Source organism: Ornithodoros turicata, chromosome 7, assembly GCF_037126465.1.
Source record: "Ornithodoros turicata isolate Travis chromosome 7, ASM3712646v1, whole genome shotgun sequence".
NCBI classification, from domain to species: Eukaryota; Metazoa; Arthropoda; class Arachnida; order Ixodida; family Argasidae; genus Ornithodoros; species Ornithodoros turicata.
Genome location: NC_088207.1, coordinates 51,663,108 through 51,913,718, shown reverse-complemented (window position 1 = coordinate 51,913,718; position 250,611 = coordinate 51,663,108). Strand labels below are relative to the sequence as shown.

At 45.4% G+C, this 250,611-nt stretch overlaps 23 protein-coding genes, 11 long non-coding RNA genes and 1 other non-coding gene across 48 annotated transcripts; 15 read left to right on the top strand and 20 right to left on the bottom strand.

The window, feature by feature from the left end:
• The first annotated feature begins 4,084 nt into the window (after positions 1 to 4,084).
• On the top strand, positions 4,085 to 6,086 carry LOC135400067 (uncharacterized). The gene is made up of 4 exons (XM_064631799.1): positions 4,085 to 4,311; positions 4,392 to 4,465; positions 5,428 to 5,572; positions 5,788 to 6,086. Exons 2-4 carry the CDS (start codon positions 4,423 to 4,425, stop codon positions 5,936 to 5,938), a joined length of 339 nt encoding a protein of 112 aa, XP_064487869.1. The 5' UTR covers positions 4,085 to 4,311; positions 4,392 to 4,422; the 3' UTR covers positions 5,939 to 6,086.
• A 3,766-nt stretch (positions 6,087 to 9,852) lies between these two features.
• LOC135400066 (uncharacterized) lies at positions 9,853 to 12,020 on the top strand. The gene is made up of 4 exons (XM_064631798.1): positions 9,853 to 10,062; positions 10,137 to 10,210; positions 11,362 to 11,506; positions 11,722 to 12,020. The coding sequence occupies exons 2-4, from the start codon at positions 10,168 to 10,170 to the stop codon at positions 11,870 to 11,872; spliced, it is 339 nt and encodes a 112-aa protein (XP_064487868.1). The 5' UTR covers positions 9,853 to 10,062; positions 10,137 to 10,167; the 3' UTR covers positions 11,873 to 12,020.
• A 3,221-nt stretch (positions 12,021 to 15,241) lies between these two features.
• Positions 15,242 to 17,485, bottom strand: LOC135400065 (uncharacterized). The gene is made up of 4 exons (XM_064631797.1): positions 17,373 to 17,485; positions 17,168 to 17,219; positions 16,914 to 17,052; positions 15,242 to 15,496 (listed from the first exon to the last, which is right to left on the bottom strand). The coding sequence occupies exons 2-4, from the start codon at positions 17,208 to 17,210 to the stop codon at positions 15,307 to 15,309; spliced, it is 372 nt and encodes a 123-aa protein (XP_064487867.1). The 5' UTR covers positions 17,211 to 17,219; positions 17,373 to 17,485; the 3' UTR covers positions 15,242 to 15,306.
• Positions 17,486 to 21,725: 4,240 nt separating this feature from the next.
• On the bottom strand, positions 21,726 to 23,967 carry LOC135400063 (uncharacterized). Its single transcript, XM_064631796.1, has 4 exons — positions 23,858 to 23,967; positions 23,343 to 23,394; positions 23,079 to 23,217; positions 21,726 to 21,945 (listed from the first exon to the last, which is right to left on the bottom strand). Exons 2-4 carry the CDS (start codon positions 23,383 to 23,385, stop codon positions 21,741 to 21,743), a joined length of 387 nt encoding a protein of 128 aa, XP_064487866.1. The 5' UTR covers positions 23,386 to 23,394; positions 23,858 to 23,967; the 3' UTR covers positions 21,726 to 21,740.
• Positions 23,968 to 25,264: 1,297 nt separating this feature from the next.
• Positions 25,265 to 27,304, bottom strand: LOC135400061 (uncharacterized). Its single transcript, XM_064631795.1, has 4 exons — positions 27,228 to 27,304; positions 26,713 to 26,764; positions 26,447 to 26,585; positions 25,265 to 25,484 (listed from the first exon to the last, which is right to left on the bottom strand). The coding sequence occupies exons 2-4, from the start codon at positions 26,753 to 26,755 to the stop codon at positions 25,280 to 25,282; spliced, it is 387 nt and encodes a 128-aa protein (XP_064487865.1). The 5' UTR covers positions 26,756 to 26,764; positions 27,228 to 27,304; the 3' UTR covers positions 25,265 to 25,279.
• A 6,147-nt stretch (positions 27,305 to 33,451) lies between these two features.
• On the top strand, positions 33,452 to 35,244 carry LOC135400060 (uncharacterized). The gene is made up of 4 exons (XM_064631794.1): positions 33,452 to 33,502; positions 33,656 to 33,704; positions 33,763 to 33,901; positions 34,995 to 35,244. The coding sequence occupies exons 2-4, from the start codon at positions 33,662 to 33,664 to the stop codon at positions 35,182 to 35,184; spliced, it is 372 nt and encodes a 123-aa protein (XP_064487864.1). The 5' UTR covers positions 33,452 to 33,502; positions 33,656 to 33,661; the 3' UTR covers positions 35,185 to 35,244.
• A 4,715-nt stretch (positions 35,245 to 39,959) lies between these two features.
• On the top strand, positions 39,960 to 41,274 carry LOC135400059 (uncharacterized). Of its 2 annotated transcripts, none has more exons than XM_064631792.1 (4): positions 39,960 to 40,013; positions 40,164 to 40,215; positions 40,282 to 40,420; positions 41,034 to 41,274. In XM_064631792.1, the coding sequence occupies exons 2-4, from the start codon at positions 40,173 to 40,175 to the stop codon at positions 41,212 to 41,214; spliced, it is 363 nt and encodes a 120-aa protein (XP_064487862.1). In that variant the 5' UTR covers positions 39,960 to 40,013; positions 40,164 to 40,172; the 3' UTR covers positions 41,215 to 41,274. The 2 variants fall into 2 exon arrangements, with proteins under 2 accessions (XP_064487862.1, XP_064487863.1); XM_064631793.1 differs by having other exon boundaries at positions 39,985 to 40,075.
• A 2,134-nt stretch (positions 41,275 to 43,408) lies between these two features.
• LOC135400058 (uncharacterized) lies at positions 43,409 to 45,833 on the top strand. Its single transcript, XM_064631791.1, has 4 exons — positions 43,409 to 43,514; positions 43,680 to 43,731; positions 44,335 to 44,470; positions 45,584 to 45,833. The coding sequence occupies exons 2-4, from the start codon at positions 43,689 to 43,691 to the stop codon at positions 45,771 to 45,773; spliced, it is 369 nt and encodes a 122-aa protein (XP_064487861.1). The 5' UTR covers positions 43,409 to 43,514; positions 43,680 to 43,688; the 3' UTR covers positions 45,774 to 45,833.
• A 3,911-nt stretch (positions 45,834 to 49,744) lies between these two features.
• LOC135400057 (uncharacterized) lies at positions 49,745 to 51,464 on the bottom strand. The gene is made up of 4 exons (XR_010424508.1): positions 51,303 to 51,464; positions 50,964 to 51,041; positions 50,572 to 50,695; positions 49,745 to 49,997 (listed from the first exon to the last, which is right to left on the bottom strand). It is a non-coding gene; the product is annotated as an uncharacterized LOC135400057 (long non-coding RNA).
• Positions 51,465 to 52,820: 1,356 nt separating this feature from the next.
• LOC135400055 (uncharacterized) lies at positions 52,821 to 54,518 on the bottom strand. The gene is made up of 4 exons (XR_010424507.1): positions 54,410 to 54,518; positions 54,162 to 54,239; positions 53,673 to 53,796; positions 52,821 to 53,073 (listed from the first exon to the last, which is right to left on the bottom strand). It is a non-coding gene; the product is annotated as an uncharacterized LOC135400055 (long non-coding RNA).
• Positions 54,519 to 56,256: 1,738 nt separating this feature from the next.
• On the bottom strand, positions 56,257 to 58,020 carry LOC135400054 (uncharacterized). Its single transcript, XR_010424506.1, has 4 exons — positions 57,865 to 58,020; positions 57,614 to 57,691; positions 57,115 to 57,238; positions 56,257 to 56,509 (listed from the first exon to the last, which is right to left on the bottom strand). It is a non-coding gene; the product is annotated as an uncharacterized LOC135400054 (long non-coding RNA).
• Positions 58,021 to 59,772: 1,752 nt separating this feature from the next.
• LOC135400053 (uncharacterized) lies at positions 59,773 to 61,480 on the bottom strand. Its single transcript, XR_010424505.1, has 4 exons — positions 61,373 to 61,480; positions 61,125 to 61,202; positions 60,628 to 60,751; positions 59,773 to 60,025 (listed from the first exon to the last, which is right to left on the bottom strand). It is a non-coding gene; the product is annotated as an uncharacterized LOC135400053 (long non-coding RNA).
• A 1,812-nt stretch (positions 61,481 to 63,292) lies between these two features.
• On the bottom strand, positions 63,293 to 66,297 carry LOC135400062 (uncharacterized). Its single transcript, XR_010424510.1, has 4 exons — positions 66,189 to 66,297; positions 65,941 to 66,027; positions 64,133 to 64,256; positions 63,293 to 63,545 (listed from the first exon to the last, which is right to left on the bottom strand). It is a non-coding gene; the product is annotated as an uncharacterized LOC135400062 (long non-coding RNA).
• Positions 66,298 to 68,899: 2,602 nt separating this feature from the next.
• LOC135400052 (uncharacterized) lies at positions 68,900 to 71,230 on the bottom strand. The gene is made up of 4 exons (XR_010424504.1): positions 71,121 to 71,230; positions 70,871 to 70,957; positions 70,292 to 70,415; positions 68,900 to 69,149 (listed from the first exon to the last, which is right to left on the bottom strand). It is a non-coding gene; the product is annotated as an uncharacterized LOC135400052 (long non-coding RNA).
• A 4,882-nt stretch (positions 71,231 to 76,112) lies between these two features.
• On the bottom strand, positions 76,113 to 78,434 carry LOC135400051 (uncharacterized). The gene is made up of 4 exons (XR_010424503.1): positions 78,331 to 78,434; positions 78,081 to 78,167; positions 77,505 to 77,628; positions 76,113 to 76,362 (listed from the first exon to the last, which is right to left on the bottom strand). It is a non-coding gene; the product is annotated as an uncharacterized LOC135400051 (long non-coding RNA).
• A 3,665-nt stretch (positions 78,435 to 82,099) lies between these two features.
• On the bottom strand, positions 82,100 to 91,432 carry LOC135400050 (uncharacterized). Of its 2 annotated transcripts, XR_010424500.1 has the most exons (4): positions 91,267 to 91,432; positions 85,542 to 85,822; positions 84,980 to 85,103; positions 82,100 to 82,349 (listed from the first exon to the last, which is right to left on the bottom strand). It is a non-coding gene; the product is annotated as an uncharacterized LOC135400050 (long non-coding RNA). The 2 variants fall into 2 exon arrangements; XR_010424502.1 differs by lacking the exons at positions 85,542 to 85,822; positions 91,267 to 91,432 and adding an exon at positions 85,187 to 85,346.
• Positions 91,433 to 93,036: 1,604 nt separating this feature from the next.
• LOC135400049 (uncharacterized) lies at positions 93,037 to 95,862 on the bottom strand. Its single transcript, XM_064631790.1, has 4 exons — positions 95,757 to 95,862; positions 95,506 to 95,583; positions 94,977 to 95,100; positions 93,037 to 93,286 (listed from the first exon to the last, which is right to left on the bottom strand). Exons 2-4 carry the CDS (start codon positions 95,546 to 95,548, stop codon positions 93,097 to 93,099), a joined length of 357 nt encoding a protein of 118 aa, XP_064487860.1. The 5' UTR covers positions 95,549 to 95,583; positions 95,757 to 95,862; the 3' UTR covers positions 93,037 to 93,096.
• A 1,513-nt stretch (positions 95,863 to 97,375) lies between these two features.
• On the bottom strand, positions 97,376 to 114,081 carry LOC135401496 (uncharacterized). 2 transcript variants are annotated; one of them, XM_064633937.1, is made up of 4 exons: positions 113,915 to 114,081; positions 113,667 to 113,744; positions 99,391 to 99,514; positions 97,376 to 97,625 (listed from the first exon to the last, which is right to left on the bottom strand). In XM_064633937.1, exons 2-4 carry the CDS (start codon positions 113,707 to 113,709, stop codon positions 97,436 to 97,438), a joined length of 357 nt encoding a protein of 118 aa, XP_064490007.1. In that variant the 5' UTR covers positions 113,710 to 113,744; positions 113,915 to 114,081; the 3' UTR covers positions 97,376 to 97,435. The 2 variants fall into 2 exon arrangements, with proteins under 2 accessions (XP_064490007.1, XP_064490006.1); XM_064633936.1 differs by lacking the exons at positions 113,667 to 113,744; positions 113,915 to 114,081 and adding exons at positions 100,056 to 100,142; positions 100,304 to 100,409.
• Positions 101,894 to 105,341, bottom strand: LOC135401498 (uncharacterized). Its single transcript, XM_064633938.1, has 4 exons — positions 105,316 to 105,341; positions 105,068 to 105,155; positions 104,487 to 104,610; positions 101,894 to 102,146 (listed from the first exon to the last, which is right to left on the bottom strand). The coding sequence occupies exons 2-4, from the start codon at positions 105,108 to 105,110 to the stop codon at positions 101,957 to 101,959; spliced, it is 357 nt and encodes a 118-aa protein (XP_064490008.1). The 5' UTR covers positions 105,111 to 105,155; positions 105,316 to 105,341; the 3' UTR covers positions 101,894 to 101,956.
• Positions 114,082 to 121,034: 6,953 nt separating the features above from the next.
• On the bottom strand, positions 121,035 to 123,824 carry LOC135400048 (uncharacterized). Of its 2 annotated transcripts, none has more exons than XR_010424499.1 (4): positions 123,650 to 123,824; positions 123,402 to 123,506; positions 122,589 to 122,715; positions 121,035 to 121,282 (listed from the first exon to the last, which is right to left on the bottom strand). It is a non-coding gene; the product is annotated as an uncharacterized LOC135400048 (long non-coding RNA). The 2 variants fall into 2 exon arrangements; XR_010424498.1 differs by having other exon boundaries at positions 123,402 to 123,479; positions 123,650 to 123,822.
• Positions 123,825 to 128,423: 4,599 nt separating this feature from the next.
• On the bottom strand, positions 128,424 to 130,038 carry LOC135400046 (uncharacterized). Its single transcript, XM_064631789.1, has 4 exons — positions 129,842 to 130,038; positions 129,428 to 129,505; positions 129,030 to 129,153; positions 128,424 to 128,671 (listed from the first exon to the last, which is right to left on the bottom strand). Exons 2-4 carry the CDS (start codon positions 129,468 to 129,470, stop codon positions 128,482 to 128,484), a joined length of 357 nt encoding a protein of 118 aa, XP_064487859.1. The 5' UTR covers positions 129,471 to 129,505; positions 129,842 to 130,038; the 3' UTR covers positions 128,424 to 128,481.
• A 1,477-nt stretch (positions 130,039 to 131,515) lies between these two features.
• Positions 131,516 to 132,283, top strand: LOC135400045 (uncharacterized). Its single transcript, XR_010424497.1, has 3 exons — positions 131,516 to 131,664; positions 132,127 to 132,193; positions 132,257 to 132,283. It is a non-coding gene; the product is annotated as an uncharacterized LOC135400045 (long non-coding RNA).
• Positions 132,284 to 137,065: 4,782 nt separating this feature from the next.
• Positions 137,066 to 140,577, top strand: LOC135400044 (uncharacterized). Its single transcript, XM_064631788.1, has 2 exons — positions 137,066 to 137,513; positions 138,343 to 140,577. The coding sequence occupies exons 1-2, from the start codon at positions 137,237 to 137,239 to the stop codon at positions 140,382 to 140,384; spliced, it is 2,319 nt and encodes a 772-aa protein (XP_064487858.1). The 5' UTR covers positions 137,066 to 137,236; the 3' UTR covers positions 140,385 to 140,577.
• A 2,206-nt stretch (positions 140,578 to 142,783) lies between these two features.
• LOC135401494 (endothelin-converting enzyme 2-like) lies at positions 142,784 to 146,418 on the top strand. Its single transcript, XM_064633935.1, has 2 exons — positions 142,784 to 143,017; positions 143,192 to 146,418. The coding sequence occupies exons 1-2, from the start codon at positions 142,814 to 142,816 to the stop codon at positions 145,235 to 145,237; spliced, it is 2,250 nt and encodes a 749-aa protein (XP_064490005.1). The 5' UTR covers positions 142,784 to 142,813; the 3' UTR covers positions 145,238 to 146,418.
• LOC135401495 (uncharacterized) lies at positions 146,006 to 147,734 on the bottom strand. 5 transcript variants are annotated; one of them, XR_010424828.1, is made up of 6 exons: positions 147,693 to 147,734; positions 147,467 to 147,558; positions 147,120 to 147,294; positions 146,611 to 146,692; positions 146,308 to 146,346; positions 146,006 to 146,183 (listed from the first exon to the last, which is right to left on the bottom strand). It is a non-coding gene; the product is annotated as an uncharacterized LOC135401495 (long non-coding RNA). The 5 variants fall into 5 exon arrangements; XR_010424829.1 differs by lacking the exon at positions 147,693 to 147,734 and having other exon boundaries at positions 147,120 to 147,166; positions 147,226 to 147,294; positions 147,467 to 147,686; XR_010424831.1 differs by lacking the exon at positions 147,693 to 147,734 and having other exon boundaries at positions 147,041 to 147,294; positions 147,467 to 147,686.
• Positions 147,735 to 150,706: 2,972 nt separating this feature from the next.
• Positions 150,707 to 156,652, top strand: LOC135400043 (uncharacterized). Of its 2 annotated transcripts, none has more exons than XM_064631787.1 (9): positions 150,707 to 151,026; positions 151,104 to 151,163; positions 151,218 to 151,358; positions 151,524 to 151,590; positions 151,729 to 151,834; positions 153,592 to 153,765; positions 154,763 to 154,823; positions 155,447 to 155,602; positions 156,128 to 156,652. In XM_064631787.1, exons 1-9 carry the CDS (start codon positions 150,717 to 150,719, stop codon positions 156,568 to 156,570), a joined length of 1,518 nt encoding a protein of 505 aa, XP_064487857.1. In that variant the 5' UTR covers positions 150,707 to 150,716; the 3' UTR covers positions 156,571 to 156,652. The 2 variants fall into 2 exon arrangements, with proteins under 2 accessions (XP_064487857.1, XP_064487856.1); XM_064631786.1 differs by having other exon boundaries at positions 151,218 to 151,382.
• Positions 156,653 to 158,645: 1,993 nt separating this feature from the next.
• Positions 158,646 to 160,131, bottom strand: LOC135401493 (transcription initiation factor TFIID subunit 7-like). The gene is made up of 2 exons (XM_064633934.1): positions 159,560 to 160,131; positions 158,646 to 159,494 (listed from the first exon to the last, which is right to left on the bottom strand). The coding sequence occupies exons 1-2, from the start codon at positions 160,103 to 160,105 to the stop codon at positions 158,757 to 158,759; spliced, it is 1,284 nt and encodes a 427-aa protein (XP_064490004.1). The 5' UTR covers positions 160,106 to 160,131; the 3' UTR covers positions 158,646 to 158,756.
• Positions 160,132 to 160,316: 185 nt separating this feature from the next.
• On the top strand, positions 160,317 to 173,806 carry LOC135401490 (rab3 GTPase-activating protein non-catalytic subunit-like). Its single transcript, XM_064633931.1, has 33 exons — positions 160,317 to 160,457; positions 160,822 to 161,010; positions 161,120 to 161,195; positions 161,276 to 161,323; positions 161,758 to 161,833; positions 161,927 to 162,028; positions 162,109 to 162,208; positions 162,309 to 162,407; positions 163,300 to 163,448; positions 163,560 to 163,630; positions 164,123 to 164,203; positions 164,631 to 164,770; positions 164,931 to 165,055; positions 165,491 to 165,549; positions 165,622 to 165,762; positions 165,838 to 165,914; positions 166,080 to 166,144; positions 167,699 to 167,789; positions 167,852 to 168,003; positions 168,064 to 168,298; positions 169,260 to 169,357; positions 169,460 to 169,562; positions 169,819 to 170,000; positions 170,216 to 170,456; positions 170,528 to 170,674; positions 171,048 to 171,221; positions 171,449 to 171,519; positions 171,581 to 171,616; positions 171,689 to 171,763; positions 171,965 to 172,189; positions 172,300 to 172,593; positions 173,288 to 173,440; positions 173,508 to 173,806. The coding sequence occupies exons 1-33, from the start codon at positions 160,370 to 160,372 to the stop codon at positions 173,664 to 173,666; spliced, it is 4,122 nt and encodes a 1,373-aa protein (XP_064490001.1). The 5' UTR covers positions 160,317 to 160,369; the 3' UTR covers positions 173,667 to 173,806.
• An 11-nt stretch (positions 173,807 to 173,817) lies between these two features.
• Positions 173,818 to 181,830, bottom strand: LOC135401492 (isoleucine--tRNA ligase, mitochondrial-like). 2 transcript variants are annotated; one of them, XM_064633932.1, is made up of 23 exons: positions 181,533 to 181,830; positions 181,330 to 181,452; positions 181,082 to 181,229; positions 180,142 to 180,290; positions 180,011 to 180,060; positions 179,904 to 179,951; positions 179,755 to 179,816; positions 179,410 to 179,500; positions 179,107 to 179,222; positions 178,579 to 178,751; positions 178,134 to 178,370; positions 177,704 to 177,858; positions 177,137 to 177,239; positions 176,971 to 177,064; positions 176,774 to 176,879; positions 176,606 to 176,708; positions 175,786 to 175,914; positions 175,560 to 175,691; positions 175,377 to 175,483; positions 174,804 to 174,952; positions 174,505 to 174,695; positions 174,226 to 174,367; positions 173,818 to 174,144 (listed from the first exon to the last, which is right to left on the bottom strand). In XM_064633932.1, exons 1-23 carry the CDS (start codon positions 181,713 to 181,715, stop codon positions 173,999 to 174,001), a joined length of 2,937 nt encoding a protein of 978 aa, XP_064490002.1. In that variant the 5' UTR covers positions 181,716 to 181,830; the 3' UTR covers positions 173,818 to 173,998. The 2 variants fall into 2 exon arrangements, with proteins under 2 accessions (XP_064490002.1, XP_064490003.1); XM_064633933.1 differs by lacking the exons at positions 181,330 to 181,452; positions 181,533 to 181,830 and having other exon boundaries at positions 179,904 to 179,964; positions 181,082 to 181,174.
• A 13,499-nt stretch (positions 181,831 to 195,329) lies between these two features.
• LOC135401489 (NF-kappa-B inhibitor epsilon-like) lies at positions 195,330 to 209,239 on the top strand. Of its 3 annotated transcripts, none has more exons than XM_064633930.1 (8): positions 195,330 to 195,508; positions 197,628 to 197,768; positions 198,426 to 198,651; positions 201,040 to 201,145; positions 201,208 to 201,378; positions 201,591 to 201,773; positions 202,672 to 202,977; positions 203,888 to 209,239. In XM_064633930.1, exons 2-8 carry the CDS (start codon positions 197,642 to 197,644, stop codon positions 203,957 to 203,959), a joined length of 1,191 nt encoding a protein of 396 aa, XP_064490000.1. In that variant the 5' UTR covers positions 195,330 to 195,508; positions 197,628 to 197,641; the 3' UTR covers positions 203,960 to 209,239. The 3 variants fall into 3 exon arrangements, with proteins under 3 accessions (XP_064490000.1, XP_064489999.1, XP_064489998.1); XM_064633929.1 differs by lacking the exon at positions 195,330 to 195,508 and adding an exon at positions 195,721 to 195,754 and having other exon boundaries at positions 201,594 to 201,773; XM_064633928.1 differs by lacking the exon at positions 195,330 to 195,508 and adding an exon at positions 195,721 to 195,754.
• A 717-nt stretch (positions 209,240 to 209,956) lies between these two features.
• On the top strand, positions 209,957 to 222,973 carry LOC135401485 (poly [ADP-ribose] polymerase 1-like). The gene is made up of 25 exons (XM_064633922.1): positions 209,957 to 210,175; positions 210,804 to 210,945; positions 211,217 to 211,326; positions 211,448 to 211,581; positions 212,128 to 212,199; positions 212,287 to 212,374; positions 215,265 to 215,381; positions 215,496 to 215,578; positions 215,655 to 215,777; positions 215,867 to 215,947; positions 216,106 to 216,263; positions 216,342 to 216,487; positions 217,184 to 217,223; positions 217,855 to 217,935; positions 218,055 to 218,187; positions 218,259 to 218,457; positions 219,176 to 219,304; positions 219,412 to 219,495; positions 219,647 to 219,769; positions 219,861 to 220,088; positions 220,148 to 220,300; positions 221,386 to 221,513; positions 221,898 to 221,959; positions 222,045 to 222,168; positions 222,690 to 222,973. Exons 1-25 carry the CDS (start codon positions 210,050 to 210,052, stop codon positions 222,760 to 222,762), a joined length of 2,937 nt encoding a protein of 978 aa, XP_064489992.1. The 5' UTR covers positions 209,957 to 210,049; the 3' UTR covers positions 222,763 to 222,973.
• LOC135401780 (small Cajal body-specific RNA 8) lies at positions 216,954 to 217,083 on the top strand. Its single transcript, XR_010424912.1, has one exon. It is a non-coding gene; the product is annotated as a small Cajal body-specific RNA 8 (non-coding RNA).
• A 1,378-nt stretch (positions 222,974 to 224,351) lies between the features above and the next one.
• LOC135401487 (cytochrome P450 3A41-like) lies at positions 224,352 to 230,402 on the top strand. The gene is made up of 5 exons (XM_064633925.1): positions 224,352 to 224,559; positions 226,227 to 226,418; positions 227,307 to 227,496; positions 228,417 to 228,625; positions 229,347 to 230,402. Exons 2-5 carry the CDS (start codon positions 226,239 to 226,241, stop codon positions 230,280 to 230,282), a joined length of 1,515 nt encoding a protein of 504 aa, XP_064489995.1. The 5' UTR covers positions 224,352 to 224,559; positions 226,227 to 226,238; the 3' UTR covers positions 230,283 to 230,402.
• A 50-nt stretch (positions 230,403 to 230,452) lies between these two features.
• LOC135401488 (probable glutamate receptor) lies at positions 230,453 to 239,555 on the bottom strand. Of its 2 annotated transcripts, XM_064633927.1 has the most exons (9): positions 238,904 to 239,555; positions 238,729 to 238,841; positions 235,472 to 235,572; positions 235,322 to 235,409; positions 235,042 to 235,197; positions 233,944 to 234,094; positions 233,631 to 233,848; positions 232,718 to 233,001; positions 230,453 to 230,780 (listed from the first exon to the last, which is right to left on the bottom strand). In XM_064633927.1, the coding sequence occupies exons 2-9, from the start codon at positions 238,786 to 238,788 to the stop codon at positions 230,546 to 230,548; spliced, it is 1,293 nt and encodes a 430-aa protein (XP_064489997.1). In that variant the 5' UTR covers positions 238,789 to 238,841; positions 238,904 to 239,555; the 3' UTR covers positions 230,453 to 230,545. The 2 variants fall into 2 exon arrangements, with proteins under 2 accessions (XP_064489997.1, XP_064489996.1); XM_064633926.1 differs by lacking the exons at positions 238,729 to 238,841; positions 238,904 to 239,555 and adding an exon at positions 235,763 to 235,967.
• LOC135401486 (uncharacterized) lies at positions 239,284 to 243,901 on the top strand. The gene is made up of 5 exons (XM_064633924.1): positions 239,284 to 239,668; positions 240,366 to 240,566; positions 241,967 to 242,149; positions 242,219 to 242,351; positions 242,564 to 243,901. Exons 1-5 carry the CDS (start codon positions 239,458 to 239,460, stop codon positions 243,777 to 243,779), a joined length of 1,944 nt encoding a protein of 647 aa, XP_064489994.1. The 5' UTR covers positions 239,284 to 239,457; the 3' UTR covers positions 243,780 to 243,901.
• The last annotated feature ends 6,710 nt before the right edge of the window (positions 243,902 to 250,611 follow it).

The window sequence follows — 250,611 nt, the reverse complement described above, 5'->3', positions numbered from 1 at the left end:
GCTGTGGGCGATAAGATATAGGATGGTCGGATTAGATTGAAAACGATTTCTCCCTTTATATCCGATATGGGAGGTACCCCAGCTCAACAGCTAGGGAAGATAATATTTTTGCAATGCAAGCGTCAGGTAGGAAGTGCCTCTCGTCCGGTCAAACGTATGAGCACCTGTGCTTAATATTTATTGGTGATCTGCTTTGGGATAGGTGGTGCACATTTCACACATATGCTTTCAGACATATGTCGGCACAGTTCCCTTAGAAGTCGGCCCAGGACGCACATTCCCCCAGGGCGTCAGTCGTGACGTTGCCCACCTATATATGTGAGGCCGACAACGGCGAGCCTTTTCAGCACCACCACCACATTTCACCCAAGGCGATAATTGAACAACAAAACAGTTTCCATGTAAAGCGTTGGGGCCTTCTACTGATTATAGGCATATAGGTCGCCATTTTTCCTAAGAATTCATTCAACATCACATCAATGTCATTTTTCTGCAAAGCCACATCACATCACATCAACATCATAAACCATCGCAAGCCCGTCACTAAACTTCAGACACCCATCACCCACTTCAGAGCCCGTCGCGGTTTTGAAGTTGAATTCCTATGAAGGGTTCTGAAGTGGGTGATGGATTTGGAAGTTGAAGTTTGTGATGGTGTTTTGAAGTTGAATTCCTATTTTGGAGCTGAACTCCGATGACGGCCTTATACGATGGGTGTGCCCGGCTGCTGGATTACGACGCTAGCGTTCTCCTCGCCTGTATTTGCGTGGATTTCCTGGTGGTGGCGGCGAAAGCGTAAGCGATAAGGGCGGCCGTGCAGTTTTCCGCAACAATCGCTATACAGCGACCGAAACAGAAGCGGTAGAAACAGTTCGTTTTCTAAATCATGGATACTACGGTTCTGGTTCTCCGTCTCTAATGTTACGATTACAGGAAAGTTTGCATTTACACGGTGAACCAATGTATGCAAACAAGTCAACAGTTCACGTTGTATAAAAGCCGCCAGAACTTCGGAACAAAAGTCATCGTTGAACGACATGCATTTCGCTAATTACCGCTGGCAATGGGGAAGAGTATCGCCCCCCCCCCCTGAAGTCTGCCCAGGACGCATACTAATCCCCCTGTCCCCCACTGCTTGCTGCTATCCTCTCTCCATCTGTCCACATCTGTACGCCGCTCATAGCCACAGTTGCTTCGCGGCGCTCACACGCAATAAAAAAAAATCATCATTAAAATGACGTTGTTGTTTTTCAGTCCACGTCATGGTGGTGGAGTCTTGTTACGTCACATCGTCGAGTTCGGGGTACGGTTGTTCTTCACGATGCTACAATTGAGAGAAACAAAATCATAACGTGCAAGTTCTTACCCAACACCGTGGTCTCACATCTTCATGTTGTTTTTTTATCAGTCATGCAACACATTGAACCAGCCATATTATGCAAACGAGCCCAATTATCTTGTTTTCTTCACTTCCTCAGAAAGTACCCTGTCAGTGAGCGTATACGTTCGCATTGTATACTTATACTATGTCATATACTTATTTATACTATACTTATATACATATTCTTATTACACATATACTTATTCAGTCATGTACCAACTGTGCCATTTTGGTATACTTATAACTCTTCCTTGAAGGCAAATGCCTTAACATACACTCTTAAAAATGAACTTCACCGCATAGCACGCTCCTAGCCAACCATCACGTCGAATGATATCGTTATCTTCCCTGATTTGTTGACAACGGGAGGTGTACGCCTTTTCTGTCACAATTATGAACCGCATAAGTGTCACAGAAAAGGCGTACGCCTACCGCTTTGAACAAATCATGACACAGAATGATATCATTCGGTATGGTGGTTGGCTAGGAGCGTGCTATGCGGTGAAGTTCATTTTTAAGAGTGTATGTTAAGGCATTTGCCTTCAAGGAAGAGTTATAAGTATACCAAAATGGCACAGTTGGTACATGACTGAATAAGTATATGTGTAATAAGAACCTGATCAGCGACGTTTATCACACACATACTCTGGTGTTCACGGATGGCTCCATTGACCACCGTTCCAAAAGTGCTACCAGTGCGTACTACATCCCGTCAATAAACAAGGCCTGGCAAGGGAAATCAGTTCGCTACCCAATCTCATCTACGACGGCCGAACTCCTGGCCCTGCTACACGCAGCTGCTGCTGTTCAAGTCAACGGAATACCTAAGGCCGTCTTGCTTACGGACTCCAAAAGTGCCCTCAACAACGTGATAAACCCCATGTGTGGTAGCATTCTGGCCCGATGTATAAGGAGATCGTGTGCCCAGCATAGGCTAACCGGAGGTGAGCTTACGCTCCAATGGATCCCATCTCATGTCGGCATCAGAGGCAACGAACGAGCGGACCAGCTAGCTTCCTCAGCACACAACAGCTGCAGCCCATCCTTAGCAGTCCCGGCCGACACTGACAGGCTCTTGGTCGTCAAACAGCTAGTTGAGGTGCGTCACCCTGGCATACAGGACATCATGCAGAATCACCGACCCTCTCTCCCCACGAAAGATCTTCCCCGTGGTATGCAGACAATGCTCCATCGATTACGCACAGGATCTGCGTTCACGAACTCTCAACTGTGCAAGATCGGCTCCAGGGAGGATTCCAGTTGCGGACACTGTAATCATCCGGAGACAATTGCGCACATCCTGACAGAATGCCGTACATACCATGCCATGCGGGAAACCCATCTTCCCCACGCCAGGCCTGGTATACTGACGGACGTCCTCTTCCCCGAAGGTTCTTGTGCGGAACGACTTTCAAAAACTCGCGGCCTCGTGCGCTTTCTCCAAGCAACGGGCCTAGCGGAGAGACCACTCTAGTGCACCTCTCACCTACAGTGTGCTTCCGTCCCATCAGTACCGGTCATCCTGCTTCTACATCACTTTGAAGTCCTCAACTCCCCTTTCTCCCACCTTCGTTTCCTTTTTTTTTTTTGGCTATAGTCGTGACGATGCCCACTTGAGTGCGGCCAACAACGGCAAGCTACCTCGACACCCCCCCCCCCCCCCCCTCATTTTTAAGAGTGACACTGTTAAAAAGAACTTCGCCATATAGCACGCTCCTAGCCAACCACCATACCGAATGATATCATTATGTGTCATGATTCGTTCAAAACAGGGGGAGGAGCCTATCTGGAACAAGCATAATGTGTACCAGATAGGCGCCTCCTCCCGTTTTCAGCAAATAAGGACACAGAATGATATTCGGAATGACGGTTGGCTAGGAGCGTGCTATGTGGTGAAGTTCTGTTTCAGTGAAGTTCAGTGCAGGATCGAGATGATCGTGGCAGACGCGCGAATAGGTTGTTTTGAGGAAAACCGGTATGGTTTGTTTCGCGCCGGGTACAGCGCGAAAGGAGTTTTGAAAAATTATAGATTGGCGACGATGTGATATGGAATTTCATTTTCTCCTCGAATTCCTGCCGACCCAGTAATATCTGGTTTGATTACGTACACTCTTAGAAATGAACTTCCCCGCATAGCATGCTCCTAGCCAACCATCATCTCGAATGATATCGTTATCTGCTTCGTTGAAAACCGTAGGCGTACGCCTCGCGTTTTCAACGAATCAGGGCAGATAACGATATCATTCGAGATGATGGTTAGCTAGGAGCGTGCTGTGCGGTGAAGTTCATTTTTAAGAGTGTACCCAACTTGCTACGAGTGAATAGTAAACATACGCGCACGAGGTGTCAAGTTCAACGAAGATGAAATGTGAAGGACTATTCTCCCTTCGCCATGACAGTAATCACCCAGGGTACAACGCGTGCGCAAAATGCACTGGGATTTTTGGAAACCGTGCATTGAGTTATTTCTGGATTTCCGATCCCAACCCCGACTATATGCTTCCACTTCGTGGCCCCTATCACGTCCTGTCAGCTCCTGGTAGCACAGGGGAAGTTCATTATACAGAAAGACGATAAGTCATAGAGTGTAGGATGTAAGCTTCCGCTTTTTAAATAGTCATGCTAATAAAATGACAGGAAATGCGATGGTGATTATGTTGTGGTCGGCTGTGAAGCCGGTTTCAGCCTTTAGATGGGGATTGGCTGGTCGCAGTAGCCGCGCGAGTACTCGCTCTCCAATAAGATGTTAGTTAGTGGCGTGTTATCCAATAAGAACTTGGTTCGCGGCTCCACAGGAACAACCAATAACAGGGCTGTTTCCGTGTGTCTAACCCATTTGACTAATTGAAAAACATTCAATCTTCGTCGTACTTCGTACAGAGACACATTGCTCTCCACGAACCTCTGACAAGCAATACCATTGTTTATTGGTATGTACTAGTTATATATATATATATATATATATATAATTTCATTAACTTGCTCCATTCTTGTATTGAACTTGTTGCAGGACTACTAAGGTACGGCTTTGAAGCTCGATCATGAAACTGTTCGCCCTTTGCCTCGCATTTTTTGCGCTTCTAGGTAAGCCGTGCTCGTTTTTAAAAGGCGCTGTACGCTCACAGCTCTTTTGACTTTTTTTTACACAATTATTGTTTGGTCAGAAATTATTATTTCATTCCCCACATCACAACCAGCAATGGGGCCTGGTATCGCCCCTGCCTGATGTGCTGACTGATGTGCTTGTGGACGCCTTCCCAGTTTTCTAGATTTAGACGATTTCGTAGCGCCATTAGGCTTCTCGTGTGTTTCGTATAGCTGCGGTACGATCTGTAAGCATAGCATACACTTCTGTTGCTGCCGCTTTAGTTTCGAACTGATAGTGACTAATGGACGGGTGCGAGAAAATGCCGAATATTGTCATTGCATAAAATTGATTTTTTGGACGGCGTGTAAGAAAGATATTACTCTACCTTTAACAACTGTGTGTTCAATATCCTCAAAGACAAATGAATGAGAACTGAATGAGGAACCCTATACCGACATCACGATCCCTATATAGACGACGATGAAGACGTTCCAGTATATCCGGGGTTTTCCTGCCGTAATGGAATGAATCGATTAGATTAGGTTAGAATAGAATTTTTCTTTTAGAAATCAATCAATCAATCGGAATAGAATTAGAAAATAAAAATATGGAGATGGTGGCTACTACAAAACATACTCGAAAACACTTAAAAATAAAAATCAGTACGTCTCATAAGTTAGAGGCGCTGCAATGTCCCCGAGGAATGTGATTAAAGCAGCTGTCGCACGATGTCTATGATGGAATGAATCGATATCCGCCTCAGTACATCCAGCCTTGCACGGCCGAAATGAGATTACCTTTAGCCGTAAGAAGATTGTGCCGGTAGTGAGACTATGGCCGTAATGAGACATCGGCCGTAACGTGATGTTACCGGTGGGATTTGCAGTGTCATGCTTCGTTACGGTCGGAGGTATACATGCAAGAATGCAAGTTTAATGTGAGTTCCGTTTTGCCACAGCTGTTGCCGTGGGTGATGCTTCCTGGCTGGAAAATGACGAAAATATAGTGGCATGCCATCGAGAACTGGGCAAGCGGCAGGAGTTAAAAGACCTTGATCATAGTCTAAGTGAGAGTAGCGAGGACGTCCGACACTTTGTCTGTTGGTATGTACTCCATCATCATGTTTCTCCGCTCGGAAGAAGGAGGCTTATAAACAAAAGTGTCATTACTTTAGCATATACATGTTGTAGCTCTGCATGTACCAGGTGTCCTTGCTTGTGCGGCCTATATAAAACGGTCGTCGGGACAGTATCCTTCGCGGAGCTGTTCCCGGGAAGATTTTTTTCCTAAAAATCTGCACGATAAATTTCCATTTCAGTGTTGCAAGGGCCTTCGTCAGCTGCTTGAAAGGAAGAATCGCGGATACCGAGTTGCTCGAGGACACAGTCGAGGATCTTCTTGACGAAATTACGCGTGACACTGGTACCGACGTGACCCAGGTCTGTGACGTATACGAGTGTCCTATCTAACACTGTGGGATGTGGCATATAGCCAGTTCCCCCCAGGAACTTCGACCAGGCCAGCGAGCGCACTGTTGCCAATCATTTATCTCATCTTGCTCTTCATAATCTCTTTCTTACGCGAACTAGAATAGATCAATAAAAGTCGTTGACGATACCTTGATTGACTGGATCAGTTACTTTTGGAAACTGAATGCAATCTAAATCTGCATATATGTGTATAACAATGGCCCCAGCTTGGAAGAGGCAATCAGAGGACAAAACGTGCGATCAACTACTGTACAGATTGAAGAAACATTTAGTAGTATACACTCGTGTTCTTAAAAAGGTGCAGTCACTGAGAGTCATAAGTTGGGGAAGTCGGTATACATGACGAGTTCAAAACGCCGCAGCCACTAACGCGGACAAAGGGCACACACAAGACAGGACGAACTGGAGTTCGTCCTGGATTGCAGTTCGTCCTGTCGTGTGCGTGTGTCCTTTGTCTGGTGTCTGTGGCTGCGGCGTTCTGAACTTGAACTTAAAAAAATACTCGTAACAGTTTCAGAAAGCAATCACGAATTCAACGTACGAGAAAGACATTGATAATTGATTAAAGCTATATAAGCTATAATTTATATTCATTTATATTATTTTTCGTTGTTAGAGGGTATCTTTTTTCCCTTTTCTTTTTTTTCAAATTGTCCCTTTGTTATGATCCGCTTGAGTGAAGGTATAGTTCGTGACTTAGTTTATTCAGTGAAATTTTGATTTTCCCTCTGACGTGAAGAGAACACTGTATTTCCTGGTGCCGTCGGTTTCGGTTTCAGTTCATTTGCATATCAGGATTCGGGGGTGGATATTTTAACGCTCGTGCGTGTTTCAGGATTTGCTAGACGTGGAATGGATCGCAACTAGTTTAGTCTGTCAATCTGCCATCTCGCTTTGCTCGAAATCCCCTAATGAAAAAGTTAACTTTAGTTTTATTTTATTTATTTTTAACATTTATAATTATTTATTTGTTATTACTTATTAAGTATTGATTTTTAATAATTTATAATTAATGAATGTTAGGTTAATAAGTCATCTTGTAGTTTCATCTTCGAGATAGGATGTACGCCTGGCCGTAGAACTCAACTAGAAAAACATCTGTGCTGCTGTTCGTTATAGTCATTTTAAATACAAATTCTGTAAATGCTAAAAAGTAAACACCCTGTATATATACATTCGGTCAGGTATAGGGTGGCGGGTTTCGTTGCCGGAGTTCTCGAAGCGGTACAGGTGCTGCAGTGGTCGTAAGACAACTTGTATTTGTTTGTTGGGTGTGTATACAGTCAACCTTCCACTTATTAAAGGTTATAACGTTCCAGGAAGCATCGTTCATGAATCGAGGGAATCGTGGATCAGTGTGTACAACCTACTGTTGCGCACATTGTTTGCCTGACATAAGTAATTGTATGAAGAGACCTGCGTGTTCAGCTGACGTCAACGATGAGAGCGTTTTCGAAGAAAAAAAAAGCATGTTCGCGAAATGCTGTACTAGGGTGGGTGGAGGTGGGGGTGATATTAGAACAAGGAGGAAAAGTCAGCCAAACAGTATGTCGGCTTGCTCTTCCGTGAAAAAAATAAAAATAAATAGAAAGAAGAGAATTGGGAAATAAAGTATATAAACTGACAGCAGATGAAAGAAGGATGAGATAGATTAAAGACAAATAAGATTTTTTTTTGTAAGGAGAGGGTAATGATACGAGGATGAGAGGTATGAGCGATGGGACACAAGAGTCTACAGGCTGTGCATGAAACCTGCGTAGCTGAGGAACATCAAAACTGCTTTGGTCATAGGCCTGACCACTGATGGCCACTTCAATGCACGTTCAGTAAATACGGTGCGAGTTCTGTATAGCGGAGACATATGTGCGGAGAGACGCACACGTAGAGCCGTATACAAAGCTGAACGATTGCTATCCCCGCGAATCGGCAAGGGTTTCGTATCCCATATGTTCAGTGAATGACGCTTGAGGTCAACCCTTGACTATATAAGATTTTAGAGAAAACCCAAAGGATATACTATAAGTGCCTCGCGATCGATCCTGGGCCGATCCAGCATAAGTCTTTGGACTCGCTTTTGTTGACCGTTTCCTTTGGTGGCGCTGCCGTCCGTTTGCTTTTTTTTTGATTGCGTGATATCGCCGCGAAGCAACTGTGGCTATGAGTGGCTTTCAGATGTGGATCAGACAGAGAGAGGACAGCAGGGAGGAGTGGGGGGCTGTGGGATAATTATGCGTCCTGGGCCGACTTTAGGGGGAACTGTGCCGACATTCGTCTACGGGAAGTTTGCATTTACACGGTGAACCAATGTATGCAAACAGGTCAACAGTTCACGTTGTATAAAATCCGCCAGAACTTCGGAACAAGAGTCATCGTTGAGCGACATGCATTTCGCTAATTACCGCTGGCATTGGGGAAGAGTGTCGCCCCTGGCGATGAAACTCCCTCAAACATCATCATTAAAATGACGTTGTTGTTTTTCAGTCGACGTCATGGTGGTGGAGTCTTGTTACTTCACATCGTCGAGTTCGGGGTATACGGTTGTTCTTCACGATGCTAAAATTGAGAGAAACAAAATCATAACGTGCAAGTTCTGACGCAACACCGTGGTCTCACATCTTCATGTTTTTTTTTTTTTATCAATCAAGCAACGCTTTGAACCAGCCATATTATGCAAACGAGCCCAATTATCTTGTTTTCTTCACTCCCTCTGAAAGTACCCTGTCAGTGAGCATATACGTTCGCATTGTATACTTATACTATGTCATATACTTATTTATACTATACTTATGCACATATACATATTCTTATTACACATATACTTGTTCAGTCATGTACCAACTGTGCCATTTTGGTATACTTATAACTCTTGGTGGTGATTATAAGATGGTGGTGATGTGGTGGTGGGTGGTGAAAGGGCATGCCGTTGTCGGCCTCACGTATAGGTGGGCAACGTCACGACTGACGCCCTGGGGGAATGTGCGTCCTGGGCCGACTTCTAAGGGAACTGTGCAGACATATGTCTGAAAGCGTCTGAGAAAAACCCAGGAAACACTGTTAAAAAGAACTTCGCCATATAGCACGCTCCTAGCCAACCACCATACCGAATGATATCATTCTGTGTCATGATTCGTTCAAAACAGGGGGAGGAGCCTATCTGGAACAAGCATAATGTGTACCAGATAGGCGCCTCCTCCCGTTTTCAGCAAATAAGGACACAGAATGATATTCGGAATGACGGTTGGCTAGGAGCGTGCTATGTGGTGAAGTTCTGTTTCAGTGAAGTTCAGTGCAGGATCGAGATGATCGTGGCAGACGCGCGAATAGGTTGTTTTGAGGAAAACCGGTATGGTTTGTTTCGCGGCGGGTACAGCGCGAAAGGAGTTTTGAAAAATTATAGATTGGCGACGATGTGATATGGAATTTCATTTTCTCCTCGAATTCCCCCCGACCCAGTAATACCTGGTTTGATTACGTACCCAACTTGCTACGAGTGAATAGTAAACAAACGCGCCCGAGGTGTCAAGTTCAACGAAGATGAAATGTGAAGGACTATTCTCCGTTCGCCATGACAGTAATCACCCAGGGTACAACGCGTGCGCAAAATGCACTGGGATTTTCGGAAACCGTGCGTTGAGTTATTTCTGGATTTCCGATCCCAACCCCGACTATATGCTTCCACTTCGTGGCCCCTATCACGTCCTGTCAGCTCCTGGTAGAACAGGGGAAGTTCATTATACAGAAAGACGATAAGTCATAGAGTGTAGGATGTAAGCTTCCGCTTTTTAAATAGCCATGCTAATAAAATGACAGAAAATGCGATGGTGATTATGTCGTGGTCGGCTGTGAAGCCGGCTTCAGCCTTTAGGTGGGGATTGGCTGGTCGCAGTAGCCGCGCGAGTACTCGCTCTCCAATAAGATGTTAGTTAGTGGCGTGTTATCCAATAAGAACTTGGTTCGCAGCTCCACAGGAACAACCAATAACAGGGCTGTTTCCGTGTGTCTAACCCATTTGACTAACTGAAAAACATTCAATCTTCGTCGTACTTCGTACAGAGACACATTGCTCTCCACGAACCTCTGACAAGCAATACCATTGTTTATTGGTATGTACTAGTTTTATATATATATATATATAATTTCATTAACTTGCTCCATTCTTGTATTGAACTTGTTGCAGGACTACTAAGGTACGGCTTTGAAGCTCGATCATGAAACTGTTCGCCCTTTGCCTCGCATTTTTTGCGCTTCTAGGTAAGCCGTGCTCGTTTTTAAAAGGCGCTGTACGCTCACAGCTCCTTTGACTTTTTTTTTTTTTACACAATCATTTTTTGATCAGAAATCATTATTTCATTCCCCGCATCACCACCAGCAATGGGGCCTGGTATCGCCCTTGCCGATGAGACTCCACTTTTATCATCTTACAGTAAAGTTGCTTAGTTGTTTAAGAGACTTTAAAATCTTATTGATGTCGAAAGTGAGGTGAAGCAGCTTATAGAGGCACAACGTAAAAGGGTCAGCCTTATTTTCGCATTGGGGTTTGACTATACGAACGTCAATTAAGACGCGTGACATTCGTGACTGATGTGCTTGTGGACGCCTTCCCAGTTTTCTAGATTTAGACGATTTCGTAGCGCCATTAGGCTTCTCGTGTGTTTCGTATAGCTGCGGTACGATCTGTAAGCATAGCATACACTTCTGTTGCTGCCGCTTTAGTTTCGAACTGATAGTCACTAATGGACGGGTGCGAGGCGAGAAAATGCCGAATATTGTCATTGCATAAAATTGATTTTTGAACGGCGTGTAAGAAAGATATTACTCTACCTTCAACAACTGTGTGTTCAATATCCTCAAGGATAACTGAAGCAGGAATCCTATACCGACATCACGACCCCTATAGACGATGATGAAGACGTGCCAGTATCCCCTCTATCCGGGGTTTTCCTGCCGTAATGTAATGAATCGATTAGATTAGGTTAGAATAGAATTTTTCTTTTATAAATCAGTCAATCAATCGGAATAGAATTAGAAAAGAAAAATATGGAGATGGTGGCTACTACAAAACACTGGACCCGTCTACTCGAAAACACTTAAAAATAAAAATCAGTACGTCTCATAAGTTAGAGGCGCTGCAATGTCCCCAAGGATCGAATGTGATTAAAGCAGCTGTCGCACGATGTCTTAGATGGAATGAATCGATATCCACCTCAGTACATCCAGCCTTGCACGGCCGAAATGAGATTACCTTTAGCCGTAAGAAGATTGTGCCGGTATGAGACTTTGGCCGTAATGAGACATCGGCCGTAACGTGATGTTACCGGTGGGATTTGCAGTGTCATGCTTCGTTACGGTCGGAGGTATACATGCAAGAATGCAAGTTTAATGTGAGTTCCGTTTTGCCACAGCTGTTGCCGTGGTTGATGCTTCCTGGCTGGAAAATGACGAAAATATAATGGCATGCCGTCGAGAACTGGAAAAGCGGCAGGAGTTAAAAGACCTTGATCATAGACTAAGTGAGAGCGCCGAGGATTCCCGACACTTTCTCTGTTGGTATGTACTCCATCATCATGTTTCTCCGCTCGGAAGAAGGAGGCTTATAAACAAAAGTGTCATTACTTTAGCATATACATGTTGTAGCTCTGCATGTACCAGGTGTCCTTGCTTGTGCGGCCTATATAAAACGGTCGTCGGGACAGTATCCTTCGCGGAGCTGTTCCCGGGAAGATTTTTTTCCTAAAAATCTGCACGATAAATTTCCATTTCAGTGTTGCAAGGGCCTTCGTCATCTGCTTGAACGGAACAATCACGGATAACGAGTTGTTCGAGGACACAGTCGTGGATCTTCTTGTCGAAATTAAGCGTGACACTGGTACCGACGTGACCCAGGTCTGTGACGAATACGAGTGTCCTATCTAACACTGTGGGATGTGGCATATAGCCAGTTCCCCCCAGCAACTTCGGCCAGGCCAGCGAGCGTACTGCTGCCAATCATTTATCTCATCTTGCTCTTCATAATCTCTTTCTTACGTGAACTAGAATGGATCAATAAAGGTCGTTGACGATACCTTGATTGACTGGATCAGTTACTTTTGGAAACTGAAAGCAATCTAAATCCGCATATATGTGTATAATAATGGCCCCAGCTTGGAAGAGGCAACCAGTCTGCAGACTTGTGCGTAACGCGTTACTAGTAATTGCGTTACTTGTAATCAATTACATTTTTGAGTAATTTTTCGAGTAATCAGTTACTTTACTGTCAAAGTAATTTTTCGAGTAATCAATTACTAAATAACTGATTACTTTTACGGCAGAGATTAACTTATCTTTCAGATGTTCTGCCCCAAGTCAGCCTTTGTTGGATTGTTCTACTATATAGCAAGCGCAGGTCATTGTAATAATGTTCTTGAATTTGAGGGTCTCTCTCCCTAACCTCTTCATAACACCAGTGTGGTGGTACCTGAAGCTTTGGAGGCTTAGTGAGTCATTAGGAAGTTCCAGCCAAAGTTCTTCCACAATCGGGTCAATGTCTTCCGGCGATAAATACAGTAGATGCAGAGATCTACCTGTCCTACGCGTTTTTGTTTTTCGTGTTATTTCAGCTGTTCCGCTGTTGAATTTCTTTTTTTTTGGGGGGGGGGGGGGCACACAAAGACGGGTATAATTTGCGTGAATGTAACGACCGGAGTAATGGGTTACTTTTTTACTCGTTACTCAATTACGTTTGGAGTAGAGTAATTGGTAACGGTAATCAATTACTTTTTGCGTAGAAGTAACAGTAACGGGCTTACTAAATTAAACGGGCTTACTAAACTGGCTTAAGTAAATCAATTACTTTTTTCGAGTAACGGGCACAAGTCTGTTTGAACTAGAGGACAAAACGTGCGATCAACTACTGTACAGATTGAAGAAACATTTAGTCGTATACACTCGTGTTCTTAAAAAGTGCAGTCACTGAGAGTCATAAGTTGGGGAAGTCGGTATACATGACGAGTTCAAAACGCCGCAGCCACTAACGCGGACAAAAGACACACACAAGACAGGACGAACTGCAGTTCGTCTGGACTGCATGCAGTTCGTCTTGTCGTGTGTGTGCCCTTTGTCTGGTGTTTGTGGCTGCGGCGTTTTGAACTTGAACTTAAAAAAAATACTCGTGATAATTTCAGAAAGCAATCACGAATTCAACGTACGTGAAAGACGTCGGTAATTGATTAAAGCTATATAAGCTATAATTTATATTAATTTATTTTATTTTTCGTTGTAAGAGGGTATCTTTTTTCCATTTTCTTTTTCTTTTCTTTTCTTTTCAAATTGTCCCTCTGTTATGATCCGCTTGAGTGAAGGTATAGTTCGTGACTTAGTTTATTCAGTGAAATTTTGATTTTCCCTCTGACGTGAAATGAACACTGTATTCCCCGCTTTCCCGGTGCCGTCGGTTTCGGTTTCAGTTCATTTGCATATCAGGATTCGGGGGAGGATATTTTAACGCTCGTGCGTGTTTCAGGATTTGCTAGACGTGGAATGGATCGCAACTTGTTTAGTCTGTCAATCTGCCATCTCGCTTTGCTCGAAATCCCCTAATGAAAAAGTTAACTTTATTTTTATTTTATTTATTGTTACTTATTTTATTACTTATTAAGTATTGATTTTTAATAATTTATAATTAATGAATGTTAGGTTAATAAGTCATCTTGTAGTTTCATCTTCGAGATAGGATGTACGCCTGGCCGTAGAATTCAACTATAGAAAAACATCTGTGGTGCTCTTCGTTATAGTCCTTTTAAATACAAATTCTGTAAATGCTAAAAAGTAAACACCCTGTATATATACATTCGGTCAGGTATAGGGTGGCGGGTTTCGTTGCCGGAGTTCTCGAAGCGGTACAGGTGCTGCAGTGGTCGTAAGACAACTTGTATTTGTTTGTTGGGTGTGTATGTAGTCAACCTTCCACTTATTAAAGGCATAGAGCCGTATACAAAGCTGAACGATTGCTATCCCCGCGAATTGGCAGGGGTTTCGTATCCCATATGTTCAGTGAATGACGCTTGAGGTCGACCCTTCACTATATAAGATTTTAGAGAAAACCCAAAGGATATACTGTAAGTGCCTCGCGATCCTGGGCCGATCCTTTGGACTCGCTTTTGATGACCGTTTCCTTTGGTGGCGCTACCGTCTGTTTGCTTTTTTTTTTTTTTTTTTTGATTGCGTGATAGCGCCGCGAAGCAACTGTCGCTATGAGTGGCTTACAGATGTGGACGGACGGAGAGAGGACAGCAGGGAGGAGTGGGGGGCAGGGGGAGTTAGTGTGCGTCCTGGGCCGACTTCAGGGGGAACTGTGCCGGCATTCGTCTGCGGGAAGTCTTCGGAAAACCCAGGGAAAACCTCAGACAGCACAGCCGGGGTAGGATTCGAACCTACCACCTCCCAGTCTTCAGCACGACCTTGGTTACCTCGATTATTTCCCACCAGACGTCGCCCCCTGGCCGTTTTACCGCAATTTTACTACTAAATTAAAAATATTGAGCGTCCCCTGTCACACGAATAACTTGTTGTGCTGGGTTTATGGGCGACAAGCCGTTAAAGGACGTAAGAACTCCTATATGCATGTATTTAGTTACTGGTTTAATAGATGTAATATTGTTCTTCTACGCTTCGTAATTCTATTTACAATTTATTGTTCAATTCTTCTCCTTCATAACTTGTGCAGCGTTAACACAAAAACGCACTTTCTTTCGTATTCGGGCGAGTAGATGCACCGCCGTCCAAATACCTCTATCCATCGTTACGTCATCTGAAGAATTGTAGTACCCAATCAGACGCCAACGCGGAGGTACACATAACGTCCTGCTTTACACTCTTCAAGATAAACTTCACTACATGGCACACCCTAGCCAACCATCATCCCCAATGACAACGTTCTCGTCTCTGATTTGTTGTAAACGGGAGGTGTACCCCCATTTTGTAGCCGCGCATAATAATACATAATACGCTCCGCCTCTCGTTATCAACAAATCATGGGCGAGAACGTTGTCATTCGGGAAGATGGTTGGCGAGGAGCGTGCTATGTGCTGAAGATACGCACCTATTAAATTCACCTATACAAATGGTGGCACAGACAACACGTTGAAATCGCCGTTTGGAGCCGACACAGTCGGCGGGCTCGCTTGGTACAGTTCATAGCTCCTTTAAACTCATGTTTAAGCTACACCGCCGACGTAACCTGTTTGACCGCTGCTGAGTAGTACGTGCCATGGTTTCGTCACATGCATGCGCATATAAAACACGAAATGAGAGTCCTGAGGCAACAACAGCCATTTAATCGGCACAGTGAAGAGGCGAGGTAGAGGCGCCTTCTATTGGCGCGCACGGGATCTCAGGGCATTACAGGCGTTCTTCAGATGCGCTCTACAAGACGGCGTCTCAACCTTATGGGCGACTTCCTTGAGGAAGACCACACGAGCGTACGCGCTAACGGGGTCCACCATGTATGCACAGCTTCCTACCAGGTGGCGTCTTATGCAGCCATCCAAGTCGTCCAGACCACTAAAAGAGCCAGAGTTACAAAAAAAGTTACGAAAATATTGAATGAGAAATAGAAGAGAATGAGCTCTATACGCAGCGATCAGTGAGTATCCTACAGTAACTCTCGCACGGGTATTAATGGCGACGGTGATATACCGCTGTTCGTCCCGCAAATTTTGTGCCGATAATGTAAAGATGAGAAGGTCCAACAAAGTTTGAACGCCAAAGTGCGACGAAAGGAGGTTACATTGAATGCCATGCGAGGGGGAGAGGGTTAGAATTAGAGCAACAGACACGCTGAACAAACACGCACAAATCAGAACGAACAGCATCTCCAACAACAACAACAAGAAAGAAGAAGCTTGTATGGTGTGTCAATTTGACCTCCTTTCGTCGCAGTTTGTCTTCAAACTATAGAGCCGACAAAAGAGAGGCAGAGCCGAGGACTCATTTCCGCGGATTTTCGGCGAATTTATTTCAGTCATTTTTTGTTTAATTTCGTGTTAGCACCGCGAAGCAACTGTGGATATGAGCAGCGTGCAGACGTGGACAGATGCAGAGAGGACCGCAGGAAGGAGTGCAGGACAGGATTCCAGCAATCGTCGATGCGGATGTTTCACGAAAATCCCCCGGCCGAATAATTCGAAAACAACGCCACCTGTCGGGAAACTTTTTTTTTTCTGTTAGCATCCTTAATGCGCCGACCACAAACTGGCCTCTCAGTTTCTCATTGATGGCTCGCTCGGCAATTTTCAAAGTTCAATTGAAAAAATAAATTTCCTTCAATTAAAAATTGGCCAAAGCCTTCCTCAGTGGTGGCAAAAGTTTCCAGAAGGTAATTGCCGAAAGTTGGACAATCTTCCGGCGAGTACGTATAGCCAGTTAGAATTTTTTATCACCTTAGGTGAAACACCCTTTATACATGTTGCTCTGCTGCAGATGTAGTGGTTTGTCACAAACTGATTCCTACTCATGTGCTCAGAAAATTTAAAGGCCTTTTTATAGCCCTTTTTAGAGTCCCAAGAGGTGTTGTTCGTACCGTTGAGAGCAGTTGTAAACTTCCGCGCCTTTTCCGGTGCAATCTTGACTCGAACGCTCTCGCCTTTAGAACTGGTGGACGTTAGCATGTTCAACCAAGTTATGCTCTTCTTAGAAATAAGCCACAAAAGTCAGAGCCACACTATTTGACCAAGAGCTTAGTAACTGCTGCCTTGGGATCCGAAGGACGTTTCCTTTTTTTTTTTTTTTTTACCGTCCTTGCACTTTTACACTTTCCCTTAAGTCTTAGATATACATTTCATCTCATTGGCCCGTTGGTCTATTTTCGCCCACGACTTTTTCCATATCTCCTAAGTATTTCTTCATTTTGTGTTATTATACTGTCTAACCAGACTGGAAAAGTTGAGCAGCACGTTCGGCCACTACAGTGCATTCTCACCAGCAAACAAGAGCCTGTTTCTCGTCTCGTGTCCCTAGGTAGCCGACGAAATCGTCGTCGTATTCTTGCAACTTACCGAGTCTTGTCACGCAGAGACCTGCGGCTTCTGCGGCAGCCACACAGTCAGAAGTGACCACCCCTGCAAAATGTGAAAAAAATTGATGCTTGATTGTAGGGACATGAACTGCATATCCGTCTGTGCAGTCTCGCAATTAACGTTCGTAGTCAACAATGGTGGCCAAGGTTTTACTTACTGAGAAGCCCGAAGAGCATGAACGAAAAGGCAAACACCTTCATCCTTGACAACTGAAAGATAAAAATACGAACAGCCGTTGACACAAGCGAATCTAAAAATTTGCTCGAACTGAATACTTTAGTACTTTATTGCCCGTACTTTTTCAGGCGCATTGGTATCCTGACCACCATTTCGTGGAAGAAAAACGGAGCGAGAATACTCACCGAAGTTTATTTTTCCGCAACAGGACGTTACTCGGAGTAAACTGCTTGAACGAAGCCTTATCCGCTATGGAGCGTGTAGTATAGAGGCAGGAAGAACTTGTTTGTCTTACAGTATAACAGATAAGTAAAGGCGTCATGCGATTGGAGCAAAAGCTTTCGTCGGTGTCATCAGCCACGCGAATAAACTGCCGATATTTTATGTACTCAATGAATTATACACGCTTTCCACACTGTAAACGCAGATGGTGGTGGAAGTGTTGAAACTGCATGCCGTATAGTCTGCCACGCTCAGTGGGGTAACGTTATCGCTGGCCGGGATCGTGCATCGTGGGCTGACTTCACAGGTAACTGTACCGATGTCTGTGTTAAACTGTCTGAGGACAACCAGGAGAAAACAGCCAGACAGCACAGCCTGTGCCCCGACTCGAACCAGGGAGGGGGGGGGGGTGATGGCAGGATAGGCTCGCCGTTGTTGGCCACACAGAAGTGGGCGTCGTCACGACTATAGCAAAAAAAAAAAAAACGCAAAGCAAAACAAAACACCAGGGCTTCGCCGCATAACACGCACGTAGCCAATCGTCATCCTGAAAGACATCGTTCACTGCCCCGGTTTGTTGACGACGGGATGCATGCGCCTTTTTGTGGCGCTCATGCAGTTACGTTAATTGTCACATAAGGGCGTACGCCCCGGGCCTTCCACAAATCAGAAGTCATAACGGTATCATTCTGTGCAATGGGTGCTTGAACCTTGTTTTAATCGCAACTTTGCCTAACGGCATTGCTCATCGTCCTTCCCCCATGGACTCTGATGGTATTGGACATGATGATGATCATGGTAGGAGAAAAACAAAATCAATAGAGATGTGAGCCCGCTCACCGCGGGACAAGCTACTCCAGGTATAGTAGAGAAAAAAGAAAAAACATCGTTTAAAAAGACGAGAGCTCTGCTATTCTCTTAACGAAGGTGATGGATGAGCGCTTTCGAGGAATCGCAGGCCCAGTACTTTCACGACGTCAAAGGGTCGGCTATCAAGACATATGAAACCGCCGGGGCGTAGGGTGCCTGAATACTAGCGCCATCTGTGCAGATGGAGCTATAGTATTGTGGCTATACTATAACCTGGTATAGTATACCGGGTTGGCGTACGCGGCTCCCTCTAGTGGCAGGCCAAAGCACACTTGTAGTACAACAGTCTATCACGGGATTTCATTTTTTTTTGTAAATTGCGGTTGGCTCTTTGACTGTGCCTTGTACTTTTGCTTATAATATCGACCGTACACATATATTGGTTAGTTATAGTGTTCGATAAAAATATGATTTGTGTTGTTGTTTTTTTTTCATTTGTAACAATATACTCACGCAAACGAATTTATTGAATTGAATTGTATGAACGCGATGCCGCGCGTGAAGCAAAACCACATACCACTCATTGAGCCTATAGTTGCTCAAGGCCAAGTATAGCAACGTTCCTCAGCCAGTGGGCGTTACTTCACATCCGCCACTATAGTAATCTTTCTGGTCTGTCTTACATCCTTTTATGCAGCGTTTAACGGATGTCCGCACAGTTCCAAACATATCACACCGCATACTGGCTCATTAAATAATAAAGTGTACTTTGGCAACATCCTTTACACAATCGCTGAGACGCCAAGGCTGTTACCATATTGGACCAGCTGATGGCTGCCAACCCGATGGGCCGGCACAAGGCATGTGACTTCTCTGCACCTCACTCCCGTTCCACGTAACAGACAGGTTTAAGAAAACAGACCAATATGTACGGTCGCATTCAGCACAAAGGATAACAGGCGAACGTAAAATAGTCAATAGCCAACCCTCGTGCCATTCAGAATGAAGACACCCTGTGTAGAACGCGAAATAACAGTCCTGTGGGGAAACAGTAAGGGAATGCGCCAGGTCCTTGGTTCTGTGGTTCTGTACCATGGATGGATGGACGTACACATGTATGTGGCCGAATTCTCACGTGTGTAGGTAAGAACACCCACCATGGCTGCTCTTGCAACCGGAAATCTGCAGACAGATCCCGGGAATGACTACAAAAGGCAGAAACAAATACCTCGGTGTTAGGAACACTCTCCCTCGCCCGCCTGATGCAAGACAAGCTCCCTATGGAGACAGTGATCTACACTGATGGCTCAATTGCTGCAGGGAAATCAGCAAGTGCCTTCGTCGCTGAAAACACAGCCAAAGGAAACAGGCTCTCACACGACACATCCTCCACCACAGCGGAGGTCCATGGCATACTGAAGGCACACTGTTTGATGAAGAGATCCGTAGCGAAAAGTTGGCTAGTACGCACAGACTCCAAGTCAGCCCTACAGGCCATCACCAAACAGTGTGACAACATTTTTTTTATTTGTTTCTAAAATTCTTGTCACCTTCCAAGAGGTCATACAAAATAGACACAGTCGAATATATTACTTCACAGTTATACCAATTACGCGCCAGAAACGGCAAAAAATCCTGAAGGCAAAGAGCGATTTGGCTCCAGGTCCAGGGCCGCGTCTTCACTCTTTGACATTTGAAACGAGACTGACTGGTCTGCTGGCAGTTGGCAGAAACGCTTTCACTTACGGACAGTTGCAATGTTAGACGGGTTGCCAGAACGACAGCATTAAGTGGGAACGACAGCACAAAGCCTCTAATACGCTGCAGACTTAGGCAGCGTTCACACGGGGCAACTTTTTCCAGCAACTATGAGCACTTTTCGAGTAGCTGGAAGTCGGCCGACACCGGCAACCCCCAGAAGTTCGAGTTGCTCGGAATGGCTTGGAATCGCTCTCCGACCAAAGGGGGAGTGTCGAGGTAGCTTGGCGTTGTTGGCCGCGCTCAAGTGGGCATCGTCACGACTATAACAAAAAAAAAGGAAAGTGGGAGAGGGGAGTTGAGGACTTCAAAGTGATACAGAGGCAGGATGACCGATACTGATGGGACGGAGGTACACTGGAGATGATGAGAGGTGCGCTAGAGTGGTCTTTCCGCGAGGCCCGTTTCTTGAAGAAAGCGCATGAGGCTGCGAGTTTTTGAAAGTCGTTCTGCATAAGAACCTTCGGGGAAGAGGACGTCCGTCAGTATGCCACGCCTGGAGTGGGGAAAGTGAGTGTCCCGCATTGTATGGTATGCGCGGCATTCTGTCAGGATATGTGCGACATAGTCTCCGGTCTCGATATGTGCATAGTCAGCCGGTGCACTAGAGTGGTCTTTCCGCTAGGCCCTCCGACCAAAACTTGAGAAGTTGCTGGTGCACCGGCCAATCAGCCAGGGGAGCATTGCCACGTGTCTCCCGATGGTGTGGTGTGTTTTCGTTCGTGGGTTCATGGATTCAAATCCTGCAGGTGCAGCTGAGAAATAGATTTTTTTTTCCCCTTTTACTAGGGCGTCACGCAAACATGTCAATAGTCATTTTTTGAAGATCACGATGACCTTTTGGCGTAATACACTGACTAAAATTTGATAAACAACGGCTAAAGAAACGCACCCACCAGTTCGATACGAACCCGCATTCCCTTCAGTGCTCTTACGTCACAGTCTTCGCCCCAATTGCGATTGTTCTTTCTTTTTTAGGAAATTAAAATTTAAAATTGGCGACAACACTGTGTCGGAATCGCCACCAACTGGTCATCGCTCGTCAAGTACGGCGTGAAAGCTAGATTGCATCTGCATAACAATGTGGCTAAAACAAAAGAAGTCGGCTACGTGTCGGCATCGTAGCCCATCATGAGCCGTAAGCCCGTCGGGAACATATATCACTGTTGCTAGACAAATGGGGATTATATTTACCACCAGACGTCGCCCTGAGCCGTTTTACGGCAATTTTACTATAATAGGATACAACTTAAAGAGGAAAAGAAATCTAGTCCGCCAACTACTTACGCGGTTGAAGATAAGGAGACGCAATAGCACGCCGCGAGGAATACTGCAGCGCCATCATGCGCCTTCAGTAGAGAAGCGCACTTTCTGCCGCGGCGTAGTGTCATGCGTCCAGTCTAAACATCCAATACGGAAGCAGAGTGAGTATAATGGATTACATTATCTGGCGCAGGAAGGGAGCGTGACCTCTTTGCGTCCAGCCATCCCATCTGCGGCGCAGTAATAGTTTGAGAGCAGACTGTCATTTCCGTGCCTGCTTAAATTGAAATCGAATATAGCAAATTAAGAATCGCGTTGCCTGTCACACAAATAACTGTTTGTGCTGGCTTTACAAGCAGCAAGCTGTTACACTGCGCCGCCAACGTTACCTGTCTGCCTGCTGTTTTAAGGTTCATATGCGGTCAGTACGTGCATGATTCGGGATTCGTCACGTGCATGATCAGATAAAACACGAAACGAGAATGTGTAACAACAGCCATTTAATCAGCAACGTTGGAAAGGAGCGCTTTCGATCTGAGGGCACTGCAGGCGTTCTTCAGATCCTCTGTGCAGGGCGCCGGCTCAACCAATTCGCGGATAGCCTCCAGGAACATCTGGCGACCGTAGCTGCTAGCCACGTCTGCCACGTGTGCACAGTTTCCTACGAGGTGGCGTCTTACGCAGACATCCAAGTCCTCCAGGACACTAAAAGAACGAGAGTAACAAGGGCATGGCAAAAAAGTCCTGAGGGGATTGAACGAGAAACAGAAGAGAGAATGAGCTCTGCCCTCAACGACCAAGGACTATCCTACAGTAACTCTCGCGATATACCGCTATTCGTCCCGCAAATTTTGTGCACATAATGTAAAGATGAGAAGGTCCAACAAAATTTGAGCGCCAAAGTGCGACGAAAGGAGGTTACATTGACATGCCATACGAAGGGGAAAAGGTTCGAATCAGAACAACAGATGAGCTGAACAAACACGCACAAATCAGAACGAGTAGTATCCAGATTTGGAATGCAAATTAAATCTCCATTAATGGAAATGATATAAAAAGGTTGGTACCGATATGTTGCAAATGTTCCTGAGAGAAAAATAAAGATCGCTTGACCGTATATCTGTCCGTCTGGAACATAATGTTCTGGAACGGGACGTGACGATTGTGACGTCACTTACCGAGCCTATTTAAGCAATGTGCAACCACTGTACCTCCTTTGTCCTGACGAAGACAGTGCTGCCGTCGAAACGTCGACCGTTCTTTTAAACGTTTCATAGCATATTATAATATATGTGTTAAACTACCCATTTAATAAATTAGTTTTGGATAACTTTCCTATAATCTGTCGTCCACGCCTTATTGTGTTACTTATACAGGGTGTTCAAAATTAAGCTTTCACTAGCATTTTATAAATAGGCGAACAAAACAAAAACTGGTGCTATTTTTTCTGTTCCTTGAGTAATAAACAGGTGCTACATAATTAGCAGCACCTGATTCTTACACAAGTAGCGTAAAGTTATCATCCGGTTTCCTGTCATCGCTGTGTTTGCGTAGCGTTCGTGAAAGCTTAATTTTGAACACCCTGTATATATTACTGTCCTTACTTTTGCACTTTCCCTTTGGATCTCAGATATACAAGTATTTCATCGCATTGGTCCGTTGGTCTGTTTTCGTCCTCGATTTTTTCCATATTTCGCAAATATTTTTCAATTTTTGTTTTCACACAGATTTTTCGTATAGTCTCGAATCGCTTATTGCGTACAATATTTTTAATTGCCGCGAAAAACGAGACAGGAAAAGTTAAGCAGCAAGTTCGGCCACTACATGTGCATACTCACCAGCAAACAAAAGGCCGTCTTTCATCTTGTGTATCTAGGGAGAGGATGAAATCATCTGTGTATTCTGGCAAGTTCTCGAGGTTTTCCAAGCAGTTCAGTACGTCTTTCCCTTCAGTCTCACAATCAGAAGTGACCACCTCTGCAAGATGTGAAAAGAAAAAGAACGATTGACCTTTGAACTATCGGGATATGGACAGTGTATCTGCCTATTCTGTCTCGCAAATAACACGTGTCACCAACAATGGTGGCCAAAGTCCTACTTACTGAGGAGACCCAAGAGCATGAACGAAATGACAAACACCTTCATCTTTTTCAACTGAAAGGTAAAAGTACGAACAGCCATTGACGCAACAACAACAATAAATGAAAGGTGAAGTGATGATGACATAGGATGCTTCCTCGTGGTGGCCGCAGGACCCTGCCCCACATCTCAGATGTTAACATGAGAGGATGAATTATGATGAACGCGAAGTGGCGACAAGTCGGAGTTCTGTTTAGAGCTCTTCGAGGAGTCCAGTGGCTTGCATGAAAGCATAAAGGGAGCGAAGCTCTCGGCACCGATGCTCAGGAGAGTTTCATGGACCAAGTGCTTTGGACAAGCTGAATGGTCAATGGTGAAGGAGCTCAAGTTGGCGTCGAAACACCAAGCAAGCAATTGACGCGAGCGAATCTAAATATTAACTCAAACTGTATACCCTAGTACTTTAGTACCCATATTCTTTCAGGCCCAGGATCCTTACCTCCATTTCATGAAAGGAAAACAGAGAGAGAATACTCACAAAAGTAAATTTCTCCGCAACAGGATGTGCTGCAACTCGGAGTACTCTGCACGGAAGACGCCTTCTCCGGTACGGGGTTCGCAGTACTTATACGAGGAATAGAAGGCAGGAAGAACTTGCTTGACTCACAGTAATATACAAGTAAATGCGCAACGTGATTGGAGCGAAGTTTTCGTCGACGTCATCAGCCACGCGCGTAATCCGCCGATACTATATGTACGCGCCCTACAGCTTAAAAACAAAACTTCACTGCATAACACGCTCGCGGGATATATTTTCATCGCTGAATAACATCGTTCTCTCCCCTGGTTTCTTGACAACAGGAGTCGTACGCTTTTTTTGCCACATTTATGCAGGTACGCTAAAACTTGAAACGTTGCTGGTGCACCGGCCAATCAGCCAGGGGAGCGTTGCCACGTGTCTCCCGATGGTGTGGTGCAGGTGGTGTACCTGCATCCTGCAGGTGCAGCTGAGAAATAGTTGTTTTTTTCTAGTCAATAGTCATTTTTTGAAGATCACGATGACGTTTTGGCGTAATACAAATTTGATAAACAACGGCTAAAGAAACGCATTCACCAGCTCGATACGAACCCACATTCCCTTCAGTGCTGTTACGTCACAGCCTTCGCCCCAATTGCGATTGTTCTTTCTTTTTTAGGAAATTAAAATTTAAAATTGACGACAACACCGAGTCGGAATCGCCACCAACTGGTCATCGCTCGTCAAGTACGGCGTAAAAGCTAGATTGCATCTGCATAACAATGTGGCTAAAACAAAAGAAGTCGGCTACGTGTCGGCATCGTAGCCCATCACGAGCCGGAAGCCCGTCGGGAACATATATCACTGTTGCTAGACAAATGGGGATTATATTTACCACCAGACGTCGCCCTGAGCCATTTTACGGCAACTTTACTATAATAGGATACAACTTAAAAAGGAAAAGAAATCTAGTCCGCCAACTACTTACGCGGTTGAAGATAAGGAGACGCAATAGCACGCCGCGAGGAATACTGCAGCGCCATCATGCGCCTTCAGTAGGGAAGCGCACTTTCTGCCGCGGCGTAGTGTCATGCTTCCAGTCTAAACAGCCAATACGGAAGCAGAGTGAGTATGATGGATTACATTATCTGGCGCAGGGAGAGAGCGTGACCTCTTTGCGTCCAGCCATCCCACCTGCGGCGCAGTAATAGTTTGAGAGCAGACTGTCTAGATTTCCGTTCCTGCTTAAATTGAAATCGATTATAGCAAATTAAAAATCGCGTTGCCTGTCACACGAATAACTGTTTGTGCTGGCTTTACAAGCAGCAAGCTGTTATACTGCGCCGCCAACGTTACCTGTCTGCCTGCTGTTTTAAGGTTGATAAGGTCAGCACGTGCATGGTCAGATAAAAACACGAAACGAGAATGTGTAACAACAGCCATTTAATCAGCAACATTGGAAAGGAGCGCTTTCGATCTGAGGGCACTGCAGGCGTTCTTCAGATCCTCTGTGCAGGGCACCGGCTCAACCAAATCGCGGACAGCCGTCTCGAACATCTGGCGACCGTACCTGCTAGCCACGTCTGCCACGTGTGCACAGTTTCCTACCAGGTGGCGTCTTATGCAGACATCCAAGTCGTCCAGGACACTAAAAGAATCAGAGTAACAAGGGCATGGCAAAAAAGTCCTGAGGGGATTCAACGAGAAACAGAAGAAAGAATGAGCTCTACCCGCAACGACCAAGGACTATCCTATACAGTAACTCTCGCGATGTGATTGATTGATTGATTGAAAGAAAGAAAAAAATGGGACTCTCGCGATGTACCGCTATTCATCCCGCAAATTTTGTGCACATAATGTAAAGATGAGAACAAAATTTGAGCGCCAAAGTTCGACGAAAGGAGGTTACATTGACATGCCATACGAAGGGGAGAAGGTTCGGATCAGAACAACTGATGCGCTGAACAAACACGCACAAATAAGAACGAGTAGAATCAAAATTTGGAATGCAAATTAAAGCTCCGTCAATGGAAATGAAATAAAAATGGTACCAATATGTTGCAAATGTTCCTGACAGAAAAATTAAAATCGCTTGACCGTATATCTCTCCGTCTGGATCATAATGTTCCGGAACGTGACGCGACGATTGTGACGTCACTTACCGAACCTATTTAAGCAATGTGCAACCCCTGTACCTCCTTTGTCCTGACGAAGACAGTGCTACTGTCGAAACGTCGGCCGTTCTTTTAAACGTTTCATAGCATATTATAATGCATGTGTTAAACTATCCATTAAATAAATTAGTTTTGGTTTACTTTCCTGTAATCTGTCGTCCACGCCTTATTATGTTACTTATATATATATCACTGTCCTTACTTTTACACTTTCCCTTTGGATCTCAGACATATACAAGTACTTCATCGCATTGGCCCGTTGGTCTGTTTTCGCCCTCGATTTTTTCCATATTTCGTAATATTTTTCAATTTTTGTTTTTACACAGATTTATCGTATAGTCTCGAATCGCTCATTACGTATAATATTTTTAATTACCAAGAACAATCAGACAGAAAAAGTTGAGCAGCACGTTCGGCCACTACAATGCATACTCACCAGCAAGCAAAAGCCTGTTTCTCATCTTGTGTACTTAGGGAGAGGAGGAAATCATCTCTGTATTCTGGCACGTTATCGAGATTTTCCAAGCAGTTCAGTACGTCTTTCCCTTCAGTCTCACAATCAGAAGTGACCACCTCTGCGAGATGTGAAAAGAAAAAGGATATGATTGACCTTTGAACTATCGGGACATGGACAGTGTATCTGTCTGTTCTGTCTCGCAAATAACACTTGTCACCAACAATGGTGACCAAAGTCCTACTTACTGAGAAGACCCAAGAGCATGAACGAAGTGACAAACACCTTCATCTTTGTCAACTGAAAGGTAAAAGTACGAACAGCCATTGACGCAACAACAACAATAAATGAAAGGTGAAGTGATGATGACATAGGATGCTTCCTCGTGGTGGCCGCAGGACCCTGCCCCACTTCTCGGAGGTTAACATGAGAGGATGAATTATGATGAACGCGAAGTGGCCACAGGTCGGAGTTCTGTTTAGAGCTCTTCGAGGACTCCAGTGGCTTGCATGAAAGCAAAAAGGGAGCGAAGCTCTCGGCACCGATGCTCAGGAGAGTTTCATGGACCAAGTGCTTTGGACAAGCTGAATGGTCAATGGTGAAGGAGCTCAAGTTGGCGTCGAAACACCAAGCAAGCAATTGACGCGAGCGAATCTAAATATTAACTCAAACTGTATACCCTAGTACTTTAGTACCCATATTCTTTCAGGCTCAGGATCCTTACCTCCATTTCATGAAAGGAAAACAGAGAGAGAATACTCACAAAAGTAAATTTCTCCGCGACAGGATGTGCTGCAACACGGAGTACTCTGCTCGGAAGACGCCTTCTCCGGTACGGGGTTCGCTGTACTTATAGGAGGAATAGAAGGCAGGAAGAACTTACTCGACTCACAGTAATATACAAGTAAACGCGCAACGTGGTTGGAGCGAAACTTTCGTCGACGTCATCAGCCACGCGCGTAATCCGCCGATATTTTATGTACGCACGCCCTACAGCTTAAAAACAAAACTTCACTGCATAACAGGTTCGCGGGATATATTTTCATCGCTGAATAACATCATTCTCTCCCCTGGTTTCTTGACAACAGGAGTCGTACCCCTTTTTGCCACATTTATGCAGATACGCCAATTAATATCAGCTTGACTGCAGCAATAGACGCGGACAAAGGTATGTTACAACATAAATGGGACAAAACACCTGCAGGTTCTCAACGTAGTGAAGTTTATTCAATCAGGAAGTATTTATCGAAAACTTTGAACGTCATCACAGCGCATATGAGATGCCAGAACACGTCATCAATTTCGCGGACTCACCATCACGTGGTAGCTAACCTACATTTGTCCGCGTCTATTGCTGCAGTCAAGCTGACACTAACTTGTCAACTACCCCGCTTTGTCCCCCTTGTGCGTTATGTCACAAAGAAGCGTAGGCCTCGGGCTTTTGCACAACACGAGAGAACTGATGTGGCTTTGTATGTAATTGTCCTTTCTATGTTGTTCCAGCCGCAGATCACCAGTTCTCCCGTTTTCAACAGTTGCCGCTTGCGTCGTTCCCGTCGACTGCGTCGTATGAATGTGTGTATGAGTGAGCAAAAATGTAAGAGTGAAAGGAGGTTGAGTGAGTGAGAGTCGGTGGTTTGTCCCTTCAGATGACGCACCCTTCACTCTAAACACAGAACTTCACCGCATAGCACGCTGTGCGCCAACTATTGCCGCGAATGGTAGGGTTATCGCTTTTGATTCGAGGAGAGAGGGAGGCGTACGCCTTTTTGTGGCAATTTGGATATATGAAAATTGCCACAATAAAGGCGTACGCCCCCCTCTCTCTTCCAATCAGAAGCGATAACCCTATCATTCTTGGCAATGGTTAGAGCACAGCGTGCTATGCGGTGAAGTTCTGTTTTTAGAGTGTTGGAAGTGGATGGAGAGGTGTGTTAGCTTAACTCAGCTTAGCTTTGTCTTCTGCTTAGCTTGTGTATTTGTGTGTATATAGTTCACCTCTACTTTTAAGCCTCTGTAAAGGGATTTGTATATAGTTGTAGATAATTCATCATCACCTGTAAAATGGACGCCATCAACAATCATTCTTGTATCTGTATTCTGTATTGCATTGTTCTTTCGTGTTTGTCTCTACATGACTCAATAAAAAGCTGCGTGAAAAATAAAATAATAAAAAAAGTGTTAGCTTAGCTCAATTGGTAGAGCCGGGAACCGGTAATCCAGAAGATGTGGGTTCGAGTCCTACAGCTGGCTAACGTTTTCAGTGACTTTCATCGTTTGCACAAATCAGCAGTCATAACGGAATCATTCTGTCGAATAGATGCATGAGCCGTAACCTTGCTGCACGGTACTGCTTGCTGGAACAGTGTTCATTCGAATGGCCATCGTTCTTTCCCCCGTGGGGTCGTATGTTCTGATACGTTAGACTGTCATGGCGGCGTGCGCAGCCCCCTCTAGTTGCGGGCCACAGCTGGCGTGCATGAATCACCTCATCCTATTGTCATTCATGTAGTAGTTGTTGTTGTGAAGCAAAAGCACGCACCAAATATCAGGAGAGGTGGGTTCGTTCGGGGGCTCAAATCCCTCCTCCTCCAAAAAACATCGTACATATGGTAAGGTGACAACGAGCATGAAAACCTCTCCCACTGTTGATTTTCCGCAAAAACTCTCCCGAAACAACATTTTTCTGTGGCTACGCTGCTGCCACAAACGGAGCCTATATTGGTGCTCAAGGCGGGAGTATATAGCAACCCTTATAGGGCCAGTGGGTGTACTTCGCATCCGCCGCTGGTATAATCTCTCTGACCTTCCTTACATCCTTTTATGCGGCGGCGTTTAACGCTTAACGGAGCGGCGGACGTTTAACGGATGTCCGCACAGTTCCAAACATATCACCCCGCATACCGGCTCATTAAATGATAAAGTGTACGTTAAAAACATCCTTTACCCAATCACTGAGACGCCAAGGACCGACACAAGGCATGTGACCTCTCTGCACCACACCCCCGTCCGACATGACAGACAGGTTCAACAAAACAGACCACATTTAAAGTCCATGTACGGTCACATTCAGCACAAAGGATAACGAGGGAACGTAAAATAGAGGCAACTCTCGTGTCATTCAGAATGAAGGCGCCGTGTATAGAATGCGAAATAACAATCTTGTGGGGAAACCGGGGAAACAGTCAGGGAATGCGCCAGGTCCTTGTGCCGGTTCTGCCGGATGGATGGATGTACACATGTATGTGGACCAATTCTCACATGTGTATAGGTAAGAACACCCATCATGGCTGCTCTTGCAACCGGAAATCTGCACACAGATCCCAGGAATGACTACAAAGGCGGAAACAATTGCCTCGGTGTTAAGAACACTCCCCACTACAACTAACGAACTGCTACTCAACAAACTTTTCAACGACATGTTGAACTCCATCATCATCTCTGTTCATCATCTCTTTGTTTTCTCATCATCTCACCATCTGTTGTGTACTTTCTCTGTGTAAGAGTATTGGGGTAGCCAGTTCGACTTCGTCGAAACTCACATCCCATTTTTTTTTTCTTTATCACCTCACCATCACTGCAAAATAACACTAGCAGGGCCGGCGAGGGAACGCATTTGCGCCCGTACCTGCCGGATCCCCTGGCGGAGCCCGCGAGCATGTCTCGGTTCTCCCTGCTAAGTCAACCCTGGGGTCCAGAGTCCAGTACAGAGGGGAAAGAGGTACTCTGATGACCAGCGGCCAAGGTCTCTCGAGATGTCGAATAATACTCTGGGGAAACAGTCAGGGAATACGCCTGGTACACGAGCCGGTTCTGTACCATGCCAGCAACGTTTATGACTCTTTGTAATTTCAAAAATTCATGAACCATAGGTTAGTTGGTAGCAAACATATCTGTGACCACACTGGTGCAATCCTCAATGGCGGTTCACCCTCCACTTTCGGAGTGATTTAGAGGACAGCAGGGCTGCGTAAAACGGTCAGCAGATGCCACCGCGACCTTCCTGCCTGGTGGCAGTTGCTCGAGGGGTGGGGGCAACTTGACAGAGAACTGTGCGACGTTTTTTTCTGAGGAAAACCAAGGGAAACCCTGGGACAGCACAGCCGGCACCCGGATTCGAACCGGGTCACCTCCCTGTCTCGCTGTGGAATGCCATCAACGTAGTCCGCAGCCACGGGAGGTCGTAGAGGGCGCGCAGGGCTGGTGTCAAACTGTTCTACTCTGCATATCACTTTAACGCACTCATTCGCCGGAGCTCTATATAGCTCAGAGAAGTCGCGCCGATGAGTTTGGAATGCTGCCCTGTCCGCAGCGAATGCGGTGTATCCTGTGCACCATTCTGTGCAGTGGTTGGCTTTCATGCGGTGCTGTGTGGTGAAGTTCTGTTTTCGGACTGTATAACGGCAAGCTGGCATCATCACCACCACCACCCTTGGAGTTGCCGTTGTGGTTAGGAAAGAAAAATTCTTGGAGATGGTGGCTTCTACGTAACACAGGAGCCGGCTACTCCAAAACACCTGAAAATAAAAATCAGTTAGTCTGAAAAGTTAGAGGCGCTGCAGTGTCCCCAAGAAATGTCAATAAAGCAGCTGTCGCACGCTGTCTAAGATCCCTCGGCCATTCTCCGAGGAGCTTCATTAAGTCTAGAGGACGGTGGTCCAGTCTTTCCAAGGTGGCTGTGAGGTCATTACGTTGGACACTGTTCAGTGTTCTCCACTTCATCACACGTGAGGCATCGCCGCCACCCTTACATAACGCGTGTGCATAATTTATTCAGTAAAAAGGATCGACTGTTTACGCATGGCTGATGACGTAGACGAAAGCGTTGCCCCAATCACATTGGACGTTTATTATCTGTTCATTTACACCACGTCCCAGAAAACGTGTCATTGAATTGTAATGAAAAAAAAAGTACGCCACCTGGAATCATGCGGTCAAGGGCATTTGTTCTTACTAGGTTTTTGCCACTTCCTGATTGCTAGTTGCTACAATGCTAGTGTTACGTCCTTGTTCTACGCATGGAGGCTTAATTCCGAGTGACACGAGGATCGATCGTGTCTTTACTCTGCTTGTCTTTACTCTCACTTGTTCTCCTGCTTCGTGAGGAACGCAAGTGTACGGCGTAAACGTTCTGTTTTCGTCTTTTTCTTCTTCTTCTAATTTTGCGCCTGTTTCCTGTGTGGAACATGAGTGTGGCACATAGATCCCCCGTGTCTTTTGTCCGCCCTTTGGGTCGACATTCGACACGTAGGCCAGCATGCTATCAGACTCGGCTTCAAAGAGATTGTAGAGAGGCTATTTCAAACGTTCGCTTTGTCAATTAATGAGCCACGCAGTACGTGGGGTGATATAGGTTTGAAATTGGTGCGGACGTCCGTTAAAGTTTGCAATGAAAGGATGTAAGGCAGATTGCCTGCGGCGGATGTAAAGTATGCCCACACATCCTGCAATGATCCTGTATACTAGGCTTTGAGAAACTCGAGGCTCAACGGCTGGCATGCGCGTTTGCTTGGCGCGGTGCCTTAGTGCCTTATTAGTTATTATATATTAGTTATTATATTAGTTATATATATTAGTTATTATATATTAAATTAGTGTGCCTTTGTTGTTCAAAAATTTTCAGGAGAAAAATCACAAATCATATTTTTATAACACACCATAATTATCTGTGTGTATGCATCATCGATTTAGAAAAAAAAAAAGAAATACAAGACTAAATGTGGATTATCGAGCCACCATTACGTAAAAAAAATAAAAAAAACCATGTGGATGTATAGGCCACGTCAACACGGATGCTGGCTACTCCATAGCACTTATAGACGCGTACTGCATGGCTGTGAAAGGAAATGAAGCGATTAACGAGAAGGAAATGTAGAAATGCATACGTGGCTCATGTGAAAACTGAACTTCACCGCATAGCAGGCTGTGCTCTAACCCTTGCCCCGAATGATAGGATTATCGCTTCTGATCCAAAGAGAGAGGGCGGGCGTACGTCCTTCTATGTGCAGTTATCTTATAATCTAAATTGAACCCTGCATCAAAGTACCCCCAATGTCACGTCTCTTACCAATATTGGCATAACCGTCAAAGTCCGTCGGCAGGAAAGTTAACAAAACCAGTTTATTGAATGGATCATCTAACACAAATATTGTAATATGCTATGAAACGTTCAAAAGAACGGTCGACGTTTCGAAAGTAGCACTGTCTTCGTCAAGACAAAAAAAGAAAGAGAAATTTTGTCCTGACGAAGACAGTGCGACTGTCGAAACGTCGACCGTTCTTTTAAACGTTTCATAGCGTATTATATAATCTTTGTGTTAGATTAATCATTAAATAAACCAGTTTTTGTTAACTTTCCTGTAATCTGTCTTCCACCCCCCACCCCCCATCCGTCTTATTATTTTACTTTAAGTTACCACCGGTTTGCACCCTTTTTTGTTAGAGTGCACTCAGAAAAAAGGGTGGAGCAGTTTCAGGAGGTAATATTTGTCGCATATGTTGTGCCTAAAATGTTGCAAAGTTCTACCTGCTACCTCACTCTCTGACACAAATGGTAGGGTTGCCACTTCTGATTCGGTGAGCGAGGAGGGCATACGCCTTTTCGCAGCAATTTGGATATATGATAATTGCTTTTACCACCCTTTTACACCCTTTGTCAGACGCTATGTTGACCTAGGTGGTAACTATTGAAGTTACCACCGTTTTGCACCCTTTTTTCTTAAGAGTGCATGACCGCATAAGGCTGACCGGTTTCACAACCTATAGAGGCAATCGAGTTCCGTAGATGCGAATGGGTCCTAAGAGCGCGTGCTTAATCTATATGCAAAGAAGGTAGACGGATGATACGCATGGCTGATGACGTCGATGAAAGTGTTGCTCCAATCACGTAGCAGATTTACTTATCTGTTATTGTGAGCCAATCAAGTTCTTCCTGCCTCCAATAAGTACATCATGACGCTATATACCGGATGAAGATTCGTCCAAGCAGTTTACTCCGAGTAACAACACGTCTTATATTGCTGAAAGGGTTACGGTATAGTGAGCATTCTCTTTCTGTTTATTTTGTGGTCAGGATATCATTCCAACTCAAGGAGTACAAGGTTGTTTGCTGCGTTAAATTACTCAGCTGCTCTGATTGTTACACTCGCCTCCAGTGCGTCGTTGATTGTTGGTATTTTCACTTTTCCGCAGTCAAAGATGAAGGTGGCTGCTTTTTCGCTCATGCTCTTCGGATTTGTAAGTAAGTAAAGGTTCACCCACCATTATCAGATATTTACTAAAATTGTCGCATTTTGCAGAGGTCGTCTCTGCGTCCGAATGCGATAGTGCATACGAAACCGTGACGACCTGTCTGGCTAACCTGGAGGAATTACCGCTATACGCTGACGATTTTGTCGAATCTTTACACGACGAGGAGAAAAAGGATCTTTTTTGCTGGTGAGAAGCCGTGCACTCTATTCTTTCTTCGTGGTATACTTTCTTTCTTTCTCTCTCCCTTACGTTTCCTTGCGTACTTGACGGGGATCTATCGCGAGTAATTTTATTTTCCCAATCACTCCAGTCCCCGAGGGCAATCACCGCAGAGAACTTGACACCGTTATCGCACAGGTGTGAAGACAGCGCGGGGATTATACGTCCAGTGCAGTAGCCATGGGGGGGGGGGGGTTAAGACCCCCGCCCCTCGCGATCGGGTTGTACACTCTTAAAAAAAAGGGTGTACTTTAACTCCTCCATTTGCTGTCAAAAAGGAGTCTCCTTACTCCCCTTGCTCCCCTAATGTTACTCCCAACCAGAGGCGTATACGAAGAGGGGAGTCAAGTCCTGTAGATTACATAAACAAAATACAGAAGCCGACACTGAAGATTTTTGTTTAATTTGTACAAGCTTTCGCGTGGAGGACCACGCTTCCTCAGGTACCTGTACCTTTTGTTTATCCCAACCAGAGAGAAATATTACTCTCCAGTAACCCCACTCCCTACGGGGAGTGAGGAGACTCCTTTTCGAGAGTAATTGTACTCTCCAAAAGGGAGTGATATATGTTGCAAGAAAAAGGAGTTAAAGTACACCCTTCTTTTAAAGAGTGTAGTTGGTTACTAGAAGTTTCTATTTCTCGCTTACTTCGCCTATTAATATACTAAAAGGAGTTATTGCCGCTGGAACATTCATCACGTCACCGACTAACGCTTCCCCTCCCCCTCCCCCAAGAAAAAAAGAAGAAAAAACGAACTGAGTCTTCACTTAAAGTTTTGCAACCCTTGATCTCGAGGTCCAAACTAAGCCAGTGTTGGTGAAACCGGGCGAAGGGGGGCGGGGTTTATTGACAGAAAAAGAAAAAAAGGAAAGAAGAAAGGTCAGCCATGCAGCACACCGGCTTGCTATTCCCTAAAAAAGAAAAAAAAGGGCCTTAATCAGCTCGGGTGCTGAACGTGCCTGGGTTCTTTTCTTTTTCTTTTCTGTTCTAAATACCAACTAATTAGCTGCTTAATTATTCACTCGTCAATCAAAAAGGCTGTTCCTTGGAATCTTTCAGTGCTTTTGAGGACCTGGATAACTGCGTTGATCGCCACATGGTAGGAAACTGTGCTAGCCTTGCGAGTACAGTTCGCAACTACGGACGCGAGATGGTCCTCAACGAACTCGAACGCGAATATGGAAAGCTGCCCTGCGGAGCAGATCCGAAGGAAAGGTGCAGGCCTATGAGATCCCGCGTAGGCCTGTAAGAGCTGATTGCCTCTCATTCTGCACCGATAACCTCCCGATTAAATTGCTGTTGTTGCACATTTCCGTTGTATTTCTTGTTCTACGGCATTGGTATGTGCTCAACATCAGAGACAGTCTTCATAGCTGCTCTGTAGAAAAGTGTGAAGCACCGCCTAGGAGACTGCTACCCTACTACTACTGTCTTTATTTTTAAGACAAGAAATGTGGATTTTTGATCGCTAGGGACGATACGCTACTTCTGGTAACGTTGTTGTTCTTGGTGAGGGAATGTTAAAGGAGCTATGAACTGTAACAAGCGAGCCCGCCGACTGTGTCGGCTCCAAACAGCGATTTCAACGTGTTGTCTGTGACACCTTTTGTATAGGTGTGTTTGGACTACAGGCACTTCCCATCCAGCACTCCGTCAGCGTCTTCAGCGCACATTAGATGCCATTCGCCTCTACGTACTCCAGGCAGGAATGGAGATATCCGTAGAGAAAAGCGCAGTTCTAGCCTTCACGCGCAAAGACATGCATAGGTATCGCCTGTATATTGGTGGAAGCCCACTGGAGCAGGTGACACATCACAAGTTCCTCGGCGTGACTTTGTCGTGGAAGCGCCACATAGACGTCATTGAACAGAAAGTCTAACGCTGGGTCAACGTGATTCGTCACTTCGCAGGTATGAGATGGGGGCGAGACGGATCTCCTCATGCTGCATAATGCCCTGGTTCGTGGCTCAGTGATGTACAGCCTTTCCGTCCTGCACGGACTTCCTCAGACACTGATTCAAAAGATTCGAGCCATGCTAGCGCGCAGTCTTCGGGTATGTCTCGGGTCTCTGGGTCCCGCGAGACGCTGAAACCCGTCTAGTAGTGGCTGAGGCCAGGGACATCCCCATTGAGGTTCTCCGTACTCGGGAAACTGCACGCCACTATCTGCGTCTACCTGCCCATCATAACCGTCACACTCTGATTCGCAAGCTTCACGATAGACGGAACGCGACGGTTCATGCTGCTGTGACATCATTCAGACCTCATATCCCCAAATTCATAGTCGACCACACGGCACCCAAAGTGCCTCCATGGACGTTGCCATCGCCGCCTGTCACTGTCTCCATCCCCAGCCTCAAGAACAACAAAAATAACTATCCTGATTTTATTCTTAGGCAACTTACCCTTGACTTCATCGAGGCTCAATACCGCAACAGTACCGCTGTATACACGGATGGATCGTCGACCAGGGACACTTCATCTTCAGCCTTTGCCATTCCATCAGAGTCTGTTACACGTGGGTGTCGTCTATCTCACCGTACCTCATCGACATCCGCTGAACTTTATGCTATCTTGTTATTCTTGACATATGCGGAAGACTGTGAACCGCGGCACTGGGTAATTTACACAGACTCCAAAGCAGCTCTCCTGTGCATTAAAAACATGGGCATCCGCGGTTCCCTTGCCTCAGTGGTGATAGACATCCTGTGCGCCCTGAAGTCCCTACAAGATCGCTCCCACTACGTTGCCTTTCAGTGGGTTCCAGGGCATTGTGGAATAACTGGGAACAACGAGGCCGACGCTGCCGCTGCCGCTGCACACCAACAACGACCTTCTATGCCCATTATACTCTCGAGAGGAGACACAAGATCCCTCCTCAGGCATTTGTCCGATTCCTGGTCTACCCTACAGTGGCAACACGACATTCCAACTATGTCCTCTTTGGGAAATGTAGACCCAACGCTGTCATACCGGCTGCCTGCAAAGCTTCCTCGTCCTCTGAAGTCACTCATCCACAGGCTACGTCTGAATGTGGCCTTCACTCCGTCGTTATCGATACCAGCTAGGCTGTGAGGCTAGCCCTATGTGCAACGAGTGTGGCGTACTTGCCAACGTTGAGCACATACTCCTCCGCTGCCGGACCTATGTCAACGAGAGGCGTACACCGCAGTCACAGCTTGCCACCCTTGGCTGCCGCCCCTTCAACTTGTCGACCATCCTCGGCCCTTGGGACACCGCGGCCGACTCCAGGGCGGCCTTACGTCACGTGGTTGACTTCTTTGAGGCGACAGGCATAAAGGACTCATTATGACCCCAGCAGCGCCCTCGGACATTCCCACCATCACGATCACGTCCAGCATCGTCATCGCCACTTCGATCATTCCCGTCATCTCTCATCGTCATCACTCATCATTGTCACCACTCATATTCAGTGGCGTATCTAGAGCTACCTGCGCCCATGGCAACATGGTTAACATGATGTCCTTGGGGATGCGTTTTCGTGTGGTCCGCACTAGGTTTCACACTACAACCTCTCTAATGGCGGTTGCTTTAGACCATGTACGAATGTGCCAGGTTGAGTGCCCGACCTGGCAGATTCACACCCGACCACATAATGGCGCCCCTGTTCATCTGGCGCCCATGGCACCTGTCCACACCTGCCACACCCTAGATACGCCACTGCTCATATTAGACCCCTAGCTATGGGGTAGCGTTCCACTCCTAGAGTGGAAAACCTCCCCACTTCATCATCACAATATCACAATATACCGGGTATCTCAGTTAAATCCCCGGGCTAAATATTTCGCGAACCGGTGCACCAATCGAATAACTTTCTTTTTTACAAGTATCTGTCCAATACCGCCTACAAGATGCGCACCGCGTGAATGAGCGGGAGGCGCTCATTTTTTAAATAAAAATTCAAATGAGTTTGGTGAATTGGTTTTCTGAAGCAGGGCGCCGTCGGCATTAAAATGGGTACTACCCCTTCTGGGACCTTCAGTAAATACCTTTTAGAGAAAAATCTGCAACCGAAGCGGGTCATTTGTTGCAGTAATTAATTGGTTTCAGTTTACATATTTTGGCCGCGGCTGGTCGCGGTGAAGCGCAAAAGGGCGCTCTTTCACTCCCATGTCCACTAATGTATTACGTCCTTACACCAATGAATTACACCAACGAATTACATCCTTTCGCGCTTCGCCGCGACCAGCCGCGACAAAAATACGTAAACCGAAACCAATTAATTACTGCAATCGGTGGCAGATTTTTCTCTAAAAGGTGTCCACTGAAGGTCCCAAAAGGGGTAGTACCCATTTTAATGCCGACGGCGCCCTGCTTTAGAAGTTAGCTTTTTTCACGAAACTCATTTGAATTTTTATTTAAATAATGAGCGCCTCCCGCTCATTCACGCGGTGCGCATCTTGTAGGCGGTATTGGACAGATACTTGTAAAAAAGAAAGTTATTCGATTGGTGCACCGGTTCGCGAATTATTTGGCCCGGGGATTTAACTGAGACACCCGGTATATGTTGTTGTTGTTGTTTTGTATCGGTGAATTTGAATGTGAGGTGGTAGGTGCGTATCTTCAGCACATAGCACGTTCCTAGCCAACCACCTTCCCGAATGACAACGTTCTCGCCCATGATTTGTTGATAACGAGAGGCGGAGCCTATTATGTATTATTATGCGCGGCTACAAAATTGGCTACGCCTCCCGTTTTCAACAAATTAGAGACGAGAACGTTGTCATTGGGGATGATGGTTGGCTAGGAGTGTGCCATGTAGTGAAGTTTATCTTGAAGAGGGTAAACGTTGTGTGTACCTACGCGTTGGCATCTGATTTGGTACTACAATTCTTCAGATGACGTAACGATGGATAGAGGTATCTGGACGGCGGTGCGTCTACTCGCCCGAATACGAAAGAAAGTGCATTTTTGTATTAACGCTGCTCAAGTTATGAAGGAGAAGAATAAGAACAATAAATTGTAAATAGAATTACGAAGCGTAGAAGAACAATATTACATCTATTAAACCCGTAACTAAATACATGCAGACAGGAGTTCTTACCTCCTTTAAAGAAAGAGCCTTACAACGAGAGCAGCGCCAATATTTCGAGCAGAGTCTGTTCTTCTGGGCTTAGAAGAAGGACAGTCTCTGTTCGAAATATCGACGGCTCCCGTCCCTCTTTGAGTCCTTTCGTCTGAGGCTTTTCCCTTAACAATATCGTGTTATCGTTATCTGCTTCCACCCATTAGTCGGAAAACAGAACAGTCACCTCGTTTTATGCCTTTGCTATTCTATGCCAATCACAGCACTGAATAATATGGCAGTCACTTCTGATTGTAGGAAATAGACCGGGGCGTATATACGCCTTAGAGTGAAAATTTATATAACTGAACAATATATATATATATATATATATATATATATATCTCGAGAGAGAGAGAGAGGCATACTGCACCCATATTTAACTATCCGGAAAAGAGGATGATATTGTCAATGATAGCCGACTGCCAGTTTCACACCAACGTTTTTCTCGTCCGTGTTCTTAAGAAAAAAGGGTGCAAAACGGTGGTAACTTCAGTAGTTACCACCTAGGTCAACATAGCGTCTGATAAAGGGTGCACAAAGGATGGTAAAAGCAATTATCATATATCCAAATTGATACAGAAAGGCGTACGCTCCCCCTGGCTCGCCGAATCAGATACGGTAACCCTATCATTTGTATCTAGGTAGCAGGTAGAACTTTGCAACTTTTAGGCACTAACATATGCGACAACTATTATCTCCTAAAAGATGGAACTGCTCCGCCCTTTTCTCTGAGAGCGTGTGCCTTGCTTAGAGCGCATATGCTTCATCTTTTCCAGGAAAGTATAGACGGGATACACGCAGGGCTGATGACGTCGATGAAAGTGTTGCTCCATTCACATTGCAGATTTACTTATGTGTTACTGCGAGCCAATCAAGTTCTTTCTGCCTCCAATAAGTACAGCATGACGCTATATAACGGATAAGGAATCGTCCAAGCAGTTTACTCCGGGTAACAACACGTCCTATATTGCTGAAAGGGTTACGCCATAGTGAGCATTCTCTTTCTGTTTATTTTGTGGTCCGGATATCATTCCAACTCAAGGAGTACAAGGTTGTTTGCTGCGTTAGACTACTCAGCTGAGCTGATTTTTACACTCTCCTCCAGTGCGTCATTGGCTGTTGGTATTTTCACTTTTCAGCAGTCAAAGATGAAGGTGGCTGCATTTTCGCTCATGCTCTTCGGATTTGTAAGTAAGTAAGGATTTCCCCACCATTACCGAATATTTAGCATAAAACTGAAACTATCGCATCTTGCAGAGGTCGTCACTGCGTCCGAATGCGACAATTCATTCGACACCGTGAACACTTGTCTGGCTAACCTGGAGGAATTACCGCTATACGCTGACGATTTTCTCGAATCCTTAAACGACGAGGAGAAAAATGATCTTGTTTGCTGGTGAGAAGTTGTGTAGTCTATTCTTTCTTCGTGGTACTTCGTTGTGCACTTTCTTTTGTGTATTTGACGGGGATCTATCGCGAGTATTTCTATTTTCCCAATCCAATCCACGCTCAAGGACAATCACTGAGCGAATGACACCGTTATCGCACAGGTGTGAAGAGAGCGGTGTTTATATACGCCCAGTGCAATAGCCATGGGGGTATAAGGTGGGGCCTTGGGGGGGTCCCGACACCCTAAAATCGCGATCGCGTTGTATATAGCTGGTTACTATAATTTTCTATTTCTCGCTTACTTATGTCCGGTTTCATTAACGCCGACTAAGATATGAACCGACATCAACGGTCCCTTAACTTGAATTTAACGCTAAACTCTGATTCACTAAATGGAGTTATTGCTGCTCAAACATTCATCACGTTCACCGACTGACGTTCGCAAAAAAAAAGAAAAAAAAAAAGTCTTCACTTAAAGTTTTGCGACCCTTGATCTGGGCCCAAAAGTCGTCCCAGAACGGGCCTACGCTCTCTTCTTTTTCTTTTCTGTTCTGAATACCAACCAACTGCCCTAATTATTCACTCGTCAATCTAAAAGGCTGTTGCTTGGAATCTTTCAGTGCTCTTGAGGACCTGGATAACTGCATTGTTAGCCACATGGTAGGAAACTGTGCTAGCCTTGCAAGTAGAGTTCGCAACTACGGACGCGAGTTGGTCCTTAACGAACTCGCCGGTGGATATGGAAGGCTGCCCTGCCAGGAAGATCCTTGCAGGCCCCTGAGATCCCGCGTAGGCCTGTAAGAGCTGATTGCCGCACAACCTGTACGGATAATGTCCCGATTAAATTGCTGTTGTTGCATACTTCCGTTGTATTTCTTGTTCTATATGGCATTGGCATGCATGTGCTCGACATGTGCTCTTTAGAAAAGTGTGAAAGCTCCGCCTGGGAGACTACTACTACATGTCTTAACAGTGTAAGGTGAAGATACGTTGAACGAGTACAGGTAGCGGGAGAGTTTGTACATGTTCATATCGTCCTTTCTGCAGCACTGGGAGACGAAGAAAATAGGTTAGAATAACTGAGACGGGACAGAACGTCTGCAGACTCTCAACCGGAGGGCCACAACAACAACAACAACAATAAATGGAGAAGAGATGATGACATGGGATGTTTCCTCGTGGTAGCCACGGGACCCGTTGATCGGATGTCGTTTATTAGTTGTTATGGGAAAATGTATTATGAACGTTATAAACAAGCTGTACCCAACACAAACTAGTAATTCGATGGCGACACTAAAGGACTGCACACGGCACGCAAAAACATAGGCACTGTACACACTACGCAACGATATAACTACTACATAACTATGCACACTATATACATATAAAATTCATTAGTCATATAGTCTGTAGGCTATACCGTATGTCCATATGTTTATTAGTTAGGAACATATTTATCCACTTCAGTCACACGGGCACCCAAGAACTTGCTGAGTTGACAAAGAACGGCAAGAACACTTTTTTTTCCCTCTGGAAAGCACAAACACGTGTCCTTGACCTTAGATAATGAGAGCAGTGTAATCAGGAAGAATAAGTATCCTGAAGTGGGGGCTGACAATTGTTGATCACATAACTGTCTGAGTGAAGATATAGTCACTTTCTTGATTTGTAAGTGCTAATGAGAGGTAGCTAATGTATTATACCTTACCCACCCTCATACACTTACCTGACACAGATTTGCTATTGAAAACGCCTCAATGATTCCCCGATCTGTCTCGTCTGTTATGAGCAAAAAAGAAAAAAAGTGTTTTTGCCATGTTCCTCGTCTCCTGTGCTGTAGAAACGTCGATATGAATAAGGTGGGTATCCCATACCCAGCAAACCCGGGGAGAAGAACTGTCCCTTTTCGAAATATGTCGGCGCCTCTCGTTTTCCCCTGAGGTCTACCTTCGACAAATGTTCCTTGCCTCTATACAGTCGGAAAACGGAACGTTCACCAAATAACACCTTGAATGCCAGCCCCACCACAGAATGATATGATCATCACTCCTGATTTGTGGAGAGAGACTGTGGTGTACGTCTTTGAGCGATAATTGACATAAATGCAGTGGTCACAAAGAACAACAACAACAACATAGATGGATGGATGATGATGATGATGTGGGACGGTGTTTCCCTGTGTTGAGTGCAGGACCCTACCCCACTGCAAAAAGGTTCACATGAAAAGATGAAGAGGGAAGGAAAACAAAAGAAACCCCTGGCAGTTCTTGAAGGAGGCCGGTGGCCCTCAGAAAGCAAAGAATAACGCGAAGTGCACGACACTGATGTGCAAGGCTACTATCCATGGGCCGAGAACTTTGCAGATGTTGAATGGCCTCTGATCCAGCAGTTCAGTTTACATTTAAAGGCCCGTCGCTCGCATTCGTACTGGCTACAGTCTTCTATAATGTGTCGGATTGTTGCCGGGAAACCACAAGTTGTACACAGCGCCGGGTTGCTGTGGCCCAGCCTAAACCAGAGTGCAGGGGTGAATGCAACGCTAAGTCGTAAACGACACACAAAGAAAAAGCGTACCACATCCATATATAGTTAATAAATCTGGAAAGAGATTCGGCTTTCATTCTGAATGATAACCGACTCTGAGCATCAACGACTCTGAGAAGTTATGCTATATGCATGACATTCTGCGGAGTAAACATAAACAAGCCCCCGCCACAACTTCCGGTGCCACGAAGACTTCCGGTCCTTCCGCAACTAAGGACGCTCGGAACCAGCCGCCATGCAGGATATATCTTTCACTTTCCTGATTTGTTGAAAATGGGAGGCGTACGCTTCTCCGTCGCAATTTGAAGTGTCATAAAAAGGTGTATACGACCTCTCTCTTCTCAAAATCAGAAGCGATAACTGTTTCAATCGGCACAGTGCTTGGCGCAGAGCGTGCATGTTTGCTGCGAAAGCGGATGTCGTCTTGTCACCAAACCGGAAGCGGTGAAAACGGCATGTATAAGTACTGCATCATTCCATACCGCGGATAAGGATTCGTCCAAGCAGTTTCCTCAGACCCAAGCACGTCCTATTGCTGAAAAGGTTACACTTTTAAAGTGAGTATCCTCTTACTGGGTGTCTTGCATGATACGCTTGCAGGGTATCCCTGCAACTTAAGCAGTGCGAAGTTATTTGCTGCGTTAAACTCCTCAGCTGAGGTGCTTGTCACACTCGCTTTTAAATGCGTCAATATTTTCACTTTCTGTATTTTCACTTCTTAGCAGTGAGAGATGAAGGTGGTTGCTTTTTCGCTCATGCTCTTCGGACTTCTAAGTAAGTAAAGGTTCACTCACCACACTCTCAGAACAGAACTTCACCGCATAGCACGTTGTCCGCCAACCATTAGGTGGGCGTACGCCTTTTTGTAGCAGTATGGATATATTCTGATTAACAACGCAGAGTGGGCCAGTTCGTATGACATCTTAGACTACGGAGGTATGGCAATAGTCACTAAAGAAGAGATTATGTATCTGGAGAAGGGAGTGCACTGTCTGTGATTGGTTTTTATGGGCTCGGGTTTGTGCTTTTAAGGTATGTGTTTTTCCAGAATTAAACCAGTTGACAGTGAAGCAGTGTGGTGTCCTCTTCCTGTTGCCCTTGTCTGCCGTAGCTCCGCATACAGTCTAAGATATATGATAATTGTTACAAAAAGGAGTACGCCTCTCTGCCTCTCTCTCTCTCTCTTCAAACCAGAAGCGATAACCCTATCATTCGTGGCAGGGGTTGGCGCACAACGAACTTCACCGCATAGGTGAAGTTCTTTTCTGAGAGTGCATTATCGACTAAAAATATCAGCTTCACTGCTTAAAAGATTTCCACTCCCATGAGGTGCGTCCCAAGTGTTTTGTATCACAATAAAACTATTTCATCTTGCAGAGGTCGTCACTTCCGACTGTCCGAGTGTCACGGAAGCAATGAGTACTTGCGCCAAGATTCTGAAGAAATCACTACTATACGATGACGCGTTCATCTACTCCTTAAACGGTCAGGAGAAAGCTGACCTTATGTGCTGGTGAGAGGCAGGGTACTTTATTCTTTCTTTGTGGTGCTTTCTTCCTCATGTTTCTTTCTGGTATTTGACGGGGGTCTACCGTGAATATTTTAACTTGTCCATTCAATGCAATTCGCGCTCAGGGGGAAAAAATGCACAGAATGATACCACTCAGATGTGAGGGGGGGGGAAGGTAAAAAGGAAGAAAGGGAAGGTAAAACGGTATGAACACTTCATTACAATTAAGATGAACAAGGCTTTCGTGCAGAGCCTGCACTTCATCAGGTTAAAGAGTAGCCGTATACAACAGGACGTATATGTACCAGTAGAAAGGGAGGGAGAAAGGGAAATAGAAAAGCAAAAACAAAATCGAAGACACTTATCTAGCTGAGGGAGTTGAAAAAACAATAAGTAAAATAAGTAAAAAGTGAAGCAGACCGGACAAGACCCAAAACTACAACCCAGGGCCATGTGTGACAGACACATAACAGGGGAAAGTTAAAAAGAAAAAGAAAATATGTGAGCAGAGAGTGGCGCTTATACATCCAGTGGTGTACACTCTAAAACTTCACCTAGACCGCTAGAACTTCACCGCATAGCATTCTGTGTGACAGACCATTGCCACGAGATTGGAAGACAGAGGGGGTCGTACGCCTTTTTGTGGAAATTTTCATCAATCCAAATTGCCACAAAAGGCGTACGCCCCCTTCTCTCTTCGAATCAGAGCGATAACACTATAATTCGTTTCAATGGTTGGCTCACAGCGGGCTATGCGGTGAAGTTTTGGTTTTAGAGTGTAGCCCGCGACCGCGTTGTAATAGACGAGTTCAGGAAATCCCAGTGCTCTTTGCGGACGCATTGCATCCTGGGCGCTTGCTGAGCTGGGGAACGAAGAATAATCCTTCACATTTCGCTTTCGCTGACCGGACAGTGAACCGGTAGGGGAGAAATCGGAACAGTTTGGAGGTCACCCGTTTCTTTCGTATATTAGTAAACTCCCACAGTTCAAAGCGGCGCTAAGCACTCTGGGACTTTTTGAACTCTCCTATTGCTTACTATAATTTTCTATTTCTCGCTTACTACTTCCAATTACTCACTTCTCAATTTACAATATTATTGCTTGGACTCTTCTAGTGTTTATGAGGACATGACTGACTGCATATTAATCCGCAACACGGAAGGCAACTGTACCTATTTGGCGGATATATCTCCCGAAAATGCTCGTGCCTTCCTCATCGAGAAAATCAAGCGCGCATATGGAGATGTGCCCTGTGACGCAGATGCGATGGAAAGATGCAGCGCCCTGAGATCCCGCGTGGTCTAGTCGGAACTGACCGCCTTTCCTGTACAGATAATCAGCTTATTAAATTGCTGTTGTTGCAGACTTCCGTTGTGTTTGTTATTCTATGGTGTTGGCAAGTGCTCAACTTCGGAGACAGCCTTAAGAGATGCTCTGGCGAAGAGTATGAAGCTCTGCGTAGGAGTACCGCGAGCAATACCGCAGTAAGGACTATGTCAAAACAACACAGCCTTGCTGGAGCGAGGGAGCAGCTTTACCAGTGACGCAATCACTGAAGCGTTACACTTGCCTGATAATGCGCTACTGCAAACATCTGCTGACCCGTGGAATGCGTATTCAATCCACGTCGTGCGGGCACCATGCTCTGATGCCATACCTTCGGGAAATCGCGAACTTTTGCGAATCGCGAATGCATTGAAGATGTGTAATGGTAACTGGCGACCGTGGTAAATCATATCAGTCGTTGATAGTGTGTGGGAAAATTAGTAGGAAAACTGCGTTGTATTGCATAAAATACGTTGGACTTTAAAATGATTGTCTAGTCGTGGGGAAACGTATAAAAAGCCGGGAAAGATACAGTATTTCGTCCTTTGCACAAATAGATCCCGAATCGTCTTCCCTAAGTACGCAAGCTGCAATCCTGTAAAGCGTGCTTCTCCTAACGCTTGCGAGCGAGCGGTGAAGCCAACTTCTTTCTTGCGCGTCTTCTTTTTTGTAAAGTAAGTATTTGCATTTGTAAAGTATGTGTAAACAACGTGTTATGCGGCGAAGTTCAGTTTTTTTGAGTGTACGCTCTTAAAAATGACCTTCACCGCATAGCACGCTCCTAGCCAGCCATCGTCACGAGTGACATCATACTTCCCCTAATGTGCTGAAAACGGGGGGCGTACTCCATTCTTGTGGTATTATGCAGTTGATAATTGCCACACGAATGGCGTACGCCCCCTATTTTCAACAAATAAGAAGACAGAATGATATCATTCGGAATGGTGGTTGGCCAGGAGCGTATTATGGGGTGGAGTACATCATGTGGCAGCCATTTTTGAGAGCTACACTCTTAAAAATGAACTTCACCGCATAGCACGCTCCTAGCTAACCATCATCTCGAATGATATCGTTATCTGCCCTGATTTGTTAGAAACGGGAGGCGTCCGCCTTCATAATTGTCAAAAAAAAAAAAAAAGGCGGTCGCTTCCCGTTTTCAACAAATCAGGGCAGATAACGATATCATTCGAGATGATGGCTAGCTAGGAGCGTGTTGTGCGGTGAAGTTGATTTTTAAGAGTGTAGTTAAAGAAACGATCATTTTCGCGCAGCTATCGTTCTCCCTCGGGAAGACATCCGGCGTCGTTAACGTCGGGATATCCTGTTATTGTAGACATAGAACGGAAGTTCATTAGAACCTCGTCCGAGCGACACTTCATATTTCGTCGATAAAATGTTCGAATGGTGCAAGCTGCATGCAACCGACAACTCAATGTCGCGAACAGGATTGAACTGATTTATGGCACACCAACACCAACACCAACACCGAACTCATTTATGGCTGATTTATTATTTCTTTTTTGTTTTTTGTTTTTTTGCGCGCGCGATCTTTACACGTTCGCACTATTTCGGATTTGGCCGGGTAAAGTTAAAGAAGTGAGGCAATAGGGTGTTTTAACATTCCGTACGCAAAGAAATAGCGGGGGTGCACACTCCTCCTTTGCGTTTAGTGCATGCGCAGTGTTAAGACGCTACTTCGTCGGCGATTACGTACGCTGCTATAAAAACTCTCTGATGACGCTAGCATAATCTGCTGTTCGTGTTTGGCAAAGCTTCACTCTAAAAAGAGAACTTCACCGCGAAGTGCACTCAGAATCAACTGCCATTCGGAGTCATATCGTTCTCCTTCGTTATTTGTTGAAAATAGGAGGTGACTGTATCAATTTTGACAATTGGTTAATTGATGCAAAGATGAGTACACTGGGAAAAGAAACGGTATTCAGACTTCTCTACTTCGTCTCCTGTATATTGCATTATATATATTGCGTATTACATTGCATATTGCCTCCTATATTGCATGTCTCCTTCGTGTCCTTCGTCTCCTGTATTGCATGCTCTGTTATAAAGTAGACTCTAATCCAATGCTTAGCCTTCAAACAGCACCGAGAAAGTCTGGGAGCTGCCCTAAGCAAGCTCGACTCGCGCCCCTTCAGTGTTTGTAAGCTGCTAGGTAAATGGCCCTGCTCTAAAATGCAAAAGAAAGCGGAGAAAGCCCTCTTCGTTTTTTCTTAAAGAAAGCGACATCGCAGACCGCTTCAAAAACATATGACCCAAAACCAAAAGTGTCACGTGTCACTCACTCAAGAGTGACACAGGCTAAAGACGTTTCTGTAGATATCACCACCTATACCACCTACAAGAAATGGAGCTGCAGGCGACATATGAAGTCACCATATAGCTCCAGCAAACACCCAGTTAAGCGAAGACGCATAAGCCGCTAAGTATGAGCCGGCATTCAAAATGATATCGTTCGAAGCCCTGATTGGTTGAAAACAAGACGTGCGCACCTTTTTTATTTCAATTAACATCCTGTTTTGTTTTTTGTTTGTTTTTTTTGTTCTGACGCTTTCAGACATATGTCGGCACAGTTCCCTTAGAAGTCGGCCCAGGACGCACATTCCCCCAGGGCGTCAGTCGTGAGCGTGACGCCAACGGTGAGCAATTCCACCACCACCACCACCCACCCACCCATACCTCATTCCATCGCCATGCATTTAGTTGTCATTTTCTTTTGTCATTCCTCCCCTCAGCAAACCACAGCTGCAACGGCCCAAACTCTAGAAAACGATAGTCGTAAAAAAAGGGAACGCACACGCAAATATTTGGCGTGACTGTGACATGGGCGAGCGATCGGTGGCAACATCTTTGTCCATTGTAGCAGAGACCGGGTCGTTGTCCATTTAGTCTTTGAGTGATATAAGGACACCGTCAGGCAGGGTTCAGTTAGACAGGGTCTTTCGAACCGTCTACATTGCCAGATTGTAGCATGGAGTCTACCAAGCAGCCACCTGTGCTTCCTTGGCCATATCTGAGACCGTATTTCGAATGGGTTTCCTACACTGAAAACAACATTTTAGTGCCGCACAAACTGTGCTTACCAAAGAAGATGATTTTGCAGATGGGAAAATGTTGAATTCCGGTCGAAATTCGGAGGTATGTCGAAATTCAAGTTTTGCCTATACTATAATACGGCCACCAAGTCTCGCCTTTTAGTTTTAGTTTTAGTTTTAGTTTTAGTTTAGTTTAGTTTAGTTTAGTTTAGTTTAGTCTAGTCTAGTCTAGTCTAGTCTAGTCTGGTTTTAGTTTAGTTTTAGTTTAATTTTAGTTTAGTTTTAGTTTTAGTTTAGTTTTAGTTTAGTTTTAGTTTTAGTTTAGTTTAGTTCAGTTTAGTTTAGTTTAGTTTTAGTTTAGTTTTAGTTTAGTTTAGTTTAGTTTAGTTTAGTTTAGTTTAGTTTAGTTTTAGTTTTAGTTTTAGTTTTAGTTTTAGTTTAGAAGTTTAGAAGTTTAGAACTTTTGTGCATGCTATAGATTTTTCACTTGACCAAGACGGGGTAGTTCATACTGGTTCATACTCCATATTCTTTCGGAAGGAATCTTACGTTTAAGTCTCGTAACGACACACACGTGTCTTCTTTACAGCCGATAATGCACAAGTATCTTATACGTATCTTAGATACTTTTTGGTGCATTTGGTACTTTTGTTTTCAAGTATTTTGAGCTGTATTTCAACTGCAATTTTCTCCCAGTATATTTGTAATCTTATTTTAAATACTTTTGCGCGGTATTTTGTACATGTCTGCCAGCACAATAGCCAGGCTACTAGCTGAATTGACGGTGGCGGCATTTTTTCTGTCAAGAAAGCGAAAGCCAGCAGAAAAAAAAAAAGATATCCACATTTTCTACGTAATGGAGTATCGTTATACAAGAAAATAAGTGTGGACGAGATGAGATCGCTTAGCAAAGGCCCGTTTAATATACGGAACAGTTACAAAGCAAGTAGCCCTGGTCGCTCAGTTTCCAAAACGAGATTTCAGGGCACTGCACGGGGGACCCGAGCGTGTGGCACCACAGAAGTCAACCTCTCGGTTTCCCGTTGCACCCATGAAGAAAGCTCCTCTAGCCCTAACGGTTACCACAGACGCAAAGGCAGCACATCCTCCCGTCATGTGTCTTCGCACACATCCCTCGATGTCGTCTGCGGCGCTGAAACACAGTAAACAGAAAACATCTTGGTTGTATGACGAATCAATTATCCTTACTGCAATTTTTCATAAGACTTGTGAACTTATAGATCCACGTAACACGTTATCGAGCTTGATCACCACGATTTGCGTTTGCTGCGGAACGTTCAGGAAGGCACGGTTTATGTTATGCGCACACGCGTTCGCTCAGTCTAATAGACAGCATCTTCTGTCTATATTAGACACCTAATATAATCTACGTTTTCGTTTCCTCAAAAACTGAAATGCGAGGATTCAAATCTGACGGTGCTTATCCTCCATTCTGTCTCCTATTTCTGATTATTTCGTGTATTCTACTGTGTAACTGTGCTCCTGACTGAATTTGATGCCGTTAGAAATGTTACCTGTTGTCACGACCAGCTGCAAAGAAATGAATGTTCGCCACTTGGCGTTCGTTTATCGAACACAGTCTACGCGTCACACAAAAAGAAGTAAAAAATGTGAAGAGAGAGAGAGAGAGTATGTAAATGAATGACAGAATGTAAAGGCAGACCGGGAAAATATGTCTAGCTGATTTGGGCACGTATGATTCTCACCAGCACAGGACACCCCTAGCATCTTCCCTGGACTCTACATCGTCGAATTTCCAGCTCTCCTTCAGGGTCAGGATACATCCCGCAGCACTGTCTGCCTCATTCTTGCAGAGGGACATCACGAAGGCTGGAACACAGAAGCCATTCTTTTTTTTTTTTTGTGCTTATGATTGCGCAATCAACCAGTACATGGTGCTCTTCCCTTGGATATGAGAAATGCGGAGAACAGTAAGATCACCGACAGTAAATCAGTATTCGACATTGACATTTCATTGCATCTCACTATAGGCAAGAATAACAACAACAGCAATTAAATTAAAAATCTGGTGTCTTCCCGCTATGAGGCAACTATGAGAACTGTGTCTGTGACGAAGCTGCATGCGAGGTATACTTACAGATAAGCGCCAAAAACATCAGGGTAAATGCGAGAACCTTCATGATGAGAGATAGCTCCTTGAACACCAACTGGAAAACTGCAGTTTCCGAAACAATTACCGCAAGTGAACGTGAATATGTGTACATGAAATAAAATATGCATATTCGTGTAAAAATATAAGATCAATGCGGCGACTTCGTTCGTGACAGCGTCCTGGAACAGCTGGTCGCACCAGGGCAACCTACGTTTCCTTTTTTTTTTTTTTTCCTATTTATATTCTATTGTGCGTTCGTGAATACAGCCCTGGTGACAAGCACTTAAAGTGCGTAGTATTACGTGAGATTAAAGGAGCACTTACAGTATTTCTTTGATGATCGTGTAGCAACTGTGATGCTCAAAGCAAATGTTAGCGTATATCAAAGGCGCACTGAAAATCTAAGTAAGGTGGGAGCGTGTGATTGGGTACAGGAACTCTGTCTCGATTGGACAGGCTCAATAGGGGTTGGTTGGGTACACGTCCACTCCTGTCGAATACGACCAATTATAACTTCTGTAAATCGCGACATGGGACATTGCCAATGTGATCAAGGACGTGATATGGAACCGGCGTATCCTGTGCAGCCTGTTGTGTTATCGATTTTGCGCAGCCGTTATCCTCGCCTTCCGCAAATGTCTATTAGTTTTGCATCCCCGGCCCCTCGGACGGACTTTTACTAAAGCCTTCATTTTCCATTCATCGACTGATTTGTAAAAGAAAAAAATGGAGATGTCAGTCTCACGATACTCCTGTTGGAAATACGAAGCCGATGCAACGTAGAAATCTATATCACCTACGTGAACACCCCATTTGTATAATAGCAAATTTGAAGAAGACAGTTTTGGAGTAGTTAGGTAGGTAGGTAGGTAGGTAGGTAGGTAGTAAATTAGTAAAATAAACCTTGGAGCTTTCAACAACACATCATGGGTGCTACTTACTCCATTGCAAAAGCTGCGTAGCTATTACACACTGTGAATCGAAACCCTGAACCACAGCGGGATCCCTCGCATACTCACCGGCACTGAAGTTTGGGGGTAAGAAGACAGCATGATATTTATTAGGTAGCTGCTTGATGTTTATCAATAGCGCTGGCTCTCAAAGTCCTCTTCTGCCATCATCAGGCCGTGGTCTCTCCGGGAGCTGATAGCGGTCAATATGACAATTACGTTAGTGTCAGGCCCACACACACCGTGGAGTCCAATGACCACGGAAACCTATCTTAGCCTAACATCTTAGCCGAGAGACACGGACAAGTGTTAGAAGAAACGGAAACAGAGAGAGACAATGCATTTTTTTTCTTCACTCAAATTATTTCGAAACGACACACTGGTCTCCTTTACAACCGATAATGCGCAAGTATCTTAAACGTATCTGAAATACTTTTTTGGAGTATTTGCTACTTTATTTTAAATACTTTTGTTTACAAGTATTTTGAGCTGTGTCTTTATTACAATCCCTGGGGAGACATGAGAACAGCGCACATAGGACACGGACGAATTAAACGGGACAGGGCCGTTCGATGCACTCACAACCAGTCAAACGATTGACTATGAACTATGGCTATGAACTAATGAAGTGACTACTCCTATACCCCACTGTACTAAGTTAATTACAATCGTCTCTCAGTATATTTGGTATCTTATTTTAAATACTTTTTCGCGGTATTTTGTACATGTCTACGCACATAAGTGGATAGGCTACTAATCTGACTACGCACTGCGGCGTACGTTTTTGTGCCAAGAAGGTGAAAGCCAGCAGAAAACAAAAACATCCACAGTTTCTACGTGATGGAGTATTGTTATACAAGAATACGAGAGAATAAGTGTGAACGAGATGAGATGGTTTAGCAAAGGCCCGTTTAATATACGGAACAGCTACAAAGCAATTAGCCCTGCTCGCTCAGTTTCTAAAGCGAGATTTCAGGGCACTGCATGGGGGACCCGAGCGTGTGGCACCACAGAGGTCAACCTCTCCGTTTGGCGCTACAACACTGAAGTAAGCTCCTCTAGCCCTTTCGGATACCGTAGACGCAAGAGCAGAACATCTTCCCGTCAAGTGTGTTCGCACACATCCATCGATGTCGTCTGCGACGCTGAAAATAGTAAACACCAGACATTTTTATTGTATGACGAATCCATTATCCTTACTGCAATTTTTTACAAGACTTGTGAACTCATACATCCATGCGACACGTTATTGAACTTCTGGTTCCCTGCAAGTCCACCCACCTTCCATTTCCCTGCAGAAGGTTGATCACCCTGATTTGCCTTTGCCGCAGAACGTTCAGAAGGCACGGTTTATATTATGCGCGCTCCCTTTGTCTTATATAGACAGCATCTTCTGTCTATTGGACGCCTAATATAGTAATCTAAGTTTTCGTTTCTTCAAAAACTGAAACGCGAGGATTCAAATCTGACGGTGCTTATCCTCCATTTTCTCTCCTATACCTTATCATTTCGTGCATTCTACAGAGTAACTGCATGTACTCATGGCTGAATCTGTTGCCGTTAGAAATGTTTCTGTTGTCACGACCAGCTGCGAAGAACTGAATGTTCGGTACCTGCCATTCATTTATCGAACAAAGTCTATACGTGCCAAAAAAATAGAATTACAAAAAAATGTAAACAGATTACACTTTTAGATAGACCGGGAAAAATATGTCTAGCTGATATGGGCACGTATGATTCTCACCAGCAGAGGACACCAATAGCATCTTCCTGAGACTCTACATCGTCGAATTTCCAGCTCTGCTTCAGGTTCCGGACACATCCCGCAGCACTTTCTGCCTCATTCTTGCAGAAGGACATCACGAAGGCTGGAACACAGAAGCCACTCTAGCTTACTTTTTTCTTTTCCTTTCTTTTTTGCTTATATAGTAATGGTATATAGTGGGGAAATCAGCCAGCATACATCCTACTCTTCCCTTGGACATGAGAAACGTGGAGAACAGAAGGATCACCGACAGTAAATCGACGTTCACATTTCATTGCTTCAAGTCATCCCCATGTCATCGTCATCATGTATCTCTCTCTATATATATATATCATTGCATCACATTATAGGCAAGAATAACAACAACAGCAATTAAATTGGAAATCATGATGTCATCTCCTGTCTTCGCGCTATTAGGCAACTATGAGAACTGTGTCTGTGACGAAGATGCATGCGAGGTATACTTACAGATAAGCGCCAAAAACATCAGGGTAAATGCGAGAACCTTCATGATGAGAGATAGCTCCTCGAACACCAACTGGAAAACTGCAGTTTCCAAAAAAATTACCGCAACTGAACGTGAATATGTGTACGGGAAATAAAGTATGCATATTCGTGTAAAAATATAAGGTCAATGCAGTGACTGCGTTCGTGAATACAGCCCTGGTGACTAGCACTTAAAGGGTAGTATAACGCCAGAATAAAGGAGTACTTACAGTATTTCTTTGATGATCGTGTAGCAACTGCGATGCTCAAAGCAAATGTTAGCGTATATCAAAGGCGCACTGAAAAGCTAAGTAAGCAGGAAGCGTGCGATTGGGTACAGGAACTTTGTCTCGATTGGACAGGCTCAATAAGGGTTGGTTCGATCCACGTCTACACTTGCCGAATACGACCAATTGTAACTTCTGGAAATCGGAACGTGGTACATTGCCAATGTAAGAAGGAAGTGATATGGAACCGGTGTCTCCTGTGCAGCCTGTTGTTTTATCGATTTTGCGCAGACGTTATCCTCGCCTACCGCAAATGTCACCCCATCTCATCGTCATCATTGATTGTTGTTCCACAGATGTCTATTGAAGTTTAACATCCTCGGGCTCTCGGACGGACTTTTACTAAAGCCTTCATTTTGATTGTATTCAGAGACTCTTCCATGTGTTTCATGCTTCCCTGTGTTTCGTGCAGTGGTGCACCCGCTACTGAAATGTGGTATCGCGATTACCGCTACCGCTACTTAAAAAAACCTTTTACCGAGTAAAAGTAACACGATACTTTTGTTGGAAATACGAAGCCGATGCAACATAGAAATCTCGCTTACATGAACACCACATTTGTATAATAGCAACTTTGGAGAAGACAGTTTTGGAGTAGTTTAGTTAGTTAGCTAGTAAATTAGTAAAATAAAGTAAACCTTGGAACTTTCAACAACACACCATGGGTGCTACTTGCTCTATTACAACAGCTGTATAGCTATTGCACACTCTGAATCAAAACCATGAACCCTGAACCCTTTTCTTCTCTGTCTTTTCCTTCTCTTTTCTTCTTTTTCATTTCCTCTTTTTCTTCCCCCATTTACCTTTTTTTTTTTTGGGATAGCGATTCGATCTCCATCTGGCTGACCTTTCCTTTCTTTTTTTGTTAATAGACATATCCATATCCCCCCCCCCCCCCCCCCCCCAGCGAACCACAGCGGGATCTCTCACATACTCGCTGGCACTCAAGTCTTGGAGTAAAAAGACAGCATAATATTTATTAGGTAGCTCGGGCACTTTGCTTGACGTTTATCGATAGCGCTGGCTCTCAAAGTCCTCTTCTGCCATCCTAGCAGGCCGTGGTCTCTCCGGCAGCTGATAGCGGTCAATATGACAATTACGTTAGTGTCAGGCCCACACATACCGTGGAGTCCAATGACCACGGAAACCTATCTTAGCCTAACATCTTAGCCGAGAGACACGGACAAGTGTTAGAAGAAACGGAAACAAAGAGGGACGCTGCATTTTTTTTTTCATTTAAATTATTTCGAAACGACACACTGGTCCCCTTTACAACCGATAATGCGCAAGTATCTTAAACGTATCTGAAATACTTTTTTGGAGTATTTGCTACTTTATTTTAAATACTTTTGTTTACAAGTATTTTGAGCTGTGTCTTTATTACAATCCCTGGGGAGACATGAGAACAGCGCACATAGGACACGGACGAATTAAACGGGACAGGGCCGTTCGATGCACTCACAACCAGTCAAACGATTGACTATGAACTATGGCTATGAACTAATGAAGTGACTACTCCTATACCCCACTGTACTAAGTTAATTACAATCGTCTCTCAGTATATTTGGTATCTTATTTTAAATACTTTTTCGCGGTATTTTGTACATGTCTACGCACCTAAGTGGATAGGCAACTAATCTGAATACGTATTTTTTTGTTATGTTTTGTTTTTTGTTACGTTTTTGTGCCAAGACGGCGAAAGCCAGCAGAAAACAAAAACATCCACAGTTTCTACGTGATGGAGTATTGTTATACAAGACTACGAGAGAATAAGTGTGAACGAGATGAGATGGTTTAGCAAAGGCCCGTTTAATATACGGAACAGCTACAAAGCAATTAGCCCTGGTCGCTCAGTTTCTAAAGCGAGATTTCAGGGCACTGCATGAGGGACCCGAGCGTGTGGCACCACAGAGGTCAACCTCTCCGTTTGGCGCTACAACACTGAAGTAAGCTCCTCTAGCCCTTTCGGATACCGTAGACGCAAGAGCAGAACATCTTCCCGTCAAGTGTCTTCGCACACATCCATCGATGTCGTCTGCGACGCTGAAAATAGTAAACACCAGACATTTTTATTGTATGACGAATCCATTATCCTTACTGCAATTTTTTGCAAGACTTGTGAACTCATACATCCATGCGACACGTTATTGAACTGCTGGTTCCCTGCAAATCCACCCACCTTCCATTTCCCTGCAGAAGGTTGATCACCCTGATTTGCCTTTGCCGCAGAACGTTCAGAAGGCACGGTTTATGTTATGCGCGCGCGCGCTCCCTTTGTCTTATATAGACAGCATCTTCTGTCTATTGGACGCCTAATATAGTGATCTAAGTTTTCGTTTCTTCAAAAACTGAAATGCGAGGATTCAAATCTGACGGTGCTTATCCTCCATTTTCTCTCCTATACCTTATTATTTCGTGCATTCTACAGAGTAACTGCATGTACTCATGGCTGAATCTGTTGCCGTTAGAAATGTTTCTGTTATCACGACCAGCTGCGAAGAACTGAATGTTCGGTACCTGCCATTCATTTATCGAACAAAGTCTATACGTGCCAAACAAATAGAATTACAAAAAGATGTAAACAGATTACACTTTTAGATAGACCGGGAAAAATATGTCTAGCTGATATGGGCACGTAGGATTCTCACCAGCAGAGGACACCAATAGCATCTTCCTGAGACTCTACATCGTCGAATTTCCAGCTCTGCTTCAGGTTCCGGACACATCCAGCAGCACTTTCTGCCTCATTGTTGCAGAAGGACATCACGAAGGCTGGAACACAGAAGCCACTCTAGCTTACTTTTTTCTTTTCCTTTCTTTTTTGCGTATATACTAATGGTATATAGTGGGGAAATCATCCAGTATACATCCTACTCTTAATTCCCTTGTATATGGGAAACGCGGAGAACAGAAGGATCACCGACAGTAAATCGACATTCACATTTCATTGCTTCAAGTCGTCCCCATGTCATCGTCATCATGTATCATCATGTATCTCTCTCTCTCTCTCTCATTGCATCACATTATTGGCAATAACAACAACAACAGCAATTAAATTGGAAATGATGATGTCATCTCCTGTCTTCGCGCTATTAGGCAACTATGAGAACTGTGTCTGTGACGAAGATGCGTGCGAGGTATACTTACAGATAAGCCCCAAAAGCATCAGAGTAAATGCGAGAACCTTCATGATGAGAGATAGCTCCTCGAACACCAACTGGAAAACTGCAGTTTCCAAAAAAATTACTGCAACTGAACGTGAATATGTGTACGGGAAATAAAATATGCATATTCGTGTAAAAATATAAGGTCAATGCAGCGACTGCGTTCGTGGATACAGCCCTGGTGACTAGCACTTAAAGGGTATAGTATAAAGGCAGGAATAAAGGAGCACTTACAGTATTTCTTTGATGATCGTGTATCAACTGCGATGCTCAAAGCAAATGTTAGCGTATATGAAAGGCGCACTGAAAAGCTAAGTAAGCAGGAAGCGTGCGATTGGGTACAGGAACTTTGTCTCGATTGGACAGGCTCAATAAGGGTTGGTTCGATCCACGTCTACACTTGCCGAATACGACCAATTGTAACTTCTGGAAATCGGAACGTGGTACATTGCCAATGTAAGAAGGAAGTGATATGGAACCGGAGTCTCCTGTGCAGCCTGTTGTTTTATCGATTTTGCGCAGACGTTATCCTCGCCTTTCGCAAATGTCACCCCATCTCATCGTCATCATTGATTGTTGTTGTTGTTGTTCCACAGATGTCTATTGAACATCCTCGGGCTCTCGGACGGACTTTTACTAAAGCCTTCATTTTTCCTTGTTCTTTTTTTTTTAATAGCAAGCCGACCTTTGTCTGGTTAACCTTTCCTTTCTTTTTTCTTAATAAACATATCCCCCCCTTCATTTTCCACTCATCGATTGTATTCAGAGACTCTTCCATGTGTTTCATGCTTCCCTGTGTTTCGTGCAGTGGTGTACCCGCTACTGAAATGTGGTATCGCGATTACCGCTACCGCTACTTAAAAAAAAGCTTTTACCGAGTAAAAGTAACACGATACTTTTGTTGGAAATACGAAGCCGATGCAACATAGAAATCTCGCTTACATGAACACCACATTTGTATAATAGCAACTTTGGAGAAGACAGTTTTGGAGTAGTTAGTTAGTTAGCTAGTAAATTAGTAAAATAAAGTAAACCTTGGAGCTTTCAACAACACACCATGGGTGCTACTTGCTCTATTACAACAGCTGTATAGCTATTGCACACTCTGAATCAGAACCATGAACCCTGAACCCTTTTCTTCTTTGTCTTTTCCTTCTTTTTCATTTCCTCTTTGTCTTCCCCCATTTGCCATTTTTTTGGAATAGCAAGCCGATCTCCATCTGGCTGACCTTTCCTTTCTTTTTTTGTTAATAGACATATCCCTATCCCCCCCCCCCCCCCCCGAACCACAGCGGGATCTCTCACATACTCGCTGGCACTCAAGTCTTGGAGTAAAAAGACAGCATAATATTTATTAGGTAGCTCGGACACTTTGCTTGACGTTTATCGATAGCGCTGGCTCTCAAAGTCCTCTTCTGCCATCCTAGTAGGCCGTGGTCTCTCCAGCAGCTGATAGCGGTCAATATGACAATTACGTTAGCCCACACATACCGTGGAGTCCAATGACCACGGAAACCCATCTTAGCCTAACATCTTAGCCGAGAGACACGGACAAGTGTTAGAAGAAACGGAAACAGAGAGAGACAATGCATTTTTTTTTCTTCACTCAAATTATTTCGAAACGACACACTGGTCCCCTTTACAACCGATGATGCGCAAGTATCTTAAACGTATCTGAAATACTTTTTTGGAGTATTTGCTACTTTATTTTAAATACTTTTGTTTACAAGTATTTTGAGCTGTGTCTTTATTACAATCCCTGGGGAGACATGATAACAGCGCACATAGGACACGAATGAATTAAACAGGACAGGGCCGTTCGATGCACTCACAACCAGTCAAACGATTGACTATGAACTATGGCTATGAACTAATGAAGTGACTACTCCTATACCGCACTGTACTAAGTTAATTACAATCGTCTCTCAGTATATTTGGTATCTTATTTTAAAAACTTTTTCGCGGTATTTTGTACATGTCTACGCACCTAAGTGGATAGGCTACTAATCTGACTACGCACTGCGGCGTACGTTTTTGTGCCAAGAAGGTGAAAGCCAGCAGAAAACAAAAACATCCACAGTTTCTACGTGATGGAGTATTGTTATACAAGAATACGAGAGAATAAGTGTGAACGAGATGAGATGGTTTAGCAAAGGCCCGTTTAATATACGGAACAGCTACAAAGCAATTAGCCCTGCTCGCTCAGTTTCTAAAGCGAGATTTCAGGGCACTGCATGGGGGACCCGAGCGTGTGGCACCACAGAGGTCAACCTCTCCGTTTGGCGCTACAACACTGAAGTAAGCTCCTCTAGCCCTTTCGGATACCGTAGACGCAAGAGGAGAACATCTTCCCGTCAAGTGTCTTCGCACACATCCATTGATGTCGTCTGCGACGCTGAAAATAGTAAACACCAGACATTTTTATTGTATGACGAATCCATTATCCTTACTGCAATTTTTTACAAGATTTGTGAACTCATACATCCATGCGACACGTTATTGAACTGCTGGTTCCCTGCAAATTCACCCACCTTCCATTTCCCTGCAGAAGGTTGATCACCCTGATTTGCCTTTGCCGCAGAACGTTCAGAAGGCACGGTTTATGTTATGCGCGCGCGCGCTCCCTTTGTCTTACATAGACAGCATCTTCTGTCTATTGGACGCCTAATATAGTAATCTAAGTTTTCATTTCTTCAAAAACTGAAATGCAAGGATTCAAATCTGACGGTGCTTATCCTCCATTTTCTCTTCTATACCTCATTATTTCGTGCATTCTAACCGAGTAACTGTACTCATGACTGAATCTGTTGCCGTTAGAAATGTTTCTGTTGTCACGACCAGCTGCGAAGAACTGAATCTCCGGTACCTGCCATTCATTTATCGAACAAAGTATATGCGCGCCAAACAAATAGAAGTACAAAAAAATGTAAACAGATTACACTTTTAGATAGACCGGGAGAAATATGTCTAGCTGATATGGGCACGTATGTTTCTCACCAGCACAGGACACCCCTAGCATCGTCCCGAGACTCTACATCGTCGAATTTCCAGCTCTGCTTCAGGTTCCGGACACATCCCGCAGCACTTTCTGCCTCATACTTGCAGAGGGACATCACGAAGGCTGGAACACAGAAGCCACTCTAGCTTACTTTTTTCTTTTCCTTTCTTTTTTGCGTATATACTAATGGTATATAGTGGGGAAATCAGCCAGTATACATCCTACTCTTAATTCCCTTGTATATGGGAAACGCGGAGAACAGAAGGATCACCGACAGTAAATCGACATTCACATTTCATTGCTTCAAGTCGTCCCCATGTCATCGCCATCATGTATCATCATGTATCTCTCTCTCTCTCTCATTGCATCACATTATTGGCAATAACAACAACAACAGCAATTAAATTGGAAATGATGATGTCATCTCCTGTCTTCGCGCTATTAGGCAACTATGAGAACTGTGTCTGTGACGAAGATGCATGCGAGGTATACTTACAGATAAGCGCCAAAAACATCACAGTAAATGCGAGAACCTTCATGATGAGAGATAGCTCCTCGAACACCAACTGGAAGACTACAGTTTCCAAAAAAATTACCGCAACTGAACGTGAATATGTGTACGGGAAATAAAGTATGCATATTCGTGTAAAAATATAAGGTCAATGCAGTGACTGCGTTCGTGAATACAGCCCTGGTGACTAGCACTTAAAGGGTAGTATAACGCCAGAATGAAGGAGTACTTACAGTATTTCTTTGATGATCGTGTAGCAACTGCGATGCTCAAAGCAAATGTTAGCATATATGAAAGGCGCACTGAAAAGCTAAGTAAGCAGGAAGCGTGCGATTGGGTACAGGAACTTTGTCTCGATTGGACAGGCTCAATAAGGGTTGGTTCGATACACGTCTACACTTGCCGAATACGGCCAATTGTAACTTCTGGAAATCGGAACGTGGTACATTGCCAATGTAAGAAGGAAGTGATATGGAACCGGAGTCTCCTGTGCAGCCTGTTGTTTTATCGATTTTGCGCAGACGTTATCCTCGCCTACCGCAAATGTCACCCCATCTCATCATCATCATTGATTGTTGTTGTTGTTGTTGTTGTTCCAGAGATGTCTATTGAAGTTTAACATCCTCGGGCTCTCGGACGGACTTTTACTAAAGCCTTCATTTTTCCTTGTTCTTTTTTTTTTTTTTGAATAGCAAGCCGACCTTTGTCTGGCTAACCTTTCCTTTCTTTTTTCTTAATAAACATATCCCCCCCCTCCTTCATTTTCCACTCATCGATTGTATTCAGAGACTCTTCCATGTGTTTCATGCTTCCCTGTGTTTCGTGCAGTGGTGTACCCGCTACTGAAATGTGGTATCGCGATTACCGCTACCGCTACTTAAAAAAACCTTTTACCGAGTAAAAGTAACACGATACTTTTGTTGGAAATACGAAGTCGATGCAACATAGAAATCTCGCTTACATGAACAACACATTTGTATAATAGCAACTTTGGAGAAGACAGTTTTGGAGTAGTTAGTTAGTTAGCTAGTAAATTAGTAAAATAAAGTAAACCTTGGAGCTTTCAACAACACACCATGGGTGCTACTTGCTCTATTACAACAGCTGTATAGCTATTGCACACTCTGAATCAAAACCATGAACCCTGAACCCTTTTCTTCTTTGTCTTTTCCTTCTCTTTTCTTCTTTTTCATTTCCTCTTTTTCTTCCCCCATTTACCATTTTTTTTAAATAGCAAGCCGATCTCCATCTGGCTGACCTGTCCTTTCTTTTTTTGTTAATAGACATATCCATATCCCCCCCCCCCCCGAACCACAGCGGGATCTCTCACATACTCGCTGGCACTCAAGTCTTGGAGTAAAAAGACAGCATGATATTTATTAGGTAGCTGCTTGATGTTTATCAATAGCGCTGGCTCTCAAAGTCCTCTTCTGCCATCATCAGGCCGTGGTCTCTCCGGCAGCTGATAGCGGTCAATATGACAATTACGTTAGCCCACACATACCGTGGAGTCCAATGACCACGGAAACCCATCTTAGCCTAACATCTTAGCCGAGAGACACGGACAAGTGTTAGAAGAAACGGAAACAAAGAGGGACGCTGCATTTTTTTTTTCATTTAAATTATTTCGAAACGACACACTGGTCTCCTTTACAACCGATAATGCGCAAGTATCTTAAACGTATCTGAAATACTTTTTTGGAGTATTTGCTACTTTATTTTAAATACTTTTGTTTACAAGTATTTTGAGCTGTGTCTTTATTACAATCCCTGGGGAGACATGAGAACAGCGCACATAGGACACGGACGAATTAAACGGGACAGGACCGTTCGATGCACTCACAACCAGTCAAACGATTGACTATGACCTATGGCTATGAACTAATGAAGTGACTACTCCTATACCGCACTGTACTAAGTTAATTACAATCGTCTCTAAGTATATTTGGTATCTTATTTTAAATACTTTTGTGCGGTACTTTGTACATGTCTGCGCACATAAGTGTATAAGCTACTAATCTGACTACGTACTGCGGCGTACGTTTTTGTGCCAAGAAGGCGAAAGCCAGCAGAAAACAAAAACACCCACAGTTTCTACGTGATGGAGTATTGTTATACAAGACTACGAGAGAATAAGTGTGAACGAGATGAGATGGTTTAGCAAAGGCCCGTTTAATATACGGAACAGCTACAAAGCAATTAGCCCTGGTCGCTCAGTTTCCAGAACGATATTTCAGGGCACTGCATGGGGGACCCGCGCGTGTGGCACCACAGAAGTCAGCCTCTCCGTCTGGCGCTACAACACTGAAGTAAGCTCCTCTAGCCCTTTCGGATACCGTAGACGCAAAAGCAGAACATCTTCCCGTCAAGTGTCTTCGCACACATCCATCGATGTCGTCTGCGACGCTGAAAATAGTAAACACCAGACATTTTTATTGTATGACGAATCCATTATCCTTACTGCAATTTTTTACAAGACTTGTGAACTTATACATCGTGAACGACACGTTATTGAACTTCTGGTTCCCTTCAAATCCACCCACCTTCCATTTCCCTGCAGAGGGTTGATCATCACGATTTGCGTTTGCTGCAGAACGTTCAGAAGGCACGGTTTATGTTATGCGCGCTCCCTTTGTCTTATATGGACGCCTAATATAGTAATCTAAGTTTTCGTTTCTTCAAAAACTGAAACGCGAGGATTCAAATCTGACGGTGCTTATCCTCCATTTTCTCTCCTATACCTCATTATTTCGTGCATTCTAACCGAGTAACTGTACTCATGACTGAATCTGTTGCCGTTAGAAATGTTTCTGTTGTCACGACCAGCTGCGAAGAAGATGGAAGAACTGAATGTTCGGTACCTGACATTCATTTATCGAACAAAGTCTATACGCGCCAAACAAATAGAAGTACAAAAAGAAATGTAAACAGATTACACTTTTAGATAGACCTGGAAAATATGTCTAGCTGATATGGGCACGTATGTCTCTCACCAGCACAGGACACCCCTAGCATCTTCCTCAGACTCTACATCGTCGAATTTCAAGCTCTCCTTCAGGGTCAGGATACATCCAGCAGCACTTTCTGCCTCGCTCATGCAGAGGGACATCACGAAGGCTGGAACACAGAAGCCACTCTAGCTTACTTTTTTCTTTTCCTTTCTTTTTTGCTTATATAGTAATGGTATATAGTTGGGAAATCAGCCAGCATACATCCTACTCTTCCCTTGGACATGAGAAACGTGGAGAACAGAAGGATCACCGACAGTAAATCGACATTCACATTTCATTGCTTCAAGTCGTCCCCATGTCATCGTCATCATGTATCTCTCTCTCTATATATATATATATACATGTATATATATATCATTGCATCACATTATAGGCAAGAATAACAACAACAGCAATTAAATTGGAAATGACGATGTCATCTCGTGTCTTCCCGCTATTAGGCAGCCATGAGAACCGTGTCTGCACTCTAAATCGTTTTACACCTTAAAGGGTGTAAATCAAAATGTTCATGGCGCACACCTTTTAAGGTGTATTTTAACACCCTCGTGGCAGTTGGGGTGTAAAGGTTGTAACGCCGAATAGAACTGCTGGGTTCGTGGCAATATGCTGGTAACTGTGTATTCACAATTACCAGCATATTGCATATAATCACATTGAGGTCCATATATGTATTTACATCAAGGTGATTAAATATGTGTGCAAACATGCACAGAAAATCATGTATGGCGTGGCAGGTGTGCATGGGCAATGAAGCATGGCAGCTGTGTATAGCTTTTCGTGAAATTATAGACCTTCTCATGAGCAAGCACCTCCCCCATATGTATGTTCATTACTTAGAACGTTGCATTTATTCGTTTCTTCAATGCTTTGCAGTGTTGTTCCCACAAATATCTAACCCCTGTAAAATGCATTACATTGTTCATTATCCGCGACTCATCAGGTCGTTTGGTCCTCTCCTAGCTGTATGGTGTATGCGTTTCGAAGGGAAACACCAGAATTTTAAAGATGTTGCCAGAAAAACTCGACATTTTAAGAATATAACCCTTTCATTAGCAAGAAGACATCAATTTTATCAAATGTATGTGTGGTCGCAGCCCTTCATCAGAAATGCCACATCTACTGATGGTTCCAGGCAGATACTGCTTCAACATGCCCCAGAAGCAATTCAGAGTTACATTCATGACCGTGATATTCACGCAGAATCTATAGTCTATGCGAAAAGTGCAGTTGAAAATGATAACACATTTGCTGTTGGCTGTGTTGTTGCCAAAGAATCTTCCGAGGAGGACTTACCCGTGTTCGTAGAGGTTACAGGCATATATGTTATTAAATCTGATATCATTTTTCTCATACAAACATTAACTACAGTTGAGAATGATGAGACTATCGTGTATTTGTTCTGTCTTGCAATGAGGAGCAACGTGTTTTAAGAAATTTAAGCACTATCTCAACAGATCTTCTAAATGTGCATACATTACTAGGTTTTAGACGTGTTGTAAATCCACGCCATGCACTTTTGTACTGCACTTCCCGTTCCCTTTTGTTGTATATATTTACTTTTGTTCATGTGAACGAAAATAAACATACTCCCTTCCTACACCCAGGCGACACACTTATCACCATATTTCACCTGAGGGTGTAGTACACTATTGTTACACCCTCAGGAACTTCCAAAAGAAAGTTTTAGGGTGTGAAAGGGGTGTGATCTTTGTTAATACACCTATTTTACACCTCTAAAGGTGTGAAACGATTTAGAGTGTGTGACGAAGATGCATGCGAGGTATACTTACAGATAAGCGCCAAAAACATCAGGGTAAATGCGAGAACCTTCATGATGAGAGATAGCTCCTCGAACACCAACTGGAAAACTACAGTTTCTGAAACAAATACCGAAACTGAACGTGAATATGTGTACATGAAATAAAGTATTCATATTCGTGTAAAAATATAAGGTCAATGCAGCGACTGCGTTCGTGAATACAGCCCTGGTGACAAGCACTTAAAGGGTAGTATAACGCCAGAATAAAGGAGCACTTACAGTATTTCTTTGATGATCGTGTAGCAACTGCGATGCTCAAAGCAAATGTTAGCATATATCAAAGGCGCTCTGGAAAGCTAAGTAAGCAGAAGGCATGCGATTGGGTGCAGGAACTTTGTCTCGATTGGACAGGCTCAATAGGGGTTGGTTCGATACACGAGTACACGTGTCGAACACGACCAATTGTAACTCCTGGAAATTGCAACATGGAACATTGCCAATGTAAGCAAGGAAGTGACATGGAACCAGCGTCTCCTGTGCGGCCTGGTATTTTATCGATTTTGCACAGACGTTATATCCTCGCCTTCCGCACACACACACACACACACACATACATTGGATGGTGATGGGGTGGGCGATTCACCGCCGCTGAGGCGGTACACTGCCCTATGTCGCGTTGGGAGAGGATGAAGGGATGATGATAATGGGGGCTTTCAAAGAGCCGTCGCCAGACCGGTGGAGCACAAGTACTCCGCCAGAAGGCGAAGGCCCTGCGTCTGGTGGGCAGCGTTCGACCAAGGACCGCAAATGTCTATTGAAGTACGGCCTTCTCGGACGTACTCTTACTAAAGCCTTCATTTTCCACTAATCGATTGTGGGGGTTGGGTTGGTTGGTGGTTGGTAAAATAACAAGGGGAGGTTGAATTCGCGCAAGCGAATTACCGCTACCGTTACTTTAAAAAAAAACACGCTTTTGTGAAATACGAAGCCGATGCAACATAGAAATCTCGCTTACGTGAACACCCCATTTGTATAATAGCAAATTTGGAGAAGACAGTTTTGTAGCAGTTAGATAGTTAGCTAGCAAATCAGGCGTGAGAAAGAAGTTGCCCACGACTTCTGCAAAATTCTGGTAGCAAGGTCCGAGGCAGCTAAATGTGCAGCCTTTCGGAGCCCTGCATTGAAGCTGAAATATGCTATTAGTCAAGCCCCGTCAGTGTCTGACCCTGACATGGACGCAGACCCCACGTTTGCCGAGCTCAAGGCTGCGCTGGCACTCTTCCACAAGAAGTCGTCGCCGGGTCCAGACAAGGTCACCTACGTGGCGCTCCGCAATTTGGACGACGCATCCCTTTTGGCGCTCTTAGAGGTTTATAACACGTCATGGAGGGATGGGCAGGTCCCTGCTGCGTGGAAAGAGGCACGTGTAGTCCCCATCCTGAAACCGGGGAAACAACCCTCCGATCTGGCGTCCTTCCGACCAGTGAGCCTCACCAGCTGCATAGGCAAGGTCCTTGAACGTATGATACTGCACCGGCTCGAGTGGTGGCTGGAGCGAAGATCTGTTTTTCCTCAGGAAATGGGGGGTTTCCGCAGGCACCGTAACTCCATGGATTCGGTGCTCGATTTAGTCTCTTCGGTCGAAGAAGCGAAGGCGCGAAGAAAAATAGCGATGCCTGTCTTCCTGGACATCAAACGGGCGTACAATTCCGTAAGCCATCCCTGTGTTATTCATGGGTTGTTGCAGGCCCATGTGCTTCATAGGGCGCTGACGTGGCTCTCGGACTTCCTCCGTCAACGGAAGATTTTCGTCACTACAGGCGAGGGCGACACGGAAAAGATCACTGGGCCACAGGGAGTTCCTCAGGGAAGTGTCCTTAGCCCCCTGTTATTCAACATTATCTTGATGGGCCTCAAGGGGTGCCTTCCTCGGAGGGTGCATCTGTCCATCTATGCTGATGATATTTGCGTCTGGACTGTTGGCAATCCCGCCCTGCAATTCAGCGTCGGCTCCAGAGCTCACTATGCCTACTTCCTGAACGCAGGCCACCGGCACACCCTCAAATGGGTCCCTAGCCACATTGGAATAAGAGGCAATGAGATAGCGGATCGGGCAGCTGCCGCGGCTCACCATCGCCGCTGAGCAGTCTCCATCATACTTTCGAATGGGGATAGGCGCTCCCTCTTGTCCGCGTTGACGTCGCCTTGGGCCCATCAGGAGTGGTGTCATGACATCTCCCGGTTGTCGCTTCTGTATGCTGTTGACCCAACGCTTTCATTTGAAATGCCAGGCGGTTTCCCTCGCCTCTTTACGTCTCGTGCGTCGTTTACGACTTAGCGTCGCATTCACCCCTGCACTCCGGTATAGGCTGGGCCACAGCACCACGGCGCTGTGTACAACTTGTGGTTTCCCGGCAACAATCCGACACATTCTCGAAGACTGCAGCCAGTGCGTACGCGAGCGACGGGCTTCGAAATCTCAACTTGAAATGCTGGATCACAGGCCATTCAACACCTGCAAAGTTCTCGGCCCATCGAGTAACCCTGGACATCAGTGCCGTGCACTTGGCGCTTTTCCTTCCTTTCTGATGCCTCCTTCACGAACTGTAGGGATTTCCTTCCCTCGTCATCCTTTCATGTGAACCTTTTTGGAATGAAGTAGGGTCCTGCACTCAACGCAGGGAAACATCCCACATCATAATCATCATCATCATCCATTCATCTATGTTGTTGTTGTTGTTGTTGTAGTAAATTAGTAAAATAAAGTAAACCTTGGAGCTTTCAGCAACACACCATGGGTATTTTAAATACTTTTGTGCGGTGTTTTGTACATGCGTGCCAGCACATTTGCGTAGGGCGCTAATCTGAATTGGCGGCGGGGGCGCATTTTCTGCAAAGAAGGCGAAAGACAGCAGAAAACAAAAAAACATCCACAGTTTCTACGCAATGGAGTATCGTTCTACAAGAGAATAAGTGTGGACGAGACGAAATGGTTTAGCAAAGGCCCGTTTAATATACGGAACAGTTACAAAGCAAGTAGCCCTGGTCGCTCAGTTTCCAAAACGAGCCTTCAGGGCACTGCATGTGGGACCCGCGCGTGCGGTGCAGAAGTCAGCCTCTCGGTTGCCCGTTAAAACCGCGAAGTAAGCTCCTCTAGCCCTTTCGGACACCAGAGACGCAAGAGCAGAACATCTTCCCGTCAAGTGTCTTCTCACACATCCCTCGATGTCGTCTGCGATGCTGAAAAACAGTAAGCAGCAGACATTTTTATTGTATGACAAGTCCGTTATCCTTACTGTAATTTTTCATAAGACTTGTGATCTTATACATCCATGTGACACGTTATTGAACTTGTTGTTGTACTCATGACTAAATTTGGTGCCGTTAGAAATGTTCTTGTTGTCACGACCAGTTGCAAACAAATGAATGTTCGTTTATTTATCGAACAAAGTGTACGCTAAACAAAGAGAAGTAAAAAAAAATGTAAAGAGAGTATATGTTTAGGTAAACCGGGAAAATATGTGTCGCTGATATACCATCACTGCGGACACGCAGTGATGGCCAGTAGTTAACTACATGTCGTTAAACTACTACAATTAAACTACATAATTGTAGTTAAAAAGTATAGCTATCAACTACTTGCAGAAATGCAAAAATACTCCAAAAGCCGGGAGACGACATAACTAGACAAAAAAGTAGAGAACTCCGACTTAACATAACAAATAACAAGGTTTACTCAGGCATTTCGTCCGTGATGCGACCGACATCATCAGTGCCAAACTGAATTAGAGATTACACAACCGGTCGCTATTTGAGGAGATGGGAGTATTGACTCCCATACGACTTAATACGACTTAACAATATTTTTTTTAACAATTCATTTTTACATAGAACACATACAACAGTCCTGTGTGAGAGATAAAAAGTACTATTCATAAAAGTAAACGCGTATACACACAAAAGAGATCATCAACAGCAACCCTAACAGGGACCGTCGCGTCATTCATTTACAAGGCGGTTGTTGCGGATCTGCGCTTTAGGCCTAGTTTTAATCTCGTTATCCTTATCCCCTGCTATATCTCCCTTTGACTTTGCACGCATAAAGGCCTAGCTTTCGGTGGTGAAGTATTCCCGTGCTCCATTTTTAATCGCTTTGATACTTTCAATCGATTTTACCTGGACAGGGAGTTGATTCCATAATTTAGAACCGACGTAACAGAAAGAGTGAAGCCCGTAATCCTCCTTAATCGGTCCGGTAATCCTCCTTAGTCGGTAGTCCGGTCACTTAACTTGAGCTCGATAAATCTCAGTGTTAAATAAACGTGAAACTATACTGTGGAAGCAGTTAGTGGCCATCACCGTGGGCAAGTAATGATTCTCACCAGCAGACGACACCCTTAGCCTCTTCCTTGGACGCTGTGTTGTCGAATTTCCATCTCTCCTCCAGGGTCTGGACACATTCCACGGCCCTGTCTGCCTCATTCTGACAGAAGGACATCACGAAGGCTGGAACGCAGAAGCCATTATTTTTTATTTGTTTATTTCTTGCTTATAGACTACTGATATATGATTGGGAAATCAGCCAGTACATTGTGCTCTTCCCTTTGATAATTCACCATAATTCATCCTCTCATATTAACCCGGCTGTGAAGTGGGGTATGGGGTCCTGTGGCCGCACGGGGCTATCCCGTAGCAATCCCGTGTCATGACCACTTCTTCTTCATTTATTATTATTGTTGTTGTTGTTGTTGTGCTTTCAACATGAGAAACGCGGAGAACACAAAGATCACCGACAGTAAATCAGGACTCGACATTACCATTTCATTGCATGCCATTGTAAGCAAGAAGAACAACAACGACGGTAATTAAGTTAGAAATGATGGTGTCATCTCTTGCCTTCCAGCTATTAGGAAACTATAAGAACCGTGTCTGTGACGAAGGTGCATGCGAGGTATACTTACAGATAAGCGCCAAAAACATCAGGGTAAATGCGAGAACCTTCATGATGAGAGATAGCTCCTCGAACACCAACTGGAAAACTACAGTTTCTGAAACAAATACCGAAACTGATCGTGAATATGTGTACATGAAATAAAGTATTCATATTCGTGTAAAAATATAAGGTCAATGCAGCGACTGCGTTCGTGAATACAGCCCTGGTGACAAGCACTTAAAGGGTATAGTATAACGCCAGTATAATGGAGTACTTACAGTATTTCTTTGATGATCGTGTAGCAACTGCGATGCTCAAAGCAAATGTTAGCGTATATCAAAGGCGCACTGGGAAAGCTAAGTAAGCAGAAAGCATGCGATTGGGTGCAGGAACTTTGTCTCGATTGGACAGGCTCAATAGGGGTTGGTTCGATACACGAGTACACGTGTCGAACACGACCAATTGTAACTCCTGGAAATCGCAACATGGAACATTGCCAATGTAAGCAAGGAAGTGACATGGAACCGGCGTCTCCTGTGCAGTCTGTTTTTTTATCGATTTTGCACAGACGTTATATCCTCGCGTTCCGCACGCACAGACATAAATACATTGGATGGTGATGGGGTTGGCGATTCACCGCCGCTGAGGCCGTACACTGCCCTATGTCGCGTTGGGAGAGGATGAAGGGATGATGATGATGGCGGCTTTCAAAGAGCCGTCGCCGGACCGGTGGAGCACAAGTACTCCGCCAGAAGGCGAAAGCCCTGCGAGTGGTGGGCAGCGTTCGACCAAGGACCGCAAATGTCTATTGAAGTACGGCCTTCTCGGACGTACTCTTACTAAAGCCTTCATTTTCCACTAATCGATTGTGGGGGTTGGGTTGGTTGGTGGTTCGTAAAATAACAAGGGGAGGTTGAATTCGCGCAAGCGAATTACCGCTACCGTTACTTAAAAAAAAAACACGCTTTTGTGAAATACGAAGACTATGCAACATAGAAATCTCGCTTACGTGAACACCCCATTTGTATAATAGCAAATTTGGAGAAGACAGTTTTGGAGCAGTTAGATAGTTAGCTAGCAAATCAGGCGTGAGAAGGAAGTTGCCCACGACTTCTGCAAAATTCTGGCAGCAAAGTCCGAGGCAGCTAAATGTGCATCCTTTCGGAGCCATGCATTGGAGCTGAAATATGCTATTAGTCGAGCCCCGTCAGTGTCTGACCCTAACATGGACGCAGACCCCACGTTTGCCGAGCTCAAGGCTGCGCTGGCACTCTCCCACAAGAAGTCGTCGCCGGGTCCAGACAAGGCCACCTACGTGGCGCTCCGCAATTTGGACGACGCATCCCTTTTGGCGCTCTTAGAGGTTTATAACACGTCATGGAGGGATGGGCAGGTCCCTGCTGCGTGGAAGGAGGCACGTGTAGTCCCCATCCTGAAACCGGGGAAACAACCCTCCGATCTGGCGTCTTTCCGACCCGTGAGCCTCACCAGCTGCTTAGGCAAGGTCCTTGAACGTATGATACTGCACCGGCTCGAGTGGTGGCTGGAGCGAAGATCTGTTTTTCCTCAGGAAATGGGGGGTTCCCGCAGGCACCGTAACTCCATGGATTCGGTGCTCGATTTAGTCTCTTCGGTCGAAGAAGCGAAGGCGCGAAGAAAAATAGCGATGCCTGTCTTCCTGGACATCAAACGGGCGTACAATTCCGTAAGCCATCCCTGTGTTATTCATGGGTTGTTGCAGGCCCAGGTGCCTCATAGGGCGCTGACGTGGCTCTCCGACTTCCTCCGTCAACGGAAGATTTTCGTCACTACAGGCGAGGGGGACACGGAAAAGATCACTGTGTCACAGGGAGTTCCTCAGGGAAGTGTCCTTAGCCCCCTGTTATTCAACATTGTCTTGATGGGCCTCAAGGGGTGCTTTCCTCGAAGGGTGCATCTGTCCATCTATGCTGATGATATTTGCGTCTGGACTGTTGGCAAGTCCCGCCCTGCAATTTAGCGTCGGCTACAGAGCTCACTTGATGCCATATATGCCTACTTCCTGAACGCAGGGATGGACATATCCACTAAGAAAAGTGCTACCCTTCCGTTTACCCGCAAAGAGATGCGCCGGTTCCAAGTACACATCGGGGGGTCCCCGTTAAGGCAGGTCAGGCACCACAGCTAGGTTCCTCGGTGTTGTGTTGGACCGCAACCTGTCATGGGCAAGACACATGGACTATCTCACTTCAAAGGCGCAACGTTGGGGAAATGTGATACGTCACTTTGCCGGCTTGCGCTGGGGATGTACTGAGCGGGACCTTCTTGCACTCCACAAAGCGCTTGTTCGTGGCTCAGTAGCCATCCTGTGTTGCACGGACTATCACGGACGTCCGAACACAAGCTCCGTTGCGTCTTGGCGCGCAACTTGCGGACCTGTCTTGGCGTTCCGCGTTGCGCTGAGACGAGGATGGTGGTAGCCGAGGCCAGGGAGCTCCCAATTGGCGTCCTCCGCAAGAGAGAAACTCTCCGCCACTATTTGCGATTGCTCGCTCACCATCGCCGTCACCCACTGGTACAAAAGCTTCTTTCTTTCTTTCTTTTATTGCTCACAAACAACGAAAAACAACATACAATAATAAACAGGACTGCGAGGGCAAGCCCTGTGATGCAGTCCAGGCAGGAACACAATTCAAGAAAACACACTGGGCGAGGAGCACTGTCATGAGTACAGTTGGAAACTAGGATACATAAAAAACAACAACAAAAAAATGCATTAACACATCCGAGTCGATGGGGAGAGTGAGGGAAGACAAAGACAGGAAAAATGGCAATAAAATGTTGCGATCTATTGAGATGAGCGGAAGTAGTATTTAATACTGCGCTTAAAAGCGGTGGAGTTTGTAATTGTGCGCAAGTTTCGGGGCATATTATTCCAGGTCTGGCTGCCAAAACATGCTAATGATAGTGAGCCATAATTAGTTCGAGGCGTGGGAAAATGTAGTGTATTGGTGTCGTGCCTAAGCGGGTAAGGCCAAGCAGGATTTTGTACGGGAATCTGGTGCCTGCTAGCAGGTGTGTGAAAGAGATCGTGCATGATCAGAGACACTTTGTACTTCAAAAGGTCGAAAATGTAAAGGACACCAAGAAGTGGAAAAGCAAACCTTACGGATTCTCGAGGACGTAAATTGAGTATAATACGGAGCGCCCTTTTCTGTGCCACCAGCAAAGGCTGTAAGTTGCTGCAATACGTAAGACCGTATACCTCCAGGCCGTAGGAAAGGTGTTAATGGAACAGCGCGTAATAAACAATGAGCAAAGTGTTGATAGGGACAAAGGACCTGAGCTTAGCTAGAGCATACAGACCTGACGTGATTTTGTTTTGAACGTGACTAATGTGCGCCTGCCAGTTTAGGTGTTCGTGGAGTATGACACCCAAGAACCTAGCCGTCGTTGCACGGGCAATAATAAGACTTCCGAGGTAAAGTTGCATGCCAGAAAAATCAAGAATTCTTTGGACAGGGTGGAATACAACATACGTCGTTTTCTGTGTGTTGGCCAGCAACTTATTCGATGTTAGCCACATGTGTAATTTTTGTAGAACAAACGATGCCTTACGAAATAGGTTGGGCAAGTGAGTATCCTCGACAAAAATATTTGTATCATCTGCGTAAAGAAAACAGGTAGAGGAGAGGAAGTCTGGAAGATCGTTGATGTATACTAGGAATAAGAAGGGACCCAAAAGAGAACCTTGTGGGACTCCAGTGGTAAACGGGCGGGGGAATGGTGATGAGCCACAGTTGAAAACAAACTGCTCACGACCGTAAGCGGAACCGCAGCAAAATCGCGCAGTGTGCTTAAGAACTAACGGACCATATACCTGCCTTCACTGTTGCCCCATCCGCTTCTTCAGTAGCACCATGTACACTGCCGAAACCATCCATCTCGTCTCACATCCCGGGGATCAAGGGGCCGAAGAGACAAACCCCTGCCCAAGTCCTCAAGCAGGCTACTCTGGAGTGGATGGACACTACATACGGACACCAAACCGCCGTATATACGGACGGTTCCTCCACTACTGGCGGCTCATCTGCGGCATTTGTAATTCCAGAGGAGTCAATTTCACGTGGGTTCCGCCTATCGCACCGCACCTCGGCCACCTCTGCGGAGTTGTATGCCATCCTGCTATTCCTAAAGTCTATTTTGGATCACCACCCCCGCCTCTGGGTGGTTTACACAGATTCCCGGGCAGCGCTGCACTGCATAGACAACATGGGCATCCGTGGCTCCTTGGCTCCGGTGGTAGTGAACATCCCGACGACGCTCAAGGGTTTAGAAGACAGGGGCCACCGGCACACCCTCCAATGGGTCCCTAGCCACATTGGAATAAGAGGCAATGAGGTAGCGGATCGGGCAGCTGCCGCGGCTCACCATCGCCGCTGAATAGTCTCCATCATACTTTCGAATGGGGATAGGCGCTCCCTCTTGTCCGCGTTGACGTCGCCTTGGGCCCATCAGGAGTGGTGTCATGACATCTCCCGGTGGTCGCTTTTGTATGCTGTTGACCCAACGCTTTCATTTGAAATGCCAGGCGGTTTCCCTCGCCTCTTTACGTCTGTCGTGCGTCGTTTACGACTTAGCGTCGCATTCACCCCTGCACTCCGGTATAGGCTGGGCCACAGCACCACGGCGCTGTGTACAACTTGTGGTTTCCCGGCAACAATCCGACACATTCTCGAAGACTGCAGCCAGTGCGTACGCGAGCGACGGGCTTCGAAATCTCAACTTGAAATGCTGGATCAGAGGCCATTCAACACCTGCAAAGTTCTCGGCCCATCGAGTAACCCTGGACATCAGTGCCGTGCACTTGGCGCTTATTTCCTTCCTTTCTGAGGGCCACCGGCCTCCTTCACGAACTGTAGGGTTTTCCTTCCCACGTCATCCTTTCATGTGAACCTTTTTGGAATGAAGTAGGGTCCTGCACTCAACGCAGGGAAACATCCCACATCATCATCATCATCCATTCATCTATGTTGTTGTTGTAGTAAATTAGTAAAATAAAGTAAACCTTGGAGCTTTCAGCAACACACCATGGGTATTTTAAATACTTTTGTGCGGTATTTTGTACATGCATGCACGCACATTTGACTAGGACGCTAATCTGAATTGGCGGCGGTGGCGCTTTTTCTGCAAAGAAGGCGAAAGACAGCAGAAAACAAAAAAAAAAACATCCACAGTTTCTACGCAATGGAGTATCGTTATTCAGGAGAATAAGTGTGGACAAGATGAAATGGTTTAACAAAGGCCCGTTTAATATACGGAACAGTTACAAAGCAAGTAGCCCTGGTCGCTCAGTTTCCAAAACGAGCCTTCAGGGCACTGCATGTGGGACCCGTGCGTGCGGTGCAGAAGTCAGCCTCTCGGTTGCCCGTTAAAACCGCGAAGTAAGCTCCTCTAGCCTTTTCGGACACCAGAGACGCAAGAGCAGAACATCTTCCCGTCAAGTGACTTCTCACACATCCCTCGATGTCGTCTGCGATGCTGAAAAACAGTAAGCAGCAGACATTTTTATTGTATGACAAGTCCGTTATCCTTACTGTAATTTTTCATAAGACTTGTGATCTTATACATCCATGTGACACGTTATTGAACTTGTTGTTGTACTCATGACTAAATTTGGTGCCGTTAGAAATGTTCTTGTTGTCACGACCAGTTGCAAACAAATGAATGTTCGTTTATTTATCGAACAAAGTGTGTACGCTAAACAAAGAGAAGTAAAAAAAATGTAAAGAGAGTATATGTTTAGGTAAACCGGGAAAATATGTGTCGCTGATATACCATCACTGCAGACACGCAGTGATGGCCAGTAGTTAACTACATGTCGTTAAACTACTACAATTAAACTACATAATTGTAGTTAAAAAGTATGGCTATCAACTACTTGCAGAAATGCAAAAATACTCCAAAAGCAGGGAGACGACATAACTAGACAAAAAAGTACAGAACTCCGACTTAACATAACAAATAACAAGGTTTACTCAGGCATTTCGTCCGTCATGCGACGGACATCATCAGTGCCAAACTGAATTAGAGATTACACAACCGGTCGCTATTTGAGGAGATGGGAGTATTGACTCCCATACGACTTAATACGACTTAACAATATTTTTTTAACAATTCATTTTTACATAGAACACATACAACAGTCCTGTGTGAGAGATAAAAAGTACTATTCATAAAAGTAAACGCGTCTACACACAAAAGAGATCATCAACAGCAACCCTAACAGGGACCGTCGCGTCATTCATTTACAAGGCGGTTGTTGCGGATCTGCGTTATAAGACTAGTTTTAATCTCGTTATCCTTATCCCCTGCTATATCTCCCTTTGACTTTGCACGCATAAAGGCCTAGCTTTCGGTGGTGGAGTATTCCCGTGCTCCGTTTTTAAACGCTTTGATACTTTTAATCGATTTTACCTGGACAGGGAGTTGATTCCATAATTTAGAACCGACGTAACAGAAAGAGTGAAGCCCGTAATCCTCCTTAATCGGTCCAGTAATCCTCCTTAGTCGGTAGTCCGGTCACTTAACTTGAGCTCTATAAACCTCAGTGTTAAATAAATGTGAAACTATACTGTGGAAGCAGTTAGTGGCCATCACCGTGGGCAAGTAATGATTCTCACCAGCAGACGACACCCTTAGCCTCTTCCCTGGACGCTGTGTTGTCGAATTTCCATCTCTCCTCCAGGGTCTGGACACATTCCACGGCCCTGTCTGCCTCATTCTGACAGAAGGACATCACGAAGGCTGGAACGCAGAAGCCATTATTTTTTATTTGTTTATTTCTTGCTTATAGACTACTGATATATGACTGGGAAATCAGCCAGTACATTGTGCTCTTCCCTTTGATAATTCACCATAATTCATCCTCTCATATGAACCCGGCTGTGAAGTGGGGTATGGGGTCCGGTGGCCGCACGGGGCTATCCCGTGGCAATCCCGTGTCATGACCACTTCTCCTTCGTTTATTATTGTTGTTGTTGTTGTTGTGCCTTCGACATGAGAAACGCGGAGAACAGAAAGCTCACCGACAGTAAATCAGGATTCGACATTAACATTTCATTGCATGCCATTATAAGCAAGAAGAACAACAACGACGGTAATTAAATTAGAAATGATGGTGTCATCTGTTGCCTTCCAGCTATTAGGCAACTATAAGAACCGTGTCTGTGACGAAGGTGCATGCGAGGTATACTTACAGATAAGCGCCAAAAACATCAGGGTAAATGCGAGAACCTTCATGATGAGAGATAGCTCCTCGAACACCAACTGGAAAACTACAGTTTCTGAAACAAATACGGAAACTGAACGTGAATATGTGTACATGAAATAAAGTATTCATATTCGTGTAAACATATAAGGTCAATGCAGCGACTGCGTTCGTGAATACAGCCCTGGTGACAAGCACTTAAAGGGTATAGTATAGCGCCAGAAAAAAGGAGTACTTACAGTATGTCTTTGATGATCGTGTATCAACTGCGATGCTCAAAGCAAATGTTAGCATATATCAAAGGCGCACTGGAAAGCTAAGTAAGCAGAAAGCATGCGATTGGGTGCAGAGACTTTGTCTCGATTGGACAGGCTCAATAGGGGTTGGTTCGATACACGAGTACACGTGTCGAACACGACCAATTGTAACTCCTGGAAATCGCAACATGGAACATTGCCAATGTAAGCAAGGAAGTGACATGGAACCGGCGTCTCCTGTGCAGTCTGTTTTTTTATCGATTTTGCACAGACGTTATATCCTCGCGTTCCGCACGCACACACATACATACATTGGATGGTGATGGGGTTGGCGATTCACCGCCGCTGAGGCGGTACACAGCCCTATGTCGCGTTGGGAGAGGATGAAGGGATGATGATGATGGCGGCTTTCAAAGAGCCGTCGCCGGACCGGTGGAGCACAAGTACTCCGCCAGAAGGCGAAGGCCCTGCGTCTGGTGGGCAGCGTTCGACCAAGGACCGCAAATGTCTATTGAAGTACGGCCTTCTCGGACGTACTCTTACTAAAGCCTTCATTTTCCACTCATCGATTGTGGGGGTTGGGTTAGGTAGCAAATCAGGCGTGAGAAGGAAGTTGCCCACGACTTCTGCAAAATTCTGGCAGCAAGGTCCGAGGCAGCTAAATGTGCATCCTTTCGGAGCCATGCATTGGAGCTGAAATATGCTATTAGTCAAGCCCCGTCAGTGTCTGACCGTGACATGGACGCAGACCCCACGTTTGCCGAGCTCAAGGCTGCGCTGGCACTCTCCCACAAGAAGTCGTCGCCGGGTCCAGACAAGGTCACCTACGTGGCGCTCCGCAATTTGGACGACGCATCCCTTTTGGTGCTCTTAGAGGTTTATAACACGTCATGGAGGGATGGGCAGGTCCCTGCTGCGTGGAAAGAGGCACGTGTAGTCCCCATCCTGAAACCGGGGAAACAACCCTCCGATCTGGCGTCCTTCCGACCAGTGAGCCTCACCAGCTGCTTAGGCAAGGTCCTTGAACGTATGATACTGCACCGGCTCGAGTGGTGGCTGGAGCGAAGATCTGTTTTTCCTCAGGAAATGGGGGGTTTCCGCAGGCACCGTAACTCCATGGATTCGGTGCTCGATTTAGTCTCTTCGGTCGAAGAAGCGAAGGCGCGAAGAAAAATAGCGATGCCTGTCTTCCTGGACATCAAACGGGCGTACAATTCCGTAAGCCATCCCTGTGTTATTCATGGGTTGTTGCAGGCCCATGTGCCTCATAGGGCGCTGACGTGGCTCTCCGACTTCCTCCGTCAACGGAAGATTTTCGTCACTACAGGCGAGGGGGACACGGAAAAGATCACTGTGCCACAGGGAGTTCCTCAGGGAAGTGTCCTTAGCCCCCTGTTATTCAACATTGTCTTGATGGGCCTCAAGGGGTGCCTTCCTCGGAGGGTGCATCTGTCCATGTATGCTGATGATATTTGTGTCTGGACTGTTGGCAAGTCCCGCCCTGCAATTCAGCGTCGTCTCCAGAGCTCACTTGATGCCATATATGCCTACTTCCTGAACGCAGGGATGGACATATCCACTGAGAAAAGTGCTACCCTTCCGTTTACCCGGAAAGAGGTGCGCCGGTTCCAAGTACACATCGGGGGGTCCCCGGTAAGGCAGGTCAGGCACAACAGCTAGGTTCCTCGGTGTTGTGTTGGACCGCAACCTGTCGTGGGCAAGACACATTGACTATCTCACTTCAAAGGCGCAACGTTGGGGAAATGTGATACGTCACTTTGCCGGCTTGCGCTGGGGATGTACGGAACGGGACCTTCCTGCACTCCACAAAGCGCTTGTTCGTGGCTCAGTAGCCATCCTGTGTTGCACGGACTATTACGGACGTCCGAACACAAGCACCGTTGCGTCTTTGCGCGCAACTTGCGTACCTGTCTTGGCGTTCCGCGTTGCGCTGAGACGAGGATGGTGGTAGCCGAGGCCAGGGAGCTCCCAATTGGCGTCCTCCGCAAGAGAGAAACTTGATGATGATGATGATTGAAAGAAAAAAATGAGGATTGTAGCCCTCATCACGAGGGCCGGCTACCCCAGATCACCTAAGGAAAGGAATGCCAGACACATCCACCCACACCCACTGGAGAGAGAAACTTTCCGCCACTATTTGCGATTGCTCGCTCACCATCGCCGTCACCTACTGGTACAGAAGCTTCGTAAGCGGAACCGCAGCAAAATCGCGCAGTGTGCTCAAGAACTAACGGGCCATATACCTGCCTTCACTGTTGCCCCATCCGCTTCTTCAGTAGCACCATGTACACTGCCGAAACCATCCATCTCGTCTCACATCCCGGGGATCAAGGGGCCGAAGAGCCAAACTCCAGCCCCAGTCCTCAAGCAGGCTACTCTGGAGTGGATGGACACTACATACGGAAACCAAACCGCCGTATATACGGACGGTTCCTCCACTACTGGCGGCTCATCTGCGGCATTTGTAATTCCAGAGGAGTCAATTTCACGTGTGTTCCGCCTATCGCACCGCACCTCGGCCACCTCTGCGGAGTTGTATGCCATCCTGCTATTCCTAAAGTCTATTTTGGATCACCACCTGGGTGGTTTACACAGATTCCCGGGCAGCGCTGCAGTGCATAGACAACATGGGCATCCGTGGCTCCCTGGCTCCGGTGGTAGTGAGCATCCCGACGACGCTCAAGGGTTTAGAAGACAGGGGCCACCGGCACACCCTCAAATGGGTCCCTAGCCACATTGGAATAAGAGGCAATGAGATAGCGGATCGGGCAGCTGCCGCGGCTCACCATCGCCGCTGAGCAGTCTCCATCATACTTTCGAATGGGGATAGGCGCTCCCTCTTGTCCGCGTTGACGTCGCCTTGGGCCCATCAGGAGTGGTGTCATGACATCTCCCGGTTGTCGCTTCTGTATGCTGTTGACCCAACGCTTTCATTTGAAATGCCAGGCGGTTTCCCTCGCCTCTTTACGTCTCTCGTGCGTCGTTTACGACTTAGCGTCGCATTCACCCCTGCACTCCGGTATAGGCTGGGCCACAGCACCACGGCGCTGTGTACAACTTGTGGTTTCCCGGCAACAATCCGACACATTCTCGAAGACTGCAGCCAGTGCGTACGCGAGCGACGGGCTTTGAAATCTCAACTTGAAATGCTGGATCAGAGGCCATTCAACACCTGCAAAGTTCTCGGCCCATCGAGTAACCCTGGACATCAGTGCCGTGCACTTGGCGCTTTTCCTTCCTTTCTGATGCCTCCTTCACGAACTGTACTGATTTCCTTCCCACGTCATCCTTTCATGTGAATCTTTTTGGAATGAAGTAGGGTCCTGCACTCAACGCAGGGAAACATCCCACATCATCATCATCATCCATTCATCTATGTTGTTGTTGTAGTAAATTAACAGAAGCGTATACGAAGAGGGGAGTCAAGTCCTATAGATCACACACTGATCAGTGTCGGTTTCTGTATTTTGTTTTTGTAGTAAATTAGTAAAATAAAGTAAACCTTGGAGCTTTCAGCAACACACCATGGGTATTTTAAATACTTTTGTGCGGTATTTTGTACATGCATGTCAGCACATTTGAGTAGGACGCTAAACTGAATTGGCGGCGGCGGCGCTTTTTATGCAAAGAAGGCGAAAGATAGCAGAAAACAAAAAAAAAAAAAAAACATCCACAGTTTCTACGCAGTGGAGTATGGTTATACAAGAGAATAAGTGTGGACGAAATGAAATGGTTTAACAAAGGCCCGTTTAATATACGGAACAGTTACAAAGCAAGTAGCCCTGGTCGCTCAGTTTCCAAAACGAGACTTCAGGGCACTGCATGTGGGACCCGCGCGTGCGGTGCAGAAGTCAGTCTTTCGGTCGCCCGTTAAAACCGCGAAGAAAGCTCCTCTAGCCCTTTCGGACACCGGAGACGCAAGAGCAGAACATCTTCCCGTTAAGTGACTTCGCACACATCCCTCGATGTCGTCTGCGATGCTGAAAAACAGTAAGCAGGAGACATTTTTATTGTATGACAAATCCGTTATCCTTACTGTAATTTTTCATAAGACTTGTGAACTTATACATCCGTGTGACACGTTATTGAACTTCTGGTTCTTTTCAAATCCATCCACCTTCCATTTTCCTGCAGAGGGTTGATCTCTACGATTTGCGTTTGCTGCAGAACGTTCTGAAGGCACGGTTTATGTTATATGCACGCGCGCATGTTATGTTTATGTTATACGCACGCGCGCATGCTATGTTTATGTTATACGGATCTTATGTCTATTGGACACCTAATATAATATCATTTTTCGTAGCTTATCCTCAATTTTCTCTCCTATATCTGATTATTATTTATTATTATTATTATTTCTGATTGTTTCGTGCATTCTACGGCGTAACTGTACTCATGACTGCACCCCAGGACATAGTCATGATCTGCTTGTCGTTGTTGTCGTTGTACTCATGACTGAATTTGGTGCCGTTAGAAATGTTCTTGTTGTCACAACCAGTTGCAAACAAATGAATGTTCGTTTATTTATCGAACAAAGTGTACGCTAAACAAAGAGAAGTAAAAAAAAAAATGTAAAGAGAGTACATGTTTAGATAAACCGGGAAAATATGTGTAGCTCATATACCATCACTGTGGACACGCAGTGATGGCCAGTAGTTAACTACATCTCGTTAAACTGCTATAATTAAACTACATAATTGTAGTTAAAAGGTATAGTTATCAACTACTTGCAGAAATGCAAAATAATCCAAAAGCCGGGGACGACATAACTAGACAAAACAGTAGAGAATTCCAACTTAACATAACAAAATAACAAGGTTTACTCAGACATTTCGTCCGTCATGCGACGGACGTCATCAGTGCCAAACTGAATTAGAGATTACACAACTAGTCGCTATTTAAGGAGATGGGAGTATTGTCTCCCATACGACTTAACAATACTCCCATCTCCTTAAATAGCGACCGGTTGTGTAATCTCTCATTCATTGGCACTGATGATGTCCGTCGCATGACGGACGAAACGTCTGAGTAAACCTTGTTATTTTGTTATGTTAACTCGGATTTTTCTACTTTTTTGTCTAGTTACTTGCAGAAATGTAGTGGCAACTACTAGTTAAACTACTATATCGACTAGTTAACTACAGTAGTTAGGTTGCTGCAGACGCCAACTACTTTCGATTTTGCCGCAAGCTTTTCGGCACGATTGTGCTTCCGAGTTTCACCTTGAGCTACCTGTTTGATGAGAACAGAGGAGCAGAGCAATTGCGCCGTGCATGTGTACTAAAGTTTGACTTGTGAAGCCTCATTTGTTGTGAAATAATTCTTCAACTTAGTTGATCACGTAGGCGCAGAAAGAACTCCAGCGCAAGCTTTGTATTTGACGCCTTGGTTACCGTCCTGGTGTACCCATAACCGCATAGGATGGCTTACGTGGTCGATCATCGTGGCTAAGCGAAAATATTTTACGGTCCACAGTGGCTCAATCGGCAGCCACCACAATATTTGTGCGTGGAACATAGATCTGTGACGAAGGAGCCTGAGTGTAAATCTCGTACATGGTCCGTCGTATGTTGTATGTATACCTTTATAGCGGAAGCTTTGACTCCATAGAGAATATTTCCGCAACAAGCTCTTTTTCAGCGCATAACAGACAAGCGACAGGCAGTGGATTTTACGACAGTGTGTGAATTAAGCGACGTAGGCACAAGAGTATATTCTAAATATCATTATCATTGCTCGTGATTCATATTTAGGTGTCCAACAACACTGCAAGGGGTTGGTGTCAATGGACAACGTTAAGTAGTTAGAGATGTAGAAGTATAGTTAAAGAAGTAGTTTTAACTGCTCCCCTGAAAAGTAGTTGAACTACTAGTTAAACTACTCCATCGCAAAGTAGTTCAGTAGTTATAGTTTGGAAGCTTTGGAAGTTTGTTTTATCTTCTCTTACTGCAATATGTACATAAACTGTTAGATATATAGGGACTGCTAGGCAAGCCTTTTTTTTTTAATGAAATAGCATGCCGACCTTGGTCTGGCAGACCTTTCCTTTTAATAAATGTATATCCCCCTCCTCCAAGATGCATAACCCCCCCCCAAAAAAAAAAGAAAATTAATTTTTATACAGAACACATACAACAGTCCTGTGTAAGAGATAAAAAGAAATATTCATTAAAAAAAACGTATACACACAAAAGGTATCATCAACAAAAACCCTAACAGTGACCGTCGCGTCATTCAACTACAAGGCAGTTGTTGCGAATCTGCGTTATAAGACCAGTTTTAATCTCGTTATCCTTATACCCTGCAATATCTCCCTTTGACTTTGCACGCATAAAGGCCTAGCTTTCAGTGGTAAAGTATTCCCGTGCTCCATTTTTAAACGCTTTGATACTTTTAATCGGTTTTACCTGGACAAGGAGTTGATTCCATAATTTAGAACCGACGTAACAGAAAGAGTGAAGCCCGTAATCCTCCTTAATCGGTCCGGTAATCCTCCTTAGTCGGTAGTCCGGTCACTTAACTTGAGCTCGATAAACCTCAATGTTAAATAAACGTGAAACTATACTGTGGAAGCAGTTAGTGGCCATCACGGGCAAGTAATGATTCTCACCAGCAGACAACACCCTTAGCCTCTTCCTTGGACGCTGTGTTGTCGAATTTCCATCTCTCCTCCAGGGTCTGGACACATTCCACGGCCCTTTCTGCCTCATTTTGACAGAAGGACATCACGAAGGCTGGAACGCAGAAGCCATTATTTTTTATTTGTTTATTTCTTGCTTATAGACTACTGATATATGATTGGGAAATCAGCCAGTACATTGTGCTCTTCCCTTTGATAATTAACCATAATTCATCCTCTCATATTAACCCGGCTGTGAAGTGGGGTATGGGGTCCTGTGGCCGCACGTGGCAATCCCGTGTCATGACCACTTCTCCTTCATTTATTATTGTTGTTGTTGTTGTGCCTTCGACATGAGAAACGCGGAGAACAGAAAGCTCACCGACAGTAAATCGGGATTCGACATTAACACTTCATTGCATGCCATCATAAGCAAGAAGAACAACAACGACGGTAATTAAATTAGAAATGATGGTGTCACCTGCTGCCTTCCAGCTATTAGGCAACTATAAGAACCGTGTCTGTGATGAAGATGCATGCGAGGTATACTTACAGATAAGCGCCAAAAACATCAGGGTAAATGCGAGAACCTTCATGATGACGACGACGAAGTCAAACTGTGTAGACGTGGAATTTTCTGCTCCTGAAAATCTATCTGTTGTTTCCTCATTCCATTACCATATCTGCGCCTGAACTCGCACAGGCCCTGCCCTACTGTGGCCTGGGGGACCCCTCCTAGCCATGGAAGTCGTCCGAAGCGGCGACAGCGCCTCGTCTACCGAAGGGGCCGGTGCCGGCGACACCGACTCATCTTCTAGCAGCAGAACAATTATCCTGCGCAAGAGGCAGATTGATAGAGACATCGCTTTCACATCATCTGATGACGACGACCGACCCTTCGAAGAGGTCCCCAAAAGAGCGCGAAAGACCGTTCGCTCAAACATTGGGCAACACCCTGCGCCCACGGGAGTCACGGTGATTTTCGCTCCCCATGACGTAGCAACGAACCTCGCCAGGCTGAATCACCTGAAGATATCAGACTTCCTCACTTCCGAGTTCCCGGGGAGGATCAAGGAAATAAGACCGAATTTCGCGAAGAACATAATCGCGGTGGATGCCACTTCCCCAACAGCAAAGGCCTCCCTTTTAGGACTCGACCGCATCTGCTCAATCCCTGTTCGAGCATATGAACCCCGTCCCACTGGCTCTTGCTACGGCGTCATCACTGGTGTGGACGCCTCACTATCGGACGACCAAATACGGCAGGCCATCAGGTCCAGCCCAGCGGTCATCGCTGCGAGGCGGATAAAGAAGGACTGTGGTGCTGTGCGGTTGACCTTCGCCGGGGCCGCGAAGCCGCGTGAGGTCAGCCTCCATCTACTGACCATGCGTGTAAAACCTTACCTACCGCCGACGCCGCAATGTTACAACTGCCAGAGGCATGGACACGTGGCAGCGTGTTGCACTCGAAAAAGGATCTGTGCCAACTGTGGAACGTCCCACGACTCCCCCGACTGCCCCCAGAGCGTCCCCAAGTGCGCCAACTGCCAAGGCAACCACCAAGCAACGTCGATCGATTGCCCTAAACGCAAGCAGCAGAGGCTTATTGCCAGGGAACGCTCGCGCTCCAACAGCAGCTACCGTGAGGCCAAGGTCAAGATCCACAACGAAGAACGCCGCAGGCACCGTAGACGGCGGAAGCGGCGACACCGGGCAGGCTCTAGGTCCGCTGACCAGGTAGCTGGAAGGCCAGCTATATGGAACATGGATGACTTTCCCCCTCTGCCTGCTTTGGCCTCTCAGGACGCCCCTCACACAGCACCGATCCCCATCACCACGCCCACTCCAATAGCGACGTCTGAAGCCACCAGCAGTCAGGCAACTTATACTCCGAAAGTCCGCCGAGAGCCTCCAGCCCAAACAACGGCCCACGACTCTGTCGATATGCAGATGGTGATGGTTAAGCTGCTCTTTGCAGCTCTGAGGGCCATTATCACTGCATGCCCCGAGTGCAAAGCGCTCCCGGAAGTCCAATCGATCTTGCAGTTAGAGAAACTAATTGCCCCCACTCCTGAGTACCCGGTACGTGGCCGGTAGGCCCGGCCGGATCCAGCTACCGCTCGTTCTCATGCTGCATGGCTGTACAATATCAAACGACCACGATTTTCCAATGGAACGCAAGAAGCCTTCAGACGAAGCTCTCAGAGTTCCGCCAGTTCGCGTGGAGGTACAAGTTCCCAGTAATGTGTATTTCAGAATGTGGGATTCGGGACGACTTTCGCCTATCCAACTACATCACCTTCGTGTCACAGCCCAACAACGCTAGAAGCCGAGCGGCCATTTTCGTCCGATCAGACATACCGGCTGTGAAGAGGTCCCTTGTAGAAACAAGCGGAGGGGAGTATGTCTGCTGTTCAGTGCGAATGGGTGCGCTTGACTTCACTGTGATTTCCCTGTACTTGCCCCCAGCGACCCGATATGACGTGAATAACCTCAAGAACATTCTGGACGGCCTGACACAACCGTTTGTGTTATGCGGGGACTTTAACGCCCACCACGTCAGCTGGGGGAGCGCACGCTCGGACTCACGGGGAGAACGACTTGCTGTGCTCTTCGAGGAGATGGACCTCCACCTCCTCAATGATGGCTCCCCGACATTTTTACAGTCCCCGCTGATATCATCATGCTTGGACCTCACAGCTGTGTCTGGCTCGATTGCACAACGCTTCACCTGGCAGGTCGACGCTGACTCCCTTGGAAGCGATCACCTTCCACTGCTAATCAACGTCCGCGGCGCGCCAGGGGCTCAGCTGAGGCGCACGGTCAGAAAGACTAACTGGAACAACTATAGGGCTGCCTTCGAGTCTAGTTCCGCTGATCTTAGGGACGCTAGTCACCACGACTTCTGCCGCGCGGTGGTCAGCGCCACTCGCAGTGCCACCAGCGTCTTCCAACTTCCCGTGAAATTTGCCGCCGTCGATACTGAGTACGCTAAGTTGCGTGCGATACGCCGAAGGGCTGAAAGACGCGCCCGCCGTTCCCGTCTCCCCGCCCACAACCAAGAGGCCAAACGAATACAAAAAGCGGTTCAGAGGCACCTCTGCAAGCTGGCTAGGGACCACTGGAGGAGCTTCGCTTCGTCCTTATCTCCGCGCACACCGCTATCCCGAGTCTGGACGGTGCTAAAAGGGCTAGCCGAGCCGGTTACCCAACGTAACCCGTTCCGTTCATTGTCTTTGGCCACGGGTCGCTCAGAGATGAGGTTGGCCGAGGAATATTGCGGCAGACTAACGTCGTTGCCTACCGACGGTTTAACGTCTGCTCGAGACATACCTGTGGCCGATGTCCCACCGGCGGAAACTTCGCTCGATCATATGTTTTCGCTTCCTGAGCTGGAATCAGCCTTGAGACATTCATCACAACATACCTCCCCAGGCGCTGACCAGATCACCTACAAGGCCCTACGTAATCTCCCCTTGCGCGGACGCCATCTTCTTCTTCAAATCTACAATGATTCGTGGCGCACAGGGTCGGTGCCTCCAGACTGGAAGTCCGCAATGGTCGTCCCTATCCTAAAACCCGGTAAATCACCTCATGATATTGACTCCTTCAGGCCGATCGCCCTCACCAGCTGTTTGTCGAAGACGATGGAGCGCATGATTCACTCACGGCTAAGCTGGTTTCTTGAAAGTATGCGGTACTTCCCGGAGGTCATGGCTGGATTCCGGCAGGGCAGGTCATCCATCGACAGCGTGATCGATATCGTCTCTAGTGTTCAGCAAGCGCGGTCTGAAGGGCAGCTCACAGCAGCAGTTTTCTTAGACGTCATGAAAGCATACGATAGCGTCTTCCACAGCGCCGTCGTCGCAACTCTGCAAGAATCTGGTGCAGGCGCCCGAGCCGTCTCCTGGGTCCGGGACTTCCTATCTGATCGCACCCTTTTTGTGCGCACTGCCCACGGCGACACAGCTCCCTTCCCGGTAAGCCGCGGGGTGCCGCAGGGCAGTGTGTTGAGTCCATTGCTGTTCAACCTTGTCATCGCCTCACTCCCCGCACACCTACCTGCCAACGTCAAGATCACCATTTACGCAGACGATGTCTGCATTTGGACTTCAGGCACCCGGAGAGACGCGATTCAGCGGCGCCTGCAGCAAGCCCTCGACGTCATTGAGGTATATCTCGCCGACAGAGGCCTACGTGTCTCCACAAGCAAAACAGTCGCCATGACGTTCACCAACCGCTCATTTAAAAACTACCCACTCTACGTCGCGGGAACGCCACTTGATTTCGTCCCCCGCTACAAATATCTCGGGGTCATCGTAGACAAACGGCTGTCATGGTTCCAGCACATCAAGGCCCTCTCTACCAAGACGAAGAAATTCGTGAACGTGCTACGGCGCATCTCTGGAGCGTCGTGGGGTCCCTCGTGCAGTGACCTCCGACACGTCCATAACGCACTTGTACTGGGGCTACTACGGTACCACCTCCCAGCGCTCCACGGGATCAGTAGGACGGGTGAGCGAGACCTCCTCAATGCCCAAGCGCGCGGCCTCCGGGTATGCCTTGGACTGCCACGCACGGCTGAAACCTACACCGTACTTGCGGAGGCGCAAGAGACGCCCGTGCATATTCTACGGGACCGAGAGACGCTCCGCATCTTTGCGCGCTTCGTCACGCAGCACCCTTGCCACTACCTGCTGTCCATTGAGGATGCCCGCCCCGCATCGGCCTTTGGCGGAGCCGTCCGCCGTCTTAAGGCTATCCTCCCGGATCGCTCCTCAGGTGTATCCTACGCCCCTCCTTTATGGGCCCTTGCCAAGCCCCAGGTATTGACCAGCGTCCCTGGCCTAGGCCGAAAGAGGGAGACGCCGTTAGCCGTTGCGCGTCAGCTCGTCCTCGAATACCTATCGACACATCATCAACACCGTCAAGCGATCTATACAGACGGATCCGTAACACTTGATGGGGCCACTGCAGCCATCTACGTTCCTCAAGGTAACATCGAGCAAGCTTTCAGGCTCTCCCATACCACCTCCTCCACCGAAGCCGAGCTCTTCGCAATCCACGCGGCCCTCCGGCACATCACGACGTCGCCCCCAGGAACCTGGACGATCCTGTCGGACAGCAAGGCGGCACTGGAGACACTCGACTCATACTGCACCAAAACAACGGACGACCTGCACACAATGGCAATGTCCCTAGCCAACACCGCCCTTGCCTCTGGGCACAATATATGTCTGCAGTGGATACCCAGCCACATTGGCCTCGGCGGGAACGATCGAGCAGATGCTGCGGCCAGGCGCGCACACGAACAACCCGACGCCGCGGCGCGCATACCGCTCACCCCTTCGGCTTGCCGCATCCAGATCCGCCGCTGGGCCGCCCAAGAGGCGCAGAGATTCATTCGAGAATCCGCCCGTTCCAATGACTTCCTTCGCTCCATCGACCCGGCGGTGGAGTTCTCCCCACCACGACGTCTCCAAAGACCACAAGAGACACTCCTCCGCCGACTGCGCCTGAACTTGGCATACACGCCACCGGTCCAGCGCATGATGGGGAGGCAGATCTCGGCCCTCTGCGATGCTTGCGAAGTGGTTGCGGACACATCACACCTCCTGCTGACCTGCCCCAAGTACACCAACCATCGCGATACCCTTTTCCGCTGCCTCGAACGTTTCGGGCACAACCAGCTCACGCTGGCCGCACTTCTTGGCCCTGTGCCTCAGCACCAACAGTGGGCCGTCACAACTGCCTTACTGCACTTTCTCAAGTGCACTGGCCTGGCCTCTAAGCTCTGAGCTGCGCGCTCCAGGAGCCTCACCTTCGTTTTCTTTCTTCTTCTTTTTTTTTTCTTCTCTTTCTTCTTTCTTCGCTGCTATTTTTTTTTTCCTTCCCTTCTTTCTTTTCGTTTTTGTTTTTCCTCCTTTTTACGGAGACTCACCTTTTCCTCTTCGTCCTTTCCTTTCTATTTATTCTTCGGTTTCTTTTTATTTTTTTTATGGAATAGCATGCCGACCTTGGTCTGGCAGACCTTTCCTTTCAATAAATATATATTCCCCCCCCCCCCCTTCATGATGAGAGATAGCTCCTCAAACACCAACTGGAAAACTACAGTTTCTGAAACAAATACCGAACCTGAACGTGAATATGTGTACATGAAATAAAGTATTCATATTCGTGTAAAAATATAAGGTCAATGCAGCGACTGCGTTCGTGAATACAGCCCTGGTGACAGGCACTTAAAGGGTAGTATAACGCCAGAATAAAGGAGTACTTACAGTATTTGTTTGATGATCGTGTATCAACTGCGATGCTCAAAGCAAATGTTAGCATATATCAAAGGCGCACTGGAAAGCTAAGTAAGCAGAAAGCATGCGATTGGGTGCAGGAACTTTGTCTCGATTGGACAGGCTCAATAGGGGTTGGTTCGATACACGAGTACATGTGTCGAACACGACCAATTGTAACTTCTGGAAATCGCAACATGGGACATTGCCAATGTATTCAAGGAAGTGATATGGAACCAGCGTCTCCTGTGCAGCCTTTTGTTTTATCGATTTTGCACAGACGTTATATCCTCGCCTTCCGCACACACACACACACACACACACATACATTGGATGGTGATAGGGTGGGCGATTCACCGCCGCTGAGGCGGTACACTGCCCTAAGTCGCGTTGGGAGAGGATGTAGGGATGATGATGGGGGGGGGGGGGGGGGGGCTTTCAAAGAGCCGTCACCAGACCGGTGGAGCACAAGTACTCGCCAGAAGGCGAAGGCCCTGCGTCTGGTGGGCAGCGTTCGACCACGGACCGCAAATGTCTATTGAATTTTTGCATTCTCGGCCTTCTCTGACGTACTCTTACTAAAGCCTTCATTTTCCACTCATCGATTGTGGGGGTTGGGTTGGTTGGTGGTTGGTAAAATAACAAGGGGAGGTTGAATTCCCGCGAGCTACCCCCCCCCCCCCCCCAAAAAAAAAGGAAACGATACGAACGGTACTCATCGATTGTATTCCGAGACTCTTCCATGTGTTTCATGCTTCCCTATGTCCTCCATTTCAACTAGGTCCTCTTGGGGAAGTTCACAGGCTACGTCTGAATGTGGCCTTAACTCCGTTCTATCGCTACCAGCTAGGCTGTGAGGCTAGCCCAATGTGCAACGAGTGTGGTGTACTTGCCAACGTAGAACACATACTCCTCCACTGCCGGACCTATATCAACGAGAGGCGTACACTGCAGTCACAGCTTGCCACCGTTGGCTGCCGCCCCTTCAACTGGTCGACCATCCTCGGCCCTTGGGACACCGCGACCCACTCCAGGGCGGCCTTACGTCATGTATAGATGGCTTTTTCGAGGCGACAGGCCTAAAGGACTCATTATGACCCCAGCAGCACTCTCGGACATTCCCAGCATCACGATCGAGTTCAGCACCGCCATTGCCGCTCCGATCATTCCCGTCATATCTCATCGCCATCACTCATCATTGTCATCACTCATATTAGACCCCCTAGCTATGGTGTAGCGTTCCACTCCTATAGAGTGGAAAACCTCCCCACTTCATCATCAGAATATGTTGTTGTTGTTGTTCATGCTTCCCTGTGTTTCGTGCAGTGGTGTACCCGTTCCTGAAATGTGGTTTCGCGATTACCGCTACCGTTACTTAAAAAAAAAAAAAAACACGCTTTTGTGAAATACGAAGCCGATGCAACATAGAAATCTCGCTTACGTGAACACCCCATTTGTGTAATAGCAAATTTGGAGAAGACAGTTTTGGAGCAGTTAGATAGTTAGCTAGTAAATTAGTAAAATAAAGTAAACCTTGGAGCTTTCAGCAACACACCATGGGTATTTTAAATACTTTTGTGCGGTATTTTGTACATGCGTGTCAGCACATTTGCGTAGGGCGCTAATCTAAATTGGCGGCGGCGGCGCTTTTTCTGCAACGAAGGCGAAAGACAGCAGAAAACAAAACAAGAAAAAAAACATCCACATTTTTTACGCAATGGAGTATCGTTATACAAGAGAATAAGTGTGGACGAGATGAAATGGTTTAACAAAGGCCCGTTTAATATACGGAACAGTTATAAAGCAAGTAGCCCTGGTCGCTCAGTTTCCAAAACGAGACTTCAGGGCACTGCATGTAGGACCCGCGCGTGCGGTGCAGAAGTCAGCCTCTCGGTCGCCCGTTAAGACCACGAAGAAAGCTCCTCTAGCCCTTTCGGACACCGGAGACGCAAGATCAGAACATCTTCCCGTCAGGTGTCTTCGCACACATCCCTCGATGTCGTCTGCGATGCTGAAAAACAGTAAACAGCATACATTTTTTTTTGTATGACAAATTCGTTATCCTTACTGCAATTTTTCATAAGACTTGTGAACTTATACATCCGTGTGACACGTTATTGAACTTCTGGTTCTTTTCAAATCCATCCACCTTCCATTTTCCTGCAGAGGGTTGATCACCACGATTTGCGTTTGCTGCAGAACGTTCAGAAGGCACGGTTTATGTTATACGCACGCACGCGCGCATATTATGTTTATGTTATACGCATCTTATGTCTATTGGACACCTAATATAATATAATTTTTCGTAGCTTATCCTCAATTTTCTCTCCTATATCTGATCATTTCGTGGATTCTACGGCGTAACTGTGAAATGGGGTAGTGTCCTGTGGCTACCACGGGGAAACATCCCATGTCATCATCACTTCTTCATTTATTATTGTTGTTGTACTCATGACTGCAGCCCAGGGCATAGTCATGATTCATTTGTTGTTGTTGTTGTTGTTGTTGTTGTACTCATGACTGAATTTGGTGCCATTAGAAATGTTCCTGTTGTCACGACTAGTTGCAAACAAATGAATGTTCGCTACTGTGGACGTTCATTTATCGAACAAAGTCTACGCCAAACAAAGAGAAGTAAAAAAAAAATTTAAAGAGAGCACATGTTTAGATAATCGGGAAAATATGTGTAGCTGATATACCATCACTGTGGACACGCAGTGATCTCCAGTAGTTAACTATATGTCGTTAAACTACTATAATTAAACTACATAATTGTAGTTAAAAGGTATAGTTATCAACTACTTGCCGAAATGCAAAAATACTCCAAAAGCCGGGAGACGACGTAACTAGACAAAAAAGTAGAGAACTCCGACTTAACATAACAAAATAACAAGGTTTACTCAGACATTTCGTTCGTCATGCGACGGACGTCATCAGTGCCAAGCTGAATTAGAGATTAACTCCATCGCAAAGTAGTTCAGTAGCTACAGTTTAGAAGCTTTGGAAGTTTGTTTTATTTTCTCTTACTGCAATATGTACAAAAACTGTTAGATATAGGGACTGCTAGGCAAACCCCTTTTTTAATGAAATAGCATTCCGAACTTGGTCTGGCAGACCTTTCCTTTTAATAAATGTATATCCCTCTCCTCCAAGATGCAGCACCCCCCCCCAAAAAAAAAAAAAGAAAAGAAAATTCATTTTTATATAGAACACATACAACAGTCCTGTGTAAGAGATAAAAAGAAATATTCATAAAAGAAAACATGTATACACACATAAGGGGATCATCAACAGCAACCCTAGCAGTGACCGTCGCGTCATTCAACTACAAGGCGGTTGTTGCGAATCTGCGTTATAAGACCAGTTTTAATCTCGTTATCCTTATACCCTGCAATATCTCCCTTTGACTTTGCACGCATAAAGGCCTAGCTTTCAGTGGTAAAGTATTCCCGTGGTCCATTTTTAAACGCTTTGATACTTTTATTCGATTTTAACTGGACAGGGAGTTGATTCCATAATTTAGAACCGACGTAACAGATAGCGTGAAGCCCATAATCCTCCCTAATTGGTCCGGTATTCCTCCTTAATCGGTAATCCGGTCACTTAACTTGAGCTCGATCAACCTCAATGTTAAATAAACGTTAATCTATACTGTGGAAGCAGAATAGTGGCCATCACCGTGGGCAAGTAGTGATTCTCACCAGCAGACGACACCCTTAGCATCTTCGTCGGACGCTGCGTCGTCGAATTTCCAGCTCTCCTTCAGGTTCCGGACACATTCCGAGGCACTTTCTGCCTCGTTCTGGCAGAAGGACATCACGAAGGCTGGAACACAGAAGTCATTATTTTTTATTTACTGGTTTTTTGCTTATAGACTACTCATATATGATTTGGAAATACGCCAGTACATCGTAATTCATCTTCTCATATTAACGACTGTGAAGTGGGGTAGGGTCCTGTGGCTACCACCGGGCTATCCCGCGGCTATCCCTCCTTCATTAATTGTAGTTGTTGTTGTTGTGCCTTCGACATAAGAAACGCGGAGAACAGAAAGATCACCGACAGTAAATCAAGATTCGACATTCACATTTCATTGCATTCCATTATAGGCAAGAAGGACAACAACGGGGGTAATTAAATTAGAAAGGATGATGTCATCTGGTGCCTTCCCGCTATTAGGCAACTATAAGAACTGTGTCTGTGACGAAGATGCATGCGAGGTATACTTACAGATAAGCGCCAAAAACATCAGGGTAAATGCGAGAACCTTCATGATGAGAGATAGTTCCTCGAACACCAACTGGAAAACTGCAATTTCCGAAATAAATACCGGAACTGAACGTGAATATGTGTACGTGAAATAAAATATGCATATTCGTGTAAAAATATAAAGTCAATGCAGCGGCTGCGTTCGTGAGTACAGCCCTGGTGACAGGCACTTAAAGGGTATAGTATAAAGGCAGGAATAAAGGAGCACTTACAGTATTTCTTTGATGATCGTGTAGCAACTGCGATGCTCAAAGCAAATGTTAGCGTATATCAAAGGCGCACTGGAAAGCTCAGTAAGCAGGAAGCGTGCGATTGGGTACAGGAACTTTGTCTCGATTGGCCAGGCTCAATAGGGGTTGGTTCGATACACGTCTACACGTGTCGAATACGACCAATTGTAACTTCTGGAAGTCGGAACGTGGTACATTGCCAATGTAAGAAGGAAGTGACATGGAACCGGCGTCTCCTGTGGAGCCTGTTGTTTTATCGATTTTGCGCAGACGTTATCTTCGCCTTCCGCAAATGTCTATCGAAGTTTTGCATCCTCGACCTCTCGGACGGAGTTTTACTAAAGCCTTCATTTTCCACTCATCGATTGTATTCTGAGACTCTTCCATGTGTTTCATGCTTCCCTAGGTCCTCCATTTCAACTAGGTCCTCTTTGGGAAGTGTAGACCCAACGCTGTCAAACCGGCTGCCTGCAAAGCTTCCTCGTCCTCTGAAATCGCTCATCCACAGGCTACGTCTGAATGTGGCCTTAACTCCGTTCTATCGCTACCAGCTAGGCTGTGAGGCTAGCCATGTGCAACGAGTGTGGTGTACTTGCCAACGTAGAACACATAGTACTCCGCTGCCGGACCTATATCAACGAGAGGCGTACACTGCAGTCACAGCTTGCCACCCTTGGCTGCCGCCCCTTCAACTTGTCGACCATCCTCGGCCCTTGGGACACCGCGGCCCACTCCAGGGCGGCCTTACGTCATGTAGTTGGCTTTTTTGAGGCGACAGGCCTAAAGGACTCATTATGACCCCAGCAGAGCCCTCTGACATTCCCACCATTACGATCACGTTCAGCACCGCCCATCGCCGCTCCGATCATTCCCGTCATCTGTCATCGTCATCACTCATCGTTGTCACCACTCATATTAAGCCCCATAGCTGTGGGGTAGCGTTCCACTCATAGAGTGGAGAACCACTTCATCACCAGAATATATATGATGTTGTTGTTGTTCATTCTTCCCTTTGTTTCGTGCAGTGGTGTACCCGTTACTGAAATGTGGTATCGCGACTACCGCTACCATTACTTTAAAAAAAAAAAAACGCTTTTGTGAAATACGAAGCCGATGCAACATAGAAATCTCGCTTACGTGACCACCCCATTTGTATAATAGCAAATTTGGAGAAGCCAGTTTTGGAGCAGTTAGATAGTTAGCTAGTAAATTAGTAAAATAAAGTAAACCTTGAAGCTCTAAACAGAACTCCGACCTGTCGTTGCCTTCATTCTCACCATAATTCATCCTCTCATATTAACCACTGTGAAATGGGGTAGTGTCCTGTGGCTACCACGGGGAAACATCCCATGTCATCATCACTTCTTCATTTATTGTTGTTGTTGTTGAAGCATTCAGCAACACACCATGGGTATTTTAAATACTTTTGTGCGGTATTTTGTACATGCCTGCCAGCACATTTGTGTAGGCTGCTAATCTGAATTGGCGGCGGCGGCGTTTTTCTGCCAAGAAGGCGAATGCCTGCAGAAAACAAAAACATCCACAGTTTCTACGTAATGGAGTGTCGTTATACAATAAAAATAAGTGTGGACGAGATGAGATCGTTTATGAAAGGCCCGTTTAATATACGGAACAGCAACAAAGCAATTAGCCCTGGTCTCTCAGTTTCCAAAACGAGACTTCACGGCACTGCATGCGGGACCCGCGCGTGCGGTGCAGAAGTCACCCTCTCGGTTGCCCGTTAAAACCACGAAGAAAGCTCCTCTAGCCCTTTCGGATACCGGAGACACAAAGGCAGAACATTCTCCCGTCAAGTGTCTTCGCACACATCCCTCGATGTCGTCTGCGACGCTGAAAAACAGTAAACAACAGACATTTTTATATTGTATGACGAATCCATTATCCTTACTGCAATTTTTCATAAGACTTGCGAACTTATACATGTGACACGTTATTGAACTTCTGGTTCCCTTCAAATCCATCCACCTTCCATTCTCCTGCTGAGGGTTCATCACCACGATTTGCGTTTGCTGCGGAACGTTCAGAAGGCACGGTTTATGTTATACGCATGTTCTGTCTACTCAGCGTTCATTTACCGAACAAAGTCTACGCCAAACAAAAAGAAGTACAAAATGTAAAGAGAGTGCATTTTTAGATAGACCGTGGAAAAATGTCTAGCTGATATGGGCACGCAGTGATGGCCAGTAGTTAACTACGTGTAGTTAAATTACATGATTGTAGTTAAAAAATCTAGTTATCAACTACTTGCAGAAATGTAGTGGCAACTACTTGTTAAACTACTATTTCGAGTAGTTAACTACAGTACTTAGGTTACTGCAGCCGCAACTACTTCCGATTTTGTCGCAAGCTTTTCGGCACGATTGTGTTTCCGAGTTTTACCTTGAGCTATACCTGTTTGATGCGAACGGAGGTGCAGAGCAATTGTGCCGTGCATGTGTACTAGATCTTCATTTTTAAGATGTTTGTCTAGTGACGTCTCATTTGTTGTGAAATAATTCTGCAACTACGTAGGCGCAGAAAGAACTCCACCGCAAGCTTTGTATTTGACGCCTTGGTTACCGTCCTGGTGTGCACATAACCGCATGGGATGGCTACGCCGTCGATCATCCTGGCTAAGCGAAAATATTTTACGGTCCACAGTGTCTCAATCGACAGCCACCACAATACTTGTGCGTGGAACATTGATCTGTGACGAAGGAGGCTGAGTGTAAATCTCGTACATGGTCCGTCGTATGTTGTATGTATACCTTTATAGCGGAAGCTTTGACTCCATAGAGAATATTTCCGCAACAAGCTCTTTTGTCAGCGCGTAATATACAAGCGACAGGCAGTGGATTTTAAGACAGTATGTGAATTAAGCGACGTAGGCACAAGAGTATATTTCAAATATCATTATCATTGCTCGTGGTTCATATTTAGGTGTCGAACAACACTACAATGGGTTGGTGTTGGTGGGCAACGTTAAGTAGTTATAGATGTAGTTAAAGAAGTAGTTTTAACTACTCCCCTGAAAAGTAGTTGAACTACTAGTTAAACTACTCCATCGCAAAGTAGTTCATTAGTTATCGTTTGGAAGTTTTGGAAGTTGGAAGTTCGTTTTATGTTCTCTCACTTCAATATATACGTAAACTGTTAGATAGGGACTGCTAGGCAAGCCTTTTTTTTTTAATGGAATAGCATACCGATCTTAGTCTGGCAGACGTCGCGTCATTCATTTACAAGGCGGTTGTTGCGGATCTGGGTTATTAGACCAGTTTTAATCTCGTTATCCCTATACCTTGCTACCTCCCTTCGACTTTGCAGGCATAAAGACCTAGCTTTCAGTGCTAAAGCATTCCTGTGCTCTATTTTTAAACGCTTTGATACTTTTAATTGATTTTATCTGGACAGGGAGTCAGTGATTCCATAATTTAGAACCGACGTAACAGAAAGAGTGAAGCCCGTATCCGTTCTACACTGAGGTAGCGTTAAGCAATACACATCGCTGCGGGTCGCATAGTATCGGTCAGCTCGATAAATCTCAATTGTAAATAAATGTTAAGCTACTGTAGAAGTAATTAGTGGCCATCACCGTGGGCACGTATATGATTCTCACCAGCAGATGACGCCCTTCGCATCTTCCTCGGACTCTATGTCGCCGAATTTCCAGCTCTCCTTCAGGGTCTCGAGACATTCGGAGGCCCTTTCTGCCTCGTTCGTGCAGAAGGACATCACGAAGGCTGGAACACAGAAGCCATTATTTTTTATTTACTGATTTTTTGCTTATAAGCTACTGATATATGATTGGGAAATCAGCCAGTACATCGTACCCTTCCCTTCGATAATTCATCATAATTCATACGCTCATATTAACCCGGCTGTGAAGTGGGGGTAGGGTCCTGTGGCTATCCCGTGGCATCACCATGTACTTCTCCTCCGTTTATTGTTGTTGTTGTTGTGCCTTCGACATGAGAAACGTGGCGGGCAGAAAGATCACTGACATTAAATCAGTTTTCGACATTCACATCACATCTCATCATAGCTCACATCTCATGTTCCTGTGTAATGGGGTGGTGTACTGCTCTGAAGCGGTGAATCACCGCTGGCCATCGTCATGATTTATTTCTTGTTGTTGTTGTTGTCATTGCATCCCATTATAGGCAAGAATAACAACAACGGCGGTAATTGAATTAGAAAAGATGATGTCATCTCGTGTCTTACCGCTATTAGGCAACTATGAGAACTGCGTCTGTGACGAAGATGCATGCGAAATAAACTTACAGATAAGCGCCAAAGACATCAGGGCAAATGCGAGAACCTTCATGATGAGAGATAGCTCCTCGAACACCAACTGGAAAACTACAGTTTCTGAAACAAATACCGAAACTGAACGTGAATATGTGTACATGAAATAAAGTATTCATACTCGTCTAAAACTATAAGGTCAATGCAGCGACTGCGTTCGTGAATACAGCCCTGGTGACAGGCACTTAAAGGGTAGTATAACGCCAGAATAAAGGAGCACTTACAGTATTTCTTTGATGATCGTGTAGCAACTGCGATGCTCAAAGCAAATGTTAACGTATATCAAAGGCGCCGTGGACGGCTAAGTAAGCAGGAAGTGCGATTGGGTAGAAGAACTTTGTCTCGATTGGACAGGCTCAATAGGGGTTGGTTCGATACACGTCTACACGTGTCGAACACGACCAATTGTAACTCCTCGCAACATGGGACATTGCCAATGGGAGCAAGGAAGTGATATGGAACCGGAGTCTCCTGTGCAGCCTGTTGTTTTATCGGTTTCGTATAGACGTTATCCTCGCCTTCCGCAAATGTCTATTTAAGTTTTGTATCCTTGGCCTCTCGGACGGAGTTTTATTAAAGCCTTCATTTTCCACTCATCGATTGCATTCTGAGACTCTTCCATGTGTTTCATGCTTCCCTGGGTCCTCCATTCCAACTAGGTCCTCTTTGGGAAGTGTAGACCCAACGCTGTCAAACCGGCTGTCTGCAAAGCTTCCTCGTCCTCTGAAGTCGCTCATCCACAGGCTAGGTCTGAATGTGGCCTTAACTCCGTTCTATCGCTACCAGCTAGGCTGTGAGGCTAGCCATGTGCAACGAGTGTGGTGTACTTGCCAACGTAGAACACATACTACTCCGCTGCCGGACCTGTATCAACGAGAGGCGTATACACTGCAGTCACAGCTTGCCACCCTTGGCTGCCGCCCCTTCAACTTGTCGACCATCCTCGGCCCTTGGGACACCGCGGCCCACTCCAGGGCGGCCTTACGTCATGTAGTTGGCTTTTTTGAGGCGACAGGCCTAAAGGACTCATTATGACCCCAGCAGAGCTCTCTGGCATTCCCACCATTAGGATCACGTTCTGCACCGCCCATCGCCGCTCCGATCATTCCCGTCATCTCTCATCGTCATCACTCATCATTGTCACCACTCATATTAGACCCTCTAGCTATGGGGTAGCGTTCCACTCCTAGAGTGGAAAACCTCCCCACTTCATCATCAGAATATATATGTTGTTGTTGTTGTTGTTCATGCTTAAAGTAAACCGTGAAGCATTCAGCAACACACCATGGGTATTTTAAATACTTTTGTGCGGTATTTTGTACATGCCTGCCAGCACATTTGTGTAGGCTGTGAGCGGTACACGTGTGAACGCCGGGTACTTCGACGCCAACTTGAACTCCTCGACCATAGACCATTCAGCTTGTCCAAAGTACTTGGCCCATGGAGCTCCCCTGCGCATCAGTGCCGGGCTCTTCGCTCCCTTTTTGCTTTCATGCAGGCCACTGGACTCCTCGAAGAGCTCTAAACAGAACTCCGACCTGTCGTCGCTTCATTCTCACCATAATTCATCCTCTTATATTAACCACTGTGAAATGGGGTAGTGTCCTGTTGCTACCACGGGGAAACATCCCATGTCATCATCACTTCTTCATTTATTGTTGTTGTTGTTGTTGTTGTGTAGGCTGCTAATCTGAATTGGCGGCGGCGGCGTTTTTCTGCCAAGAAGGCGAAAGCCAGCAGAAAACAAAAACATTCACAGTTTCTACGTAATGGAGTGTCGTTATACAACAAAAATAAGTGTGGACGAGATGAGATCGTTTATGAAAGGCCTGTTTAGTACACAGAACAGTAACAAAGCAATTAATCCTGCTGGTCACTCAGTTTTCAAAACGGGACTTAAGGGCACTGCATGTGGGACCCGCGCGTGCGGTGCAGAAGTCAGCCTCTCGGTCGCCCGCTAAAATCGCGAAGAAAGTTCCTCTAGCCCTTTCGGATACCAGAGACCCATAAGTAGAACATCTTCCCGTCAAGTGGCTTCGCACACATCCCTCGATGTCGTCTGCGACGCTGAAAAACAGTAAACAGCAAACATTTATTGTATGACAAATCCGTTATCGTTACTGCAATTTTTCATAAGACTTGTGAACTGATACATCCATGTGACACGTTATTGAACTTCTGGTTCTTTCAAATCCATCCACTTTCCATTTTCCTGCAGAGGGTTGATCACCATGATTTGCGTTTGCTGCGGAACGTTCAGAAGGCACGCTTTATGTGTACGCGCGCGCGCATGTTGTGCTTATGTTATACGCATCTTCTGTCTAGGGGCGTCATTCATCGAACGAAGTCTACGCCAAACGAAAAGAAGTAAATAATGTAAAGAGAGTGCACTTTTAGATATTTAAAAAAATATGTCTAGCTTATATGGGCACGCAGTGATGGCCAGTAGTCAACTACATGCGTTAAACTACTAGTTAAACTAAATGATTGTAGTTAAAAAGTATAGTTATCAACTACATGCAGAAATGTAGTGGCAACTACTAGTTAAACTACTATTTCGAGTAGTTAACTGCAGCAGTTTGGTTACTGCAGGCGCCAACTACTCCCAATTTTGCCGCAAGGTTTCCGGCACGTAATGCTTCCGAGTTTTACCTTGAGCTATACCTGTTTGATAAGAACGGAGGTGCAGAGCAATTGTGCCTTGCATGTGTACTAAATCTTGACTTTTAATGCTTGTCTAGTGAAGCCTCATTTGTTGTGAAATAATTCTGCAACTTAGCTTATCACGTAGGTGCAGAAAGAACTCCACCGCAAGCTTTGTATTTGACGCCTTGGTTACCGTCCTGGTGTGCACATAACCGCATAGGATGGCTTACGTGGTCGATCATCCTGGCTAAGCGAAAATATTTTACGGTTCACAGTGGCTCAATCGGCAGCCACCACAATATTTGCGCGTGGCGCGTTGATCTGTGACGAAGGAGCCTGAGTGTAAATCTCGTACATTATCCGTCGTATGTTGTATGTATACCTTTATAGCGGAAGCTTTGACTCCATAGAGAATATTTCCGCAACACGCTCTATTGTCAGTGCGTAATATACAAGCGACAGGCTGTGGATTTTACTACAGTATGTGAATTAAGTGACGTAGGCACAAGAGTATATTTTAAATATGATTATCATTGCTAGTGGTTCATATTTAGGTGTCCCACAACACTACAAGGGGTTCGTGTTGATGGACAACCTTAAGTAGTTATAGATGTAGTTAAAATACATTGCAGTAGTTAAAGAAGTAGTTTTATCTACTCCCCTGGACAGTAGTTTAACTACTAGTTAAACTACTCCATCGTAAAGTAGTTCATTAGTTATCGTTTGGAAGTTTTGGAAGTTGGAAGCTTGTTTTATGTTCTTCAATATATACATATACTGTCTGATAGGCAAGCCCGAGGCAAGCCTTTCTTCTTCTTTTTTTTTAATGGAAAAACATGCCGACTGGCAGACCTTTCCCTTTACTGAATGTATATCCCCCCCAACATGCAGTCCCTCCCCCCCCCAAAAAAAAAGCAATGTTAATTTTTACATAGAACACATACAACAGTCCTGTGCAAGAGCGTAGTGAAGGAGCTGTTTCTTCTGTATTTTTTCATAATTTTCTGCTCTTTGTGTCTTCTTTTGTTTACTTGAAAGCTTTAGGGAATAGCAAGCCCACAACGTGGCTAACCTTTCCCTTCTCTTTTTTCAATCAACAGCAACCCTAACTGACCTATCATAATAGTGACCGTCGCGTCATTCAATTACAAGGCGGTTGTTGCGGATCTGCGTTATTAGACCAGTTTTAATCTCGTTATCCTTATACCTTGCTATCTCCCTTTGACTTTGCATGCATAAAGACCTACACTCTTAAAAATGAACTTCACCACATAGCACGCTCCTAGCCAACCATCATCCCGAATGACAACGTTCTCGCCCCTGATTTGTTGAAAACGGGAGGAGGAGCCTACTTTGTGCCTTGCATAATGGGCACAAAATAGGCTCCTCCTCCCGTTTTCAACAAATCAGGGACGAGAACGTTGTCATTCGGGACGATGGTTGGCTAGGAGTGTGCTATGTGGTGAAGTTCATTTTTAAGAGTGTAGTCTTCAGTAGTAAAGCATTCCCGTGCTCTATTTTTAAACGCTTTGATACCTTTAATTGATTTTACCTGGACAGGGAGTTGATTCCATAATTTAGAACCGACGTAACAGAAAGAGTGAAGCCCGTAATCCGTTCTACACTGGGGCAGCGTTGAGCAATACACATCGCTGCAGGTCGCATAGTATCGGTCAGCTCGATAAATCTCAATGTTAAATAAATGTTAAACTGCTGTAGAAGTACTTAGTGGCCATCACCGTGGGCACGTATGATTCTCACCAGCAGATGACACCATTCTTATCTTCCTCGGACTCTACCTCGTCGAATTTCCAGCTGTCCATCAGGGTCTGGACACATTCCGCGGCCCTTTGTGCCTCATTCTGGCAGAAGGACATCACCAAGGCTGGAACACAGAAATCATTATTTTTTATTTACTGATTTTTTGCTTACAAGCTACTGATATATGATTGGGAAATCAGCCAGTACATCGTACCCTTCCCTTTGATAATTCATCATATAATTCATCCTCTCATATTAACCGCTGTGAAATGGAGTATAGGGTCCTGTGGCTATACCACGGGCTATCCAGTGGCTATCCCTTGTCATCATCACTTCTCCTTCATTTATTATTGTTGTTGTTGTTGTTGTTGATGTGCCTTCGACGTGAGAAACGTGGCGGACAGAAAGATCACCGACATTGAATCAGGATTCCACATTCACATTTCATTGCATCCCATTATAGGCAAGAATAACAATAGCAGTAATTAAATTAGAAATGATGATGTCATCTGGTGTCTTCCCGCTATTGGGCAACCATAAGAACTGTGTCTGTGACGAAGATGCATGCGAGGTATACTTACAGATAAGCGCCAAAAACACCAGGGTAAATGCGAGAACCTTCATGATGAGAGATAGCTCCTCGAACACCAGCTGGAACACTACTTTTTCCTAAACAAATACCGGAACTGAAGGTGAATGTGTGTACATGAAATAAAATATACATATTCGTGTAAAAATATGAGGTGAATGCAGCGACTGCGTTCGTGAATACAACCCTGGTGACAGGCACTTAAAGGGTAGTATAACGCCAGAATAAAGAAGCACTTACGGTATTTATTTGATGATCGTGTAGCAACTGCGATGCTCAAAGCAAATATTAGCGTATATCAAAGGCACACTGGAAAGCTAAGTAAACAGGAAGCGTGCAATTGGGTACAGGAACTTTGTCTCGATTGGCCAGGCTCAATAGGGGCTGGTTCAATACATGTCAACACGTGTCGAATACGACCAATTGCAACTCCTGGAAATCGCAACATGGGACATTGCCAACAACAACAATAACAAATAAATCATGACTATGGCCTGGGGTGGACATTGCCAATGTGAGCAAGGAAGTGACATGGAACCGGCGTCTCCTGTGCAGCCTGTTGTTTTATCGATTTCGTATAAACGTTATCCTCACCTTCCGCAAATGTCTATTTAAGTTTTGCATTCTCAGCTTTCAGTCTTTAAAATGAACTTCACCTTATAGCACGCTAATAACCAACCATCACCCCGAGTGCTCCGACCATTGCCAAGAATGATAGGATTATCGCTTCTGATTCGAAGAGAGCGGGAGGCGTACGCCTTTTTGTGGCAATTACCAGATATCCAAATTGCCACAAAAAGACGTGTCTCTCTCCTCGAATCAAAAGCGATAACCCTATCATTCTTGGCAATGGTTGGCCGCCGAACGGCAGAAAACTTGTAAGCTTAGAACTGAAGAGCTCTAAACAGTTGCAGAAAATGACATGAAACGTGGGTCATCTCTCTTATCAAGTGGAGTTCTCGTACTGAACATTAATGCTCTTCATTAATCTTCATTTGACGCCATCAGGAAAACAGGGACGACCTTCCTTAGACGCTTTCAGTCTCTGCATATTCTGCTTCGCCTCACTCTTGCAAGCGCTAGGAGACGCATAATTTCAACAACAACAACAACAAAAATCCAAATTTGGAATCGCCGACAGCCTTCCGTGACGACTCTTCCGGAGTTTCATGTTTGCATGGAATGGCCACGTGCAAAAAGCAATCTCCCCTTGGGAGCGTTTGTTATCTGGTATTTAAGATACAGTTCCCCGTCGGTGTAAAAGGGACTACCTACATGACGACAATACTACATACTTTGCAAAAGACATGCAAGCAACAAGTTGGCTTCACCTCTCGCATACAAGCGCTATGTGAAGCAAGCTTTACAGGATTGCTGAGGAAGTGAGTTTGGTTATCACGCTCGTAAAACAGAACTTCACCGCATCGCACGCTCAAAACCAGCCCACATACGGAATGATACCAGTGTTATTCCCCGATTTGTTGAAAATAGGATGTGTACGCATTTTTGCGTCACATTCTTAGAAATGCTGGTGGTGGTGGTGCTGATGAAAGGGCTCGCACTACGGGAGGCGTACGCCTTTTTTGTGCCAATTATGCAGGACATAATTGTAACAGAAAAGTCATACGCCTCCTGTTTTCAACAAATCGGGGGGAGCACGATGTCATCCGAGATTACGTTTGTTTAGGACGTGTAATTACTGCAATTCCGTTTAATGCATTAAGTTTGCCGTGTGGCTACGGTATTATCTGGTGAAGTACGTACAAGGCCATCTCTCAACATCATGTGACAGCCACGTTTGACAGCTAATTAAAGTCATGCTTTTCGCGAAACTATACGTTCTCCTTCGGCAAGACATCCGGCCTCGTTAACGGCGGGATATCCTGTTATTGCAGATACAAAATGGAAGTTCATTAGAACCTCGTCCGAGCGCCACTTTACTATAACATGCTTTCACCAAACACGATTAGCATTTGAACAGAGATTCACTACTGCTACATTCACTGCTTCCCTAAAGTGATTTATTGTGACAGAAACATTCATCGCGTCATCAACTAACGTTTGTAAACAAGGATTGAGTGTTAACGTGAAGTTTTAGCAACCCTTGATCTCGGTTCAGATTTAGCCAGCGTTGGTGAAACCGGGCCTTAAAGCAGCTACGAACTGTATACCAAGCGAGCCCGCCGACTGTGTCGGCTCCAAACGGCGATTTCAACGTGTTGTCTGTGACACCTTTTGTATAGGTGAATTTGATAGGTGCGTATCTTCAGCACATAGCATGCTCCTAGCCAACCATCTTTCCGAATGACAACGTTCTCGCCCATGATTTGTTGATAACGAGAGGCGAAGCCTGTTGTGTATCTATTATGCGCGGCTACAAAATGGGCCACGCCTCCCGTTTTCAACAAATCAGAGACGAGAACGTTGTCATTCGGGATGATGGTTGGCTAGGTGCGTGCCATGTAGTGAAGTTCATGTTGAAGAGGGTATAAAGCAGAACGTTATGTGTACCTCCGCGTTGGCGTCTGATTGGGTGCTTCAGATGACGTAACGATGGATAGAGGTGTCTGGACGGCGGTGCGTGTACTCGCCCGAATAGCCCGAAAGAGAGTGCGTTTTTGTATTAACGCTGCACAAGTTATGAAGGAGAAGAATTGAAAAATAGATTGTAAATAGAATTAAGAAGCGTAGAAGAATAATATTACATCTATTAAACCCGTAACTAAATACATGCAGATTGGAGTTCTTACCTCCTTTAATATATCATTGATAGAATGTTCGCATGGTCCAAGTTGTATGCAACTGACAACCCAACGTCGCGGACAGACTGAACTGAACTATTTGGTTGGCTTATATTTACTTTTTTATTTTTGCGTGCGACTTTTACAGGTTTGTACTATTTTGGATTCGGCAACGTCAACGGAGACAATAAACGGCTTCTGTCAGCGCAACGTAGTTTTGCGTTTAGTGCATGCGCAGTGTTGAACACAACTTCCTCTGCGATTGCGTGCGCTACAACCAATACTCTCTGATGACGCTATCATAATGTTTATGATACGTAAAAACTTTTTTTATTGTTCTCCGGTTCATTTATCCAGGATGAGATAACGGAGCGTTCTCCTGGAACAGCTCTCCATGTTTGGCAAAGCAACACTCTGAAAAGAGGTCTTCACCGCATAACCAACTCAGCATTCCATCTCCCGCGTCTACACCATCCTGTGCACCGACGATGTGGACTCTTGAAAGACCCTGTATTCACTCTAACATCCCTGGGCTCCAACGCAAGAAAGACGTCCCCACAGTCGTGGCCCATCAGCTCACACTGGAGCACCTCGCCTCAACACATCGACTAAGTCGCCATATATACACCGATGGCTCAGTAACCCAAGATAGTTCGAGCGCGGCTTTCTACGTTCCGGATGAAGACCAGGGGCACGGTTTCAAACTCCCCTATACAGTGTCCTCGACAGAAGCCGAACTGTTTGGTATCCTCACAGCCCTGGAGCATATTACCGAATCCGGGTACGGAACGTGGGTCATTCTTACCGACAGCAAGGCATCACTAGATATATTGTCGTCATCTCGCCCCAGCATAATAAGCGATTTGCATACCATGACGCTTCAAAAATTCAATGAACTCTTCGCCACTGGTTACAACATCACGTTTCAATGGGTCCCTGGCCACGTAGGCGTGTATGGAAATACCCGAGCAGACGCAGTAGCGAGACGCGCTGGGTCTGATGACACTTCGGCCCTGGCACCTCTGCCGCTTACAGCCTCCACATGCCGTCTATACATACGCCGTCGGTGTGCTACATGTGCTCAGCAGTTCCGTGCCGAAACTACGACTTACAACTCATTCCTACGGTCTATCTATAAAATGAAATATATCTATAGTATAAATATGTCTATAGTATAAAATGAAAATGAAGTGAAGTATAAAATGTATAAAAGTGAAGTATAAAATGAAAATGTTACAAACATATGGCTATACGTGCAGCCAAAGAGTTCCGGCTATTTTTTTCATTTTATACTTCACTGGCTTTGCACTGGGCTTTCAGTGAGTGAGTTATCTCACCCTGACGGGAGGAATCACGTGTTACGTGACCTTCTGACGCCATCCACTCAAACGTTGCCTGCCTGCGTACTGCTGATGATGGCCCAACAAGGCCGAAACAGCTGTCCAGTACTGGCATGGCGACGTTTGAGTTACAAACATATGCTATACGTGCAGTCAAAGAGCTCCGGCTATTTTTTTTTTCATTTTATATATATATATATATATATATGTTTACAATTTGATCGTGCAGCTACAGAGCTTCGGCTATTTTCACTTGTATATGTACTTGCTGGCTTGCACTGCGGCCTCCACAGGTGGCGCCGTCACCGTGGAACATTGACGTCTCGCCGAGGCGCACTGTTAGCGCCGACCCAAGATCGTGTCACTTCCCTACGCCTTGCTGACGAGTCCCAAGTAGGACGAAACGGCTGTACTTGGCTGGGAGTGCACGATCAAATTGTAAACATATGCTCAACGTGCAGCTACAGAGCTTCGGCTATTTTCACTTTGTATATATATATCACTTGTAATACCCTTCGTTTCGTGGCCTGTTATTGTAGTATGTAGATCTTATCAAATTACCAGCGTTTTTCTGTCAAGATGGCGACAGCCACCAGAGAAAAACATGCAAAACAACAACAACTTTATTTTTGACTTTGGAGAGTGGGGAGGTTCATTGCCACAGGCGATACTCACAGTCTGGACACCATCGGACTTCGATCGTTATTGTGAAGGGGCTCGTTATTTTATTCCCCACATTCCCACCAGCAATGGGGTAGAAAAACATGCACAGTTTCAACGTCAGTATACCGTTATACGAGAGAATAAGTGTGGTCGAGACGAGACAGTTCAGCAAATGTCAGTTTAATACAGAACAGTAACGATGCGATTAACCCTGCATGGTCGCTCAGTTTCCAAAATTAGGGTTCAGGACATTGCATTCGGGACCCGTGCGTTCAACGCAGATCTCCATCCCTCCCCCTATACGTCTGAGGAAATCGTTTCTAGCCATTTCAGATGCCGAAGACGCTAAATCAGAACATGGTCCCGTCAAGCGTCCTCGAATACATAGCTCCAGGTCGTCCGCAATGCTGAAAAACAGTAAACAGCAGGCATTTTTGTTGCATCATGAAACCATTGTCATTGCGGTGATGCCAAATTTTCATAAGACTTGTGAACTTATAGATTTATAGGCGACACGTTACTGAATTTCTGACGAGAGGATAGAGAGGTAGCAAGCGCGAGCTGGTAGTATAGATCCATACTTAAAAACCCGAGGCTAGAGGACAAGAAAACGACAACACAGACAAGGTCTCAAAGACCTTGAGACTCTCTAAGAGACCTTGTCTGTGTTGTCGTTTTTTTGTTTTTGTTTTTTTGTCCTCTAGTCTCTGGTTTTTAAGTCATGGATCTGAATTTCTGGTTCCCTTCACAATCATCCGCCTTCCATTTTCCTGCAGGAGGATGCGATTTGCGTTGGCTACGGAACGTTCAGGAAGGCACGGCTTATGTTATCCGCACGCGCGATCCCCGCGTCTGATCTATATACAGTCAACCCTCGATTTATGAACACCCTCGGTTCCCCGAAAAATCGTTCATAAATCGAGGGATTCGTAAATCGAAAATTCCGTTAAGTGAGTACTATCGACCAAATGGAACAGTATTTCCGATTTGATATTGTGTTTATAATGCAATATATTGTGTAATTTTGCTTTGGACCATGCCTTCTGCTGTATCAGTCTCACAAAACACAGATGTTAGGGCATCCATACTCTGTTTATTGTGCAATACCAAATAGTATAACTTTGCTTTGGACCATGCCTTCCGCTGTGTCAATTGGGGTCAGCAACACTTCTGCAAAAACCCGTTTGTTGTTCGGATTTCGAGAGGTTAAGAACCGAGGGTGCAATATACCTCGAAAACGTTTTGTCTGTTCAGGCGTCATTCATAAGACCACAAATAATCCCTTTGAAAGTTTTTGTTGGCCTCGGAATGATCCGTTCATAAATTGAGGGCAAAAACGCTGCGCAACTCCTAGTTGGTTCCCAGAAATTCCATTCATTATTCGAATATCGAGGTTCATAAAACGAGGGACAAATGCATGTAAAAAGTTTGGTTCCTCGTGCTAGTGTTCATAAAACGAGGGAATTCATAAATCGAATGTTCATAAATCGAGGGTTGACTGTATTCGCCGCTCCAACTGGCTGCACGCAACCTAGCGGACCCCAGTAGAAGCCACCAGTGAATGATAAGCCGCGTTTGCATGTAGTCAACAGGACCGATTCGAGTTGGCTAGCGGGTCGAGTCGAACCCGACCCGACGCTGTTCACATGAACACGCTTCAACCGAAGACGATCGCAGCGGCGCCTATAGCGGGTGCAGCGTCGAGCATATAGCACGAGCGTGTCGAGTCGAGTCAGCCTTTACCCTCTGCTGTCGGTATGACTTGACTCGATGCGACGCGGAGTCAACACGACCCGACAGGCGTTTACTGCAGCCCAACTCGACCCGCTATTGTCGAGTTCATGTAAACGCAGCTTATAGTGACAGCAGCCGGCCAATATGTTTCGCGGTGACCCGAAACGATGCAGAAACTTCCCTTACGTATGCGAGGGATTTTCCAGTCTTACAGAACTAAAAACAGCAACGTGCAACGGCCAGTACCGCAGTGCTAAAATACTGCGAAGAAGAACGTTCAATCCCGAGACGGCAAAGTGCAAAGGGACACTGTCCCAGGAGCACCGTAAACGAAAACGATGAAGAAAGCGGGAAAACGACACGCGATGATATATGTACAATTCTTGAAACGTGTCTCGTGGATGCAGGGGGGGGGGGGGTATGTGTTTATTAAGAAAAACATGAAAGGCATGAGGCAATTCATCGGCAACCCTTCTTTTCTCCACCATGCACTTTGAGGACGACGCGAGCGCCCCTATACAGGTACACTCTTAAAAATGAACTTCACCGTATAGCATGCTCCTAGCCAACCATAATCTCGAATGATATCAGGGGCTTAATCGCTTCACCGTCGTTACGGTCGTTACTCGCTAACGAGTGGCGGGAGATTCAAAATGATGGGCACGTGACACATTGCGCGTGACGTGTACCACGGTCTACACGTATCGCGCGAAGAGCGCCGTGCACGTGTTTTATCACGTGCCCACCTTTTTGAATTTCCCGCCACTCGTTAGTTTGTAACGACCGTAACGACGATGAAGCGATTAAGCCCCTGATTTGTTGAAAACGGAAGGCGTACGCCATTTCTGTGGCACCGATGCTGTTCATAATTGTCACAGAAAAGGCGTACGCCTCCCGTCTTCAACAAATCGGGGCACATACGATATCATTCGAGATGATGGTTGGCTATAGGAGCATGCTATGCGGTGAAGTTCATTTTTAAGAGTGGCACAGTTCCCTTGGAAGTCGGCCCAGGAAGCACATTCCCCCAGGGCGTCAGTCGTGACGTTGCCCACATACGTGAGGCCGACAACGGCAAGCCCTTCCACCATCACCATCATTTTTAAGAGTGTACACTCTTAGAAATGAACTTCACCGCATAGCACGCTCCTAGCCAACCATCATCTCGAATGATATCGTTATCTGCCCTGATTTGTTGAAAACAGGAGGCGTACGCCTTTTTTGTGACAATTATGAACCACATAAGTGTCACCAAAAAGGCGTACGCCTCCCGCTTTCAACAAATCAGGGCAGATAACGATATCATTCGAGATGATGGTTGGCTTGGTGCGTGCGATGCGGTGAAGTTCATTTTTAAGAGTGTAGATGGAGAGCGCATATTCTGTCTATTGGACACATAATATGATCTCATCAATCTTCTTCTTCAAAACCTATAAATGCGATCGGATTCAAATCTGGCGGAGCTTATATTCTCCGTTTTTTGTTCTATTTCTAATTATTTCGTGTATTCTACAGCGTAATATTACGCATGACTGAATTTAGTGCCGCTATAGAAGACATGTTCGACGAGCTGCAAAGAAGTGAAGTGTTCTTGGCGTTCATTTATCGTGCAAAGTCCGTACCAAAGAAAAGGAAGTAAAAAATGAAACTACACGTTTAGACAGAGCAGGAAAATATGTCTATAGCTGATATGGGCACTTATGATTCTTACCAGCAGATGATAGGCCCGCCAAGTCCTGGACCCGGAACGATGGCTTTCCAACTCTCCCTCACCTTCTCCGTACATGCGGCGATGCTGTCTGCCTCACTCTCGCACAGGGACACGACGAAGGCTGCAACACACAAGCCACTATTGTTATTATTCTTGTTGTTATATGATCGGGCAATCAACCAGTACGTCGTACTCTTCACTTCGATATGAAAAATGAGGAGAACAGAAAGATCGCCAACAGAAATTAAGGTTTCGACATTCACAACGTCATTGCCTCCCATTAGGCAGCAATAGGAAGAACAGCAATTAAATTAGAAATGATGATGTCATCTGGTGTCTTCCCGCTATGAGGCAACTATGAGAACTGTGTCTGTGACGAAGCTGCATGCGAGGTATACTTACAGATAAGCGCCAAAAACATCAGGGCAAATGCGAGAACCTTCATGATGAGAGATAGCTCCTCGAACACCAACTGGAAAACTGCAGTTTCCGAAACAAATACCGGAACTGAATGTGAATATGTGTACATGAAATAAAGTATGCATATTTGTGTAAAAATATAAGGTCAATGCAGCGACTGCGTTCGTGAATACAGCCCTGGTGACTAGCACTTAAAGGGTAGTATAACGTCAGATTAAAGGAGGACTTACAGGAATTCTTTGATGACCGTGCAACAACTGCGATGCTCACAGCAAATGTTAGCGTATATCAAACATGCACTGGAAAGCTAAGAAAGCAGATAGCGTGCGATTGGGTACATGAACTGTGTCTCCATTGGACGGGCTCAATAGGGGTTGGTGCAATACACGTCTACACGTGTCGAACACGACCAATTGTAACTTCTGGAAATCGCAACATGGAACACTGCCAATGTAAGCAAGGAAGTGACATGGAACCAGCGTCTACAGTGCATCCTGTGGTTTTATCGATTTTGCACAGACGTTATATCCCCGCCTTCCGCAAATGTCTATTGAAGTTTTGCATTCTCGGCCTTCTCGGACGTACTCTTGCTAAAACCTTCATTTTCCACTCATCGATTGTGCTCTGACACTAGCTCATGTGTTTTAAACAAGAACAACAAATAAATTAATGATAATGAATGGGGAAATTCGCCACGTAAGGTGCGGCCCACTACCCCAAGGCACAATGGGGTTGGATGAGATGTGTCCTGATGATGAGGTGATGAACGGTGCTAAATAGGGTCGATAGTCAGTGGAGTCAGTAAGACATCAAAACTGTAGGCAAAACCACAGCACACAGGTACGCAGGCAGATCATAGGCGGATCATATTCATGTGTTTCATGGCTTCATGTGTTTCGTGTATTTGGGATCAGTGGACACGACAATTCGCTTCGGATTCGGTTCGGCTATTAAACCATTTGCTTCGAAGGTACTTCCTTTGGCAATGTAATTCGCTTTTTCAAAATGACCCCAAGTAAATTAGTATAAATTTGAGCACATGCGAAACAGAAAAGGGTTCTCACTGCGACGACACCAACAGACTATATGGTAAAAAGGCGGGAAAGTAGCATGTCCTCCGGGGAAGCTCCGAAAAACCTTCGGTCCGCGCACTTGCAGGCGCTGATTTCGAAGTGCTGCTCCACTGCATAGAACAACGCCGACGCTTTGCAACGCCCTGCTCATGTAATGTACATGTCTCTATTGTACATGTTTAAAACTGTTGTCTTTCTGCGTGTCTCAGTGGGGGATCTGCCTGCCGAGATGTCTCAATGGGTAGCCTTATTGTTTTACAGCAAGGAGCCCACACGAAGACGAGATAACACGACCGAACCTGGAGTCATGTCGGTGCCGTGTTTTACGTGTAGAACACAACAATCTTGCCATAGTCTGTGTCACAGTCCGAGACGTGAAACGCATTCTGCGCAAACGTTCGGCGTCGGGGAAACGGTCACACAGCCAGCGCACAGAACCAAACCAAATCGGTAATGGCGCCGAACCACAGAAAACTTCTGAACTTAGAACTGAAGAGTTGTAAGCAGTTGCAGAAAATGGCACGGAACGTGTGTCATTTACGTGCTCGTGCACGTGCGTGCTCTAAACAGAACTCCGACATGTCGTCGCTTCACTCTCACCATAATTGATCCTCTCATATTAACCACTGTGAAGTGGGGAAGAGTCCTGTGGCTACCACGGGGAAACACCCCATGTCATCATCACTTCTTCATTTGTTGTTGTTGTTGTTGTTGTTGTTGTTGTCTTGTCAAGTGAAGTTCCATTACTCAACATTAACGCCTCATCATCTTCATCAAACACTATTAGGAAAACAGTGATCGCCTGCAAATTCTGCTTCGCCTCACTCTTGCAAGCGCTAGGAGACGCATAATTTCAACAACAACAACAAAAATCAAATTATGATTGATTGATTTGTAAAAGAAAACAATGGAGATGTTAGTCTCGAGCCACTCGGGACTGGCTACTCCAGGACGCGTTATTCAGAAAAGAAAGGGAAACTACACAAATCTATACACTTTGAAACGGAATGAATGAAAGCATCACCACAAAACTTGGCACCAAAAGACACAGTGGAGGAGAGTCCACTTGCAAAATATCAATGCAATCTTTGTGCATTGAAAAACCAAAATTTGGATTCGCGGGTGTCGGTTGGTTTTCGCCTTTCGGTGACTCAGATGGTGGGAGCATGGCTATCTTCCAGGCAGTAAGAGCCAGGCTGCGTGCACACATCGTCCGAGCTGTCATTGTAAGTGCTTCTCGCCGCTAGCTAACCTCGACCCGGCTCTTTCGTAATGGTCAAGGTGAGTGACACATCAAGTTCTAGTAAGCCCACTCGGGCTGTACAGCCTTCCGGAGCGACTCTTCCGGCGTTTCAGCATTGCTTGCATGGTATGGCACGCGCAAAAAGCAGTCTCCCCTTGGGAGCGGCCAACAACTTTCTTCTTAATTTTCTTTCTTTATTTATTTCTTATTCCTTCCTATTTCTTTCTTTTTTAATTCTTATCTTTTCTTTTTATTTATTTATTATTATTTCTTATTTCTGGAATAGCAAGCCGACGTCCCGTTTGGCTGACCTTTCCCCATTTTTTTTTCCTTTTCGTCTAATAAATATATCCCCCACCCCCACAACTTTGTTTCTGTTTTTGGTCAGTATGGAATGTTAGGCGGCCGAAAACAGTTTTCCCACAATTGTGCAACCGTAGCGAAATTGGGACGCCTGCAATAGCTCCCCGAACCTCCCGTGCGCGAAGCACCCTCCTTCGCCTTCACGATAGGCACGTGATGAGCGCCACCACGCGCGTCACTGTGTGACGCAAGTGGTAAGGACGCTCCTCATTGGACCTCGAATAACATGATCGAGGTGAGCAACATCGCGCAGGCGGGAGCGTCTGCTACCGCTACGGAGACGCCATGCGTTCTCCGGCTACATGATGTCCGAAACGGAGGGTTTGAAGGCTGTCCACGACACAACCACGATTTTTTGGGACCGCAGACACCACGGGAAGAACGAGTGGTGCAACCCGAAATTAACTGCGCTTGTACAGCGAAAACCCCGTGCTTCCCGACAGTATGCAGCCTGTCCGACCGTTTTCACCGCGCAGTTGGTTCGGTGGCTAACAGGTGGCGCCACAATACCGCCGCCATCGCTTGCTTTCTGCTACTGTGAATTCTGAGATTGCACAGAAGCCACGGATATATTACTCTTGTGAACGTAATCTTATTTTCTCAGGCTGCGTATATGCTTTGTTTTTTTAGAAAACGTGATATAAATCATATAGAGAATAGAAGTCAACAAGAAACAGCTCGCGATGTTCGTAGCAGACGGTTTTTCCTACGCACGAATGAGGGGCTCTCTACCACCAACGTCACAGTAGAGTGGGTGTGGTCTGCAGTTGGAGCGCTCCGGCCTGTCACCGCAGGAACGATTTTCCAAATTAATTGCGCCGTGGTGAAACAACTTCGGACAGAAATATTTTGTGTGAATGCTTTTCACATACTGCTTTACAAGATGACAGCAGTTTTTGGACATGTTAGATACCACTTTAATGCTCCTTTAAGATACAGTTCCCCGTCGGTGTAAAAGGGACTACCTATACACTCTTAAAAATGAGGGGGGGGGGTGTCGAGGTAGCTTGCCGCTCTTAAAAATGAACTTCACCGCATAGCACGCTCCTAGCCAACCATCATCTTGAATGATATCGTTATCTGTCCTGATTTGTTGAAAACGGGGGGCGTACGCCTTTTCTGTGACAATTATGAACAGCATAAGTGTCACAAAAAAGGCGTACGCCTCCCGTTTTCAACAAATCAGGGCAGATAACGGTAGCATTCGAGATGATGGTTGGCTAGGAGCGTGCTATGCGGTGAAGTTCATTTTTAAGAGTGTACATGACGACAATACTACATACTTTGCAAAAGACATGCAAGCAACAAGTTGGCTTCACCTCTCGCATACAAGCGCTAAGTCAAGCAAGCTTTACAGGATTGCTGAGGAGGTGCGTTTGGTTATCACGCTCGTAAAACAGAATTTCACCGCATAGCACGCTCAAAACCAGCCCGCATACGGAATGCTACCAGTGTTATTCCCCGGTTTGTCGAAAATAGGATGTGTACGCATTTTTGCGGCACACTCTTAGAAATGATGGTGGTGGTGGTGCTGATGAAAGGGCTCGCAGTACGGGAGGCGTACGCCTTTTTTGTGGCAATTATGGAGGGCATAATTGTAACAGAAAAGGCATACGCCTCCTGTTTTCAACAAATCGGGGGAGAGCACGATGTCATCTGAGATTACGGTTGTTTAGGAGGTGTAATGACTGCCATTCCGTTTAATGCATTAAGTTTGCCGTGTTGTTACGGTATTATCTGGTGAAGTACGTACAAGGCCATCGCTCAACATCATGTGACAGCCATGTTTGACAGCTAATTAAAGTCATGCTTTCCGCGAAGCTGTGTTCTCCCTCGGCAAGTCATCCGGCCTCGTTAACGCCGGGATATCCTGTTATTGCAGATACAGAATGGAACTTCATTAGAACCTCGTCCGAGCGCCACTTTACTAGAACATGCTTTCACCAAACACGAGTAGCATTTGAACAGAGATTCACTACTGCTACATTCACTGCTTCCCTAAAGTGATTTATTGTGACAGAAACATTCATCGCGTCATCAACTAACGTTTGTAAACAAGGATTGAGTGTTAACGTGAAGTTTTAGCAACCCTTGATCTCGGCTCAGAGTTAGCCAGCGTTGGTGAAACCGGGCCGTAAAGGAGCTATTAACCGTATACCAAGCGAGCCCGCCGACTGTGTCGGCTCCAAACGGCGATTTCAACGTGTTGTCTGGGACACCTTTTGTATAGGTGAATTCGATTGGTGCGTATCTTCAGCACATAGCGTTTTCGTCTCTGATTTGTTGTAAACGGAAGGCGTAGCCCATTTTGTAGCCGCGCATAATAGATACATAATAGGCTCCGCCTCTCGTTATGAACAAATCTTGGACGTGAATGTTGTCATTCGGGAAGATGGTTGGCTAGGAGCTGCCATGTAGTGAAGTTCATCTTGAAGAGGGTAGAGCAGAACGTTATGTGTACCTCCGCGTTGGCGTCTGATTGGGAGCTACAAGTCTTCAGATGACATAACGATGGATACAGGTGTCTGGACGGCGGTGCGTGCACTCGCCCGAATAGCCCGAAAGAGAGTGCGTTTTTGTATTAACGCTGCACAAGTTATGAAGGAGAAAAATTGAAAAATAGATTGGAAATAGAATTACGAAGCGTAGAAGAACAATATTACATCTATTAATCCCGTAACTAAATACATGCAGATAGGAGTTCTTACCTCCTTTAATATATCATTGATAAAATGTTTGCATGGTCCAAGTTGCATGCAACTGACGACCCAACGTCGCGGACAGACTGAACTGAACTATTTGGTTGGCTTATATTTACCTTTTATTTTTGCGTGCGACCTTTACAGGTTTGTACTATTTTGGATTCGGTAACGTCAATCGAGACCGGCTTTAATATCGCGTACGCCATAAGAGACGGGAGGGGGGGGGGGGGGGCGAGTACTCTGTCAGCGCAACGTAGTTTTGCGTTTAGTGCATGCGCAGTGTTGAACGCAACTTCCTCTGCGATTGCGTGCGCTACAACCCTACTTGAATTGGGTTGCCTACTGGTGGGATAACAAATACTCATCCTCATATTTACACATATTCCATATATTTTATATTTCATTCCAACACATTTCCACCGTGTCAAAAATTGACTTTTCCAATATGCTCAGGACTCCCCAACGCACTTTTCACAGTATTCATCGCATATGGCGATATGTTTGAATCCTAGCGTCCTGCACTCAACGCAGGGAAACATCCCACATCATTATCATCCATTCATCTATGTTGTTGTTGTTGTTGAATCCTAGCGTGCAGAGATACGTACAAATCAAGCCACACTTTCGACTGTTTAAAGCGACGGATGCCGAACCGTGGCACTTTAACATCTTGTAGTCCCCTCTTCTCTGCGTGGGCAGAACGGGAATGTTGTCCTCGCTAGCTGATTCTACCGTGTTTAAAACCAAAAATGTTGCATCATGTTAAAAGATACCATGTTGCACCACTACTGCGATAAATGAACCTTATTGTTCGTAGATTACATTAGAGGTAGTTTAGGTAGAGACCAAAAGAAATATGTGCAACTGTCCAGCCCCGACGTGTGGCTTGTTTCGCGTTGACGGCAGGATATGCTTATTTGGATGAGTGGTGGTGATGGTTATGGAACTGCTTGCCGTAGTCGTCCACACTCAGGCGAGTAACGTCCTGGGCCGACTTCACAGGTAACTGTGCCGACATTTGTCTTAAAGCCCGTCTGAGGAAAACCCAGTGAAAAGACCCAGACAGCAGCACAGTCGGCGCCCAGATTGAAAACCCGGGTCACCTCCCAGTCTCGGCGTGGAACGTCCTCAATGAATGTCTTCAAACAGCACGATGCTTGGTTTTGGTTCATGTTGCATTAAAGGGACCACGAAAAGATATTTGACAAGATTACGATCATTTTCAACTAGTTCCTCTGTACTAAAGCATTCACTCTGTGAAATACGAAGTTGAAAATCATTCAAATAGCGAAAATATTCTATATTAACCACGGCCGTGAACGGCAGCTGCTACGACCCGCCTGCGACGCGAACTGGCATCATACATACATCATACAACGTGACATCATACACAGAGGATGTTGCCGATTCGCGGACGGGCTCTTGCGAGCAAATTGCAAAATTTGCAAGCAAGCTTGCAAGCTTCGCCATGGAACCTCGCCCGTTACCTCGTCTCAAGTCTCACTGGCCCCATGATGCAGTCTCAATGGTCACGTGACATCAGCACCCACTCTCTGCTTTTCTCCGTTGACCCACATTGTCCCTTACTGTCCCCCGCCGAATGCCGCGTTCTAACCTAAAGTAAATATATATATATATATCACTTGTAATACCCATCGTTTCGTAGCCTGTTATTGTAGTATGTAGATCTTATCAAATTACCAGCGTTTTTCTGTCAAGATGGCGACAGCCAGCAGAGAAAAACATGCAAAACAACAACAACTTTATTTTTGGCTTTGGAGAGTGGGGAGGTTCATCGTCACAGGCGATACTCACAGTCTGCACCATCGGACTTCGATCGTTATTGTGAAGGGGCTCGTTATTTTATTCCCCACATTCCCACCAGCAATGGGGTAGAAAAACATGCACAGTTTCAACGTCAGTATACCGTTATACGAGAGAATAAGTGTGGTCGAGATGAGACAGTTCAGCAAATGTCAGAATGTCAGGTTTAATACAGAACAGTAACGATGCGATTAATCCTGCATGGTCGCTAAGTTTCCAAAATTAGGGTTCAGGTCATTGCATTCGAGACCCGTGCGGTCAACGCACATCTCCATGCTTCGCCCTATAGCACTGAAGAAATCTTTTCTAGCCTTTTCAGATGCCGAAGCCGCTAAATCAGAACATGGTCCCGTCAAGCGTCCTCGAACACATAGATCCAGGTCGTCTGCCATGCTGAAAAACAGTAAACAGCAGGCATTTTTGTTGTATCATGAAACCATTGTCGTTGCGGTGATGCCAAATTCTCATAAGACTTGTGAACTTACAGATTTATAGGCGACACCAGAGATGGCCACTAACTACGTCTACAGTAGTTTAACTATAACTACTAACTACTTTGTGATTGAGTAGTTTAACTAGTAGTTCAACTACTTTTCAGGGGAGTAGTTAAAACTACTTTTTAACTACTGCAATGTAGTTTAACTACATCTATAACTACTTAACGTTGTCCACCAACACCAATCCCTTGTAGTGTTCTTGGACAGCTAAATATGAATCACAAGCAATAATAAACTTTGGCTCAAGCCATTGCTACGATCGTCAAATACAAAGCTTGCGGCGGGATTCTTTCTGTGCCTACGCGATAAACTAAGTTGCAGAATTATTTCACAGCAAATGAGGCTTCACTAGACTTCTTCACTAGCTTCTTCGCGGCTTTGTGCTCAAACTACGAGCCGTCAAAAAAGAGGCGGAGCCAAGAGCTCATTTACACGGATTTTCGGCGAATTTATTTCGGCAATTGCCATTGCATTACGAGTGGGATTATGTGCTATACTGAGTAAAATGACCACGGGGAACCCATTTCCGCAAAGAAAACGTTAGGTTGCCTTGGGAAATTTCGGAGTTCAATTCAAGAAATTAACTTTCCGTCAATTGAAATGAAATAAAAATGTTACCGATATCTGGCAAAAGTTATTGTCAGAAAAAAATCCCATGACCTCGATTTGACCTTGACCTTGATTTGTTGAAAACGGGAGGCGTACGCCTTTTCTGTGACGCTTATGCTGTTCATAATTGTCGCAGAAAAGGCGTACATCCCGTCTTCAACAAATCGGGGTACATAACGATACCATTCGAGATGATGGTTGGCTAGGAGCATGCTATGCGATGAAGTTCATTTTTAAGAGTATAGATGGAGAGCGCATATTCCGTCTATTGGACACATAATATGATCTCATCAATCGTCGTCTTCAAAACCTATAAATGCGATCGGATTCAAATGTGACGGTGCTTATATCCTCCGTTTTCTTTTCTATTTCTAATTATATCGTGTATTCTACAGCGAAATATTACGCATGACTGAAGTTAGTGCCGCTGTAGAAGACATGTTCGACGAGCTGCAAAGAAGTGAATGTTGTTCTTGGCGTTCATTTATCGTGCAAAGTCCGTACCAAAGAAAAGGAAGTAAAAAATGAAACTACACGTTTAGACAGAGCGGGAAAATATGTCTATAGCTGATATGGGCACTTATGATTCTTACCAGCAGATGAAACGCCCGACAAGTAGTGGATCCTGTATAGTGATGTATTTCCAACTCTCCCTCACCTTCTCCGTACATGATGCGGCGACGCTTTCTGCCTCACTCTCGCAGAGGGACACGACGAGGGCTGCAACACACAAGCCATTATAATTATTATTCTTGTTGTTATATGATTGGGCACTCAACCAGTACACTCTTAAAAATGAACTTCACCGCATAGCACGCTCCTAGCCAACCATTATCTCGAATGATATCGTTATCAGCCCTGATTTGTTGAAAACTGGAGGCTGTGGAAACCCGTGTTTCCACAACCTCGGGGCGTCAGTCCGTCCGCTCCGTCGCCGAGGAAGACACAGCAGGCAAAAGGTTCAAATAACAAACAAGGATTTATTGCATACCTTAGTTTCACAGGCGAGATCCCAACGGCCCACCGCCGTCGAACAAACGCCTTTTCTGTGAGAATTATGAGCAGCATAAGTGCCACAGAAAAGGTGTACGCCTCCCGTTTTCAACAAATCAGGACAGATAACGATATCATTCGAGATAATGGTTGGCTAGGAGCGTGCTATGCGGTGAAGTTCATTTTTAAGAGTGTACGTCGTACTCTTCACTTCGATATTAAAAATGAGGAGAACAGAAAGGTCGCCAACAGAAATTAAGGTTTCGACATTCACAACGTCATTGCTTCCCATTAGGCAACAATAGGAAGAGCAGCAATTAAATTAGAAATGATGATGTCATCTGGTGTCTTCCCGCTATGAGGCAACTATGAGAACTGTGTCTGTGACGAAGCTGCATGCGAGGTATACTTACAGATAAGCGCCAAAAACATCAGGGCAAATGCGAGAACCTTCATGATGAGAGATAGCTCCTCGAAGACCAACTGGAAAACTGCAGTTTCCGAAACAAATACCGGAACTGAACGTGAATATGTGTACATGAAATAAAGTATGCATATTCGTTTAGAAATATAAGGTCAATGCAGCGACTGCGTTCGTGAATACAGCCCTGGTGACTAGCACTTAAAGGGTAGTGTAACGTCAGATTAAAGGAGGACTTACAGGAATTCTTTGATGACCGTGTAACAACTGCGATGCTCACAGCAAATGTTAGCGTATATCAAAGACGCACTGGAAAGCTAAGAAAGCAGAAAGCGTGCGATTGGGTACATGAACTCTGTCTCCATTGGACGGGCTCAATAGGGGTTGGTGCCATACACGTCTACACGTGTCGAACACGACCAATTGTAACTTCTGGAAATCGCAAGATGAAACACTGCCAATCTAAGCAAGGAAGTGACATGGCACCAGCGTCTACGGTGCATCCTGTGGTTTTATCGATTTTGCGCAGACGTTATATCCTCGCCTTCCGCAAATGTCTATTGAAGTTTTGCATTCTCGGCCTTCTCGGACGTACTCTTACTAAAGCCTTCATTTTCAACTCATCGATTGTGCTCTGAGACCAGCTCATGTGTTCCAAACAAGAACAACAAATAAATTAATGATAATGAATTGGGAAATACGACACGTAAGGTGCGGCCCACTACCCCAAGGCACAATGGGGCAGGATGAGATGTGTCCTGATGATGAGGTGATGAACGATGCTAAATAGGGTCGATAGTCAGTGGAGTCAGTAAGACATCAGAACGGTAGACAAAATCACAGCACACAAAAACCCACACACAGCGCACAGGTACGCAGGCAGATCATAGGCGGATCATGTTCATGTGTTTCATGGTTTCATGTATTATGTACTCTTGCAAGCGCTAGGAGACGCAGAATTTCAACAACAACAAAAATCAAAATATGATTGATTGATTTGTAAAAGAAAACAATGGAGATGTTAGTCTCGAGCCACTCGGGACTGGCTACTCCAGGACGCGTTATTCAGAAAAGTAAGGGAAACTACACAAATCTATACACTTTGAAACGGAATGAATGAAAACATCACCACAAAACTTGGCACCAAAAGCAACAGTGGAGGAGAGTTCACTTGCAAAATCCCTACGCAATCTTTGTGCATTGAAAAACGAAAATTTATGACTCAGATGGTGGGATATGGCTATCTTCCAGGCAGTGAGAGCCGGGCTGCGTGCACACATCGTCCGAGCTGTCATTGTAAGTGCTTCTCGCCGGTAGCTAACCTCGACCCGGCTCTTCCGTAATGGTCAGCGGTGAGTGACACATCAAGTTCTAGTTCTGTACAGCCTTCCGTTACGACTCTTCCGGACTTTCAGAATTGTTTGCATGGTATGGCACGTGCAAAAAGCAATCTCCCCTTAGTAGCGTTGTTAACCAGTACTTACGATAAAGTTTCCGTCGGCGTAAAGGGGACTACCTACATGATGGCAATACATACTTTGCAAAAGACACGCAAGCACCAAGTTGGCTTCACCTCCCGCATACAAGCGGTAGGTGAAGCAAGCTTTACAGGATTACTAAGCAGGTGAGTTATCACGCTCGTAAAACACAACTTCACCGCATAGCACACTCAAAACAAACCCTTATACAGAATAATAGCAGTTTTATTTCCCTATTTGTTGAAAATAGGACATGTACTCTTTTTTGTGACACGCAGTTACATGAATTGGCAAAAGACACAAAAAGGCGTACGTTGCGCGCTCTACACTCTAAAAACAGGTGGTGGTGGTGGTGGTGGTGGTGATGTTGAAAGGGCTTGCCGTTGTCGGCCTCACGTATGTGGGCAACGTCACGACTGACGCCCTGGGGAAATGTGCTCTAAAAACAGAACGTCACCACATAGCACGCTCTTAGCCAATCACCATCCCGAATGACATCGTTCTGCCCCCTGATTGGTTAAAAACCGGAGGCGCATGCCCTTTTGGGACACATATGCAGTTCCCCAAAAAAGGCGTACGCTCTACGCTTTCCACAAATTGGGAGTGATAAAAGTACCATTCTGTGCAATGGCTGGCCTTCACCGTGCTTTGTGGTGAAGTTCTGTTTTTAGAGTGTACACAAATCAGGGGTGACAGTGTAATGGTACACTATTAAAACACAACTTCACCACTGAAAACTCGCCTAAGAAACCATCACTCCGAATGATACATTTTTAATGATCCGTTGTAAACAGAAGGAGACGCCTATCTTGGACACGCATAATGTGTCCAAGGTAGACGCCTCCTCCCATTTTCAACAAATCAGGAGACAGAATGATATCATTCGGAATGGTTGCTATGGCTGGGAGTGTTTAATACCCTGGCCACACGTCAAACTTAACGCATTATACGGAATGGCAGTAATTTCGCCTCCTAACCAACCATCATCTCAAATGACATTGTTATCTTCCTTGATTTGTTCAAAACAGGAGGAATACGCCTTTTTTTGTGATAATTATGCACGACATAATTGTATCAGAGAAGGCATATACGCGTCCTATTTTCAACAAATCAGGGGAGAGCACGATATGATTCGAGATGATGGCTAGTTAGGACGTTACTGTCATTCCGTATAATGCGTTAAGTTTGAAGTGTGGCCACACTCCTAGAAATGAACTTCATCGCATAGCACGCTCATAGCCACCCATCATCTCGAATGATATCGTTACCTGCCCTAATTTGTTGAAAACTGGAGGCGTACGTTTTTCGTGACAATTATGATCAGCATAAGTGTCACAAAAAAGGCGTAAAGAGACGATGATGTCATAAGAAAAGGTCTATGTCTCCCGTTTTTAACAATCAAATCAGGGGAGAGCACGATGTCATTCGAGATGATGCACTCTTAAAAATGAACTTCGCCGCGTAGCACGCTCCTAACCAACCATCATCTCGAATGATATCGCTATGTGCCCTGATTTGTTCAAAACGGGAGGCGTACGCCTTTTTTGTGTCACTTATGATGTTCATAATTGTCACAAAAAAAGGCGTACGCCTCCCGTTTTCAAGAAACCAGATCACATAACGATATCATTCGAGATAATGGTTGGCTAGGAGCGTGCTATGCGGCGAAGTTCATTTTTAAGAGTGTGGTTGGCTAGGAGCGTGCTACGCGGTGAAGTGTACTTTTAAGTGCACCACCACCAACGCCTCCGCATTTTTAAGAGTGTCGGTTATTATGTGGTGAAGTACATGATCATTTCTCAACATCATGTGTCAGCCACGTTTGACAGCTAATTAAAGTAACGAACAATCTTGCTTTTCTCGAAGCTGCGTTCTCCCTCAGCAAGACATCCGGCCTCGTTAACGCCGGGATATCCTGTTATTGCAGACATAGAATGGAAGTTCATTCGTACATCGTCCGTGCGCCATGTACTATAGGACCCGGATTCACGGCCACGTCCCTAATGGTGGTCTGCCTTGGTCCATTCTCATTGTTTACTCGATTTGGACAGAGAGAGAGAGAGAGATGCATGATGACGATGATATGGGGATGATGGATTTTTTTTTTTTTTGCGTGTGCGACTTTTAGAAGTTTGCACTGTTTTATTTTGAACTTGGCAACGTAAAGCGAGGCAATAATTAACAATACAATATAAAAATACAGACAATAAGCGACAATAACACAAAACGCGACACAAAACTACAAACAACAATAAGCGAGCCAGGCTTTAATATTGCGTACGCCAAGAGACGGCGGGAGTACACGCTCTGGCCAACGTATAGTTTTGCGCAGTGTTCAACACAACTTCCTTGGTGATAGCGTACGCTACAACTAAAACACTCTAATAACATTAGCATAATCTTTACGATACGTATCACCTTTCTTCTTCTTCTTCTTTTTTTTAATTCATTTTTCCAGGATGGGATAACGGAGCGTTCTTCCGGAACTGCACTCCGTGTTTAACAAAGCTACACCCTAAAAAGAGGTCTTCACCGCATAACCAACTCAGAATCAACTGCCATTTGGGGTCACATTGTTCTCTTTCACGATTTGTTGAAGACAGGGAGGGTCTGGACCGATGGGACACGTTTTAAATGATACGTACAAAAAGGCGTTCACAGAAAACTGAACGTGCAGACTTCTGTGGCATTTGTTTCCTTCATCTCCTGTATTGCATGTTCTGTTGTAGGATACCCTCTAATAACAGGTAAAGGGATATGCCTCGGCGCGACGGTCGCCATTATTTCGAACAGAGACTGTTCTTCATCTGGGCACCTTCCTCATCATTTGCGTGGTATCTAAAAGGTTAGGGACGACGTGTTAAAGGTTCATGCGAATATATAGACGTGTACGAAAGAACGTCATTATGACGTTGGTAGAGAGACTGAAACCGAAACAAATTGGAAGGGGAGGGCTGGGTTCCACGAATGGGCACTTGTTCGCTGCCGAGTACTGAAAGAAAAGTAGGATCGTAATCCCCTCAAGACCGTGGCTTTCGGGCGCGGCCTTGTTCGCCTCTAGCTTCGAGCGTAGTTCCACTCTACCAAATTGGGGGCGCTGTCGAACACTATGACGTCACTTGTTTGCAAAGAGGGAGAGGCCAATTTTGGGTCGACAGCCCGGAGGAAGAACGCTTGTATAGGATGCAGAGATACGTACAAATCGAGCCATACTTTCGACAAAAGCTATAGCGTGCCACTTAGCACCGTATAATCCCCTTTGCTGTACGTGGGTAAAACGTTAAGTTGTACTCCCGAGATGATGCTACCGTGTAGAAAACCGAAAGGGTTATACACACCTGTTAAACTATACCATGTTTTATCATTGCTACGATAAATTTACCTCGTTGGTAGATTAGATTAGATGTAGATCAGGCGGATTGGGTGGTAGGATTAGGTGGAGACGTGCCGAAGAAGGCGGCAGCCAGTAGAGCAAAACGTGCACAGTTTCAACGTCAGTACCGTTGTACCAGAGATTAAGTGTGGTCAAGATGAGATGGTTTAGCAAATGGCAGTTTAATACAGGACAGTGACAATGCAATTAACCCTGGTCGCTCAGTTTCCAAAACGAGATTTCAGGTCATTGCATGAGGGACCCGAGCGTGCTTCGCAGAAGTCATCTTCTAGCTCTGCCCCTAGAAGATCGAAGAAATCGTTTCTAGCCGTTTCGGATGCCGCAGACGCAGAGGCAGAACATGGTCCCGTCAAGTGTCTTCGCACACATCTCTCGATATCTTCTGTAATGCTGAAAAACAGTAAAAAGCAGACATTTTTGTGGTATCATGAATCCATTATCTTTACGATGGCACCAAATTTTCATAAGACTTGTGAACTTATGGATCCATGCGACACGATACTGAACTTCTGATGCCCTTCACATTCATCCACCTTCCATTTTCCTGGTTTATGGTTTATGTTACTAGTCCATACCAGAGAAAATGAAATTTAAAAAATGGAAGGAAACTACATTTTTTACAGATAAAATGGTTAAAAAGCGAGATCCTGTCACCGTCTTTTTCCCAGTCTCGGGTTTTCGTCATGGATACATTTTTTAGACAGGACGGGATATGTCCACAGCTGATATGGGCACTTATGACACTCACCAGCAGACGATATACATGAAGAGATCTAGAGACTCCACATCGTCGAATTTCCAATTCTCCTTCTCCTTCAGGACACATCCCGCGGCACTTTCTGCCTCACTCTCGCAGAGGGACGTGACGAAGGCTGCAAGTCACAAGCCATCATTATTATTGTTGGTATATGATTGGGCAATCAACCAGTACATTGTACTCTTCCCACAAATATGAGAAATGAGGAGAGCAGAAAGATCACCTGCAGTAAATCAAGATTCGACATTCACATTTCATTGCTTCCCATTATAGGCAACGATAACAACAACAGCAATTCAATTAGAAATGATGATGTCATCTGGTGTTTTCCTGCTATAAGCCGACTAACAACTGTGTTTATGACGAAGCTGCATGCGAGGTATACTTACAGATAAGCGCCAAAAACATCAGGGTAAATGCGAGAACCTTCATGATGAGAGATAGCTCCTCGAACACCAACTGGAAAACTGCAGTTTCCGAAACAAATACCGGAACTGAACGTGAATATGTGTACATGAAATAAAGTATGCATATTCGTGTAAAAATATAAAGTCAATGCAGCGACTGCGTTCGTGAATACAGCCCTGGTGAACAAGAGATAAACTGATGTTCTGAGGCTGGAACGACATAGAAGGGACAGATACAAACAAAGCCTCAAATTGCCTAAGAAATCAACGATGAAAGATGAAAGTCACTGAAAAGGTGACCCTACAGCTGGCTAACCTTTTCAGTGACTTTCATCTTTCAGCCCTGGTGACAGGCAGTTAAAGGGTAGTATAACGCCAGAATAAAGGAGCACTTACAGTATTTATTTGATGATCGTGTAGCAACTGCGATGCTCAAAGCAAATGCTAGCGTATATCAAAGGCACACTGGAAAGCTAAGTAAGCCTAAAGCGTACGATTGGGTACAGGAACTTTGTCTCGATTGGACAGGCTCAGTAAGGGTTGGTTCCATTCACGTCTACACGTGTCCAATACGACGAATTGTAACTTCTGGAAATCGTAACATTGGATAGCCTGTGTAAGCAAGGCAGTGACACGGAAGCAGCGTCTACTGTGCATCCTGTGGTTTTATCAATTTTGCACAGACGTTATTCTCGGCCTTCTCGAACGGTCTTTTACTAAAGTCTTCATTTTCCACTCATCCGTTTCGTTCTGTGCGACTCTTCCGTGTCTTCCATGGAAGTACTTGTTCGCGACGCTGGCGTAAAATTAGAACGAGCGAAATTATCGCATAATAAACAGAACTAGATAGCCCTACGGGTATGATCCATTGCGTCTTGATGAGGAAACACAAGGGAAGTAAGACCCACGTGTAATATGAGATTTCAGCTATGGAGCGCCGAGGGTGTCACGCATCACGACAACTGCTGTGCCAGGGAAACATCACGTGACTTTCCATAATTACTCTATCACGAATGATATCATACGCGCTCGACATTTCTCGCTGGAAACGCGAAAAGCCATTTTTTACCCATTCAAGGAGCAATTAACGACTACAGTGAGCCCTCGTTAATATGACCCCCGTTAATCTGACATACTCGCTTTATGACCGTTTTTCTCGGGAACCGTCCCGCCGGCGTGTAAATCCCCTTCGTTAATATGACAATCCGTTTATGGGACAATGACAAATATTTTTGTCACAAGTAGGGTCAAGCACAGGCAATGTATTCCAGCTATTATGACCACGTCACGTGACCCTCAGAGCAGCCCCGGGATAGGCTACCTCGTGCCTCGCTCACAGGATGACACGTGTTAAAGTACTGGGCGTCACAGGTTGCCTGGTTATTTTTTGAGTAGATAAAGGTAGATAACGTGTCCGCAATTGATGGTGCTATTGTCCATTTAGAAAAATTAATGACTGAAAATTGTTTGACCTAGTCAATTTTAACAGATTTTTCAGAAAGTAAATCATAATTACGTCGGCTTCTGTTTTATGTAGCCGTGTGTCCGGTCCGCGGAGGGTGTGTTTCTCGTTAATATGACAATTCGCTGTATGACCAAAATCCGCAGGAACGGCAGTGGGTCGTATTAACGAGGGTTCACTCTATATACGACACTTGTGACAATTAAGCTATACACCTCGCGTATAGCACGCTGTAAGCACGGCGCGCAGTTCGGGAGGTAAGCACTCCCTTACCTCCCTCCTAGGGGAATATGAGTAGGGAGGGAGGTAAGGGAGTGCAGATGAGCCAGAGTGGCTAATCCCTCGCTCCCACTGGAAGTGGAGGAGCACATACGAACTTTGATTATAGGGTGTGATGTGCTATATAGCATTCAAATACTTGGCGTTCTATAGAACACATTCCAACATGGGTATGCAAAAGCAACAGAAAAAAAAATCTTGAACGTCGTTTCTCGTTGCTGACACCGGAAACTTTTCTCGGTGAGGCCTTGGGCTTGTTTGTTAACATGACGTACTGTCGTACGGAACTAGGTCATGCCTTATCCTTTTCCCGCATAGAGGCAACAAAAATGAAACCTTTTCCTTGCACGATATTAGGCCACCCTTCCTGGTTTTCAGAGTTCCTCCTCGAGTGTGCCTTTTATAAACCAAATCAACCCGGCGTTCTTTAGCACACTTCCGAAGCTTCCATTGCAGCGCACCTCTTACGACCACGTATGTAAGCTAATTCCATATTTTGTGAGCTTCCTTCGAGAGCATTCCCTCATTGCACTAATTGTACACGTTTAATTTTTGTACTAATTAAAAAAAAAACACATTCACATTTTTCTTTTCATATTCATTCCATTTCAGCTGTCAGTCATATAACTGTCATTAGCCCCTAAACTGAAACACATGTTCCTGTGAACGTTTTGTCCTGTTTCGCCCTATGTGCTATAGAGAGGATCTTTGCAAATTTACAAATATTGTCCAATGAAAGTGCCTACTAATTAACACTAATTGTACTAATTGTGCACGTTCGTACTTTTTGAAATGTCACGTATAAACACTGATTTTCATAGGGGATCAGCTTTTAGAGATTCACGTTATCTTATCGCTCCCTTTGTCCCGATCAGCCGAGTTTCCTTTTTTCTTCGTCTCCTTTCTTAATCATGACTTGCGTATTTTTTTGTATTCATAGCCCACTGCGTGAAAAGAGAAAGTCATGAAGATCGTCTTGGTTTTACTCGTGTGCGTAATGGCTTTCGGTAAGTTCGTTTCTTGGAAAGAACGAGGGACATAACAGTAATGACTAACATTGTGACTTTCAGGTGTGCATTCTAGCCCTCCTGCTGCAGGTAAGTGCATATGTATTACACAGAACTTTACGTACAGTGTTTGTACGCGTACACCGGGGATGCACCTCAGAAGAGCTTTCGCGGTTTGTTGGGTCGCTAAAAACGCGACTGAATATTGATTAAAAATAAACGACTAGCAACACTGTTTTTATAAGGCAATAGTTGAGCTATTTGTAATCATCCGTGTGTTCCTTGGAACAATCTTGATGTATGTACACTGTTATAATAGATGGTGCACTCCTAGAAATGAACTTCACCGCATAGCACGCTCCCTGCCAACCATCATGTACGGGAGGCGTACGCCTTCCTTGTGACACTTATGCTCTTCATAGTTGTCGTAAAAAAGGCGTACGCCTCCAGTTTTCAACAAATCAGAGCAGATAACCATATCATTCGAGATGATGATTGGCTAGGAGCCGTGACTATCATTTTTTTAAGAGTGTGGTGGTGGTGGTGATGGTGCTGAAAGAGCTCGCCGTTGTCGGCCTCACAGAAGTGGGCGACGTCGCGACTAACGCTGTTTTGGGAATGTGCGTCCTGGGCCGACTTCAACAGAACTTCACCACACAGCACGCTCCTAGCCAACCATCATTCCGTGTCCTGACTTGTTGAAAATGGGAGGAGGGGCCCACCGGGGACACAGTATGCATGCGTCCGAGATACGCGCCTCCCCCTGATTTGAACAAATCAGCAGGACACATAATTATATTATTCGGAATGGCGGTTCGCTAGCAGCGTGCTATGTGGTGAAGTTTTCTTTTAACAGTGTACAATACTTCGAACGTACTCTTGTCGTGTACCCCCCTAAGAGCAGAATTTCACCGAATAGCACGCTCTCTGCGCCAACCACACTCTTAAAAATGATGGTGGTGGTGGTGGTGGTGGTGGAAGGGCTTGCCGTTGTCGGCCTCACGTAGGTGGGCAACGTCACGACTGACGCCCTGGGGGAATGTGGGGGCGATAATCCTACCATTCGTGACAATGCACTCTTAAAAATGAACTTCACCACATAGCACGCTCCGAGCCAACCATCATCCCGGATGACAGCGTTCTCGCCCCCGATTTGTTGAAAACGAGAGGCGGAGACTGTTTTGTGTCCATGATGTACGCCACAAAATAGGCTCCGCCTCTCGTTTTCAACAAATCGGGGGCGAGAATGTTGTCATTCGGGATGATGGTTGGCTAGGAGCGTGCTATGTGGTGAAGTTCATTTTTAAGAGTGCATTGTCACGAATGGTAGGATTATCGCTTTTGATTCGAAGAGAAATGGGAGCGTACGCCTCTTTGTGTCAATTCGGATATATGCTACACTGTTAAAACAGAACTTCACCACATAGCACGCTCATAGCCAGCCATCATTCCAAATAATATCATTCTGTGTCCTGATTTGTTCAAACCAGGGGGGAGGCGCCTATCTGGGACAAGATAATCTGTCCCAGATAGGCGCCTCCTCCCATTTTCAACAAATCAATACACAGAATGATATCATTCGGAATGATGGTTGGTTACGAGCGTGCTATGTGGTGAAGTTCTGTTTTAACAGTGTAGTTGACACAGAAATGTGTACTGCTCCCTCTCCGTTCGAATCACAAATGATAACCATATCATTCGCGGCAACGGTTGGCGCACAACGTGCTACGCTGTGAAGTTCTGCGTTTAGATTGTAGCTGTACGTATTTCATATCGGCCTACAGACTGACAAGAAGAGTAACCTTTTTGAAGCTATTTTAACCCGAACTTTCTACGACGTATTGCTTTATTATCATTCTAAATGTCGGCAGATGGTGGCAGCGGCTACGGCAACGGCTGCCCTTCCAACCCAGCCCAGTGCAATCAGCATTGCCTCGACACCAGAGACCTGACCGGACACTGCAAGGGATACCAGATGACCTTCTGCGATTGCGGGTGGTAGCCACCCTCATCTTTCTTTCATCGTCCTTCTGTACGTCAATCTTTGGCCAAAGGGAACACAATCAGCATCATCGAATACAGTTATGAACCGTGAGAAGAGCGCCTGCATCAAGCGACACAAGATAAACGCTTTTAGCAGACTCATACTTTCTGAGTGAGATTTCAAAAGTGCAGAATTAAACCATGTACCTTACATGTGATTGCTCTCATCTGTTGTCGCTTTCGCTGTACTGGCGTCGTATTTTAGTGCTCCCGAGTCTGCTGTTCCACCATCACTTGTATACTTTATTCAGATCGACAACGAGATGTGATCATCGGAGTCTCTACCACGTTCTGCTATAGTCATCAGCTCTTGACTTGTCCGTAGAGTATCCGCTGTCCACCAATCCGATGAACTAATCAGGTTCCCACTGTCCGGTAATGGCAGTTGTGCACGATATGCGAGTATATATATATATATATATATATATATATATATATATAAGCTGTTGCAGATTCATGCAGCGAACACAGCAAGACTGCCCCTTGACAAAGCTCCTACCACGTCGGTTGGAGAATGTGGATTCTCCAACAACGTGGCCGGGACCACAGGGGTGACACAAACCCGCCATTGTTGTAACTACCCTCAAGCGGGTGCCTTTGGCAAAACTGCCATCTTGTCCTGGTCGCACGTCATAGAAAACGTAATTTTGAGGTCATGTGACTTTGTTTACATGTCGTTTTGCCGCTTACCTGCGTATTGTCGCCGTCATAACACCAAAAGATTACTGTATTTTGCCAGCGTAAACTATGCGGTGCTTCTTCCGCAACATGGTAGCCCATTTCTCCTTAGTTTAAGTACATCGCATCGGCTCGGTAAGTCTTAACGCGCAGTCGTCATCACACCTTTGGGAGTTGTCAACAATACGAGCCTATGTGTAGAACTGCGCGCTTTACTGCGGGATTATCGGATAAAAATAATTACCGTGATCGAAAAACATCCAAAACGTCGTCCATAAACAACAACCGCATTGTTTACAGACGGTTTGGCCGCCGATCACGGCCGCAGCGTTAAGGTCACGTGTGCCTTGACGTTTGCTATGACGTGCGACCAGGGCCTGTCCAGGATGCATTGCGTTCGCCCAGCACGCTTTCGTCTACGGAGGAATACATTGGATGCGACCCCTGTGGCAGGGGCTTTGTCAAGGGGCTGTCGGAATTGATATGATCTTCGTTGCATGCAGTCCTTCTCCTCGTCTGTCATTTTATTCATTTCTTCTTTGGCTCCTGCCTCTCCGATTTGTCTTGGAGAGTCACACCCGTGTTTATTATCTTCTACTTTCTTCCCTATATATATCTTCTGTTACTGATCTACTAATTTTTGCCAGTCTTTCGACCGATATTGTTGTCAATCTCTGCAAAATTTTGGAGGGGGTGCCGGACTGTACTCAAATAGTCAGAATGGTCTTGAGTCCGAGGGTGTTATTCCCACAAGCCAAGAAACTACCCGTGTTTTAGCAGAAGTACCTCTGCAGAAGCAGAAGTCATGGGACGGTGTTCCAGCCAGGGCGGGCGAACCGCAATCCGATACCTTTGTTCTACCACCGTCCGTTCTGCCTACACCACGAAATGTTCATGGCAATTTCACCTAATCTCTTTTAATGGTGGTCAGACGTTCAAGTAGATCGCCTCATGACGATGTAATGCCAAAAAGACGATGCAGGTTCATAACGGCAGTTTCCCGGAGAGCAGCCATCTTGCCTGCCGTCACCCAGTCGCCATTACAGCAGTGTGGGGACGTCATGGCCGCGCCCGGTGATACTGCGCCGAAACCGACGCGGAAGCGGCCATCTTTTGAGAGGACGAAGAAGAAGAAGCACCTGGTCGTGGAACTGCTTGCCGTATACTTGGCCACGCCCAGTCGGGCAACGTCACGACTATCTCAGGTGGGAGGGTCGCGCGTCCAGGGCCGACTTCACAGGGAACTGTGCCGAGATTTGTCTTAAAGTGTCCGAGGAAAACCCAGGGAAAACACCTAGACAGCACAGACCCGGATATATAGGGGCCATCACGAATCATATAGGTGGTGGTGCTGGTGAAAGGGGCGGGATATGTCCCCCCCCCCCCTTGGTGAAAGGTATGGTGAAAGGGCTCAATCATATAGCTAGTAGCTAATGGCTTAGCCTTGGCCAATCTCCCTTGGTGGATAACGGCCTCCGTCTGAGGTTTTTTTTTTTTTTTTGATTGGGTGTTAGCGCCGCGAAGCAACTGTGGCTATGAGCGACGTACAGATGTGGACAGACGGAGAGAGGATAGCAGGAAGGAGTGGGGGACAGGGGGTTAGTATGCGTCCTGGGCCGACTTCAGGGGGAACTGTGCCGACATTCGTCTGGAAAGTCTTCGGAAAACCCAGGGAAAACCTCAGACAGCACAGCCGGCGGTAGGATTCGAACCCACCACCTCCCAGTCTTCAGCACGACCTTGGTTACCACCAACGAGCGGACGCCTTAGCCCACTCGGCCATGCCGCTGGTACCGTCTGAGGTGGAAGAAGAAGAGGCAGAAGAAGAACAATCTCCCTTGGTTGATTACGGCCACCTGCCCTCACCTGAATCTCCCTTTGTGGATAGCGGCCACTGCCCCCCCCCCCCCGTTGGCTGAAGAAGAAGAAGATTACGGCCACCGTTTCGAGGTTAAAAAAGAAGAAGAAGGTACCCTATACTGACCAGTGATACTGACAGCTCAACGCCCAACGCAGTGGCTAACGGCCATTGCTCTGAGGTGGAAGAAGAAGAAGAAGGAGGAGGAGCTCAACGCCCGCCCGTCCCCCTGGCACTATACTCCCCTCTCATACTCCTTTTTTATATATATATATGGGTTAAGAGATGTCAGCCTAGCAAAGCTGGCTTGCCAAACCGCCCTGTGTGGCTAAGGGCCATTTCCTTTGTGGCTGAAGAAGAAGAAGAAGAAGCGAAAGCTCATCATCTCATTGGTGGTAGAAGAAGAAGAAGCTTCGATTCTGGGGTTCCATTCCGACCTGAGCTTTGAACCAGACGCGGAAGTGATGGAAGCCACGGAAATTACCCCAACAAGTAAGTCGCGCAAGAAACGGCAAAAGCGAGCTGGACGTTCCCGGGCCAGCAGTCGGAAGTCAAAGTTGTCAAGTACACGCTCCAGCGGTAAAGAAGTCAGTGGAACCAGCAAAAGATCTGGCGAAGAAGAAGATATTCATGGAGCTTCCAAGGAGACGACAAGATCCTCCAAGATAAGCATACCCTCCAAGAGCAAAGCGACCACGCAAACGCTACCCGAACAATCTACTACTGTAACAACGAAAGAGGGTAAATAGTTTTGTTCCATGATAAACTGGTCGATTTCTCTGCAGTGCCGCGGGCAATGGGAAGATCCTCGATTACTTCTATAATATGTCACTGCTGTCGCAAAATTTCAATTTTAACCAACGCGTCCAAGTTGGGCTTCTTTTTTCTTTTTTTTTTTTTGACGTAGCGTTGCCTAACCCGTGGATCCCCTCTAATTGTGTGGCAGGGCCGTGTATCGAAGAGCAGGCCTGAACGTTGTTGTACGCTATTAATGAAATACAATAACAGAAGTGTTATTATAATATTTTAATAATTATACAAGGTGTCTTTTTTTCTTAAACTATAATTTTCATTAAAAAACTACAATGGCTATAGACAACCTGTTTTCGCTTCTTCCATCTCTGGGCCGGCGTACGTTCTTGGCCATCTATTGCTCAACCGTCGAATGACTAATTACCTAAAAATCGTTAATTAACTTTTTAATTATGAAAGCTACGAAATTGTCCCAACCGAGATCATCTGTTCCTTTCGGTCACCTGATATCGTAGCCGTTTTCAGAACAAAAATCCGTTCGATAGATCGTCCGCAAAAAAATCGTGAAAGGACACCTTTTTTTTTTGTCTCCCTTCATTGCGCATCTTTGGAGACGCGTCTTTCGTTCACCCCCAGTGTGGGAGGGTGAAGGAGCACAGTAATGCCTCCGCCTCTCGTTTTCAACAAATCGGGGGCGAGAACGTTGTCATTCGTGATGATGGTTGGCTAGGAGCGTGCTATGTGGTGAAGTTCATTTTTAAGAGTGTATATGTGGCAGGGGTAGGAGTCTATACTTACTGGTTGCACACTTTTCCAGATTCAACGCAGAAGTCTAAATCCACCCGTAAAACGTTAATAGCTGCCGCCATCTTAATTTTACTCCTGGCAATCATCGCAACAACTGCTTTTTTCATCTACAAGCTTTTCACGAAGAGTGAAAGGCCGATGGTGATCGAATGCAAAACAGCAGTGTGCAAACAGATCCAAGGCCAGGTTGAAGACCAGCTAGACAAGAACGTTCATCCGTGTGACGACTTCTATAGGCACGTGTGTAGTAAGTGGGTGAAAAACAGTCGATCAACCGGATACACGCAGGACATGAAGGACTCCTATAACGACACCCTGATCACAGCTCTGACAGCCCCGAGGACAAAGAAACTTGACAGATGGGGCGCCCACGTAATGGCTAAACTGTACGAAGTCTGTCATCTTTACATGACTACTGATTCGGGCACCTTAAAGGACGCAGTAAAACAGGTCATCGACTTGCTCAACGTTAATGTCGTATTGAACGGGCAACAGCACATATTCGCGTTTCTTCTCGAAATGTCCTTAACCAAGAATATCCACTCTGTCTTCACAGTTCGATTTCATCGTACCGCGAGATCGTACTACTTACGTTTCGATCTTGGATACTCTATCCATTCGAAGATGTTTGGTCTCTTCACGGATGACTTCGCAGACACCAGCAGCGCTTCGCCGCTTCGACGCAATATGATAAGTATGGTGTCCGAATTTCTGAATAACCCTCAAGTCAACTCTAACATCAGCGCGGACACGCTCTTAGACCTAGATGCCGAGATTCACGAGCTTCTGAGAGCAAAGGGCATCGTGGTACGGAAAACCTTCAAGGATTTGGAGAAGCTGACATCGCCCAAGACCACGCAACAGATTATCGAAGTCGTCAACCACAACGCACCTCCCGACTTTAGAGCAGACTTCAGCAGTCAGATTCACTTCGCGGGCCTCCGATCTCTTCTGGGTATCCAATACATTCTCACAAACAAATCTGTTGGACTGCGGGACCCCTACCACCTGGTCAACATTGCGACCGATCTCCTCCGGTTCACGGCGTTCAAGGACATAGCCAGGAAGGAGCCCAGACTATATTCCGAAGTATGCCTTCGTGCAACAAGAATTGCTCTCACCAATACCTGGCCCTTTGTGATAGCTCGACTGACCGGACATCTGGAGAGCGGGAAGGCCGCCAAAGAGCTTGGGGTACGCGTACGGAGCATGATACTGGCCACAACAGTCTTCCAGGAGTTTGACCAGGCCTTGCGAGAAGAGGGGAAGGAGAACCTGAGAAGTACGACTTTGATTACCTATGAGCGTGCAGAAGCGGAGAAGGTCTCCGAACACGTTGATTATACGTTATGGAGACCTGAAGGCAACCGGCTGTTCCCGGTTTATGTGGAAGCCGGAGACAAAGAGAAGCTTGTGCTCCAGACGGCGTATCCCGTCGAGTGGGCGATCAGTGCCACCAAAAGCCAATTTCGATCCGAAGTAAAGTTTCTCGAAAATGAAAGACTCCTGACGGTGCCCACTGCCTTCCAAGACGCACCCCTTTTCTATTCCGAACATGTCAGTGAGATTCCTCATTACATCAACATGGCAACGCTGGGATCCTGGATCGCCCAGGAAATGGTACGTGCTTTGATTGTCCCACTTAAGGGATCAGAAAAATCGACGTCCACCCTTCACGAGTCCCTGGCATGCGTGAAGAAAGTTGCTGCACTTCAGGGTCTGCAGTTGTCAGCCGTCACTGGGCCTTCCCTGTGGGAGAACAGAGCCGTTCTGTGGTATTATGCTTTTCTCATCGTTTACGAAGGAATGAAGCAGTTGGTGATCAGCTCTGGCGAATCTGAAACGGGTGACATTTGGAAAGAGACCCAGCGTTACCTTTTCATCCGCTTCTGTATGCGATCGTGCACGTCAGGGGGCAACGCAGAGCCGCCCCTAGCCTTCAGGGAGAGCTGCCTGGTTCCAGTTATGAGCAACCCGGATTTCGCCGCTGTCTTCGGTTGTACCGAGAGGAACGCCTTCAGGACGGACGTCTGTGTCTTCAAACACACCTGAACCCGTCCTACCACAAATGAAATTACACGTGCCGTCATCATCTCCGAGCAGTCTATGCTAACACGTATATAGTTCATTGTGTTGAAACTTGTGGAGCGGTTCGGTGAGAATACTTTACCAACCGTATCACATTTATGGTCACCGAGTCTGATGACACTGTAGGGTCAAATGGCAATTACATATAGTTATCTCACGAAGGTGTCTGTTTCACTCACTATGTTCGTTAGTAAAGTGTACACGTCTACATGGATGAATGAACAGAACCCAGCATTGCGCGTAGGTTTCTTATATGGCACTAAACGCGATTTGTAAGGAGATGTAGAGTGGTGCCATTCAATCCATGCTAGGATCTAGGTATAGCTCGAAAATGAGACGAGGACGACTGCTGCTTTCATAAAGTCGTTCGTTTGCCGTTGTAGTGCGAATCGTCAGCTCCAGACAAAGAGATGTACATGCTCTTCAATTTGCTCATTTGTGCACAAGCATGAATGAGCGTAGGAGTGCGTAAGCGAAACACGAGCCGGCCAAACTCCCTTTGCGGATCATGCTATTAGACAGGTAAAAAGAGTGAACAGAATTAGTCAAGATATTAAATTTCCGGCGAAAGAGCTGTCTGTATTGCAAACTGCATAGGATGGGACATGCGCAATGCTCGCCCACATCACGCTTCAAAAATAGTAGTGCTCTCGCCCTCAAAACGAAGAGCACGGTCTTACTGCTTCGTCTCTCTCCCTGGCGAACACGAAAGAACGCGGATACGAATGATGATGTTGACGTTGATGTTGATGATTGGAGCTTTAATGAAGCATCAAAGGGCAGATACGAAAGGAGAGGCGCCGCGTGCTTGGTGGCCGTGCGCATCTTTGTAAATTCTCCATCCAAATTCGATATTCAAGATTTCCCATTCTTCGTGGGGCAGAAGAAACAGAAGTCGACTGGTCAGTCGGTCGGTCGGTCGGAACCGGTCGTGCGCGTACGCGGCCGTCCCCTAGCTGCCTGCATTGTCCGTGTGATGAGACAATGGATCATTTCTTTCCCCGCTGCCCCTTTTATTCGTCTATCTGCATCCTGTTCCGCATCAGCATCTTTCATGTTCCCTTACCGCTATCCTCCACCTTGTCTTTTGGTCGTACCGCGGACCCCCGCCCCATCGGCCATCTTCCATGCAGTAGTATCGTTCATCTCGTCATCCCGTCTCTTTTAGCCCCTGAACCTCCCTTGCACTGACACATCGACCCGTGGCCAATCGTTTTTGACTGTGCGCCACACCAGTTAGAAGAAGAAGAACGTGGCCAATTGCCAGTGAGCGATATGCGCAAGTTTCCTGGCGTCCTCAGAGTCATTGGTATCCATTTTGGTTCGGCTTGCCCCTCCTCATATTCGCAACGTCATAATCACGTGGATTCCTGGCCACTGCGGACTCACCCTTAACGAAACCGCTGACACCCTCGCTAAAATGTCCCTCTCTGGAGAGATTCTTCCTCTCCTCCCAGTACTTGCTCGCACTTCTGTTGCCAGGTACAGACGGCTCACAAGTCTATCTCGAGCTGCCCCCCCACGCCCGCCATATGAACATCTCGTCTTTTCGTGGAACCCTAACCTCTGCAGCTCCAGGCAGACAGAAGTCTTGGTGACGAGAGCTCGATGCCTGGCGCTGCCGCTAAATTTTTACCTCCACCGTGCTGGTCGGTCTTTGTCCCCTGCTTGTTCCCACTGTGGCCAGGATGAAACAACTGAACACTTTTTGCTAACCTGCTCTCAGTTCGACCAATACGCCGCAGGTATATCTGGACACCCTTACGCTTGTTAGGAGCCCCACTCTCATTGGCGTCAGTGTTGTCTCTCGGAGCATCACACACTGCGCTATGTCATAGGGCTGTGGTAGCGGGTCTTGCTTCCTACATCGTGCTCTCCAACCGCTTCTAGGCACTTCCTTCCTACTCTCATACACTTTCACGTACACACACATTCATACAGTCATCATGTTGGCCGTGTATAATCGCCATACGCATACTCCTACATATGTGCATATCCAGTTCCTGTATTAGCCATCACACGTCATATATGTCATAAGTTACTTTGATCTGACCTGGCCTTAGCCCCTATCATTACTGCACAAACATAGACAAACATCTCTCGCCCCTTTTGTCCTGGCCAATCTCCCTTAGTGGCCCAAGCAGCAAAATGCACTGAAAGTCGGGTGCAATAGGGGTGGACGGGTAGATTAAAGGCCTTGAACAGAATCATGAAACTACAGAACATTGATAAGACACATACCGTCCACCCCTAATGCACTCGACTTCCAGTACATTGTGCTGCTTGGGGGCTCACGGCCATTATCTCATTGGTAGAAGAAGAAGAAGATATGCGCCACTTTTGACGAAGGAGAAGAAGCACAAATAGCGCGTGCTATCGCATTCCAATTTGGGATGCCACCGAGGATGCGGCCACCCGTTCGTTGTTCGTGGGCCTCGCGAGGGATTCAACCTGCGACATCTGAATGCCACCCCAATACGTGTCGTCGTTTATTCTGTACACGTAACTGGACCATATCTTTCCCACTGTCTGCCTGCCGCACTGACACAAGGAAGGCCATTAAGGGACGCCCGTGGATAATGCCGCCCGAGACTACGGTATGTTGAGGTTTGGTCTCGCACTTCTTGTCCGTATCTTGCAGTAGAACCGTTGAACCATTCGCGCGAGTTCACTGGTGACAGTGTTAGGAAGCCAATTTAATTTTTTAAAGTAATTCAGCCAAGTTGTACCAGAATCGAAAGCCGAAACAATGTCCTTTTCATTTCTGCCAGAAACAACAGAGGAAACAGAAGCACGTGCTGTCTCTGTCCTCATACGGCCTTCATGAAACGCTATCCTCCTACAAGCACCTGGACGCAGTACCCACAGTATGGCAGAAGTGGAAGACCGCAGCGCAGTGTGTGGCTGCTTTCGCCATGACAGCCGTCATGGTGGGCGCCTTGCTCTTCTGGCATCAAAGACCATATCGCGAAAAAGATTATCTCGTCTGCCGAACGCAACCCTGCATGCTTTACGCGGCGATACTCAACGGCTCCATCAACCGAAACCGAAACCCCTGCGACGACTTCTACAGCTACGTCTGCGACGGCTGGGACAGGAAGCATAACGATCCGATTTACTGGGGTCACGTGGTCGACTTCAGCTTCCGACTGATCGAGGTCCTCGAGTCGAAAGACATACCCATCCGCAGCCAGAGCGCTGTCGAGAAAGCGGCCAAGTTCTACCAGTCCTGCAAAAGAGCCAACGGAGGTGGCCCAGGAGAGATCGTCGCGTTTCGGTACCTCTGGAGAAAATGTGAAGTTGATTGGCCGAGAGCAACTCGGAATGCCGACGTATTTAAGACGGTGATCTTACTGCGCAGGACTTTTCAAGAAGAAAGCATTATCAACTTCGATGTGCGCCAGTTCCAAGACGGCCCCCGTTTGTACGTATTCTCAGGTGACGATCTTGCGGTGTTTTACAACGTCAGCGTCCTTATCAAGGCTGCAAATGGTTACCAAGATTATTTTGAGAGCATTCAGAATATACTCAAAACACCAGGGACCTTTCAAGGGGACTTACAACCGTACGGCAGGTTCTTGGAAATAGAAAGCGACATTCAAAATGATCTGCACGTCAAACTCGATAAAACCGCTACGCCAATAACGGTGAATTTTTCCGGGCTTCTCAATCTTACTCCTCACGTACCAGTCGTCCGATGGTTACATGCATTCGCCTTACTCGACATTCCACGGAGTACGCCCATTGACGTCGCCAACGTAGCCTACTTGCGAGCACTCGACGACCTTTTCCTACGAGTTGGTGAGACTGAACTGCACCGTTACGTGGGCTGGCTCAACGTCCAACAGATGGCACCGTTCATCAACCGAGAACTCGTCGAAGCTGTCAGCGATATCCCGTCACGCGCTACGGACATAGCGATAGCTTCCTGTTTGTACCGCACGGAGGCCTTCATGGGGTGGGCCACATATGCCAAGCTTGCTGCGCAGATATTTACCAGCACGACCAGGCAAGAGCTTCACAGCCTAATAAAGAACATCGGCGACACTGCTGTCGACAAGATCATGTTTTCCTGGTTGCCGCTGAAGAAGGCTCTCATGCGATACACTTTCAAAGCTTGGCGCTCCGACCTGATGAAGTACCCAGACAGGTTCCCCAACCCGGAGAGCCTCGATCCGATCTTCGTCAACGTTACAGACATGGGAGATCATCTGATGGAAAACTGGGTGAACCTCGTTCGAGGACGAGCAAGGACCGACGCCACCAAACTGAAGTTGAACAGTCCTCACTTCGTTCCTGTGTCGCTCCGGAACGTCGACTACGAATTTTACGTCCAGGAGGACGGAAGAGTAAGACTCCCTCCATACGCTGCTACCGTGCCGCTGTACGAGTACGAAGTCAGTGAACCGGTCAAGTACGGAGGGTTGGGCTTTCTCTTGGCCCATTACGCGTTCGATATCCTCAAGTACCATAATCCGAGCCTCGCAAACAACAGCCCGAGCTGCCTGGATCTAGCAGGCAGCCCTTACAAGGATGAGACCATACTGAGATCCGCTGTTTCCTTGGACATTGCGCGGGACGCGTTCTCACGCCGATCGTCCACAGACATACGTCTACCGTTTCTGCGAACTTTGACGGGCAAACAGATATTCTACGTAGCAACCTGTTTCCTCATGTGCGGTCAACAGGACCGTAGTTTTTACGTGCGAAGATGCAACGAGCCTCTTAAGCACAATGCCGCATTTGCGAAGGCTTTCTCATGCAGAAGGGGCAGTCCAATGAGAAGCAGACGGAAGTGCGATTTCTTTACGACGTGAGTGTACTATAGACCAGTTGATAAGTTGATGCTCAGAATAATTTATAATATAAGTTCGTGATGACTTGTCTAAGGGCGTCCTGTGGCTGTATTCATTCGAGTGTGTCTACGGTGGGGAAACAGATGGATTTCCATATCTAATCCTTACCTAAATCTTATCTAAATCTAATCTTTCAACTGCTTCGCGGGAGACAAAAATGGGGAGTAATTGTAATCAAAGGAACTGAAGTTGAGTGACGCTGCATGTGTGTGACGCTGAGCGTGAACTGTCCCACTCCCAAAAAAAGTGTGATCTCGGCGGTAATCTCAGCTTATTTACCCGAAGTCGCCACGCTGAGTCCAGGGGGCCAGGGGTCCGAAGTAATCGACCTCGATTACGTACTTTGTCTCGTCCATCATTGGTCGTTACGTGAAGGTGTGAAGAACAGGAACGAATGTTATGCGCCCTCAAAAAAGCTCTTGAATCTTCCAGCAGGAAGAGTGAAGAGTGCAGAATCAAGAGTGCTCGACGATTGGTCGAAGGAGCGTGACATTCTCTGTTCTTCACGCCGCCTTCACGTAACGACCGAGAATCGAGGTCGATTACTTCGACGAGAATAGGGCTCTTTCTAAAAATTTCTAAAATTTCTAAAAAAGTTTCTAAATTTTTTTTTCTAATTTCTAAATTTCTACAATTTCTAAAAAAATTATAAAATTTCTATAAAAAATCTAAAAAAAATTTCTAAAAAAAATGGCCAAGCTCAGCAGGCACTTGTCCGTTGAGGCGAGGTTCAAAACGAATGGTTTATTTTCTTTTGACGCTCCTTGGTCTTGTCAGCATCATGGAGTGCACTTGCAGTTGGCCTTGTTCAAGCTGCCGCAGTAACCTCTCCAGTTGAACGTCGCCCTGCAGTGGTTGTTGCATTCATCCTTGTCTTCAGGACAGCCATATGGATGATGAGTATTGTCTATATGATGAGTATGATATGGCAGATTAATAACTATGGTAAGTATGAATAGGTACAGCGCGTGAATTGTGTGCGGTGCCTGGGTACAAATGTTACGCAGGGTAGACGTATCGAAAGTACTCACGCAAAAGTAGTATATCAGCGGTTGTCACGACTGCGAAGCCTGTAACATAATGAGAGGGGTTATATTGCACAGTCTCTCGTGTTTAGTACCCGGTATTTATTTCTGATGCTCATCTGTATCTGTAATATATCTCATCTGTAATATTTCTACTATGACAGTAGCCCCGTTAGAGAGCAAAACCTACAAAGGCTGCGACATATTTGATAAATTGGAACCACTATGCTGTAACGCAGATATGAAAAAATAAAAATGCATACATTGATGTTTTCGTTATGAGTAAAACATGAACACTCAAGTACTCACTCAGAACAAGAAAGCAAATGACCTTAGAAGGAAAGGAAGCCATCCTCCGCACGTGAACTTTGACAGTCACTTCAGCAGGCGACTGAAAAGAGCGTACGAGGAAACATGCATGTGTATAAACGTATAAAAGTATAGCCCACATGTCCTGACAAAACATATCTGAGATATGCTGGAATGGCCCATACAACCCCGAAAGAAACCTCACTCTAAGAAAAGAGGGTGTGAAATGGTGGTAACTTCTATAGTTACCACCTAGGTCAACATAGCGTCTGATAATGGGTGTAAAAGAGTGGTAAAAGAAATTACCGTATATCGAAATTGCTACAGAAAGGCGTACGCCCCGCTCGCTCACCGAATCAGAAGCGGCAACTTATATGTAGCAGGTAGAACTTTGCAACCTTTTAGGCACAACATATGCGACAACTCTTACCTCCTAAAAGGTGTAACTGCTGCACCCTCTTTTCTGAGAGCGCTGCACACTAAAATGAACACCACACCAAATAACTTACAGTACGTTGAGAACGTGTAGCGTGTTGCTGTTCGTGACGCTCAGCACCTAAGGCGAAGCCCAATACATCAAGAACAACAAGGAAGTAAGGATACCAAGCCACGTACAATAGTTGCAAAGTACAGGTGCTTGCTAACGAGAACAGGCGTTACCGGACGTTCTGCCTAGACGGCCATCTGAGATCATATTATAAAAGTAACTATGACTAAACTGAAGACAGCTGCATAGCTTTTAAAATACCCCCTAAAATAGCATGGTCACAGGCAAACGCTGTGACGCCTGCCTTTAGCGATGTCCATCGCGCTGAACCACAAAGCTTGGTCAAGACAACGTGAAAGAAGAGAGTACCTTGTTAAACCAGAGGCGCGGTCAAGCACGCAGACATACAGGATCCGTTTCTTGGAACCTAAGGTGGGCTGTTGCCGTGCAGAGTTGGGCTGCTGTTTGCAGGGGAAGTGACCAAGGCCGAAAGTTGATAGTTATAAAATATGCACCGGTGAATAGGGTTGCCTGTCTTGCCCAGGACAATACTTGGTCATGAGACAGCATCAAAGACAGACGAACTCGAACGCACCCAAACTTCCTTCCAGAGTGTGCACTCTTTTCCTGCTGCCGCTTTAACAAAGGGAAACACTGCAGGTGCATATGCATCCTGCCAGTCAGTTATTTATACATTTCAAACAGTAAGGCGGGACAAGCGACATTCGTCTTGCTTCCTGTGTTTGCAAAAAAAAATGTGGCAAAGTAAATGAGGACTTCGCTCCAGACAAACCACGGTTCAGAATGATATCGCTTTGTCCCCTATAATTTGCTGGGACGAAGGGCGCAAGGCAGTTTTGTTACACTTTGCGTATACACGTAAAGTGTTACCGAAAAGCGTATGCCTCCCGTTGTCAGCAATCAGAAGACGGAACGATGTGGTCCCCCCTGACTGGAATTTGGAAATTGCATTTGTATTGTAATTGAATTTGGAAAGAGTATAAGACGACCTCAGTACAACAAAATGTTATCTTTGACCGATACCGGGTGAAGTCTCGAACTGCATACACTTTCGGCTTGCACGACTGACTAAGAAATGGCGTTGATGGTATCTGTTAATTGAGTTTGAGGTGGTGGCAGGGACAGGAACACAAAACCTCCTCAAGCTCAAGGAAATGATACCACCAACAGCACTCAACTACCTCAATCGACTACCTCAGCACTTTCTACGGGAGTCCTGTTTGCGCACATGAACATTCGCTAAATTCTCGCGAATGTTCATGTGCGTTGGTTGGTTCGTCTTCTGCGTTCTGTTGGAGCACATGCTATGTCAGCCTTCCGTGTGCCTGCCACGTGTCCCAGGACCGTAGACTTGTATACCTGTTGACCTTCATCCGTTTATAAATTGATTAGTGTCTGCGTCTTGCTTCGTTCAAAATAATAAATAAATGATACACGTTTCATTGAGTTTTATTTGATTGTGAGCGCACGGGAGACTCTTCTCTCGGTGCTTTGTGTTGCGGCCTTGTTCGGCTTTATCCACGACACTTGCACTCGTCCCTGTGGGCACCGCCGCAATAACCTTCGAAGCCAAAAGTGTCTACGCAGTGCTTCCGACACATAGCGCGGTAGCCGGGACAGCCGTAGGCGTGCTCCGTGTTATCTAAATGGAAGAAAAAACGAAAACACCTTTTTTTGAATGATGATGATGCTTGAGGTGTTTATAATCGCGCGAGTGAATGAAAGGAAAACGTGCGTAATGGTTTCAAGGATAACAACGTCTTCTATGTGTGACAAATATGAAAAATACTCACGCACACTTCGTAGCTGAAAAGCTGTTGCCGTAACAACGGCACCTGCAATACAATATAGGCAGAGTTGGCGTGCGACCAGAAAATTGTGGCCCTGGCAAGGCAAACGTCTGCTTCTACAGATAATTCTCCCTGCTCTGTACAAGTATTTGTCAAGACGAGGTATTTAAACCGTGGTTCTTTTTTGTTCTTTTTGCAATTTTTGGAGCAAACGTTTAAGAAGGTCTTTTCCGGCATTTCCACGGCGTTTGGCCAACCTTACAGTCCAACCCATACTCACTCAGAACAAGAAAACAGACGAGAGAAAAACGGAGAGGAGTCATTGCTGGGGTGTTACCGCTCACTTCTTCCCAAAGTACAACTGGAAATAAAAAGGAAACATTTTAAGAGACAGCCAACGCAAATAGTGGTATAGTACAATTCCTTATTCATCGAGGATAAACTTGGTTTCACCATGGGTCGCCTCCTTAACGTACCAAAGTGCTAAGTTGGGGTAGTTGGTGTGACATTACTAGTTTAGGCTGCCAAGGGGGACGTCGGACAAAGTAGGAGACACGACAACAGAAACAGCTTACTCTCAACTCTCAACTTCAACTCTCATTGTTGAAACAGCTTGCTCTCAACTCTCAACTCTCATTGTTGAGAGTAAGCTGTTTCTGTTGTCGTGTCTCTTACTTTGTCCGACGTCCCCCTTGGCAGCCTAAACTAGTAACGCCTCCTTAACCCTACAGAGAATCAGTGTATCCAAGTGTGTTTGCTTCCAAGGATCCAAGGATGTCGGATCCTGTACACAGGATCCGACATTCTTCTGGTATCGTCGTGTGCCGGTGCGGACGGCATGTTACTTATTTACTGTAGACGGTTCGCTCTCTTCCGATTGGGTATCCAGAGGTACCCCAGTCCTTTGATGCGCAGAGTCGCACCTACCAAAGGCTAGGGTACTTGAAGTGAACAGCTATATTGTTCAAATATCGTTGTGTGCTGACTTTGTCATAACTGCTCCGGTTTGCAGTTTAGCCAACGCAAATTTTTCATGTCCCATGCGAATTTCGAGTCACGTACATGTGGCACGTCACCACTATATTTCGACGAGTCCCAAGTCAGAGAGAGAGAGAGAGTTATGCCCATAACCAGGCACCGATTCAATAGCCCGTATCTGTTGTTGCCAGCCTAGCAAGAGACGTGACACACCCATTGTGAAGGAGAAGCTTTTTGGAGACCCAACTGGACCAGTATACATAAGTCTTAAAACACTGTAGAGATATCGCCAAGGGTATATACCCGCTATCCGTTGGCATTCTGTGGTGTCGCCTTGTGCGTTGAGGGAAAACAGTAACTTTACAACGAAACTTCACTCACCGTATGGTTAAAGTCGAAGAACTGTTGTTGTACGAACGACTGTTCAGTACGATATCCCCGTCGCAGTTCTCGACGCAGCACTATATCCTGTTATTTCTCGAGCTATTCGATAGGTTACTTGCTTCCTCCGCCTTAATTGGCCAAACAGCGGAAGCGTATGCGTCCTGTTTGGTTCACAGAAGAAATTGTCTCAATCGCTGTTCATTTTCCACGTCGGTTCATGAGCACACGCCTCTCATTGAGTGCGTTCTGTCTCCTGATACGTTGCTAACGGAGCGCGTAAACCTTTTTGCGACAGTGTCCCAACTTTAGTTAAGTCACTCCAAAGGTTTGTAAGTAATTAAATAGAAGCGAAATAAAATGTAACCCACAAACACGCGCGCGTCACCTTGCAGCGTCATGCTCGAGCAGCGTCACGTGCAAGGAGGATGAAATTTTCATTCCTGTGCATGTGGTCCTTGCTTATGGTCATGGTAACAGATGCTCACACTTCCCTATATTTATCCAAGAAAGTGACAACGCACCGCGTTCGATTAGGAGATCCCTTCAGGCTCCCATGCACTGTCCATGAAGGAGTCAAAGTCTCGCACGTCACCTGGAACCGTGGTACATCCGGTCAAACGCGGAACCATCAGGCATCGACTGGTCACCTCTGGTTTCCTACCATTACGCTTGATGCGAGTGATACCTATGACTGCACCGCTGTAATCAAGACAGGAAAAAGAGAGATATTGGCGAGAATCAGGCACGATTTACAAGGTACGAGCAGGTACAGGGCGGTAGGCCTAATGTCGTGACACGAAACGTCTTCTGCACGTTCTGTTTTGTCATTGCAGTGTACGTGGCAGAACGCAATCGGTGCGCACGCGGCTACACTTTCGACAACGGGCGTTGTTGTAAGACTTCTTCTCTACTTGCTGCTGTATTGTACTTGACCCATTGATTTGCAGACGTGTGCAGACCTGGAACGTTCAGCCCTGGAGGTCAGTTCAGGCGGTGCATCCCATGTGACTATGATTCATACACACCTTACCATGGTTCTGGATCCTGTTTCTTGTGTCCTGCATGGAAAAGAACGTTCAAGCAAGGAGGCGCGTCTGTCCTTGAATGTGAAGGTAAAGGTATAGCAAGAAATGTGTTCAAAACTCTACACCCTGTCGTGGAATGTAACGGAAAAATACCGTTAGTTTTCCTTTGATGCTGTTTATGAACACCAAGGTTATTTGCCGTGGTGAAAGGCGAGCTTCTCGTTTCAGTGAGCTTCGTTGTCTATGCCTATCTCTGTGGCATCTCTGCTGTCATATGCCTGGTGCTGTTCATCGTGTAAGCCCCTCTCCATTTGACTTTTCTTTCACTTTTTGTTTTTAAAACCTATTTGGCTTGATAACTTCAGAGTCCGCAATCACTGTAATGGGTGCATTACGACATTATCTACTTATGTCATTATCTCCATACGCTCAGGACGACCACGATCTACGCTAATGCTGTGGATAGCAAGAAGACTATCCTCAAAGAGGAACCACTATCGCGAAGAAGCAGCTACCAAATGAGTCTCAGCAAGCTACAAGTAAGATTCTGGCTTGCATAACGTCAGGCTCAAACTTGTCCGTGATAGGTTAGAGGCAGGGGCCGATTTAGGGGGAGGTGGGGGTCCGAATGTCCTGACCCCCCTCAATTCCAGTCGTTACATAAAGTATCAATTGACCTTGGTAGTATAATAGCATGGTTTCCAAGGCAGGACCCCCTCAGAAATATCCTGGATCCTCCGCTGGTCAGAGGAATACTCTAATCCAGTATCCCTAAACCAGTACCAGTACTTATAACCTAAACCAGCAACCGATAGACACTAAAGGAAGGCCAAGGTGGTCCGAATAGCACGGAACTATAGGTAGACAATGGACGATGACGTGCCGTTCGTTTCCAAGACTTTGTTCAAGAACTGCAGAGTGGCTGCGTGCATATTATAAATGCATCTACAACCTATTATAACTGCAGTTATTTTTATTCAATCAGCATTTAAATACCTGTATATTTCGAGCTTTGAACAGCATGCAGCCTATACATAGAATACTGCAAGCAACATTTCAGGAAAACGACACAAGGAAGGCAGTGTGTCCTATTATGACGAGGATACTGTAGAATATACATGGTGTTGTTGTTTTTAATATCCATCGCAGAATTTTTTTAAAATCTAAAAAAATATTTGCATCTATAAAAATCTATAATTAGGGCCTGACTTTTTAGGGTTAAACCCGTATCCGCCCGATATTTACCCCCCGAACGAAATCTGTAAAAGTCGGGTTTAACCCGAATCTACCCGAAAACATCCGGGTCGCGTGGCACACTCATAAGCGTGCATTAAAATAAAGTTTGATAACATTGCTAAACATTAGTTCCATGTTAAGACAAATTTTTATTAAACAAAAAAAAATCACCCGAATACACCCGAATTCCTGACGACAGAATATGCCGTAACGGGATTTAACCCGAATACACCCGAATTTTCGAATGAAAAATATCACCCGATATTTACCCCCCGAATTTGGCCAAAAATAAAACCCGAAAAAGTCAGGCCCTATCTATAATCTATAAAAATTCACGCACGTCGCGCTTCAGGATTTTTTAAACGTGGAATGGCTTTCAAAGAGGATTGTCTCCCATTCTGCTATCTCGTTTTTTGGCCGAAATCTCCTAATTAAATAATTAATTAATGAATTTTAGATAATTAGCCATATTATAGTTGCATACTTTCTTCGTGAGGACGTCCGCCTGACCGCAAAAACGACATCTATGCTATTCTCGTAGCTTTTTTATTTTAAAAACTATAAAGGATTGTTTAAAAAAAACTGCTTATACAGAATGCAAGCAAGCTGGCGTAGTCTAATCGTTTGTAACATTTCCCTGAGTCTGGGAAGACAGCATAGAGGACAGACACAAACGGGCAGTGCGAGACTGATTCAGTTGCTAAATCTCATCGATGTAAAATAAAAAAAGGAAAACTAGTAGGCGTATCACACTCGACGAGATATTGGAGCTGTAGACCCTATAGGCAAACTCCATTGCCGGTGCAGCTTACAATACTGGTTCTTTTGAAACAAAGTAAATCGGAGGGGGAGTCCTCCTCCGAAAACTTTACTTTGCGTCCTGAGTCCCTTCAGCAGCATTTACATCCATAATTGCTGGCTCGCTTCCCGGAGGGTAGCGTAACGAAACTGACGCGACATATTAATCACTCAAATGGTTCCTAACCCTCACTGTGGCCGCGGGATGACCCTCAGCCAGTAAAGGGAATCACAATCACCGCCTGTTTCATTCTTTTTGCAGAAACGATGCCTCTCAAAAACGCCCGATGCTCCACCTTCTTACCGGCCGCAGTCGAGTGTGAAATATAGTAAAATAGCCCCTTGTGCTGAAATGACTTTCGAACCGAAGGGAAAGCTGTCGCAGAGTACAGTGCCAGCAGTGCAAGCGAGGCCGTCAAAAAGCACGCAAACAGAGGTATGGCAGCGCACAGAAGGTGCGGCTTTTATAGTAGTACGATCTTGCGTCGTCACGCATAAATTCTACACGCCGTTTAAATATGGAACTCCTGTAACGTGCGAACAAAACCGGTGCCGACCGTGGCATAAATTGCATATAAGTCAATAAAGGGGTTGGGACACTTTCACATATGTGGTTCATTACATCATGGGTGCATTGTACTACTATTTAGTGACTCTACATTGTACTGCACGCAGGAATACCGAAGAAACAAGAATTATTCTTCTACGTGTCTTACTTAGCGCGATACAAGCCCTCGAACACAGACCCTAGCAAAGCGCAGACGTCACAGCGCTAAGAGTTGCGCCCATTCCCATTGGCAGCCTCAAGCACATGACTTCTCGTGCACTGCCTTTCTGGCGGCAGCGAGGGCTGTGATGTCAGAGCCGCATGAATTTCGGTATTCCCAGTGCCCATTGTGCCCATTTTCTCCGCTTATATTACCCTCTTCGCTGTGAAACTTCGACGTGGAGCTGTATTCCATTGCAAGTCTTGCAGCAAAGACGGTAACAGACACGTAGAAAATCTTCCGAATACAAACTCATTCGGCTCTGACATCACTGAAGCGCCTCCTTCCGCCAGTGAGGCGGGTCACGGCCCTATGGGGTGCCTGAATATTGGGTCTGTATATTGCAAGCTACGACACATATAAATGGCGTGCATTACAATGCGTACATGATGTAATGCGTGGCCAAATACGGCAAGTATGGACATTCATCACCACTACCACATGATGTGATGAACCACATGTGCAACAACCTCTCTAATACTCTCTAACCTTTAAGTTAGAACCCGTGACAAGATCATTTGACAAGATATTAGGCAGATATTAAGTTAAAGCATTGCTTACTTTTATTCGATGTCTGCGGAGCATTTAGAATTTACGCGGCTCGAGAATGTCGGCAAACGATTAGGCATATTACTCTCCATCACACCAATCTCAATCTAATCGCAGCCCTGTGAACCATGCAATTCCTCGAGGGCCGTTGACGAAGGTATTCAGACAGAGCACGCAGGTGAGCTCCTGACCCACTTGCACTGCATTTATCGTCGCACTTACTCACTGACTACAGTTTAAAGAGCACCGAAGACACCTTGAACTCTTTTTTCTTTACCGCGTGATATGAACGTACTACCCTCAGGAAGGAACTGCAATGCAAAATATTGCCTTTTGGAAGCCGGCATATCCTGAGAAAATTAGTTTGCAAGGCGGCAGTCTCTCCCAGCTCCTTCTGGCGTGTTGTGACGTCAGATGATCCTAGCACTTTTATTGGCTGCCAATAATCGTCTGCTACGGCGCGGGAGCAAGGCGACTGGTCGACTGACATGCTTCAGGTGTGGGACGCGGGCAGTGCCGAACACAATTGCAAAAAGAAAGAAAAAATGAGACGCGTTCCTCTCTATTGGGCAGACGACTTGACGTCACAGACTGTCAGCCGAGGGAAGCAGCTTCCATCACCCGCGAGAATGAGATCTCTCTCGCGCACCAGAATTGCGCATTGCATTCTACTTTTTGTGCGAATATGCGTCCTGTGACTTGTAAGCCTCATAACCTATTGCCTTCCAAGCTCTTTTAACTTTGAGCAAGAAGTAATGCCTAAAGATTTTATACGTGGTATACTTTGTTGCCATGTTGCAGAGAATTTTGAGAAAAGGCGCCCCAGTCCTAGTCGCAAAGGACACGCACCTAAGCAGCACGATCGTGCAGAAATCTTCAAAGAACTGCTTCGAAAGACGAAAGAAAACGCGAAGCGTCTGGAAGTTCGCAAGAATACTCCACAGCCCGCGCACTATGGTACGTACTGCCCACTGTTAGAAGCACTGTACAGCATACATAGTGCCGGTTACTGTGGTAACGAGCCTTCCATTGACCATGTCCATACGTTACGGTACTTGTTACAGTACAGTAGTTACACCGGTCGTCGTTGTCAATTGAACCGTTATTAAGTTACCGTTAAGTCTGTAATGACGGTACAGTGCACAAGGTAGGTGCATGGTCAGTATTGAAATTCAGCCGGCATTTAAAAAAAAAATTCTTGAAGAAGACAGAACCTGGTCCATGCCTTGCGTGATATCGTCACTAGTCCAGCGAATGGCCGTTATGCTAAACGGTACTAAAAAATATTTGAGAAGGTATGCTGGGCTGTACGTCAAGTGCGTTGAACTACATTGATACTAAATGTCAGGACTTGTTGACAAGTTGAATGTATTTCCGCAATAATCTTATATTTTACATCAGGGTCCGCTTGTATATGAACGTTGACGAAATTCCTTCGTGGCGCGATTTAGACATACAAGTAAAGTTTGCTTCCACTTCCAGAAGCCCCAGAAAAGAAGCAGACATCATTCCGATCATGCGTGACACGGCTTCCCCGGGAGGACTTTCGTCGACCTTACGACACGGATTATTCTCCGAACCTTTCGCCTCAACGAAACGTCTTCTACAACAAGCAGAGATACCAGGACATAGAGACGTCTGTTCGCTCCAGCGAAGTCCACGACTTCTTCCGCCATTTGAGCCCCGAACGTCCATCACCATCCATAAGCCCAGAAAGGAAGCAGTTCCTTCCCAAGTACGATCACTATGGTGACGATATGGCATCGAGCGGTGACGAGTTCCAAATACTGAAGACTCGACACGTCCATTCGATGCCCGGCATGCGGAGGTATCCAGGAACGGGAAGGAACTGGATTCTGGGGAAAAGTCCGGATGACTACGCCAAACATAAGCAGCACGGTCCAGGTCATTATCCGCCTCTGTGAAATGATGACTGATGATGCATACTGCATGATGATTACTGATGATAAATGATACTGCAGTGCCCGCTTTTCGGGCGAAGTGTCACCGCTGGCTCGTCAATCGTGATATTGTCCCTATTTATGCATATATCCAAAAAGTGCAAGTGAGTCTACTTGACGAATGAAGACTTACATTTACCATTGCTATTGTTGATTTTCGCAATCAACCATGGGCACTCCGAGAGGGGGTCAAGGGGGTCCATAGCCTCAACGTCACCTGTGGAAATTGCGCGCTCTTTACTTGCAGGTCGTCATATTCATACTTCGATGTCGTCATAATATGAATTTTTATTGATTGTCTATTTATTGATTGCGCCGAATGGACCTGTTTTACACTCTAGGCGTATCCTAGCGACTGTCCAGCGAAACAGGATCAGCGCGCACCAAACCACAGCCGGCCTGCACCGGCCAGAGCAGCCGGCGCCATATTGGCGCCATCTATCGAATATGTTGGGAACCTTCTTCGGCGCCGTTAGGGTCACAGACCATGCGCAGAAGCGTTGTGAAAAAGGTCTGACAAATTAGTCTTCCCCTCGCGTCATTGTAGTAGGATATAGCACTCCTTTCCAAGTTTCTCCGCTCCGCATATTGCTCCTTGCTCCGTTCAACTGAATTCCTGGAGACTGATTTTGTTTTGATGATGGTGATTGGAGTGTTCCATCGCCATAGGTGAGACCCTATTGCTCGAGGTAGTTTGCTGAAAATGGGAGCCTCACTGTGCTCACCAAGCTTTGACAAGAATAGGGCCCCAGTTGGAGGTAGATATGCTACCCTGGAGTCCAGCGGCCTTCAAAGGTATTTCCGCCCGGTCAAGTACGGTTATTTCAAGTATTTCTGTGCAAGTATACCATTCGATGGTGCCGCATTCATTACCAAGTACACATGTGCTACTTGCGGCACGGTTGTCTGGAGTCCCCTGTATGTAGCTCTACAGCCCATATTTTCATGACTGCCCTCGGAAACGTTGTTCCAATATTGTATTGTATTGTAAGACCATTGCTGCACGTGCTTATTACTCAAAATAAATGATCTTCCAACACCTGGACATTTGAGATGAGATAAACCACGGGGTTCTGATACAGCAACGGACGCTCGCCTTTTGAGTTTCAAACCCACTTCCTTTCTTTTCTACTTCTTTTTTGAATAGCAAGCCGACTTCTGTCTGGCTGACCTTTCCCCACTTCGCATTGACGCGCGCCGCCCGAAACGCGATGATGACGATGCCAATTGAGCGGGTTACGTCTCGGATCTGCATAAAATGCAACGCGAACACGCTTCACTCGCGAATTTTTGCAGCTGCCATGCTCTCGTCCACAATATTGACGTGAAATTACGCCTACGGAGGTGTTTCACCTAGTTCAGTAATATTCGAAGTTGTTTTGAATGTTAGCATAACTACCAACCTGCTCGTACTTAGGTACTTAGTTTTACGCAGCAGAGAGACAAGGACAAAGCACCAGACCTGAAGGTTGCGCACTCATAACTAAATGTTTATTGTTGACACACTCAAATAGCAAAATTCCATGACGTAGGCATATATCTTGATATTTGCTATTTAAGTGTGTCAACAATAAAAATTTCCTTTCCTTTAGTTGTGACTATGCAGCCTTCCTCTCTGGTTCTTTCTGTCCTTGTCTCTCAGCTGCGCAAAACTTTTAAGTATGACTTACCAACTACCCCCGTTTCTCTACCTTAGTCTACTCGTACTTCCACATTTTCTCTCTCACGTTTCATCCCGCAGCCAAGACAGCTCTTTTTCCTATGTGTTATTATTTGCATTTGTCTTAGTACTTAAATATTTTGAGAAGGGTTCTATGGGATCTTTACATGGGGGGGATTTCCCTTGTTTCCCTCTCCCAAATGCACTACCAAAGGTACAATTTGGGGGGGAGGGGGTTGAACTCCTCCACCCAGCTATGCCACTGCCACTGTATGCCAGCCTAATGTACGATAACATAAAGGCAGATGTCACTTTGGCAACATATTTTCCTAAGGCAGACTTCTGAAATAATAGTCACACTAGAGAATGGCAAACAATGTGGTGTAACAATGGTTTCATACTCATTTATTAAATACTGTACATATTTACAAAGAAGCAATTGTCCATAGCAGTTAAGTAACATGTCTACAGCACCATACGGAGCACCACATTACTGGTGTAACAACGAAACTATTTCATCATACTCCCTTTGTTTCTCATTCTGCTCCATCTTCAGAGCATTTATGATATTCTGGAACCTTTGCTTGAGAGCTTGATTCTCTAGGGATGCGACTTCCAACTCCTGCGCTTGCCTCCTGTCCTGCAGCTGCATTATCTCACGCTCTAACTGAGACAGGCGGTCCAGTAACGCAGTGTTGTCTTGCTCGGGTTCATCCATTTCTTCGTCCAAGTCTTTCCTCATAAAACTGTCTTCAAGAACTTTCGTAGGTTCCGGATCTTCTTCGACTGGTCCTCCAAAGTTGGGATCGTCAGCATACTGTTCGACTAGGGAATTTGTTGCAGCTGCCGTTGCCGCACTGGTTGTGGCCATCTTGCTCGAGGTTGCCAGCATTCCTTTCTGGAATTCAGTGACTATATCGGACTTTAAGCTGTCCTGCTTTCTCGATGGGTTTCCCTTGTTTGATAAGTCGTCGTCACCAGCAGAATCGACTATCACATCGTCCTCGTCCGAGCTGCTCAGTGCTTCACCAAACAAGTCGTGCTCGCCGACGTCCATGCTCTGAGAGTTGCTGTTTAGAAGGGCACTGACGGATGGTGATCCGAAGCTTCCACTCACTTGAGGTTCTACGCCCTGGCCGTTTTTCCCATCGTTCTTTTCATCTTCGGCATTAACCACTTCGTAGCGAATGCCAATTGCTTCGTTGTCCATGCGAAATAGACGCTTAACCTATTTGGGGAAAAACGTACAGTAGAGTTTTACAGGATAACAAACACCAATCCTGCTTAGCTTACCTCTTTTTCAATCTCCGGGAAATCGACGTACTTTTTCTTCAGCGTTTTTCTGAATCGACGCTTCCTCACGTTCTTTAGTGAAGGCGTTATGCCATGTGGATGCTGGTACTTTTTGTCCTTGTTATCCTTCTTGTCTTTCTTTTTTGGCGATTCTTCATCGTCAGTCTTGGGCAGGTCATCCTCTTCCTTGCATATCATCATTTGGGAAATGTCAGCGGTTTTATAAAACGTCTTCTTGTCTAATGTTTTATGCGACTCTATGATTGATGGTAGATCTACCACTCGTGCTGACAGTGCCCATTTGTCAAACCTCACTGTGCCGTGTCTGTTATCAGGTTCTAGTTGGATTGTGAGGCGGTCTTTGAGGTTCATAACGCCCGACCTTACCGCAGCTCGCAGGTGAGCCGCAACTGGTGCTGGCAAGCGCAGAATGAACTGGCTTTCTAGCTCTACAGGACCTTCGTCTTTGCCCTTCTTTGCATCTCCTTCACCCATAACTTTTTCACTATCCTTCCGGGCAGGGAACTTGAAATGAATCCCCGACATTTTGGATTTTGCGATTGCCCCGCCACCGCGGCTATTGTTATAACTCCTAACGCATATGTTCTAAGTAAATACCCAATGCATGTCAGTAGAATTAGCCTATAAGGCTCAATTTTATTTGATCTGAAATTTATTTTGACATACAGTTGATTGCTACAAAAAAGTGCATTCTAGCGATTCTAGCAGACCGTTCCCTGTCGGCCATTGTAAGCACTAATAATAATGGTAGATTGTGCGGTGTTATGAAAATTTTCTCCCTCCGTGAAAATGTCATGTCAGTTAATTAGAATTTGTTACATTGGCGACGTACAGTCTGTGAAGCGTACTTTGTTTCCTCAAGAAAATGACAATGAAGGTGAATTATATTTTACAATATCCACTTCACCTCCAGTCAGCTGGTTCAAAACTTGCAGACGATCAGCTCCATCCATTTCGCTTGCTTCGGGCATAACGGACTTCATTGCAAAGTAGTCATGTTGTCGTTGCGCTTAATGAGAGTGGTAAAGATCATGAACTGATAAATAAAACGCCTGTGCGGTCTCTCATGCTTTATTTCAACTGCATGTAGAACCTGCGTCGACTGTTGATCTGAGAATACTACTCATACGCTGTTCAACTTCGACACTTTTTCTCCTTTCTGTCCAATATATACCCATGTGCAGCACTCGCTGAAATCAAGCTCAATGCTCACTCCTAATATATAGCACTGGCATTTCTAGGTGCTGTGTCGTCCAATCAAGTCCACGACTCTTGGGATTGGCCTGTCGGCGAAGAACCGCAAGAAAATTCAACGCACGAAAAGAAGAAACAAGAAAGCAACAAATGGCTGCAAGAATGTATAACATCGATGTCGCCCGCTGCAGATGTAATGGCACTTGGCCGCAAACAAAATGCTGTCTTCCTCACTGGTAAAGAATATTGGTCAGCTTAAATTAAGAAAAAGATGGGGGATACTTCTGTGTGCCGCACACATGCGCGAAATGCCAGAAACAAGTAATACGTTATTCCACTTTGCAGCAAAAGCAGGCATTGGCGAAGATGACAGCTCCAAGTATGAAATGTCGTATCATGGCTGTTTGCGAGAAGATACCGGGTGAGAACTAGTTGTTTTGACAGCTGCGTCAAGCGTGTGTTTCCCCTACCTTTTGCTGATTCTTGCACGTTTTTTTATAGAGATGAGATTACTGCGCTGCTGTGCCTACCCCTTAGCTCCCAGAAGAGGTGAGTGATGTGATGGTACACAGCGTTCTTTCTTCATTGTGAATGAATGAAGTCCGTCAGAATGCATAACCATGGAAATCATTTGTAGATAGTTTCCTATAGTACCAGACAATTACATTTTTGTTGCAACGACTTGCTTGCATCAGTCGCTGATCTTTGCTGTAAAAAATAACAGCAATTGCACAGATTTTTGTTGAGCAAAAAATATCCTCTTGATTAAATCAAGAGCGTTAACTGGACTACTCTATTAAGAAACTTCAGCGCAGAAAGTTCCGTGGACATCTTTCTTCCAGACAATTAGTTCTTTTTTTTTTTTGTCAAAGCTGTCATTTCATTTTTTTTCACCGTTTTAAGAGAATGCTCGTCTTACTGACAGCAGACACTCTTTTACGCATAATATTCTAACAGAACTTCCCTTTGTTCAAATGCCGCAGAAGCTATCAAGGATCTCCGGACTGGACATGCATCATTGTGGGCTTCAAATCTGGCAACATCCAAATTTACACAGATGTGGGTGAATAAAATGGTCTTTTTGTACTGACCGCTTCGCGAGAACGAACGCAGCATAAAGTATAAAGTGCGTGTTGCCGCGTGCATTTCCAGGACGGCCGACCCTTGCTCACTCAACTCCTGCATGAGGAGCCGGTGTTAAACCTGAAATGTCGAACTTACGAGCCACCACGTTTCAGCGGATTCAGCGAACAGGTTGCCAGAAAAACAACTACTATATTCACGCAGCTGAACATTTTCTTGCAATTTGACAAACGTGTGTCCCTCCCTTTCAGCCAGATGAACTGTACGTCATCTATCCTCAAGCTGTGGTATGCGTTGAAGGCTTTGGCTTGTTCCAGACTTTGAGGGCCTGCAGGAATCAGTTAGCGAGAGGTATTGGACAAAAAAACAAAAAAAACTCCAACACATGCTCCTTGCATCGGTGTTAACGTGCATTATGAAAGGGCAATACGCATTATTTGTACGTGTGCAGCCGCTGCTGGGAATTGGAACTCTGTGACGCCGCCTCCTCTTAGCTATAAGAAGTGGGGACAGCAGGACATAAAGGATGTTCAAGACTGTGAACTGGCAGGTGAGCTTACCATCACTCACACGCCATCAGCCCCCGATTTATGGACGGTTAATGTTATTTAAAAAATTGCCGAAAACAAAAATCAGCGGAAGAGCATGAAAGTACAGGAATGATAGGAAATGCACTGTGATGATGGGACTATGCTTATTTTTGAAGATACACTTTGTAATAATCAGCTGCACTAACATTTATCCTGTGTCAATCTTGCCTATGAGAGACGTAGCTGTTTATTTATTTATTTATTTCTGCATACTGTCAACCCACCTAAGAGTCTAACAGGTGTGGGCATCAATATCATCACACTAGAGCATGCGGACAATAATACGCAACATAATGCAATGCAACCTGAAACGTATGTTGAACATACATAAGCTTACAGTTTAGTGTATGCACAACACAATTATGCAATATAAATACACTACATTTTGACTTAGACAAGAAAGGCTTATCTTCTTGGCAAAAGTTTTTGTATCATCGCATTGTACTACATCCTCTGGGTGCTTGTTCCTGTCTTCTATTGTGCAGGGAACGAATGAGTACTTGAATGCATTACATATTACGTGTTTGAAAGGGTTTTACTGTTTTATTGTATGGCACGCTTAATGAGGGATACTTTGGTTTTTGTATATACAGTAGTTACCTATATTGAATAGAAGCTGTTTATGCTTGGTTGGTGGAAGCCGATGGAAAAATAACTCTCGTTTATTTTGCGTATCATTGAGAGCGTCTCCAGGTTAGCTTGTTTTAATAGGGCAGTGACTGATTGTAGTTGGAGTAAATAAACTGCCATTTTATCGCCATTTATAAATATAAATTGGGATTTTAATATAGTGCCCGACTCATTTTTCTGGTCCTCAAAGTACTTTTACTAATGTAGCCTTTGCTTTTTCAGGCACTTCACTGCCAACACTGTTTGACCAGATGGCACTAGAATCCATCCGAAAATCTCAAGGCAGGACGTTCCGCACTTCCGTATCTGCTTCTAGTCTTTTAATGGCAGCTGGCTCAGATCCGTACTTAGGTTTTTACTATGCCAAAGAGGTACTGGTCAGTTACTCAGTGTAGGGTGTTACACAGACAGTTGCTTTACTGTATGCTACGAGAGTTGGATACGAATACGTGGTGTTGAAAGCGTGATTTTTATACGTTTAGGGCAGCATACAGCCGCTGCTTTCTGATGTTGCCATGGCTGTGGCCTTGCGGTTGAAGAGCTTCATCTCAGAGTGAGTTTTTCTGATGATTGTTTCTGTTTTGAACCAGTGCTGTAAAATTATCTGTAATGGGAAGTCCATGAGCTAATACAGGTGCGAGGCAGGCACGCAGAAAAGAAAGACCTGCCCTCCGAGGTTGGCCATGGTGTATTTGCCCTATTTGCACTTGCCCTCTGTGCCTTCGTACCTTCAGCGAACACCTTTATTGTACCATTCACAGAAAATCGGATGCTGTAATCCATATGTCAGGCTATGTGAGCTGTATAAAAAAAGGAATATTGGTCTTCCATGTTCCTCCTCTTGACTGCAGCTGACAAAAAACTGGCAACTTTTTCGTCAGCTGCCACATTTCAGATTGTTTATTTCGGCGTTGGGTAGGCTTAAATGTTGGGTTTCCTTCTAAAATGTGGGCTGCCTGTAAGCTTTCTAATGCCCGAATTTTATGTAACCCGTGTCTAACCACAATTTAACACAATTTCGTCGTCTTATTATTATTCATACCAGGAACTTTCTAGGAATGAGAAAAAATGCAGCTGATGAAAATAAAGCAGCTCCCATAGAACCAGCAACACAGGTTCCTCTAAGGTAATATTTTTTCTTTGTTCTGTTGTTATCGCCATATTCATGGTAATGTGATATCCATCCACTAATGTATAGCTGCGCATGAACTTTCACAAAATGGCTGGCCAAAATCACAGTTTTAGAAGCACAATGATACAACAGCTGTTGAACGACTCTCCATTAATTCGCTGAAGGATATTTCAACTAGCAGCTCCAAAGCAGCCCACTGACCGTCCTTTTGAATTACCTTGAAAGTATCATCAGGCTCTACGATTTCACCGTTCAATGAAAGATGGAACTGTGCTCCTTGATATATTCACAATTACTTTGTTCACTATAGCTGTGTAATCGCCTCCATCAACGACCATTGTAACAAAGCCCAATTTACGTTTATTGTTATGCCGAGGCCTGTAATAAACAAGCTCAACTGCGATTGGCAAACCCTTTCTAGGTTTGGCGTTTACGATCGTCATCGGCACGGCAGTGCCATCTATATGTCTCCAAACAAGAATCATGTTGCTGTCACAGACAGTGTGGGTAGAATCATCCTCTTTGACGTATTCAAGGGTGTAGCCACACGGATTTGGAAAGGTATCGTATTGTTTGTGTTGCATTAGTGGAGCTTCTAACCCATTAGAACAAACTATTGCGAGATGTTGTTCAATCTTGCTGCACAAACTGGTCGGCTGTGTGAGTGAATATATATATCGACTTTATAGGTTATATAGGCTTTATAATATTGACTCTATAGGTTATCGTGACGCCGAATGTGGCTGGATCGAGGTGGACGACACCACTCCAGAGACCCGCGTTAATGGTGTACCCAGGAGAGTTCAGTTTTTGATCATCTATGCTCAGCGCTGGGGAATTCTGGAGGTAATACACTTTCATTTCATTTAATTTCATTTTATTACCCTCAATTGCAAGTGCTTTTGCCTGAGAGTATTCAGGTGCTTTGCCGTTTTAAAGGGACCGTCCGAAAGCAAATGAAAGTTTTAAAAAAATGCTGTCCCGTGCTTCGTTCTTGTGCTTCGAGTCATTGTGCAAAATATTTCGATTCAATTCACAACGAGTTATTTATATAATTGAGTTTTATAGTAAGCACTTTGATTTTTTATTCTGCCACGCAATCAGACCATCAGTTAACAACAAAGTTCACTGATTACTGCTTATCATATCTCAAAACAGTCCTTAATTACCCCTTATGGCGTGAATGTGTAGTTTACACATTGCCTCTAGAAGTAGCTTAGAGTCCAATATGTGCAACTCTCCAGATTGGCCCTTTAAAGCACATTCACTCAATGCCTGCAGATTTGGTGTCCTCACCAGTCCTCCAGGGTTGCCGCTTTTGATGTGGGCAAGACTGGCAGGTACAGTGTTTCTTTCGTAAATCGGAATGCAAAGGAAATCTCCGTAATTTAGAAAAAAATCCATTTTACCAGGTTATTGTTCAACAACTACACTCTGATAGGGCTGAACAATGTGCTGGCACGGACGGTTCGAACGAATACGTATCCCTGCTGTTTCCTGACCCCTGATGGGAAGCTGTACACAATAGTTGTACCCTTCCACAGGGTTCTTAGGTGAGCCGTCGAAGCTGCAAATATCCTGGCCGAAGCTCGCCCTAACTCGTGCCTTACTTTTTCTCTCGTGCAAAGTGAACGAAACAGAGCCAGAGACTTCCAGCTACTGAACGAAATCCAGGAATTCCTCAAAAGAGGAAGCAGTGATCAAGGTGGGTTTATCTGTCAGTCTTTTGGCTTTTTTTGAATATTGTCTGTATTCTGGGAGAATGTAATGTTGAGGTTTGCAAGATTGGTAATCTAAGCTGTAATGTTTCACTTTGTCTCTACATGAACAAAATGTGCGCATACTTAACGGTTGCACGTGGTACTTACAGAACAGATGATAGAAAAGATGACCAATGTATTTTTGGATATGAAAGCGCCAAATATGCAACTGCAGGTAAGGCAAGTCAAGATAAGTGTGATATGGGTGGTCAGTGCATTTCTTTAACTGATCACGTTGTTCCCCTTATCACTATAAAAATGCACAATTCTATTAAATATTTTACAGTGAAACCCGCGTATAACGATATTGACGGTAATCGCGAATTCCATCGTTATACGGGCTACATCGTTAAACGAGGGCTGACCTAAATAGCGCGTCCCCGAAAAGTCGCGCGCCACCCCGCGTGTAGCAAAAAAGAGCAGCACTACACGTTACCATTCCGCAAGTCGGCTTCACCTAACGCCTGCGTGCTTTAGGAGAAGCTCACTTTAGAACACTGTCGCGCAACTCGTGGTTGGAAAGCACGTGCTAAGCCTTTTGAATCATCTCGCGAATTTGAGCAGCATTGGCCAAATACGGAGACATAAAAGTGTTACCACCTACCTCTTTCACTGACAGTATTGGAAAATGAACAGTCTTGCCTCAATTTTTATTTTGGTTTAATTCTTTTGATGTGAATTTCGGATGATACGAATTTTTTCCGCTACCCCGTGAGATTCGTAGCATCGAGACTCTACTGTATCTTATCGCGGCGAAAATCGCCGCGTGGTTACGCGCACGGGACAGCGTCCAACATCGTTATACGAGTACTCGGAACCGCGGTCTCTATCGCTATACGCGGGTCGTTTCCCCATAGAACCAATGTATATTTTGACGGTAAAATCATGAACCATCGTTTTACGAGGGATATCGTTATACGCGATATCGTTATCCGCGGGTTTTACTGTATTATCTTCGTGTCCCTTAGCTCAGACTTGCTGTGTAAATCTGCAGTCTGGAAGACACGAAGTAGGGGATAGCAAAAAACGTTTTTTGATGCTTCTAACCAGCAAGCACTGGCTGTGGAGGCTTTTGAAGATTATAAGTAGAGCATGATGTTGTCGGAAAATATTTTTTTCTAAATTAGGGGTTAAAAATTCGGTAGATAAGCATATGCTCTAAATTCATGCAAATTCGGGTGGAAAAAACTTGCGTTATGCTAAATTCGGGATCGGTTAGTCAAACTAACTTTACTCTTTTGGTACATACGGTGATGTGAACTGAATTTGCTGCCAAACCAGTTAGTGTTTGTTCCTACAGACGTCTCAGTGAGGGCAATTTGCCGGGTAAAAATCGGGTTTTGCCCTAAGGAGGCATCCTTCAATTTGAAAAGAATCAGGTTAAACTTTTAAACTTCGGGCTCTCATTATAAGGGAGTTCACAATCCAGCCTTTGCAACTACATCAAATTCACTTCTACTTCCCCAGTGTTTTGGAAGATACGACAGCACTTACAGTGAATACAGTGAAACGTATACCACCCCTGGGAATAATTTTGGATGAAACAACACTTGCTGTGGTCGTGTACCACAGCAAGTGTTGTTTCATAAGGGAACCATCCTCCTTTTCGTCTTTTTTTTTTCTTCAATTTTTTCTCTCCTCTTACATTTGGTTCCTACCTTTATGGCTGCTTTTTTGACTGGAGTCCCGCGGATAAGCCACCTGCAGTGCCCCCATGACCTCTTTGCAGGGCTTGGAGAGGGTCGCATCTTCTCCCGACGTCTCTCCAAAGGTTCTCAAAAGCGTCACAGATGTTTTGGAGAATAGATTGAAAGAGCAGGGTATGTTCTCCCTCCATCCTCAGCCGTTGAATGAGGATTTATACTCCTGCGCTTTTCCGCAGAGGAGGAGCAGCTCAGTTATGACTCCAGGGTACTCCTTCAGTCGTGTACACGTCTGAGCCAGCTACGCCACTTATATGAAGCTATCCAGCAAGAGCGCAAGAACGATACCTCAGTCCAAGATGGGAGCATCAGCTCTGCACTCGTTCCCGAGGCACGTATTTGAGGATTGCATGATTTTGTTTTTGGCACTGAAATCCGTGCCTTTGCGTAGGTCCTCGCAAGCGAGCTCAAGCTGCCGACCGATGTGGTCTTCAAGCTACTTTCCCGAGTAATATTTTATAAACCCCTGTGGCTGTCACACCAGAGGAAAGTCACTTTTAAAGACGAGGCCATGACGCTCGACAAGTTCCTGGGTCATTTCGAACTCTTCAAAAGTAATTTGGAGAAAGAAGGAGCGGGACCTTTGCCCATTGCCACAAAATCGGGAATAAACACCCATGTCCTTGGTGAGGAGCACTGTACATTTTTCTTTCAGTTGTTGCACGAGGGTTCACAGCAAGTGGGTTCTTGTCGCAATTATTTATTGTGATTATTAATGTGCAATTATAATTAGAGCCTGAAGTTTTCGGGAAATATTTTTTTGTAAATTTGGGGGGTATGAATCGGGTAAATAAACGTGTACACTAAATTCATGTGAATTCGGGTAAAAAGACTCCCCGTATGCTAAATTCGGGGATAAATCGGGCTCAGTTACTCAAACTAATTGTAGTGGTTTGGTACAAACGGTGATGTAACTGCATTTGCTGCCAAAAAAGCAAGTTAATGCATTCTACAGACATCCCAGTGAGGGGAATTTGCCGGGTAAAAATCGGGTTTCACCCTAAAGGGTGAACCTTCAATTCGGGGTGCTATTTCGGGGAAGAATCGGGTAAAACCCTAAAACTTCAGGCTCTAATTATAATACATTCTATAAACTGGAGCATCGTAGAAGTCTTGTGGTGTGTTGTCTACGCAGTATACTTTTGCTGTTGACTATTATTGAGTACTCTTGTTGTGAGATATGAGTACAGTGGACTCCTAATTGGGCAGAGTTACCCAAACATCAAATTAAACAAAAATTATGTCCAATGACATAAACAACAAGAATTGGATGAGGCAGACCACAATTAGGGACAACACAGACACATATGCTTCAAACACCCAGAACGCCCATTGAGGTTGTTTGAATTATGTCCAGTTACATAAAATGCCAGTATTATTTGAATGCCCTTTGGGTGCTGTCCTTATATGAAATGTAGACCTCCGAAACCACACAGACTGCTTTCATGTTTGCATTATGAAACTTTTTTTTGTCCGTAGAAATGTATGAGTGATCTCTAGGACCTTTGAGCAAGAATTAATTGAAGCCCATTGTTAACAAAATCTCTACGATATATTGTGACATGTCATTGTTCTTCTGTCGTGAAGGTCGTTACCTGTTCTCTGCGGCCATTGAGACAGACAAGAACCATTCATCGATACAAGACGTAATCGCAAGAACTGGTATCACACCAGCTGTTCTTGCTGTAAGTGTTGTTCAGTGCTCTTTTGCATTGCATAAGACAATGTTGTTGTTGTTTTCTCGCTTTTGTTTTTGTCTTTCTTCATGTTCTTATTTTTCATCCCAGGAATCTTTGGTGCAGTACTGGCTCTCAGAAGAACTGACTCTTGGACAATGGAGTTATTGGCTGGCCTTCCATAGGCTTTTGAAATTTATCTCTTTGTTAGAAGGTAGGAACATATTTGTCTCTCAATAGGATTAGAAGTTTGTTGTTGTTAGGTGTCATGATCTTCCAGCTGTGCATCACTATCGTGATTGTGATGAAGGAACCTTCAAAACGACCATCAGAGAAGTGCACATACATGCAGCACATGTTGTGTCTGCTCCTATCTGCACAGTGCTTGTTCATTCCCACTTATCAGCTCACCTGTGCCTTGTACCATTAATCATTATTCTGGTCCTAATTGCACATACATCATTTTCCAGGTGATGAAGCATCATTCACTGCAGCGTCTCCCACTTCTATGTGGTGGCAGAGCATTCGGAACATGCTAGCTGCATCTCCCAATGTTCTAGCTTCTTGCGTGGGAGTCGCCATTGGACAATCAGTGTCATCCTCCTTTCTCAAAAGGCCACAGGAAGGGGAAGCAGCTGAAGCACATCTAAAAGTGAGTTGTATTCGTGTGTCAATGCAGGTCATGCATCTTAAATGGCATTAGAGAGACCAAAAAGGACAATTATATTTGCTGGTATTAGCCCTTTTTACTGAGGGGCTGTATTAAAAGAACCTGAGATGGACACCTTACTCAATTTGTCTCGAACAAAGTTAATGCATTCTCCCCATCAAATTTCAACCATGGCGCCTCGTGTACTTGACGTGCAGGAACCGGGAAAGTCACTCTCCGGTAGCGGCGACCGGGATGATCCAGTGATTATTGGTGATGAAGGAGAGGAGGAACAAGGCTGGGAGCCAGTTGTGATAGAGTTTGACCACTGGGAAACGCTGCTGAAGAAATTGAAGGATGTGTTAGCGCTAAGCACTTTGCTGAAATGTGCAGTTGAGGAGAACAAGACTCCAGCTCGTAAGGAGATCTCGCTGTCTTTTCTGCTGGCCAGTGGTCAAGGTAACGTTGTCCATCTTGTTGCCCTTGGCAGGGAAGCACTCTTTATTAACCAGGCTTATTCGCATCATCAGGGGTTGTTACGGAACTCGTGGCAGCATGGGCGTGCGATATTGGCCTGTCTCCCGAAGGTGTGGCACTACTGACTAAGTTGGAGGTCGACCCGATCAAGACCATTGAGCCGTCATCTCACGGAGTAGTAAAGCAGGAAGAGTTGAACTGTAAGTTGTTGAAGCATGAGGCTAAATTTTGTTTGTCTTAAAGGAGCAATGAAAATGACGCGTAGCATTGCTCGAGACAGTGCTTCATTCATCGAGCATTCTAACAGGGGCTACCGTGCACAATATTTCCGCTATACGTGACTTATCACTGCACAATCAAAGATCTCGCATACGTACTCAGGTGAGCTCGGACCATCGTTGTGGTTGTGCAAGATCGCGCGTTATTTCTGGCGCTATACGCCGCAGCCAAAAACAAAATATTTATGGATGCGGCCTTCACTGCTCCTTTAAGAGTGCAGAATATTTGTATCATGATTTTATGACACATGCGCTGTTGTTGCCCAGTAATTTCGAGTCTCTTACTTCCGTCCAGTTTTGTTTTGGAAGCTGCGAAGAAGATTTACCCGATCGCTAGAGACGGACTCCTTGTTGGCTAACTGTGCGTGGGAGCACTTAGTCAGGTGGGATAAAGACCGCAGTAAAGTGTGCCATCTCTCCCGTGCCATTGACTTCCTGTCAGATGTTTCGAGTGTCATTCTCAAGAATGGTGAGGCTCTTACTTTTCTAGGTACTACAGATGCACCGTACCTACCTCGAATAAAGCTGCACTTTGGCAGCATGTGAACAAGTTGACTATACCTGTCAGTGCAGTATTCCCGTAAGCAGGGCCAGCTCCCATGTTCACAAAACGAACGCAAATGCTGGTGGAAGCTTGCCTTATAGATGCCTAGGCCTACGGGGAGCATTGGAAATCAAAATCTGCTTTCCCTGCAGGTGTGGGATGCATTATGTGGAAAACATTTGTTCAAAAGCGGTTTGAAGCGTTGGCTCTCCTGATGGAAAAGGTAATGTACCGTTGGACAGGTAATGTGATAGTAAATTAGAGCTCAATATTTGCCCGTACAGGTGGGAAAGACTCCTAAGGACCGGCTGTGCCGAAGGGTATGTGTGTACAGTGGTGTGTAGGTGAATGATTTTGAGCAACTCTCTCAAGTTTCCGTGTTGTCATGGCAGGATGTGGAAATCAGCGATATCCACCTGGAGGAGTTTGTAAACTTTTGCCGCCGTCTTCTGGAAACAATTATGGAGGTAAGCAACAGATTCACTTCTACGGTATATCAGAATGCTTCACCGAATTTACCAAATTCAAATAATTCAAATTTTGGATTCAGAACATCTCCTAGTTTAATTTTCCAGATTCTGGAAAACATGTTTTCCCAAAGAAATCTGGCCCTAATAATTGATACGTGGAGACATTAAATATTCTTTGCCTTATATGCTTGTGTTCAGGCTGCTGTTGGTCCTGAAGTTGAAGCTCTGCCAGTACTTCCACTAGACCCCCTGTGGCACGGGCACGAGTGTCAAGGCCCACAGCCGCTTGTGGCTCACGCCATCAGTCAACAGACTCCAAACTATGCTATAGTGAGGCTCCATCATCAGCTGGCTGTCGTCATCTCCGCAATCATCTGCTTCCGACAGCGATCAGTGCGCCCTCTGTCCTTCTTTAACTCCAGTGTGAGTTCACAATCTCTCGCGGTGCTGTCCAGAAAATGGCAGCGTACGGATGCATTGGCACAGACCTGGACCATGACGCAGGTGCTTATTAGCGCCCGTTTACTTTCCAGTCTCGAAGAGCTTTCTTTCACGACCTGCATTACCCATTGACTCCTTCTGCGTTGAGTCTCCAGCAGCAGGGAGATTCGAAGAGTGCATCCCCTTGTGGACGTTTCATTCTGCACTGCGTTACGGATATTGCGCAATCCATACCCGACCACACAGCTCACGCACCCCAACAGGCATCTGCCTGGTTTGGACGCCTTATTGACCTCTGTGAGGCTTGGAAGGTAGACACTGATGTGGTGAGAAGACATTATGTCTGCGAGCTGTATTCAGGAGGACACGACACCCTAGCAGAGGAGGTACGAACGCTTTGTCTACTGAATAGGGACCTACACGTAGCAAAATTTCGGAGAGAGCATAAAAAGCAGCAAGGCGTGTGTACATGCTCACATATTTTGTACTGTCACATAATTAGGGTCTGAGGATTTCTGGAAATATTTTTTGCGAAAATGGGGGGGGGGGAATCGTGTTGAAAACAGCATCTCCCAATGCATTTTCCCGAGATGAAATGAAATGCAATATAGCATATGCTGAAGGGCACTCCTTAGGGGGGCATTAGCGAACTCCTAAGGCAATGTCTTAATTAACTTTCAATAATTCACTTTGTAATTATAAACGCTACAAACTTGTCCCAATGAGAACATCTGGTTCCTTCGGTCACCTGATACCGGAGCAGTTTTCAGAAAGAAAAAAAATCAGTTCGATAGACGTCTGCAAAAAGTTCGTAAAGGAACACCATTTTTTTCCTCTTTATTTTGTTCATTGCGCATCTTCAGAAACGTGTCTTTCCTTCACCGCCAATGTGAGAGGGTGACGGAGCACACTGTCTTATGCTTGCACCTCAGAGCACTATCTGTACTTATGTTTGGTGTACGTGTGGCTCACACAGGCACTTAATGCCAAGCATTCGAGACATGCAATGATGCAAATAATACGGTGGCACTTGTACATTGTGAGGGTACGACTTGGCAACACTTGTGCATCTCTTAACAGGTGGCATCATCTGTAAACAACAGAGCCCTGCTGGGATCGCAACTGTTGTTAATCGCTGGACAACGCATAAAGCACCGCATTATGGGTGATTCAGACCCACACGTCAAGTTGGCAGGGCTGCCAACAGATCTCAGTGCATGGCTGCAAACATTGGTGAGCATTCGAAAAAAATGTGTTTTACAACCTCATTTACACTGGTCTATCCACTATCCATATCTAGGATGTAAACGTGCTGCGATCCCGCAATCCTCCTCCGATCGAGACTGTGACGCTAATCACGAGGGTGATCAACCTGATCCAAGACAATCACAGCGATCAGAAGTTGGCCGTAGCACTGTATGAAGTGGCCATGGAGATCTGTTCCAATGTGGCTTCCTGACATTGATGTGGACACTCATTTTACCTATTCTTGCAGCAAAAATGGCACACGTGATGTATGATAACTGACTTTTGTCTACTTGCTTTTAGCCATATGTACATAACTGAAGTTTCTAATATAAATTGAAGAGATGAAATGGCGCCGGTTGTAGTTTTTTTTTTTTTTTCCCCTTCTTTTATTTGCGGTCCTCACTTCGAGCCAATGTTCACTTCACAAAACTGTAGTAGCACAGACTTTCCTCAACAAGGGGAACTTCTAGGTATAAATCAAACAGTATCGACATGTAGAATGAAGACGCTGTCACGGAAGTTGAAAGTTTCTGGCACACTGCCTCAGCATACTTGCAGTGACAACCGGTATTCCTCCAGCACTTCTTCGCACCTTTTGCAGAGATGTCCAACACTCGGGGAAATGTGCCTTCTGCAACGGCCACACAGCGCGTACGTTGTGGGCAGTGCCGTTACTTGTAAGCCTGTCTCTGAAATTGGAGCACAAGTGGAACACATCATTAGTCCAGCGCTGCTCTGGTGTACTCCAGACTGTCCCGAGTCTAACACACCTTCATCGAGCACGACAGTATCACTGTTGCTGCCCTGACCCTTTGCTTGTGGCGGCTCCAGACAAGTTGCGAATCTCACAGATGCCACTTGTAGTATATCAGTCAATCCAGAGTGAATGGCTACTTCTTCCACTTGAAGCTTCTGTGGGAATATAATAAGTACAGAGTCGGAGAGTTATCACACCGGAGTTTTTAAATGGCGCGATGCCGAAGACACTGCGGAGTCCTCCTTGCCCCGTGGCATTAATTACTGCTGTACATTAGCTTTCCGGTACTCACGTGTATGATGTTCAATTGAGGAGAGTTTTCACGTGCAGAAATGATGACATCATGTTGCCTCGAATTGGAACCGGTTATCTTATTCACAGCCTCCCTCAGTCCCCAAAGAGGTTCTCTCAGTGCGTCAAAGTGCTTCTCTTCCCAGTGACTTGGCAGGCGTTGCCATCTTCGTCTGAAGAGTCCTGTCTTAGCTTGGTGGGTCAAAGTTGGACATGGTCCCGTTAATGCACGTTGCGGAGCACACATACCACCAAATCTCAAGAATGCGCCAAGCACAATGTATCTGTTACGACACGTACCACACTTATTTTCGGGATGATGCAGAAACACTTCTTCACATAGGTGTGGCAACACTGGCGCAATTAAACGTGCCAGGACATCCAGGGTATGGCTCAGTACAGTCTGACAGGATCGTCTCGTCAACGAGTTTGAGGCATCGCAGTAAAGCCTACAACATTTAAATCAAAGAATCGCAATTATTGAAAAGGCACCAACAGTGGGATGATCTACTACTACGCTACCTGAAACGTTTAACGATACGTAAAAGTCAGCAAGCGTAGCAACTACGTGCTTAGCATACCATAAAGCCCTTAACGGTTGCTACTTTCGAGGCACTTCAAGAATGAATTTACACTTCAAATACTCTTCTGCAATCAAAGCAGGAGCATTGAGTTCAGTTGTGAAAAGCCTTGGTATAGTAGCACACTGCTGCATAGATCATAAGGCAATCCACTAGTACCGTTGGGGAAATCATTAAGCAGCCTGCAATGACCTCTTTTCATCCGCAAGTACAGGGCTTTAGCAGCTGGTCTACGCTTAGGGATTCATACATGTTCCCTCAATTTGAAATTGTGAATATTAGCTTCACTTACCTGTCCTTAACAGCTTGAAAATAGAACGAAGATGCTTCATTTACTACAAAATTCATAATTTGTGAACACGCGTGATTGTACTGGAGGTCTTCATACCGTGATGTGACCTAAGGGAAATGTACCATCATCCAATATACGACATGCGATGGTTACACTAACGAGATTATTCTGGAAAATACTGACTTTCAAATTAAAATCGTACAGCAGGTGTAGCATGAATTGGTCAACTGGCAGGAGATCTTCGTAGGAACATAAATGCATCTCATGTGAGAAATCTTGAAGGGCACCAAGGCAGAATCTCAGTGTGTTTCTTAACTGTCGCAGAGAAAGGGTGGTGCGTTATTCTGAAGGTCAAATGCATTGTCTATACGGGTGCATACGGTCTATACGGGTCCATACGGGTACATACTTTTGAAACGCTGGCATGGCACTCACTAAATATATGCTGTGCCACAGTAACATTCTCGTTGTCGCTTGCATGACTTGCTACCCACCAACGTAGCACGTCCACTCCGTACGCCGGTTCCAGTTTAGGGTCCTAGTTGCGCCAAACGTGAGCCTGGTTAGTAAGATTGTTTAAATAGCACTAATAGCATACCTTGCAGGCACATCCTACCAGTTGCAGTTTTGTAACAGAGTTTTTTAAACTGCACTGTGGTGTCCAGTGCAAGGAATATGCAACAACAGAAGCAAACTGTGCAGTCTGAATACACTAAAATAATACATAGATGTTTCGATTCATGTGGAACTGATTTTGCTTTTTCAATTGGTGCCTGCTGTCCTGCCTGCCTGCCTGTGGGAGGGTGTTTTGTCCCACTTTGGCTGCAACAACGAATGCGGAAGGATTCGGCTAAACAGCGGATTTCGACTTCCACATAGCCCTCTCTCGGCTCACATCTTTCCTCGATCTAGCCAATTGAACTGCATAGAATGTAGGCTAAAGAGCCATTCCCCATGGTGGAAGCCATGTCAAAAGCTGCCTCAGAAGGAGCATGATCTTGGTTTAAGTATCAGTCAGGCTTATCAGGGTGTGTTCAGGGCACAAAAGAAAATCATGGCAGTGATCTTTCTTCAAACATGTTACCGATGGAAGAGGCAAAGTGACCAAATATATCGCCTGCTTATCGGCTCCTTTTATACTACAAACTCTTACCAAAAATAACTGGAAGCATAACAGTTATAATTTTTACAACGCTGATGGTAGCTTAACTGAGGGATCTGGATCATACCTTTCCACCATTCATTACCGTATGTGGATCAGTTACATTTCCGAGAGACTTTGACATCTTCCTCCCCTCAGAGTCCAGTGTAAAACCATGGAGGAAAATATGTCTGCAAAAAGTGTGAGATGCTGAACAAGGGTGCAAACAAGCATGACATGTCACGAGCGCTCTTACTTGTAAGGTGCTTGGTTCCGAAGTGCCACGCTTGTTATGAGGGATGATTGGAACCATCCCCTGATTTGATCACCGCCTTCAAGATAGATGTCTGCCTGTTTCGACTCTGCAGTTATTAATTTAAGGGTAGCATTATTCACTTTCTTGTAATGCTTTAAGCCGTAAACAATACAACATTTTGCAACGGCAATATTTACCAGGGAGAACCATCTTCCAGCTAAGACCACTATCCAGCCAGATATCCATTATGTCGCATCCTTTTTCTATCTTCTCGTCGGCCGCCAATTTGAGCTGTCAAGTTATATATGGGGTTATTGTGAAGTTGCCATGCATGTTTTGAGATTCAGGAAGTTCATTACATACATCATCACGTATCTCCTGTGTCACGAGCTTATCCATTGGAGCTGTCCACCAAATATCACTTCCTTCTTGCAAGACAAGAGTACATAAGTGGTCCACAAATTTCCTGCAAAATATACCTACTGATATCCAAAACAGCACTTCAATGCAACCTGTGCACCATGGAATTTTTTGGTCATTCATGCTCAATGCTCACAAAACGTCTTGCAACGCTCTTCAATAATATGCAATTTATCACTTTGGTTAGGAATTATTTGTCGTTATAGTTCAAATGGGTACTAGGGCACTATTGTTGCTCATTGCCAGAAGTAGGTGAGCAAGGGTCTGGTAAAGGCATTCCTGTCCTTTTCCCTCAAGCACCCCCCACCCCCCTCACATGGTGGTATGTATTAAATATCCATTCATAGATATGTACATATCTTTACACTTCTTTGGAAAAAGCATGTATTCTCAAACAGCTCCTAGCCCTAGTGACCAAAAACCGAAACGCACAATGACATCCACAGTAACACTTCATTTAACTTTGTTGACAAACCACTACACGATTAATGGATCTGAACTTTGTCATGCCTTGATGTGAGCGCAGTCTTGTCCCTAAAAAGCACCGGGATGGGAACTCCCCAGTAGCGTTGTCTCGAAATGCACCAGTGTGGCCTTTGTTCGAGCTGGTTTACAAACATGTTCCTTGCACTCTCTGGGGTTATTTTGACGCCCTCGAGGCATTCCTGTCATGCAGAAGCAGCATGTCAATATACTTCTACGTAACAAATTTTAGCACACAGACAGTTAGCTCATATTTTAACTTTTTCTTCAAGACCCGCTGCAAAAATGTGCATTCAGATCTGTGTCGAACGTGATTTTCCTATTGTTCGCTGAAATGTGTTTAATGTGCGCATGGTTTGGATCGCTACATTTTTGTTGCGCAAACTAAAGTAACAGAAGAACACACTGAAGTATCCTTTTAAGCATTTTCAGTCACTATTACACAGCCATGACTTACTATTGCTCTTATCCTCAGCTGGTCCAGATTTATGAACCACTGACGAGAAGATCTCACAATAATTGGTTTCTTGCTGCGCCAGTCGTAGGGATAGCTGTGGGTGTATTTTCCGACGTGTTCAATCCGGTCCTCTAATAACTTCATTACCACATGGGAACCTGATCCTAAGACTTCATGGCCTGAGAGGTGCTCCCCTGCACCAGCTGTGAAGCATCCCTTTTCGTCAACCAGACACTCCTAGAATGGATGGGGGAAAAAATTCTGTTATGTCTCTCCAGCATCCCTGAAACTTAGGGTAAAAATCTGTTTACACTTTACAGTGTTTAACCCTGAAACACACGGCTCTACGTATTAATAGTTTCATGACATTCATGGTTCAAGAGTGTTGTTCAGAACAGTTTTGGCCAATATAAATGGTATGGGTGTATGAAACAAATTGCCTTACATCTAAGGGTATCTTGTGCTTCTGTGTATTTTGGTAGTCCTCCAGCCCATGGTTTGGTGCAGAGTGCACTAATCCTGTGCCTTTCTCCATGGTAACATGGTCCCCTTCTATTAGGCACTGCTCCCTTTCGGGGTGTAAAGGATGTAGATAGGTGACACCTTTCAAGAGGGCGCCTGCGCAGCAATATTCAGCAAAAAGTGAGGACTCTAGTGTTGAGGTAACTAGAACAAGGTCTCCTACGTAACAGTCAAGGCCAAAAAAATGGAACTCCGAAAAAATGAAAAGGACGGAGCACCATTGAAGCGTTTATAATCACAAGCTTTCATGTATGACACGGCACTTCTTCGGATGAAAAATCGCTGTTGCTACATTTGGCGCATATATCATGCCGCCGCTGAGAGAAGGAAACATCAGCAATGGCACTATGCTTGTGACTTCATAAATGTTTTATTTATTCTATGTCCTGTTTCATTTTTTTTTCTAATTGTAGTTTCAGTGACACAAAAATGTAGCATCATGGTAACTAACCTGGAAATTTTGTCAGAACTTTTAGTCCGTGTTTCAAATGATGCTGAGCACTGTCTACCATATCAGATGCCACAAGGAAGTACTTTCCGTGACTTTCAGATTGCACAATGCAATATCTGTCAGAAAATTGTTTCTGCTTGTAGTCATTTGCCAACAGAGAAATTCACTTCCATTTCAAGCAGACAAGGCACAAATTTACTAATATACAACCAATACAAATCAATGGTAAAGGGCAGAAAACTCCCAAGTCTGACAAGTGCAACAAAAAGTTATGATCCTACAGATAAGATGTTTGAGACCAACTCATGTTTTGGTGAGTAGCAAATTGCTTGATTTGCTGGCAGAGTCCAGGGCGTAGTCGTCCATATTAAGGCTCCAACTTGGGCATTTTTTGCTGTAAATATAGTCCATGACAGCCAAGTTGTAATGCCAGACAAGGTATGTGCCATAATGAAAACAGCACATAATGAAATACTGTTGACTGCACATTATTATGCAAACTGGTTTTTCATTGTGCACTTTGTGCACATTTTTGGAACACCTTATTCATCGCATCATTATGGGTATACTCTACACAGTATCTTTATTGTTCATTCACTGACCTGCTAAACTGACAGCTGTACAATGGTGCATAGAAAATATACTTACGCAAAATGGAGGCTAGAAAGTTTGGGACTTTTGCCAGTTGAAATGCCACAAAAATAGACCAGCTGAAAAGGTGTTTGGTATAATGTCTTCCTAGTTTCATGTGTCAGAAAGTACACATTTGTTTACAAGATTTCTAGCATTCCGATTACCTCTCGTGGGATTTGTTATACTCCAGCTCTGCCTCAGCCAGTGCTGTCCTAGAATAAATTACTGTTATGCTCGTCGGACCATCTACTGTTTGCAACCGTTCTCTTACCTGTTAGAAGGTGACCAGAATACAGGCTTATAGTCTTGAAATATGTAGCCCTGCGGACAAAGTTTAGGAAATCTAGAGCAGTTCAATTCAGAGACAGGTCAAATCGTGTGTTATAGCTGTCGGCTACCTGCCTTCTCGTAGAGTGAGAGAAAAGCCTGAAGTTGTTGTGCAACGTAACTAGGGTCATATGTCTGGTATGGTTTTGTCCAGTCTGCCATAATGCCCCAGTTTCTAAAGGAACTCATCTGTTTCTTGATAGTATTTGCAGCAAACCTTCGGGCTGTAAAGGTTTTATCTTGTTCAGTATGACTGTACAATAGTGATAACAGACGTATAAACTTGTACCTGCAAATAACACAAACTTATGCAGACATTAAGAATTTTCTTTCCTCAGCTTTGGGATTAACTTTCACCGCAAGTAGTGGGAGTGAGAACTCAATGGACCCGTTTCACAACGCGTCTGCACGTGCTCTATGACCCTGACGGCACCAGAGAGGGTTGCCTACATATTCAACAGATGGCGCCGGCTGTGTTTCGCTGGACAGCCACTAGGATACGACACGAGTGTGAAAAAGGTCCACTGCATCTTATGGTCTTGCTTGCAGAAGTCGTGTGATGTTTGTAAGTATGAAGAAGTCAATAGAATGCTGTATTGGAATGCTATACACTTGGTATTTCATGCCAGCATTTAACAAAATATTTTTTTTTAAATTCTAGTCACCCTAACAATGGAATGGGAGTGACATGACATAGCCAGTGGTGTCACTAGGGGGTGCAAGGGGTACGGCACCGGGTGACGCACCACACAAGTACCACCGTTTCCTGTTTTTCTCGGCAGCACAATGACCCAAAAATGATATGAGTTCACATGGTCATGATCACGCACATGATCATGTACTGTAATATCGTATTTGTCATGTATTGCCTGGTATGGAAAGGGATCCATTATCGATGGGGGGGGGGGGGAATGCAAGGAGTTCCCACCGGATGACGCGTACCCTAGTGATACCACTGGACATAGCCACTTTGGATGCACCCTCGACCAGTGGTACGGGGACCACTGTTTTGTACCTTTTTGGCGTACTTCAATAGGAGAATTGCTGTCTGCACTTGAAACGGCCTTAACTTCAATTGGCAGCCCATGGCAGTCCCAGCCAGGAACATAGTGAACACGATGGCCAGAGAGTGACTTGTATCTTGTTGTTATGTCTTTCAGAATCTGATGCCATAGTTTGCACACAAGTCAGAGTCATGTCAGAGAAAGTTGACAAAATTCGCAAACACTTGACATTTTATTTTTAGCATTGACTATACTGCACCTTATTAACGGCATGTCCCAAATGTGTGTCCCCATTGGCGTAAGGCGGACCATCGTGAAAGATGAATTCTGGCCCGTCGTTATTTTGTCTTTGCCAACTGTAGTGGTCAGCAAAGCAAGCAGCCTGAAAACAAAAATTTACGCGGATTTTTTCGGCGTTTTTCCGGCCTGTATAGTCTCTTCACAGAGATCTACCCTCGTTACCTTTTCGATTTCACGGTCCCTTTCGCACCTCTTGGCAAAACTGATGCGCTGAGGAAATGTAGTTTTTGGAACGAGAACTGTGTTGCTGTATGATTTTAGCCGGTAGATAGCTCTTCTTGAAGAAGGGAATAATACAGTTGATTTTTTTGTTAAATATGAGTACAGTAACATGTTTTGCGACATTTATAATAGCGGAAAGGTTATATGATGCAATCCTGAGTGGCCGAAATATGTACAAAATTTGCCGCACGCATATCGCATGGGCGCCGCCATTAAATTTCGCTGATGGCAGTCGCTGTCGGCTGTCGTTTTGGCAGGGAGTTTCGATTACATGTTGTTCCGATTCACTACATAAAGCTAGGGCAGGCTTGTACGAGACACACATAAGAAGTATATTACTTAGGTTACTGAGAGTACGAGACAAATTTTACCTAAATAGAGTGCTACACACTCAACCTTGAAAAGTATTTGAGTAGAATACTAAGTACTCGCAAAATTGAACCGCATGATTCTATGTGACGTAGTTTTTTTATTATTATTATTATTATTAAAATTCAATGACACGTTTTCTGGGACACCCTGTCGACGAAATTCGTTAGACGACAGATGCGGATTGGTCACTAGGACGACGAAATTTCCGTTGTGTCGCTGCCCTGCCGCGCAATGGTTGGGTGGAGGGTTTCGGTTTTAGGCGGATATATTTTCCGAAATTCGGTGGAAATAAAAAACCCTGATTTTTCGGACAACTAGAAACGGCGGTTTCCGGCGATAACTTTTCTGATGTTTCCACCCAAGGGGAAAATCGGCAAAAAAAGAAAAAGCATTTCAACACCTTTATTACTTGAGAACCAATAGCCTTTTACAACTTGAACTTATTATATAAAAGACCGTCATGTACATATTCAACCTCGCTCGCAAGACATGGCACATCGCTCTTTTCTGTGAAATATACTTAGAAAATGTTGCTCAGAGGTTATGTTCGTACAGCCCCAGTTAGCACCTTTGTATCCCCTATATTCCCCTGCAAAACTAGTGTCTCAGTGGTGGTATTCTGGGACCGGTCCGGCCAAATTGCTGAGCCTAGTGGCGGCGGTTATTTGTTTTCTCCGAAGGCACGAACAATTTCTCGCCGAACCGTTTTCGGTGGTTTTCGGTAAATACCGAGAACCGGCCGAAACCCTACCGTATAAGGACGGATGCGGAATGGGATTGTACCGGCCATTTTCTTTCTTGTGCCACAACGATTTGGGAAATACAAACCTTCGTTATAACGAACTCAACGGGACAGGGAAAAGTTCGATATAAGCGGCAATTCAATAACAGCGGAAGTGTCACATAGAAACAGTGGCAGTATAGCCTTGGAAGTTTGCGGAAACACCGCGGACGCTTCTCATGCAGTCGGACAAACCTTGGTCGTGAGCACCTTGGTAGCTTGATAATTTATGCGGAAAACAAAGATAGTGGGAGTGAGAGGGAAACACACACACACACACGCAATCTGAGTTTGCCGTATGTGCTGCTTACCGGCTCGCCTTTCGCACTAAGCGGACACTTCGAATTATCGGGTTCGAAACACGTGCATTTCGGTCGACACAGCGCAAGACTTCGAATAAAGCGATAATACATATTTTCTTTAATGTACTTCGTTACAAGGATGTATGCGTATGATATCTTCTTATTTGTTTCTGTTTTACGAAATCTCCAACACAGATTTCCCGTTGGAGAGAGCAGCCAACCAAGTAAGCAAAAGGAAGATATTCTTCGGACTACGTCACCGGCTTCTTTGGAATTCTATAGACCTGTATACTACGTACATCAGAACTCGCGCTGCGCCACGCGGGAAAGCACACCTTGCGTAAGATGCACTATGAGACATTGGACATTCCTGGGAGTTGCAAGCCATGACGCCCACGCACGTCTTCGCCCCGTCTGGACGACGGCAAAATTTGCGTAAACATTCGCCCTAGCCTACTTTCGTAACGTGCAGCATTGGCAACCAACTCGACCTTGCGACGAGAAAGTGGGAGATGTTTTCATTGACTTTTTCCATAAACATACTTACCTCGGCATTTCATAATGGAAACTGCTCCAAGCGGTGGCAAAACGACAGGAATGAATGGAGGATCTTCGTCCTATGATTAAGTTTTGCTGATTGTTTCGCCTCCGTATATGTTGCTGGACGTTCGAAATTACCACAAAATGCCCTGACCTCTACAGTGATGTCGGGGGATTTGCGCAAGATTTTCATCTCAGCGGGGTGTTGGAATTCCGTAGGGGATTTGACACCCTTATCTGCTGACTTTTTGAGGGGTGTTTGAGGAGGATGCTGGGTAAATCCCTGAGTGGAACGTTATTTTCATTCTCCTTTCTATGGCTCTAGCGCCGACCGTATACGCTCTAAAAACGGAGCTTTACCCCACAGGATGCTCCTAGCCGACCATCGTCCCGAATGACAACGCTCTCACCCTTGATTTGATGAAAACAGGGGGCGTACGCCATTTTTGTGGCAATTATGAACTGCATAATGTCACAAAAATGGCGTATGCCCCCCGTTTTCAGCAAATCAGGGGAAAGAACGATGGTTGGCTAGGAGCGTGTGATGTGGTGAAGTTCATTTTTAAGAGTGTATAACGCCGAATGATGCGGTTTTGTGATAATCAAATATTACCTCCATCACTAACTTGGCACAAAAAGGAGTATACACCTCCCGTTTTCAACAAATCACGAAAGAGAACGCTGAGCGTGTTATGTTGGGAAGTTAACTTGCCTTTTAGAGTGTGGTCAACACGAGGAGGTAGAAGGACGATATAGAGGGTGGTCCACCAACCATGATAGAAATTCATAGTAAAAAACGTAGGCCCCGGAGAGACATGCGGTCAAGGGATTTTTTTCTGCCAATAACTTTTGCCACATATTGGTAACATTTTTATATCATTTCAATTGACGGAAAGTTAATTTCTTGAATTAAACTCCGAAATTTTCCACGGCAACCTAACGTTTTCTTTGCGGAAATGGGTTCCCCGTGGTCATTTTACTCAGAATAGCACATATAATCCCGCTCGTAATGCAATGGCAATTGCCGAAATAAATTCGCCGAAAATCCGTGGAAATGAGCCCTTGGCTGCGCCTCTTTTTTGACGTCTCGTAGTTTGAGCGCAAAGCTGCGAAGAAAGGAGGTTACATTGACACAAAAGGGGAAAGGGGTACAAGCCGTCGGGTGACCTCATTTTTGAAAAGATAGCTCTGATTCCCGCACTCACCGTGTGTGTTTGTTCTGTGGGTAAGGCTTGTAACCCTTTCCCCCCTTGTGTGGCGTGTCAATGTAACCTCCTTTCTTCGCAGCTTTGCGCTCAAACTACGAGCCGTCAAAAAAGAGGCGGAGCCAAGGGCTCACTTCCACGGAATTTCGGCGAATTTATTTCGGCAATTGCCATTGAATTACGAGAGGGATTATGGCTATACTAAGTAAAACTTCCACGGGGAACCCATTTCCGCAAAGAAAACGTTAGGTTGCTTAGGGAAATTTCGGAGTTCAATTCAAGAAATTAACTTTCCGTCAATTGAAATGAAATAAAAATGTTACCAATATGTGTCAAAAGTTATTGGCAGAAAAAAATCCATTGGTCGCATGTCTCTCCGGGGCCTACGTTTTTTTACTATGAATTTCTATCATGGTTGGTGGACCACCTGTATGCTCTCGCCTATAGAAAGTTTTCCAAAATTGTTCTCCTGTACGTTTATTGGATTACCAATAATCCCTGCCTCATCCCCTCTGGTCGTCCTTATGTCGTCAGACATTGACGAGGGCGGTGGCGGGAAAATAAAGAGGTGGTGGTGGTGGTGCTGGTACTGTTGAAAGAGCTCGCCGTTGTCGGCCTCACAGAGGTAGGCAGCGTCACGACTAACGCTCTGGGGGAATGTGCGTCCTGGGCCGACTTCTAAGGGAACTGTGCCGACATATGCCTGACAGCTTCTGAGGCAAAACCAGGAAAAACCCGCAGACAGCACAGGCGTCACCGGGATTCGAACCCGGGTACCTCCCAGTAACACGTGCGCTTCACATACAAACAGAACTTCACGGCATAACACACTCCTTGCCAAACATCGCATGTCACCCGTCCCTCCCCTGAATTGTGGAAAGCACGGACCGTACACCTTTTTGTGACGCTTATGCCGTTATGTTTAATTGTCACAAAAATACGTATGCCCGTGCGTTCCACAGATTATTCAGTCATACTTATGATTGTTTCAAGTGTGTTGGGTGTTTACTCGAGCCTGTTTTGTTTGTAGTGCGTATTTGTGTTTTGTACTCTCGTATACTGCACTCCTACTTAGGCCTCTAGATGGAGGTCACGAGTTTCTGGAAATGAACAAATAAATAAATCGGAAGTGATCATTCTGCATAATAGTAGATGCGTCATCAATAACTCAGTCGGTAATGTGTTGGCTTGCCGAGAGCAAGATCGCGGGTTCGATCGGCCGAGGACGGCAGGAATTGTGGGAGGAGGTAAACATTGCTTCTAGCACGTCAGGAGAACTTCAGGTGGTCGAAATTATCCGCAGCCCTATACCCTGCGGCACTTGCAGCATGTCGCCATACAAATAGACCTGTACTCACCTTACACTCTTAGAAATGAAGTTCACCTCATAGCACGCTCCTAGCCAACCAGGATCTCGAATGATATCGTTATCTCCACCGATTTGTTGAAAACGGGAGGCATACGCCTTTTTTGTGACAATTATGAACAACATAAGTGTCACAAAAAGGCGTACGCCTCCACTTTTCAACAAATCAGGGCAGATAACGATATCAATCGCGATCATTGTTGGCTAGGAGCGTGCTACGCGGTGAAGTTCATTTTTAAGAGTGTACGTGAAAATCCACTCCGAATTTAAATTCTACGTAACGGCTATAGCCGATTCATCGTTTTATTCAGTGTGGTTATTGTTTGCATGTGTTTCAATGGTGCATTCCAGAATGCTGTTGGAAGTCGTCCCTGTCGTGCGTTGATTCGCAAGACCAGGTAAGTTTCATCCGTTTGTGAAACGACCGAACCCGACCTTCTGCCTGCACCTGCCCAGTGGATGAAGCATCCGGAAAATGCTTTCTGTCTGCCGTCTGCGATAACGCGCGGTGATTCAGAGTTTGAGCCGACGCCAGCATATGCTGTTCCTCTACCACTTGTATAGACAGCACGTGGACGTTGGTCACGCGTACGATAACCCGTGTCCACACACGCCTAGAAATGAACTTCACCGCATAGCACGCTCCTAGCCAACCATTATCTCGAATAATATCGTTATCTGCCCTGCTTTGTTGAAAACGGGAGGCGTACGCCTTTTTTGTGACAATTATGAACAGCATACGTGTCACAAAAAAGGCGTACGCCTCCCTTTTTCAACAAATCAGGGCAGCTAACGATATCATTCGAGATAATGGTTGGCTAGGAGCGTGCTATGCGGTGAAGTTCATTTTTAAGAGTGTACGGGAAAGCAAAATGAAAATGGGTGAGAATGGAGACCATATTCAACGTGTCTTGCCTGACAGAAATAGAGGATATAAGTGGCGGAATGTCAAGCTTTGTATCGGGTGTATATATATGCAGGGTGTTTCAATCAAATCCCCGGGCTAACTAATTCGCGAACGGGTGCACCAACACTAACGTTTTTCTCGCCCGTGTTTTTAACGGAACCAAAACGAACCCGTTGTCATGTGTATACAAAGCTTGCCATTACGCTGTATTTTTGAAGCGAACGGACGGCAAATATAGAGTATAGTGTGAAACAATGTGCATCTGGTTATTCGTTCAGGATTATTAGACGAAAATGCATCCTACACTGTTAAAACAGAACTTCACCACAATGCACGCTCATAGCCAACCATCATTCCGAATGATATCATTCTGTGTACTGATTTATTGAAAATGGGAGGGAGCGCCTATCTTGGACAGGTTATCTTGTCCCAGATAGGCGTCTCCCCCCTGTTTTGATCAGATGCGAGAAAGAAGACGCACAGACAGACAGACAGACAGACAGACAGACAGACAGACAGACAGAGGAGATTGTTCGAGTATATAAATCACTGGAAATCCAGTTTCAGACATATCCAGATAGAGAGTTCATTGCAAGCTGACCGCTCTTTATTATACATGTATAAATCCAACAAATCTGTATGAACGTAATTCAATTTAGTAACAATTAAAAGGAGAAAACGGCACTGAAAATACGCTGAACTTTGGTTGATGCGCTTCAAGCTCAATCAGAATCTGATTACCTCACGGCGGGGATCGAACGTCTGAATAACATGAATGAGGAAATGGCGAAAGTGGACCCAACACCGCAAGAAAACAGTTTCCTTCCCGCACACAGTTATTCTAAATTGACGTTGCTTGCAGACGACACGGAGAAGATGTCGTACAATGTAAGTCTACACGGGCGTTGATACATTACGCCACATGAGTCATCCAGCGCGTCCGTTCCTTACACCAATAAACGAAATGAGCAACGGATTGCGCGTAATACACTATGAGAGGGGAGTGTATCTGTGCTGGCGCCGCGTTCTGTTATGTTCATCACCTTGTCCAGCAGCTAGTATATAGTCCATGGGGCAGTGCATAGGTTCGTCGTCTGGCTGCCATGCTACTACTCGGTCATCAAAAAAGGTAAAGGTGATCATCCTATGTACATGGCTACGTTTTCCGGACCACATGCATTCCTCAGCACGAAACTCTGGACACGTGCGGTGTACAGGGTGTTTGCTCTATCGTGTCCAAAAATTATATTTAAAGCGAGCGATAAAAGAAAAAAACAAGTGGTACTTTTCTGCTATTTGAGTAAGAAACAGGTACTGCTTCACTAGTAGCACCTGTTTCTAAGTCAAGTAGCTGAAAAGTAGGGCTCGTTTCTCTTTTATCCCTCGCTTCAAATAATATTTCTGGACACGTTAGAGCAAACACCCTGTATATGGCTGCCCTTGGTGATTGTCCCTGTGACTATACTTGTCAGTGGGTTTCCGGATCTCGAAGTCCGTCTGGCCTTCTCAGGGCACGTGATGCATCTATAGGTGTTTCGAAGAGTCAAAGGGGGGGGGGGGTACGCCCCAAAGATTTAGGGGAAATCGGCCTATGGAGCTAGTGGTTTATCCCAAACCGCATGAACGTGGGGGTGTTGTGAAAAACTGAAGTGGAGGGGCCAAGTGCATCCGGGGGGGGGGGGGGTACGCCCCAAAGAATTAGGGGAAATCGACCTATGGAGCCAGTGGTGCATGAACGTGGGGGTGTTGTAAAAAACTGAAGTGGAGGGGCCAAGTGCATCCGGGGGGGGGGTACGCCCCAAAGAATTAGGGGAAATCGACCTATGGAGCCAGTGGTGCATGAACGTGGGGGTGTTGTAAAAAACTGAAGTGGAGGGGCCAAGTGCATCCGGGGGGGGGGGGGGCAAAGCCTATGCAATCTCTCACGTACCGCTTTTGCTGGAGACGGACGCTGCGGGCTGTGTGCCCCAGTAGACACCATATATCCCTGAGACGTCCTAGAAAAGTCGCAGATGTCACACACGTCCCGTACGTCGCACGGATGTTGCGGGGATGTACACAATGCACTCTAAAAACAGAGCTTCACCGCATAGCACGCTGTGCGCCAACCATTGCCGCGAATGCTATGGTTATCGCTTCTGGTTCGAAGAGAGGTGTGGGTGTGCGCCTTTTTGTGGCAGTTTGGATATATGAAAATTGCCAGAAAAAGGCGTACGCCCCCCTCTCTCTTCGAATCAGAAGCGGTAACCATATCATTCGCGGCAATGGCTGGTGCACAGCGTGCAATGCGGTGAAGTTCTGTTTTTAGAGTGATGGAACGTCATAAGTTCGTAAACAGGAGGGAGGCGCCTATCTGGGACAAGATAATCTGTCCCAGATACGCGCCTCCTCTCATTTTCAACAAATCAATGCACAGAATGATATCATTCGGAATGATGGTTGGCTAGGAGCGTGCTATGTGGTGAAGTTCTGTTTTAACAGTGTAGCTTGTACATCCGTGTGACATCCCCAGGACATGGAGCACAGAATATGTTACAATAATAAGAATTACTGGTTGACCACATAGCTCCAGATACTATCCAGTTAGAAGAAGAAGAATAAGGGTCCTCCCTGATATATTTTTTGGCTGCCTTTGGCTAGTGTGACTCTTAGCCAGCGCTTTTGAGCTGCGAAATTATGTTCGCCACACCTTTCGTCTTGCGCGTTTTGCTCCACGGCTCTTTCCCTCGGATCCTACACCTAGCGTTGGTACAGAGCCGTAGCCAGGCGAGTTTGCGCCAGGGGCAGGGCAAATCTGAAGCCCCCTCCCTCACTGCTGTCAGAAGCCTTGTAAACAAGGAAAAGAAAACGCGCACATTTACACTGCCGAGTCTGTAAACTAAAATTCTCTTCATTCCTACTTTATACTGGCCAACCAACCTGCTAGGACATGCCGTTCGGCGCCCTCTCCGGTGAGGACGCCCGGGGCGTCTGCCCCCTCTCGCACCCCCCTCGCTACTGCATTGCATTGGTCCGACACACCTCAACCTCCTTAGTAGGGTTAGCTAGTTGCTAATAGCTATATATAGCTGGTAGTTAGGGAACTCCACGCCTACGCTCTCCATCTAGACAATGAAAAAATGGCTAGGACGCAAGCGAGCTGGTGAAGATGATGCATAATGTAAAATGTCTTCTTCTTCTTCTTCTTCTTCTACCAATGAGATAATGGCCGTGAGCCAAAATGTCTGTCCCTTCGTGTTCCCTAGTCTCGGGGTTTTTACATCTTCTTCTTCTTGCACCGCTAGGAACAGTGGCCACCAGCCACACAGGGCGATTGGCCAGGGTTTCGTGCGGGGTAATCTCTAAAGACTCATGAGACCCACGGCTTCACCCGCGGGACAAGGAGGATGGTAGGACCGCATGATAATACATTATGCATCTCCATCTAGTCCTGGCCAATCGCCCTTAGTGGATATCGGCCACTGCTCCGAGGACGACGACGATGAAGAATTTTTTTCTTTGTCTTGTGCCATTCCGCTCGAGGCAACGACAGCCAATACCGAAACATCGCGTGCAGACCTTCGCATTGTAGAAGCAGCTTTGAGTCGTTGCCCTCGTAGTCAGAATCCCCTATGCCGGACGACGCTTTTTTGTGGAGGAAAGGAGTTGCAGTATGCGTCGTATCTCTTATGGCTGTATCAGCAGCCATAGCAGTTGCGATCACCACCCTCCTAGTTCTGGGACAAAGCGAGGCAGACACAACTACCACCTTCTGTTGCCCCAGCCTCTTGCGCCTCCTGTGGGGGTCTTACAACATGAGTGTGAACCCTTGCTCTGACTTTTACCAGTACACCTGCTACAACTGGGACAACACCCAGCAGTCGTCATTTCTCGAAAATATCCTTCTGCACGAAGTCACGATTCCCACATTCACGCGCAGTAAGACTCCTGCTGGTCGAGCCATCGCCGGGTTTTACATCGACTGTTTGCGAGAAGCCTACCGCCAAGATGAGACGATACGGCCCGCGATAGAGGCCGTCGTAGAAGCCCTCAAGCTCCCAGAAAGACCGACACCGAGTGACAGACTGGCGTCCCTGCTTCAGCTTACCCTTCTCTATGGGCTGAAGCCCGGAGTATCAATTGTGATGAGCGGCATCATTGTTCTGGAAGAAAACTACTCATTGAGGTGGACAAAACCTGGAAATTTGAAACTCCGGCAGAAAGGATTGGACGCTTTCAATATTGCCACCGGGAATGTCATCCACCTGAATAGCCTTTCCCACCTCGCGGTCAAAGCATTCGAAGACGGAAGCGCAGAGCAATATAATTCCAGTAACGCTGTCTTGCAGGAGATACTGCCGAATGTGCCAGCAGATGACTGGTCGAAGTTGTGGTATGCCTGCTCTTCCTACGATTTACCGTCCGTCCTCGCCCACAGTAGCGTAACGAAGCTGAAGAGATACTTGGACGTCATCATCAACAGTCCTCAACCAGCTGCTCTAGCGTTGCTTATCGTAGAGGCCAGCGCGGAGCTGTGGACGTCATTCCTGGAGGACATCAGGCTTTCAACGCCTAGTGCCGTATGCCATCGAAAGGCAACTCGCTTGGATCTTCTCTGGGACGTGACTATCGCTCAAACATTCAGAGACCCCCGCGGGGAAGACTTACTCGAGACCATTTTCAACGTGACACGACGCTTCGTCATACGAAGTCTTTCTCCCGAAGACTCGACCGTCGTGCATGATGCTCTTCCCAAGGTGTTCTACCTGTCATCGGACTTCCACTTCGATAACATCACTCCTCCAGTCGCCGTCTCTGGCTTCTTCAAGAGACAGTTGGCCATACAGCGATATGAAAACGACATGCGTCTCTTCCACCAGAGACTGCACCTTCCACGCTACGCATTTGGTACGTTCAGGAAAATGCGAATAGCCAAGTCTCCGCCGTACGATATACTAGTTCCGCCGATACTCAATCGTCGTCTGAATTTTACGATTGGGGCGGACCCTCTGGTAAACATGGCTGTCGTCGGAGTGAGCTTCGCAAACGAGCTGAGTAGGATTGTGAATGATATCCATTACAGCAACGAAACGCGGAATTTTCTGAAACGATTTCGTCTATGCCGGCGTTATAGATTCGATTACGGGCGCATCCTCAGACACTGCATTTCATCCGTGGTGAAGCTGACAAAGGGTGAGACCTGGAACAAACCTATGGACGCCTGGAACATGACCAGAGGGAAGATCTTCTACATGAGTTACGTTTTTCATAACTGGTGTGGCAAAGCTAATCGAGACTCACTGTGTTCCAAGATATTGAGTAGAATCCTGGGCGGAGTGTCAGACTTCAACGAGGTATTTGGATGCCCATCGCGTATCATCGATCCCCTCAACAATACGGCGGAGCATCAATAGCTCCCTACTGTATATAGTTAATATACAGTATATAGTAATATACACTGTTGTTCATACACTTATCTGCTTTGTGTCTGCTTGTGGGAAGCAAACCTCCGGTTTATTTACTTGCAGTCAACCGTCCTCTCGAACGACATCGTTTTTCTCTTCTGCTTCGTTGAAAATGAGATGCTTGCACCTTTTTGTGGCACTTATACGTTAATCGTCACAAAAGGGCGTACGCCCCGTACTTTCCACAAATCGCGAGTGATAACGGTATCACTCTGTGCAATGAGGGTAATGAAGAAGTTTATACGGTCGCAAGCATTTGTGTGTTGATGGGGGGGGGGGGGGGGGGGGGGGCGTACAAAAATTTGGCTGTCATTATTATAGTTTCAACGGTGTAGCTGACCTAGTAAACTTTATTGTCTTCAGTGACTGCACTCTTAAAAATGAACTTCTCTGCATAGCACGCTCCTAGCCAACCATCATCTCGAATGATATCGTTGTCTGCCCCGATTTGTTGAAAACGGGAAGCGTACACATTTTTTGTGACACGTATGATGATCATTAATTGTCACAAAAAAGGCGTACGCCTCCCGTTTTCGACAAATCGGGGCAGACAACGATATCGTTCGAGATTATGGTTGGCTAGGAGTGCGCCACGCGGTGAAGTTCATTTCTGAGAGTGTACCAGAGGTCAATTGAAGCTCTATGTAGAGGGGAGAGGGGGTAGTAGGGAGTAGGACACTCTTTGCATCAACTTTAGCGTGAATAAGAAGAGTGACCCATAACTTGGACATTGAATATTTACACATTTTACAAGGAGTACAAGATTGGCTTGCACATGCCGTACGAGGTCTCTACTGTGCTAAAAAAAATAAAATAAATAAAGGCGAAACCACACGCGAGGAAGTTCGGCATCTCTGTTTGACCTGGGAGATATCGGATCTCATCGACTAATGCGGTTGGACAGGTTCACACCGTTCTGTTTTGCCCGTTGTTTTCAAGGCCACGAGGAAAGTGATTTGTAGATATCTAATGGCATTCATTTCTTGGAATACTGACCGCGAAGGTCAGTATCGTTTATTTACTTTTATATTTTTTTTTCTCTTTATCCAGCCACCAATCAGGTCGTAGAATTCTCGGCACACCTTCGCTCACTGACCGTCATGGGTTGTTTACTTGTTGTCTAGTAGTTCAACTACTTTTCAGAGGAGTAGTTAAAACTACTTCGTTAACTAACTGCAATGTATTTTAACTACATCTATAACTACTTAACCTTGTCCATCAACAACAATCCCTTGTAGTGTTCTTGGACACCTAAATACGAATCAAGAGCAATGACAAACTTTGGCTCAAGCCATTGCTACGATCGTCAAATACAATGCTTGCGGCGGGATTCTTTCTGTGCCTACTCAATAAACTAAGTTGCAGAATTATTTTACAGCAAATGAGGCTTCACTAGACCAGTAAAGCTTGCGGCAAAATCTGAAGTAGTTGGCGCCTGCAGTAACCTAACTACTGTAGTTCACTACTCAAAATAGTAGTTTAACTAGTAGTTGCCACTATATTTCTGCAAGTAGTTGATAACTACTTTTTAACTAAAATCAGGTAGTTTAACTACATGTAGTTAACTACTGGCCATCACTGCTGAATTACGAACATGGCCCGTGCTACGGCAGTGTGACATAACAGGTCTGGCGCTGTGGTCTTCTGTACGTCCGGGGAAGGTCATATTTGCAGATATATATATCGTCACGCACGTAGAAGAAAGGGAAGTGTCTGACGTGAAAAGGGTGTTCCTGGAACGCCGTGCACTCCGTATATTTGACATTCCAAACGAAGGGAATCCCCTACAGGGCACGGTCCAGGAATACAGAAATACCTAGGCCTCGTCAAGACCCAGTAGTGCAGCGTATGAAAAACAGATTGATCTCTCAGTTCCACGGAAAGAATTCGTTCTAGCCTTAGGTCTGTGCCAGGGGGAAAACTGCTCGTGAAACACACATCAAAATAAAGTTTGCACCACATGATCGAAGATAACTTAATCGGGATTCGCATATTTTGAAAGTTTCGTCGTTGGTTCAAGCTTTTCGGTGGTGTTTGTTCCTGTGTAGTTCTTCGATGGCTTCGGCCACCCACATATGCGACCAGTCCCCATGCTTCTGTCCCCCAGTCCTTCCTGCTGTCCTCTCTCCATCTGTCCACGTCTGTACACCGCTTGTAGACAGTTGCTTCGCGGCACTAACATGGAATAATAAAAAAATAACTTCCCATGATTGTCAAATGCCTTTTTATTGTTTCGCGACAGTGACGTGGGGTTGTTTCATGTACTACGCTTTTATATTCGTCCTTAGGGAGCGGACACTCAATTTTAGGGCTGGATACGCCCGTAGATCTATTCCTGTACGTGGTGCACAGGCTTGAATAACAGCAGTCTAAAACAGCAGCAGATGTCAAGCAAAAGACGGAAAGCAGAAGAAAAGAAACGTTCCTTGAAAACTTGCGCGAAGGCACAGGATATTTGCGGAGTACCAACGGAGAATGAAAGGTAGACTCCCTGCTTAGTTCGTAGACAGCGCGGTAGACAGGTCTGTGACTGCAGTCTGGACCGAGGGGTCAGTGCGCGATCGATGAGGTCCTTGCCCCCTTTTATTGCTGGCGCTTTTTTGTTTCCTACACCCGCGCGGACTCAACCAGATGATCACGGCAACTTGCTTCCCTCTGTTCGTTAGGAACAAACGCACAAAAGAATGCAACGGATATTTTGCTGCAGTCATACGCTATATTTCGCTGTGGTTCATTGCGTGAGGTCACTTCCGACGTCTCCTCGTTGCTCTTTCATGTCACGTGATCCATATGGCGGGCTTCTATTGGTTGCTCTCTTATTCCTTGCCTGACTGGGGTTTTCCCGTTCAAGAATTCCAGGTGCAGAAATGGTTGCTTTCAAAGCCGATCATTCGAAGCGAGAAGACGTGTACTTCACTAACGAGCGCAGTTTCTTGACGCCCTAATGTCTCGTCACAAATCTGGGCCAGTTTCGTGACCGTTGGTTGTCTCTGTTTGAGGTAAGCGTTCTTGTTCAAGCAATGATGTATGCCGAGCTTTAAGCCTACTTTGCTGTGCCGAGGGCGTGCGGGCAACGTACTCGATCTCTGTCCAGATTTCACGTTTTGAACCACGTGTCTCACGACATTGATAGATGTGGTCAAATATTTAAAATATGGGACATCCACGAAAAATTCCGTCCACGTCTGGGTTTCCCCCCCTGCTGCAGCGATGGCACTTCGTGTGAATGCCCTTGATTTGGTTCGGTGTGTTTTAATTTCCTTCCCTGTATTATTCTTTTATGTTCCACAACGCTCTGATATCGGAAAACACATGCCTCTAGTTCGTGTGCATCAAACTACTGTGAAGCTCTTGCTCCGCATATTCTACGGGTCGTGCTGTTCCTAAACGTCCGGCAATCTGCTTTTCTTATTATTTTTTATTCGAATGCAACGAACTGAGTCATCGCGAGGTTCGTGTATTACGTGCAGAATATTCGTCACCAAGCTCAGGGTCTTGTGACTTCCTGCTGCTCGGGGAAATACCCCAGTGAAGAAACTCGTTTGTTGGGTAGTCCCGGGGTTTCCCCGTCTAATATCTCAACTAGCTTCGTGTTCTGCCTCCCCCGTGACCTGCCTGCGAGCGGAGTATATTCACACCAGAAGGCAGCCGACCCCTCTTTGTTAGATGACCATGAAAACGCCGGGGAATTTTGTGCATTCCGTACACGTCCTTAGAGGTCATTGGCAGACACCTAGAAAACCTTTGTGTAGCTGCTTAGATTTCGAGTACTGTGACAGTAGCGATTTTCGCGATCGTCATTTTCCTCTGGAACCAAGTTCCGCGAAATATTGTTAACAATGACAAGAAAGTATAGAAAATATTGTAATTTGCACCAAATGAGTCAGTAATTCAAGCTCAAGATGCCATTTGGGATGTTAAGATTCCCAGTTACAGTGAACATTTAGGGTTCTGCGTTTTCGGGTTAAACCCGATTTTTCATGATAGTCCCCCCCCCCCCCCCCCCCCCAAACAAGTTTTCAAGAATCCGGGTAAAGCCCGATATCTACCCGAAATCCTTGCGGTCCTTCACCTTGTGGTTGTAGTAAGCTGTCGGAGAGAGCTATTTGTGTCAACCTATTTGCACTCCTTTGATAATCCCCTCCCGCAGGAAAAAAGACAAACTTTTGTGGAGCTCAGACATGTGTTTGAATACCACGGTCATTCTCTGCCCCAGTTCCGAGCGGGAATATAAAGATTATTGTTTCTCCTCCCAGTGTCACAGCAGCGGCTTGTATCAGATGCCTTTCGTTTCACCCGAAAATTCCCCGATGACATATCAGGCAGATATCTAAGTGCACGACTTTCTCACAGAGTTCTCTTACGCAAATAGCACCCGATTTTTACCCCCCGAATTTTAAAAATCATAAAACCCGAAAACTAAGAACCCTATGAACGCTAGAGTTTTACGGACCATCCATGCAGTGCAAAAATGTGTTAAGTCTCTTTAGAGCAAGGTGTGAACATGTGCACATGATACACGTGTACTCAAGAGTGCGTCGAGACTGCAAAATGGTGGAAAATGATTCAGGTGGCCACAGGTTTTCAATGAATCCCAATGAGCTAAGTAGTCAGTTGCCCAGCACAGATGTGCTCCACATGTGCACATTTCCAACCTTTTGGACTTTGTTACAGGCACAGCTTTTCTCACTCATTATGTTGTGTCTGCACATGTGTTTCCACATAACCACTGTTGCTTGTGATAACAAAAGCACTCGCACAATAAGTTGTGGCAGTGGATGATGAGATATGACATTTGATAATAGTCCATTCCTTTGTAAGCTGATGCAAAACATGTTTTTTCTGGGGATTTACACTTGTCTGTGGACTGTGAAGCAACAGAAATATGTAATTCTTTGTGAAAAAAAAGAAAGGAAAAAGCTACTTTCAAGCCAGGATCTGGCATTTGTGACCACAGATGGAAACTTCTGTGTGACACAAATGTAATGAGCCTATAAGTCTGCTCCCTGTCTGTGCTGGAAACCCATTTTTTGCATGAAATTGAGCATTGCATTGCATAAACGAGCATTTGATGGCTGTAAAACAAAGTGGTGCTACAGAATGTCCTCCCCCTTTCAGACTCTCGGAGACCCATGAGTAAGAAGAGCGGAAAGAGTGAGGCTGGTTCAGCCACCTCACTAAGTGAGGGTCCAGATCAGGGAAAAGGCATGACGGACTCTGCATGCGATCTGGGGTACCAGTCCATGAGCTGCTCAACAGGTATCATTATTAGAAACCTTTACATGTGCATGAAAACTTGTTCCCCACCTTCTTCCTGTCCTTATTGCAAACATTGAAATCCAACGATAATTGAGGTGAGCAATGATACCAGCACACGGGACACTAATGCCAAGGGAAGTGTTTGAATTGTGATGAAATCCTGCTTTTCTCCAATCCATCATGTGCCCTAAATAAAAAGCGTAAAAAAAACTGTACACTCTTTTTTTTCTCTGTCTTCGCTTGTTCTCATTTATGGTGAATGTCCGATCTAGCCTGAGCTCAAACTGGTGACTGAAGACACCAAGTTGTAACGAACCTTATTTCGTCTCGAGGTAACGCTTGGGTAAGATGTCACGGGCAGATCATGCACACAGTACCAATCCTTCACCACTGTGTTCTCTAACTACACCAATCTCTCCACATCAGTACTACATTACTTATTATCTTGCCATTTGCTTCATTGTTGCGTCGAACAAGTAGTCAAAGTCAACTCTGCCAGTTTGGCAAAGAGAGCTTTGGTAGTATTTTCATCATCAAAATCAATTTGTGGTTGTCTTGCCAACTTTCTTCACGTTAATTTGGTATGAGTGTGATGTGCTTACCACAGAACTGTTCTTCGTTTTCGTATGACTCACATCATTGTTGTCATCGTAACAGCTACGGACATCTCCAAGTCGACCTGCAGTTTCCTAGACAGTGGCCTGATCGAGGAAGAACCGCACGCAGAGAGTGAAAGTGCGATGTCGAAAGTGAAGTTCGACAGTGGCTACTGTGCAGACGTCGCGGGAGAGGCGAGCGACAAGAGGGTACAGATACAGGCAAAGCTTCTGCACACTCCTCTTTCATTCAAGGATATCTACAGGCAGAATAGGGACGGCGATACGTAAGTTTCATCATTTAATAATTAGAGCCCGAAGTTTTCGGGAAATATTTTTTCTGAATCCGGGGGGTTAAAAATCGGGTGAATAAACGTGCGCTCTAAATTCATGCGAATTCGGGTGGAAAAACTTCCAGTGTTCTAATTTCGGTGAGAAATCAGGCTCAGTTTCTCAAACTAACTGTAGTGGCTTGGTACAAACGGTGATGTAACTGCATTTCTTGCCAAACAAGTTGGTGTGCGTTCTTACAGACGGGGGCGATTTGCTGGGCAAATATCGATCGGGTATCATCATAAAGCTTCAACCTTCAGTTCGGAGAAGAATCGGGTTAAAGCCTAAAAATTTAAGGCTCTGTTAATAATGCACATTTGTTCAGACATTGCATGGTTGTTGTCAAGTTTCATTTCTCAAAAAAATGAGTACTCTGATGGTATGTCAAAGTGAATAATTAGGGTGTAAATAGGGAATTGTGATTGGTTTTTACTGGTTGCTTTTGGGGTGGCAGTAAATATGAGGTTTCAGAAATGAAAATGCACGGGCTTCCAGTTTATAGACAAAAGCTCCGACACCAATACCGATACAGGCAGTACGTGGTTGCAATGCATGACTCAAGAAAGTGCACATTCCAGGTCCTATGGGCTGGGAGGAAGTATTTTCAGGGCCTCAGTGTGTGCTGTTTTCAATTTATTATGAAAAATTTGGTGAATTTAATTTGTTTAAACATTTAGCAACGATGAGATAGTGTTATTGCAATGCTCTAAAACTCCCGGCCTTGGAAAAATTGTTAATTCAGTTTTCATTACCTTCAAGGAAATAATGGAGCATATATTTGGTGCATCGTGGCAAATTTTAAAGACAGGCATTCTTAAGATTTTACCTGAAACATTTCAGTGTTTTGTGCAGAGGTAAACGTATGTCATGCAGAGGTTTGCTCGAAATACGGTGCAAGGAACGTAACGGGCAACCCACAATGTACTGGACTGCTACTGTAGGCCACAAAATGGTATGCTAGATCCAATACCTGAAGTGTTTTGAACATGATCCACTGCAGTGATAAGAATGTGCTGACTGTGCTTCTGAGAAGCATGAAAGTTGTGACCAGTGTGAGGGGGTTTTTCCAGTGCCTCTGTTTACCTCATACCCACACGCGTTGAACTCTCTTAAGTTGTTCAGTTGTAACTGGCTGGAGCTCTTTGTATTCACTGACGTTTGCTCCTTGGCTGGGTTTGTCCACGGGTGCCCCTACTGACGAAAGCAGTCCTTACTGAACACTTATCTTACACTTATTGCTTTATCAGAATACGTACTGGGTTTCAAGCTTATCAGCTCTGAGGTGTCTTGTGTGGCGAAGGCTGTGTCGTAGCCAGAGTTGCTTTGCGCTGTATGTTAAGGTTGACGCAACACGTCTTCGTAGCATGCATGGTCATTGGTAAAGCATTCCTTTTTTTGATTCCTTTTTTTGTGGTCCTTAAACAATCTTCGTGATGATAGTACATATATTTGTGCTTTCGTGCTTATCTTTTAGAATATTGAAGGCTTTTTTTTAGATACGTACAGAATTTAAATACGAGGGAATTCCGCGATACTCTTAGCCGATACCGTGCCAATATCTCGGCCGATATCTAGCCGATATCTCTGTCGATACCATAGTCAGTGGCCCACCAGGACACCGTAGTTTTGAAACTGCCTGAAACAGAAGTGACTGTCCCTTTAGGATGCGTGCATTTACTGCCTGGAAGTATGTAACTTACTATTTTTAACTAGAAATATACTGTTCGGATATGACAAAGCGGAAGAACTTTGCATGACGTGGACGTGGGACTCAACTAACATCTTTGAAGTAGGATCGATAATATGTCGCGGTAGTGAGAGTTTTTATTGCGTACGCGTCCACACAAACTATCCTTCCTTTTTTACTGTTCTAATCCAGTCTTTCCAGGTGCCGCTGGTAATTTATTTTGGAAGCCCTTTGCCTAGCCACTTGTATCTTCTGCTGCTGTCATCCATAATACTTAGAGCCTGAAGTTTTCGGGAAATTTTTTTTTTTCGAAATTTGGGGGGGTAAAAATCGGGTAAATAGACGTGTGCACTAATTTCCTTCGAATTCAGGTGGAAAAAATTTCATTACGCTAAAATCGGGGAGAAATCGGGCTCAGTTATTGAAACTAACTGTGGGGGTTTGGTACAAACAGTGATGTAACTGCATTTGCTGCCAAACAATTAAGTTAGTGCCTTCCTACAGACGTCCAAGTGAGGGCAGTTTGCCGGGTAAAAATCGGGTTTCACCCTAAGTAGGCAACCTTGAATTCGGGGTGCAAATTCGGGGAAAAATCAGGTTTAACCCTAAAGCATCAGGGTCTAATAATACTGCATATTCCTTCTGGTTATTGCAGCTTGCTTCACGTTGCCTGTATGGAAGGATGGGCAGACGTTGTGTGGAACTTCATTCGTGAGACACCGCATCCAGACCTCCTTGATATCAAGAACGATGCCGGTCAGGTAAGCACGCTCTTGCGCAGTGCGATTAAATATGCCTGACCGCCCTTTCCTGGTGTTTCCAGGCTTCCCTTCACATAGCCGTCCGGTGCGGTCACAGACACATTGTTCGTTTCCTCGTCGTTTCGGGTGCAACGATAGATGCCAGGGACGAAGCCGGCTGCACGCCCCTCCACCTGGCATGCCGAGCTGGAAGCTGGCCTCTGGTGCAAGAATTCTTGTCACCCATCACACAGGTGAGATGTGCGCTCATTAATCTTTCGATTGACCCTTGCATTTTCTGCACCTGAACCGTGTTTACTCTGTCATTGTACACAGTCCTGTTGATTTTGGATGTTGACCAAGGGTAAAAAAATTGCGCCTCTTAATTCGTACGAGCCTTGCGCAATAGGTTTGTGTAGTGCTTCTTTGGAGGTGAGGTGGATCGTTTCCTTCTTTTCTACCATAGCAGGAGGTGGACTTCTTGCGACTAAAGTACAAAGTGGAAGTGCAAAACAGCAAGTCTCAAATAGAGCAGCTGCTTCTCCAAAGGACGTATGCTGGTGACACGCCATTCCACCTGGCAGTGTGCTCTGGGTCCAGGGAACTTGTGGAACACCTGTTGGTTCTTACACCCGACCCCAATGCACAGGTTGGTGGATTATTTTCAACAGTTCAACGTGCATCGGGAACCCTTTGTACTACTGTCATGTCATGTTCAACGTAAGCATGGCACGTTTATGCCCTTCCGTACGCTCGTTACTGTTGGGTATGAAATCTCTCGGAAATACTCAACTTTGCGACATGCCAACACAGAAGCCGCAAGGTGTTCATAGGGGCCCTTCGTGGCACTGCAGCATAATCAGTCCGACAGAGTGACTCTGTTAGGTTTCACCGTGTATTCACATGAGTGACATTCCCCCAGTAGCGGAAGATGCGAAAAACGTCATAGCTTTCTGCTGTCATGTGAGCGTGAGCGTCTTCACCTACACTGATAACCATGTGGAATATCCTGCGACGCAACCATAAGATATTCCATAGCAGACGACAGGTAAAGACGCGGACGGTGTCGTCTGCTAAATGCGCGGTACGCCACTCCCGATACTCTGCTGCGTGTCAATGCTCGACGTAACACGGGACAGAACTTTGGCTCTGTGAGGCAGTGTTTCCGCCTTTTCTTCCGCTAGAATATTCCGTGTGGATGTCGCTCGTGTGAATACACGGTCACAGCCATAGTTTTTTGTCATTCTTAGGTCGAGCACTGGTAGTGAGATCTCGGGTAAAGGTTGGATCAATCACAAAACCATTTGGTGGCGGCGATGTGGTACTGGCGAAATTATAGACCAAGCAGCACTAGATAATGGGCATGTCGCGTCTGAACACGTCATTATGTCAATGACATTATGTCAAAATGTCATTATTCTTGACCTTTCGAGAGCTACATTCATCAAAAGATTCTGATCTTACTTCTTCGGCCGGATGCCTCTGAGCTTAGCTTGAGCTTGATGAGCTTGCTGTGGGCGCCTGATAGATTGCGGCTTCTCTTGCAGGAACGTTATGAGGGGAACACTGCACTTCATCAGGCATGCCGCATGCAGCGTGAGGACCTCGCAGAGCTGTTACTCAGGTCCGGTCGGATGCACATAAATGCTCAGAACTATGCACACCAGACGGCTCTGCACTCCACCTGGCCGCTGTACAGGGCGCAGCCACACAGCAAGGCGCTGCTTCGCATTGTAATGTTGCTACGTGAGCATGGGGGGCAGCCACTTCAGGATCCTGGCTCAGAGGATGAGGATTCTTACGAGGAGGAAGACGAGGAGGATGAGGACGAAGAAGAAGATGAAGAAAGAAATGTGAGCTAATCATGGAGAATGCTGTATGTGTAGGGCCTGACTTTTTCGGGTTTTATTTTTGGCCAAATTCGGGGGGTAAATATCGGGTGATATTTTTCATTTTAAAATTCGGGTTAAATCCCGTTACGGCATATTCTGTCGTCAGGAATTCGGGTGTATTCGGGTGATTTTTTATTTTTTTTTGTTTAATAAAAATTTGTCTAACATGGAACTAATGTTTAGCAATGTTATCAAACTTTATTTTAATGCACGCTTATGAGTGTGCCACGCGACCAGGATGTTTTCGGGTAGATTCGGGTTAAACCCGAATTTTACAGATTTCGTTCGGGGGGGTAAATATCGCGCAGATATGGGTTTAACCCTAAAAAGTCAGGCCCTATGTTTGTGTAGTATATTTATAAGGAAGCTGCCCAGCAGATGACAAGTGCCTTTTCATCTGAGCACACACAACCGGACAGTACAGTGCACACTTCTGGAAATAGCGTGGCCATAGGCATTTATAGAAGCAATAAGACTTTTTTTCTGTGTGACCTTACCTTAATTTGGGGGTTAAAATTGGGTAAATAAACATGAGCATTAAATCCGTGAAAATTCGGGTAGAAAAACTTCCAGTACGCTAAATTTGGGGAGAAATCGGGCCCAGTTACTCAAGCTAACTGTAGTGGTTTGGTACAAACGGTGATGTAACTGCATCTGCTGCCAAACAAGTAAGTTAGTGCATTCCTACAGACATCCCAGTGAGGGCAATTTGCTGGGTTAAAAAATCTGGTTTCACCCTAGAGGGGCAACCTTCAATTCGGGGGTGCAAATTTGGGGGGGAATCTGGTAAAACCCTAAAACTTTAGGCTCTATTTATGGTGCTGTAGTCAGGTGTGGTTCCTGATGTCCACCCTTGCATTTCTGTTCACAGGAAGAAGGTGCCGAAGACAGACCCTTCAGGATTATCACACTTCTGGTGAATGATACAGCTCACAGTGCATAGCAGGATTTGAGAATGGACGTTTGTGGTTGTGCGCATTTTCTGCACCTGTGAGGTGTTATTTATGCTGAGACTCATTTTGCATGCCGTTTGTTGGCACGGCCGTGCTTTGTAATATATAGCATTTGATATGTACATAGCTATTTTTATAACTGTTGCTGTACACAGATGTAGAATTGTAGTATGTATTGTCACCCCCCCTGCACATAGGTTCCTCCTGATGATCTCTTACCCTGTGCACGTGCAAGCTGGACATGTGATGTGTGTAAATAACTAGTGCATATTCTGCTCCCTGCACCTTATGCTGAGTAGAGTGGAACATCTTAGTATACTTTTGAGTTGGACATTATCTTGCAGGTTTACTTGCTAGTGCTTACCTTCTGTTCTTAAATTATTGGACAGTAATTCGAGCACAATCTATTCATGACACATTCACAGTTGATCATGCACCAAGCTGGCTTGATGTTCTTGAGCACAGTGAGGTTTTCATTTAGTGATCAATATAATGTAGGAACACCGCGACCCTGTGTCGAGCATCAACCAGTGAAAAGTCCGCATCACGTTTGAAATCTGTCTGTGTCTGGTGCCACGGGGCTGAGATTGACGTGTCAATTTCTATTCTTGTTTCTGTTTCTGTTTCTATTTCTATTCTCTATTCTATTCTGAGATTGACGTGTCAAGTATCACAGAGACTGTTCAGCTTGCATGGTGTGCAGGTTTCATACTTTTGTCTAATTTCTATCTTGCCACACCTCGGACACACATTTTGCTTGCATTTCATTGGCTTGAGAATTGGGCAGAAAGCTGCGTGCTGACAATGTTTTCAATGTATAAAAAGGCTGGCCCAGTATCTCCAGCTTTTGTAATATTATAGCTTTTCAGAGCTTGACATTTCGTTTTTTACAAGGGGTAGCTACTTTTATGATAATTTTATGGGTGGGGGTGCCTTAACGCCAGAGGCGATTGTTATGTACACTGCATATTAAATAAGGACACTGTTTAGTGTACAAAATGGATACGAAAGGACCTGATATAATGGTACATAGCATGCTTGCTAGTGGGAAAATTCCGTACCACATAAAAGCCTCCGTGCGGCCACACAGAAAACGCAACACAGTCTGCTTGACTTTGTTGCATTGTGTCATGCTTTCTGTGTTGCCCCATGCTTGGCCAAGTAAAAAAAATAAAAGAAAAACAAGTCTCATGGAAATAAAGTTGTGTACGAGACATCCTTCATCAGACAAATGATAAATTGTTAGGTTGGAGAGATATCCAAAGTAGTTTTTTTTTTTATTTAAGTCAGTGTATCAATTTTTTTTTTTTTTTCTAGTCTGACATTGACGCTTGAAACATAAAATGCATGCAATGTGTGTGTTCCACTTTTCCTGTAGCACAAGTTGTAGCTCCGTATTCTATCGTCTCTCGCTTTTGAGTCCCGTTTGGATCTTTGGACCGAATGACACTGCCCGAGCTTCCTGGCATGGAAACGATAAATGATAACCAGCTGAGACTGCCCAGAAGAAAATGTACATAGTTTGTTGAGGAAAAAAATCTGAAAAAAGAGATAAAGTTTATATATGTATAAATATTCATGTAAACTTAAAGAACAAAGAAGAGGACATGTGTGTATATTTCTTTGACACTGAAGCCGTGTGAGTGTGTGGCGCGCTCGTGCACACATGTGACACTGTCGGCAAGAAAAAGCGGTTCTCGGCACGGGCGAGGGTGTTTGAACTGCTGTGGAAGCTCCTAATCTTCCAAGAATTACGTACAATTACTATTACGTACAGTTACTACGTACAACTATGGGCTTCTCAAATTCAGCAAGCTATGGTTTTTAACTCTTCAGAACCTATATCTTTCAGTCTTTTTTTAAGCGCATTATCTGTGGCATAGGCCAATAAATGGGAATTGATTTGCACGTGAATTTTATTGTCAAATAAAACAAGGTATTGCCTCTAATCTTGCGAAGCTTTTGAGAAGTTGCATTTAGTTTGGGGAAACTAACTCTGGTTCACTTTTTTTTTTTTTTGGCTTCTAATCTTACAGCAGTTCAAATGCCATTTTTGTCTTTGATCGGAGGAAGCAGAAATGTGGCATTGTAACACCCTTTTTTTTTTTATTCACACGCAATTAAAATTTTAATGTTGACTGTAATGCATATGCATTGCAAAAGAATCTGAAGGCCACAAAAATTTATTGAGAGACATGCCAAGCACTTTTGGATAATATTTGTACAACTTTGTAAACAGAATATGCTTATTCTGCAACATTTGCCCTTCCAAAATTTTCATGACGATCTTCAGCAGCCTTGTGAAGGAGACGAAAAAAAAGTTTTTCTGCTTCCTCCGTCGGTGCTGAAATTGCTATGTTGACATTCCGCTGCGCCAACAGGCTTTGAAAATGCGTCAGAGTGTCGCTGAAGAGCATCCTTTCCGACTGTATGCCAACAGTCGTCATCGGGCGTACTTGGCACAGATGAGTGTAAATAAGGAGATGATGTTACTACTCGGGGGAAAAGCGACACTCTAGCTGAATTTGTTCTCTATTTTTCTAAGAAAATGAATCGTAGCAGAACATGTCAAGGCAGGGTGCAAATGTATGTGCTTGTGTATGATGTGAATTAAAATACTACGGATCTGCTTGGTATAATTTGGACCGTATGTGCTTTGATTGTGTGTGTGTGTGGAAATGACACCTGCTGAGCAATGTTTTGCTACGGTTGAAAATAAATTCAAAATGATCTTGCAGAGGAACCTCATGCATGGTTCATCCTGCTAAACAAAGCTTGTTCTGTGTGTGCACGTGTGTTTGTAAGCTCTAGGACATTGGGAACTTGTTTGTTTTTAATGTAGTGAGACATGGAAACTTTGCCATATGTTTCTCTGCTGCAGCAGGGAAGATACTGCTCATGTGACCAGACAAAACTATTGAGTAGAAGTTGTGTTTAGGGATGAAAAAAAGTCTTCTCGAATCAAACTAGACACACGGCTTCGCACATTGTGTAAAAATACCTGGGCTGGCAAATGGAACACGACAGTGTAACAACATGGGATGCAGTTCCAATTCAGTGTTTGTGTTTGTTTGTGAAAATGATTGATTGATTCTGTGGTTCAGCTTTTGCTCAACAAAGTCTATACACTTTTGATTTGTTTAACATCGCACAAGCTTAATTGTGGCTGGCAGACATTGATCCTGTGATGTTTGCTGTCTCGGAGGGCTGTGTAGAAATTCTTCTTCAGAAATCCATGCAGCTGTTCTTCCTTTGTAGCTTGTTTGACAAAAGGAAACACCTGTCTCTGTGACAGGCTGACTTAGTGCTGCACTCTTTCTGATACATAATTAAACATTGAGCTATTGTATAATTACATTCCCCCTCCGACAAAAAAAAAGAAGAGATCCACATTTAAGTGGCACGTGTACTGTGCTATTGGGGCAGAAGAAACTGGTGGAACTGGATACTGCCAGTTTCTTTAGCTAGTCACAGCACACGAGGTTTGTGACAGAAAAACACCTAGGCAGGCCAAATCTGCGCTTATAAAACCAAGCGTTTATCATTTTTTGCTGACCCTGAATGTTTAATGGCGTGCAATCCTTCCCCTACTGAATGATAATTGGTACTGCTGGTGAAGAACAGTGAAAGCATTGCACAGTGAAGCTGGTTAAGCTGGCATTGGAAAGTGCTGTGTGTATAGGTAGAACTGGTAACGGTATGTCGGCGAGCGTTTAGTAGAAGTCAGGCTGTGGTATAGTCCTTTTTCTCCTCTTCCGTTGTGTAAATAGTAGCAAACTACGCACTACTAGCAATGTCAATTTCTTCTACAAGATTGTTAAACTTGTTGGACTTGATGTCATGTAAGGTACCTGAATACGGTGTTAGTTTTCTGTGTATTTAATTAGGAATTACGAAGAAGTGACCCTCCCCCCAAACACAATTTCATATCTGAAGAAGTGACGACGGAGAAACAACAACATTCACTTCTTCAGTTATGTACCATCTGGACCCTTTTGTAGCTTACACCTTCATATTGCTGAAGTAACCACGTTACCTAGATTGATGTCTTAAGAATTAGATGTTCTTGCTTGATGTAGGATGAGCACATTTTATAGCTTCAGATGCTCACTTGGTCTCCGAAAGTGACCAGAATTTCTCAGCACAGTCTGAGGCATCCTTATCAGCACTGTTACCAGCTACACCTCATCAGCCCCCAGTTAGTGTCACACACAGACTGTCATACAGTGCTGGAACTTCAGCAACCACTACACCAGTGTAGCTAGTTTCAACATAATACTTAAACATGTCGTCTGATGAAGATTTGATTTAAACCACAAAAAGGTTGTTGAATGCTTACCACATGCTCTGGTGATAAGCCTGCTAATGTGTTGATATGAGACACTGTGAAACATCCTTAGATAAGGATTTCACGGTACTTTGTGTCATAAGGATGCTGTGGACAGTCTCCCTTTAGATTGCTGAATTTGGCTGAACACCACGGGATGCACTTTTGTGCGCAAATTTGTTAAACAGCTGTAGATACGATTCCAAGAGTTGCACACGTGTGGTTGATTGCGCATCTGCCTAAAATGACCTCCGATTCCCTACCCAAATTCCCCAGATTTCACATTGCATTTTATTTCCCTGACTTCGAGACACCCGGTATTCCCATTCGTGTTTTGTCCTAGAACAAGACCAGCTTGTACCCTAAGATTCCTATAGAATCCGAGGTTTAATCCGTACAGGAAAGGCAGCCGTTAAAAACATGTAGTATTGACCGTACTACCACCTGTGCAACACTTGGCTCCGTACCTACAGCGAACGCAAGGATTTTCGTGAAGAAGTGCACCATGTAAAAGTTCCAATCTCTCTGCTGTTTGTTTGCTGTTCCAATGCAACTGAAACAACTCTGTGTTCTGCTGTGTACTTACCTTAATTTTACTGCAACCACAATAAACTTCTATGGTAGCTCATGTTATTCATATAGGCCAACCTGTATAAGGTTACAGCATACATACGAATTGTGTAGCTAAAAGTATTAAGCGAGCAAGGGCCAAAAATTGTATGCCGCATGAAGTTTGTGCTGCATTCAGTGTCTCTGAATTGGGCAGTTTAATAATATGTTTGGAGGGAATAAAAGTACTTCTGCTTTGACAAAATGCACTGTTCATACTATGTGTGAGCAAGGTTCCCTTGTCACAGTAGGAATTTTGCTGTAACTGGGACAGTAGGAACCAGATGTGTACTATGAGCCCCATCTGAATAAATTCACTTTGTAAGAAACTAAACTGTGCATTGATATTGTTTGGACAAATACTAAATAGAGGTGAATCCAGAACTGCGAGCATGGGAAGGATCATTGTTACAGTGACGACGTAGGAGCTTTATGCATCGCTGTTAGTATTTTTGTAAAGCTGAAGTAGCAAAGGAGTTGCACAGGAAAAAAAGAGGTAGGGGTGTTGTCAAAGATATGCAGGCGTACGGGGGTGTGGACAAATCAGAGAGAGATTCCATCCTGCAAAATGGAAGGATTTGACATGCTTGAAAATGGCACTTTTTTCATGTGTGTGATAGTGATACATAGTTTGTCTTAGGCCGTCTGTCTGTCAGGCACGGTACTCTGTGCACGATCAGCTCAACGTCCTCTCGGACCACAAAATACATGTCGTGAGAAGGCTGGGTGGAAAAGCGGTATCTGACTGCCCATGTCCTACATACGCCAGAGAGGGCGAAAGGCCCTCCGTAACATTTCTATGATTTCCTCGCCCACGCTTAGAAGGGCTGCATCTGCATCCCTGCATGCCATGCTTCTGAAAAACGCAATGCATTCTCGCAACGTCGGCGCGGGGCAAAAAATAGCAGTTACGTAAGCGCACAGATGCCATAAACGGCAAAAATAATGAATTTTGGCGGGAAAGTGAAAGCTGCAAGACTTGTAAAAGTTGTGATGTTACCGAGGGTATAGTAGAATGAACCAATGCGAAAGCTCATTTCGTTTCCTCTCAGCACCCTGGGAACGAGGCAAATCGTCGGATGCGTGGCGTGCGCAAATCTTCCGCGCTGCAAGAAAAGAGAAAAGTGTGTGGAAGTGATCCAGCATGGCAGAAAACGCGCCGGTTGATTTGCCTTACAAAGCGGAATACGCCAAGAGTGGCCGGGCATCTTGCAAGGGGTGTAAGGGAAAGATAGAAAAGGATGAATTGCGACTTGCAGCAATGGTGCAGGTATGGTACTTGCAGTTAAGTCTCGACAAAATCGTGTAGTTGTTTCCGTGTTGGCTGTCAGTGGCTTCGCAGTTTCGGTTGTTTACCTTTTCACGATGCGCTACTTATCATTCAGTAAAAACCTGATTGCATGCATGAATTTTGCTAATGTTATTGTCGTCGCCAGCTGGTAAAACCACTTATTATTGTCATTAGATGAGATGCCTTACGAGTTCTCGTTTTGCACACCGCACGCATGGCCTCCTTCAAGCTCATAAGCATCTGCCCTCGCATTCCTAATTACTGCAGGACAACTGCACTTGATAACTTTCATCACTTTCCGGAAATTTAACGGTTGACATCGGTTTTTCGAAACGGTACAACATCGCGCAAAGTTATTGTCCAATTCCTACAAATTCATCGGAACGTAATTCGAGACTGAAAGCTGGATCATGTGTAAAATTACCTTCGCACGTTTGTAAACACGTATTCCGGAACAATATGCAAGGTGTTAACAGGGATCGTAACATTCCAAAATACTGGTCCCATCGTTCGATTTTGAAGTTAGGTGATCTCTTTGCAGGAATGAGGTGAATAAGTGCGCTACTCGTTCCTGCGGTGTTGACATAAATTCTTTTTTCGTTTTCAGTCTCCCATGTTTGATGGGAAGGTGCCCCACTGGTATCACTTCAACTGCTTCTTTACGCGGCAGAGACCAAGGTCGGTTGGCGACGTTGACAACTTTGGATCCCTCCGTTGGGATGACCAGAAACGCCTGGAAGAGAAAATCCGTACGTGCACTTCTTGACAGCATTTCCTGTTTGGCATAGCGGTCTCAGAAGATGAAGAGATGAGAGAAAACGCCAGATGTACTTATTAGACTAAACATTGCAGAAGAAATTAAAAATATGCCTGTTTACCAGCATCTCGTGTAAGAAACCTGCTGTACCACACAGTTCCGAAAAATAGCGTTGTATAACTGTAAGGCTCAATATACATTTGAATTTCTGTATTTTTGAGAGTATCTGTTTTCTCCAATACAATGTCTGCTCCATCTTGTAGAGTCCAAGTTCGTCGCAGGCACAACCGGGGATGACCTGAAGGACTTTTCGACAGAATATGCAAAGTCCAACAAAAGTACCTGTCGTGGATGCAACGAAAAGATTGCCAAGGTAATCGGTGCTCTGCCAAATTTCACCCAAACTTCTATTGGCTTTTCCTGTGAAATATTATCACACTTTGATGTTTTGTGCCTGCAGTTGGAACTAAACTGTTGTGGAAACATGTTTTCAGGGTTTGGTACGAATCTCAAAGCTGGACTATGACAGCGGTTTCTCAAAGATGCGAGGTCCTACCCCTCAGTGGTACCACATTGACTGCTTTGCTAAGGAAAGGGACTCCCTGGACTACACACTGGGTGCGGAGAGGTAAGCCTTCCAACATTAAGCTGTCTAAATTTTTGGGTCTCATTGTGAACCGTGCGGAAGATGCGAAGTTTTGCTCTCGCTTTCACTAGAGTATCAGTGAGTTCAGTTTAAAGCACTTCCATCTAGATATTTTCATGTGATAACAGTGTTTTCCAGATCCAGTGCTTTAGGGATGTTACTCATTTATATGTGCATTTTAAAGCTTTTAGTGGCTTTAATGTCTGGCGTTGTCTCTATCAGGATTTGTACGACACTTTGATATCGTGACATCAGGGGCATTGATTATTCTTAATAATGCGCAATGATTGATGTTTCTACAATGAAATTCGTGCTCTTATCAGCAGATGCTTTTTCTGTTGTGGCATTACATGTCAGGAAAGTGCCCAATGTGCCGAAATTTAAGATATTGCTGGCTTTCCCGCGTCTTGCGCTTTTCATTGTGTTTCCGGTGGGACATATGGAACTCCTGCCCTCGTTTTTGCCCGCCAATATTCCCCAGCGTTATTCCTAATGAACTGCTTCTGCTGAACTGTCCTTGGCCCACAGCCTTCCTGGCTTCATGACCCTAGGTGTCGATGACCAGAAGACGCTCAAGGAAAAGATCAAGAAATTGGAGAGGTACGCGGCATTGTTTTGTCTACGCTTCTTTACTTGGTTGCTTACCCTCCCGTACGTTGGATACAATGCTGGATGGTGTGTTCGCAGGAAGCGTAAGCCTAAAGCGGACGAAACGGATTCTCCTCCCAAAAAGGTGAAGAAGGAAGAGAACAAAGAGGAGGAATCGGCACTCAAGGTAGAAGACTCTCCTTAACTATATTTTCAGACTTGTGAGAGACTGCACTCCTCTCCTAAATTCTCATCGTCCACGATACTGCCTCTAGATACGTATCTGGTCCGTAGCTGCTTTCTGTTTTTAAAGACCAGTGTTGCTGCATTTTTTTTTATAGTGCAGAAAACAGCGTGGTTGTGACGTGAGTCCAGGAGCTAACCTGCTTTTTGAGCTGACCTTGTTTTGTTAAGAACTAATATATTTTTTGCTTTGTAGAAGAGATTATGTATATGTTTACTCGCGTTGTCATTTTGTTTAAAATTTATCTTCTGTTAGTGCACCAGAGGTGGACACAAGTGTCACTGGTTTCATCCTGTGTTTGTGCTTGTAATTCTCCACGTTACGTTCTGACAGATTTTTTGTCCCATGTCCTATTTTGGCAGAATTTCTGTGTGGCGTACTTCTCACAGTAGGCCTTATTGTTTCCTGTTGTTGCACAATTCTGCACACTGTACCTCTTCCACCTCATTTTATATGGCTCTGCAAGAGCATTGCATGTTGTCGCACATTGTTATACTCTGCAATAAAGCTTTCTTTCTGTTGTGCACATCATCCATCTTTGTCACTTGAAATACCTCCCTTTTATAAGCATCGAAATGAATGCCACTTTGTTCAGTTATTTGATTTTGTCCCTTTGCTTTTCGGGTGTCAGTAAGATCGAGGTAATGGACTCCGTTCAAGGCACTTATTGGAGGCATTCATAAGGCACTCCATTTAAGGAATTGGTGACTACAGCAAGATGTTCTGGTGACAGAAATTATGCCTTTGCTTGCCTGTCATTCTCTAAGTTGCAGGCATTTTGGGGTCCACAGCTTGAGGCATGACAGCCTTCCTTTTCTTCGGCTCTGTGCACTTGGCAAGCCAAGAGGTAGATTGTTCCACAATAGCAGGGTATTGTTCATGAAATACTTGGAGGCTCTTTTGGAAAGAGGAACTTCCTCTGTGCTCAAGTACGGCTGGCTACCTTGTCACTCAATCAATCAATCATTTTTATTTCATTGTCACTTGTCATTACCTGTTGCTATTATTGCAAGTTCAAATTGGTCTAGGTCCCAGGTGATATCTTTTGTCTATCTGAAATATTGCTCAAACCAGATAATTAGCGGTCTCTCATCATTTTACATGAGATATTCCTTCAAAACTTGGAATGTGCTATTACGGCAGTGGGAGGTGGTACTCATATTACCTGTGATAAATACATGCACATAATACTTGTGAAAAACCTGTATTGCAATACTGACAGGTAATATTTTATGATGATATTGAATTGGATCATAATATGTAACAGTAATACTTTGGTGTACTTCATTGATATTGAGCTTTAGCATGCAGATTATTAAGAGAAGGAAAAATAAATTTTTTTGAGCACTAAATGAGAAGGCTTTATCTGTGAGGGCATATCTCCATACAAGTTTCACTGTTATTTTTAATTTCAGGCAGTCCTATTTAAAGGGGCCGTAAACAGGCCACTAAACATTTCTGAAATAATGATACCCCGTGAAAGAACCCAGCTCATAATACCCAAATGTACACTTCGTTCGGCTCGTGCCAGCTCATTGACCCGTATAACTGCTTTCAAAGATGAGTAACCAGCGAGCCTCTCTCCACAACGCATACGTCACATGGCTACGTAGCGTTTTGCCGTCCAATCGGGGGGCCGAGCTGCGCACATGACGTTTCAAATTACCAGCCAATAAACATACTTCGTTATCAGCTGTGAGCCGGAGCGCTCAGTTTGTTTGTGTGAGACGATGTTTTGCGATCCGTGGTTCCGAAATTCAACGTCATGACATCTTCAACATCTCCGGCTGGCGCAAACGTCAACAGCTGGGCTGCTATCACATGACGCGATTCGAACCCGGGTTCCTCCCAGTCACGACGTGACATGGCCAGCACGCTATCCACTATACCACGTGAGCTGGTGACGCGATGCCGCGTGGCGCAAACCAAAGTACGGCAGCCCAGTTGTCGGAACCATTTGGAGATGACGAAGATGTTCCATAGTGCACCTACCTAAGATTCCGGAACTGTAGTCCCGGATATTCATTCGCGCTCGTGGTGTGCTGCGTGCTACTGCCCAGAAAACGTAGTGCGCGTATACCTAAATTAAACGCATTTCTTTCTCAGTTTGAGGCTGTAACTGTTTAGATTTTGAATAGAAGAGGATTCACGTTCATCTAGTCCAATTCCGCATTTGAAATGAAATCGTACGTGGAACACTCAATCTTAATTGGTGGGGAAAGCGCTACGTCAAAATGACGTAAAGTTAGAGCGCGGGGCGGAGCTAAAATGCGAAAGAGTGCAGTGAATATTTCATCCGTATGCAAGCGCCTTTTGTTTTTGAGCGTTAGTAATTGCAAGGAGTTTTCACTGCCTAAGTTCCAATAATATAACACAAAGAAATGTGCACCTTTTGTACCTGTTTACGGCCCCTTTAACGTAACATATGTGGAAAGAGTTCAGTTTCATAAAGAGGACGGAAGATAAAATATATAGGGTCGAGGGAATGTTGCACGTTACAGACACTGTTTTAGCAGAGGAATATGATTGTGTAGAAGAATTGAGCATGGAATGGTTGCCGGACTTGTTGCCGAGATACTTCAGACTCCACTAGACAGTCAAACTTGGGGGAAAAATTACCCGACAAAGTGTACTGGTGCCACTTGGTATGTAGAAGCTCTCAGTAAGTATTATGTGTTACATGGAGTATTTGAGTACGTAAATAAGAACTTCCTGCAGTTACAGTGTGGAAACAGCAAGAATTTGAGAATGTACACTCCTCCGACGTACTCTAGGGGACTCTAGACATTAAATATGTCATGCGTACTGCAATGGGTGGACGTTACTCTTTCAGAAACAAGCAGAAATGATATACAAGTACAGGGATAATCTCCAAAGGAACATGTCGAAGAAAGAGCTTCAGGAATTGTTGGAATTCAATGAGCAGGATGTGCCGCCAGGGGAGAGCAGGGTAGGTTTGTATTGTCTACTTGTACTTACTTAATTAATTACATGTGAATGTGCCATTTGGTGTCCCACCAGGCTAATGACACTAATAGGACACTTCATTCCAAATTTGCGTTAGATCCTGGATCTATTGGCGGATGGTTTGGCATTCGGTGCTCTTCAACGATGTCCAGAGTGCACGGAGGGTCAGCTACGTTTCAAGTGGGTGATGTGTTTCTTACATGATTTCCTTGTTCGCAGCAATGTCCTTGCTAACATGTTAACCCCTCCATTTCAGAACTGAAGGGTACAGATGTAGCGGCAACATGAGCGGGTGGACAAAGTGCATGTACGTCACTCAAGATCCGAAAAGAACTCCGTTCAAGATTCCGCAGGAGATGAAGGAGGCGTACCCCTTTTTGTGAGTCGTATTTTATAAGCGAAAACCTTCTTCCCATGCAGCGGCTTTTATTGGATGGCATGCGAGATTCCCTTTTTTTTTCCCCGAAGGGCAAAGTACAAGTCTGTCACAAAAAAAAGAGTGTTTCCCGCCAACATGCCAAAGCCGTCCGAGGCCTCGACGTCTGCAAAGTAAGTTTTAACGGGGTTGGCAGTACTGAAGTGTGTGTGTGTGTCCTGTGTATAATACGGTGTTGTGCTTTTCAAATGCTGACCTTCCACGTGATCAGTAGGTATATCTAATTGCTATGTACTGCTGGAAGGATGTTGTAACATTTGTCTTACGGCAGCGGCAAGGCGGAGAAGGAACGTCCACTTAATGGCTACGAAGTCGCGATTGGCCGGACAAAGTCAAGCTCGGATGAGGTGAAAGCAAAGCTCTCCACCCTGGGAGCGAAGGCAGTGACGAAAGTGTCCGAAAACACACTGTTCCTCATTTCAACTGAAGGTAGGCTTCCTTCTTTCTTCTTTTTTTTTGATGGCTGCATTTTGTTAAAAAAACTTGCGTTTAATTTTGATTGTTTAGAGGATGTTCAGAAGAAAAGCAAGAGGGTGAAGGAGGCAGAAGCCCACAATGTACAAGTGGTGTCTGAGAAAATCTTGGAGTCCCTCACCGCTGGTAGTGTGGCGTCTGTGGTCAATCAACACAAGATTGCACCATGGGGATGTGATGTAAGTACCCTTGCGTGATGTTTCCAGAGAAGGTTGCCATGCGAGTGGGCGTGAAGGCATCACCAAGGTTGCCAGAGCTTCATCTTGGTATTGAAGGTCCAATATAAATCGGCACACCTTGCATCTTATCAGTGTCACTACAAAACCGAAATTGAATGTGAACTTGTCGCTCGTGCACATGACATCTACACGCAACTTAGCACCCATTGGAAAAATGTCTCAATCTCAGTCAACAGCACCAGACTGATCCTATAATAAGGAAGGAACAGTGAAGTCACAAGTCTGATGTCGAATGCTATTGTTTTTAGAACAAAATAGAACGATAGAAAACTTCTTTGCCCTCTTTCGGAAATTGCGATACGATTGCGATTTGTGCTTTCAGCCCAGTAGAGATTCATGATTGTCTAGCGTACATTTTTCTGGTGCATAGAAGAAACGTCTGTTGCCTTGATCGTTGAAGGAGCTGCAGGATCTTGAATACGCTGGGTGCATTGAGTGACCTGCATTCGGTTACTAGAGATCCTAAAGTAATGCTGCTTTCTGATGAGCAGGGATCGGATAGATAGCATCCCTGCACAGATACGGAGCACACATTCGCAGGCTACCTATTTGTTGCTTTCTTATTGTTACCTCCCCCCTTAGTCTTGTGGACGATTATCACTGTGTTCACGACCTCTCTTGTTATCTTGTTTGCAGATTGCAGCGAAATTGGAAAAGAACAAGAAGAAGTCACAAAGTAAGGCTCACTCAGTCCTATCTTTCTAGGCTTTCATAGGATGGCTTTCTTGAGCAGTCTATACATAGAGCCTGAAGTTTTAGGGTTTAACCCTATTCTTCCCCAAATTTGCATCCCAAATTGGAGGTTGCCTCTTTAGGGTGAGACCGAAGTTTTATCCGTTAAATTGCCCTCACTGAGACGTCTGTAGCAATGCACTAACTTACTTGTTTGGCAGAAAAATGCAGTTACATCACCGTTTGTACCAAACCACTACAGTTAGTTTCAGTAACTGAGCCCAATTTCTCCCCGAATTTAGCATACTGGAAGTTTTTTCACCCTAATTTGCATGAATTTAGTGCACATGTTGATTTACTCGATTTTTACTCCAGGAATTTAGAAAGAAAAAATATTTCCTAAAAACTTCAGGCTGTATGACTATACAGTCATGAGCAACTAAGGATAACATGGCTGGCTCTTTAAAGGGGCTTTTAGGGTTTCCTAATCCCTTCACAAGACAGGTGTAACCTTTTTGACTCATTTACTGTGTGTTCCCTCACTCATGACTTGCACAAAGTTGTCTGTCATGTAGGAAAACGAGAGAGACTTACAATACATGAATAGAAATTTCAACATTTATGCTTTCTTCTAGTGGACAAGATGTTTACGAAGAGTGGCCCTTCCGTTATGAAGCTCATGGTTAAAGGACAAGCAGCAGTGGAGCCAGAGTCAGGTTTGTGTTAACAACAGTTGCATGTGAAGTGGGGAGTATTGCCTGCAAGTGTGAAAACACGATTATAACATTTGTAAGGAGATCGAAGTGTGGATTGTGTGTGTGTTTGTCTCCTGTAGGCCTCGCAACTGTGGCCCATGTCTACACACGTGGTGAGGACATCTACAGCTCTGTGCTGGGCATGGTGGACATCAATCGGGGCACAAATTCTTTCTACAAGCTCCAAGTGTTGGAAAGCGACAGCCGCAACAGGTGTTTTTCTCGACTCTTATTGTAGTGTACGTGTACAAGGCTAACGAAATACTGTACTCGTTGTGCATTAGATACTGGGTGTTCCGGTCATGGGGTCGTGTTGGCACAACCATTGGAGGGAACAAGCTGGAGGAGATGGATACACTTGACGATGCCCTTCTCCAGTTTAAGGCGCTGTTCGAGGAGAAAACTGGTAACCTGTGGTCGAATCGAAAAAATTTTGAGAAGCACCCCAGCCGTTTCTACCCACTCGAAATGGACTACGGCCAGGTGAGCTGGTCATGGTATTGCTGTTGCTGTGTGAATTTTGTATTTGTGCAAGTTCCTTCTTCACCAGCCACAAACGTCTGCATTGTTCAGACAGTGTGCTGTCTTTCTTTCTGTATGTGTAGCTGTACATGTCACTGTGTGTATCCAGTTGTGCAAAGCGAGTGCAGAAAGTGCAGGGTATCAAAGGGCGTCATTGTTGGCAGTTCTCTTGTACCCGTGTCCTCTATATATGGTATCGTGCCTTAGGCAGCTTCAGTGGGCAACCACGTTGACTAAATTAATACAGTCAAACTCCTTTACAACGAAACTCAGGGGACAGCAAAAAAAATTCGCAGTAAAGGTATTTTCGTTAAAAAGGATGTCTATTATTGGACCCATAGGCTCCAGCGGGACCGCAACAAAAATTTGCTGTAGTGGTATTTTCGTTAAAAAGGTGTTCGCTATAAAGGAGTTTGACTGTATAGTACATATATTTCATTAACTAGTATTGATACTATATAGGCTATTTTACTAGTCTGCATTGGAAGTCGAGAAGTATCTTTGTGCGAGGATTAGAAATATATTCTTTCTTGTTTTCTCTTCCACCTTTAACTGTTTCTTCAGGAGTTTGTCAGCTGTACCAACCTACTTCTGGTTCAAATTTCTGTTTTCTGCATTGACTTCCTTGCATTTGTGTACCTAAGCTTATGAAGTTCACTCAATGCATGTTCGTTTTTAGGGTGGCGATCTTGGTTCCCAGAAAGCTCTGAAAGTAGGAGGTAACTCCAAGCTGCACAAGGCAGTACAAGAGCTGATCTGCCTAATCTTTGACGTAGACAACATCAAGAAAACAATGCTGGAATTTGAGGTAACACATTATGGAAGTTGTGTGTGTCTTCCACTTTTCATTGTTTTAGATTGATTCGTTAAACTCCCCACTCATAATCATTTAAACAAAAATGGTGTTTTTGTTAGATCGATCTGAACAAGATGCCGCTAGGAAAGCTGTCCAAGAGGCAGATCCAACAGGCGTATGGTGTTTTAAACGAACTGAATGAGGTACGTTTATTGGGGTTTGTTGCTTGAAAAACCTACCAGATCTCTAAAGTTGAGTCCCCCTTTTTTTTTGTCAGTATATATAACACGGAAGCGAGCTTCCTTTTTTGTCATCTTGTATACAAGCAAAGCTTTTTTTGTTTTCCATATTCAGTTGATTAAGTCCGGAGGAAGTGAAGGTCGCTTCTTGGATGCATCTAATCGTTTCTACACGCTGTTGCCTCATGACTTCGGCATGAATACTCCTACCATACTGAACAATGAAGATGTCATCAAGGTACGTCATGCATTAGAATCTTGTAAACATTGAACCTACAAGACTGACTCGTGTAACTGAATAATGATTTGGATTCGCTTCGTTCTCGTAGCAAAAAATTGACATGCTGGACTCCCTGCTAGACATCGAGGTGGCATGCAACATGTTGAACACCGAAAGTGGTGACAGCTCAGAGGACCCCGTCGACTTCCACTACGGTCAGCTCAAGGCCGACATACAGGTCCTGGACAGCAGTGCCGATGAGTTCAGCTTGCTCCAAAAGTACATGGAGACCACTCATGCAGCTACTCATTCCAGTTATTCGCTGGAGCTTCTTGAGGTCAGTCTCTCCAACGGACATGGGCGACAACTGATGCATTGATCCCATTCTTCCAATAGTTGTTCAAGGTGTCTCGGGAAGGCGAGGCGAAGAGGTACAAGCCCTTCAGGAAGCTTCACAATCGCAAGCTCCTCTGGCACGGATCTCGTCTTGCGAACTTTGCTGGCATCCTCTCCCAAGGTCTACGTATTGCTCCTCCAGAAGCACCCGCTGTAAGTGCTGACCCTCACCTCCTGTTTTTGGAGCATCAATCAATCATAATATATACGAAAACACGAGCACTGACTTAACGCAACGAAAGTAAAAAATGTAATCGATGTTTCGCCTCCCATACGGGAGACATTTACGGGAAAGATACGGGAGATGTTTCATCTCCCATACGGGAGACGAAAGACTGGAGAAAACAACCTGCAATATAAATAGACCCTGAAGTTTTCGGGTTTTATTTTTTCCAAATTCGGGGGGTAAAATTCAGGTCAATCACTTGATGTCGAAAATTCATGCAAATTTGGGCGGAAAAATTAACATCAGATCGAATTTGGGGATAAATCGGGCTCTATTGTCGAACAAACGTTCGTTGTACAGCCTATCCAGAGTATCAGACGTTGAGATCAACCGTGTATTTTGTGAAAAATTAGTATGTCATTGCCGTGAGGTGCCTAGCTTAGGTGCAGTTTTGCGGGTAGAAATCGGGTTTAACCCTAAACTGGTGAACCTCGATTCGGGGTGCAAATTCGGGGAAAAATCGGGTTTAACCCTAAAACTTCAGGGTCTAATCATAATATACAAAAACTCGTGCACTGACTTAACGCAACGAAAGTAAAAAATGTAATTGACGTTTCGCCTCCCATACGGGAGACGTTTACGGGAAAGATACGGGAGACGTATACGTATATGGGAGATGTTTCATCTCCCGTACGGGAGACGAAAGACTGGAGAAAACAGCCTGCAATATAAACTGTGGCCCCCTTCGGAACGTCTACGTGGACCTTGTTAAATAGCGAAGCATGTTGCTGTATCCTCATTCTGCCACTAAGACTAGCTCTGATGGTGTGTCTCCCGGTTGGGAAGATGAAACGTAAATTAAATTTACTGTTACTTTCGTTGCGTCAAGTCGGTGTGTGTTTTTGTTATGTCTACTCCCGGCTTTTGGAACATGTTTACATCAGTCAATCGATGATGATTCTTGTTCTTCATCGTTTCTGGACTTTGCACACACAGCACTCTTCAGTGCCTTGTCACTGTTTTTTTTTTTTTTACTTGCTGTCTGACTCACTACTGTTACTGATTTTTGTAGACTGGCTACATGTTTGGGAAAGGTATCTACTTTGCTGACATGGTGTCCAAGAGTGCAAACTATTGCTGCACTTCTCCAGCCAACCCTGTTGGCCTCCTGCTCCTTTGCGAAGTTGCGTTAGGAAACATGTATGTATGGCATTTCGCTTTCGTTGAAAACATTGTAAAGCGTGATAGTGAAAGGGTAGTACTGAGCATGCTTTTATAAGGGCTGCAGACTTAAGCATTTGGGACAAATATTGGCCGAGAACTGACTCTGTACCTTGCAAATGGCCAGAGGTATTGGGAGGATTATGCAATCGTATTGCCTGTTCCTGCTGCAAGCATATTTCTTGCTGTCAGACTTGAAGCCCCTGGTTGCATTCATTGATCTTTGCAAATCAGTGCAATGCATGAGTACTCGAGTCACACCTCACTGTGTGTGTGTTTAAAACACTTCACAGCTAGAGAGAGAAAACAAGTTTGTGATACTTGTAAGACAGTGCTTCAGTAATGGCTAGAACTTGTTTCCAGGTATGAAAAGAAACAAGCAGAATTTGTCACAAAGCTACCACCAAACCTTCATTCCACAATGGGTAAGGGTAACACACTGTGTCTGTTGCTCTTCATTTAATGTGTGGGTGAGACACCGAAATGCACAGACTTCTCTGGCTATTTCAGGTATGGGCCAGACTGCTCCTAGTCCCGCCAACAAGGTTGTCAACCCAGACGGGGTCGAAATCCCGTTGGGCCCTGCAGACCAGACCGGTGGCAAGACAAAGGGTTACTCCCTCCTGTATAATGAGTATCCTTTTGACAGCATCCTGAAGGAGTATCACATTTGACTATGAATTAAAAAAAAAAAAAAAGAACTGCTGAGAATCAGTACATTGAGAAATATGTGATAATGGCTGGCTGGGGTCAGTATCTACCTTGGGTTGAAAATGTTAATGCGAAAAAAAAAAAACAGGATGGGGTTGGGGGTTTAGACCCTAGAGACGTGGTTCTGCTACTCTCATGTAATGTCACCTACACACATGCACCCTTTTGCCAGAAATGGCTGCACATGCATTGAACTCAATGTTTCTATATTGCAATGTAGTGAATGCTCTTCTGCATGCTGCACAGTTAGTCCCTCTGCACACCTTCCGTTAGATCATGCATGGACGTTCATGCTCTCTCACTACTATGTTGAGACTGAGACTGGTACGAGGGTGATTATCATTTTCCATTTTCTTGTGTGTGCCCATGTGTTTGTGCATATGTATAGTGTACTGATAAACGACTTGCCGTGCCTGACTGACCACCCTTGACTATAGATCCCAGATACATCGTCTACGATGTTGCTCAAGTGCAGATAAAGTACCTCATGAAGGTGAAGTTCAACTACAAGTACTAGAGCATGGTGCAAAGGATCGTCGCCATGATTCTTTTGAATTTTCGGTTGCCAAAGAAGAGTGTGCATCCTGGCATTCCAGTTTATACTCTACAAGTAGCGATACTCTGGAACACAACGTTCGTTTGTTCATCAGGAACGGAGCACAGCTGCATTTTGGTATGACACTTGTAAATAGTGACGTTGCTAAATAAAACATGTGCTTCCAAGTGGGCATGTGAGTGAAGGCATCACACTCTGCTCACTCTCGGGTATTACTGTATTGAGGTTATACATAGTGATAGTGCAAGTGCAACGCAGTTTGCTTGTGTACGTAGACATTTGAACTAATACGATGTACGAACCTTTTTGTTTGTTTGTTTTTTGTTGTTTTTTCAGCCAAACGTTGCTTTAGTTACCTCAAATACCTGGACGTCAGGCGGAATACCATTAGAAGTTGAAGTCACGCTGAAAGGAGAAATAAGCAGGAAGGCCCCTGACTGGCCGGCTGGAATGCATAATGTTGCAGTTTTATTGGTCCTGTTAATTTCATTTGTGTCGTGCCCAGTGCTGTGTGAACTGTCTCAAACTATGCTGTTACTGCCACGTTGCCTTTCATTTTTTTTTGCCCACTCTTGGATTGGACGAAGTGGGTTGTGAAACACAGGGTTCTAATAATACGGTCTTTACGGTACCTTCATGTGGATCAATGTAGTTTTAAAGCACTTTAGAGCACCTCATATTAGAAACCTCTGTGTCCAGTGCTCGGCTTTCAAGACTCAAGAATTTCATTCGGTGGATCAACGTAGTTTTCCCAAAACACAACTACTTCTACTGTACTCTGCTACGGTCAACGTTGCTTTCATTGGTCAATTTAGCTACCGCTCAATCTTTGGTAACGATGATGCAAACGAAAAACTTGAACTCGTAAGGTCTTTACTACAACTTTGCCAATTCCCAAACATTTTATGTCCGGGTTACACCTTCACAGGGACACCGAACGCAAGCCTTGAATTTACAAGCTGTTCGGGTGAAATTAGGACAGGTGGCAGCCCTAACTCCATGCCATAGAGCAAATGTTAGAAGCTTGCTTGGTGTTAGAATGGGTTGCTGTCTCAACGCAAACAAAGCAGTTTAGCATAAGGTATGTATGCAGCAAAAGTGGGGTTATAGTTGATTTGCTTAATTTTCTGGTGATGACTGACTGGGAGTACGGACTCTCCCAAGCTGCATTGTATAGCCTTTTTTTTCTTTTTGTAGCTCCCATTTCGGCGGAAATGAACAATAAAGTAAGAAAAAAAAAGTCAGTTTGGATGAAAGTGGATGAAGTTGAGATTTAAATGACTAACTCACTAGAATGAAAGTTTTTTTTTTTTATATAACTGGGTCAGAGATGCCTTATGGGTCTCTAACATGAAATACTTAGATGCTGCCAAAGCAGAGCCATAAGCATGGATAATTTTGCTTGCACATCCTGGGCGTGCACAAGGCATTGCCAGCAACCACCTGTTGTTATTGCGGACCGTTACGGGCTATCAGACACAGCGCTGATCGTTTTTGCAATTTTGATGCAGTGCCAATTGATAGTAAAACTTGTGCGTGGAAGCCTGGCGTATGTGTAACTCCGAGGCTCCGAAACGGTTCCACGCGCGCTTCTAGGACAACGGACAGCACTCGCGGCCGTGGCTTATCGCAGGAGGCAAGCATGTGCGCATGCGTTCGCGTGCGATGCAGACAGTAAACAGCGCGGTGTATGAAAGACAAGACAACATTGAAGAGGAGACCTTCATGTGTGCGTCTGGACGATTCCACGTTGTCGAGGTAAGTTGGGCACAATGTTTCGCTGATTTCTCAGCATGACAGTTTTTAACGAAAAACAACTGATAAAGACTAAGCGAGCTCGCCTCGGAGGGGTAGTAAAAAAGTTTGTTGTTTTTGTGTCGTTATGTCTGCGACTGAAACGTGGCTGTCGGTGGATTTGTTTTCAACGGTTCGTTGTGTGCGGAAAAAGACAGTTATGTGGACAGGGTTTAGGGGACAGATGTGACTACGATAGTTTCCCTCAACCGCTTACGACTTTTGAAGCGAGGAGACAGTGTGCATGGATGCATGAGATCAACTGACAGAAACTGCGTCATCATGATCATGATCATGGTCATGACTCATGAGCACACACGGACCGTGTGTGCGTGGGTTTCTCCTCCTTTTATGTCGTCATATGCAATCCTCAGTTGTACTGTGCTGTCGAGAACTGGACCTCACTCCTCCCTAAAAAATCCTGTGTCTGTCCCTGTTCGTTAATTCTGGACACCCTATTGCCTACCCCCACGTACTTATGTTTACATTACAAAAGGCTGTACAATCAACCATAATTTTTCTCTCACGTTGCTTAATTTTTTTCCTCCGTATATAGGACTACTGCAACCAGTAATGCAATATTGAGTGCACTTGCACCAGCACCTCAGTATATACGTGCTGGTGCAAGTGCACTCAATATTGCATACAGGACGTGGTTGCAGTAGTCCCATGTAACTTCTCTGGATATCTTATCTCTCTGCTACATGACAAGTGCCACAGATAAGTTGGTAACAATGATTTGCAGCAGTTTCAACATTAGAATGTCCAACACCCTGCGACTGCGGTTATACCCAGTACCCCGCCCCAATGCCTGCGGTACCCCGGTTATGGTTATGTATAAGCAGTGTCTGACAAAGTTTCCAGGTAAAAATCCTGCAAAGTGGCCAGTTGTGTAGTCAGTGGTGTGCAGGCGTCATATATATGTAAATGACCCTTGCTATATGAGTGCTAAAATGCCAGCACACACACAAAAAAGAAACAGTCTGAAGGGCACTGTACCAGCTGAGAGAATGCCAGTCAAGAGAAACTGGAATGAACGCGCCACGTACTGTGCACTGTGTGTACTTCAGCGTTATGTGGTGCAGAGCTAAAGCTATCCCAATTTGGGTGCACAGGAATCTCAGACGTAGCATAAAAAGGTATGCCACAAGTAGCCAGAAAATAGCCAGCTCGCTGTTGCCCAAATTCCTGCGGCACGGCAGCTAGAATGTAGCCAAATCTGGCCACAGTGGCTAATTGCCTCCCCTTTTTTTTCCACTGAGACATAAAATTATATATCTCTCCGTTCAAAGCATAAATTTCAAGCTGTTCGAGTAAAATGTTTGACCAGCGCAGGCTGTTGTGCTCTCTGTATGTAACGCTGACCTTCCAGACTGGCAGTTTGCTGTTCTGCTTCATAAGCATGACACTTCCGTTGTGTAGGCATCACAGATTTAGCATAAGACGCAAGAATGAATAATTTAAATGAACATTCAACGTAGCTCGTTTCCTTTGGAACATAATTTGAAGTCCTGTTTTGCACCTTGTAAGATGCAACTTTCTTTACGGTTTTGACAATTCTCATAATGATTACCTTCGTTTGAGCAACTTTTGTAATTCTCTCTATACATGTTGTTGTCGGTTTTTCACAGTCCTAGGTCGACATGGAAGTTTCACCGTTGACTGTTGCTGCGTCACTTTTGGTGCTAGCTGCAACGTACATCCTCATCTGGGTACTCCATCGTCGACGGGTCCACCAGCTGTTTGCCAGATATGGTATCCCTGGGCCAAAGCCAGAACTGCTCTGGGGAAATTATAGGCAGCTGCAGGGAGACAAAATTAAGGTTTCTATAAACTTTTTTAGTACTGTTGTGTTGAAAGCCCAATTAATGTTGTCAGGTGTACGTTCAGACTTGTGCCGAAACCTTTAAACTTTGTCAATTTATAGGGTCTTTTAGTATTACTTCGGTATCGAGGGACCAAGGTATTACTTTTGATGTATGGTATATGGATGAATACGCAAAAATAATGCATGTAATAGTCCTGAAAGTTGTTATGACTGGTTTTGTGAATGAATTATATGTATATTTTGCCTTACTACCAAGGATGAAGGTTAGTCACCTTTGTTGTGCTCAAATTGGACCCTTTTTTTTGAACCTCCTTGCTGTGCCCCTAATGTTAGAAGATTGTTAGTTACCAATTTCACTCTAACATGTGCCTCTTGCAAACATTCCGAGGTATTGCATAGAGGTGTAATTTAGGTGCGAAAGGTAACTTTGGGATGTGAAAACACACGTACCTTGTTCTCATTTGGGTACCTTTACTATATGTTATTCACATATCAGCTCTTTTACATTTTCTTCTGACCTCGTAAACAGTTTTGGTGCTGAACAGGGAGGGTACTGTGTTGAGGTACCTTGTGAGGAGAGAGTACTTCCTAGTTCCCCAATCAAGATTTCTGACTGTATTGGAAGCACGATGGAAGTAGCACATGACGCGGGAGGTTGCTATGGGGTACTCAGTTCGGAGTACCCAGTTTGGCCATGCGTAACCAACCTGCAGCACAGCCTTTTTTCTTTTCTTTTTTTTTTTTTGTAATGCACTAGATCACTTAATGCAATGCATTGCCCAGAGCAGAAGAGCAGCTATGGTTTGAAATCTTATTTCACGGTACATACATATCCACCAAGTGTTATTTGTGACAAATGATATTTCTTTGCATCTTCTGTCAGGTGGTGGACCAGTGGATTAGGGAACATGGCAAAGTGTTTGGCTTTTTCGAAGGGGAAAAATCTTTTCTGATGGTCACCGATGTGGATCTTATAAAGCAGTGCTTCGTCAAGGAAGCTCAAATCTTTAGCGATCGACCTCGCTTCCCTCTCAACGCGGAACCTTTTTCCAGTTCTCTCCTGCTACTGCGAGGTTAGCCATGTTTCGCTTTTTACCCTGGTGACGCCTTACAGAGGGGCAGCGAACAGAAAGGAGTCCCGTTCGTAATGACAGTACCATAGATTGAGAAGTTACCCATCAAAAAGAACTCGTTACAAGTTAAGTTACCGTGTGAAAAATGTAACTAAGTTAATAACGAAGTTCTTCTGCCTGAAATGTGACTCGCAGTTACAGAGTTACTTAAAGAAAAGAACGAGTTACATCCAAGTTACTTCGGACACAAAATAGCACTACACAGGTTCAGCGCGCGTGGGTAGTTCATTTCGACCTTGAGTTGCCTGCGAAGGAGTGCAACACGCTTAGATCGTTTTCGTTTGTGTCCAAGAATGCGAATGCTTTTGCATCTTACTCCCTGCGGGCGCACAATGTTTCAGCTTCGTTTCAATGGCAGAGTTTCTTACTTCCTGAATAGAATACTGTTATTGATTGAATATCCAGTTTTATGGCATAAAATGCCATGAAAGAACCGGAGAGAAAGCAAGAAAATAAGTGGACGTGAGTGAAAAGCGAATTAGAAGTAACTGGGAACTTAGCTTAAGTTACTTTGGCAAAGTTACCTGAAAAAGAAACGAGTTCCCCTGAAAGTTACCACGGTGCAAAAGTACCGAGTTAAGTTACAAGTTAGCAAAAAAAAAGGAACTTGGTTACTGGTAACGAGTTACCTCGAACTCTGGACAGCTCTGCAGCATCATTAGGGTTCTTCGTTTTCAGGTTTTTACGATTTTTCACAAAAATGCTGCTGCCGTATCTTGTAGTCCTGTAATAATGATGAGACACGCTGTGCCGTGTCGCATCTCCAGAACTGGAGAAATGCATCATGATTGCGGCAATACTTGTACGCAGATGTTAAAATACTTTTTCCTACTTGAACAATGAATGCATTATTGATGCAGGTGACGAATGGAAGCGAGTCCGTACAATGCTGAACCCTTGCTTCAGTGCGGCAAAAATCAAGCCCTTGATGCCCATTGTGGACCAGTGCACAGACACTTTCGTCAAGGTGCTAGATGACCACGTTGCAAAGAACAAGGCAGTCGACATTGATATTGCAGCACAAGCCCTCACTCTAGATATTATAGCTAAAGCAGCCCTTGCTTTTGAGGTAATCTGTCTTTCTATTCTGCAGTTTTTTTAAGTTTTTGCACATGCTCGGTTGCGATTCTCGCATGCGGGTAGACACTGACTTTCGATGAGCTTCCGTTACAATAAAACCATCATAAGTAAGGAATATCGCAAGTCAAAAACAGGGTGTCGAACCGCAAAAAAATGCGGGTTCGGTTTGGGTTTGCATTGTTTGGATTTGGTTCCGGTTCAGTTCCAGTTCGGCCGCACCAAAAATCGAACCGGATCGCGAATCGGTTCAACGCTTCCATTTTTATACGTGTCCTAACTGTTCCGTTGCGAACCAGTTACGCTATTACTTTTTCTGGTTCTGCTCCGGTTCGGGCTCAACAGTGTCATAATAATAATGTTGGTTCAGGTTTGGTTCTGGCAAAAATAACTGTTCGGGGACGGTTTTCGGTTCGACACCCTGGTAGAAAGTACTAATATTTATTGAACCTGAAACAGAAAAACTGAAAAATGAGTATAACGTACACGGCTGGAAGTGCGCTTGTTACATCTTCTGTGCCTTTACGTTCACAATGTGGTGAGAAGTCTGTATCAGCAGCTAACTGCGTACTGAGCTACTGAGTAACTTGGTTACACTTGGCACTGTATACCAGTAGTTTCCCACTACCAAGATCTAGACTGCACACTTATGGCATGAGCATTACCGTAGTCACATATTGCTCCTCCCTTGACAAGGATTCCTTGCAATGCAGGTCAACTGTCAGGAAGACACAAGTGACCATTTGCTACAAGCAATTCGAGCTTTCTTTAGGCGGGAGCATAACATCGCTGTCCAGATGGCCATCGCGTTTCCTATTTTGAGCTCTTTCTTTAGTGTTTGCTATCCCTTGACAGAGCATGGCAAGTTCGTAGATCGTATAGTGGATAATGTAAGAGCGGTGATCGACCTACGGAAGCAAAATAAGAACTCTCGCGCACCAGACCTGGTGCAGGCAATGCTAGACGTACGAGCTGAAGCTGAGGAAGAAGACAATTCCCAGAAGCAGGCTGTATTGGAAGACAGGCACGTCCTCGCAAACAGCTTTCTCTTCTTGACGGCCGGATTCGATACGACCGCCAGTAGCCTGACGTTTACTGTGTACTGCCTGGCAAAATATCCAGAGGAGCAGGAGAAGGTCTATGCGGAACTTTCGAAGTTGATTCCAAGCGGTGAAGGCTTCACCTACGATAACGTTCGAGAACTGAAGTATCTCGATGCAGTGGTGAACGAATCCCTGCGCATGTACCCTTCGGTTGCATTGTTCACGAGTCGAGCGTGTGGAGAGGACGTGACGATAATGGACCGCCGTATTCCTGCGGGAACCAACGTCCTGATTCCTACGTGGCAGCTACACCACGATCCGGAGCTTTGGTCCGACCCCTGGGACTTCAAGCCCGACCGGTTCCTGCAGGAAGAGTTTAACCCCACAGCCTTCCTTCCTTTTGGTCTAGGGCCGAGGATATGCATAGGGAAGCGGCTCGCACTGTTGGAGCTGAAAGTGGCACTCTGCAAGCTGCTGAGAAAATACAGCGTGACCCTCTCTGAGACAGTAAGCGAACCACTGCAGTTAAGCATTCCCACTTCTCTTCTGCATGCTCGAGATGGAGTGAACGTAAGGCTAGTGCCTCGGGAAGCGAAACCGGCCTAGTAATATAATTAGGCCAATTGCTAGTCAAAACAAGATTCCTCTTGTGAACTCGTGTGCAAAGTGTTGGCATAATTGTGGGTGATCTTGTGTATGTGTATATGCAATAAATTTATGCCAGTAGTTTGTGTGTTAGTGTTATCTGAATGGAATATGCGCACATTTCCTTTTTCTAACGTTTATTCGCGTTCTGAACAAACTTTAACAACAAAGGTCACGGACTTTTCGAAAATACTGCATCGCTCGCGAAAATATTCACGCAACTGTCAGAACGCTTCTGCCGATATGTTGTTCTCTCGAGGCCTGGCAGATGCTAGTTCAGCGATGAAGCTAATGATGGAGGCTAAAATGCCCACTAAATACATGTAAAAGACCCCATGAACATCTTCAGTACTAAGAGCACTGACAACAGCCGGCTCTTCCTGCAGGCAGCGGGTGTAGTTGATAACCTTTGTGTCTATCATGTGGTCCAGAAGGTATGTGTCAATCATGTAGCCAGCTCTGGAAGGAAATTAATATTATTCCTCACAACTGGACACCAAAAAGTCGTGGCATACATGTGTGAACGTAGTGTTAATTTCTGGCATACGTATACGATACCCCAATGTAAATAATAATGTTGTTTATGCACTAAACTGCCCCCTCTTTCTCGTCTAGATGGAAAGCTTTGTCACAATGTTAGATAGTTCCGTTTGTCCTCTCTGTACGTCGCTATTGTTTGTGGTATTCACGCCTCAGTCCCCTGCTATAATGCTTTCATTGGTGCTGTGGGGTATGCAATAAATAAATAAATAAATAAATAACATGGGCCGCAGAACTGCATGGGGGTAAGAGGAAGGGTGCCCCCCCCCCCCGGAAATTTTCATCGAGGTGCATGACTCTCCATTCTCCAACGGAAGCTACAAAATCCAGTGTATAAAGTGACGTTTGGGGTGGGGTTGCGATCGCGCAACCCCCCTCCCCTGAACCCCCATTGTTCCCCCCACCCCCTATATCGGGGTCGGGTGTGGTGTACCAGTACCTCCAGCGGGGGTCACCATCGAGGCACGTGATCTGGCATAAATTTTGATGCATTGATTATAAAGCATTACACGGGCCTGAATTTACTTTGCCCGACCCTGCTCGTACCCAACGCCACGGAGTCCTACCCGACCCTAGCCCGACTCGGATGCCGAAAACTCAGCCCAGCCGATGCCTGGCCCGCAGACGCATAGTCCAATATCTATATGCGATCCGCCCAACAGGTGAAATCCGTATACGGTAGAGACCAGTGAACGTAGCTTGAAAAAATATTTGGCGAGGGGTTCCCTGGGAACTTTACATGGGAGAGGGACTTCACCCTCGTTTCCCTCTCCTAAATGCACTACCGAACGTTCGGTTTCGGGAAGGGGGGGGGGTCGGGTGTTGAAGCCCCCTTCTGGCTACGTTCCTGGTAGAGACACATGATAGAGCGTAAATCACACATTCCTGGGGCACGCGAGCGCAGCCTTTGATGTGGATTGTGCTTGTAGCACAACTCGTAGACGTCGAGTCTCGCGCGCCTCCCAAACCTCCACCGGACTCGGGGCCGTGAACTCTCTGACTGGACCCGAGTCAAACTGTATTTGAGCCGCGATTTTGAGCTGGGTTCAGCTTTTCGGGCCAGCCCAACCCTTTGCAGTGCTCTAGCATAGATACGTGGCACGACGAGTAGACCCCGACCACCTGTCATAGACAGTGTTGTAGACAGCACTCCCACGCCCACTAACGACCCCCCCCCCACCAAGAAAAAGAAAGTTGTGCAACACCCCGTCCCCTTAAACAAACCCGACCAGAAAGTAAAAAAAAAACGACAGAGAAGCAACAGATATGGGCGTCACCCCCGATGGTACACCAACACCGTCACGGTAAAAATCCTGGAGAATTCCCTGACTGTAGGCACCAAGTAGTGGCGTAGCCAGAGAGAGTTCGGGGGGTTCAAATCCCTCAAAATCGTACTTTGGTATCGCATTTGGGAGAGGGATAACGAAGGTGAAAACCTCACCCCCACGTAAATTCCCGTAGAAACCGTCCCCAAAATATTTTTCTGGCTATACGCTACTTCTCACAACCTACAGTATCTGCTTCCTACTACCCGAACCCATTCCGAAGTGTGGTGAAGTGGGGTGGTGGGGGAACTATTGTCTAGCTCTTTTTCTTCCCTGAGAGAGAGAGAGAGAAAGGGGGCTTCACGATCGTTCTACCCCGGGCAGATGTGCCTCCGTGGCGGCTCTACTACTTAGCTATAGTAGTAGGTAGTGGCAATCACAGCACAACGAGGGGCCAGCATTCATCCTGTGTACACGCGCGGAAGGAAAGACCACGAACTACACTTTTACTACATTCCCCCCCGGGGTGCGTGCTCTAAGTCCGGAACCTTCACATTTGTGCAAATTATTTGGTTTGAGCCTGTCTCGTACCGTTTCTCAATGCCATTCCGCAAGTGGACCGGAAGGTCCTTGCGATGATACATGCCAACCGACGTCAACGAGAGATGGTTGCGCATGATGTGAAACCGACAGCTGTGCCGTGCCTGATAGCGAGAGTTGAGGATTCCTTTGAGGTACGTCAAGGGAACGACGAAAACGTGCGAGCGAGCTTCAACCAAGTCCAGGACAGAAGCGGCAACCCTTGGAGACGTCATAGATCCCTGCACTGGCTGCAAGCGGGGAAGAAGCTTCTGGAACGTTGGGTGTTCTGGTCTCTGATAGTTAGAAAAAAAGATCGCGAAACAAGTGACGGTTAGCAGACGTGACACCGACAAGGCAACTGTACGTATGAAATGACGCAACTCTCAGAATCGCAGGTAGAGCCGCCGGGGCATGTTGGACTCCTGCACACCCACAAATCATGCATGCTTGGTCTCACCATCTCGAACGGTGATACGTGCGTTCAGCATGTTTCACTTCCGTCTCGACCAGGGGCGGATGCAGACCCTCGGTTTTGGGGGGGGGGGGGGGGTTCTTTGTCGGGAGACCTTGGATCCGCCACTGGTCTCGACCAACTATGTCAGTGTTCGATTCAGCCACGTTTTTTTTTTTTTTTAGAAAGTGGCAAGTCATAGGCGCAGACTGCATGGGGACTTGGGGGCCTGACAACGTCACAACACAGGACTCACAACTCCCTGTCCGGCCTCTGTGTATGATGGGGGGGGGGGGAAAGCGTTGTGCCCCAGCCCCCTCCGACAGATTGAAAGCTATCCGTCTACGTGGCAAGCTGTTCACTGTTCGTGACTGTCTATACAATGGCAAGTCTGTGGCTTGTGGCTGACACGCGGCTGTTCCCAATTCCCACGCTTCTCAAAGTTAGAGAAAGGAGGAAAGAACGGTCTACCTTGAAGAAACGTTCCAGTGCACTGCCACTTTCAGCCACGATGGCTACCTTCGGAAACCTGAGGAGGTCATCAACGGAGTCAATATGATCTTCTATCTTCTTGAGCAGCATGCTCGTCTTGAGCTCCCCTCCTAGGCTAGACATAAGAACCATCATGGCCAGGAACCAGAAGCCCAGCAGAATACGTCCAAACTCGCCATCTGTCTGTCTGTTGCAACCTTGGGATGTTACATCACGATGTTACATGTCACACGATGTTAGATGTTACACGATGTTACATCGTGATGATCTTCGCGTGTGGATTGCCGCTTACCTTGGGGAAGCATGTATTGTAGATATTTCCAAAGATGTTGGAAATAGCCTTGTCTTGCGTGCTGCTGCTTTGTTGTCCTGGAGAAAACTTTCTCCCCAAACATAGAAATCAAAGATACAATGGACCATGAGATGCCAATTGTGAGCCAAACCTGGGAATATAAATGTTTAAATGCGAATTACTATATGCCATTATGCGCCTCCAAAACTCTTGTGTTTGCATGATGCTGAGAACGTATTAAAGCGACAGCTTTGTCCGGCCCACCAACGTCAATAGCCGTGTAGGTCTGTCCGAAACTGTTGTGGCGCGGATCACTGTGGTCGTGGAGAGAGAAGGAAGAAGTTACGATTGCACCGAAGACGAGTACGGGAGCACGAAGATCACTATCCGAAGATGGACCCATAACGTTACCGTACTGTAACGTACCGTGCGTTGTTACAGAAACCTCCCGCACAGTATTGCAAAATATTGGTCAAGTCAACTTAGAACCATTGAACCATTCTCTTAGGACACGGCGTGAACCTCGCCAAAGAAATGTCCGGTGTCGTCAATGTGTGTCTCGCTCGTTTTTTGCCGTGTCTAACCACTCGGCCCAGCTCTCCACCTTGTCCGCATTACTTTCGGGCGTTTGACAGATGGCTTAAGGATGCACGCGGCCAACCTTTTGGTTCCACTTTTTTTTTTATCGCAAGAAAAGAGCTCAGCTGCAAAACCACACGATATTTTCGGAATCCACCGGTCGGCGTGAAGGATCCCAACGCTGTTCCTACCTGTTTGTAAACAAATGACGTCATAGTGTTCGACAGCGCCACGAATTTGGTAGAGTTGAACTACGTTCAAAGCTAGTGGCGAACAAGATCGCGCCCGAAAGCCACGGTCTTGAGGGGATTACTATGGTCTCTGAAAGGGACGCGACCTTCGGTCCTAGTTTTCTTTCAGTAGGAGCCAGGGAACAAATGCCCATTCGTGGAACCCAGCTCTCCCCTTCCGATCTGTTTCGGTTTCATTCTGTCTACCAACGTCATGATGACGTTTCTCGGGTAGAGGTTTGTTATCTCTGCCCCCGCAAGTTGCACAACACAACAATGAAGTACATGCCTCTGGCGCGAATGCCTTTACGAAGCTGAAAGGGTCTATGAGTTTGCGTGGGTGCGGTGTTAAGATGGTGGAATATCCGTTCAGGTAGGGGAAGCAGTTGGCAGCTTCAAGGCGCTCAGCGATGATTCCCGCCGGCCCGATGAACAAGTCAATTTCCTAGTGGAAAGTAATCAGCAACATTAGCGCGTCTTAATACTTCCTATATCACTGACCCAAGTGCTTTCGATTCACCTTGGCGATCCCATCCAATAACCTAAACATCATGCTGAACAGAACTCACTTTCCGTTGCAGCATCCCTATGGCGCCCGTAAAGCTTCCGTTCACCTTGTAACCCCATTGTCCATCAGGAGGCTGTTTGAGGATCGGCCTGCGCCAATCACAAGCCCTTGCCTGCAGTTGCTGATGCGCTGAGGCTTGACGGTGACTTACCGGAGGTGCATGCTGCTGAGAATAAGAGACAGCATCTCTGCTACAGGTCCGTTCAGCTCATATCCATCTGCGGCTTCTCTGGCTTCTATGAAGGGAGACATCTGTAGGAAACAATGTCACTTGCTGTAAGAGCCGATGCCACAGGAGATCTGCAAGGCGGGTTGACACCTCTCGCAGTCGTAAGAAACGTAATGCAATGGTAAAAGTCGTTGCTGTCCGAGTTAGCACATTCGTTGTATACGTCAAATACCGATTGTAAATCAAAACACGTAGGCTCTGAGTAGGACTCACATTTTGAAACACTACTTTCAGAAACCCATCATTCATGTCTCGTTTGTCGTCAAGTGCAGGGAAAAACATTGTGTTCGAAACGCATGCAACTTGAAGCAGATGCACTGACGGAGGTGCCACTCTTGCACGGTGAAGCATTAAAATGATCCGCGAAATTTGACCGTCGTCATACCCCTCCTCACGCATACAGGTCGCAGAGACAGATATAACGTCAGGCCAACGGGAGGGCCTCTCCCGTTGGCCTGATAACGCCGCATTTAATCTTTCGCGGATTAATGGTATGATTATTCGCTGTCAGACCATGATGACAAATCGATGCGATTTCCGACGTTCAGGAGAGATGTGAATGTCAACCGTTCCTATCTGCGTTATCCGCAGTGTAGCTGATGGTCCCAGTCCTGGATCAACAGGGCCAATACCCGCTTCACTTCTAACGACTGACATCGGTTATGCATCGGTTATGTGCTTATGGCAACTGCCGAAAGGCGTCAGAGATATGATTTATTTATTGTTTAGTTTTTATATGCTATATGATATGCTGCTGTGAAAGCACTAGCGAGCTTAAATATAAATGGAAAAGGGTTTATGATAACGGTTCTGAAAACATGATAAGCCACTTATTGAACACTGTGCAATGACCGTTTTGTTTGGTATTTATCCTGGCGGTGCTGTCAGAGCCGATAAACTAACGACTGTACACTATTCTTCGTCCAATACGCGGCAAGAGATATAGGGGAATCTGGTAGAACGATGCGATAAGACAATTTTCATAAGTTTAATGGAGGAGGGCTGCACACCCTCCAGTGTAAATTTAAATTGCTCTCGGAAGGAAGCACGCATTTATTATACAAACCGTTCTACGATTCCTTGAGTGGTAGGAACACTACAAGATGTAGGCTCCAAATTGCAATCCACGAAGAGTTTTCGTTCGTTCTTTCGTTCGTTCGTTCAGCTGTTGACGTGTTGATTGTGTCCAGGTTCGAACCTGCGTCGCTTCCAGTACTCACGGCTTGGAAGGAGATAATCTTCGGGGAGGTAAAAAATGAACAGTTCTTTTAAAACTCTCCCGGCAGCCGGCTCATCGTTGAAACATTCGCCTCAAGGGTGTTATTAACAAATACTTTTCGTCAAAAATATCACATTGTCACATTATTTGCGTACCGCCGAAACGGGAAGATTACGCACAGATTTTGCAGCACTTCCTTACGAAATAGTGACCTTCCCAAGAAGCACATGATTGGTCGTCAAGCGTTTTTCGAATTGCGGATCATTTCTACCGATATGTAAATCGACGCGAAGATCAAAGGGAAGCGTTCGTGCATTTGGAAGCTTTGCTATGCGGCTTATGTAAATAGCCTCTCTGTGAAATACACTTCACATCTGCGGCTCACGTCAATTTGAGGAAGCGCCATTCTATACGCAAACAATCGAAGAATGCTTGGCAAGTGGGAATGGGTGCAGGCGTGTGGTGCGCAATTGTCAGCTCTATGCAAATTTCGCCTAGGATCTCCCGCTTAATGGCTCTCAAAGTGGTTTATGAGGAAGTTTATGGAAATTCGTCTGTTAGACGTGTCCCTAGAGGCTGTCGCAAAGCGACTGAAACGACACTGTACAAACGCAATGAAATTTATGCAGCTTAGCGTTCATATATCATTGGTTGGTCATTTGGAACAGAAGCACGGAATGAGGGAACTGAAAGTAAAAAAAAACTAAAAGAAAGAAAGAAGAAGTTGTGCCTATTTAGTTTCTTCATGTCTCCCTAGAGTAACGATGGATATGCAGTGAGACGGTACCGAAGGACAAAATGGTGACATTGAGCACTCCGGTACAGCAAGCCACTGTAGAACATTTAATGGCAGGGGGAGGGGGCTTGAGCCCCCCCCCCCCCCACACACACACTCACACACCGTATTTTAGGGCACCTAGATATGTATGGCGCCATTTGATCACGGTGACTCAAGCTGATCCACTGAAGAACTCAATAAATGTGATCACCACTGGCTGGCGATCACTCTTTTGCCTCGTATATGCGGCATCAAAGATATTATGAGACATAAAATCTACTTTTGTTCTCATAATCTCATCATCGTATCCCGCTCGCTCTCGCTTCTTCTAGTTCCAGGATCTCAATAAACAGTTCTTCAGATTCCTGTTTCCTTGCCACGTTTGGTGGAGGCGCGGGGCATCGACTTACAGAGCGCTTTAATCACACCGTCGCGGATGCTGGCTTAAGGTTAACTATGTCGTGGAACCCATTGATCCTCTTCCTGAACGTCGACGTCACTCCCATTAAGCCTTTCATCCCTCCCTAACCGCATCCGATCATCCGTCGCCAGGTTGGCTCCTTCTCACCGCACGGGGGAGATCTGAGACAGAAGATGTGGTATCGTGACCATCATCGTATCCCGTTCGCTCGCTCGCTCGCTTCTTCTAGTTCCACGATCTCAACAAACAGACCCTCAGATACCTGTCTCCTTGCCACAATATATTCGTTTGTGTGTGTGTGCCACCTCCGCCCCCCCCCCTCTTCCCATAGAGGTCCCAGCTCTCACGAAAACAATTCTTCCTGCTTGGTGGATCTTACATCCGGACGCTAATCACTCCTCTGGGATACTTATTGTGAGCCTTGAGGCTCAAAATATGGCCATGCAGCAAGTACGCGTTTCAGAAGGCGCACTAAGGCACGCACAACGTGTAGGGGTTGTCTTTGCTGATATGGTCAACCCCCATCACCTTCTGCACTTTGAGTGGTTGAGATTCCAGGCTATCCGGAGCACTCTTCAGAGGCTCTTTGCTATATAGACTTGAAGTGTCTGCAGTGGATCAGTAGGGTGCGCCGCGTCCTCCGCTGTTCCACAAAATGGGTGTGCGGTCTGCTTTTAACGCGTTGCTTTACCCTGCACAAATTCAGGTGTACAGCTGATCGAGTCAAAAGGGCCACAGGCTGTGTGCTGTCTGATGTTTACCATGGGTTTTCCGAAGTCTTCTGTCCTCTCTTCATCTGTCCACATCTGTATGCCGCTCATAACCACAGTTGCTTCGCTGCGCTGACACGGAAAAAAAGAGAAAGAAGATACTTCTGCGAGAAAAATAGAAACATTGTTTCGCGAAATGTGAGACACGTGAGTTATAGTGGCATACATTCGGTAGGAATCCGCAGTCACGCTTCTTAGCCGTTGGTTGATGCATATCTCCGTGTATTCCAATAAAGTTTCCAGCGTCGAGACTGGGAGGTACCCGGGTTCGAATCCCGGTGCCGGCTGTGCTGTCTGGGTTTTTTTCCTGGGTTTTCCTCGGACGCTTTCAGACATATGTCGGCACAGTTCCCTTAGAAGTCGGCCCAGGACGCACATTCCCCCAGGGCGTCAGTCGTGACGTTGCCCCACCCTCTGTGAGGCCGACAACGGCGAGCCCTTTCATCAGCACCACCACCACCACCAAATTTGCAGCCTTTTTTTTTTTTTTCTCAATGGTGGACGCACCACCCGTGTAAGTGCTGCGAAACCTGACACAATAATGTAAAGAAAGAAGAAGAATGTTATGACGTTCGCTCGGATGGCTGGGACGGCTGTACTATGGTGCTGTACGCAAGGCCACCAGGAGGGCCGTCAGCGTGCCAGTCGCTGAGTAGACCCCGGCCCTAAGTTCCCTCGATTATGAACGGCTGCGAGGCGCTCACCACATAGACGCGCACAATGTCTCAAGTGGCCTTCTTCGAGTATTCCCTTGGGATCACATTCGTTGCCTTCCTGCTTCTGTACATGATTGAGTTCCTGTGGGCTATTGTGGGTTTTATCGCCGTCATAGGTGTCAGTCTGACTGTGGGCGTCAAAGCAGCTCGTGTCCTTATCCGTGTCCGTGACAACAATCAAGTCCCGCCGATAGGCAAAGCAGTCTTCGTTACTGGTATGCTGTGTTCCCTCTGTGTAACGTGCTTGATTTCTGGGTTGTCGTTGCAAGAACTACTATTAAGCCTGCTCTTGGCAGCGTTATGGTAACCAGTGCCATAGAACAGGAGTTTTACCATCTTTGACGTTTCTACACTGCGCCAGCTTTTACGATGGTCACAATAGCTAGTGTCTCGCGAGGATAACTGTGTCATCGCTCCACCATCGTGCGTGACAACGTTTGTTCTATAGTTACGCGTGTACCGTACAGATACAGTGTGGTACAGGCGTCTAATGCTTGGAGGGACCCAGTGGGAGAACTGCTAGGGCATACGGTTACTGAGGGGTATTTCCATTTTGTCCCTTATCCTCAATCGGGACACCATCTACCAAAGGGGAACACCCATTTTTGAAGCGTGCCAGATATCAACTCAACTTTAGACAAGAGACCAGAGACACCTGAGACTCTAGTTGTCGTCTTTATCCCTTGCCTAAAGTTGTGTTGATATTTAGCACGTTTTAGTCGCCAGCTACACCGCTTGTCAGTTTTAACCACAACAGGGTAAAGTTTCCGGAATGCGAAACACGTGTAGTAAAGACTACTTCATCAGTTTGATCAGATTGTTCTTCGTATCCGTGGCCGTTATAAGCGCAAAAGCCATCGAATGCACATCCTCACTTTTTACTGATGAAATGCATACGACTTGTGTTTTCAGGTTGTGATGTGGGCTACGGACGTAACCTAGCGGTAGAGCTAGCCAATCGCGGTTTCCGGGTGTTTGCCTGCGTGTCCCACGGGTCACCAGAGCGTCAAGGAGAACTTAAGACTCTAAAGACTGTTACTGTACTCGAGGTGGACACACGTCAAGACCTCGACATTATTGATGCTGTGAAAACTGTGCAAGAGCAAGCTACAGGTCTGTTCCTCCTCTTTACCGTTTAAGCACTCCTATCTCCAATGACATGCAAGATCTGTGATTTTAAACTTGCGTGTGGCCCCTGGTAAGGTGATTTTTCGCGTTACGCTGTTACATGCAGCAGCGCAACTTCCAAACCTAATTTCACGGCGCCAAATACGCATTTCATCTTTGACCTTGCATATCGTCTTGAATCCTGGAAGGATTGGTGAGTCAATGATACTCAGCAACCCTCTTAACGTAGTATTGCAGACTACGTTAATAGAGAGTTTTTGGTGCATCGTACGCTATTGCCTTTGCATACCTAAGGGCAGTGTTGATGTATCTGCGCACGCACAAAACATAAGAGCTTCGCTCAGTGCGCAGAAACACAGCGCTATTGCTTACGTACGCAAAGGCGATATCGTACGACGCACTAAAACTCACTATTAAGTGCGGCGGTGCAAACCTCGACAACGAGGTTGTATCGCGAACAAGGGGTAACCTTTAGATTGTTTGTGACACAGGAGTAACCGCCCTGCCGGCAGTCGATTTGGTACTAGATAGGGACTGGGGATGGGGACTACTTTGGGACTACTACCGTATGGGAGGCGAGTCCCGTCAAGTCACTATCAGTGACTTTGTGCTCCCTTCCAATTTCACTTTCGTGTGAATGAACTATTAATTAATTTAATTATGGAAGGCCCCAGATTTATCGTCACCTGGATAGCGATACCCGCAGCGATGTGTGACGAAGACCGTGCCTGAGTCCATCGCCAGGTTCCTACGCGTGCGTTTGCACGGAGGGAGGTGCACTTCATACTGTGTTATCTTAAAGTATTGCTTCTCAAGGTGGGACTGGGAAGTAATTTCTAGTTTGGAGAAGCGTGACGTCATAGGGAGCACAGCTTGTCACTTGTCTGGCAGCATTGCTCCGCCCAGATTGATTTCCCTCTCCTCGCGACAGCTGCTGGCAGCCTTCCGCTGTTGCTAAGATACAGATCAACGCCACCGAGACACAGAAGGCCTGCTTAAATGCCTCCTCTCACTCCTTCGCACGTGGACATATCGAATCCGCCAATCGCAGCAGCCAATCAAGATGTCAGCTAATAGCCACAGACGAAACACAGGCTTTATATGACTGCCAGTGGCTTCCCCTGCGGCTCATCGTGGCTCGTTTCTGTAGGGTCGCTGAAAGCAGCGGCTTGATTGGCGGACTCTTGTTACGTCACATCGCTCAAGGGATCAGGCTTTGTATCTATGGGTGGTGTTGCCCTGTTGACATCACTTGCTCTTCAGGAACCAGAACTAAAGTCTTTGCTGTGTCTCTCGTGGAATGTTCTGGCGGCATTTATCCTCTGAGACCATATTTAGTTCACACTGTGACTTTAAAAGCTGACTCGCCTGATTGAACATTGCAGTGCTCTGGGCCCTCGTCCTCACCGAAGGCATAAGCTACATTGGTGAGGTGGAATGGGAAGACATCACGCATATCCAGAAAGTGCACGAGATCAACGTATTCGGCGTATTGCGTGTTGTTCGTGCGTTCCTGCCCATGATACGAAGGAATCACGGGAGGCTCGTCTTTGTCGGTGGCTACGCAGGTACGATATGCTCGCTATGGAACTTTATTAGCGAGCGGCAATTAACGCGCTCTTTGAACGCCTGTGTAGGTCGAATGGCCTTTCCTGGGATGGTTCCATATTGCATGACGAAGGCCGCCATCATATCCCTTTCAGACGGGTTGAGAAGGGAATGCAGGAAGTGGGGCATACGAGTCTCCGTTATTCATCCCTTCTACTACAAGTATTTTCCTTATTTTACTCTGTGTATAAGCTACGGATGCTCAGAGAGAACAGCTTTCCGCCGCCACATCAGAGCCTTTAGAATCTAGGCAGTTTTATGAACCACAGACGCTTTTCGACTCCCTATCTATCGAATAGTGAACGTACTACGACCACGGTTACTGTGTATTACCAATATCTTATGAAACCATTTATCGTATGCAATTTCCGCAGAACCTACGATACTCCAGAGATCGGTCAGGTCACTAGGCGACGTTCTTCGGTGCACCAGATGGCGACAGTTCCCGCTGACGTGCTGGAGGTACTAGGGGACGATTATCTGTTGAACTACCGACAGCTCTGCGAAAGGAGACTGGAACTATTTGCCCGTCACGACCTGAGGGTAGTGGTAAACGCCATCATGGACGCCGTAATGCACGTACATTCAAAGACCTACTATGAATGCGTGGGTCCTGTCGACAACGCTCTCTGGTGGGCACTCGAGGCGCTACCGATCGAGTTTCAAGACTTCTGTATGGCGAAAATGCTCGGAGGCGCGGAATTTAAAAAGGGCGCGAAACGAAAGATGTCCGTGAGAAGGAGACAGTCGGCTATTACCGTTCCCCTCTCGGCTCTATGTGGATCGGGCATTAGTTCAATATCGTCACCTTTGACATCTGGTTCCATGAACATTGGTTCGCCACTGCGCTATAATGAACCCATGTCACCCGGGGCCCACCAACCGTTGGAAGAAGCCCCAAGCCCCAAGCCTAAAGAGGGGGAGACGACAGATCCTACTTCAGCGGCTGCTGCAGCATTAAAGGATACAGCGCTCGGCAAGCCTGATCCTGACCTCCCACACAAGGAAGATGAAGTTGCTACTATTCATGCGACATTTTCGTCGGCGGGTTCTGCTGGTAGCGCTCCCAAGGATGAAACAGCTGCCCCTGCCCTTACGGAAAGTGCTCCTAAAGATGAAACAGTTTCCCATGCCCTTGTAGAAAGAGCTCCTGATGATGAAACAGCTGCCCGTGTCCTTACGGAAAGAGCCGCTAAAGATGAAACAACTGCCCTTGCCCCTGCGAAAGAAGCTCCTAAAGATAAAGCAGCTGCCCACGTCCTTGCGGAAGGAGCTCCTAAGGATGAAGCGGCTGCTCCTGCGGGAGGAGCTTCTAAAGATAAAACAGCTGCTCCTGCCCCTGCGGAAGGAGCGCCTAAAGATGTAACAGCTGCCCTTGTCCCTGCGAAAGAAGCTCCGAAAGGTGAAGCAGCTGCCCGTGTCCTTGCGGAAGGAGCTGCTAAGGATGAAGCGGCTGCTCCTGCCCCTGCGGAAGGAGCTTCTAAAGGGGCGGTATCTGCTACTCAGGGAGCACCAAAAGTAGAGGAACACAGCAAAACGGCGGAAAATCCCGAAAAGAAATCGGATGACAGTTCTCTTTCAGCTACATAAGGCTGTGTGCTAACCCGTAGAAACAACCAGCCAAACGACCGCAGTGTCAGAGCAGCGTAAGGCCTCACGTATCTAGGCATGATCGATCAAATTTACAGCAAATATAATGCATTTTAATGGCGGCAAGGTACAAGGGTTGTTTCGTAACACTAATGCGTGATCTTTTTTTCTTCTTTTTTCTGTTGACAGGGAAAACATAAGGTATCGATCCTTTACACTGACGTATACCTTACGAAGCAAGAAATGTTCACTTTCGAGCTTTCGCTGACTATCTTAGTCGTTAGACGTGGGGTGGCCCGTCTGGTGAGACAAAACACGCCCCTGGTAAGGTAATGACACCTGTGGCCACATTAAGCACCGTTTCGTGATCGGCGGAGCCGGATTTTCTGCAAAGGGGAATGAGCAAAATATATCTCATTTGAAACATGATGAGGCAACGCGATGGGCACACACGATCTCCTCATGTTTCAATGTACTAACCAACATGCTCTACACCTTTTCGCACAGATATATCTTCGTTCCTGTGTCGTTAAATACTTCCGTGCAAAACGGCCTCCCGGTTCGAAAGGCTTTATCCGGTGGAATGTATAACAGCCCGATATTTATTCCTGCTACGAATAACAACCAGTAAACCATAGACATCTAGCCATCGGCGTAAGGCACTATTTCCAGATGCGGTCATCGAGACATTGCGTCTATCTTGGTGTTCACCTTCAGTCAGTTACGTGAAGCTACTCACAAGGCCGACGAATCGGACGGAAAGCTTGCACACACATTATCACTTATTTACGGCACACAAGGTCAGCAACTGTATGAGGTGTGGTGCATTCGCCGTGTCAACGGGTGCTTGGTCCTTCGTCCGCGTTTGCGCTTCGCCTGTAGGCATACTCAGGTTTTGTATCTCACTAGGGCATTTTGTTGGCTGACGTCATCATTTGAACACGCCCCGATAAAGCCCGAGCAAGAGGCGTTCTGTCGTTTTACTGGCTGGTAAACGTCAGTTAAGCGAACCGCTGGTGGTTGCAACGACGCAGCTTGAACGTGTGGCGCATGGAACGGTAGCAAACTGCTTTTCAACGCGCACCTGTGAACGAGCCCTAAAACGATATGGCCATGCAGGTTGTCCCGAGGACTACATATACGTGTTCGTCTCTCCTGCCTGGTGCAGACCAAAAATATAGGGGCTCGTTATTCATACCATACCATGACATGAGTCCTGGAATGCCGTAAGTTATTTTGTGTAAAATGTTGGAACTCTACGCCACCATGGTGTCTATCGCACCCAATCAACAGATAAGATTATGAGTCATGCACGCTGTCATTGGTTCCGGAAGGTACGGTTGCTTCACGGTGACGTTATCAACGTAACATTCTCCAATGCCCCAGGTTACCAAACAATGGCCTCTGAGTATTTGTTGTGGGCTGATGGGCGATGACAAAAGCGGTGGATGAGGATGAAGCTGTGAAGGAAAGAGAAAAGAAGGAAAGGGTAAGATAGATTATAAGGATAATGAAAATATGCTCTGGCTGTATTTTATTTCTTTCAATATATAAGTTTTCCAAAATTACGTACTCGGTACTTAGTTTCGCTAAGTTTCGCTAGCTTCGAAATACCGCGGGCAAGCTCATGTTTCCTCACAAGCGTCAAGGCTACAGAAAGCCATCAAGAGCTCGGTACATCATAATTACTGCCCAATTCTTACGCTACTCTCTCTCTCTCTCTCCTTGCCTGACCGACCCGCCGAACGTCATCCTCGCTATTTATATGAACGTTGCGACATGGCATTGAGACAAAAATCTGGAACTAGTCACGCATTCTGCACACACCGCGGTGTATCTGACGTGATCAGTTGCAACAGGAGACACAATAAGCCTTTTTCTCGGGATGACTATCAATTAGTTTGACCTTCTCTTATCTTGAAAGAGTATTGCCTCCGTGTCACCAAGCGACTGCCATCAGATCGTAGTGAGAAGGTGGAGTTCTGAGAGTTTATTGCTTGCAGAACGCCGATATGCAAATGACTCTTGTGAGATGCATATAATCTTTTCGTTGTAGCCAGCTATTTAACGACGTCCGCTTATTACAGCGGGGCTTCGATGACATCAAATGCTTGGTTGGTTGCGTGGTATTGCGTGCAGGGTGTGACGGCGTGCGTCCTGGGTCGACTTCACGGGGAAGTGTTGCCGGCGTTTGTCTTGCAGGATATGCAGGAAAATCCACAAAACACAGCAACATCCGGGATTCGAAACTGAGGCCTCCTGGCAAGCCTGGCGTGGGAGGTGATCATCTGTTCAGAATATTTTATTAACATAATTATAATCGCATTAACATAATTAATGAATTCCACTTTGCTTTTCACTAACACTATAACGACGTAACTAGTCACGGGAGCTGATTTACTTCGAATGAGCTAGATTTCTATGCATGTTAATCAGGACATGCTTTGTTATGCTACTAAGGGAGGAGGCGAACGATGCTGAAGTGAATAACATTCATTGCAGTGGAGGCTATACTGGAGGGACGGCCGAAACCTTATCTTCACAATACTCGGAGACAACGCTTTAAAAGCATGCAAATGTGTTCCAAGTGCGTTGTCCACGACGTGTGTTTTCGCAGCGCGTTCTCCGCACGAGCGACAGTTTGAAGCATTGCGGGTGCACTACGTTGTGCCGCGGAGGTATCATGCGCCCGCCTAAGCTATAGCCATTTTAGAAAAGCAAGCGCCACCTGTGGCACGCAAGGGCTCATGGGAACTTATAGCGCCTTAAAGCATTACGAGACGACCAGAGGCGGAGGTAGAAGAAGAACAACAACATTCCTGGTGTGCGCAGCAGCAGCGGAAGCCGGGGAACCGAAGCAGACGACAGAGCAGTGTCCCTCAAAGTTCCCATGCTGCTTTGCGCCGCGCGCTTGGTGGCGCGCGCATTTTTTTAAAATCGTCTATTCACGAACATCTTTAGTCTCACAGTTGAAACCAGAAAAATTGGTTTCTCGGTATCTGTTCTTGTTAGTAATACGATATATCGAAACTGGTTTCAACTATGAGACTGCTTTCTGTATGTGCTTCATAACGACGCTAGTTTGTGAAGTAAAATAAATGTCAAAATCGTCCTGCATCAAATACATAATGCTCAATTCGGGACTCCATAATGGGTAACACTATACTCGGAAAGACAGCAGCACGCAGACAACGGCGTAAATAATATTTGATCACGTGCTAGAAGTGCTGGCTGTTTCAACGCAACATTGTATCTACACAGCATCGACTGATCTGTACGCCGAAACCATGCTTACCAGTATCCGCAACGTAGGGTATATATATATTGCAATTACGACTGGGCCAACGTTTATCTTGTTCCGACTTTCACGGACTCGGATTTATTTTACTTCACAAACTAGTATCGTTATGAAACGCCTACAGAAAGCAGTCTCATAGTTGAAACTGGCTTCGAGATATCGTGTTACTAACAAGGACAGATACCGAGAAGCTATCCCATTAAATGCTGGAATACATTTCAGAATAACATAGAACACAAATGAAAATGCGCTAGTTGTGTACGTAACAACGGAGTTATAGATCATAAATCAGTTATAACAATATAAGTGATCATATATTGCTTTCAGTCTACTCTCTTGCGGTGTATTCTTTCCGTCTTTTTATGTTTTGAGCGATTTTAGCAATGTGGTGAATCAAGGCTTGACGGCTTGCTCAGACTTGTGGCGCATAGTGTGCGCTTAACATCTGTTGGCAAAATTGTGTCATGCTGCAGTTTTTCCGGACTAAGGTGACAGAACACCAAAGTTCAGGGAGTTCAGAACAGCCTGCCTGGGGTTGCTGCTTGTTGAGCGCAAAATTTTTCGAGGTTCAGCAGCAGGCGCTTGTGTTATTGCCCTTCGGCAAACACTAATCCCCATCTTGCCTGTGAAGAAAGAATTACTCTTCTTCTTGAAATTTAGAATGATATGCTTGCTTTAACGAACAAACAAAAATCTTACCTTGCCGTTCGAATTATTTTGAGTGAGGAAGCGCTGAAACTTCAAACCCTTTCCAGTTTCGTTGTCAACATCGCTCTCGATGTTAAAACAACGAACAAAGCAACAGTATCTCCTGTGATGACCATCCGTCTTTGACACTTTCTTAGTGTTGGGATTTGCGTTTTGCCGTTTTCTATTTCCCCACATTACCACCACGTGTCTCACCACCTACCCAGTAGGAAACGGCCTTCACAGGAGGGGGCGCTACCAGTACTCCAAAACTTTAGTGCACGGAGCCTATAAGAAGGCTTCATGTCTACTGTTTTTGAGTGTTGTCATCCAAGTGATGGTAAATGGTTATTCTACCCACATAAAAATTGTACTATTATTGTATACTTTAGCCGAACTATAAATCGCTGGCAGCGGCACAGATTCATGAGCTGTTCTTTATGATATACTTCCATAACACTTTTGTTCAGTCATTATGATGCATATGTGGTAGCAATCTAATTCCCCGTGCTATTCACCAGGGGGCAGCTCGAATATTGCTTGCGGCGGAACCCATTAAGAGCGCTGATCGGAGCACATGGATACTGGCTGCAATGGCTGTGGTATTGTACGGTGGCTTCGAGAAAATTGATTTGTTACGTAACTTCTTCAGGAGCTCAAACATGATTAAAAAAAAAGGAAATAAACACACATTAAGCTTTACGAGAATGGCCATGAAACTCGGGACAAGATAAACGTTCACCCGGTCGTAACTGCAAGATGCGCTGCACATACAGTGGATAAACATGTTTACGGCGTTCATTGGTGCTGTGTGAATCCAATCTTCCGTGTGTGTCTAGGAGGTGGGGGGGGGGGGGTGCAGTAACGTTTGGACTTCGAGCGGTCCAGCCTTCTGTTGAAACAAACAATGCTGCTCGCACGTCATGAGAAATTATTTACGCCGCTGTCCTGTATATAGATAATAGTGCAACCGATGGGGTCGTCATTAAGAAAAGTAATAATCTACTGTGCACCATGATATCACGGCGGCTAGGAGCCTTTAAAACAGACAGAAGGCTCAGCAGATGCGCAAACGTGTTGTGAGATCCCCAAGGACATCAGGAACGTCTTTGATCGAATTATAACCACTAAACACAATTAAGGTCTCGTTCTTCGTCTGGAACGGTAGATTTCATCGATAACATTGTGTGCCTTTGCTGACTTTCGCTTCTGCACCACGCCACCGCAGCTCACGAATGCAAAGAGGACAGAAAAGTAGCTTTGTAGCTCTGTCTTTTCGAACCATGTTCTTCGTGAGACAATAACAGCGTCCTGGATTCTGCTACACAAAATAATGCACATATGAAACACAAAATACAGAAGGAGGCCCCATAGCTCAAACTAGTTGCGGGACATCGTGCTAACAAGAAATATTGAGCAACAACTCGATTAAATACCAGAATAACATAGAATACCAATGAAAATATACATTAGTTATACAACATGTAACACAGCATAAGTTAGATATCATAAATCACTTATGTAACAACAGTAGTCACAATATATTGCTCTTAGTCTTTATTCTCTTCCTGAATTTCTTGTTAATGTTTTCGTCGATTTGAGCAGTTTGGTCAACCACAGCCACTGCTATACCGCTTGTTGCACAAACTTGCCACACTTAGCGCGCGCCAAATTTGTGTTGAGAGAATTGTATCATGCTTTCAATCTTCCGGGCATTACGGTAACGGTACACCCAAGCTCAGAAACTGGACTAATCTTTCTGGGGTGGTGGATGTTGACCGCAATCTCTGAAGGTTTCAGCGACAGGCGCTTGCGTTGCTGTTTGGCACACACTGATCCCCATCTTGCCTGTGAAGAAATAATTAGTTGATGTGTACAGAATTTGCCTTTAAATCTAGAATGCTATGCTTGCTTTAACAACAACAACAACAACCACAAAAATATAGGAGATAGAGGGAGAGAGAGAGATAAATTCTTTCCTTGACTTTTCGAAGGCCAGATGCACAGCGCTGTTGCTCTTCGGCTTGTCTATTTCGTTACGGGAAACGGTGAAAATTCACTCGTTGCCCCAGTTTATTTATTTATTCTCTTTTATTTTTTCAATACAAAATTCATAAAAAAAAGAACAGGACTTAGAGGGCAAAGCCGTATCGAACAGTCCAGATACACAAACGTTTCCGCTTGGCAATACAAAAGAATAGAATAGAAATAGAAAGAGAAAAATGGAAACGTAGGTCGGCATTGGTGCGACCAGCTGTTCCATGACGCTTGAGGTGTGGTGAACCGCATGTCAAAATGCAAATGAAAACCAAATACTACCTGGAAGATCTTAGCAGGAAAGTATTAAACACAGACGGGCGAAATCTATGTACCAGTATGCGCCAGTACCAGCATGTACCAGTGAGGAACGGCCTTTTAAATGACGTAAGGTGGGGATTAGAGCGTATATGTGTAAAGGTAGGATGTTCCATATTTGACCACCGCAAGAAAAGACAGTGTGGAAACCAAAGTTAGTGCGAGAAGTCGGATACTGGAAAGGTGTTCGCTGTAGTCTGTAGTGGAATCTGAAGCCTGTGCAATGGTGTATAGAATAAAATGTGCATGATGCAGGTCATTTTGTACCTCAAAACTTCGTAGACATTAAGAATACGCAACAAGGGGAAGGCAAAAGAAACAGACTCACGGGGACCCAAGAAAAAAATTAACATGAATAGAGGATGCAGGTTACCGTGATATGTGAGTCCATATACACCTCTAAAGCATAAACAAGATGTGAGTGGATGAGGACGTAAAGGCCAGACGTAATTTTACTTCTAACGTAATTGACTGGCTGCCAGGAGAGATTTT

Coding starts and splice junctions, on each gene's coding strand:
- LOC135400066 (XM_064631798.1), top strand. CDS start 10,168: ATGAAACTGTTCGCCCTTTGCCTCGCATTTTTTGCGCTTCTAG. Junction 10,211..11,361: donor CGCATTTTTTGCGCTTCTAG/GTAAGCCGTGCT, acceptor GTTTTGCCACAG/CTGTTGCCGTGGTTGATGCT. Junction 11,507..11,721: donor TCCCGACACTTTCTCTGTTG/GTATGTACTCCA, acceptor TTTCCATTTCAG/TGTTGCAAGGGCCTTCGTCA.
- LOC135401492 (XM_064633932.1), bottom strand. CDS start 181,715: ATGTCGCAAAACATGTTACTGTACTCATATTTAACAAAAAAATCAACT. Junction 181,230..181,329: donor TGGGACATGCCGTTAATAAG/GTGCAGTATAGT, acceptor CTATGGCATCAG/ATTCTGAAAGACATAACAAC. Junction 180,291..181,081: donor TATTGAAGTACGCCAAAAAG/GTACAAAACAGT, acceptor AAACCTTTACAG/CCCGAAGGTTTGCTGCAAAT.
- LOC135400065 (XM_064631797.1), bottom strand. CDS start 17,210: ATGAAGGTGTTTGCCTTTTCGTTCATGCTCTTCGGGCTTCTCA. Junction 17,053..17,167: donor CATGCTCTTCGGGCTTCTCA/GTAAGTAAAACC, acceptor CACATTTTGCAG/GGGTGGTCACTTCTGACTGT. Junction 15,497..16,913: donor AAACAGGCTCTTGTTTGCTG/GTGAGAATGCAC, acceptor TGGCTCTTTTAG/TGGTCTGGACGACTTGGATG.
- LOC135400046 (XM_064631789.1), bottom strand. CDS start 129,470: ATGAAGGTTCTCGCATTTACCCTGATGTTTTTGGCGCTTATCT. Junction 129,154..129,427: donor GATGTTTTTGGCGCTTATCT/GTAAGTATACCT, acceptor TGTGACTTGCAG/CCTTCGTCACGTCCCTCTGC. Junction 128,672..129,029: donor TTCATGTATATCGTCTGCTG/GTGAGTGTCATA, acceptor ACTGTTTTTCAG/CATTACAGAAGATATCGAGA.
- LOC135401489 (XM_064633928.1), top strand. Junction 201,774..202,671: donor CACCCGACCCCAATGCACAG/GTTGGTGGATTA, acceptor CTTCTCTTGCAG/GAACGTTATGAGGGGAACAC. Junction 202,978..203,887: donor AAGAAGATGAAGAAAGAAAT/GTGAGCTAATCA, acceptor TTCTGTTCACAG/GAAGAAGGTGCCGAAGACAG.
- LOC135400049 (XM_064631790.1), bottom strand. CDS start 95,548: ATGAAGGTTCTCGCATTTACCCTGATGTTTTTGGCGCTTATCT. Junction 95,101..95,505: donor GATGTTTTTGGCGCTTATCT/GTAAGTATACCT, acceptor TCTGTGTTCCAG/CCTTCGTGATGTCCTTCTGC. Junction 93,287..94,976: donor GCTAAGGGTGTCGTCTGCTG/GTGAGAATCACT, acceptor ACTGTTTTTCAG/CATCGCAGACGACATCGAGG.
- LOC135401486 (XM_064633924.1), top strand. CDS start 239,458: ATGTCTCAAGTGGCCTTCTTCGAGTATTCCCTTGGGATCACATTCGTT. Junction 240,567..241,966: donor TGTGCAAGAGCAAGCTACAG/GTCTGTTCCTCC, acceptor TGAACATTGCAG/TGCTCTGGGCCCTCGTCCTC. Junction 242,150..242,218: donor CTTTGTCGGTGGCTACGCAG/GTACGATATGCT, acceptor ACGCCTGTGTAG/GTCGAATGGCCTTTCCTGGG.
- LOC135401496 (XM_064633937.1), bottom strand. CDS start 113,709: ATGAAGGTTCTCGCATTTGCCCTGATGTTTTTGGCGCTTATCT. Junction 99,515..113,666: donor GATGTTTTTGGCGCTTATCT/GTAAGTATACCT, acceptor TCTGTGTTCCAG/CCTTCGTGATGTCCTTCTGC. Junction 97,626..99,390: donor GCGAAGGGCGTCATCTGCTG/GTGAGAATCATA, acceptor ACTGTTTTTCAG/CGTCGCAGACGACATCGAGG.
- LOC135400058 (XM_064631791.1), top strand. CDS start 43,689: ATGAAGGTGGTTGCTTTTTCGCTCATGCTCTTCGGACTTCTAA. Junction 43,732..44,334: donor CATGCTCTTCGGACTTCTAA/GTAAGTAAAGGT, acceptor TTCATCTTGCAG/AGGTCGTCACTTCCGACTGT. Junction 44,471..45,583: donor AAAGCTGACCTTATGTGCTG/GTGAGAGGCAGG, acceptor GGACTCTTCTAG/TGTTTATGAGGACATGACTG.
- LOC135400059 (XM_064631792.1), top strand. CDS start 40,173: ATGAAGGTGGCTGCATTTTCGCTCATGCTCTTCGGATTTGTAA. Junction 40,216..40,281: donor CATGCTCTTCGGATTTGTAA/GTAAGTAAGGAT, acceptor CGCATCTTGCAG/AGGTCGTCACTGCGTCCGAA. Junction 40,421..41,033: donor AAAAATGATCTTGTTTGCTG/GTGAGAAGTTGT, acceptor GGAATCTTTCAG/TGCTCTTGAGGACCTGGATA.
- LOC135401498 (XM_064633938.1), bottom strand. CDS start 105,110: ATGAAGGTTCTCGCATTTACCCTGGTGTTTTTGGCGCTTATCT. Junction 104,611..105,067: donor GGTGTTTTTGGCGCTTATCT/GTAAGTATACCT, acceptor TCTGTGTTCCAG/CCTTGGTGATGTCCTTCTGC. Junction 102,147..104,486: donor AAGAATGGTGTCATCTGCTG/GTGAGAATCATA, acceptor ACTGTTTTTCAG/CGTCGCAGACGACATCGAGG.
- LOC135400061 (XM_064631795.1), bottom strand. CDS start 26,755: ATGAAGGTGTTTGTCACTTCGTTCATGCTCTTGGGTCTTCTCA. Junction 26,586..26,712: donor CATGCTCTTGGGTCTTCTCA/GTAAGTAGGACT, acceptor CACATCTCGCAG/AGGTGGTCACTTCTGATTGT. Junction 25,485..26,446: donor AAACAGGCTTTTGCTTGCTG/GTGAGTATGCAT, acceptor TGATTCTTTTAG/TGTCCTGGACGACTTGGATG.
- LOC135401485 (XM_064633922.1), top strand. CDS start 210,050: ATGGCAGAAAACGCGCCGGTTGATTTGCCTTACAAAGCGGAATACGCC. Junction 210,946..211,216: donor ACGCCTGGAAGAGAAAATCC/GTACGTGCACTT, acceptor TCCATCTTGTAG/AGTCCAAGTTCGTCGCAGGC. Junction 217,224..217,854: donor GAACAAGAAGAAGTCACAAA/GTAAGGCTCACT, acceptor GCTTTCTTCTAG/TGGACAAGATGTTTACGAAG.
- LOC135400060 (XM_064631794.1), top strand. CDS start 33,662: ATGAAGGTGGCTGCTTTTTCGCTCATGCTCTTCGGATTTGTAA. Junction 33,705..33,762: donor CATGCTCTTCGGATTTGTAA/GTAAGTAAAGGT, acceptor CGCATTTTGCAG/AGGTCGTCTCTGCGTCCGAA. Junction 33,902..34,994: donor AAAAAGGATCTTTTTTGCTG/GTGAGAAGCCGT, acceptor GGAATCTTTCAG/TGCTTTTGAGGACCTGGATA.
- LOC135400067 (XM_064631799.1), top strand. CDS start 4,423: ATGAAACTGTTCGCCCTTTGCCTCGCATTTTTTGCGCTTCTAG. Junction 4,466..5,427: donor CGCATTTTTTGCGCTTCTAG/GTAAGCCGTGCT, acceptor GTTTTGCCACAG/CTGTTGCCGTGGGTGATGCT. Junction 5,573..5,787: donor GTCCGACACTTTGTCTGTTG/GTATGTACTCCA, acceptor TTTCCATTTCAG/TGTTGCAAGGGCCTTCGTCA.
- LOC135401494 (XM_064633935.1), top strand. CDS start 142,814: ATGCCACCGAGGATGCGGCCACCCGTTCGTTGTTCGTGGGCCTCGCGA. Junction 143,018..143,191: donor TAATGCCGCCCGAGACTACG/GTATGTTGAGGT, acceptor CATTTCTGCCAG/AAACAACAGAGGAAACAGAA.
- LOC135401488 (XM_064633926.1), bottom strand. CDS start 235,948: ATGCGTGAGGAGGGGTATGACGACGGTCAAATTTCGCGGATCATTTTA. Junction 235,198..235,321: donor TAGGGATGCTGCAACGGAAA/GTGAGTTCTGTT, acceptor ACTTTCCACTAG/GAAATTGACTTGTTCATCGG. Junction 233,002..233,630: donor CACTGGAACGTTTCTTCAAG/GTAGACCGTTCT, acceptor TCTAACTATCAG/AGACCAGAACACCCAACGTT.
- LOC135401493 (XM_064633934.1), bottom strand. CDS start 160,105: ATGTCGGGGATTCATTTCAAGTTCCCTGCCCGGAAGGATAGTGAAAAA. Junction 159,495..159,559: donor TCCCGGAGATTGAAAAAGAG/GTAAGCTAAGCA, acceptor TTCCCCAAATAG/GTTAAGCGTCTATTTCGCAT.
- LOC135400063 (XM_064631796.1), bottom strand. CDS start 23,385: ATGAAGGTGTTTGTCATTTCGTTCATGCTCTTGGGTCTCCTCA. Junction 23,218..23,342: donor CATGCTCTTGGGTCTCCTCA/GTAAGTAGGACT, acceptor CACATCTTGCAG/AGGTGGTCACTTCTGATTGT. Junction 21,946..23,078: donor AGACGGCCTTTTGTTTGCTG/GTGAGTATGCAC, acceptor TCGTTCTTTTAG/TGTCCTGGAGGACTTGGATG.
- LOC135400043 (XM_064631786.1), top strand. CDS start 150,717: ATGTGGTCCTTGCTTATGGTCATGGTAACAGATGCTCACACTTCCCTA. Junction 151,835..153,591: donor TGAGTCTCAGCAAGCTACAA/GTAAGATTCTGG, acceptor TTCTTTTTGCAG/AAACGATGCCTCTCAAAAAC. Junction 154,824..155,446: donor TATTCAGACAGAGCACGCAG/GTGAGCTCCTGA, acceptor GCCATGTTGCAG/AGAATTTTGAGAAAAGGCGC.
- LOC135401487 (XM_064633925.1), top strand. CDS start 226,239: ATGGAAGTTTCACCGTTGACTGTTGCTGCGTCACTTTTGGTGCTAGCT. Junction 226,419..227,306: donor TGCAGGGAGACAAAATTAAG/GTTTCTATAAAC, acceptor ATCTTCTGTCAG/GTGGTGGACCAGTGGATTAG. Junction 227,497..228,416: donor TTCTCTCCTGCTACTGCGAG/GTTAGCCATGTT, acceptor TTATTGATGCAG/GTGACGAATGGAAGCGAGTC.
- LOC135401490 (XM_064633931.1), top strand. CDS start 160,370: ATGTCATGTCAGTTAATTAGAATTTGTTACATTGGCGACGTACAGTCT. Junction 161,196..161,275: donor TGTTTGCGAGAAGATACCGG/GTGAGAACTAGT, acceptor GTTTTTTTATAG/AGATGAGATTACTGCGCTGC. Junction 161,834..161,926: donor ACATCCAAATTTACACAGAT/GTGGGTGAATAA, acceptor GTGCATTTCCAG/GACGGCCGACCCTTGCTCAC.
- LOC135400044 (XM_064631788.1), top strand. CDS start 137,237: ATGGAAGCCACGGAAATTACCCCAACAAGTAAGTCGCGCAAGAAACGG. Junction 137,514..138,342: donor TACTGTAACAACGAAAGAGG/GTAAATAGTTTT, acceptor ACACTTTTCCAG/ATTCAACGCAGAAGTCTAAA.